Source organism: Schistocerca nitens, chromosome 5, assembly GCF_023898315.1.
Source record: "Schistocerca nitens isolate TAMUIC-IGC-003100 chromosome 5, iqSchNite1.1, whole genome shotgun sequence".
NCBI classification, from domain to species: Eukaryota; Metazoa; Arthropoda; class Insecta; order Orthoptera; family Acrididae; genus Schistocerca; species Schistocerca nitens.
This window is the reverse complement of record NC_064618.1, coordinates 22,528,349-22,816,706: the sequence shown is the minus strand read 5'-3', so window position 1 is coordinate 22,816,706 and position 288,358 is coordinate 22,528,349. Positions and strand designations below refer to the sequence as shown.

Genomic DNA, 288,358 nt, shown 5'->3' with positions numbered 1-288,358 from the left:
GTGGCTGACATCTTATCAGGTAAATCAACAGAGCATGAGCGTGCGGTCGCATTGCGCCTAATACTGTCATGTAAATACGCTCCGGTGACATCTGTTGGCGTGGAACGCTCGTTCTCGGTATATGAGATGTAATTGACCGACAAGAGATGCAGTTTCTCAACGGAAGATCTGGAGAAAGTGTTAGTTATTTACTGTGACTCTAATTATGTACATGGACAATAAAATAATGTGGATTTTTGTCAATCTATTTATTTTGGTCACATATTTTCTAGTTTTTAAAACCTGTTTTTGTAAGTGATAGAAACTAAAAGTCCGAGGTCTAGTAATGACTTTCTAAACTCTGTGGCACTATCTTTAAGAGAACGCACTGTTGAGTGGCACTTTTTTTTACCAGTACCACAGCAGCAGCGAAGCTCTTTGGTAGCGAACAACGTTTGTAGGCCGTGAGGACAGGTCGTGAGCCGTGCGCCCGGTAGTTCAGTCGGTAGAGCGCTTACACGTGAAAGGCAATGGTCCCGAGTTCGAGCCTCGGTCCGGCACACAGTTTTAATCTGCCAGGAAGTTTCATCTTTTGTACACGTTTGAATTCATTATGCATAGCTTATAGTAAAAATATTATATACTTCATTTGGTAGTTGTATTATCCGTAATTCTATTTCTGTTGACTCTTTCGACAATCAGCTACACTTATTCTGTCTTATTCCACAGGTAGCATTTGAATTTCCAGTTAGGATTCGGTCTTTCTTATGTGTACTTCATTTCTGACTACTAGAAGAAATCGCATTCGGAGTGTCGCTTACTGGTTAGCAACGACAGAAAAGCGAGGAAGGACGACCAGAGTTTGGCGTGCCGTCGATGTAGAGGCGCGGAGCAGATGCTCGCGCCGGAAAAGGAGGTAACGCGCACCATCACGGCATTCACTTTAGCTGCTGCGGAAAACCCGAATGCGGAATTCGAACCGTCGTATTCCCGAAAGCAACTCCGGTGTCTTTGGCCGTCACTAGCTGGCGGAAATGAAGTTTATTTTTTCGTCCAGCTCCGAAGCAGTTTGGTAGCACAATGCGACACGCACGGTTGCTGGTATCGCAGGTGCGGCAGTGTCAGCACCGCCCCTCTTCGGTAATAAATATTGGCTCCCCGCGTTAATACGGTGGCACCAGTCGGCGCGACCCATAAATTATCTCGTAAACAATGCAGGAAGAGCGACGGCGATTCGTTGCGTTACTTACGAGCAGTGTGAAGAGCGGAGAAACCGCCCGAATGCTCAGTGTTTGCGGAAGAGTTTAGCGAGTTTTGCCAGACGAGAATCTGTTGTCCTAGGCTAGAGTGTTCTGTCTCGAGGAACGACGCGAAAACTCGGTTAGAACTCGAAGCACTCCGGCGATAAAACGGGGAGAGGCTGCCGCAATCCCCTGGGGTAAGCACGCTCTAAACGCACACCGAGATTCCGCTCCAGCGAACCCAAATTTGCCAAGTTTCGGCTCGCTCCGGCCCTCTTAATGCCGCGGGATTAGCCGGGTCGAGTCTCGTGGAGGCGGCGTGGGCGGCGGCTCCGCCCCAGGCCGTTCCCTCTGCACCTGACGGCCGCCTCGGCCTACGCCTTCTTAATTCGTCTACAGTTTTCACAGCAAACGTCAACGACAATGAGTACGCGGTATTTATAGCAATCTGACGTCGAGCAACGAGGTAGCTCGTGAGCGAAACCTTTTTAATCTGTAACGCAGCTGGTATACTTCCGGGACGCGAAGCCGTTTATTGACCTCAGCTGTTGCTCACGTTGCCACCGACGGCTCAGGCGTTACGTCTACAGTGTTCGTCAACATTGTTTACTAGAAACAGGGTACACGCGTTTGCTACAACACCACAAGACCACGGTTATTTTTGCGTTGGAGTGCATTTGGAGAGACATAGATATTACAATTTGTTGCACTGAAAAGGACTCACCTGAAAATGGAAATAAATATAAGATTATGTTTGATAAGAATACGAAACTTCCAGGTTGTCAATAAGACGGCCGAGGGCAGAACCCGAAAGTAAATTCTGCGAGCCGTATGTTATCACCTGCAATGCTCGGATGCACGCGATTAACACGTAGATTACGTTATGCAAGAAGGTGAAAGCTCTGAGGACGATTCCAGTGAGAGGACTGAGCAGCTAAGTAGCTTCTTTGCTAGCGCGGAATATGCACCATAATGACAGCTAAATTGTGGCAACGGCTGCACCTCAGTTGCAAAATGGTCAGTTTCCATTTTCGTGACCAGGTTCAGATCTGTGGTTGTTAAAATGTCATTCGCTACAGTAAAACAGTAACAGATCATTTCAGTATAAAATTCTTCTTGGTGTGTGACTGCGTCCTGATTTTATTGCAATAGACTCCGACCGCGAAATACTACACTTATTTAGCAACGTTTAACTTTACAACGACCACACACCTGAGGAGGGACGCATATACCAAAATTTGCAACTGAACTATAGCCGAGACGGAAAATAAACTGCACGTTTTTCGAACACTGTTTCAGTCTCACGTCTGACCAGTCATGTTTTGTTTAAGCTCGGTCTTAGTATCAAACGTTGTAAGAAATGGTCGTGAAGTGTAGTACAGAGGAAACAAGAGATAGAGCGTCGGTCCACTGCTCACTTATCGCAGTGGTGAACATATCGTGTAAACCCATGGTAAGTTTTCAACGGTTTCAGAGATTTAACTATCAGTATCAAACCATCAGGAACTGACACTTTGCCGGTGGCAATATAGTGACAAATCGTTCGTATCACAGTGATCATCTCAATCTCACTAATAAAGCCTGCAGGCAAAAAACTGTAAATGAGAGCGGAATTAGTTGCTTGGCTTTTAAATAGCCCGCGTGTGCAACAGGGAAGAAATGCGGTCAGCAGGTGAGTCTGTCACTGCGCAAACAATAAAATAAATCACGTATGCGATTGTTGTAGAAATAACGCGTAGGGAAGGAAAGTGCAGTTATTTAAGAAGGGTAAAATAAGAGGTAGGACTTAAAACCAGAATATTATACAATTTCTGATCCCTGTCTCGCATTAGCTACAATGGACCGAAACGGAATTACGTTATTGAGTAATATGTGAGTGAGTAATATGTGCGGATAGACATAGACCAAGGTGCGTTTTTCAGCTGATGAGAATGTAATAAATGCGCGTTCCTTTGTCCGGCAGTTTCGAACGAGACAATCTCAGAAACTACTTGGAACAGAACCGAACATAGAAACAAGGTACGACATATACGGCTTCCCAGGAGCAATAACAATATGACAGAAAAAAATCCAGCCGAAAAGTCTAGTAACTGTGTGCTGTGAAAACCATACCTTAAGAGCTACAGTCCTCGTTGATCAGATGTTTTTCTTTGAATGATCATTCCTGTCATATCAAAAATAATGCCTATTGAACATGGGACACCCTGCATTCATCGCTTAACGTTCTACTTATCGGTCTCCTTCAGGAACGACGCTCTACTTGACTCTCGCAGATCGCAAACAGTCGACAGGTGTTTTTCGGCGAATCAGGCGTTTTACAAACAACGTGCTGGAGCGTGTGGGGACTGCCAGGGATCGAAATTGTGTGTAAACATAAGCGCGACAGCAACAATACCTCACAGGCGGGTGCACGGGACGGCACATTTGGCCTTCTCTTGCGGCTGCGGAGAATACTCGGCTGTGTTGCTCGGAGAGTTTAACACGATACGAGGGCCAGAATGCGCGATGACGTTTTTCGAAAATAATCGAGGTTCGTCGCAATAATTAAACGAATGTTTGTGATGTAGGTGGTGGAAAAAACTGCTGGAAATTAAAAGGATCGCGGAGTCCGTGACACTGCTTACAAAACAGTGTTAAAAGTGGAATAGTCTTTCCATCTGGACTCGTGGATTCGTACAGAACCGTCTCGAGTGTAAATGTCACTGTATTGCCGTCCGTACGGAGGCGTTTGTGGGCGATTTCGGGTGCCCCAGAAAGTTTGCGCTTTGGGTTGCGGCTGTGAGGGAGTGGGGGCGGGGTGCGCCGGCTCACCCACCTGGTCCAGCTCGCAGCCGTGCAGTCCGGGCCCGGGGCCGGCGGCGCGCAGGTCGCCCGCCAGCGAGGACGACAGGGAGCGCCTGGCCGCCGCCGGCTGCTGCTGCCCGTGGCCGTGGTGGCCGTGGCTGTGGTGGTGGTGGTGGTGGCGGTGCAGGCCGCGCTCGGCCGCCGCCGCCCACTGCGACTCGAGCGGCAGCTCGCGGGCCGCCGCCGCCACCGCGGCCGCCTCCGCGCCCGACGCGCCGCCCCCGCCGCCCTCGCGGTCGTCGCCGCCCTCCTCGCTGTCGGAGGCGGGGAAGACGCGCTCCGCCTGCACGCAGCACATGGCCGAGCCCAGCGTGCCGGTCGGTTTGGGCCCTGTGCTCGGCGCCGCACCCCGCACTGTGCGTGCGTGTGTGTGTGAGAGAGAGAGCACCGCGCGCCCGCACCCGCTGCCCGCTGGCGACTGACTGCCCCGCCTTCCTGCGGCCGGCCGGCACCCGCTCCGCCGTCGCCATGGCGACGCTCCCGCCCCTCCGCGCCCCCCGCCCCGCGCCAGCAGCCAGCCGGGCGCGGCCGCAGCCCCGGCCCGGGCCGACGTCACGTCCACCTGACGCTGCGCCCGGCCGCCACCTGTCATCCGCGCACTGCACCCCGGCCGTACGAGCAGCTGGTGACTTCTCGGCTTTATAGAAAAGGAAACATTGCCATATTGTTACGGGTTAGAAAATAAGAAATTAAAATTTACTCGACATGGTCCCCCCCCGAGCTGAAAGCATTTATGACATCTTTGTGCCAGCTTCTTTAACCACTCTGCAAAAAAGATTTCCACTGTGCTGTAAACCAGTCATCTGAAGTCTCTCTTGCTTACTCAGTGCTGTGGTATTCCCTTTCCTTGAGATGTTTGTCGAGGTTTCGAAACAGGTAATAACCGGAGGGGTTAAGCGGATGTTGGAAGAGCTGCCAATCTTTCCTACGTCTTGTGAAGAGGGGCACTGTGTCCCAGAAACAAGTTCCCTTTTCCCAGCTTTCCTCTGCGTTTGGAGACCAATTTTTGCTTCAGTTTGTCGAGAAGTTCAACCTAATACTTTTCCGCGATGGTTTGTTGCAAGTAGTCAATAGATAGCCTTGCATCTTTATACGAAAAAACGGATGGGAGTAGCTGGTCTGCTGATTTTGTATTTTCAGCTTCTTTGAATGTGGAGAATGATTGTGTCTCCTTTCTTTGTACTGGCGTTTGCTCCTCGGGCCGTATATGTATATCCACGTTTCATCCACAGTGACGAGACGACCCAAAAATCCCACGGGATCCCCGCCATATGGGACCATAATGGATTCTGCAGAAACCACCCGGTTGCCCATTTGGTACGCATTGCGCTATTTTCGAAATTTTCTGTCTGAAAACTTTCTCATATCTAAATTATATGATACACACACAAATGGTTACAGTTTCAGGAACTGAATAATGTGTTGTTCCACCTCTATCTCTTACGTAAGCAGTTTTTGTAACAGCTTTTGGAAGTCCTCCTGAGAGATATCGTGTCAAATTCTGTCAAAATAGGAAGACGACTGCAGGGCCCTACCCATGTCTCAATTGGGGAGGGATCCGGCGACCTTGCTGCCCAAGTAATAATAAAAATAAATTAGGAGTTGAAAAAAAAACAAGAACATTCAAATTTTAACAATGTATTTTGGTAGATGGTAGGAAACACTTGGACAGAAAGCGAGAGAGAAATATTTTCCTATCCGAGCCAGCGTGATCTATTTCGAGCCTTGCAGTCCCGGTACGTTACACTCGAGTTCAAAATGGTTCACATGGCTCTGAGCACAATGGGACTTAACTTCTGAGGTCATCAGTCCCCTAGAACTTAGAACTACTTAAACCTAACTAACCTAAGAACAACACACACATCCATGCCCGAGGCAGGATTCGAACCTGCGACCGTAGCGGTCGCCCGGTTCCAGACTGTAGCGCCTAATTTAGGGATGAATATTTTTAAGTACTATTTACAAAAACACGATAATTATTATGTACATTGTGGAAAGCGCAATGTTGTGTGAGTGTAAAGTATGTTATTTCTTGGAGTTATAATTAACTTTCAGTTCCTATATTACGTGTCTTGAATTTATCTATGATGTGTTCAGTTACGAGTGTTACAGTCAAACAGCGGTAAAATGACGGTAGGATGGCTATGCCTGCTGTTTATACTTAAACAAGAGCAGGTTACCAGGTTTGGAGCGTTGATTGCATTACACTGTTCATTCTAATGCAGTTTAATTATTCTACATGTTGTGTAAGGTTGTCTGTGATACTTGTTGGTGAGTGTTCGCTGTTTGAGTGAGTGTGTGTTTCGGGACTGCTGTCTGTGTTGGTGCACGAACTGGGAATGCCTTCTTACGCGCTTCGGGTGTGCTGCAATGTTCTGTTATACGGTCGTGTCTGTCTGTATTAGTCATGTAATGTCAGGGATTTCATTCATTATCTCCCACTCCTGTTTGTTTCTCATTGCCCGTATCATGCCAGTGTCGTGCAGCGTTGGTGTCTCGTGTGTGTTGTTGTGTAGTGGTGACAGCGAGAAAGTGTGTTCCGCCACACGTATAAGTAGCGTTCTGGCTGCGGGCTGCACGGTGATCTGTCAGAAAGCGAACCATACCCCGGTTGGGATTGATATGGCTCACTCTCAGACGTTCCACGATAGTCGGGAAGGAATGATATACCCTACGACCCTTACCGCTTAACTCCCATATCCTTTTCCAGGTATCCACCCATCATTTAACGAGCTCGCCCTTCTCCGTCGTGTCCTGTCCGGTAATCTCAATTACGAGTACCTTATCCTATCTCCCCCTCCTCAGTTAGTACTTTGTAACCCGAAACCGAATGCTTAATTCGATAGGGAAGGTTCCAAGTATCACGTAGAGCTGATGTAGCGTTGAAAACTCCCACCAGGGCACTTCTCTGCCCTCACCACAGGTTGTTCCTTTCAGTCAGCAGACGTACTCGGTGGCCCATGCACTGACTGCAAAACAGACCAGACTGGTAAGTTCTCAGTGTGCGTAGTGGTATCCTACAGTGTGTTTTGTTGAGTCTGGCCAGCTCCTGAATTATCTTAGCAGCCGTACCAGTCGTTCTCCTGGTGTGTTCCTCAAAGGACAGTCGTTCGTCGAGTTGCTCAACAAGATATCGTGTTTTCCGTTGTCTGTGTATGTTAGTGTCCTGTAGTTTATGGTTGGGTTACCTTTGTAGTATTCATCTGAGTAGTATATGAACTGTTTTGTATAGAGCCATCTGAAGTTTATTATGTTTGCACCACTGGCTGATGGTTGCGAGTACCTGTGTTGACCGGTGTTCGAGTTGCGCTCTTGAGTCCGCGGAGACCACAACCAGGTCATCTGCGTATGCTATCGCCCCGTTAGCACGGTTCTCCCCATCCAGTTGATGTAGGAGGCTTCGAAGGCGATATCCCGAAACACGGGGCCACAGAGTCATCCTTGCAAGCGAATTTTCGTGGCTCTTTCAATCACTTTCTGACTCCGTACGCCATACAACCACCCTGTTTCTACAGTAGTGCGAGAGGTAATCGCAGATGGCCTAAGATACCTGCATGTCTCTGAGTCTTGCAAATATTGCGGCCCACCAGAGATTATCAAAGGTGCCGAAATATATATCAAATAGCAACTGCGTATTTGCTTTCTATGTTACTAACAGTGGTTAGTACCCCTTGTACTACATATATGGATTTTCCCGCCCTGAAACCAGATTGGTATGGATTAAGGCCAAGGAGCCCCACGGGCGATTGCAAGCGATCGCATGGAAGCATCATGTAGGTCTAGGTCTGTACGTTTTTCCAATCTGAAGGATCCGTTGTGTCCCATTTGCCATTTGCCAGGCCGCAGGTACCCATCTCAGCCGTAACGCTTCATTGAGTAGATCCGTCAGGGGGCAGGGTGGGGGGGGGGGGGAGACAACAATTTTCAGTATCTCGGGAATGGATACTATCTGGCCCTAAGGCTTTTTTGTTCTTTAGTTTGGCAATCTCAAACGCGATCTGCTCACATACAAAGGGAATAACGAAGGACCATTTACGTAGCAAGAGTTCATTAAATTTCGCTGTCCAGTATGAATCTGTTCATCCGACTATTGCTCGAGATCGGGGAGGAGTTTCTTTAGCAGGAGTTTCGCAGAACTTCTCCGTGCCTCTATTATGGTACCACCATCTCGTCTCGGCGTTTCTGAGACTAATGGAATCTTTAGAAGCTCCGTTTGTATTTTGAAGGGATCCCCCCAAATGTTGGTTTGAAGCTGTTTCTGCACGTATATGTTTCAATGTTATTCTCGAGCTTTATGTAACTCTTACTTGTAGCGTTGTTTTCCTTCCCCTAACTGTATGAGTTTGACATCTCTGTCAGTTGCCGTTCTCGCTGTTTGATACCATTTCCGTTTCTTTCTTGCTTCTTTGCGCAACCTTGTTAGTCTCCTAGTCCGTGGTGTCTTTAGGTTTCGTTCTGTGTCAGTGGTCGGTATTGGAGCCCTTTGTGCTTTTTGTAGCAAATCAATCAAAAATTTGCTTTATAATCCACTGACCAAACTACGTGTACGTTGAAGGTCTGAATCATCTGTCTTAGTTTTGCCCAGTCCGCCTTATGAAGTAACAGTCGCTGATATCTGTCAGGTGTAGGTGTGTATATCTGTGTATCTATGTTCACGATGATAGCGTTGTGGTCGCTGTGAGTAGCGCCATTCATGACCTCCTACCCCATTATAAGCAGCAATTTTTATGTCAATTCTGCTGCTGGTTCCCGACGGCGCTACATAGGCAGGTGGCTGATTCGGACTGTTGACAACGTCGAAGTTCATTTAGCACAGCACGGACTTGGTGCCCCAGGTCGTCCGTTGTGTCAGAGTGCCGTATAGTCGACTTAGCATTTATGTCTGTAGCCATTAGTAAGTTTCTATTATTAGCGTATTCGACAACGTCTCTAATGCTCTAATGTAACTGAGATACGGTTCAATGTCGTGCGAGTACTGTGCTTAAAACGACGCAATAATCCACTACTTGCCTTCGAGCAGTACTTCCACTGTTGGGCAGGTGTTCGGTACGTAGGTGAGCTGTCTGTGTAGCTGTAAAGTCTCGATTTGTGACAACGACTGCAGCCTTCGCATTGGATGTACCTGTTACGATGATTTGTTTGTGGCTTGCCGTTCCTGGCGTAGGTTTCCTGCAAGCAGGCCACGCCCGCGTGAACTTCATCCACTAGTTTAGCTAGCTCCATACTAAGTTGTGTCTTGTTTGCATTCAGTTGTAAGTGTTTCACGGAAGTCGGATTATACAAAAATTTGGATCCCCCTTCATTGCAATCGAAGTGTATTCGTCCGTGGACCATCGCAATGTATTAGTACACATTTTCCATAACGAGCTTCTCGCCCCTTCTAGTGCAGGCTTCGTGTAGTAGCAGAGTCAGTTCTTCAGTGTCTGTCGGTATATCACCTGCTTCCAGAAAACGTCTGCCTGTCTACTCGGTCGTCGGATAGCAGATTGCGACAGCTTTTGAGCCGCCAGTTGTAGTCACAAGTCTCAGTGTTGTTTGGAAGGTTTCTTTGTTTTTTAGCCTTAAAAGGTGTATATTTTCTTACAGCTTAAAAATGTCGCCTGTGCCCCACGTTCTGTGTTCTTTGCCAGGGCTGATGCTTCTCTGGTTGTCTGTTCGGCTGCGGGTGTGTTATGGCGTCTGTATTTCTTGTCTTGTATTTTGTTTATGTTCGAGACTATGTGGTTGACTTCATGACGGGTTTTCTGTTTGTTCGTATTCTTTTGGAATCCCCAAGTTTTCACTTTTCTTCCCTTCCATGCTGTTTATCATCATGCATTGTGATATCGTGTGCTGTGTTATTTGTGTTTGTGAAGCAACCTGTTATGAACGTCAATGGTCTAATGTAGGTTTTGCACTTTTCGGTGTTGTATACCGTGTTTTGTTTCAGTGTGTTATGTTTGTATTCCGTCACAGTGCTTTTTCCTATGTCTGTGTTTTGTTTGTATCCTCGGTTGCCCGTGCAAGTTTCGTGAGCTGTGTAGATTTTGATGCACATGTCATCATTAACTTCGTGTTGTTCCTGTTTGTGATGTCTACGCTTTCCACAGTCATCACTAACTAATTCTGTTTCTAATTCTTCTATTCTCTACAATAAGAATGTCTGCATGGTAGCGCATTGGTACATTCCACGTTTCGGGTGCCTGGCTACCCGCATGCATGCACGAAAATGAGCGCAGAGTGTTGTCGACGTACCGCCGGGCAGTGAGGGTACCGACGATGACACGCAGTGGGCTCCAGCTACGACGGGAAAGGGCACAGCACGCCGTGTGCCCTGGGTGGCGGGCCGCGGCCGCGTCGGTACCGTGCCGCTGTGCAGACCGCCTCCGCACACGTTTTCGCTGGTCATCAGGGCTCAGTTGGAAGCGGGCCTCGAGACAATTCCGCTCCATTCAGTGAGGCTGCAGGCCGAAGATGTGTGTGGAGACGGCCAGCACAGCTGTGGAATCCCAACCTGACTGTCGGCCGCCACAGGGCCCGTCCACCAGGAGTCAAGGTCTGGGCTGGCGTTTCCTTTCGTAGGAGGATCTCTTTGGTCGTCATCCGTGGCATAGTTACAGCACAGCAGTACGTCCACGGTGTTCTACGGCCAGTTTTGTTGCCCTCCGTGGCAAGCAATCCTAGGTTTATATTTCAGCAAGGTAGGGCAGAGGGTGTGTTACCGTGAACAATTCAGTGACCGGGTTGTTCTAATCAGAATCGACAGCAGACCAACACCGACAACGATAGTTCAGGTATACATGCCGACGTCGCAAGCTGAACAGATAGAGAAACGGTAATGCAGTATGTAAAGGGGGACGAAAATCTAATAGTCATGGGCGACTGGAATGCAGTTGTAGGGGAAGGAGTAGAAGAAAAGGTTACAGGAGTATATGGGCTTGGGACGAGGAATGAAAGAGGAGAAAGACTAATTGAGTTCTGTAACAAGTTTCAGTTAGTAATAGCGAATACCCTGTTCAAGAATCACAAGAGGAGGAGGTATACTTGGAAAAAGCCGGGAGATACGGGAAGATTTCTATTAGATTACATCATGGTCAGGCAGAGATTCCGAAATCAGATACTGGATTGTAAGGCGTACCCAGGAGCAGATATACACTCCTGGAAATTGAAATAAGAACACCGTGAATTCATTGTCCCTGGAAGGGGAAACTTTATTGACACATTCCTGGGGTCAGATACATCACATGATCACACTGACAGAACCACAGGCACATAGACACAGACAACAGAGCATGCACAATGTCGGCACTAGTACAGTGTATATCCACCTTTCGCAGCAATGCAGGCTGCTATTCTCCCATGGAGACGATCGTAGAGATGCTGGGTGTAGTCCTGTGGAACGGCTTGCCATGCCATTTCCACCTGGCGCCTCAGTTGGACCAGCGTTCGTGCTGGACGTGCAGACCGCGTGAGACGACGCTTCATCCAGTCCCAAACATGCTCAATGGGGGACGGATCCGGAGATCTTGCTGGACAGGGTAGTTGACTTACACCTTCTAGAGCACGTTGGGTGGCACGGGATACATGCGGACGTGCATTGTCCTGTTGGAACAGCAAGTTCCCTTGCCGGTCTAGGAATGGTAGAACGATGGGTTCGATGACAGTTTGGATGTACCGTGCACTATTCAGTGTCCCCTCGACGATCAGCAGTGGTGTACGGCCAGTGTAGGAGATCGCTCCCCACACCATGATGCCAGGTGTTGGCCCTGTGTGCCTCGGTCGTATGCAGTCCTGATTGTGGCGCTCACCTGCACGGCGCCAAACACGCATATGACCATCATTGGCACCAAGGCAGAAGCGACTCTCATCGCTGAAGACGACACGTCTCCATTCGTCCCTCCATTCACGCCTGTCGCGACACCACTGGAGGCGGGCTGCACGATGTTGGGGCGTGAGCGGAAGACGGCCTAACGGTGTGCGGGACCGTAGCCCAGCTTCATGGAGACGGTTGCGAATGGTCCTCGCCGATACCCCAGGAGCAACAGTGTCCCTAATTTGCTGGGAAGTGGCGGTGCGGTCCCCTACGGCACTGCGTAGGATCCTACGGTCTTGGCGTGCATCCGTGCGTCGCTGCGGTCCGGTCCCAGGTCGACGGGCACGTGCACCTTCCGCCGACCATTGGCGACAACATCGATGTACTGTGGAGACCTCACGCCCTACGTGTTGAGCAATTCGGCGGTACGTCCACCCGGCCTCCCGCATGCCCACTATACGCCCTCGCTCAAAGTCCGTCAACTGCACATACGGTTCACGTCCACGCTGTCGCGGCATGCTACCAGTGTTAAAGACTGCGATGGAGCTCCGTATGCCACGGCAAACTGGCTGACACTGACGGCGGCGGTGCACAAATGCTGCGCAGCTAGCGCCATTCGACGGCCAACACCGCGGTTCCTGGTGTGTCCGCTGTGCCGTGCGTGTGAGCATTGCTTGTACAGCCCCCTCGCAGTGTCCGGAGCAAGTATGGTGGGTCTGACACACCGGTGTCAATGTGTTCTTTTTTCCATTTCCAGGAGTGTAGACTCGTATCACAATATAGTAGTGATGAAGAGTAGGTTGAAGTTCAAGACATTAGTCAGGAAGAATCAATACGCAAAGAAGTGGGATACGGAAGTACTAAGGAATGACGAGATACGTTTGAAGTTTTCTAACGCTATAGATACAGCAATAAGAAATAGCGCAGTAGGCAGTATAGTTGAAGAGGAATGGACATCTCTAAAAAGGGCCATCACAGAAGTTGGGAAGGAAAACATAGGTACAAAGAAAGTAGCTGCGAAGAAACCGTGGGTAACAGAAGAAATATTTCAGTTGATTGATGAAAGGAGGAAGTACAAACATGTTATGGAGAAAACCAGGAATACAGAAATACACGTCGCTGAGGAATGAAATAAATAGGAAGTGCTGGGAAGCTAAGAGGAAATGGCTGCAGGAAAAATGTGAAGACATCGAAAAAGATATGATTGTCGGAAGGACAGAGTCAGCATACAGGAAAGTCAAAACAATCTTTGGTGGCATTAAAAGCAACGGTGGTAACATTAAGAGTGCAACGGGAATTCCACTGTTAAATGCAGAGGAGAGAGCAGATAGGTGGAAAGAATGCATTGAAAGCCTCTATGAGGGTGAAGATTTGGCGGATGTGATAGAAGAAGAAACAGGAGTCTATTTAGAAGAGATAGGGGATCCAGTATTAGAATCGGAATTTAAAAGAGCTTTGGAGGACTTACGGTTAAATAAGGCAGAAGGGATAGTTAACATTCCATCAGAATTTCTAAAATCATTGGGGGAAGTGGCAACAAAACGACTATTCACGTTGGTGTGTAGAATATATGAGTGGCGATATATCATCTGACTTTCGGAAAAGCATCATCCACACAATTCCGAAGACGGCAAGAGCTGACAAGTGCGAGAATTATCGCAGAATCAGCTTAACAGCTCATGCATCGAAGCTGCTTACAAGAATAATATACAGAAGAATGGAAAAGAAAATTGAGAATGCGCTAGGTGACGATCAGTTTGGCTTTAGGAAAAGTAAAGGGACGAGAGAGGCAATTCTGACGTTACGGCTAATAATGGAAGCAAGGCTAAAGAAAAATCAAAACACTTTCATAGGATTTGTCGACCTGGAAAAAGCGTTCGACAATATAAAATGGTGCAAGCTGTTCGAGATTCTGAAAAAAGTAGGGGTAAGCTATAGGGAGAGACGGATCATATACAATATGTACAACAACCAAGAGGGAATAATAAGAGTGGACGATCAAGAACGAAGTGCTCGTATTAACAAGGGTGTAAGACAAGGCTGTAGCCTTTCGCCCCTACTCTTCAATCTGTACATCGAGGAAGCAATGATGGAAATAAAAGAAAGGTTCAGGAGTGGAATTAAAATACAAGGTGAAAGGATATCAATGATACGATTCGCTTATGACATTGCTATCCTGAGTGAAAGTGAAGAAGAATTAAATGATTTGCTGAACGGAATGAACAGTCTAATGAGTACACAGTATGGTTTGAGAGTAAATCGGAGAAAGACGAAGGTAATGAGAAGTAGTAGAAATGAGAACAGCGAGAAACTTAACATCAGGATTGATGGTCACGAAGTCAATGAAGTTAAGAAATTCTGCTACGTAGGCAGTAAAATAACCAGTGACGGACGGAGCAAGGAGGACATCAAAAGCAGACTCGCTATGGCAGAAAAGGCATTTCTGGCCAAGAGAAGTCTACTAATATCAAATACCGGCCTTAATTTGAGGAAGGAATTTCTGAGGATGTACGTCTGGAGTACAGCATTGTATGGTAGTGAAACATGGACTGTGGGAAAACCGGAACAGAAGAGAATCGAAGCATTTGAGATGTTGTGCTATAGACGAATGTTGAAAATTAGGTGGACTGATAAGGTAAGGAATGAGGAGGTTCTACGCAGGATCGGAGAGGAAAGGAATATGTGGAAAACACTGATAAGGAGAAGGGACAGGATGATAGGACATCTGCTAAGACATGAGGGAATGACTTCCATGGTACTAGAGGGAGCTGTAGAGGGCAAAAACTGTAGAGGAAGACAGAGATTGAAATACGTCAAGCAAATAATTGAGGACGTAGGTTGCAAGTGCTACTCTGAGATGAAGAGGTTAGCACAGGAAAGGAATTCGTGGCGGGCCGCATCAAACCAGTCAGTAGACTGATGACCAAAAAGAAAAAAAGAAGGTAACTCACGTCCACACATTGCGAGAGGTTCTACTGTTTGTGTCCGTACGTGCCGAATCCTATCTAGCTAGATTTGTTTCTGGGTAATTGATGATGTTTTTCAATGACATACTATTAAATATCTTCAACATTTCGCGGCTCTGTCACCCTACTGTGTAAATATTAATTTTAATTTTAATAATTAACAGCCTCAGTTTCACCGTTTACCTAGAATTTACCTAGGTTACAGTCGGGATAACCCAACCTTCCTCAGAATAACAGTAGCTACCGTTTGTCCCGACTACCCGAGTCCAGGAAGCAGCGCGTTAGCGCTCTCCGCTAGCCTGGCGGGTTATGTTGCTGAATGACTGCGAGGATGAAACTTCTGTGTTATCTGATTCTGAAACAGCCGAGTAAAACTGAACGTACAGAGCCTATTTTCTGTTTACCTTTTCTTATCATGTCAACACAGACCCACAATATTCTAGCGCAACGCAACCTCACTGCTCAAAAAAGTTACAACCTGACTTACAATAATTAATTCAAAAGAATGGCCTTGGCTAAAAAGAAATCTTAACAATAACCTATAAATTTCATTAAGCATTTACCTCACAAAAATCTTCATTACGCAACTACTGCAATACTCCGAGCATCAATACTGCCAGCTAAATAAAAACTTGTAACTACTACAGCCACTAACTACTAATAGGCATGTGGTTAGCAAAGGAAAGATTTTGTTGCAAACCAAATAATGTATTTATTTTTTACTTTAATAATGTGACACCCAGTTCAAACACGAATATAAATCGTCATTGACATCCGGTACAAAGATATATAATCGTGAATAATTGTCAATCTCCAAGTCGGATACTTCCAGATCGTTACTGTACGCTATCACTTCACACCTCTACCCTCCACCAGTACCAACTTCTCACGTTTAACATCCATCACTGCTGGCTGTTCACCTCCAAGTGCCCAACAGTACTTCCATCACTGCTGGCGACTAACTTCCAGCTGCCCAACAGTACTGGCGATTAACTTCCAACAACGAGTCGAACCAGCCGCAGAGTCTCTTACAAACTGCTATTGGCGTGCCGTTTTATACGCCATCTTACTGCTTGGTATTAGTCTTGCCGCCTCTATAAATTCTTTCAGAATTTTTTGGTTTCTGAATTGACAGTTCGTTTGACCGTTCGAAAGACGCTTTACGACTAAAATTAAGAGCAATTTCTTATAAATTTCTTTGGTATTTTGTGGTAAGGTCTATTGGCCCAAACTGCTGAGGTCATCGGTCCTTACATACTAATTAATCTAACCTAACGTAACTTACGCTAAGAACAACACACACACCCATGCCCGAGGGAGGACTCGAACCTCCGACGGAGGGGAGAAGCGCGAACCGTGACAGGACGCGAATGGAAACTCGACGGTGAATTTTGTTAGCTCGAGGCCTGTACTGGTCAGATCATTCCTTCAAATATTGTCTTACTGAATATAGCAAGTTGTAATGTAGTGGTACTGATTACTAGTTAAGCTGTTGCCAAACTGACGTAACTGGTATTGTACAGTGTATTGGTTGTAATGAAACTTTTTGCTTTGTGTTTCATATTAGAATATTTCGGACGTGCGTTAGTCGCCCTTGACCGCCTCGAAGCGGCCGTTCTTTTTATAGTATTTCCTGTGGTGATAATTGTTGTTTGGGTTGCATTATTTGGTCACTGTGTCTACATTAGAAACACCACTAGTTATTGAGTTATTGTAGTGCGGCTCCACCATTTACATTTTTCTGTTTCAAACAACTTACTAAAAATTTCGTGAAGTGTGGATGCACGGTAAACTTAAATTGAAATGTATTTCGCCTGTTATTTTTTTTATTGGGTAACAATTTGTGTTCTGAAGTATCTGGACCTCTGGAAAGAATTTATTTTTTTCTGAAATTGTTAATTGTATTGCTACCCTCAGCCTGTTTGATTCGGTACCACAATCTTGCTGCTCCAAACCTAGTTCCCTACAGCCACAGAAACGAATGTGTGGTAACGGTATAAACAGTAAGATATATACACTGAAGAGCCAAAGAAACTGGTACACCTTCCTAATACTGTGTAGGGCCCCCGCGAGCACGCAGAAGTGCCACAACACGACGTGGCGTGGACTCGACTAATGTCTGAAGTAGTGCTGGAGGGAACTGACACCATGAATCCTGCAGAGCTGTCCATAAATCCGTAAGAGTATGAGCGAGTGGACACCTCTACTGGACAGCATGTTGCAAGGCATCCCAGATATGCTCAATAATATTCATGTCTGAGGAGTATGGTGGCCAGCGGACGTTTTTAAACTCAGAAGAGTGTCCCTGTAGCCACTCTGTAGCAATTCTGGATGTGTGGGTGTCGCATTGTCATGCTGGAATTGCCCGAGTCCGTCGGAATGCAGGTGATCAGATAGGGTGCTTATGTACGCGGCACCTATCAGAATCGTATCTAGACGTGTCAGGGGTCCCATATCACTCCAACTGCGCACGCCCCACACCAGTACAGAATCTCCTCCAGCTCGAACAGTCCCCTGTTGAGATGCAGGGTCAACGGATTAATTAGGCTGCCTCCATAAACAAACACGTCCATCCGCTCGATACAATTTCAAACGAGACTCGACCGACAAGGCAACATGTTCCAGTCATCAACATTCCAATGTCGGGCCCAGGCGAGGCGTAAAGGTTTGTGTCATGCAGTCATCAAGGGTACACGAATGGGCCTTCAGCTCGGAAAGCCCATATCGATTATGTTCGTTGAATGGTTCGCACACTGACTCTTGATAGTCCAACATTGAAATCTGTAACAATTTGCGGAAGGATGGCACTTCTGTCTCGTTGGACGACTCCCTTCAGTCATCGTTGGTCCCGTTATTACGGGCTCTTTTTCCGGCAGCAGCGATGTTGGAGACTTGATGTTTTACCGGATTCCTGATATGCACGGTACACTCGTGAAATGGTCGTACGGGAAAATAACCACTTCATCGCTACCTCGGAGATGCAGTGTCCCATCGCACGTGCGTCGACTGTAATACCACGTTCAAAAATGGCTGTGAGCACTATGGGACTTAACATCTGAGGTCGTCAGTCCCCTAGACTTGGAGAACTACTTAAACCTAACTAATCTAAGGACATCACACACATCCATGCCCGAGGCAGGATCCGAACCTGCGACCGTAGCAGCAGCGCGGTTCCGGACTGAAACGCCTAGAACTTCTGGGTCACCGCGGCTGCCAAGAGCACGTGCAAACTCACTGAACTCTTGATGACCTGGCATTGTAGTAGCAGTAACCTATCTGACAACAGCGCCAGACACTTGTTGTCTCATATAGGCGTTGCGACTGGAGAGCCATATTCTGGCTGTTTACCTGCCTATGTATTTGAATACGCATGCCTGTACAAGTTTTTTGCCCCTTCAGTGTATTTTCTTTTACTTTCAGTTTTTTGAGAACGTGTGTACAACTTGTTATTTATTCATTAAAATGATACATTTAATTTGTTGTGTGCAACAATTTTGTTCAGTACAGTTCACTTAAGTAAAATTCTACACTGATGCTTTATTTTTATTGAATCTACTTAAGAAATTATAAAATTTTCTGAAACTGTGTAGGATTTTATTTTATTTATTTATTTATTTTTGGAGTGCGGGGTGTGGTGGGCAGCTTAGGCACTTCTACCAAGGACACAGGACGGCCTCGGTACGGCTCTGGACTGGCGCCATGCTATTCCTGAAAGATCTGAAGTGGCAGACGCCTGCAGGTAGAGGCCATCTGCCCCCGACAGCCGACGTACAGACTGAAGAGCCAGTACTACGCGAGGAACTTAGGAACGTAGTAGGATCCTCACCCTATCACTTCCGTACAGACCGCAGAGGCAATATTAGACTATTTGTAGAGCGTAGGGTGACATCTAAACAGTCATTTGTGTCGTGCTCCTTACGAGATTGGAACGGAAAGAAAAACAAGTACGTAGTACACTGACAAGTACCCCCTGCCGTGCACTTCACAGTGTTTTATAAGCACGTACAAGTGGGTGTGGACGCTAGTGCTCCGCCTGTAATGAGCAGAGGACGTCACAAGGGCGTCCCACACTTGTCACTTTGTTGTTCACTTTTAATCTCCAAATTCTCTATCCAGTTGCCTCTGGAGGTATCTAGCATGTCTCGTGGAGCGCCCTGTTTCAAAACAAACGGCCGCTCAGCCACGGCGGTCGCGCGAGTCACACGTGGGCGCCGGTGGCTGCCTAGCGAGCAGGCTAAGGGCCGGGCGGCGGCGATGCGTGTAACTGACTTTCAAGATGCAAATCGCTTCTGCGCCGGGTTACCCAGCCCCGCCTGTGGCAGCTGTCCTCTGCACTGCGACCGGCGTCCGCGAGAGGCGCCACATTTTCGCGGACGCAGCTGACTAATCAAAGTTCGTGATTAAAACGAAACCTGTCTCACAAATTGAATACAACACTTGTCCATTTTCTCTTTCCGCTGTAGGTAGGCAGTACTACGTTTTCGCCATAGCGCCTGTATCCAATTGTAAAGCTCGGTAGTATCGCCACGTAACCAAAAAGACGTGGACGGCGGAAGCAGCGTTAGCCCGGTGTCGCTGTTGTCTCCACTGTGCGGCAGCTGTTCGCCCCCGCACGGCTACGGCGACCCGGGGCTGCCTGTTGTAATCCGTTCCCGCCATTACCAAATTTACGAGTCCTTCGTGCCTCAAGATGAGTCTTATTAACCGACTACGCGTGAACCAATGCGTTAACCGATGCGCCAGCCGGACGCAGCGCGGAGTATCTGGACACGCCTGTCGGCCGACCCACATTCCCTCTAGCGCCACCTATCCGCAGTCCGTGTCTAGGTCCTCCATGCTCGCTAGTTTGACGTTCCCCAAGACGTCGGACGATAGAGCGCATCCGCACTGAGTGTGGTAAATCCTTTGCCCATCAAGGCGAATCGGTTACATGAAGGCGTCGTGTCTGTTCTTTCAGGCCTGCCGAATTTGCCGAAAAATAAATGTGTTACATTACTTGAATGTTCCTCGTATACGTTGAAAAGCGTGAACTTCATTCACCATTCAGTGCTCGCATTTCATATTTGTAATCCCAGCATTCTGGTACGCGGTATAATAATAATTCAGGTAATATTAATAATTTCTCTGGGTTTCCTGATTTATTTGACGATTTTTACAGTTTGTCTCACGCTGATCTGTGGGAGGAGCTTGGCGCCAGGAATTTTCTTTATTTATGGGCGAGGGCAGCAGTCTTCCTAGCAGCCATGATGGCTCCCCGTTTCCTATCCTTTTTCCGATCGCCAGGGTAGCACGTGGTGTCGTTTGAACATTCAGTAGTGGCCAAAGTTTCTATTGTTCTCAGTTCCCCAACGTGCCTTACCAACGTTGTAAACGCCATTTCTGCTCCATTTCAACGTCGCGAGGTCGCCTCCCTGTGAAACTTGGGCCCTATGATTGGCCAGTTCAGGTGCGCGCCCGTTTTTCGCGGGCGGGCGCCAACCGCCCTCCGCGGATGGATAGTGGACAAAGGGGCAGTGGTCAGTTCTAGTGTGACCGTGCCCGAGGCCGGAGGTGCTGCTTCCAGGAGATGAAGTTCGGTAAGCACGAGCGCCGACGTGCACTGAAGATTCGCGCCCTGCGGCCCAGAGGGGACCTGATAGGTCATCGTGAATAGTTTCGCGTCTTGCGGGTTTTATTGCTTTCGTACGGGAGGCTACCGAACGATTCACGCACAGTAGCATCGTCTTAGTCTTTAGCTAATTCCTGGTGGTGGTCGTTGCACGCCTCCATCCCTTCCTTTACTAAATGGGATTCTATTTGATAATATGGCGATCGTTACTAAAATTCCTTTCCTCCTGCTATCGTGGCGCGTTATGAACGTACGTTGGGGCAGGCTGCTGAACTCGAATCTCTCTTCCCCCCACCACATTTTGTTGTATTATTGTTCCATTCTCAACTGTTTAATAAATCAGTCCGTTAATCTTACATTCTCTCTCTTTTCTTACGTGAACTCACCCCTAGTGTCACAGAATAATGCAGAACTATACCGGTTGCTATAAGGTCGTGCAGGTCTCTCGGCAGATTCCATATGGCGCGCCTGGCACGACCATTGCACGCATGGCACCGATAACAGTAGTAACCATGTTCAACTATTCCCCACTGATAAACTGGGAATTGTTCGCGGCTCAGTGTGAGTACGTGAGCACTAAACCCACTTGATGTGGTGGAAGTAGTGGCCTCTGTTTTACCTTGCTGGTTTAGACAAAAAATATCAAAAATCATAGCCCCTACAGCAAGGAATAGTAACCAGAAAATAACGAGCCACCGCTTTTAATGTCCTTCAGCAGGTACAGCGTAACGTTGTATTGTATCCCGCGCCCACCGAAGCTCTCAAGCCATCGTGCGAATCTTTCGTCCACCGTCTCTGGACTTTGGTCGGCGCCGCCTGTATTTCAACAATTCGACAGAAAGTCTGAACCGTGGACGAGCTACACTCCCTGCGTGGAAGAATATTTGATTGGCCACGACATCACAGCGGACGAACAGCGGTGCGCGTACTTCGTCGTCTGTGTAGGACCGGACATATTTCAGCTCCTCCGACAGTTGAACTCTGTTGGTAATTGCTGAAGTGACAGCCGTATCGTAAAGACGGCGCAGTTTTTCTTTCAGGCCGAATGGGACACTACCTGCTTTGCACAAACGAGGGCAAGCTGTAGGACGTTGGTATGCACTTCGAGGGCAAGCTGTAGGACGTTGGTATGCACTTCGAATTTTGCAACTCTGAAGGTGAGGGATCAAACACATACGAAAATTTTTCTAGCAACCTTGTCACGTAAGAACTGTGGCCACGAAGTGGATGGCAGGTTCTGCACCGTGAATCTCGAGGACCAAAACGGCGAATAAGTCCATTCCCAGAATGCTGAGGTGATGGGGTTCAGTTCTGAACGGTGTGAGAGGAATATGATATTGCAGCCTGAAACTGTCCTTTGATCTCGATGATGGCGTTTGTGTAGCCGGGTAGAGACTGACTACACAGCCCAAAGTCGACTATGTTGCCCGATCGATAATGCTAGCGGACGACCCAGAGTCAATCTGGAAAGTGACTGGGTGTCGTTTAAAGGGTAGGGAAAGGTGCAAGGAACCGGTGGCATAGAGCGATGTAGCACAGCTGAAGCTGGTGACATGGTAACTTTGTCTGGGACGCCGGTGGACGTGAAAGATCGCGTCGGGCAGGATGTGTCGTCGCCATCATCCCACGTGTTACAGTAGACTGCCACTTTAAGAGCCAACTGGCAGAGCACCCGTCTTGCCACATTTGCTACACTTGCAGCCCACTAACTTAGCATTGAGCTGTAACGTTACAGTTAGGTGGTTTCTTAGTCTACGACTGGACACAACTGTGTAAGCTGTAATGCCACTGTTTAATATTCCAATGTTGTCATGGAAGTATACGCTTTTACATAGTTTACAATGTGACAATGTTAAGACAGTTGTAAAAATGACGAATCTCGTCATCTGAAAATGAACTAATCCTAAACACAACAGAATTAAATTTTAACTCTCAGAAAGTTAAATAATCCTAAAGACAACAATATTAAATTTTAACTAGAGATTTCTTTACAAAATTATTCTTGCAATTACGTTATTATCTTGGCCAGTACTATGATAAATCATCCGATCCTGGTACAAAGTTCGGTACTATTTTTAGGATGACAATCAAGTCTACAGAGGATAGTTGGTTTTGTGACAAGTTGAGCAAAAGACTACCCAAGGTAGCCAGACTTTACAGTGGTCGCAAGCTGGTGAACCAACAAGTTTACACCTTTGCACGTGGTATTTACCTCAGCTGCTCTGAACTGTAGTCTGCCTGGTTGCTCTCGCCCTCTGAAATTCCTATGAAACTAATTAAACCTTTGCTGTATTTTCCAGCAGAAACTCTCGCTATGTTTCTCGATATGCGAGAAAACATGAACTCATCCCTAGTCTCAGACTGTGGTGATATACACGCGCATGGCTGGAGCAGCGTACATATTATAATGCCTTCTCACTTCTCGCAAGAACAATTAACTAACTGCCTGGTTCGTTTCTCCACAGTTGGAGCTCAACGACGCTACAGCTAATTTCCAGCTGGATGTCAGCCGCTGTGAATGCAGTGTTCACACAAATTTCTTCTCTGCGTCGTACACAGCGTTCTGTGCCCCCTTTCTGCACTAGACGCCAGTTCAGAGAAGAGGCCTCGAAAATTTCCATCTTGTCTTTCTCATAGCCAAACTGTCTCCCCGCCTGGGTTCATTTGTTCTCCACATCACAGCTTTTTTCGACCAATAGGAGTGTTACTCTTATTTTGTGAAAACTATATGTACCAATTGCAAGAGTTATACCATTAAACTGCATCGAAATCTCGGCACTTTACACCTTCCCAGTGTGTTTCTGCCAATCGCAAGTTTTGTGCCCGCTCTAGAAGCCTAAAACGTTACATGTGTCTATCACATGTGTACCACTCACAGTTCACATGATCGAATGCGTCACTGGTTTTGTTCGTGTCCTTTTGGAATTCTGAAATGCAGGTTTCTAAAGCTTTTTCTGTCCTCCTCCTGTTGGCCCAGCCCGTTACTCTCTCTACTGTCTGAGTCACCTGGCTGGTCAGTCATTGACTGTCGCCTAGGAGGCCCCTTAAGTGGTTTTCATGGTACCCCCTGTGGCAAGCCATTAGCTTCTGCCACCCTTGCTTCCAAACCAAAATGTTTCCTCTCAGTGCTTGTTCCACCTTCTGCTCATATACATGCATTATATAGGATTTGTATGTTAGTAACGTCGATTGAGTGTCATCCCTTTTACATACTGATAGGCAAATTTGCTCATTGCTGCTAAATTAAGTTAGGTGTCATATTCAACTTCCCATTGCGTTCTATAAAGTTCTTATGTAAGGTGCAAAACTGACCTTCGTTTATTCTGCCACCTTACATATCCTCCTCCTTCTGTGTTGAATTTTGCGCTGGGTCAATCAATGGTTGAGAAATTGATTGAAGTCAGTCCAAAATTGGTTGCAACTGCTGACTGTAGCAACTGACATATTCACTGACCAACTTCCTTTTTTAATCTTGTACATGGCTGCACGTTCAGAGACCATGAATAGTTTCAATTGAAAGAAAATCAGCCCTCAGTCACTATTTTTAACAAGTGAACCTGGTTTAGACACTGCTAGGAGTGTCTTCCTCAGAATTTAAATCAAAGAATGGTCTATATTCTATAACATGGTCAGAGAATTATGACTGAAAGTGTATGATAGAGTATAAGTACAGAATCGTCGTGGAATACTGGCAGTACTTATATGTCATTTATAAAATAATAAATATGCCAAAATGGCATTAGTCACAAAAATATTAAGGATAAGGAAAACTGTGATGGCGAGCCACTAAGGGCTGCTCGTTACTTGCGTGGTGCACGTTGCAAAACGGACTCGAAACCAGGTTAATTTGTTAAAAATAGTGACCGAGGGCTGATTTTCTTTGAATTGCCCTTTTTTAATGTTTTTTATACATTAAACAGAGGTTCGATCTAGTCTCCTTATCTTTTTATTTGACATTGTACTCGATTTCCTGTGTACGTATTAGAGCCCTTAAGTGATTTTGTTTTTTCTTTTAAATTTTGACATTCATTGACTGATCGGCATTTTGCTTACGTAATTTATGTTAAATGATGATGGATATGTATTGAAGTTGAAGAAACCTTCATTTAATATTATCCTCCCCTCTTTTACAATAAATTTTACTTTCCTCTAGCTTTAATATCAATCATAATGTATGAAATTTTCGTTTCTTACAATAAGGCTTTTAGATTTAATTCTAAACTCAACATCCCATGATTTTATATACATAATCCTATTCATAATCATGTATACATTCCCCAAAAATCTTAATTCTCAGCATTATAACTTTACAAAAATTTTCAAATTTGTCTTTCACAAACATATTACAGTTCTAATCCTACTAATCACTTTACAAAATTCACATTGACATCACTGAATAACTAACCCATTCATATTTATGTACCCTACACTTTTGATGCACACATTACACATTAGAATCTCAACCTCCCAAAAATTTTAACATTAGATTTTCTTAATTTAAAAATGTTGAAAAATGTAAAATACGAGGAAATATTATTGTTATGTCAAGATAAAATTAAAAATATCATCGTTAATAAAGATCTATTGCTAACACATAAAAGTTTTCAAATTCAAATATTTTTAAACACAATCAAAATTATCTTTTATCATTCTGATTGTAGTCTGTGCCAGACAGTTCTTTTTCCTACATCTTCAACAGTTCACTGAAATTTTCACTTTTTCTTCATGCGGTTCGACGTGTCTTCGTCTAACGTGGAATGACGGTCGGCTGTGTGCCTCGCAGCGTTTCCTTTGAGCATGGAATGACGGTCGGCATGATGTACATAATACGTCTCTTCATTTTGGTATTTATAGAATAAAAGCACTATTGCTTTATGTAATTGGCGTACAATTTACTTACAGTATACTTCACAGTACTTGAACAAGATGTAAAACACCGTATGTAAATTGTACGCAAATGTTACACAGGAATAATTAGAGACACATTATATATATATCATATTTTCAGAAAGACCGCACAAGCAAAACATGGATAGTGAAGGTATATTAAGATAAAAAAAAATAATTCAAATTTTTTTTTCCTTCGACTTTCCCTTTCCAAATTGCGTTGTTTTCCTTTATATAACATGGAGAACAGCCCACAATCCCTTCTCACTCTCTTCGTGAACCACTGCTTCCCTTTCATGTCCATTGACTCTTATAACTGCAGTCTGCTTGCTCTACAACTTTCAGATAACGTTAGGCTTCCTGTATTTTATCCCTCCTACCTTTAAAACTCCATCGAGTTTACTCCATTCAATATTGTCGAAAGCTTCTCCTTACCTAAAGTAGTTTAAACGTATTTTTGCCTCTATCTACTGCGATAGTCCATCAATAAAAACAAGTAATACGAGGGAAACCGGAAAGTCTTAACTGTCACCTCAAAGGAACATCCTTTTGGCTACTGTAGCGGCGGGTTATGATACTGTGGCTGGGGATTTAAATGTGTATAAAGAAGGCAGGGCAATACATAGAAATATGATGCACATAATACGCCTCTACATTTTAGTATTCACACGTAAAAAGCAAAGAAAATGTCAATTACGCAACTGTAGTACGTGCTCAATATAGTAACTGAAGTACTGTCAGAGTTAAAAGTTTTGTTACCCGTAGTGTCTCGTTAGATGAACTCTTCACTAAACAATTTTGCTGAGCACACGTGATGGAAGGGACGCCATAAAACACGAAAGCAAATGAAACAACAATGTACCAGTGACAACTGTTGGATGAGAGGTCCGCCATTTATGCAGAACATCCTTTTTCTCAGAACGCAAACATGTTTCGGCACCACTGTGCCATCATCAGTGCGTTTACGTTTTTATTTATTCTAGAATGTGAACAATTTTGTTAGATACTTATTAAATTATGTGCATTTTTAGTTCACACAACAGATCGTTTCATTTTATAAATACCTTTACATTTGGTGTGCATAGATTTTCTGGATCACTTTTGTGTTAATTACTACAGGTAGCTCTTCATCTGCAACCAAACGATGTTGATGAGAAAGTTTTTTGCTGGGAGTTAACCTATCTTCTAGAATATAATTTACTTTTTGCGATGTTTTCGGACCTATTTTCGTATTTACTTACGTTTTCGTGTGGCAAGCACTTCCATTCTCCGCATCATGCTGAGATAGTGTGATGCACACATAACTATAACAAGTATTTTCCACAAATAACGTAGTAAAACACTTTTCACTACGCCAGAAAATAGTGCGATTGTGGTTTGTTATGTGTTCCAGCCCAGTCAGTGTTCATTTGTTGGTACTCCTTTGGTGTGTAAATGGTGCGTCTTTGCAGGTTTTAGTATATCTTTTTAGGTGTGTGTGTGTGTGTGTGTGTGTGTGTGTGTGTGTGTGCGTGTGCGTGTGCGTGTGTGTAGACTTTATCTTTTTGTGCTGTTTTTATTTGTAAAGTTCCTTTAATGTGTTAAATTTTCTCGAAGACAACAACAACACAAAACTGATCAGTGACCCATCAGCAAGATACCAGAAAAACATTCAACAGACATTTAAAAACATCAATAATACATTCTCAAAAGGCCAGGTAAAGAGGATGGCACAGAAAAATCCAACAGCACCCACCCTAAATGCCCTACCAAAGGTTCACAAGGATAATATCCCATTAAGACTCGTCATTAACTTCCGAGCCTCGTGGAGATGGGACTTGCGAATGCACTGCCAATCCATCTGTCACACGGCAGTATTAACCTCACGCTTTCCCTGGCTACTATTCGCTACAACCAGGCTCACAGCAGTTATCATCATCATTATCATCATCATCACCATCATGAACAGCAACTACAAGTAACGCTCACAGTAACACGCCTTAATACCTCGGACGCGCAAGACAGTGCAAAGAATTGCACGCGTAAATGAACATGCAGTGTTCCTGGCGATGGAAAATGGTGTGCCCTAGGCCACCACTTCACAGCCAGTTGGTTTCCTGGAAGCAATGACAGTTTCAATGCCTCCATCTGCATTTTAAAAGAAGCTGTCTGACTAGCTTAATGATGTCAAACAGGCAATTTGTTTTGCTTTTTCGGGATGTTCTAATAATTTGGCATTCGTAAAATTTAATTCGTACTCGTCCACACAAAGAATAAAACGAGAAAAAATAAAGTCATATAAGTACACGGGTGAAACAGCGGACCATGCTATCACAAGGGATACGTCAGAAAATCTTTGGAAGACCAGGGAGAAGTTAAAGCTTTGAGGCAGGTAGGACAAATAGAAAATGGCGGCTGATTGGAGGTTTTTTAAATGTGGTTCTTGTTAAAATACTGTTGTAATCAGATACTTTTTTTTCTTTTTCTTTCTTTTCCTTATTATTCGCATCAAAGATAGTATTTCCGTTGCGCAGGTTTTATGTTTCATAAATAACACTATCTGACCAAAAATACCCTGTCATCAATGTGGACCCTTCTTCACCTTTATCAAGAGCCGAAACCAGAAAAAGTATTGATGTTGAACACTGGGGTCAGAGGTGAAGTTTCCCTGAAGGCCCCAGTATCCCCTTCTTGGGTACAGGCTTGGCGATCCTGGAGTTCCTGACCTGGGAATGTGTTACTTACCAGTCCTCTGTCACCATAGGCACTGCGCATGTTTCAGCGAACACTGGACGGCGCGGCGGCGGAATGTTGTGTGTCACAGGGAATGGGCCTCTTAGCTGAGGATGGTAAAAACCTCTATAAAAAAAAAACCTTAGTCTCAAGGTGTGCTGCACATCGAAGAGTTGGAGTAGCTGCTAGTGCGGAAGTTCTGGGGAACCTGCGGCACCTCAGTTGTACAAGGCTTCCCTAGGCACGCGAGGCTCCGTCTGGGCGGACTTGCATTTCCCTAGCTGCTCGCGCGACAGAGATGGAACCCTTGAAATTGCTTCTTCATCCCAGCGGAATGGGTGAGCTGCTGGTAGGTGCGAACACCAAGTCTAATCAGCGGGCTCGTGCAGACAGCCCTCCAGACTAAGGGATTGCACAGAGTTCCTCATTGATTAGTGACAGAATAGATGCCGCTGGGGTCAGAACGTATTTTTGATTGTGAATCAGATTCAAGTAGGTTTAGAGGCCATCGCAGGTACTCCAAAATCAGTCAACAAATGGCGTATCGAACACAGTTTGTAACACCTATTTTGACCTATTTTGAATCTGTATCAATATTTATATGTCAGTTTGTAGTATTTCTTACGTATAATGTTGTATCTGTCATGGAAATTAAATTCTCTGACTATGTGTACATGTTTCAGTTATGTGAATTTTTGAACGATGTTTCTCAAATTATGCTTGTGAATTTAAACACGTACTGAAATGATTAAATGATTATTATGCAATGTACTACAAATTACTTGGTCCATAAGTTGGGAACGTAGGGTTACATGTAAAAGACGTATGGAAGTCCCACAGCCATGGAAGTAGCCTGGCGGAGTGGAAAAGGTGTGGCTGTGCCGCAAGTGGCAACTCGTCCTTCGTGGCGAGTAAGGAGTCTGGGCTGAGCAGTGCTGTGGTTAACACCTCGGTAGCAGCAGCGGACCATAGTGGCTCATATTCCTGGAGTTGTGAGGCCAAAAGAGCTTAAGCACAGTATTTATGGGCCTCGGATGCTGAATTTGGTGATACGATTATCATAGCATGGTTTTTGGCCCTATAAAAATATTATTTCAACACAAGAAGATCAGTAATAGGGCGCGGTCAACAGTACTGCCATGACTGCATCGCGGCCAGGTTAAGAGCCACTGCACACTCGCCACCGCTGCCACCAGCCTTCCACTAAATTGTTTTGACTGTTTTGTATTTGGCGCTCTGTAAATGAACCAGCTATTTCTGACATTTGCTCGATTTTAATAATAATTGTGGGGTTCATAAAAACTCTATCTTACACCCGTGAATATCCCAAATCACAGACCTGGACAGGATTCCTATCCTAGTGAATTAAATTCCAATTGTCGTAATTTATTATAAGAAAGTGGCTGAATTTGAATTTAACGTCGTGTTGTCATTTTCACAGTCAATTATAATTTTGCGTAGGTCAAAAGACTGCTTATCAAATCAAATTTGTGATTTAGAGAGTTTGTTGTGATTTACTTAACTAATAATTAATCATAAGAGTAATAATTAATCATAAGAGTACTTACCTTTTCTCATACATACTGGTGTAGTTTTTGTTAATGTTCTTCAAAGCATAAAAGTTTAAGGGTCCTCATGTACCATCCTAGTTATTTAATGAAGCAATGCAAAGGCTCCTTCAGAGTCAGTGTAGTTAGATTTGCATTCTGTTTAGTTGCTTCAAACTGAGTTTAAGAAAGAACTGTTTACGGTGTTATCTATTCTAATGCAAGTTGGTTAATGCACAGACACGGAGACCCTGTATTGGGCAAAGAAGTTACAGACTATGATCATTCGTAGACCCCGTGATGTAAATGTAGAATTATTTAAAGCATTTCCCTGTTCAGTATTGCTACACATTCATGTGTGTCGGTATTTGGTTTTATAAACTGTTACACTTAGTTCATTTACGGTACGTGTTGTTGAGGGGCATATGTTCCTGTTTACTATCTCATTGGCCATTTGCATATCTGATTTACTAGTTAGTAACACATTTATCTGCAAGGTTAGCTTACTGTGCTATAGTGTGAACGGATATAAGGAAAGAGTTTAGTGTGTGTGTCAAGGAAGGTTAGGTTAGCCTTAGCACTGCCTTCTGCTTTATCAGTTTGCTTGACACAAGAATGCCTAATTAGGCTGGCGATCTATTTTGATATGTAATGTTACAACTTGTTTCTGTGCTGTGAGAACGTCTGTTCCTGAGCACCGATTACTGTTGTTTGTACTCTGCTGTAGTGTTTCGGAAACTAATACCAGTTGGATTGCTCTGTTTCCATTAGGTTATCTCACTGTCACATCTCAAAAATTCCCCACAGAGGTATAGCGTTAGCATCGATTGCCGTTTAAGGTGGTCGGTGGTAGCGTTAAAAGTTTGTCGAAACTGTTAGTTTCCAACCAGCGACAAACCTCCGGAAAGCTAAATGGCTTGGGGGTTATCCCGTAGGAACGGAGCTCCACAACTCCTTGACCTACATCGAGGGTGTCGTGTCATGTATCTGGTCGACGTTCCAAGCAGGAATTGAAAGATGGGTGGACTCAAGATGGGTTCGTCAATGTGCCAAATACAATCATGTTCAGAAAACACAGAACATCCTGAATGACTAGAGATAGGACGTTCATATTGACAGTACACGCACATTAGAATGTTCCCCAGAAATTCAAGGTCAGCATCGATATCGTGGTGCAACATCACCTATCGGTAAAATGTTCCTGCAGCTCTCGTTGTCGCTATGAGTGTAAGGTAATGCATCAGTGTGAGTTGAGCACACGTGCAGGATGCCTCGCAGACGTATACGTGAACCGTACCGTCAAATCAGCGAGTCTGAAAGAGGGAGCGTTGTTGGCATGAGAGAACCCGATGCAACCACCTGCCGAATTGATGCTTGTGTGGGACGAGATCTTTGAGCAGTGCAGCGGGCGTGTGCCCGACGAGGTGGTTAGGGTTGCACCACCCAGACCACCACCAAGAAGACTCACACCTCATCCAGATGGCATTGTGAGACACATCTGCGTCCTCCTTTGCTCTTGCGCAACAGTGGAAGAGCGGAACACGTCATAGATTATCAGGGGTGACAATCCCTCGCCGTTTATTATGGCATGGGTTACGTGCTGCACATAATCTACTCTTCCTATCGTTGATGAATACGCAGAAACACCCTAACGGCAGTGGTGTAAGGAACGACCTCGCTGTGGACAGGAATGGGATCAGACGGAGTTTTCGGACGAATCCAGGTTCTGTTTGTTTGAAAATGGTGGCCGCATTTTGGTTCGCCACAGACAGTGACTTCATTCACACGAGACATACAGCGCCAGCTCAAGACCTTATGATGTGGAATGCTATTGGGTACAACCACAAATCACATATATTGTGTGTCCAGGGCACAGTAACCACTGTAACCCACGTAAATGACATCCTGCAAGTCGTAGCTATACCATTTTGCGCAAACCCAAGACCCAGCTTTTTAGCAAGGCAATGCACGACCACATACTGCTACGTGAACACATGCCTTCTTGATGCCACAGGATGTCAGCCTTTTGCCCCGGCCCGGCAGATCACCGAACTTATCGGCAAGCAAAAATGTGTGGCGTATCTTGAAAAGACGGGTACCGTGCTGTCACCCTGTGCCCACCACCACAAATTAAATGAACTTTCGAATCACGTGAAAGCAAAATGGATGGCTATACCGTAGGACACCAATCGCGCCTTGTACGTGTTGATGCCGATATCCGTGGCGGACTCTGTGCCTACTAGGCAACAGGACACGTGCTGAAACGAGGTGACTGAAATGCTAAAGACTTCTGCAGTATGTACATCTCCTGTGAGTATGAACGTCCTGTCTCTAGTCGTTCAAGGTATTCTGTTTTTCCTGAACATCAGTGTATATTGATAGGGATGACTGGGCATCTAGTAAAGACTGACTCCTTCATCCTTACCTTCAATAGTACAGATCTCTCAGAGGGCAGCTTTCCTTCACCTAAGCATATGGCCTCATGTCCCAACCCATTGTGTTGTTTTAACTGCCAGCACTTAGGGCTCATCAACTTAGGAAGTAACGACAATGCCATCTGCAGCACATGTGTCAAGGTCAAAACGATGGAGTTCGTTTCTCCTCTCCTTCGAAGTGTGTAAATTGCTATGAGGATCACCCCATCTGGAGTACGGACTGCAGTATCTTTCTTGAAAAAATGAAGATACAAGAAATTAAATCATCGAAACGCAGCCAGTATGATGGGACCATGAAGATCTGTAAGGCGATGCATATTTCGACAGCCAACGCTTCTATGCAAACGGAAGTTGCTAGTGTCAGCACTAGAACCTGAGTTTGTCAGTGCACTTGTCAAGCTGCAGCTATTTTAGAGCCCACAACCTCCTCGTGAACATCAGATAAAACCACAGTAAGTACCACTGGGAGTCTCTCGGTGCCTCTAAGGGCAGAGTCTGGTAAAAAATCCAGCACTCCATCTACCAGCTGCTGCGGTAGTTCCTACAAAGCCCTCCCAAGACAAAAAAATGAAATTGGAAGCTTCCACCACAGGCAAAACAAGGCAGAAAATTGTTGGACCATATCGATGTCGTTTGACGTGATGATTCTCATACTTCTGCTTCAGCGCAAAGGTCATACAAAGTTCACCCAGGGCAACCAGATTGCCCCAAGACTGAACCTGCATACATTGCAGGCTCCCCACAACTGCAGAAAGACAGAGTGGACATGCAACCCCGTAATAAATGTCTCCCATACTAAAATGGGACATTGCTGGGTTCAGGACTCATGTGAGGAACTGAAATTCCTGGCACAGGCACGCCCCTTGTGCTTGTGCCTAAAAGAGAGACTCTTATGTCTAATGCTTGTAGATCAGTAACCAAGACGAGAGGAGAGAAATGTCGTGTGTAATTGACAAACACAGCAGCCACTTCAGGTCATCCTTTCAGTGGACGGTATAGCCCTGCAGGACACTCCTGACATACAGGACTATACCGTCCACTGAAAGGATGACCTGAAGTGGCTGCTGTGTTTGTCAGTTACACACGACATTTCTCTCCTCTCGTCTTGATTACTGATCTACAAGCATTAGACATTACAGTTCGTGGGGGTCGGAAGATCACTATCTGCTCCCTGTACTTACGTCTGCAGGATACGATAGACTCTAAAGGCTTTTGCGGGCCTTATTGAACAACTCCACCGTCCGCTTCTCCTACTGGATGATTTCAATGCCCATAATGCATTAAGGGGCTCAAAGCATTCTTGCCTTCGCGGTCGAGACTGGGAGAACCTCATTATGTCTCAGCAGCTGTCCATGCTCAACGCAGGCAGTTCCACGCATTATTCGGCTACAGGGCCGTCCAAAACCATCGACCTCGGGTCTCCTCTCCAGCCTTTTCAGACTCATTAGAGTACTAAACAACTGACGACCTTTATTCCAGTGACCACTTCCGAATTTGGATCCACCTACTGTATGGATCATTGCTTGGCTGCTATGCAGCCAGTTTGCTGTGTTTGAACACTGCTACAGTGTCTAGGAATGGATGGGCCACACACACGATTGATCCATCATGCCACTAACTTATCCATTACAAAAATTTTCAGGTTTTCTTAGGAGAGAACCTTGGTGGACTAGTGAGTGCCGCTCAGCAGGTATGCAGCTCTTTGACGTTTTAAGTGCAACCCCATTCAAGCTCACAGCCTTCCTAGTTGCGAGATCCAAGGATCGACATGTCACTGAGAAGAGGAAGAAAAGGTCATCGGAAGCGTTCCTAGACTCTATCAATCGTTCCACTTGTTCCGCTACAGTATGGGAAGCCACCAGGAAGACTTCGGATAAACACAATCGTTTAACAATAACAGCAGAGCTGGAAGGCGGTGTGCACACCTCTAACATGCGACTGCAGAAAGGGACAAGGTGGACTTCATATCCCACGGTTCTGAATCGTACAACCGCCCTTTCTCCATATGAGAGATGGAATCGGTAGTGTCTGAAACTAGTGATATTGTACTTAGTCACGACCAAATCCGTTATTGCATACTTCAACATGTTCTAGCAGCGTTAAAGGTAATCCTCCTAGAATGTGTTAATTTGATATGGCAGACAGATCACTTTCTTTGGTGGAGAGAGGCACTTTCGATTAGGACACCACATATCCCAGTAGTTACCGGAACGTCGTCTTAACCGCCTGTGTAGGAAAGACCCTGTACCGAATTGTTAACCGTGGTCTGGTCTGGTTGTTAGAGACCAGGCGACTCCTTAGCCGCTCTCAATGTGGATTCTGGAGATTTCGACAACCTGACACCGCTATAGGCATTCCTACGTAATCGTCATCGTCTCGGTATATTCTCTGATATCATTAAGGCGTAACATACTATTTGAAGACACAATGTTCTCAGGCAACTTCATCAGTGGGTCTTACGTGACCACCTCATCATCTTTATATGGTCTTTCCAGTCCAGGCTATTTTTTACATCACTCGTTGGTAACAGGCTGTCAAATTGTTTTGAGCAGGAGAATGGTGCCCTTCAGGACGTAAACGATATTACATTTCTAGTCTTGTACAATGTCTCTTATTTTTGGACGATTTTTCTGTTTTATGTTCCTACTCCAGTGTTGCAACAGCGACTCATCAGTTGCAACTTACAGTACGGAAAGTAGAAGAAGAGACAGCAAAGGGGGGTCAGTTTTTTGCAAATAAGTGTGTGTGTGTGTCTTTAATTTTAATCGTTCTCGTCCTATTTTTAATTTATCTGACTTGCATATGAGGGATACCATTGTACATTTTAAGGAGTCACAGGTTTCTGGGCCTCATTTTCGACTACAAACCGTCGTGGTGACCACAGCTCAGAGACGTGAAAGCTAGAACCCAGAAGACACTGAATATCGTGCCTTAGCCACAGATACTGGGGACCAGACAGGGCGCGTCTGCTCCAGTTTCGTAGGACTTTCGTGAATTCGCAGCCAGGCTATTGTTGCACAATGTGTGGATTAGCAAGGCCTTCTTGCCTGAAGGTTATTGATTACTGCCGATATCCACCATGAGGGGATTAGGCTGGTAACGGTAGTTACAAGACCAGCCACATAACCAGTCTGTACTGAGGCTGGGGAACCGCCTCTCAGCACACAGCGGCAACTTCTCGTGATGGGTCAGACATGTAAGTTCCTCACAGCACCTGCTCCATCTGCATACCATATTGCTGCTCGACCACCTCTGGAATGCCATTTCTCCAATCATCCACGAGCAACAGTGCCGTTTGGGAACCGTGTGCTGCCTGTGCTGAAGTCAGTTGATGTGGTGCAGTATAACCCCAGATACATGGTTTTAACCGCAAACCACCATGGTTTCTGCAAAGGGTCAGTGTCATTTTAGATTTGTTGCTGTACAGGAGAGATGAATTCATACAGACGTTTTTAAAATATTAATTAAAGACATTTTACCTGAACACCACAACTGCACAGCTGGCTTTTCGGATGTGTCGAAACAGTGGCCACCGTTGGTTGCTCTGTTGTTATGCCTGATCCTGTCCTCAAGGTATGATTGCTTTCGAGACATTACTGACTTCGAGACAGAGTTATACACTAACTTTTGGGCACTGTAGCAGATGAAATGTGCTTGTAATGCTAAATTCTTTGTCTGTTCCGATTCTCTGAGCGCCCTTCACATTTTATAAAGCTTTTACCCAGCAGATAAAGAAGTCCAGAATATCCAGGACGCTCTCCTCCAACGGCTGGGGAAGGAGGTGTCTTTCTGCTGGGTACCAGGACACAAGAATATTGTGGAGCATGAAGTAGCGATAGTAGTTGCCAAGGAGGCGTCTCGTGATCCTCAGTTATTTCAGTGCACCATCTCCCTGCATGCTATAACCTCGTTATTGAGATGCAGAGTCATGCAGGCCTCTGGTGACCTCTAGTGACGCCTACTACGCGGACGTGGTATACTCCTTCCAGCCACAATGTTGGGATCAGATCCCACTTGCTCGCCTTCGTATAGGCCACAGTCTTCCGACGCATGGCTCCTTGCTCCGGCGAGAGGTCCCTCCAGTTTGTGGTGCTTGTGACGCACAGATCATTGTGTGCCACATTTTACTAGACTGTTTTATTTTCGAACCAGGGGGTAGTGGCATAATTTCCGGCAGATGTGCCCCCTATTTTAAGTGACTTTGAAACGAATGTGGTTAGAGTTTTTGGTTTTATGATCTGTCCAACTCGTTTCCAAAACTTTTAGGAAGATGTTCTTAATCTTCTGATAGGATGACTGGCTCACCCATGTTTTTTCTGTAAGTGGTCAGCCGGCCACATAATTCTGTGCCTTTGTTTCAGCTACCCTGTCGTTTTACTTTTGTTTTCATCCCCGGTGTAGCACCTTCATCTATTTCTACTTTGTTTTATGGCGTGTGATTTCGAGTTACTGTATAGGTCAGCGCGAGTGGGGTGTGAATGATTGGGTCTGCCAACGTTTTTAGCTCTTTTACCCATATTCGTTTCTTTCAAAAATTCTAAGGTCGCTGATAACGTCGCCTTTGAGCGCCCATGTACCCTAAAAACAACAAGAGAAGCGAACACGACGTTCTAACTCATCCCAAAGGTGTTCCGTTGAGTTTGTCCACATACCAATGTCTCACAGTGCAAGGGTACAGTACTGCCCGACATAGAAATTATGTACAACAAGATACTTCGTTGTTCATGTCAGAACAGCATTTTTTGTATGATAACACCATTTTTATTTAATACACCGATGCCGGATACCAATTTAGGGAAGAAGGACAATTTATATATTTAATTATTCACATGTGCACTTCCTTAAGATAGATCCCTATATCCAGTTTGGTGATGTTTGTGAATTGAATGAATGGCTGGTCGTCTGGTGACCACAGATAGTGAAGTTAGATTCTATAATCATCTTTTAGATATCCTCTGGTCACCTTTGGCCGAACCAAAGAGAGGATGCATACCAGAGCACTAGAGGGCCTGGAAAGTGGCTGACCAATACGGTGGCAAGGTCCTCCCCCACTTCTGCGGAAGAGCGGGATAACCGGGTGAACGGCTATTTTCCAGCACTCTGTGGCTGGTTCCTGAGGTGTGAAGACGTGTTTTATGTGTCCTCCATAAAAACAAATTTAAATGAAAATGGTATGCATGTGGAAAATTTAAGAGTAGATAAAAATAATGATTTCTCTTTTCAGAAACTTTTGGTGGGAGGATTTGAATTGTTCGGAAAAAGATAGGCAGGAAAAATTCATGGGAAACATAGGATTCTTCAGAAGTGACCAACGGTCACAATGAAACCACGTGTGGTAATGTTAAGATGAAATACTTGCGTGTGTAAATCTAAGTTGAAAATATTTAAGAACTGCAAGTGCAGAACTTGAATGAAAGACAAGTGTGGGTGTCAACCTGACTATGAGACACTAAAAAAATAGAAATGCTTGTCCAAGCTTTCAGTTGTGGATACATGTGTAAGATAATCAAGAAACAAAAATTTCCATTGTGAGATACATTCGTGTGACGCTAGCTTGATATTCTGGTACCCTGAGAGAGAATTAAGGTGAGTCAGCCATCTACCCGGCAACACCATGTGTTTTACAGGGAGATGTGCATAAATCCTCCAGAGTTTGTGGTAGGGAAATTTATTAAGTGGGTCAGTGACGTGCTGGGATGCCTATTGATTGATGTGAGAAAGCAGAACAAGTAGATAACCAAACATTTCGTTTTTGTGATGTGTTTTACACTGCCAATGTGATTTATTTTGTATATTTAATCTGTGTGATTTGCATGAGACAGTTGCGAATTAGTTTCAACTACGGAGGGTCAAGCATGATTTTCCTTAGTACAGTCAAGTAGTCAGTAAATTCGTTGTGTTGGTAATGAATGAGTTTAAGAGAGTATGGGAGAGGATGAAGAAGCGAAAGATGCCTTACCAATCCAGAAAGTGCACAAGTAGCAATAGACAGAAACATTACGAGACCATAGAATTGAAATATGCTTGTGTAATGTCATGTCCACTGGGTGGAGAATCCCTTGTTTAATTACTGTGTTTAGGTGTAATGCAAGAAATTTTGCAACATTAGCGTGAAAGAACTTATTATAATAAAAGAGGAGATATATGACAGAAATGGTTGTATTGATTATTGCGATGTTGAGACATTATACCATGAGCTCCATTTTTTTCTAGGATGCCCAAGCTTTGATTAAAATACACTCCTGGAAATGGAAAAAAGAACACATTGACACCGGTGTGTCAGACCCACCATACTTGCTCCGGACACTGCGAGAGGGCTGTACAAGCAATGATCACACGCACGGCACAGCGGACACACCAGGAACCGCGGTGTTGGCCGTCGAATGGCGCTAGCTGCGCAGCATTTGTGCACCGCCACCGTCAGTGTCAGCCAGTTTGCCGTGACATACGGAGCTCCATCGCAGTCTTTAACACTGGTAGCATGCCGCGACAGCGTGGACGTGAACCGTATGTGCAGCTGACGGACTTTGAGCGAGGGCGTATAGTGGGCATGCGGGAGGCCGGGTGGACGTACCGCCGAATTGCTCAACACGTGGGGCGTGAGGTCTCTACAGTACATCGATGTTGTCGCCAGTGGTCGGCGGAAGGTGCACGTGCCCGTCGACCTGGGACCGGACCGCAGCGACGCACGGATGCACGCCAAGACCGTAGGATCCTACGCAGTGCCGTAGGGGACCGCATCGCCACTTCCCAGCAAATTAGGGACACTGTTGCTCCTGGGGTATCGGCGAGGACCATTCGCAACCGTCTCCATGAAGCTGGGCTACGGTCCCGCACACCGTTAGGCCGTCTTCCGCTCACGCCCCAACATCGTGCAGCCCGCCTCCAGTGGTGTCGCGACAGGCGTGAATGGAGGGACGAATGGAGACGTGTCGTCTTCAGCGATGAGAGTCGCACGTCCGCATGTATCCCGTGCCACCCAACGTGCTCTAGAAGCTGTAAGTCAACTAACCTGGCCAGCAAGATCTCCGGATCTGTCCCCCTTGAGCATGTTTGGGACTGGATGAAGCGTCGTCTCACGCGGTCTGCACGTCCAGCACGAACGCTGGTCCAACTGAGGCGCCAGGTGGAAATGGCATGGCAAGCCGTTCCACAGGACTACATCCAGCATCTCTACGATCGTCTCCATGGGAGAATAGCAGCCTGCATTGCTGCGAAAGGTGGATATACACTGTATTAGTGCCGACATTGTGCATGCTCTGTTGCCTGTGTCTATGTGCCTGTGGTTCTGTCAGTGTGATCATGTGATGTATCTGACCCCAGGAATGTGTCAATAAAGTTTCCCCTTCCTGGGACAATGAATTCACGGTGTTCTTATTTCAATTTCCAGGAGTGTATAATTGTTCAAAGGGGACGTTTCATATGTCGACCCTTAGCCGAGGATACCTCACTGGAGTCTTCTGATTTTTTTCTTGTAGTTTGTGCAATTAGTGCAGACTTTGTTTATTGCTATCACGTAGTTGTGGAGAGAATCTCCTTTGTAGTTGCAGTCTGTCACTGTTGTACATTAAAACAGTTGTGGCATGCATGTAGATTTGCACCAAGTATTTCGCAGCTGCCCTCGCAATTAACTAGATATTATTTTCAGCGCTATGTTAACGTGTTCTCTTATTTTTGGTCTTCAAATTGTGTTTTTCTGTGTTGTCGTGTGAAATATTGTGACAATAATGGCGTGTGAAAAACGTAATACTAGGCTCCAAAGTAAACTGAGAAATGACAGTGAAGACGAAAGCAGTGTGTTTGCGCCTATGTGTAATGAATTAACTAATGTTCAAAGTAGTTATTTTGGTAATTGTGTATAGGGAAATGGATCGGGCGGCAAACAATGGTGTAGACAGTGAAACAATTAGTGAACAGGGAACCATTATCGATCGGTCGGCAACAGCCCGCCTCAGGAATCGGGAATGACAGGAAACAATCTTGCAAATACTGCAGATTCAGGTTTTGGGTTCTCACCGTTTTCTCAAATGAGTCAAGACACATTTTCCGCTTGTCAAAATGTGAATGTTGCCGGTGCAAATTCACTGCCGAAAAACACTGAGAAACATGTTTCAGACACCAGTGCATTGTTATTACAGTTAATGCAACAAATGGGACAAAGGCTACAAAAGTTAGACACAACGCTTGAACAAAATCAGAAACAAATGGGACAAAATCTTCTAAAGTTAGACACAATGGAACAAAATCTTCAAAAGTTAGACACAATGTAACAACACCAGAGACAAACACTGCAACAGTTAGACACAATGGAACAAAATCACAGACAAACACAGCAAAAGCTTCAAAAAGTTAGACACCACACTTGAACAAACACGTGAAGATTTAACTACTGAGTTACATAACATTGAATCGAAATCTCAAAAAGTCTGTAATGACGTAAAAACACAAATTTGTGAGCATTTCCTACCTATTTTTTCGCGCCATGAAAATGCATTACAGAATCACGAAGCAGCCATAAAAGAACTGCAAACTATTGTTCATGAAAATCACAACACCTTGCAAGCTAAAATTGACTCAGTTGCATCTACCGATTCGGTTAAGTAACTTGCAAAAACTCAGGAAAACTTAAAGGACACAGTAGATACGATTTCAACACAAATGGACACTCTGAAACTTGGTTCAGAAAAACACACACAGGAAATAATTTCACTGTCGGATAAAGTAGCCGAACTTTCAGATCAGTTCACTAACTTATCTACAAAGGTAGATGATGATCTGAATGACACAAGACCTGTAGCCATCACGGACACTGAAGAGTATGAACAAATTAGAAAATTCAAACAAAATCAAAATCAAATCAATGCACAGTACAAAAGAGAAATCCGGGAAGTACAAGATCAGTTGGCACAAGTAATACAAGAATTACATATTGCAGAGGACATTCGCGCTCCAGTACGGGAAGAGGGACATAGAAATACGGAACAACCACAAAATAATACCACAGGACACTTCGGAAATTATGAAAGAAATTGGCAAGGCGCATTGGATTTTGAGATGGAACGGCCGAAACTGAGTGACAATGAGCGATGTGCGACTCGCCGACACGATGATTTTGACTATAAGCTGTTCATTACCACACGTAAATTCAAAACATTTAAGAATTCTGGCAACGAAATTCATCCACAAGCGTGGCTCCATCAATTCTCTCATTGTTTTCCTCCCAACTGGTCATTGGAGCACAGGTTAGAATTTATGTGTGGCTACTTGGAGAATGAACCAGCTGTAAGAATGCGATTGGTCATTCACGATTGTCACAGTAAAGGAGAATTTTATCATGCCTTCCTCTCAGCGTATTGGTCTCAAGCTAAACAAGACCGAGTAAAACATAGCATCATAATGATGAAACGTTTCGAACAATCTGAATTTTCCAGTCTTATCAAATATTTTGAAGACATGTTGCATAAGAATCAGTATCTTTCAAACCCATACAGCCCCTCAGAACTCATCCGCATTTGCTTAATCAAACTGCCTGAACATTTACGACATTATTTTAGCAGGACGTTGCAAAGATGACATTGAAGCTTTTCAGGGACTGTTACAAGAATTGGAAATTGACACTGACAATCGCGGAACGCGAAAACAGGTGCACAACAATTACAGGTCACATCCGTCACAATTCCGCGATGAAAGAAATAATAACTGGACACGACAAGTCTATTCTCACAACACAAATCGTGACCAAAACAGACACCACCTGTATGACAACCGTTGGCAGAGTAGTAATAATTACAGGGAAAGGTCACCTCTCCGCGGTAGTGACTATCACAGAGACAATCAGAGAAACAGACAATATGGGAACCAAAATGATTATTATCAAGGGAGACAGAATAACTTAAGACGCAACGGTCCAGCGTGCAGTTACGATTCAGGGAGAAATTCTCCACCACGTGACCGACAAGAAAGAAACTATGGAAACTACCGACAAAACGACAGACCGGAATTCCATCAGAAATGGCGAGCTTCAAACAGGACAGGGCCTTCTCGTCAAGGTGAATTTGTTGAAGTTAGGTCTCCTAATCCCAATAACGACGCACTCCAACAAAGACGTAGCAGACAATGACTCCCACCGCTGGCAGCCTCGTGCGCCGACTGGCTCAGAGAAAAATAACATAGACGCTAACGTTGAGAAAAATTTTAGCATTCCTTACTGACGTATACAACATGATAATTACTTTGAAGTTGGAACTCTGCATACTAGGAAGAATAAAGATTTACAGCACATTTCACATGTAAAACCGTTTATTGAAAGATAATCTGTTTTTTAACTTAGTCTTGGCCGTTAAACTTTTCACTTCAAGCTACTAGTACAATTTGTCACACTGAGAAACTGTTAACATGCAACAGTGTTTGAAGTTAACTATCCAATCTAGAACCTAGGATACATATTTAGACAGTAGTTACGAGTGCATTGTTATAGTGAACAGACGACACAGTGTTACTGTGTGTGTACATTCTTGCTTGTTAGTTGCACGATTACGTAACGACTATAAGGCTCACATACTTAGAACATTTACCAGTACTGCTAATGAGATTTTAATGCAATATTTTGGTTTACTTGAAAATACATTCTGGATTTAAAGTTCTTTCTGTGAGATACCAGATAGATATAGTGGGAATTAGTGAAGTTCGGTGGCAGGAGGAACAAGACTTCTAGTCAGGTGACTACAGGGTTATAAACACAAAGTCAAATAGGGGTAATGCAGGAGTAGGTTTAATAATGAATAGGAAAATAGGAATGCGGGTAAGCTACTACAAATGGCATAGTAAACGCATTATTGTGGCCAAGATAGATACGAAGCCCACACCTACTACAGTAGTACAAGTTTATATGCCAACTAGCTCTGCATATGACGAAGAAATTGAAGAAATGTATGAGGAAATAAAAGAAATTATTCAGATAGTGAAGGGAGACGAAAATTTAATAGTCATGGGTGACTGGAATTCGAGTGTAGGAAAAGGGAGAGAAGGAAACGTAGTAGGTGAATATGGATTGGGGCTAAGAAATGAAAGAGGAAGCTGCCTGGTAGACTTTTGCACAGAGCACAACTTAATCATAGCTAACACTTGGTTTAAGAATCATGATAGAAGGTTGTATACATGGAAGAACCCTGGAGATACTAAAAGGTAACAGATAGATTATATAATGGTAAGACAGAGATTTACGAACCAGGTTCTAAACTGTAAGACTTTTCCAGGGGCAGATGTGGACTCTGACCACAATCTATTGGTTATGACCTGTAGATTAAAACTGAAGAAACTGCAAAAAGGTGGGAATTTAAGGAGATGGGACCTGGATAAACTGAAAGAACCAGAGGTTGTAGAGAGTTTCAGGGAGAGCATAAGGGAACAATTGACAAGAATGGGGGAAAGAAATACAGTAGAAGAAGAATGGGTAGCTTTGAGGGATGAAGTAGTGAAGGCAGCAGAGGATCAAGTAGGTAAAAAGACGAGGGCTAGTAGAAATCCTTGGGTAACAGAAGAAATATTGAATTTAATTGATGAAAGGAGAAAATATAAAAATGCAGTAAATGAAGCAGGCAAAAAGGAATACAAATGTCTCAAAAATGAGATCGACAGGAAGTGCAAAATGGCTAAGCAGGGATGGCTAGAGGACAAATGTAAGGATGTAGAGGCTTATCTCACTAGGGGTAAGATAGATACTGCCTACAGGAAAATTAAAGAGACCTTTTGAGATAAGAGAACCACTTGTATGAACGTCAAGAGTTCAGATGGAAACCCAGTTCTAAGCAAAGAAGGGAAAGCAGAAAGGTGGAAGGAGTATATAGAAGGTCTATACAAGGGCGATGTACTTGAGGACAATATTTTGGAAATGGAAGAGGATGTAGATGAAGATGAAATGGGAGATACGATACTGCGTGAAGAGTTTGACAGAGCACTGAAAGACCTGAGTCGAAACAAGGCCCTGGGAGTAGACAACATTCCATTGGAACTACTGACGGCCTTGGGAGAGCCAGTCCTGACAAAACTCTACCATCTGGTGAACAAGATGTATGAAACAGGCGAAATAGCCTCAGACTTCAAGAAGAATATAATAATTCCAATCCCAAAGAAAGCAGGTGTTGACAGATGTGAGAATTACCGAACAATCAGTTTAATAAGCCACAGCTGCAAAATACTAACACGAATTCTTTACAGACGAATGGAAAAACTAGTAGAAGCCGACCTCGGGGAAGATCAGTTTGGATTCCGTAGAAATACTGGAACATGTGAGGCAATACTGACCTTACGACTTATCTTAGAAGAAAGATTAAGGAAAGGCAAACCTACGTTTCTAGCATTTGTGGACTTAGAGAAAGCTTTTGACAATGTTGACTGGAATACTCTCTTTCAAATTCTAAAGGTGGCAGGGGTAAAATACAGGGAGCGAAAGGCTATTTACAATTTGTACAGAAACCAGATGGCAGTTATAAGAGTCGAGGGGCATGAAAGGGAAGCAGTGGTTGGGAAGGGAGTAAGACAGGGTTGTAGCCTCTCCCCGATGTTATTCAATCTGTATATTGAGCAAGCAGTAAAGGAAACAAAAGAAAAATTCGGAGTAGGTATTAAAATCCATAGAGAAGAAATAAAAACCTTGAGGTTCGCCGATGACATTGTAATTCTGTCAGAGACAGCAAAGAACTTGGAAGAGCGGTTGAACGGAATGGATGGTGTCTTGAAGGGAGGATATAAGATGAACATCAACAAAAGCAAAACGAGGATAATGGAATGTAGTCGTATTAAGTCGGGTGATGTTGAGGGTATTACATTAGGAAATGAGACACTTAAAGTAGTAAAGGAGTTTTGCTATTTGGGGAGCAAAATAACTGATGATGGTCGAAGTAGAGAGGATATAAAATGTAGACTGGCAATGGCAAGGAAAGCGTTTCTGAAGAAGAGAAATTTGTTAACATCGAGTATAGATTTAAGTGTTAGGAATTCATTTCTGAAAGTATTTGTATGGAGTGTAGCCATGTATGGAAGTGAAACATGGACGGTAAATAGTTTGGACAAGAAGAGAATAGAAGCTTTCGAAATGTGGTGCTACAGAAGAATGCTGAAGATTAGATGGGTAGATCACATAACTAATGAGGAGGTACTGAATAGGATTGGGGAGAAGAGGAGTTTGTGGCACAACTTGACCAGAAGAAGGGATCGGTTGGTAGGACATGTTCTGAGGCATCAAGGGATCACCAATTTAGTATTGGAGGGCAGCGTGGAGGGTACAAATCGTAGGGGGAGGCCAAGAGATGAATACACTAAGCAGATTCAGAAGGTTGTAGGTTGCAGTAGGTACTGGGAGATGAAGAAGCTTGCACAGGATAGAGTAGCATGGAGAGCTGCATCAAACAAGTCTCAGGACTGAAGACCACAACAACAACAACAACACCAGATGACACAGTGGTTAGTTTATGTGACAGCTACACGATTTTATCACGACGCTACCAATGAGTGACAATTTACAATGTTGCTTTTGCGATATACCTGTTTTATATCTGCACAGTTTTTCTGAATTCTTCTGGAAAGTAAAACATGTATTAGTAGTAACTTTTGTGGTATAGCTACAAGGAGACAGCCTTTTCTGTAGCACAACAATACGTTACAGCACAGTACTTTCTTCATCATGGCAATAAGCGTAATAACTAAGATATCTATACGCAAAGCATTTCACTTTTGTTTATCAAGGTAAGTACATTGACTTCTGCAGAACTTAGCTTTCGGAGGACGATAACTACGACACTTCCACAGCGATTATCTTACAACAAGACGCCCAGTTTAGCGCTACAGTACACGTATTTGAGTGAATAATTTTCTACTTAAATCATTTATTTTTAAAGATATTTGAAGTACAATGATACAAAAGTTTTCTGTGATACATTTCATTCCATTGCTGTAATCTGTAACACCTGAGGGTATAATTACATTAATCCTCAGGGGGTACACGCCTACTTTGTGTACCATGTGTCTGGCAAGCACAAGGAGCCCTAGCTAATATGGTATTTGCTTGTACAACTTTACACATCGGTACCATATTTCTCCAACACAAAATACACAGCTACCTGATTATTTAACAGAGAAACAAACATTTTTTTTTGCTACGTCAGTGACACATGTTTACGCAATTACACAGTTGGATAACTTCACATTTATGAAATTGTATTTGTCTGTACTTTTTTCGGAACCATAGTGATACTATGAGAGCTTTTAATGTCGTATTTGGTATGGGATCATGATTTTGAAAGTACGTTTGAGGTAGATGACACTATTGAAATGAGAAGAGAATTTTTTTTAGGTTTTGAAATTATTGAAGGAAGCTACGACGAGTTTGAGAATTGACTGAGATGGTATGATATTATTACGATGACAATGTGTATTATGCTGTTGAGGTATGTTTATGATCAATAAGCTGATGCTATATGAGGAATTTGATTATGCTACGTATTTCTTATGATGAAATATTGAAGAAGTGTCGACAAATATGTATATGTATAATAAAGCAAGGAATAATGAGTTGTGGTTAGGGACTCTGATTTGTGGAAAAGGATGTTGGAAACCAAGAATCGTACTGTAAGAATTATGAAATGTGTGTGCATGCGTGAATGTACCACAATGCCGACGAAAATTTTTTGGACACGCTTATATTTAAAGGATTTTGTTTCTACACATTTGTAACGCAAATTCTCGACCTGTGGAATTTTTTATATGAGACTGTCACTGTAGCGCAAACTGCTGTCGTAAATATTTCAGTAAGAAAGGTAAGTGACCTTGACGTAATGTGTTTTTGGCGCCCAGCTGAGAGATAGTCGTAGTAGATGGAGGAAAAAAAAGAGGCCATTATCCTCGCTATTGACATTTATTTGTAGCAAGCATCGAAAATACGACACGCTCAAACTTGAAAACATGTGATTATACTGTGGAGCTTTTAATTTATGATATTTACTAAAATGCCTAATGAAATGATGAGAAACATTTTACATCTATTGCCTTTCTAGTTTAGAGAGTGCTCAATTTGTTTAATATCTAGTTTCTACCTGCCCTGCAGCATTGGTTAAAATAAAATTTTGTAGATGTGTTAATATAAATATTTTATGCCTACAGACCCAGTAAAGAATAACTTTATGATGTACTTAAAAAAAAAACGAAGGAGCACAAAGAGACATTTCCCTTCACAGGAATTGCATACAGAATTTTCTTTTCAAGTACTTGGTATTTCTTTCGTAGAATAAATTGTGATGCATCACTCTAGTATTAAGATGTGACATTGGTATTAGACATGGCCGTCTTTAGTGTAATATTTTTTTGCTTGAGCTTTGTCATGTTTAGATATAAGTTATTACATTTGCTGCTGCTGTTTGCCAGGCATAGTGCTACTAAATTTCACTTTGTATTACTCTGTTAAGCTAGTTTTACTACTGATTTATTTTTCTTGTTGCTGCACATTGGCTCATATTAGTTGTAATGTTGCATTGCTTGGTAATTTAGATTTACTGCAGCTTGCTTTGACAATTTCCATTTTTTTTCATTATGTTTGTATTAATTATTTTATGCTGCTGCATTGCCTCGTCCCTTAGTTTAGCATCTGAGCTCAGTAGATTTAAGTTAGCTTAAGAGGGGGTAGACTATATAAGAGAATGAGTTGCGATGAATTGGCAGAAATGCATTGAGAAGTTATACGAAAAAAGTACAGAAAGCAGGTATAGATAGGACTTTTTGGGAATAATGATGAACGAAGGGAGATCTCCAAGAAAAAAAAGGTTTTGTTTGCAAAATACTGCAGTAACAAATGTTACACTCTTTCATGTCTTTATGTGTTTAGCCAATACGATTTATGTTGTAGAATTTTTCTAGTACTAAGGTACATTCACTGTGATGAGGAATACTGTTATCCTCAAATATAATTTGCATTAATAATATGTTATTCACTTTTTAAAGATGTTTAGACATTATTAATTCTGTTCTGTTTATGTGCTCAAGTGTGAAATTAATGTTTCGAAAACTATTCTCATTACTTTATATATTTACTTATGTCATAATTCTTGTAACACTGATGTATATGTTTATTTCTATTGTTTTGTAAAGCCTGTTGTACTACAAATGTTATCTGTATTATTATGTTTTTAATATGTATTTTGTACCTTTGTTATTGTATTCTTATGTTATAAAATTGTAATTGACACCAGTTCATCAAATTAAGTAACTTGTAAGTTACATTTCACTGCACACGTTTCTGTTGGTCATAGTATATGGACAATATGTGAGAAGTAGGGACTGTTAGTGTTTGCACGTGTGTTAATAATTCAGCAAGGGACTGGAAAACAGCATTGCTGGTTCTAAGAACATTTCAAAAAAAAATTAAAAAAATTTAAAAAAGTTTAAATTCATTTATGGACTCGCTGATTTGAAGTTTCCATTGCTCAAAGGATGATGTAAGATCTTCCAGTAAACAAGCATATTCTGGACATGTTGCGATAAAAGAAAGGAACCAGATTGAAAAGCAAATCCTACAATACATACTTGACGAAAAACACCATTTTATAACAGTATCGGCCAGTGCCTACGGAAGGACTGGCAATATGGAGATGATTGAATCATATCCACCATTGTCTGCTACACTAAAGTTTGATTTAGGTTGTACACACATCAAAACAAGTTTTGCATCACCTCGTTTCCCAGAACTCCATACGATAGACGTTGACTGTGGATATTGTATCATCGACAAAGTCCCTTTGACTATTCAGAGATGTCACTAAATCCTACCAAAGATGTAAACAACTATGCATGAGCAGCGCCTATTAGACGATCGGGGTCCGACAGCAGATCAGTTCCAGTCATTCCACCAGGAAGAAGGTACATGGCTAGTGTTGTCTGTAGTTCAACCATGCCTAGACAGTCAATACCGCCGTTCGAAAGCGTCCGCATTGTTACTTTGCGCCAGGAAGGGCTCTCAACAAGGGAAGTGTCCAGGCGTCTCGGAGTGAATCAAAGCGATGTTGTTCGGACATGGAGGAGACACAGAGAGATAAGAACTGTCGATGACATGCCTCGCTGAGACCGCCCAAGGGCTACTACTGCAATGGATGACAGTTACCTACGGATTATGGCTCGGTGCACAATGACAGCAACACCACCAAGTTGAATAAGTGTTTTCGAGCAGCCACAGGACGTCGTGTTACGACTCAAACTGTGCGCAATAGGCTGCACGATGCGCAACATCACTCCCGACGTCCATAGCGAGGTCCATCTTTGCAACCACGACACCATGCAGCGCGGTACAGATGGACCCAACAACATGCCGAATGGACCGCTCAGGATTGGCGTCACGTTCTCTTTAACGATGAGTTTGGAATATGCCTTCAACCAGACAACCGTCGGAGACTTATTTGGAGGCAACCCGGTCAGGGTGAACGCCTTAGACATACTGTCAAGCGAGTGCAGCAAGGGAGAGGTTCCCTGCCGTTTTGAGGTGACATTCTGTGGGGCCACTGGTGGTTATGTAAGGCGCCATAACAGCTGTACGATACATGAATGCCATTCTCCCACAGAGTGTGCTCCCTGCCGCCGTTGGATAAGCAGCTGCAGCAGCAAGTCGTATACTCCTAGCTCAGTCAATTGTTACATAGTTTAATTCTTAATTTCTTTGCGTGTTTTTGGTACTTGCATTGTTTAATTCATAAATTTCGGGCGTATTATAGTATTTGAGGGTTGTAGCATCGCGTTTTAGTACCTGAATAGTGTAAAATCGCGTAGTCTCCTTCCGCCGCCGAGCAGTGTGTCAGCAGTGCGCAAGTAGCAGCATTACTGCATTTACTAGGCAATCTTGTATTTTAATAACCGTTTAAATTTTGTCGATTTGTTTGCGCTCTCTGTATATTAGTTCAGAAGTTCTTTGCACAACAGTTTTTAGCATGGATAGGGACTGCAACTGCTGTGTTCGGACGCAGGCTGAGTTGGCATCCCTTCGCTCCCAGCTTCAGGCAGTGTTGGCTTCGGTCACACAGCTTGAGGCTGTTGCCAATGGGCATCACTGTGGGGGTCCGGATGGGGGTTTGTCGGGGACGGCCAGCTCGTCCCACGCATCCCCCGATCGGACTACGACTGTGGTTGCCCGGGAAACTGCCCGCATTGAGGCTGATCCCTCACCTGTGGTAGAGTGGGAGGTCGTCTCAAGGTGTGGCAGGGGGCGAAAGACATTCCGGAGGGCTGAACGGAAGGCCTCTCCCGTTTGTCTGACGAACCGGTTTCAGGCTCTGTCTCAGGCTGATACTGATCTTCGGCCTGACATGGCTGCTTGTCCTGTTCCAGAGGTTGCCCCTCAGTCTGCAAGATCCGGGCGGTCGCAGAGGGTGGGCTTACTGGTAGTTGGGAGCTCCAACGTCAGGCGCGTAATGGGGCCCCTTAGGGAAATGGCAGCAAGAGAGGGGAAGAAAACCAATGTGCACTCCGTGTGCATACCGGGGGGAGTCATTCCAGATGTGGAAAGGGTCCTTCCGGATGCCATGAAGGGTACAGGGTGCACCCATCTGCAGGTGGTCGCTCATGTCGGCACCAATGATGTGTGTCGCTATGGATCGGAGGAAATCCTCTCTGGCTTCCGGCGGCTATCTGATTTGGTGAAGACTGCCAGTCTCGCTAGCGGGATGAAAGCAGAGCTCACCATCTGCAGCATCGTCGACAGGACTGACTGCGGACCTTTGGTACAGAGCCGAGTGGAGGGTCTGAATCAGAGGCTCAGACGGTTCTGCGACCATGTGGGCTGCAGATTCCTCGACTTGCGCCACAGGGTGGTGGGGTTTCGGGTTCTGCTGGATAGGTCAGGAGTCCACTACACGCAACAAGCGGCTACACGGGTAGCAGGGGTTGGGTGGCGTGGGCTGGGCGTTTTTTTAGGTTAGATGGCCTTGGGCAAGTACAGAAAGGGCAACAGCCTCAACAGGGCAAAGTCAGGACATGCGTGGCCCAAGCAGCAATCGGTATTGTAATTGTCAACTGTCGAAGCTGCGTTGGTAAAGTACCGGAACTTCAAGCGCTGATAGAAAGCACCGAAGCTGAAATCGTTATAGGTACAGAAAGCTGGCTGAAGCCAGAGATAAATTCTGCCGAAATTTTTACAAAGGTACAGACGGTGTTTAGAAAGGATAGATTGCATGCAACCGGTGGTGGGGTGTTCGTCGCTGTTAGTAGTAGTTTATCCTGTAGTGAAGTAGAAGTGGATAGTTCCTGTGAATTATTATGGGTGGAGGTTACACTCAACAACCGAGTTAGGTTCATAATTGGCTCCTTTTACCGACGTCCCGACTCAGCAGCATTAGTGGGAGAACAACTGAGAGAAAATCTGGAATACATTTCACATAAATTTTCTCAGCATGTTATAGTCTTAGGTGGAGATTTCAATTTACCAGATATAGACTGGGACACTCAGATGTTTAGGACGGGTGGTAGGGACAGAGCATCGAGTGACATTATACTGAGTGCACTATCCGAAAATTACCTCGAGCAATTAAACAGAGAACCGACTCGTGGAGATAACATCTTGGACATACTGATAACAAAAACCCCCGAACTTTGCGATTCTGTAAGCGCAGAACAGGGAATCAGTGATCATAAGGCCGTTGCAGCATCCCTGAATATGGAAGTTAATAGGAATACAAAAAAAAGGAGGAAGGTTTATCTGTTTAGCAAGAGTAATAGAAGGCAGATTTCAGACTACCTAACAGATCAAAACGAAAATTTCTGTTCCGACACTGACTATGTTGAGTGTTTATGGAAAAAGTTCAAGGCAATCGTAAAATGCGTTTTAGACAGGTACGTGCCGAGTAAAACTCTGAGGGACGGGAAAAACCCACCGTGGTACAACAACAAAGTTAGGAAACTACTGCGAAAGCAAAGAGAGCTTCACTCCAAGTTTAAACGCAGCCAAAACCTCTCAGACAAACAGAAGCTAAACGAAGGAGGGCTATGCGTGAAGCGTTCAGTGAATTCGAAAGTAAAATTCTATGTACCGACTTGACAGAAAATCCTAGGAAGTTCTGGTCTTACGTTAAATCAGTAAGTGGCTCGAAACAGCATATCCAGACACTCCGGGATGATGATGGCATTAAAACAGAGGATGACACGCGTAAAGCTGAAATACTAAACACATTTTTCCGAAGCTGTTTCACAGAGGAAGACCGCACTGCAGTTCCTTCTCTAAATCCTCGCACAGACGAAAAAATGGCTGACATCGAAATAAGTGTCCAAGGAATAGAAAAGCAACTGGAATCACTCAACAGAGGAAAGTCCACTGGACCTGACGGGATACCAATTCGACTCTACACAGAGTACGCGAAAGAACTTGCCCCCCTTCTAACAGCCGTGTACCGCAAGTCTCTAGAGGAACGGAGGGTTCCAAATGATTGGAAAAGAGCACAGGTAGTCCCAGTCTTCAAGAAGGGTCGTCGAGCAAATGCGCAGAACTATAGACCTATATCTCTGACGTTGATCTGTTGTAGAATTTTAGAACATGTTTTTTGCTCGAGTGTCATGTCGTTTTTGGAAACCAGAATCTACTCTGTAGGAATCAACACGGATTCCGGAAACAGCGATCGTGTGAGACCCAACTCGCTTTATTTGTTCACGAGACCCAGAAAATATTAGATACCGGCTCCCAGGTAGATGCTATTTTTCTTGACTTCCGGAAGGCGTTCGATACAGTTCCGCACTGTCGCCTGATAATCAAAGTAAGAGCCTACGGAATATCAGAGCAGCTGTGTGGCTGGATTGAAGAGTTTTTAGCAAACAGAACACAGCATGTTGTTATCAATGGAGAGACGTCTACAGACGTTAAAGTAACCTCTGGCGTGCCACAGGGGAGTGTTATGGGACCATTGCTTTTCACAATATATATAAATGAGCTAGTAGATAGTGTCGGAAGTTCCATGCGGCTTTTCGCGAATGATGCTGTAGTATACAGAGAAGTTGCAGCGTTAGAAAATTGTAGCGAAATGCAGGAAGATCTGCAGCGGATAGGCACTTGGTGCAGGGAGTGGCAACTGTCCCTTAACATAGACAAATGTAATGTATTGCGAATACATAGAAGGAAGGATCCTTTGTTGTATGATTATATGATAGCGGAACAAACACTGGTAGCAGTTACTTCTGTTAAATATCTGGGAGTATGCGTGCGGAACGATTTGAAGTGGAATGATCATATAAAATTAATTGTTGGTAAGGCGGGTACCAGGTTGAGATTCATTGGGAGAGTGCTTAGAAAATGTAGTCCATCAACAAAGGAGGTGGCTTACAAAACACTCGTTCGACCTATACTTGAGTATTGCTCATCAGTGTGGGATCCGTACCAGATCGGGTTGATGGAGGAGATAGAGAAGATCCAAAGAAGAGCGGCGCGTTTCGTCACAGGGTTATTTGGTAACCGTGATAGCGTTACGGAGATGTTTAATACACTCAAGTGGCAGACTCTGCAAGAAAGGCGCTCTGCATCGCGGTGTAGCTTGCTCGCCAGGTTTCGAGACGGTGCGTTTCTGGATGAGGTATCGAATATGTTGCTTCCCCCTACTTATACCTCCCGAGGAGATCACGAATGTAAAATTAGAGAGATTAGAGCGCGCACGGAGGCTTTCAGACAGTCGTTCTTCCCGCGAACCATACGCGACTGGAACAGGAAAGGGAGGTAATGACAGTGGCACGTAAAGTGCCCTCCGCCACATACCGTTGGGTGGCTTGCGGAGTATAAATGTAGATGTAGATGTAGATAGTGCAACCATATCGACAGCAAATTGGCGAGGCATTCGTCCTCATGGACGACATTTCGCGCCCCCATAGTGCACATCTTGTGAATGACTTTCTTCAGGATAACAACATCGCTCGACTAGAGTGAGCAGCATGGCTGGAAGAGAATGAAAACGGCTGTTTGTGGACGACGCGACCCACCAACCACTCTGCGGGATCTACGCCGAATCGCCGTCGAGGAGTGGGACAATCTGGACCAACAGTGCCTTGTTGAACATGTGGATAGTACGCCATGACGAATACAGGCATGCATCAATGCAAGGGGACGTGCTACTGGGTATTAGAGGTACCACTGTGTACAGCAATCTGGACCACCACCTCTGAAGTTATCGCAGTACGGTGGTAAAACATGCAATGTGTCGTTTTCATGAACAATAAAAAGGGCGTATGGGGTAAATGATGCTTATGTTGATGTCTATTCCAATTTTCTGTAGTTTTGGAACCGAGGTGATGCAAAACTTTTTTTGATGTTTGTATTTTTGGTACATAAATGCAACAGAACTTGAGAATCTAGGGGCTAGGAGGAAGTGAGTGTGACATTCTTCTGAACAACTTTTATTATTACAATTAGTGAGTGTGGCATTCTTTCGAACAACTTCTATTTATTACAATTTTAAACACAGCAAACATTTTAAAATCACAATATCACTAGTAAGAGAAATAATTAATGTAATCTTTGATACAATAATAGATAATAATACTAATAACGGCACACAATATCAAACAGTTGATTTCAGTGACATATGGAAGTGAAACGTGGACGATAAATACTTTAGATAAGAAGAGAATAGAAGCTTTCGGATTGTGGTGCTACAGAAGAATGCTGAAGATTAAATGGGTAGATCACATAACTAATGAGGAGGTATTGAATAGAATTGGGGAGAAGAGGAGCTTGTGGCACAACTTGACTAGAAGAAGGGATCGGTTGGTAGGACATTTTCTGAGACATCGGGGGATCACCAATTTAGTATTGGAGGGCAGCGTGGAGGGTAAAAATCGTATAGGGAGACCAAGAGATGAATACACTAAACAGATTCAGAAGGATGTAGGCTGCAGTAGGTACTGGGAGACGAAGAAGCGTGCACAGGATAGAGTAGCATGGAGAGCTGCATCAAACCAGTCTCAGGACTAATGACCACAACAATAGGTCAGTTAACCGTATAATTGAATTAGTTGAACGCTCCAGCTAGTACACAGGTGAACGATTTTGAGAGTGGACCACCTTAAATCATGGAATATTTAACACTCCACTCATGAACAAGACAGGCAGCTGACACTACGTGTGTGTTTACCAAAAGAACAAATTTGCTCGCATGAAATGGCACCGGGAAAATAAAGAGCCCCGGCTCCCACAGAAATACATCAGCGCCCGACACGTTCCAATAGCAGCGGTGAGTCTTTCCCGACCACTCATAAGGGAGTGGCAATGCTCACTGGCAGCGGTAGTTGCACTGATACCGACCAAAAGGTTAACGCGGCGGCGCGGCGAGCGGCGCGCTGCAGGAAGGCGAGCAGACCCCTCTACCACCACGGACGGCCGCCTGCGTCACGAGGCAGCTGGTGTCGTGGCGCGGAGCTGCCGGTGCCACGCAGCACTCAGTCCAGGCGAGAGGCGGGGGCGTTCAAGTCGCCGCGCAGTTATGAACAATCCTCTATGCAGACGACATACCTTTTTATTGCTATAATAAATGTGAATAAGATAAACTTGCGTAACACAGTCCTTCCGGTGCAAACACAGCTCTAGCTGCCTCATAAAGCAGCACCGAGTTAAAAAAAGCATCATCTTCAGTACATTACACGGTATAACTGACCACACTCGATGGCTAAAGTATGCTGTAATGGTATATGCTGTGTCATCCTGGACCAGTTTGTACATGGCAACTCCATGACATCATGCTTAAACTCGTTGTTTAGTAAAGCAGCCTGAAAATTTAATTGCTAGGACGTGACGTCTTTTCCAACTCACCCATTCAATTCTATACACTACGATCACAGAAAACAGCTTAGCTTCGTTAAAGGCCATCTAATCCGAACAGACGGTCAGGTCGCCTTGTCAGTGTCACTCCACCGTGCGCTCAGCTGATGTTCTAACACGACTTTTGATGGAACTTTAAGTTTGTCGGGAAGGGTCGTGTCGTGAGTACCAGACTAGAAGCTTTTCATGCGACTGTCCCTGGCTTCTGGAAAATCTATACTGAAGTTTTATGCATGCCTGACCAGCCAGAACATTATGACCACAGACCCACTACCCATAGAAACCCATCCATGCAATAGCAGCATCATCTGGCAAGGAATGACTGCTGATCAGACCCAACCACTGTGTGTGTAGTATCGGTGAGCGTCCTGTCCGTGTGAAGAATGGGGATGAGCACCGAATATCTGACACTGACAAAAGCAGAATGTGATGGCCCCGACGCTCGGCACGAGCATTTCGGGAAATGCACGACTTAACGGGTGTTCGAGGAGTGACGTGGCGACTGTCTTCAACGCTTGGCGAAACCGAGGTGCAATCACGTTCAGACATCGTGAGGTTGCGCGACCGTCCCTCATTACAGACGCCGGTCGTCGTAGACTGGGTAGAGTGGTAAAACAATACAGAACGCGAAATGTGGCGGAACTAACACCAGACTTTAATGCTGGGCAGAGGCAAAATGTATCTGATTACACAGAACGCCCCTAGCCGTGGGTCTCCGCAACCGACGACGAATGTTATCACCACGACATCGGCAGCTACGACTGAAATGGGAACGTCACCGTCGCCACTGGACGTTGGCGCAGTGGCAGAGCGCTGCACGGTCTGACGAAGCCCACCACCTTCTTCATCGTGCCGACGAGAGAGCGCGAATCCGTCACCTTCCAGGAGAACAACTCCTTGACACGTGCACTGCAGGACGGAGACAAGCGGGCGGCAGCTCCATTACGGTCCGGGGAACATTCCTGTGGACATCCGTGGTTTCAGCGCAGGTCGTGGAAGGCACCTTGACGGCCGGGGAGTACCGTACACTGGTTGCACACCGCGCACAGCCCTTCAGACCAGGCCGGCCTGTGTGGCCGAGCGGTTCTAGGCGCTACAGTCTGGAACCGCGCGACCGCTACGGTCGCAGGTTCAAATCCTGCCTCGAGCATGGATGTGTGTCATGTCCTTAGTTAGGTTTAAGTAGTTCTAAGTTCTAGGGGACTGATGGCCTCAGAAGTTAAGTCTCATAGTGCTCACAGCCATTTGAACCTTCAGACCATCTTGTTTCCCCTATGGCAGTGGCATTTTTCGTCAAGACAATGCGGCATGTCACCACGCCAGGAGTGCGATAGAGGTGCGATGAAGTGATTCGAGGAAAACAGTGGCTAGTTTAAATTAATGTGCTGGCCTGTAACCCCATCGAACACATATGGGATGTCAATGAACGTGGCGCAAGAGCTCATCTTCCTCCTACCCGGAAGCAGCTGACTTGCGTGTGCAGGTGTGGTGCCAACGCCACCGACCTGCCGCGGCCTCATTGTTTCCATGCCAAGGCGCGTCGCTGCTGTTATCTGTGCCAAAGGTTAGTCACAATGTGCTGGCTAGTCAGTGTACGTAACGTTAAATATGTTTCAGTCGAGAGAGCGTAGTGCAGAGGCTGAAGTTTATGGCTACCACGCTAGAGGTACGGATTCAGCATTGCCTGTGTGCCTTCCTTTTCTTCTTTTGTTCCAGTTTCATCGTTCAGAATGTCATTAAAAAGACTGCGTCATGCAAACTTATTTAAAAATAGTCATTATCACTGTAGTAATTTTATTACTAAATTATCATTGCAACATGCTCTCTTCAAATGTGTTATTCGTTTGTTACTGATTTGATTACAGAATCACCTTAGTCGCTACCGCTTGCAGCTTTTCCTACGCTAGAACAGAATTCGGGTTGATATTTTTTGTGTCAGCAACGAAATCACAAATACATACAGCCTTGCAGGTACACGGATTTTTACAGAAGCGATACAGGCAAACAGTTCATTTAAATTCAAAAATATTGATTTTCCTTCGATCAACTTGCATGCGAGCCAGGCGTATTTGCTCATTCCTCTGAAAGCAGATGCACTAAACTGATTCAGAATTACAGAATTTATTTGTATGGAATCTTCCCCCGGAGTGATTTCTGTATCAGGCTTTAGAAACTTGCATAATTTAAAATTTTTCTTCGTGAGAATTGTAGCCTGCCTGTAAAAATAAGCATACCGTCGCAGGCATAGCTGGATTCATGGTCACATATCCTGTCCTTTCGTTTGGGAACGCTGTAGTGCCCCCTGTAATGCTAGGATCATACTTGCCAAATATCTGTGCATAGCGTTCCACCTAAGCGTCTTTCTGTCACTTCAGCACATGAAGAGTTTCACTGTCACAGTTATAAGGGTGCATTTTGATGCTTATTGCACTGTTCGTATATAGATGCACTGAATGACCTCTCATAACATTTTCGTTGTCTTCAGTTTTATAGTATAGTTCACGAACAGAGTATCAGTACGAAATTTTATTGTTTTTGTACAGTTCCTACAGTGTTGGGGATAGCCTGTATATTATGGTATGCTGGGGACTATTTGCGTTTTTTGCTCCTTCATTTGGACAAAAGCCGATGGAAAACCCGAGAAAACCCAAGTGGAGGGGACTGACAGTCCCATAAGGTTGTCATATTTCACTTATTTTAGTTATTTTGGAAGAAAATTTTTTTAAGGTTCAGAAAAAAATGGAAAATTTTACAATTAACATTACTACAAACATTCTTTATGATGAGTTACTTTGAAAACAGCAGAATTGCCTCAGTTTAAAAGCTTTATAGTGTTTTGATCATGTAGGTATTTTTTTATATTTATGCAAAATTCACAAATGTTACCACAAACACACGTGATAATTTGAAATTAGTGTATTTGCTACTCCTAACCTTCAAAATGTGTGTTAATGTGGTCAATAAATACAAAAATTTGTTATAGGTGTATGCAACAGTGTTTGAGTTATTAATTTTTGTCTACTTCCGCCGTCTAGAAGCGCCATCGGATTTCGTCGAACGCCGACGGAGGTCGTCGTGGAGTACAGGGGAGGTAGCTGGAGCCCGTTAGTGTAGGCTGTTTGTTATGAGGCCCGGCCGGAGCACGCTGTCGGGTCGTGAAGCCCGGACCCACAGCCGCGCAGCCGCACGGCAGGAAGCCTTCGTCAGCCGGGGCCGCGTAGGCGCCGTCCCTTGCTCCGGGATTCAGCGCGGCAGTTCGGCACGTCAGCAACGTGAGCACGAAATTAAATTAACGTCGCCATATTATATTCAGACCAGAAACAGATGTTGATTTTGCTGTGGGATAGAACGTTATACTGTGATTATTCGCTGTTATTGTTAAGTGCAGAACCAGTTTCGGTATCACGTGGCATCTGCGTAACTATTGTAAGTAGGCTGTTAATGTTTTCTTATTAGTAACGTTACGTAGCGCTCTGTATGAAAATCACTGGCTGTGCTGTGTGCAGTCTGTGGCTAGTTTGCATTGTTGTCTGCCATTGTAGTGTTGGGCAGTGGCAGCTGGATGTGAACAGCGCGTAGCGTTGCGCAGTTGGAGGTGAGCCGCCAGCAGTGGTGGATGTGGGGAGAGAAATGGCGGAGATTTGAAATTTGTAACACTGGATGGCATGAACTGTTATATATATTATGATTATTAAGGTAAATACATTGTTTGTTCTCTATTAAAATCTTTCATTTGCTAATTATGCCTATCAGTAGTTAGTAACTTCAGTAGTTTGAATCTTTTATTTAGCTGGCAGTAGTGGCGTTCGCTGTATTGCAGTAGTTCGAGTAACAAAGATTTTTGGTGAGGTAAGTGATTTGTGAAAGGTATAGGTTAATGTTAGTCAGGGCCATTCTTTTGTAGGGATTTTTGAAAGTCAGATTGCGTTGCGCTAAAACATTGTGTGTCAGTTTAAGCATAGTCTTGTATAATTGTCCAAAGTGGACGTTTCATATGGCGACCCTGCCAGGATACCTCATTGGAATCTTCTGATTTTTTCTTGTAGTTTGTGTAATTAGTGTAGATTTTGTTTATTGCTAGCGCATAATTGTAGAGAGAATCTCTTTTGTAGTTGCAGTCTTTCATTGTTGTTGTGGCATGCATGTAGATTTGCATCAAGTATTTCGCAGCTGCGCTTGCGATTAACTAGATATTATTTTCAATGCTATTTTAATGTGTTTTCTTATTTTGCTCTTCAAATTGTGCTTTTCTGTGTTATCGTGTGAAATGCTGTGACAAGAATAGCGTGTGAAAAACGTAACACTAGGCTCCAAAGTAAACTGAGAAATGACAGTGACAATGAGCGTAGCTTACCAGCACCACTGTGTAATGAATTAACTGACATTCAAAGTAGTAATTTGGTAATTGTGCATAGGGAAATGGAGTGGGCCGCAGTGAAACAATTAGTGAACAGGGAAGCATTATCGATCGATCGGTCGGCAACAGCTCGCCTCAGGAATCCGAAATGACAGGACACAATTTCGCAAATACTGTAGATTCAGGTTTTGGGTCCTCACCGTTTTCTCAAATAAGTCAAGGCACATTTTCTGCTTGTCAAAATGTGAATGCTGCCGGTGCAAATTCACTGCCGAAAAGCACTGAGGAACATGTTTCAGACACCAGTGCACTGTTATTACAGTTAATGCAACAAATGGGACAAAGGCTTCAAAAGTTAGACACAATGGAACAACACCAGAGACAAACACACCAACAGTTAGACACAGTGGAACAAAATCTTAAAAAGTTAGACACAATGGAACAAAATCTTCAAAAGTTAGACACCAAGCTTGAACAAACACGTGAAGATTTAACTACTGAGTTATATAACATCGAATCGAAATGTCAAAAAGTCTGTAATGACGTAAAACACAAATTTGTGAGCATTTCCAACCTATTTTTTCGCGTCATGAAAATGCATTACAGAATCACGAAGCAGCCATAAAAGAACTGCAAACTATTGTTCATGAAAATCACGACACCTTGCAAGCTAAAATTGACTCAGTTGCATCTACCGATTCGGTTACGCAATTTGCAAAATCTCAAGAAAACATAAAGGACACAGTAGATACGATTTCAACACAAATGGACACTCTGAAACTTGGTTCAGAAAAACACACACAGGAAATAAGTACACTATCGGAGAAAGTAGCCGAACTTTCGGATCAGTTCACTAACTTATCTGCAAAGGTAGATGATGATCTGAATGACACAACACCTGTAGCCATCACTGACACAGAAAGAGTATGAACAAGTTAAGAAATTCAAACAAAATCAGAATCAAATTAATACGCAATACAAAAGAGAAATCCGGGAAGTACAAGATCAGTTGGCACAAGTAATACAAAAATTTCATATTTCAGAGGACACTCGCGCTCCAACACGGGAAGAGGAACTTAGAAATACGGAAAAGCCCCAAAATAATAACACAGGGCATTTCGGAAATTATGAAAGAAATTGGCAAGGTGCATTGGATTTTGAGATGGAACCGCCGACACGACGTAACAATGACCGATATGCTACTCGCCGACACGATGATTTTGACTATAAGCTGTTTATTACTACACGTAAATTCAAAACGTTTAAGAATTCTGCCAACGACATTCATCCACAAGCGTGGCTCCATCAATTCTCTCATTGTTTTCTTCCCAACTGGTCACTGGAGCACAGGTTAGAATTTATGTGTGGCTACTTGGAGAATGAACCAGCTGTAAGAATGCGATCGGTCATTCACGATTGTCACAGTGAAGGAGATTTTTATCATGCCTTCCTCTCAGCATATTGGTCTCAAGCTACACAAGACCGAGTAAAACATAGCATCATAATGATGAAACATTTCCAACAATCTGAATTTTCCAGTCTTATGAAATATTTTGAAGACATGTTGCACAAGAATCAGTACCTGTCAAACCCATACAGCCCCTCAGAACTCATCCGCATTTGCTTAATCAAACTGCCTGAACATTTACGACATATTATTTTAGCAGGACGTTGCAAAGACGACATTGAAGCTTTTCAGGGACTGTTACAAGAACTGGAAATTAACACTGACAATCGCGGAACGCGAAGACAGGAGCACAACAATTACAGATCACATCCGTCACAATTCCGCGATGACAGAAATAATACACGACAAGGCTATTCTTTCGACGTAAATCGTGACCATAACAAACACCACCCGTATGACAACCGTTGGCAGAGTAGTAATAATTACAGGGAAAGATCACCTCTCCGCAGTAATGACTATCACAGAGACAATCAGAGAAACAGACAATATGGGAACCAAAATAATTAATATCAAGGGAGACAGAATAACTACAGATGCAACGGTCCAGCGCGCAGTTACGATTCAGGGAGAAATTCTCCACCACGTGACCGACAAGAAAGAAACTATGGAATCTACCGGCATGACGACAGACGATATGATCGTTACGACAGACCTGAATTCCATCAGAACTGGCGGGATTCGAACAGAGCAGGGCCCTCTCGACAAGGTGAATTTGTAGAAGTTAGGTCTCCAAATCGCAATAACGACGCGCGCCAACAAAGACACAATAGGCAATGACTCATACCGCTGGCAGCCACAAAACGTACTTATGAAACTGACGACGCAGCTGCCGTAGCTAGTAATTACGTAAAAATGGAAGACATTAGGGACATCTTACTCCAGGAACACGATGTAAAACATAACAACATTGCATATCCTGTGATTCACATAACTGTAAATGACGTAAAATTTACTGCAGTACTTGACTCTGGCAGTTCCATTTCAGTAATTAGTGAAACAGCTTTTAGCAAATGCAACAAATCGAACGATTGCCCCACACTTCGGTTACGTAAGATTAAATTACACGGTGCAATCTTTGGAAAAAGTGTAGATGTACGCCAACAAACCAATTTAGAATTCTTTTGCCAAAGCCACAGCTTCTCTATGAACTTTCTTACTGTTCCATTATTGTCGACGGAAATTATATTGGCAGTAGACTTTTTGAATGAATACAAAGCAATCTTAAACTTTCACGATGCTGAAATAAGTTTAGAGAAGGAAGTTAAGTCAATAGCTTTGAAATTTGAAGATTGGCTCTCAAACCATGACGAGGAAATTAATCGGCTTTACCTTCTGTTAGACAACAGTTCGGAATTTTCTACGGAACTAGACACTAACAATCACTCTGCAAGTACTGACAGGGATGATATCAACGGCATATTTGAAATTAATGAGTTAATTCAGAATAAAATTCAAACAATTGAGAATTGTAATGACACTGATAGGCAGGACCTTTTTGAGATTTTACAAGCACATTCCACAGTTTTTACTCACAAAACAGGAACAATCAAGGGATTTCAATACCAATTTCGTGTTCGTGAGCATACTAAATTTTGTGTTTGACCATACGTAATTCCAGCACATTATAGGGACCGTGTTAGAACAGAAATACAATCTATGCTTGACGAGGGCATTATTGAGCCTGCAGTAAGCTCATACAACAATCCATTACATGTTGTTGAGAAGAAAAATGGATCGATCAGGCTTGTCTTAGATTCGAGACAAATCAATACTATCATTATTCCTGAAACAGACAGGCCGCAAACGTTGGAAGAACTTCTTCAAAATTTTAATGGTGTAAAAGTGTTGTCTTCCATTGATCTCAGATCCAGCTTTTATCAGATCGAACTTCATCCAGAATGTAGAAAATACACAGCTTTCCTTTGTTTCGGCGTTTGTTATCAGTTTCGGAAACTTCCTTTTGGTTTGAACATTTCTTCAGCAGCATTCATTCGCGGGCTAAATTCCATATTACCTGAGTTCTTAAAACGTCACATCACCTTATATGTGGACGATATTCTAGTAGCAGAAGCTTCATGGGAACAACATAATCGCATCCTCAACAGTTTGTTACGTATTTTTGCAGAATCTGGAATTACAGTTAACTTAGAAAAGTCTGAATTCCGTAGGTTAATGGTGAGGTTTTTGGGACATATTATTTCTTCTGAAGGCATTCAGCCGGATCCTGAAAAGTTAGAAGCAATCAGAGCCATTCCAGTTCCATCCACAAAAAAACAAGTCCGCAGTTTTCTAGGTCTCGTAAATTTTTACCGTCGTTTTCTGAATAGGCAAATTCTTGTTACACCAAAACTTTGTTCTCTCACTGGAAAAAATACTATTTGAAACTGGGACGAACAAGCACAGTTGGAATTCAATTCTTTGAAAGAATCGCTACTTAACGCGCCAATACTAGCTCATCCAGATCTATCACAAGATTTCTGCCTTAGCACGGATTCTTCTAAAGTCGGTCTTGGTGCCCATTTATTTCAAGAAGCCACAGAAAATGACACTACTGTTCAGAAAACCATTTCTTTTGCTAGCCGAGTGCTAACAAAATCTGAAAAAAATTATTCCGTTACTGAATTAGATGCTTTAGCTATCGTTTGGGCATTTAACAAATTCCGTTTCTTTCTTTCTGGTAAGCACGTAAAAGTATACAGTGATCATCGTGCATTACAATTTCTTATGTCTTCAAAATTAAATCATGACAGGTTAAAACGTTGGGCATTGTTTCTGCAAGAATTCCACTTCACAATAGTCTACATTCCGGGCAAGGAGAACATTGTTGCGGACGCACTGTCACGCGCACCGGCTGGGCTTGAGAAAAGTAACACAGAAGGCAATCTCGAGAAACTTTCAGTATTCTTTACATTCAGAAAGTCGCCTTTGAAAACTTCATCACCACATCTTTAAAGGACATTGCTCATGAACAAGATAAAGATCCGATTTGGAAAGACATCAAGAGCAAATGGCATGAAAAGACACACACACAGATTCGGCATTATTATCTGGTTAGAAACAACATACTGTTCAAACGCTGCACTGTTGATGACAAGCTATGGGTACTTTGCATTCCTGACGATTTTGTTAATAAGCTCATTTGGTACATTCAGTTCAGCTATGCACATTTTGGCCCACGAAAATGTTATCATATTCTTCGAACGACTTGTTATTTTAACAATATGGAAAAGAGAATTCGAAGAGTCTTGTCTATTTGTAAACTTTGTCAAAAGGTGAAACCATCTACTATCTCCCATCGTGCTCCGCTGTTTCCTATTATTCCTTCGAAATTAAAAGAATTTGCTGCTGTTGATCTCTTGGGACTGCTTGTCAGAACATCTAATGGATTTTCGTACGTTCTAGTCGCTGTTGAACTTACTCCAAAACTTGTTTCTTTCACACCGTTACGTAAAGCCACTAGACGGTCTGTATCCAACGCCTTTGTTAAAAATTTCTTACGTGAAGTTGGACACGTTAGTAAAGTCATTTCAGATAACGGACCGCAATTCAGATCTGCTGTTTGGTCACGCATGCTTCGGAATCTTAAAATCAAACCTGTTTTTATTTCATTGTACTCACCACATTGTAACCCCTCCGAACGGATTATGAAAGAAATCAATAAGCTTTGCAGACTTTATTGTCACAGAAAGCATCAGCATTGGGACAGATATTTACACTTATTTCAAAACGTGCTGATTGAAATGCCTCATGACTCCACTGCTTTACCACCTACTCTTGTACTGAAGAATGAAGAACCACCGAACAGAATCAGAGAGCTTGTGCCTTTCCGGAACACACGTAAACTTCGACACAAAGACATAATTGATTTGGCTATTAAAAATATAAAATCTGCAGCAGACAAAAGGAGAAAACTACACGGTAAAGCGAATGCAAAGAAATTATATATTGGTCAGAAAGTTCTCATTAAAGCTCATTCATTGTCACATAAGAAACACTTGAGTCACAAATTATTTCTAGTTTACCATGGACCTTACAGAATCCGACGTATACCACAAGATAATTGCGTTGAAGTTGAAACTCTGCGTACTAGGAAGAGTAAAGGTTAACACCACATTTCACATGTAAAACCGTTTATTGAAAGATAATTTGCTTTTTAACTTTGTCTTTGCCATATAACTTTTCACTTTACATTGCTAGTAGGCTTTGTCAGACTTAGAATCTGTTAATATGCAACAATGTTTGAAGTTAAATATCCAGTCAAGAACCAAGAGAACTTATTTCAACAGAAATTATGAATGCATTGTTATAGTGAACAGACGACACAATGTTGTTATTTGTACATTCTTGCTTGTTAGTTGCACGATTACGTAACGACTACAAGGCTCACATACTTAGAACATTTACCAGTACCGCTAATGAGATTTTAATGCAACATTTTGGTTTACTTGAAAATACATTCTGGATTTAAAGTACTTTCTGTGAAATACCAGATGACACAGTGGTTAGTTTATGTGACAGCTACACGATTTTATCACGACGCTACTAATGAGTGACAATTTACAATGTTGCTTTTGCGGTGTATCTGTTTTATATCTGCAGAGTTTTTCTGAATTCTTCTGTAAAGTAAAACATGTTTTAGTAGTAACTTTTGTGCTATAGCTACAAGGAGACAGCCTTTTCTGTAGGACAACAATACGTTACAGCACAGTACTTTCCTCATCATGGCAATAAGCGTAATAACTAAGATATCTATACGCAAAGTATTTCACTTTTGTGTATCATGAGGTAAGTACATTGACTTCTGCAGAATTAGCTTTCGGAGGACGATACCTACGACACTTCCACAGAGATTATCTTACAACAAGACGCGCAGTTTAGCGCTACAGTACACGTATTTGAGTGATTAATTTTGTACTTAAAACATTTATTTTTAAAGATATTTGAAGTACAAGATACAAAGGTTTTCCATGATACATTTCATTCCATTGCTGTAATCTGTAACACCTGAGGGTATAATTACATTAATCCTCAGGGGGGTACATGCTTACTTTGTGTACCATGTGTTTGGCAAGCACAAGGAGCCCTAGCTAATATGGTATTTGCTTATACAACTTTACACATCGGTACCATATTTCTCTAACACATAAATTACACAGCTATCTGATCATTTAACTGGGAGACAAACATTTTTTTACTACATCAGTGATAGATGTTTACGTAATTACACAGTTGGATAACTTCACACTTATGAAACTGTATTTAGTCTGTACTTTGTGAACTGTTCATATTTTTTCAGAACCATTGTGATACTATGAGAGCTTTGAATGATGTGTTTGGTATGGGATCACGATTTTTAAAGTACGTTTGAGGCAGATGACACTTTTGACATGAGCAGAGAATTTTTTTTATTATTGGAGGAAGCTACGACGATTTTGAGAGTTGACTGAGGTGTTATGATGTTATTATTACGATGACTATGTGTATTATGCTGTTGCGGTATGTTTATGATCAATAAGCTGATGCTATATGAGTTATTTGATTATGCTACGTATCTGTTATGATGAAATATTGAAGAAGTGTCGACGAATAAGGTAAGGAATAATGAGTAGTGTTTAGGGACTCTGGTTTGTGAAAAAGGTTGTTGGAAACCAATAATCGTACTTTAACAGTTATGAAATGTATGTAAATGCGTGAATGTGCATTTACGAAAATTTTTTGGCCACTGTTATATCAATTGCATTTTGTTTCTGCAGATTTGTAACGCAAATTCTTGACCTGTGAAATATTTTTATATGAGGCTGTCACTGTAGCTGAAACTGCTGTCGTAAATATTTCGGTAAGAAAGTTAAGTGACCCCCTTCACGTAATGCGTCGTGGGCACCCAGCTGCGTGACAGACGCCTGGAAAAAAGCCATTAGTGTGTGCCTTTCAGAGGCACAGGTGGAGAAAAAAAAGAGGCCGTTATCCTTGCTATTGACATTCCTTTGTAGAAAGCATTGTAAATACGACACCCTCAAACTTGATAACATGATTACACTGTAGAGTTCTTAATTTATGATATTTACTGAAATGAAATGATGAGAAACATTTCATGTCTATTGCCTTGCTAGTTGAAAGATTGTTTACTGCGTTATGAAATGCCATATGGCTAGTGAATGACGTTTCACGCCTTGCTTTGCCTATTTTGTTTAATATCTAGTTCCTAGCTGCACTGCAGCATTGGTTAAAATAAAATTTTATAGATGTACTAATATAAATATTTTATGCCTACAGATCCAGTAAATAACCACCTTAAAATCTACTTCAAACTACTTCAAAAAAACGAGGGAGTACAAAAAGACATTTCCCTTCACAGGAATTGCATACATAATTTTTGTCAATGACTGGGTAACTTATTTAGTAGTGTAAGCTAAGGTGATGCATCACCCTAGTGTTAAGATGTGACATAGGTATTAAACATGGCCATTTTTACTGTAATATTTTTTCTGCTTGAGCTTTGTCATGTTTAGATATAAGTTATTGCATTTGCTGCTGCTGTTTGCCAGGCATAATGTTACTGAATTTGACTTTGTATTACGCTGTTAAGCCAGTTTTACTACGGATTTATTTTTCTTGTTTGCTGCACAGTGCCTTACATTAGTTGTAATATTGCAATTGCTTTGCCAATTTCCATTTTTTTTTTTTGTCATTGCTGTTTGTGTTAACTGTCTTGTGCTGCTGCATTGCCTCGTCCCTTAGTTTAGCATCTGAGCTCAGTAGATTTAAGTTAGCTTAAGATGGGGTAGGCCATATAAGAGAACAAGTTGTGATGAATTGGAAGAAATACATTGAAAAGCTATAAGAAAATGGTTTGGCCAAAACAGTATTTTGAAAGGGGATATGAACCAAAGAAGTAGGGTTTAGGGACAACAGGTTTAGGTAGGATTTTCTTGGAAATAAATAATGAGGAAAGAAATATGTGAACACATAAATACAGGAAGCATGCTTGGATAGGATTTTTTTGGTGCAAACAAATGTTGAAATAAGAGGAAAGAGCTATGGAATGAAGTTTTTAGGTTGGACTGCAGTACCAAATGTTACACTGAAAATAAACCTTGCCCTTTCCTCTTGTGTTATTTTGCTATGTGTTTATGTACCATTGTGTATCTGTCTTTTTCCTGACTTTAAGTATTTAGCTAATAAGATTTATGTTGTAGAATTTTTCAAATACTATGTTATTTACCTTGTAAAGATGCTTAGACATTATTTATTCTGTTTTGTTTTAATGCTCATGTGTGAAATTAATGTTTCGAAAACTATTCTCATTATTTTATATAATCACTTATGTCATAATTCCTGTAACACTGATGTATATGTTATTTCGATTCTTTTGTAAAGCCTGTACTACAAATGTCATCTGTATTGTTATGTTCTTTAATGATGTATTTTGTACCTTTGTTATTGTATTCTTATGTTATAAAATTGTAATTGACACCAGTTCATCAAATTAAGTAACTTGTAAGTTACATTTCACGGCACACGTTTCTGTTGTTCATAGTATATGGACAATATGTTAGAAGTAGGGACTGACAGTGTTTTCACGTTTGTTAATAATTCAGCAAGAGACTCGTTAACAGCATTGCTGGTTCTAAGGACAATTCCAAAAACTTTGTGAGTGCACAAGTGGTGGTTTATGGACTTGCTATATTCTCCGCAAGACTCTTCGATGGTGATTGTGCACCTGCACAGTCACAAAACATGGCTGCTGGCCATCTCTACAAGGACTACAGTGGGTCTGCATCTTTGATGACCCACCAATACCATTATTTCTACAAGGACTACAGTGGGTCCACACCTTTGATGACTCACCAATACCGTTATTTCTACAAGGACTACAGTGGGTCTGCACCTCTGGTGGCCCACCAATACCATACTCTCTACCAGGACTACAGTGGGTCTACTCTTGATGACCTACCTACCAATATTCTTCAAAACGTCGAATGACTCTGCTGTGGGTTTGCTCTGTTGTGGCCCATTACCTGTCAGCATGTCAAGAGTCAGCGTTGTCTTTCTGTTGAAAGGACAACATTACTTCTTCAAGACTGCATGGAAATCCACTACTTCCGTGTGCATTTTCTTTTACTGCTCAGACTTTGAGAAAAACACTGAAATTTTACTGTGATGAACAATCTGGACTGTCTTTATGGACTGTGAGAAAATTTTAGCTTTTGACCAACATTTTATCAATAAGTGTGTGCATTTGATATCTTTGTTATTGTAATTATGAAAAATTTTATCAAATCATTATTGGCCACTGCCCAAAACAATTTGTAAAATTTTTTGTGGGGAGCATGGGGGCTATGTAAGTAGGCTGTTTATATTTTCTTATTGGCAACGTTACGTAGCGCTCTGTATGAAAATCACTGGCTGTGCTGTGTTCAGTCTGTGGCTAGTTTGCATTGTTGTCTGCCATTGTAAAGTTGGGCAGCGGCAGCTGGATGTGAACAGCGCGTAGCGTTGCGCAGTTGGAGGTGAGCCGCCAACAGTGGTGGATGTGGGGAGAGAAATGGCGGAGATTTGAAATTTATAAGACTGGATAGCATGAACTGCTATATATATTATGATTATTAAGGTAAATACATTGTTTGTTCTCTATTAAAATCTATCATTTGCTAACTATGCCTATCAGTAGTTCGTGCCTTCAGTAGTTTGAATCTTTTATTTAGCTGGCAGTAGTGGCGCTCGCTGTATTGCAGTAGTTCGAGTAACGAAGATTTTTGGTGAGGTAAGTGATTTGTGAAAGGTATAGGTTAATGTTAGTCAGGGCCATTCTTTTGTAGGGATTTTTGAAAGTCAGATTGCGTTGCACTAAAAATATTGTGTGTCAGTTTAAGCATAGTCTTGTATAATTGTCCAAATGGGACGTTTCACTATGAATGTCCCCGAAGACCGTAACAGGGTTGCTTTCATTTCTCACAGAATTCAGCAATAGTTGGTTAAGGATTGGTTCACTCACTAGTGTTTGAAAGACACTGCTCTTGTAACAGCCTAGGCCCTACGTAAGCTTCCAGCTACGGTGACAATGCGGGCACTACACACTGTCTCAAAGACATTTTTCTTCTGCGAACGAGACAGCGTCCAGAGCGAGGCAGGAATGCGCATTGTTGTCACAGAATAAGTTGCATCCAGCCCAAACACATAGGCTCTTATGTTTTGACTGTAGTAAAGCACCATTGTTTTCGTGTAGCACTTTCGTTCCGGTCCGCACAATTACACTGAGTTCTTTGTCTTGTCGTGGGACATTGAAATATCACTAGACACAGTCTTTCCAATCTCTGCTGTCTTTTCCTGTACATTTTATGCAAGTATCCTGACGTCTCACCACAGTTTGCATCGTGTGTTCAATATTACATTTAGTCATGACACTAACCACTGTTCATTTACGGTCATAGTCAGCACAAAACTATTCGTCCTGAGTGCTCTCACTAACACAATTTGCAAGTAAAGTTCATGTTCGCACAGATAAGCAATATTTGTTCAATGTCAGTTTCATTTATACGAGATTGTGCACGTTTTGATACGGTTATCTGGGCGTGAACATCAATATACGTATTTATTTATATTTCTTTTCCCATTTTAGCACCACATGTCAAGTTCTTCTGACCAATTGATCCTCACGAGTGGTATTCAGACTCTGGCCTGGGTTTTTCGTCCATGTACTATGTTTCCGTGCAGTCCCCATCACGCTCTATGGCCGTATGCCAACGATGTGGAAGAGCATGTATTCCCTGCTGTAAAAGCTCTTGTCCGGTAAGCGTAGCCATGACTGACACTCTCGTCGTCTTCAAAGTGTGTTCCCCGTAGAGAATCTTTAAGCAGCCCAAAGAGATGGAAGTCCGAGGGCGCCGGGTCTGGCCTGTAGGGCAGTGGCTGTGACAGAGCGTCAAGAGTGTCACTGATCGTGGAGCTCTGTTTCTGCATTTCCTCACTATGTAACTTTCTTTACCCATCGCCGAACTGTGCGCCTATCAACTGCAGCACCACCATACAATCCACACAAACGTTTATGGATGTTCACCACGGTTTCTTTTTGGGCACACAAGAATTCAATAACAGCTCGCTGCTTGTAATATAGGTCGTACTTAGACGCCTTTTCGACGCAGTACTACGGCTCTGGCATCTGCCAGAACGGCTCGAAAGTTCACCAACGCACAGAACAAACATCAAATGCGAAACACCAACAAGGAGGTTTGTCTATGTATATTAATGGCTTTTTAAAGTATGTGATCTGCAATACCCACAACGAAGTTAAATTTTCACACAAGTTCCACGACTGAGCAAAGGGATGCACTCAAATGGCATGACTTCATCTAAATCGGATAACTCTTTTATATTTGAAATCCTGATGGCATCAGAGATGTCTTATAGCGCTTATAAACTGCTAATAAGCCAAACGCGTGGTCGTCCTTCTCCATAAGTCTGATTCTTTTCTCTCATATAATTAGCATAACTGAATAGCACTAATTACACATAAAATATTAAGGGTTTAAAAATGATTATACATATATTCTTTCAAGTGATGATTGCTAAATCAAAATTGAAAGATAAATGAAAAATTATGTTTACAAATAAGGTCTCTTTCATTATTTAATTCCTTTCCTTTTTCCTCAGTCCATTACCTCGAAACAGACACATGAAATTACTTTCTCTTGAGATGGTTAAAACACGTAATCCTCTGTCAAGTGCAGACTAATTTGGACAGATGCATTTAGCATTCTTCGAGGTACTTCATAAGAAATGAAGTTATTACTAGTCATTTACAACAACTACATACACAAAAATTCTTCAAACACATTCTAAATACAAACGTGACATAATAAAACAAGGAAAATCCTGTATCTACTGTACCTGGGTATATTGCTTAATAAAAATCCTCAAATCTTTATAAGAGTACAATCCCATTATCTTACTAGTTTCCACACTTGCCAAAACATAGCTACAACTGTGTGGTTTGTCTACTGCCTTATAAGATTCTGAATACATCATTTACCATTCTTGTTCCTTTTATTTAAAAAAGATGACTTAGGATTGGTAATTTACATTCTTTTTCACATATTTGTCATATTTAGCCTTTCACTTTTGTGCATATGTAGTTAAATTTGCTAGAACTTCACTTACTTTCTTCTCTGTACATTATCCATCCTTGGTAAACTAGGGAAAATCATTAGTCACTCCTCCATCTCAGATACATACAACACTACCTCAGCTGCTGCGCAGCCTACCGTTGTGTGCAATACTTTATTGTGTATATTCTCAAATGGGGGCACTAACTCAGCCCATCTTCCATGCTGTTTTGGTGTACATGTTGGCGCAAAACGATTGATCTCTCCACTGGGCTGTCCTAGAGATGCAATCTCATGCTTCACACCATGATCAGCAAGTAAAGCTTTCCATTTGAATCCAGTAAAATATCGTCTGTTATCTGATAGGATAGTATGAGGTTTTCCAGTTTTTCTCTAAAGATCTTTTTAATTAAAGCGTTCGAAGTTAAATATTTTTTGTTTCATACAAGGCTAGAAGATATTTCACTCAACCCCTAGTTGTAGGCAGAACTCCAACAACCACGGCGAATAACTGCTGTGGACGGGTTACAATAGTAGGTTGGAGTTCAGTCTTGCTTGATCTATTGATGAGCTTTACCTTCTGGCAAGTGACACATTTTCTTAACATTTTCTGCACTATGTCCTTAAGGTTCTGTAAGTGGCAATATATCTCCCTGATGGCTACACATTTTCCAGTGCCTATGTGGCCTCAATAATTGTGCATATACAAGCTGATTCTTTCTAAACACTTTCCCGATATATATGCACACCACACTTCGGAATTAGTGTCCTTTCTAATGGTGATACAACTCATTATTCAGGTTGTGTCTTATTGATTGTTTAATATTCCCTCAAATTGAGTCAGAAACCTGTAACTGCACTACATTCTTGCACATGTTCAAAAATCTTTTGCTATGGGTTTGATCTTTTACCAACAGAACTTTGTACTCGGTTGCCTGTTCCACTAATTTGGCTAATTCCGGCAGAGCTTGTAGTAATCTAGGAATGGCATCGGCTATTATGTTGTCCTTTCCATTAACATGCATGACTCGAAAGTTTTATACTTGAAGGGCTAGTGCCCATCTGGCTAGCCTTGCTTGCTGCAGTTCGTAGGTTAACAAGAAGCCCAAAACTTGGTGGTCGCCAAACACCTTCACCTGTTTTCCATAGACAGAGACACTAAATTTTCGCAGTGCCTGTACTACTGCCAATGCTTGTAGTTCTGTGACAGAGTATGACCTTTCGCAGCTGGATAGTGCCCTACTAGCGCAACCAATTATTCATATCTCTTTGTTTCCATCTGCTCTTCTTGGAAGAAACATGCCCCCCACCCCATTACGACGCGTCCGTCGCAAAGCAAAAATCATTTTCGATATTAGGATGGTACAGAACATCTGACTTTGTTAGTGCATGCCTAATAGCTTTTCAAGCTTGCTGGCATTCGCCCCTCCAGATCCATAGAGTATTCTTACGTAACAGGTTGAACAGAGCATCGTCGTTGAGTAGCCGGTCCGCTACGAATCGTCGGAGGAAAGGATACAAGACCGATAAACACTTTAAGCTGTTTCTTTGTCCTCAGCTGAGGGAATTTCTCAGTGGCCTTAATTTTCTTTGGATAGGGAAATATTCCGAGAGGAAATTTTATGTCCCAGGAATTTTATTTGATGCCTTCCAAACTTCGATTTTTCTAAATTTCCGTTATCGGCAAAGTTCCTCAACACTCATCTGAGAGAATCGAGGTGTTCTTACCTTGTGGGGATGGCAGTCAATAAGTCATCGACATAAAGAGTTACCCTGTCTAGTAAGTCAGGCCCTAACCAGGTGTTTACGTCCAAACGGAAGTACTTTAATCCGGTAACTCCTGCCTCCAAAAATAAATGCAGTACACTTTCTATTAGTGCTATCTGTCAATAACAAGATTTTAGATCTATAGTAGTTAAATATTTCACTCTATAAAATTTTTTAAGTTGTTATTAACGTTTTCAGGTTTAGTGTGAATAGGTTTTAATATTTTATTTATGTTCCTCTCATCTAATACTAGACTCACCTTTCCTCCCGATTTTGCTGCATCAACCAAGGGACTGCTGTACGGCGATGGAGTGGGCTCTATGTTTCCCCACTGTCCCATTTTTCGTATTTCCTTAGTAACAACTTCCTTCTTACTTCACGGAACAGAGTATATGGCGAGACAAAATGTTTCATATAGCATAACCTCAATGTTATAGGTATATCCTATGATGATACCCAACTTTTCAGAAAAGACGTCTAGGTATTCCGTTAATAGCCTAGGTACATCATCATGCCGGTTGCTATTTAAGTAATCACATTCCTTCACCTTGGAGCTAATTAATTTCAGTGCACCAAGAGTACCCTCTCCTTCAGTGTCTGAATGATAATAGTTTTTGCCTGATAAGTCGGTACTAATCTGTAATATTTGCAGCCCCCTGCACTTTATCTGACAATATTTGCCATGTAACTCTCTATTTCACACCAAATCCAGCTCAGTTACCCTCCCATTTATTTCCATAGCAAGTTCACCGTTCGGAAGGTCAATTCCAGCGTTTTATCTCGCGATGGAAATCGCATCCCAGAACGCAGGCCAAAGAAGAGTGTATTATGGATTCTTCTCCCATTCCCTTTTCGACCTTCACCTGGTGCTTGGTAATTTAAGACTGTTCACCCCTGGGTCAAGTCACCTTGCTGGATTTGTGTGTAGTTTCTGTGCTCGAATTATTGCACTGAATAGGTCACAACGTAGACACTGGTCGTCACTTCTGCATCTATATACACATCCATATGTATACTAATCATTTTTCACTTTGTCACCGGTTGTATAAGCTCAGCTTCAGCGTTTTTGCACTTGCGTGGCTCAGTTAGCAGTTTCTCCTGCATAGCGACACCGTCGTTGTACCGCAGTTTGTCTCTGTTTTCATGACTGCCAGAAGGTGTGACCCCTCCGTCCCGTCGACTAACAGTCGGGAGCTGTTGCGGTCGGAACTAGTTTGCCGGCCGCGACGGACCCGGACGGTTCTCACCGGTCACCTCCACTGTTCGCACGTTCTGGTTTCATTCAGGCCACTGCGATTGGTCTATATTCACGCTCTGCCCTGAGTTTCTACTATCATTTCGGCACGCACTGTTATTATCAGGTGGTGGTACTGCGTTTGGGTCCCACCGTGGTGTAACCCATTATGCCATTTTTGGGTGCCCATTTCCGTTCTCCGGCCTTCTGTTTCCTTCCGTTGTGATTGTTAGGATTAAAGTTTTTTTTTTCTTTCGTGCTCAACCAGAGATTTTTGGTTGCGTCCGTGCTTTTTATTTGTTTCCATGACCTTCTGCGCCAAGTCTACAACATCCAGCACAGAAAGATACTTCTGAAGGTCATCCTCCGGTACATTGATTAATTTATATTTATATAGCTAGGTAATCTTAACTGCAACTACTTGATCACCTCTCGGCTCGTAATTGGTTCATCCCAGTACCTCGTTTTGTTGATACCCTTTTCAAAGTATTTTCTTAACCATCCGTGCTTGGTATTACACCTTCTGGGCTCTAAACCTCAGTACGTAGGCGTTCCTGAATGCAGGGTGACCAGCAATTTCCAAAAATGCCCTTTCAAACTTTTCGACTGAGCGACATTTGTCCACCATTTCGTTGGCCCATATGCCGACATATCCTTGGATATGAGAAACAATAAACTGCTCTTTTTGCTTCTCTGTCGAGGCAGTGGGTAGTGTATTGCGAAAAATTTTAGTAAAGAAGACCGGGTGAATGGATCCTTTTTCAGCGTTAATGGTCTGAAACTGTCGATGTTTAATAAGTCTATCTTCAATCATCGTACTCGACACAGACGGAGCTACCACCATAATATTAGATGGTGTGGATATTCTCTTTGTGGGCGTTAGTTCCTGGTACTGTAATCATGTGGGTGTTCGTGAGTACCTGGAACTCTCGGTGCATTACAGTGTGTGTTAATTGGAAGTAAAGTGTTGCTTCCTAGCTCCTCCTCGTTCCAAATCGAAAAAGCGTCTTGCTATTTCATGTTGCCGATGTGGTAGCTCAACTTTTAGTTTTTCGTCCACCCGGTCTAGTTAATTTTTAATCACTTCAGCGTCCTGGTTGTTACTGACAGCTACACCGTTGACGGCTTGCTGGGCTGCGTCTTTTACCATTTTATTAATGTCACCCGCAGTCTCATTGTCTTTCATATGTAGCAGGTACTTAAAGTCTCTCTCGACTTCCTTAGCCTGGTCAGCTAAGTGCTGATCTATGTTTCCTTTATGGACTGTTTCAAGGTTCTCTATGTGTGTGCTGACTGTAAAGTTTGTTCTCCAAGTATGATTGAGAACTAAATCTGGAAGTTCCAAATAAGTCTTTCTTCATTTCGGAAATTTCAGACTATACCTTTTCGATCTGATTGTTTATTTGCGATACTAACTCCTTGTCACACTCGGCTTGCTTCTGATTAAATTATCTAGAGCGGTCTTTATCACTTTCGGACAATTTCTGTTTTAATTTCCTGTCCCTTTGTTTATCACGTTCGGATAATTTCTATTCTAATTGTGTTTCCCATTCTTTACCAAGTTTGGATAATTTCTGTCCTGCACGATCTTGTACCGTAGGGATCTAGAGAGAGGATGTTGTTTGGGTGCCGGCGTCCTATTTCTACAATACAAATGCACACGTGGATTAACACGGTTCTTTATTTACATGAACAGATAGCTGCTACTTATGTTGCGGCACAAGCTCCTCCGTAACAATCCTCTTACAGACAATTTCGGTGCTCTTGCACAGTCTGGTCCTGTTATGTACTGTCGTTGCCTAAGCCCTCTCTCCGAATTAAAGACAGACACCAAACTAGAATGAATCAGTGAGTTAGCTAGTGAATCAGCTAGTGACTGAGCTAGTGGCTGAGGCCCTCCGGTCAGCAGCGGCGTCCTAAATACTTTCTGTAGAGAGGGCGTTGCAGCGCGTTGCGAGTCTGTCTCTGGCCTGTCTTGTGATGGTGCACTTGATCCAGCGCCTACCATCTATATTCAAGCTATAACTTCGCCGACCGTTGTGCTGGTGACAGCTTACGCCAGCACATTCCTTCCCCATCCCCGAAAAGTGCGGACGACAACGGGAAGGGAGGCAGGAGGCAGGCGTAGAGAGGAGCCGGGATCCGTGACTGTGGAGGACGTAGTACCGCCGACCGGAGCGCAGCATCTGCCTTGCGAGGCCGTAGTGGGAACATCCTCTGACCAGCTGCTGCCACGGCACACGTCCCGGCCTGGTGGCGTGTCCTGGGGCGATGACGGCGACGGCGACGGCGACGACAGGCCCACGTCCATCCGGCCGGCCAGTGGGGACGGCGTGGTGTAACGCCACTTCCTCGGTCGAGAAATAAAAATCAAAAATTAGCTCCCACTACCCCAAAGATTTCCCCCAAGTCCCAAATTCCCAGAAAAGTGAATAAGCGAACGAAGTTACATTTATCACTATTATTAGGACAATACCAAGTAATTAAATCAGGAATCTAAGACATGACAGTTTAGCAATCTACGAAAGAAAGATTAAATTTCAGTAAAATTAAAATCAAAATCATAGTAAATCGTACAATTAGCATAAATTAACATTCTCAAAGTAGAACCAACTATCCCAAAGAATACTCCGTGTGAGTACTCTTTGGGAATCGTGAGTAATGAGTAAGTATAATTCAATGCATTGTCACTACGTTACGAGAGTTAGCCGAAGCAGGTCATATATTTGAATGCTCGTACATGTAGACGCGCTTAGACTGTTTTTGACATTGAATAATTGCGATCTATTATCACGCAGTAATACGATCTCCTGATTTCAAATATCACGGCATAATAATTCGAACGGAGAACTTTTACCTACTAGAATAAAGTGAACTTTTAACTAGATAATTCAACTAAACATTACTTAGACAGTGATTTAGGCAACGAACACTGATAGACAATTTTAATTCATAATAGCCAGTGGTTTATGAACTTCAGTGATAGGTGCGAAGCATATAATTTAAATCCCCCCAACACCTGGGGAAGTTTTCTTCTGAAGGCTCGGTTAGGAAGTGACTGATATTGTGCAACAAAACACCCTCTCGTGCCAAGTCGTACATTTGTGATTTAAAATTATATCAAATTATTGACATGAAACTCCTCAGTAATAATTACGCGCAGCGATAATATTTGACTGTAGCGCTCGGCGCTTGTGTAGAATCTTTGACTCAAACAACAAGCACACTGTTACGATTTCTTACATACTTGAAATTACGACCAGCTTGTAGGGAATTTGTTGTGGATGTGACTGCATTGGTTTTATCTTTAATATTTCATCATTAACCAGTTGAACATCGATTACGAACGATTAATTACGATTCTTGGTGAAGTAGATATCTCACGCACGTCGACATATCGGTTCAGCACTGTTATTTTGTGTAACGTCGTCTTCGTAACTTGATAACGATCTCAACACTCTACCGACTGTCGCCGAGTTTTAGCCGAAGCTAAGTACAAATCAAACCAAATCATCAACAAGAAGAGCCGTTATAGTGGACAATGGCGAATCGTCCATCCGCTCCTCCTGGGGTGCCCTGGTGGCACAAGCGGGCGGCTTGAATCTGTAAGGCCTTGAATCTGGGGGAAGAACAGCAGCAGAATCGTGGGGCAAATGACATGAGCGAATCTGGTTCTGGTCGCGGCGCTGCAAACCATCGGGACCTGCAATCGAGTACATGAAAGAGCTAACGCGTTCCTGGATCATGCCTCTTTCCCAGCGTCCACGGTTGCCACAAACCCTGAAAAGAACAAGATCACGCAGCGCAAAGCGGTACTTGCAGACAATTGGAGGCGCCGGGTGGTGCGATGGGTGTATCAGCGTCCGATGTCGGCAGCTGTCGGTGGTGTGAAACATGGCACCTATTGCTTAAACGTGGGGCTGCGGGTGAAAAGGAGCACTTGTTAGATGACAAATACCATTTCTTTCACAAAACTGTTGAAAATCATGTGAAGTGAATTGTGGTTCGTTGACCGACACAAGTACTTCTGACAAACCATCCATGCGTAATATGGAGGACAGCGTTTGTATGGTGCTACGTGATATGGTAGAAGCCATAGGTACCGCAAATGGGAACTTGCTAAAAGAGTCTATCACTATGAGCCAATGTGTGTTCCCAAATTGTCCTGCAAAGTCTATGTACACTTGTCATGGCAACTGTGTCTTAGGCCACGCTGAGATTGTCTGTGGCGAAGCGGATTGCTTTTCTACGTAAGCGCGACACTGTGACGACATATGTTCGATGTGGGCGACCATGTCTTACCAAGTACAGTGCAGTCGCACTAACTGTTTAGTGCGAACAACTCCCCAATGTCCATGGTGGAGGAATCGTAACACATCTCTTTGCAACATTTTGGGAATAAGCATACTCAATTGGCCACTCTCATTTTGAACTAGAATCACATCCTGTTGAACTGAAACTTTATGCTGACGTGCACAACTGAGTTATGGTTACTGTTCAATGAACGAAACCAAGACGTGCAAATGTAATACGACAAGATCTGGAGATCTGGTTCGGCTTCCGTGACCTGTGGAATTTTTCTGTAACGCAAGGGAGAACATTCACAGAGTCCTGCTCATCGATTTCGCAACAGACAGAGTCTGGGCCAATCAGAAGGCGTGCTAGGGACTCTGCATTGTCATGTATTGCCGTAGATCTGTACGCAATTTCATACTGGTAGTGAAAAATCAAAGAAGCCTATCGTTGCAATTTTTGAGCAGTGCGTGTAGGAACCTTCTTTGACGGATGAAACAAGGACTGCAAAGGCTTGTGATTCGTCACTAAATAGAATTTGCGGCCAAAAAGATAGTGATGGAATTTTGTCACGCCATACACAATAGGGAGAGCTTCTTTCTCATTATGTGAATTATTGCAGGGAGTTTGAATAACAGCTATGAGGCAAAAGCAATGGGTCTGTCTGGTGAGCCAATTCTGCGCGAACGCACAGATTCCGTAGGAAGTAGCATCGACTTGCAATATTACTGGCTTGGCACGGTCAAAATGCATTAAACATCTGTCACTAAGCAAGACTTTTTGAGTTTGTGAAATGCGTCTCGACAGTCTTTAGTCCACACAAAAGGTACATTTTTTCGATGCAAGCCGTAAGCGATGCAATGTACTCGCTATCTGAGTGACATTCGGTGTGAACCGAATGAAGTATGTCATCTTGCCTATATAGGCTGCAGTTCAGACACATTTCGAGGAACAGACAGGTCACGGATTGCAAGAAAATGAAATTGGAGGGGGTGAAAACCATGACTGTTTATCACATGACCTAATTACTGGACTTCAGTTTAAAAAATGTCACACTTTTCGAGACGACACTGACAACACTCGGAAAAGAATACGCAAACTGGCAATGTGTTCTGCTGGTGTACGAGATGAGACAAAAATATCGTCAAGGTAGTTTGAACAAAATGGCACTTTTGCAGTCAACTGTTCCAAGTAAAGTTGAAAAATGGCGGGTGCAGAAGCACTGCCGAAGGGATAGGCAAATACTTGAACAGTCCTAAGTGAATATTTACAACAAACACATTCTGTGATTCTTCCCTCAGTGGAATTTGCAAGTAGGCATCAAGCAAATCTTCAAGCCTGTCCATGAGTTCCTCAGGGCGAGGTAACTGATAAGCGTCAACCGCTGTCTTTGGATTGACTGTAGACTTGAAGTCAACACAAATGCGAAGGCTTAGGCTGCAAAACGAGAGGACTTGCCCATTGACTAGCTTGAATGGGAGCATTTACACTACTATCCTGGAATTCTTTCAGTTCACTGATTACGCTGCGTCTTAAAGCAATTGGAACGGGTTGGTTGAAATGGCTCTGAGCACTATGGGACTCAACATCTAAGAACTTAGACCTACTTAAACCTAACTAAGGACATCGCACACATCCAAGCCCGAGGCAGGATTCGAACCTGCGACTGTAGCGGTCGCGCGGTTCCAGAACGTAGCGCCTAGAGCCACTCGAATTGGAATGGGGCGGGCTCGGAAAAACTTAAACTGTGCATTGTCTTTCAGTGTCACATGCGCTACAAAGTTATTAGCGTTTCCCATTCCTTCAGAAAATAGTCCAGGAAATTCTTTAAGCGAACTAGTTACACTGTCTTTTGGTGCAAACGCCGACACTGACAGTGCATTGTCTTGGCTATTAAGTCCAAACAAATCAAAGATATGTAATCTGAATTTGTTCTCACTCTCTCTTGATTTCAACACAGTAAAATTCACTGTCCTAGTGTGAGATCTGTAAGTGACAGGCAAACTACACTGTCCAAGCACTGCAGTTTCCTCTCCGTTGTAAGCAGTGAGGTGCTTGCTAGATTTAAAAAGGCGTGGAGAGCCTAATTGTTCGTACGTGGCACTATTAAGCGAAGTTCCTGAGGCACCTGTGCCTAACAGGAAGTTCACACGACGGCCTGCAATTCGAAATGAGGCGAATAGTTTGTTGCAACGCCGTTGGACACCACTAGGCCGAGAAGGAGGCACAACCTTAATCTTACTTTTGTCAAAACCTGTTGTAGGTTTTGAAAATACAGCATTCACTGCATGTGCATGCGCCAGTTTTCCTTGAGAGATGACAATCTTGGCGTTTTTGTGCTGTTGCAATCAAACGGCTTGGACATGGCCATTTTTTTTCCCCGCGTGTAGCACGTTTTGTTACATGATGGGCATTCCTGTCTTTTATGACGGACAAAACATCTAAGGCAAAACGTAACTTAATTCACAGGCTTGTTTACATGTCTACGTGGCTGTCCGCGCGGCTGCCTACACGCTCGTTGTTGTGGATGCTTGGAGAATACGGGAACAAGGGCGACTTGGCCCGACAAGTCGGGGCCCGGTCAAACTTACCGGACGCTGCGGCACCCGAATCATATTGCTCTAAGATTTGCAATACTTGCGGAAGTGATGGATCAGAGTACTCTAGGATCTGTTTCCGTATTGTACTATCTGGGACATTGAATGTTATCATGAGATCACTGCAAAAGTTGCCACAACTACACTTAAATTTACACTTGCCAGTCATGCCCGAAAATTCTGTGTACCACTGGCGGTACGTCTGTTCCGGCTTTTTCTGCAAGCAAAAGAACTAATATCTAGCTGCAGCTTTCTGGTCATGGTATTGAGCTAATGCAGCGGTTACTTGGTCATAGCTGAGTTCGTCGAGAGACGCGGTTGGGAATAGTTTTTGTATTAAACTGAACACTGGAGACGCCACAATCAAAAGGAAATATTGTAACCTTACAGTACCTTGAACACAATGAACTTGACAATGTGCCTGGAACTGAGTCAGGTGTTCAATACATTCCTCTTCTGTGTCTTGAAATTGGCGGGACGTTGGTATGCTGGTCGGCGGCCGGTTGGTTGGTCAGTTTGTGCGGCTCGACGCAGCTTGTGCAGCCAGTAGTTGTTGTACCGTCGTCAGTAGGGTAGCAAGTTGTTCGTTCTGAAACTGCAACACTTGTGGTAGATCCATCACAATGGCCGTCTGTCGCTGAGGTTCGGGGGCAGAGGGTGGAGGGGGCGCGGTAGCGATGGTTCACACAAATACATTTAGCAAAACAAAGAAGCAAAGCCCCTGAAAAGAGAAATTTGATTAGTTCTACGACAGCCCTCCTGAAATACATGCAAGGTCACGACAACAAATTAGCAATGAGAAATACGATCACCCCTAGAAGCTAAAGTACAAGAGAATCAAGAAAAGTCGTTGTCCAAGTTGATTAACTCCATCGCCACTGAATTATCCTCGTTGTCACTGTGGAGTCTTGTACCTTTGGGATCAAAGGAGAGGATGTTGTTTGGTGGCTGGCATCCTCTTTCTACAACACAAGTGCACACGTGGATTAACATGGGTCTTTATTTACATGAACAGACAGCTGCTACTTAACATCAATAGAGTCCATATATTGTGGCACAAGCTCCTCCGTAATAGTCCCCTTTCAGACAATATCGCTGCTCTTGGGTAGTAGAACAACAGGGGAGTCTGTGCGTTTGTTAATGTGTGTTGCCTACATCAGGAACAGGTATGCATGCAGGGCCAAACCTATTGTTCTGCTTTGATTGACAGGTCCTTAATCTATTGTTCTGCTAAAAGGATCCTTCCTTTTAATCGACAGGGACTTACCTGTTGTTCCCCTACCCCCCACTCCCTTCCCCCCCCCCCCCCCCCCCCCCGCCACAGGAAACCACCACACCTCACTGCTACAGGTACACTTTCAGGTCTGAGTTACTGGAATAACCCATCTCATACTTATCAAGTTGATTGACTATTTAATTAAATTCATCAATTAATGAACCTCTCCTCTTCTGGTAAATCCCCTCCCCACACACCCTCCCTCCTGGAAATTGCCAGAAAAGGACTCAGTTGATCTGTCATTTGGAGGGAATTCGATTGTAGGGTATGGAATATTGTTTAAGCAATTTAGATGTGGAATATTGTTTATTCAGACATTTCAGGGGATTCAAGGCAGTGTATGGAATATATAGAAATTGATGGAGAGGAAGGATCTCATAACAGGAAATTAAAGAGCACATTGTTTATTTAGAAATAATTCAGTTTGTTGGGTTGGATTTCTCTTCCTCATCAATCTCTGGTGTTTGGAAACGTGTATGTCTTGTAAGAAGTAATTACATGGCGCAAACATTTTGCATAACCTAATGTTCGGGAATGTACTCTGGGTGTCTTAACCTAATGTTCAGAATTTTGTCGGCACTTAACCTCTGGTTCTGTTAAGTGGTTTTCCATGTCGCCCCAATTTCCTTAAACTATTGCACCGCCTTTCACACCAAATTAAGTAATTAGTCATTTACTCCCACCATTTTCTGGTACACTTTCGAATTTCGCATGCTTTTGAAGGCCATTTCTGGAGCATTCTTCTTTGTCACTCACACCGTTAAACTACTGCACTGTGTTTTACATAAAAATTATGCAAATTAACGTAGCGTTCTGCACTTAACCTGCTGTTCTGCGCCGTGTCACCCACTACACATATCCTTCCCTTAACTACTGAACCGCTTACACCTTATTGGTATAAAAATTTATGCGAATTAATTAAATCGATATTTTCACATGTATGGGATATTTCTTTTTTTAATTCGCGGCATGCTGTTGGTCAGTGAAATTGATGGAATATAGTTTAAACAAAAGATCGCTAGTAAAAACACATGCTGCCACCCCACGCTCGACGCTCGACGCCCGACGCCAACGCCCCGACGCCGTCAACTCTGCACACGCCCCCAGCAGGAGTCTGGGTGCGCCGTCGCCGTCGCCCCTCCGCAACGTACAACGCGGGCGTCAGCTGCCGAGCCATGCACAGGTGTCCATTTGGGTCCCGCAAGCATGAGGCGGCGGCGTCTCTGTCACACCAGACACCTGAGAAATTCCTGTCGTAGTACGTGTTCACCTAGGCACCGTTGCTGACGCAATACCTCTCACCTGTCGATACTGACGTCACAGGACGCGCTGTAGAAATCTGTTCCACAATAACATCGACTGCTTCTTCCCTAGTGAACCTAGTGGGACTGCCCATTCGTCGGTGAATTTACCCGTCAAACTGCTGCTGCTGCCACTGTGGCAGCACCATCCGCCATTGTTTTCTGCAGACGAGATTTTCAGTGGCAAGAAACTACGAGAATATTGGGAACCAGGAACATATTTATCAGTGTAACTACAATTAAATAGGATTGCTGCTGCAGTCTGACATCGAGCAATGTAATGAAAATGAAGAATATCGATTTAATTACTCTGCATAAATTCTTTATATCAACATGGTGTTAGCGGTGCAATAGTTAGGGGGAGGATTTGCATGAGTGGGTGACATGGAGCAGAACAGCAGTATAATTGCAGAACACTGCGTTAATTTGCATAATTTTTATGTAAAACGCACTACAATAGTTTAAGGGGGTGGGTGACAAAAAACAATGCGCCACAAATGGCATTCAAAAGCATCTGAAATTCTAAAAGTGTACCAGAAAATGGTTGGAGGACATAACTAATTACTTAATTTCGTTTCAAAGAGGTATAATAGTTTAAGGAAATGGAAAACCACTTAACAGAACAATAGGTTAAGTGCCGATAAAGGGCCGTACATTAGGTTTGCCCCATGTAATAACTTCTTACGAGGTCTACATATTTCCAAACAGCAGCGAATGACGAGCAAGAGAAATCCAATCCAAAAATTGAATTTTTCATAAATAAACAGTATACCCTTGAATTTTCTGTTATGAGATCCTCTACATCAATTTTCATATTTCCATACACTGCCTTGAATCCACTAAATTGTTCAAATAAACATTATTCCACATATTGTCTAAATTGCTTAAACAATATTCCATACACTACAATCGAATTCCCGCCAATTTCCAGGAGGAAGGGTGGGTGAAGAGGGGGTTTACCAGAAGGGGAGAGGTCAATTAATTGATCAATTGAATTAAGCAGTAAATGAAATTGAAAAGTGTGAGAGGGGTTATTCCAATAACTCAAAGTGTACCTGTAGTAGCAGGGGAGGGGATTGGGGGGTATGGGAACAATAATTTAACTGCCTGTCAATCAAACAGAAGGATCCTGTTAGCAGAACAACAGATTAAGGACCTGTCAATCAAAGCAGAACAATAGGTTTGCCCCTGAGTGCATAGCTGTCCCTGATGTAGGCAACCTGCACTAATAAATGCACTGACGCCACTTGTGTTCTCTACTCTCTTGCTGTTACATAATCTCGTCCCTATGTGTACTGTCGTTGCCTAAGCCCACTCTGCGAATTAATGACAGACGCCAAACTAGAATGAGTCAGTGAGTTAGCTAGTGAATCAGTTAGTGACTGAGCTAGTGTCTCAGACCCTCTGGTCTGTGGCGGCGGCCTAAATACTTTGTATGGAGAGGGCATTGCTGCATGTTGCTTGTGACTCTGTCTCTTGCCTGTCTCCTAATGGGCGCCCTTGATCCAGCACCTAGTATCGATCTTCAAGCTACATGTTTGCCGACGGGTGTGCTGGCAACAGCTTACACCGGCACAGTCCTAATTGCCTGTCGCTTTCTTTATCACCTTTGGCTACTTTGCTTTGTTACTGTCTGTTTCTTCTTCTGTTTCGTTCTCCAAGTTTTGTAATATCCGGCAGTAGTGTCTGGCAGTGGCGAACATATGACTGCCATTATTGTTCTATCTGCTCTCCGCCTACAATCCATTGGAGTATGTCCTGTCTGAACCACTCCTTCTATGCTCTGTCTAGCGGTCGGTAAGATGGGTTCTGTTTGGCAGTCAACACTTTCCCCCCTGCACTGTATTTGCTGTAGCAGTTACTACACTATCACCTTCGGCATCACATAACTCAGGCACATTTTTCATGTGACACTAAATATGAAATATGTCCCGAATGCATTCTACATCCAAATTTTATCATATCTTATCCATAGTCACAGTATATATCTTCACACGAATTGAAGTGACATACATAAACATTATCACATTAAAGAGAGTAGCATAAAGTGAGATACACCGTTAACAGTTTGAAATATTCCGTATAGTTGACCTTGATTGGTTTACAATTATTAAATGCCCCTTGCTTTCGCTCAATGACTCTCTCTTTCGTTAATAATTACCTTAAGTGCAAAATTTTGCAAATATTTGCTGTACACCATGTATAATCAGCTGTACTATCGATTTAAAAATGACACGAAAACAAGAGCTCATGCGCTTAGGTCCTGTCCTTATATTTCTGTATATTCGAGTTCAGCTTTAAATTTCCACTTACAGTGCATCCTATCCATCATCTTAGGGTGGAACAGTTTTTCTTCCTGTTTCAGTGTGGGTCTTTTCTCACCATATCTCAGGTTTAGAATGAAGAAAAGCTTCATCTGAATTAGTATATGGAATATGCATACACACACACACACACACACACACACACACACACACACACACACACACACACACACACATATATATATATATATATATATATATATATATATATATATATACATGTGTGTGTGTGCGTGTGTGTGTGTGTGTGTGTATAGTTATTTTGTCTCGCTGTACAGGCCTGTTTCATATTAATCTGTCTACAATCTCCCTTATATCTGCGAAAAACAACTTCCTGTTGTGGCCTGGATTCCATAGGACAAGAGCGAAATAAAAATTGTAAAAATGAATATTTTTTAAGTACTATCTTTACTAATGTTCTTGACTAGCCGGTCGGTAGGGCCGAGCGGTTCTAGGCGCTTCAGTCTGGAACCGCGCGACCGCTAAGGTCGCAGGTTCGAATCCTGCCTCAGGCATGGATATGTGTTAGGTGTATGTAGTTCTAAGTCTAGGGGACCGATGACCTCAGATGTTAAGTCCCATAGTGCTTAGAGCCATCTGAACCATTTTTGTATATCGGATATGAAAAACTGTGAACACTGAAAAACCTAAAAAACATTTTAATTTAGTAAAATTTAAGTGAAATAATTTAAAATAGTTACCTGCTGTTACTGAAAAAGACGAAAAACAGTATTTGAGTAAAGTTGAATTTGTTGCGTAATGGCGGCTAATTGTCGTCCACCAGCGATGCTCCGTTAACCGCCGGCGCTGCAGTTACAAAATTATGAAAGATTTCACTTTGCACGACATGTTTCTCACAAGAAGAAAGAAAACAATGAAAACTGTAAATAAATTACCCGCTGGGATTCAGTGAGACATATTCTGTCTTTTCTTTTAGGGACGCTATGAATTGTTTTTTTTGAACACTCTGACCAAATTCCCCAGATGGTTCTTGCACATAAAAGAAGTACTGTATATCTCTCCTGACGCAGGTGTATTATACCGTGCTGTAAAGGAATGGCTAATCTTGTTTCTTTTAACTTTCTGCAGTTAAATAGAAAGCACGGAGCATACAGCCGTATTACCATTGTAATAACCGCGACTCTCAGCCGCTGCGTTACGCTCACTTGGTCCAAACATGGCCAACGTTAGGGGTACAGGAGCTGCGCATAGAACTTCAAGATCGGTTTCCTCAGAAACTAGCTAGTCCTCAGGACAGGACCCTCTGCTGCATATACAGGGTGTTACAAAAAGGTACCGCCAAACTTTCAGGAAATATTCCTCACACACAAAGAAAGAAAATATGTTATGTGGACACGTGTCCGGAAACGCTTACTTTCCATGTTACAGCTCATTTTGTTACTTCTCTTCAAATCACATTAATCATGGAATGGAAACACACAGCAACAGAACGTACCAGCGTGACTTCAAACACTTTGTTACAGGAAATGTTCAAAATGTCCTCCGTTAGCGAGGATACATGCATCCACCCTCTGTCGCATGGAATTCCTGATGCGCTGATGGAGACCTGGAGAATGGCGTATTGTGTCACAGCCGTCCACAACACGAGCACGAAGAATCTCTACATTTGGTACCGGGGTTGCGTAGACAAGAGCTTTCAAATGCCCCCATAAATGAAAGTCCAGAGGGTTGAGGTGAGGAGAGCGTGGAGGCCACGGAACTGGTCCGCCTCTACCAATCCATCGGTCACCGAATCTGTTGTTGAAAAGCGTACGAACACTTCGACTAAAATGTGCAGAAGCTCCATCGTGCATGAACCACATGTTGTGTCGTACTTGTAAAGGCACATGTTCTAGCAGCACAGGTAGAGTATCCCGTATGAAATCATGATAACGTGCTCCATTGAGCGTAGGTGGAAGAACATGGGGCCCAATCGAGACATCACCAACAATGCCTACTCAAACGTTAACAGAAAATCTGTGTTGATGACGTGATTGCACAATTGCGTGCGGATTCTCGTCAGCCCACACATGTTCATTGTGAAAATTTACAATTTCATCAAGTTGGAATGAAGCCTCATCCGTAAAGAGAACGTTTGCACTGAAATGAGGATTGACACATTGTTGGATGAACCATTCGCAGAAGTGTACCCGTGGAGGCCAATCAGCTGCTGGTAGTGCCTGCACACGCTGTACATGGTGCGGAAACAACTGGTTCTCCCGTAGCACTCTCCATACAGTGACGTGGTCAACGTTACCTCGTACAGAAGCAACTTCTCTGACGCTGACATTAGGGTTATCGTCAACTGCACGAAGAATTGCCTCGTCCATTGCAGGTGTCCTCGTCGTTCTACGTCTTCCCCAGTCGCGAGTCATAGGCTGTAATGTTCCGTGCTCCCTAAGACGCCGATCAATTGCTTCGAACGTCTTTCTGTCGGGACACCTTCGTTCTGGAAATCTGTCTCGATACAAACGTACCGCGCCTCGGCTATTGCCCCGTGCTAATCCATACATCAAATGGGCATCTGCCAACTCCGCATTTGTAAACATCGCACTGACTGCAAAACCACGTTCGTGATGAACACTAACCTGTTGATGCTAGTACTGTAGAGCAATGAGTCGCATGTCAACACAAGCACCGAAGTCAACATTACCTTCCTTCAATTGGGCCAACTGGCGGTGAATCGAGGAAGTACAGTTCATACTGACGAAACGAAAATGAGCTCTAACATGGAAATTAAGCGTTTCTGGACACATGTCCACATAACATCCTTTCTTTATTTGTGTGTGAGGAATGTTTCCTGAAAGTTTGGCCGTACCTTTTTGTAACACCCTGTATAACACCCACCAAAACCGCGATTAACAAGTCTCGTGGTCCCGTTGTTACACCAGGCACTTTTGAAGATGTGGACCAATTTTCCTTTTATAGGTAAAGGAGCAAGATGCTAGAAATATATAGCACCAAGAATTGTACAAGGCGAAAGAACCTCTGTAAAAGGAAACACCTTCTGGCACCCGAAAATATAAACGCCGGGATCTGAAAAAGTCCGTGAAAATCTGTGCCCTTTGTGGGTGAAAAATGTGGCCAAACGGGGGAGAGAGAAATGAAAAGATTAGAAATACCTGAAATATGGCGTCTCAAGATGGCGCTGAAGAACGGGTGTATCGACTGAGTAAGCAATGCTGCGCACCGAAGACAAATGCTGGCTGAAGGACGTAATGAGTGGCAGAGAGGAGCGGCTGGGCAGGTACCACGGCACTGTGGTGGGCGTCAGCGGAGAACAGCGAGGCTTCGCCGCGCTCCTGCACACGACGGCAACTGTTCTTGCAGCAAGTGTTTGCTCACTGCCTGCATCGCCAACGGGAGGTTGCATCGGCTCGCAGACAATCGTGTGGAGAAAGGTGAAAGGTCAACGCCCGCTCAGCGGCGATGGCGGTAGCGCCGCGCCAAACACTCTGGAGCAGGTGGCCGTGACGGAACGCGGAGGCGCCACCTCCTAAGCAAAGGAAAGTCTGTGTGCGTAGTCCGTAGTGTCGTACGTAGGCAGCAGGGGATCACTCGCTTTGCACGCTGTTTCTCGCAGTCGAGCTCGTTCGCGAGCGTAAATAATACGTGACTGAATGCGGATTGTTTTTCGTTACTTTGTGTGCACAAAGGTGGACGAATTGTATGTATGCGATAAACCTATAGCGTTTTCACTACGAAAATGCCGTTTTGTTGCTCTGTACCGTCTTACAAAAGAAATTACGATGGAGGCCCAAACACTCCTGGCCTTAATTTGTGGAGGACGAAACGATGAGGAAGAAATCATTATCAAGATTTCACAGCAAGAACTGTACTCCTTATTCAAGTTCAAGTGTGAGTTATTTTTTTCAGGTTCTTAAAGGACGCTAATTTTAACTACAAAAGGCACTGTTCCTCGTCATTGTAACTGAATGTCATACACATGTTCCTTCGAGAACGTTAGATTTCTTACATTCATGTGTCACTACATTCCCTATTTAATATTTATTGTTAATAATACAAATAGGCCAGGCTGCAGTATTTAGTTCTGTTATCTGCTGCAAAAGATTACAGTAAACTACCTGTTGAAAAGGCCAGAAATTTAGTGGAGGTCTACCATGTAAATGTAAAATAAGTTAAGAGAAGCTACCACACTAGCACATATCCCATACATTAGGCTATCTATTGCAACCTGATGTTCAAAAATCCGTGTTAGCAACTCAGTGCATAACAATTGTAGCGAAAACTGCTTCTTATCTTACAGTGCACAAATATGCTAACTGTTTTTCTTTAATATACGGTCAGAGTTCGATAAAACGGGAAAATCCATGAGTGGGTCAATATAGCAAATGGAAAGACAGGAATCTTTTGTTTTTTACTTTCAAGGATTTATAGTCCGTCAGCACATACAAATATGAAGGATATACCGCTTCTCCCCTCAAAGTTATCCCATCGTTTCATGTATTGCGCGTCACTAACAATTTTGTGACTCACTTCATCTGTGGTAAGCAGTATTCACACAGTACCTGAATCCAAAATATCTGAACTAGCGAGGATGAGAAATAAATTGGTCCTTAGCATAGAAGAATGTAGACTGATGTCCAAAAGTTAAGGACGACAGTAAGTTTCGCATGATGTCTCACAACCAAGTAACATGGCTCATCGAAACTCGGATCGTACATAGAAAGAACTGCTACAATGTAGTACAGGAGATAAACAAAAGAAATACGCAATGAGACCAAAAGAAACAAAGCTTTTGTTCAAGGACAATATTTACGCTGAAGTCAGTACGATTTATGAGATTTACGATTGTACACAGCACATTACAAAAAGTGGAACGTGGAGAGGGAACACCAAGCACGGAGCGCATGTTCTGCAACACGATGTCACACTGGCCACAAGCTTCGTAAGGAGTTCTCGTGGTAGGGCGTTCCATTCCTACACCTGTGCGGTTCGTAACTGCTGGTTGGCCGTTGGTGCACGTGGTCGTGCCACAATACGTCCCCCAATGCATCCCACTCGTGCTCGATGGCATTTAAATATGGGGAATGGGAAGGTCAAGCCACTCACCGAATGTCCTCTTGTTCGAAGAACTCCCCACCTGCATTTTTCGATGCAGTCGCGCATTTTACTTCATAATAATCAACTCGGGATCGAATGCAACCCTGGAAAGATATACGGGGTGGCCCATTGATAGTTACCGGGCCAAATATCTCACGAAATAAGCATCAACTGAAAAAACTACAAAGAACGACACTCGTCTACCTAGGGGGAAACCAGATGGCGCTATGGTTGGCCCGCTAGATGGCGCTGTCATAAGTCAAACGGATATCAACTGCGTTTTTTTTAAAAAAAGGAACCCCATTTTTATTACTTATTCGTGTAGTACGTAAAGAAATATGAATGTTTTAGTTGGACCACTTTTTTCGCTTTGTGATAGATGGCGCTGTAATAGGTCGCAAACGTATAAGTACGTGGTATCACGCAACTTTGCGCCAGTGCGGACGGTGTTTGCATCGTGATACATTACCCCTGTTAAAATGGACCGTTTACCATTTGCGGAAAAGGTCCATATCGTGTTGATGTGTGGCTATTGTGATCAAAATGCCCAACGGGCGTGTGCTATGTATGATGCTCGGTATCATGGACGACATCATCCATGTGTCCGGACCGTTCGCCGGATTGTTACGTTATTTAAGGAAACAGGAAGTGCTGAGCCACATATGAAACGTCAACCACGACCTGAAACAAATGATGATGCCCAAGTAGGTGTTTTAGCTGCTGTCGCGGCTAATCCGCACATCAGTAGCAGACAAATTGCGCGAGAATCGGGAATCTCTAAAACGTCGCTGTTGAGAATGTCACATCAACATCGATTCCACCCGTACCATATTTCTATGCACCAGGAATTGAATGGCGACGACTTTGAACGTCGTGTACAGTTCTGCCACTGGCCACAAGAGAAATTACGGGACGATGACAGATTTTTTACAAGCGGTCTATTTTGCGACAAAGCGTCATTTACCAACAGCGGTAACGTAAACCGGCATAATATGCACTAATGGGCAACGGAAAATCCACGATGCCTGCGACAAGTGGAACATCAGCGACCTGCTTGGAGGAAGGATAATTGGCCCCCATTTTATCGATGGCAATCTAAATGGTGCAATGTATGCTGATTTCCTGCATAATGTTGTACCAATGTTACTACAAGCTGCTTCACTGCATGACAGAGTGGCGATTTACTTCCAACGTGATGGATGTCCGGCACATAGCTCGCGTGCGGTTGAAGCGGTATTTAATAGCATATTTCATGACAGGTGGATTGGTCGTCGAAGCACCATACCATGGCCCACACGTTCACCGGATCTGACGTCCTCCGATTTCTTTCTGTGGAGAAAGTTGAAGGATATTTGCTATCGTGATCCACCGACAACGCCTGACTACATGCGTCAGCGCATTGTCAATGCATGTGCCAACATTACAGAAGGCGAAGTACTCGCTCTTGACAGGAATGTCGTTACACCTATTGCCAAATGCACTGATGTTGACGGACATCATTTTGAGCATTTATTGAATTAATGTGGTATTTACAGGTAATCACGCTGTAACAGCATGCGTTTTCAGAAATGATAAGTTCACAAAGGTACATGTATCACATTGGAACAACCGAAATAAAATGTTCAAACGTACCTACGTTCTGTATTTTAATTTAAAAAACCTACCTGTTACCAACTGTTCGTCTGAAATTGTGAGCCATATGTTTGTGACTACTACAGCGCCATCTATCACAAAGCGAAAAAAGTGGTCCAACTAAAACATTCATATTTCTTTACGTACTACACGAATATGTAATACAAAATGGGGGTTCCTATTAAAAAAAAAACGCAGTTGATATCCGTTTGACCTATGGCAGCGCCATCTAGCGGGCCAACCATAGCGCCATCTGGTTTCCCCCTTCAAGCTAGACAAGTTTCGTTCTTTGTAGTTTTTTCGTTTGACGCTTATTTCGTGAGATATTTGGCCCGGTCACGATCAATGGACCACCCTGTACATCGGGAAGGAGTACAGTGTGGTAATTAACTCTGACCCGTGTGTGTACCATTTGGAGGTCAGTACGCCCATGGAACACAATGCCCCCTACACCAAGACGGTCACAAACATTCTCTAAGGCAATGTTGCACCCCGTGTTTGACGTGAGCCCTTTTTACCTGCTGTACCTGTCCTGCGTCGATCATCTCCTCTGGACTGCTGTGTCGGTGGTTCGAAACCCTCCCCATAAACGAGAAAAATTCTGAGAGCAAAATCAAACTCCTAGGCTAAATTAGTCTCACTTTGTACTCCTTACTATTTGTCAATGATTCTTCCTAATGTGAAGTCATCCAAATGTTGTCTCCGCACCATGTTGTAATGAATAACACCAGCACAGTGCACTGTAACTGCTCGCTGATCGACACACACTGTCCTTTCCCATTCCTAGAAGTGCTTCGCGCTTCGGGGCCAGCCCCACTCGGCACCGTAGTCGCGCTGACCTCAGGTCGTGTCACGTCTGGGAGCCTCTGCCGACATGCTGCCTGACTTCCATTCACATCCACAGAGTAGTTAATGCGTTACGTTACTTTATCCATATTTTCCTTACGTTATAGACAGCAGTGTAAATAGTAGTGACAAAGAGAGTTTCATCTTCCCTGAACTGTCTTCTACAAGATGGTCATGTGACGGGAATATTTTCCGACAGTTAACGTTAACAACGTAAAAAATTTTAGGCGGAGTACAATGACATTTTTAAATGCATTCTGATACTGTATACGATACAGAGCTTCAACTAGGAGTGAACTGTCGTTTTGCAGAGCAGCGAGCATAACTGCGTACGCTTAGTCGCGTTTTCGCTGGTACCCACAATTCTCTATCGTGGGAGACGGCGACAACATATTAGACCGGGCCTTGTTTTCCTGTACGTGCTGTTACCACTCCGTTAAGGCCGCCCAAAGCAGCTGAAAGCTGAACACTGGAACCAGTGAGAACCATTGTTTCAACAAATTATTGACAGAGTTATCTTTAACCTTCAAAATATCTGTTCGAGAAGCCTACAAGTAGTGACAGGAGAGGAAGGAAACAGCCAACTGCGACTACAGTGCTAGCAAAACGAGTGCAGGTCCTGCCGCCTACCGCCGACAGTGCGCGTGGGGTTCGTCTCGAGAGCACACTGCTCCGTTCCGTAATTCTCTTTCTCTACCGACCTTTTTTGCATTGCAATTAGAGGCAAGACACTGGTTTCGCATTCGCGAGGACAAACGTCCGACCATTGTCATTTAGGATTTCCGCAGTCAGCCTTGAAAGCTAAGTAGGAGTGACGTATGGTTCCTTTCCAAGGTCGAGCTGGTCTTGCTTCCATAATCACCTCGCGATGCTGGTGCTCTATATCTAATAATGAAATACAATGTGGAAACGTACGTCACGCAATTCCGTGACATCTCCGGTTGCCAAAACTACTAGAGAGCAGCTAAAGTTATTCCGGCTGCCATCTAATGTTCATGTTGCGATGTTTTTCGACTGTAACCTCCTTATCTCCTACAAGGATAACAACTGCGCTGAAATGTCATATATCTACACAATATTCTTGAGAAGTAAATGGAGAAAAGTGAAGCGTAACTTGAAAATTGTATGATAACGGCCAACAAACCAAAGCTAGGAGTGGTGTTCACCCATAGTAGCAGCCACGGGGCCAGCAATACACTGACCATCTTTCGTCGGGACGTACACTGCACTGTGGTGACGAAAGTCGTGGGATATCGTTACGCACATACAGGGACGGCGGCAGTACTGCGTGCAGACAGTGTAAGCGCCAAGTGAACTGGCGAAGCTGTCATTTCCACTTAGGTGATGCATGTAGAAAGCTTTCCAGCGTCATTATGGACGCACGACGGGGTTGACGGACTTTGATCACGGAATGGTAGTGGGAACTAGACGCGTGCGACATTCCGTTTCGCAAATCGCCAGGTTATTGAATGTTCCGAGATCCACAGCGTCAAGAGTGTGCTTAGAATAACGAATTTCAGGTATTACCTCCCACCACTGACAACGCTGTGGCCGATCGTTATCAGCAGCATTTGCGTAGAGTTGTCAGTGCTAATAGACAAGCGCTTGCGTGAAATAACCGCAGAGATCAATGTGGGACGGACGACGGTCGTATTGGTTAGGACAGCGCGGCAACAGTTGGCGTCAGTGGCGGCGGCAGACGGCTGACGGGTGTGCCTCTGCTAACAGCAGAACGTCGCCTGCAGCGCCATCCTGCAGAACTGGACAGCCGTGGCCTGGTCACGTGCGTCCCGATCTCAGTTAGTAAGGGCTGACAGTACGGTTCGAATGTGGTGCACACCACACGAAGTCACTGAACCAAGTTGCCAACGAGGCACTGTAACAGCTGATGCTGGCTCCATAATGGTGAAGGCTGTGTTTACATGGAATGGACAGGATCCTAACGTCCAACTGAATCGATCATTGACTGTAAATGGTTATTCTCGGTTACTTGGAGGCCATATGCAGATGGAATTTTTAAGAATGACAATGCGACATTTCACCGGGCCACAGTTGCTCGCGATTGTTTGACTGAAAATATGGACATTTCGAGCCAATGATTCGGGCACCGAAATCGGCCAACATGGATCCGATCGAACATTTATGGGACATAATCGGGAGGTCAGAAACCCTGCACCGCAACACTTCCGCAATTACGGACTGGTATAGAAGCAGCATGGCTCAGTAGGGACTCCTACTGACTCACTGAGCGCACGCCACGTTGGCGGGTAAAAGTAGATCCGGCGCGATGTTAGGCGGTGTCACGTGACTTTGGCACCTCAGTGTACGCATAACTTACATACGGGGAGCGTACGATCTGAATCTGACGGAGACTATCGAAACTAGGAGAAAAGCCTTTGATAATCTAGTGAATATCAGTCTTTGTCACAATAGTACGTAAGCCTATTGTGTTTCACAATACTTGAAAATGAACATTGCTGGCTGGGAGTGAGTCGGTAATGAATGAACGGAATAAGACGAATAATCCACATACATTGTGAGCGGTTGCTGCGTGTAATTATGTCCTTGATCGTAGCACACTGACGTGAGACTAGTACCGCCAGTACGCTAAATGATTATTGGTTTGGGTAGCTGAAAGTGATTGTTCATATTTAGCTCACAGGGTATTTTCTCAGTTCCCGCCAACTTTTCGTGCAGAAGAATGTACAGGGTTTGGACAAAAATGTGTAAACACTGCGAGAAATCTGTGCTAGACGAAAAATACAAATGCTCGTCAAGTCTGCATGTTATGCTGTTATACGTGACCACGAACGGCGTCTGCGGAACTTCTTCACTACGTCGTGGTCCGAACAGTGTTCTCTTAGTTGTGAGAGCGCCGTGTCGCAGCTAAGGGACTCCGAACGTGGGCAAAATGTTGGTGCTTCCGTGACCGAGATAGCTCATGTGTTTGGTGTTCCAAGAGACGCCGTGCCCAAGATGTATTCTGCATTCTCGGTAAGCCGAGAAACATTATCCGATAACTCACCAGGTGGGTGAAAGTGTATACTAAGCGGTTTTCCAGAAGGTCATTGTAGAGGATTCTAGCGAAGAAGAGGAGGACAACTGCTATGGAACTGAATGTCGCGCACACGGACCCTGTGAGCAGCAAAACAACACGAAAGGAACGGCATAAGCAGGAAACTGCAGAGCGAGGGGAGATTGCAAAAGCACTCATCAGTAGCGCGAATGCAGGACGCGGGTAAACTTGGTGCCGAAATCGTGAAACCTGGTCCACGGAGCCACAGGAGAAACACATTTGGTCGGTTATATGTTGTTTCACACTCTTTCGAACTTCTGGCGGAGTTTACGTCCCAACACTGAAAAATGGCGGCTGTTGGACGATAGTTTGGGCAGACATATCTTGGTATGCTGTAGGCTCGCATTACTGTCAAGGATTAATGGGCCAATTTGGCCTATCAGAGCCATCCCACGGTAAAATATTTGTTACCCCCCTGTTCGCAAGTCGTGCTCTGTCCAAGGCACGAACACGGACTGTCACATCGTCCTTGTGCACCACATCTCACTATCACTCAGCCATCGTGGTCTGCTTTGGAGAGAAGGGCGCGTCATAGCTATGTACCTCCACAGTCCTTGCTTGTACTTGCAACAACTACATTGCAGAGAGAATGATAAGATTGTTCAAAACCGTACAGGACCTATATTTATCAATCCTGTCGTTTCGTACACCGTATTACCTATGGCAACGTGCTTTCTTTTTGGTGTTTCCATATCTTTGTGTAACTGCTGTAACATGGGCAACAGCATTGAAGATAATATCTGTCTCTCTCTCTACTAGAATTCGTACTGAATAGACAGAAACATCTCTCTCCCTGTACTTAAAATGGAGAGAAGGAATAGACAGAGACGCAGAAAGAAGCAGGTGCAATCTGGCACAGGGCAGAGAGTCACGAGGTGGAGTCCACGCACGTGTGGGGTGCCTTTGGCATAAATTTACATACATGCAGTGAAGTGTAATTGAGAGCACACGCTTCGTGTGTTTTTGCTCTGTTCTTTCATTTCATAGGTACCGCACAGGAGTCAGGTATCGGAACGAAGTTTGTCTGCCTGCAAGTGGGAAGAGCCTTTGTTTGTGAGCGCAGAAGGGTCAGAGGTAGAAGTACGGTACAGGAGGCGCGTGGGAGGGAAAGACAGGGCAGTGAGCTTCCAGCAGAGGTGGCAGGATAAGGGAGGGGGAAGGGGAAGCAATTCGCCCGGCGCCCATTGTCTGCCGACAAAGGCCAGCCCGCCTGCGCTTCCCTCTCTGCCGCTCGCACTTGCCCCTCGCAGCCTTCGCAGCCAAATGCACACCGCTGTATTGCCTGTTGAATAGCGCGCCTTCAGCAGGCGCTTCTAGCCACTGTATCACATTGTATCCTGCGACTGTGGGCTCTACCCTGCAAGTTTTTGCGTCGTCCACACCAGACTGCCCGTGCGTTAAGTAAGGATACAGTGACCAGTTTCTACAACGGTTACCCTGCTCTTTGGTCTCTCTTATTCAATAAGGTAATCAGACGGCATATTCGATAAAAGGAGGTTTCTAATTTTGTTTATCCTACTACTCACCTACATACATAGCTCTATATACATACTCCAGAACCCACCGTACGTTGTACCGCGGAGAGTATCTTGCACCACTACTAGTCATTTGCTTTCTTCTTGCATTGGCAAAAACAGTGACGCAAACTGACTGTCTACGTCCGTCTGTCCGGGCCATGATTTCTCGTATCTTATCACTTTAGTCCCTACGTAAAATGTACGTCGGAGGTAGTAAAACCGTTCTGCAGTCACTTTCAAGTGCTGCACCACTAAATGTTCGCGTTACTGTTCCGCGAAAAGAACGTAGTCTTCCCTTCACGCCGGCCGCGGTGGTCTCGCGGTTCTAGGCGCGCAGTCCGGAACCGCGCGACTGCTACGGTCGCAGGTTCGAATCCTGCCTCGGGCATGGATGTGTATGATGTCCTTAGGTTAGTTAGGTTTAAGTAGTTCTAAGTTCTAGGGGACTGATGACCACAGCTGTTAAGTCCCATAGTGCTCAGAGCCATTTGAACCATCTTCCCTTCACGGATTCCCACCTCCGTAATAGTGACGTGTTGGTTGACCCTACTGGAAAGCAATCTAGCAGCCCGCTTCTGAACTACTTCGAAGCCTTCCTTTAATCCGACCAGGCTGGGATTTTATGAGCACAGAATATAAGAGCGGTCCTACAACACTTCCACAAGGCAATCCTGACGATACTCTTGTATATGAAGAACACCTGCCGTCGTACTGGGTTCTACTTCGTAAGAAGTCTTCGCGCCACTCACGTATCCTCAGTGGCACTTTCGTGAGTGCAAGTGAAAATCTGCGGGGAAAGCAACATCAAGAAAAGTGATCACAACGGCTTCGTTCTTCAGATTTGCATACGTCACAGTTAAACAGAAATTACCATTCAAATCATATCCTGCAGTAATCGAAATACAAAAGTTTGACGGTTTATCAGTAGGTAATATGCTTCATTCTGACCGTGTATGCAGAAATATCGTTATATTTGTAGGACAAGAAATGAAAAAATCTTGCTCACTTCCTTATAGAATCGGGTTCCAACTTTATTATCATGATGGACGAAAGTACAACAATTTCCAATAAAACCTGTTTAATAATGTACACACGTTTGTCCTTTGAGGGATTTGCTTGCGTACAGATCACTGTAGGCCACATGTTACTAGAACGTGTTTTATTTTCAAACTACAGGGCAGCGGCAGATTTATCGGCAGATCTGCCGTCTATTTTAAGTCGCTTTGAATAGAATGTGGTTAGAGATTTAGGGTCTCGTGACCTGTCCAACTTGTTTCCAAATCATTTAGGGACATGTTCCTAATTTGTTAACTGGATGACTGACTCACCCATGTTTTCTGTGAGTGGTCAGCCGGTCACATATTCTGCCCCATTGTTTAAATTCACCTGTCGTTTTGCAATCTTCTTTTAACCCGTGAGTAGCACTTTTCACTATTTCTCCTTCGTTTTAGCGTGTGCTGAGCGCCCGTGCACCCGCCAAAAACAACGACGTCGAGGGCTTTTTGAAATTATTTTATCGGTATCGTTGAAATAGAAAGTGGAACAGAAGAACTTATTTTCAGTGCACTCATAGCAGCTCTTGAAAAGTATGACATTAAATATTATGTACTAAAAAACCATCTTTTAGCCACCGCGACAGCTGGTGCACCAACAATGCTTGCACATGCAAAGACGCAGCCGCCAAACTGCGTAATCATTTACGCAAGGATTTAACTGTCGTACACTGTATGAATCACAAAATGGAAGTAGCTGTCCATGATGTTATGAATGATGTAGCAGATGCATGCCATATACAGATTTTTTAAATTTAGATTCCTTGTATACTGTGTTTCCTCGAAATCGCAAAAAACAAGAGACTACTACAGGGCGTTCCACAAGAATTATCCTTACAGCTGTTTCTCACGTACTTTTGGTTGCTTCCTCATTTAAGGCTATTCGAGCTCTTCTTGAAAGGTACAATTCTCTTGTCAGTCTTTTTTAAAACCTGAGTCATAATGGTTCCCGATCAACTCAAGAGATGTAAATTTGAAGGTTCGCTAGAACGTCTCACAAAGTGAGTGCTTATAATGGATTAGTTATCTTTTATGAGTTCCTAGAAGTTTTGCGACTTTATGCAAAACAGAAATTCACGGGGTTGTAAAAACTCTTGAAACATTGAAAAAAATGACTTCGAAGCAGGATAGCAGCACAAGATATGAAGGAAAAGCGCACATTCAAAAGAGTCTTAATTAAAGAACCATATTGTCATCAATGTAACAAATTTCAGACATTTAGAAATAACTTTTTCAGTCTTTGGTAAATAGTATAAAAAACAGCTTTGAAGACTTTGATTTCTTTTTGGAGGCAGCCATATTAAATTCAAAAACATGGCCTACAGACGATTATGAACGTCTGTTTTATGGCGACATGTCAATTCCTCGTTAATATGAGAAGGTGGAGTTTAAATTAAGTGAAAGCATGTGTGCGTCATTAGCTAAGACTTTTCGAATCTTTAAAGGAAATCCTCAACTTCTATGAAGGCTACATCTAAATGTGAACGCGTATTTAGTATGAATCTAACACTAACCGCTCAGACTCTATCATTTGCAAATTCCAACACTTTCAAATCTAATTTTCATTTCAGTAAATCAACATCCACTGCATTGTTTCGATGCAGAAAAATTTACAGCAAGGTAGATCAAGTCTCAGTGTCATAGCGCCCTTGACAAAGCAATTGGCAAACCATCAAATCTCCAGGAGCAGTCTCATTCATCTCGTCTGTTCAACTAAACTCTGTAAGTGTGTGTGTAACATAGATGTTGTGCAAACAGTATCATTATAAAACAAAAAAAATTAATGAAAGGTAACTTAACTTTTCATAATCAATAATAATACCCCTTATGTGTTTTGCAGTTTCAGGAACAATCATTGAAATGCTTTGTTTTGAGACGCGAAACAGACAGCTCAGACAAGTAAATGAATCCCCAGGAGTTTTATTGTCAGCCGTATCTCTACAGAAATTGCATTTCGCGTGACAGTATCTTGTCTAGAGATTCGTGTTTCAGTTTCATAACCAAAAAGTCTTGTGCAATTTTCAAACAGAGCCACACTGTCATTTTGCACAGCCCGCAGTAAAGAACGCCCTTTGCTTGGATACTGTGTTACCCGCAGTCGCGTCTGTGACTTCTTTTTCGGTCGCCTTTTGTGTTACAGTAAACCCAGCTCAAAGTGCCGACCAAAGAAACGAATCCGCAGCACACGGTGCAGCAGTGAGGCAACAAGTAAACACGAGCGCGCGCATCCCTAAGTGGTTCTTTACAACGAATTTTTATGCATGCGATTTCGTTCCCGTGCATCTGCAATTATGCACGAGGAAACAGACATCGTCTGGACAAGTCTTTACTCCTTCACGCCGAACCGGCTGAATGATTTGGATGAAATTTGCAATGGTGATAAGTCATATCCTAGGTTAACACACAGGCTATGCATTTTAATGTATGTAGTGTATACCAATACATACATATGTGATATGTAAAGTGCCACAGCCACGCGGTATTAGCCGAGCGGTCTAGGCGCTTGACTGCGCGGCTGGTCCCGGCGGAGGTTCGAGTCCTCCCTCCGGCATGGGTGTGTGTGTTTGTCCTTAGGATAATTTAGGTTAAGTAGTGTGTAAGCTTAGGGACTGATGACCTTAGTAGATAAGTCCCATAAGATTTCACACACATTTGAACATTTTAAAGCACCACATATCTAAAAAAGTTAAGGGCTGATTTAATTCAAATTTTTACCCGATACTCTATTAAACATTCGGAGGGACGAAGGCTATATGTTTTTGCAAAATGTCTGAGGCGAAGATTACAGAGAGAGTAGAGAGGAGGTGATGCACAAACATACGGGGAGGCGTTGGATATCGACAAAGGCATGGGCTATACGTTTTTATATAAAATAATAATAATAATTTTATTAGAGGAAACTTTTGAAGTGGCGTAGGCGCGTGGATAGTGAGTTTCAGCACTAACATTTATTCATAAATAACTGTTTAACCATGGGTAACATAACTGTTTAACCATGGGTAAAATATCTGTTTAACCATGGGTAACATCTCGCCGCAAGGCTAGTGGTCACTATACTAATCCATTAAGACATCCCCCCCACCCATCCCCCCCGCCACCACTCCCCCGGGTAAAAGCACACATCGTACACTGCTTCCTGCAACAACGGCTAAATGCCACGGTAGGAAAAGTGTGTGGCGTAAAGTAAATTTTGCTGCTCCAGTTCTGCGGTGGAAACGCCGTCGTTGTGAGTAGTCCTAGTGTCTCGAGTTGCAGCCGTGATGGAGGTGTCTGCGGCGGGTGTGAGCTGGACACAAGCCGGGTCGAAGGCTCTTGCAGTTTTTCTCTTGTATTACGATATAGCCATTACAGACTCGTTCTATATAGTAATTTTCCTTTTAAAAGTTACACGGTGATTTAATCGTATAACATCTTATCCTTTCCATTTCGCAATTTCGCGAAACTAAAGAAAAATGCTTTCTTATTGCTGCTTACGAGCTATATGAAAGTGAGTGCCAGGAACAACATCATCCGCAAGCTAACAAATAGCAGATGGGGAGCGCAACCTACAGTTCTCCGCACGTCAGCTTTAGCTTTATGTTTCTCCACTGCGGAGTACTCGGCACCCGTTTGGCAAAATTCCACCCACGCTGAACAAGTAAATACAGCATTGAATGAGACTGTACGCATCGTGACAGGATGCCTCCGCCCAACTCCCACAAAGCAGCTGTACCACCTCATGGGCATAGCCCCGCCAGACATCAGAAGAAGGACCGCCGCAGAAATCGAGAAACATAAACAGGAGACAGATCCCAGACATCCAATGTTCGGATACAATCTTCAACCTCGCCGACTTAAATCAAGGAAGAGTTTCCTACGAACAACTGAAGCAACTCTTTTATCGCCTAAAGCACGACGAGAAGAGCTGTGGTACAATGTGGACCCAGGAAGACCAGGGAATAGCCCCAAGGAAGAACCCACAGCTGGCTCTGAACTCCCATATACGACCTGGAAAGCCCTGAATAGACTACGACCAGGCGTATCAAGATGCAGAGCAAACTTGGAAAAATGGGGCTACATCAGTGGAGACGAGCCCTGCGAGTGTGGAGAACAGCAACACCCACAACATCTACTGGTCTGCAGGAAACTAAACAACCCGCGTTCGACTCAAGACCTATTTGAAGCAAATGACAAGGCTATTCAAGCTGCAGTGTATTGGGCTTCACGTGGGATATGAAAATCGCTCTGTTTCGCATCCTTAGCGCTTATCATTATATGTTACATACTTTTCTATATTATTGTAGTTAATTTACCTTATAACCATGTATTATTGTATTATAACTGCTTCTCTTGCATTGTAATATAATTTTTTTTTTTGTAAAAAGGTGATGTCTTGGATACGATAAATAAATAAATACGAGCTAAACATGCAGTTTCGCTGTATAACACACTACTGAAGCATGCGTCAGTTGTGCATGGCTGGTGTTCGTTCCATATCTCATTTGACATCCTGTTTTTACTGTATTACTACCTCCTTAGGTTAATTTCAATTATTGGTGTCACTGAGTTGCGCCTTGCCTGACCGTGAGCGGCAGCAGCGGCACTTACCAAATGCTTCAAATGGTTCAAATGGAGCTGAGTTGTATGGGACTTAACATCTGAGGTCACCAGTCCCCTAGAACTTAGAACTACTTAAACGGAACTAACCTAAGGACATCACACACATCCATGCCCGAGGCAGGATTCAAACCTGCGACCGTAGCGGCCGCGTGGTAAGCCCTGGCGTATTATCTTTGCTGACTGCTATTACTTGCCGTTTGTCATGTGTTCGGAATTAGTTCGGATCTGACAGTGAGTTGGAAGGTACTAGCAGTGCGGTTCGGACCTGGCAGTGTTTGACTTAGGACGCGGAAGAAGTTCAGTCGGGGCTCGGCTACAGTGAGGTCTGAATAGCCACGACTCACCCGACAGTTGCCGATACGTATCACTTGAGTGCGGACCACCTCGGTTGGTAGTCGGTCGGTCGTCTTGTCGGACGACGTGTATGTTGGCTGGCGATCGCTTATGGGTTGCCTGCGTGTGCCAACTACTGATTCGTCCTTGTTATTGCACAGTCGCTGCCGTTAGTATTGTCTAGTCCTTCGTGCAAGTGTTCGTGAAACTGTGTGTAGCTTGTGATGTCGACTGCTCAGTTATTTTAGTGCTGTCTCCGTGCTGATGTGTGGGAGTCGGTCGGTTAGCATGGAGCAGCGAGGAAATCTCTGCGGGGCGTAGTTTGGCCGGGCCCGCTGGCGGTCTCTTAAGCAGTGTCGGAGTGTGTGGGGCTGTTCCCATTGCTACGAGGTCCGTGGCTCACCGACCCTGGACACGAGAGTTGAGTTTGGATTTAATTTACCAGCAAGTCAAGACTGTTCACATTCTGCCGTATGGTTCTCGTTGTTAGCTGTTGGGACATTCCCGCGAGCAACAACATGTGTGTTCGAGTTGGCGAAGGTTTAGCCACCGTACTTGGTTATTTGCAATTGAAGTGCACCAGCGGAATTATGTGCCTTGTGGCCGTTAACGTTCCGGTTACCTGCCCTGTCCATTGACATAAATTCAGGAAGTGTCGTTTCCTCACCGTGTTCGCTGTCCAGCACGGTGTGTCGTTTGGCAGCTTAATGTATGCTTGGTTGTGGGCGTCCATGCCTTTTACGTTTGCATTGAACTTCCGGTTGTGTGCTGGTCGAGTGGAGCGCAAGTTACCTTGTCGCTGGGTGCGTTGACTGTCTGTTGGTTGGGTTGTCGTCGGATCCAGAGTGGTTGGGCCGACTGCGTGTCTCGCCTAAGTGATCGTTAGTATTTCAAGTGCTGGCCGACCACCAAAACTTCCGAAAGTCGTTAGCTGCGCTGCCTTTCCTTATTTTCTGTTGTGTGTATTTGTATGGCTCATAGCCGATGGTTTTGACTTAAAGTTGAATTGTTTTTAGTGGTGTTTTAAGTCATGGGCCTTCAGCCGCCTTAAAATTAAAATTCCTTGCTTGTCAAGAGTTAGATTGTTTTGGCCTTCAGCCTGATTAATATATTATTTAAAGAAAAAGCCTTGGGCCTTCTGCCTACTAAAAATTATTTTAGTTGTGTTTTAAGCCATGGGCCTTCACCCATTTTAAAATTAAAGTTCCTTGGTTTTAAGTATTAGATTTTTTGGGGCCTTGAGCCTAATTTAAGATAAGGCTTTGTTGTTCTCTTTGGCACCTGAATTTTGAGTGAATGGCTTTTAGTCCTTTATTTCAAAATTAAAGTGGTTGCGCCCTTAAGGCATAAGATAGCGTGACGTATTCAGGGCATAACTAAGTTCAAGAATTTGTACTATAATGTTTGGTCAAATAAATAAAGTTACATGTCCTCGAGTGTAACTGACAGCCGCTCATTTTGGCCCCTTTCCACAATTCCAACTTCCTATCCTGCCCTGCGGGTTCAGCAGGGGGTTTCAATGCGTTCATGCCACAAATATTAAGTGTCCAATAAATTTGTTACAGCTATAGTAATCTGTCCAAAGAACCCACCACCTAACCCCTTAAAACTAAATATCATGAAACTGTATCTTTGACTACATGTGTAACTTTGTACAGGACTTATGACCTGGCATACCTGGAGCAGCTAGCTCTCCGGCACTCAGAATGTGTGCTGAGTCCTTCACAAAAACGAAATGTAACTGCTCGCTATAACTATAAACTACAAGGGGAAGTCAAATGAGAACGAGACATATGAAAAAAATGAGTGAAGTGTTTACTACTTGAGAGGTAGTCGCCACGGCTGTTAACACGTTTATCCCGCTGTGGGACAGCACTGTCAGTGCCTCGATGGAGAAACGTTTGCGGCTGCGTGCGGAACCACGACTGTACTTACCCAGGCTTCGTCCGGAGTAAACCGACGCCCACGAACGTCTTCTTCAGGGCTCCAAAAATATGAATATCCCGTGGGGACAGACCAGAACTGTACGGAGGATGTGCAACGGATTCCAAGCGGAACTTGTGCAGAACAGTCGAAACAACCTGGGAAACGTCTCGGCCGGCATTATCCAGCACCAGATGACGCTGTCCATCAGCATTCCTGGACGTTTGGACCTAATGGTGCGCTTTAATGTTTGCGAGATGTCCACGCACGGCTGCACTTTAACTGTGGCGCGGCATTCCAGAAAGTCAACGAACAGCGGTGCCTCGCACTCAAAGAAAAAGGTCATGATGATGTTCCCGGAGGCGGCGTGTCTGCTGTTTCGATTATGCTGTAGAATTTTCACTGAGAAACCCTTACTCATCAACCATACAGTCCCGTTTTCTCCCGAATGCAATTTCATATTTTTCAAGCCGTCATGACGATGATAGTGTGCGTGACGTATCGTCACAGTAATGATCGTCACAGCAAGCGGGAGAAAATTCGATTGTTGAATGATGAGAATTTTCTTTTTTTCAAGAAAGAGAACAGGAGAAACTGGAAAGGGAAGCTTATAAATTACAAAAACAACGTGATAGACAAGAAAGGGAACAAAAAGAAAGGGAAAAGGAACAGGAGACAGAGGAAAATGGTTTGATATAAATACCACCATTGGTAATATGACCTCTGTTACTGGTAAAATGAAAACTCGGTTAGGTAATATTGATGCCAACTGAGAGGCAAGAATAAGGACAATCACGGTAGAAAATATCGCGGAATTAAGTACCAAAGTTAATGAAAGGATAGAAGGTATTCTGCAGAAGGTAGACGCATGTGAGAACACAGTAGGTAACATGTACAAAGACATCAAAGTACAAGTCGAAATTTGCCAGGCAGTTACAACGGAAGTTTCAAAGAAATCTGGGTTGTTCTTTTCAAAATAATAGAAGCCTTTGCGTAATCGAAAACTAGCCTCCTTCTGACAACGATCAGGAGCCGACCAGAAGACGGACGTCTTCGACCGCTTTCGTCTTTCTTGTGTCAAAGCTGTGCCAAACTGGGAACACGACATTCTAGTATGAAACACAATATATATAAATATAATTATCAGATTAAAATTGAAAAAATTGAAATATATTTAACTTATTTTTTTATCATACTAGAAGTGTTTGCGATGGAACACTATTGCCTTACATTGAAATTACTTTACAACTATATTATCACGTTCAATTAACGCTCTTAGGGGAAAAGTAAACGGGCAGATCGAAATACGTTACGAAACAGATGCATAAAATCCGTAGAGGGAGACTAAGACATGAATGCAGTAAGCAGATTCAGTAGGATGTAGGTTGCAGTAAGTACGGGGAGATGAAGAAGCTCGCACAGCATAGAGTAGCACGGAGAGCTGCATCAAGGCAGTCTTCTGACTGAAGACCACAAAAACAACAGCTGCAAATTGCCTGAAACGAGATTCGCTACGTTGCGACGTACAGTCTCTAAAGCTCTGAAACGTGCTGAATAGCCGATTTTAAAACAGAAATTTCATATTTCTTCACCGTTTTATGAATGTTTCTTGAAGCAAATTCTGAACAGTTCACGCTCAATTTCATGCAAGTAAATTTAAGCAGGTAGTTTCGACTGTGTAACGTCTGCTTTCTCTTGGCAATTGTGAAACAGGGTGAAACACATATCCCATCTGAATGAATTGTATATTTATTCGTTGCTGCCGTAGTTAGCCTGTTTTGGTGCTCCCCAGCTCATGTGAACGCCACTGTATACCACGCCTGCCAACACACCGCGCATGGCGGAGATCGCACAGTGGCTCGCCGATGTCTGCTAAAGTGACTGACGAAATCAAACCACAGAAAATCTACAGCAGGAACGTTCTTTGCTTCCCCTTTCGTACCTGTCTCTGTCTTAGGTGCATCATCTCTCTCTCTCTCTCTCTCTCTCTCTCTCTCTCTCTAACACAGACACACACACACACACACACACACAGACATACGCTCACAAATATGATCATCGACTTCGGCAACGCCCGCCTTTCTACATGCACTGCTTTTTCCAGTCTTTCTCACGGTTTCCATTTTTCCGCCCTATGCATCTATACCGGCCCTGCGCATTTTCCAGCGCCTTCCAGCAGTCCTCCGCTGCCACCTGGACCTTTCCTCGCGTCCTGGAATCCAGGACTTGCTGACTAGCCTCTGGTTCCTTCGCAAGGCTCTGTGTCCCGTCTTCGTCAGACGTCTGGATGTCGATAACGCGAATTTCTTTCGCTTATCATCACGGGCGTGAATTCTCAACGTAACTATGAACTTCTTCGTGCACTGTTATTTAGTAAAAGAACGTGGCGCGTATAAAGCATTCGTAAAGTACGTAAGTATTTTCACAGTCAGCAGCTCTAATGGCTCTGAGCACTATGCGACTTAACTTCTGAGGTCATCAGTCGCCTAGAACTTAAAACTAATTAAACCTAACTAACCTAAGGACATCACACACACCCATGCCCGACGCAGGATTCGAACCTGTAACGCCTAGATCCGCACGGCCACTCCGGCCGGCACAGTCAGCGGCTTGTGTGTCTCTATAGTCTTGGTTGTCAGAGACAAGCTGCACTAGGAAAAGCATCCTACGCTACTATTTCAATCTCCAAAGAAAGAATTCTTTGACTAGGAAATGGACAATGGAAAACACAAATTTCGGTCCTACTTCTTGAAGTCTGCAGTGCTGATATCTGTATTACATGAATGGAGGAGTTCGCAATTAAACTGTCTCTAAATAAAGATTGTTATACTAGCTATTATACGCTTAATTGATAAGTTTTCCAACGTGTGCTAAGACCGAAATTAGATTCGTCCGTCGTTGACAAACACGGATTCAGCTATCTGTGCCGTGACGAACTTTGCTCTCTCGTAGTTATTTCTGTCTTTGGAGGTTATACGACAGCTGCCAGTTTAATTGATTTACAGAGAAATCAATTATACACAAGAGGAGAGCCGCCAAGCCGATAAGATGCAGTGCTTACCAGCGGCAGCGGCAGAGCTTTAAACCAGCAAGACAAAAGACGTTTCGTGATTTTTTAATTTGGCTTATCGTTCTCCCGGAAGAAACGCTGCTCTAACCTGATGTAGCAGGATCACGGTGACTACTTTCACACACTCAGTATTCATCCGAGTTAATCGTATGCTGTGCTGCAGACCCGTATTGTGGAATGGTCTTGCTGAAACCAAAAATAATTTTTCATCGGGTGACTACATCTTCAGCAATTTCCAGTTGCTAAATATACAGACAATCGTTTATCAGCCAACAGTCGCGTTGTTAATTATCGCCGGAATTACCGGTCCTCTTTTGACGAGAGTAAGTGTCGCACAGTGGACAGTAGGACACGATTTCCCCCGGTCAGTCGGACCGCCGAAGCTAAATACCGGAAACAGTCTTCCATAAGAATACGGCTTATTTCTGTCGACAGTATTGTTTAATTCTAGTGACAGTTGCGATGCTAATGACTTGGCCAGAAACCTACGTACACCTATTTGTCAGGATGTTGCCAGCACTTTGCTTGGTGATGGGATAGTGGTGTGGAGGAAAAATTCCGAACAGACTGTGGACGCAGCTGCAGGGGAGGTGTGCCGACGTGCTGACAGTCCCGGTGCTGCTCGCGGAACGCTGTCGCGGGAGGCGTCAGGCGGCAGGCGGCAGGGGGAGGCGACAGCGCGCCAAGCTCCTCACGCGCCTCCGCGTGCGCCACCAGTCTGCGGTGCTTCTGGCGTACAGGTCACTGTGCGCCATATGTTAGTGGACGGTGTTTTATTTTCAGACCAGAGGGCAGAGGCAGATTTGTCTACAGATCTGTCCTCTATTCTAAGTGACATTCAAACGAATGTGGTTATAAAAATGGTTAAAGTGGCTCTGAGCACTACGGGACTTAATTCCTGAGGTCATCAGTCCCCTACAACTTAGAACTACTTAAACCTAACAAACCTAATGACATCACACACATCCATGCCCGACGCAGCATTCGAACCTGCGACCGTAGCGGTCGCGCGGCTCTAGACTGTAGCGTCTAGAACCGCTTGGCCACTCCGGCCGGCAATGTGGTTATAGTTCTAAGCTTTTGTGTGACTGTTAATCTGATGTTCTCAGTGTCATAACTGGGTGACTCGGTCAACCACGTTTCTTGTAAAAGCTCAGATAGTCACGTTTCCCCTTGCTGCTGTCTTAGCTCTTCTTTCATATTTCTTATTTTCCTATCAATTTTATTTACTGTTAGGTATTTCACAGACTGGTTCAGCATAGTTTTTGTATGTGGTCAGCCAGTCAAATTTCTCTCTGTTGTTAGCTACTGTGTTGTTTTCCTTATGTTTTAGTCCCAGTTATAGCACCGTTTACCCCTTCTCCGTTGCCTTAAAGCGTGTTAGATGGAGTGATAATGTGGGTCAACACGTGAGTGAGTGTCATACTGTACGTCAACTTCTCACGGTGTGATAACATTTGGTTCATTCAATATCTGTTAAGTGCGCCACTGAGCGCCGCTAAACTCTGAACAAACACACACACACACACACACACACACACACACACACACACACACACACACGCACACACACACAGACACACACACACACATACACTAAAATGCGAGTATGGTCACCGCTATTAACTCAATTTAGATTTATCTATAGAATTCCAAAGACTCAGGCTGGGCAGCAGGCGCTCTGCAGTATGTGGCGGTGCCGTAAGGCTCAGCGATACAGTCCCGCGGGAACACTGCCTGTGAACGAGATCCGCCAGGGCTCCCACGCAGAATATAACGACCTGTAATTCTCGCAATATTAGCATGCGGCGACATTATAAGACTCGCAAATAGATGTGGATATAATCTGAAGAGTATACGCTCTCAACACTCACGAAAAAATCTGAGCAATGGCTACAGTGCAGCAAATAGAAACTCTTGTTGCGTACGTCATAGACTCTTATAGGTGACAATACCTGCCTCTCTATTCGTTCAGGAATCCCACCTTAGGGATCGAGCACCGACTGTCAGTAAGCGTGTCCTCCACAGACCAACTCACCTGTCCCCAACGTGATTCAAATTGCGACCAGCGCATCAACTACTGCTGTAAAAACATCTGCACATACGCGATAATGGTAAAATTGCTACCATATTTATTACGATATGCTCTGCCTGTCTTGCTACTGCAATCCCACGTCCGGCCATCCTGATGGTTTTCCGTAATTTCCCTAAATCGCTCCAGGCAAATGCCGGGATGGTTCCTTTGAAAGGGCACGGCCGACTTCTTTCCCCGTCCTTCCCTAATCCGATGAGACCGATGACCTCGCTGTTTGGTCTCTTCCCCCAAACAATCCAATCTTGCTACTGACCCAGACCTGCAGATGGTGACTCGTGAAGAAGCCTGACGTGGAATACCAGCCGACAGCGACGTCCATCATTCCTGATCAATAGTGGGAAATCACTGATTTGTGCACCTCTCCAGTCAACCGAATGAAAATTCCTTCCACATGCACCCATGATCAATACGTCCACAAGACGGTGGTCGTAATGCGGACGCTATGAGAAGATATATGACCGTGCCCATGTTAGTGACGGCGTCTGTTATCACCAGATGTCGTTTTCATAAGGTAACCTCCGTGTCACCCATCGATAGGCTAAACATCCGGAGCAACCTGTATGAATAAAAATATTCTAATATTATTTTTTATCACACGTCTGTTAACGGCAGGATTTACACACAAAGTCTTATTATTTACAAAAATGCATTACTTAGTTGCAAAAACAAACCTTATTTGTACCGTTTAGTGTAATATCATCAGGTGTATACTGTTTGATGTTAAGATTTGACGTCGAGTCCATTATTCTTGGTTCCATATATCTTTAGTGCTCCAACAACATTCTCTTCTACGATATTGTCACCCTTGACAAATCGCAAATCAGGTAGCGTAGGAATGAAGTGCTTGATGCTTCAGAGGGAGAAAGAAGCTGTAGAAAGAGATATTACTAAAACTTTTTATCGTTCTCTTCCAAGACGGTAAATGAAACACCTCATTTGGAAAAAAACTGCTGGTAATCCCTGCGCGTAATGTATTCCTCTTATAGGCCACTGCTGGATAATTTTTTAGGGATTATACGTAAAAGATATGGTGTGCGATAAACACATTGCCAACATAGCACGCGTCTCATACAGACTAGGAAATGCCGTGATGTTGTTTCCAAAGCCACTGACTTCTCTTCGTAGCAGGAAATCTTTCGATGCTGTAACACACAACTTACTGGAGACAAAAGAAATCCGTGCGGTAGCGTTCTCGCTTCCCGCGCCCTGGTTCCCGGGTTCGATTCCCGGCGGGGTCAGGGATTTTCTCTGCCTCGTGATGACTAGGTGTTGTGTGATGTCCTTAGGTTTAACTAGTTCTAAGTTCTAGGGGACTGATGACCATAGATGTTAAGTCCCATAATGCTCAAAGCCATTTGAACCATTTTGAACAAAAGAAATTTTTCCCCCTGAACCAATGACGGAATGCTGGACTTGGCACCAGTGGCTCCAGTCAACAAGCTAGTATTACGTCAAGTCAGATTGGACAACGTTCTTTTCTCGAAAAAACACTAGTGAGATGTAACATTTGTAACCTGCATACATTTCAAATAAGGTAAGTGAATTAGGGATCTATAGACACGTTCCTCTCCATAGCGTCGTTCTGTGTGGGTGTCATATCACAGGGCACCATACTTTGTGTGTGTGTGTGTGTGTGTGTGTGTGTGTGTGTGTGAGTGAGCGTGCGTGTGTCTTGGGAACAGAGACGTCATTTTCGCATGATCCTGTTATAAATAATAAGAGACCTAGAACTCAGATAAACATTTACAAAACGCAATGAATCTCTGTCTAATATTTGTTCAGAATTATACGTATGTAATCACTGGAATGTCAGTAAAATAGGCTTCAATGGAAGTAGTTGTCGTGGTAATTATAGCCTACACCCATTAAGCCAACCCGGTAAGTGTCGCAGACAGTCGATCAAAACTCGTAGTTCGTCATAAAACGCCACGACAATCCTCACCATGTTATGTATGTGATAAATAATTATTGATCTAAGATCAATTGTAGGTAGTTATTTACAACACCATGTTAACATAGCACTTCGTAGTGGAACCATAACACAACTGGAAAGACAATGATTCTACAAGCCATAGCTGCGAGGGCATTACAAAGCTAGTTTCTCGATCTTGGTTCTATAGGAAGTAAAGAGGCGGACAAAACTCCTACCATTTCAAAACATCTGCCAGTATTACTGATCTCTGTGTAATCGATTTCCACATTTAAACTATAGGTGTACAGCGAATAGTTTTGTAGACTATAACAGGTATTAATTGTCTTTCTTTTAAGTATGGTATCGAGGTATTACATCCTGCCATTGCCAAATAATCCGGCAAAACTAAACTCTTCCACGATACGTGCACAACCAGCTAAAGATATAAGACTTGTTCCAATTTTAGGAATCATAACAGTAAAAAGATATCTTTATGAACAACAAGAATTACGTACACGAAATTTAAATAGGTAGTGGTCTAAGAATGCTCGACAAACAATTCCTCCCTTACGTATCAGGTAGGTATATTACGGTATATTGCTAATTTCTACTTGTTGACCGTCTAACTGCAACTGAATGAAACACAATTCTCGTGCAAATGCGTTTCGCTTTTATTCTCTGTAAGGCATCTTCAGTGGCCTCGAATATATACACATTCCTTCTATTTGGTTTACATTTTGGGACAATGTATATATAGGTTATAACCAGTTCTGGGGATGGTTTTTCTATGGCGTAGTAATGCTTTAAATTGTACTTACATGTTCCATGGGTGATTTTCTACATGTTGTGTTTTAGTTCCGTTTTTGTGCGCTGTTATTCTTCTTATATGACTGCCATTTGGGTTTTCGTTTTCCACACTTCACAGAACTGGGAACTGAACACTTGTTTTGATGCTATGTTTTGATTTGTGTCGCCGAATGTCGGAGGTGGTTGCCAAAGATCGAATGTTACTGGCAACTTTCGAGTGTAATTTTATTTTTAGATACAATCCTGGAAATTGAAATAAGAACACCGTGAATTCACTCTCCCAGGAAGGGGAAACTTTATTGACACATTCCTGGGGTCAGATACATCACATGATCACACTGACAGAACCACAGGCACATAGACACAGGCAACAGAGCATGCACAATGTCGGCACTAGTACAGTGTATATCCACCTTTCGCAGCAATGCAGGCTGCTATTCTCCCATGGAGACGATCGTAGAGATGCTGGATGTAGTCCTGTGGAACGGCTTGCCATGCCATTTCCACCTGGCGCCTCAGTTGGACCAGCGTTCGTGCTGGACGTGCAGACCGCGTGAGACGACGCTTCATCCAGTCCCAAACATGCTCAATGGGGGACAGATCCGGAGATCTTGCTGGCCAGGGTAGTTGACTTACACCTTCTAGAGCACGTTGGGTGGCACGGGATACATGCGGACGTGCATTGTCCTGTTGGAACAGCAAGTTCCCTTGCCGGTCTAGGAATGGTAGAACGATGGGTTCGATGACGGTTTGGATGTACCGTGCACTATTCAGTGTCCCCTCGACGATCACCAGTGGTGTACGGCCAGTGTAGGAGATCGCTCCCCACACCATGATGCCGGGTGTTGGCCCTGTGTGCCTCGGTCGTATGCAGTCCTGATTGTGGCGCTCACCTGCACGGCGCCAAACACGCATACGACCATCATTGGCACCAAGGCAGAAGCGACTCTCATCGCTGAAGACGACACGTCTCCATTCGTCCCTCCATTCACGCCTGTCGCGACACCACTGGAGGCGGGCTGCACGATGTTGGGGCGTGAGCGGAAGACGGCCTAACGGTGTGCGGGACCGTAGCCCAGCTTCATGGAGACGGTTGCGAATGGTCCTCGCCGATACCCCAGGAGCAACAGTGTCCCTAATTTGCTGGGAAGTGGCGGTGCGGTCCCCTACGACACTGCGTAGGATCCTACGGTCTTGGCGTGCATCCGTGCGTCGCTGCGGTCCGGTCCCAGGTCGACGGGCACGTGCACCTTCCGCCGACCACTGGCGACAACATCGATGTACTGTGGAGACCTCACGCCCCACGTGTTGAGCAATTCGGCGGTACGTCCACCCGGCCTCCCGCATGCCCACTATACGCCCTCGCTCAAAGTCCGTCAACTGCACATACGGTTCACGTCCACGCTGTCGCGGCATGCTACCAGTGTTAAAGACTGCGATGGAGCTCCGTATGCCACGGCAAACTGGCTGACACTGACGGCGGCGGTGCACAAATGCTGCGCAGCTAGCGCCATTCGACGGCCAACACCGCGGTTCCTGGTGTGTCCGCTGTGCCGTGCGTGTGATCATTGCTTGTACAGCCCTCTCGCAGTGTCCGGAGCAAGTATGGTGGGTCTGACACACCGGTGTCAATGTGTTTTTTTTCCATTTCCAGGAGTGTATCTGTGAACTGGTTGTGTATGCATATGTGTGGGTGTGTGTGTGTGTGTGCGTGTGTGTGTGGGCGACGAGAAGGCGGGAGGGAGAGACGGAGAGAGAGAGAGAGAGAGAGAGAGAGAGAGAGAGAGAGGGAGAGAGAGAGAGAGACAGAGAGAGAGAAAGGTATGTATTTCTTTTAATGTGGCTGCATGTGCAATAGGGATAATTTTTATCTTACCATTTCTTTTATTAACTGTAGTAGGGATTCTGTACTGGTGTGTGTTTGCACATTTATCACATGTTTCTTTTCAGCGATGGATTTCTGGACGTGCAAGTTTTCTTGTATTTGTATAAGGTATTTGTCATGGTTGTTTATTCTCACTATTTAAATATCTTGTTCTACGTTTGTAGGGAACTCATTATTGTGGCCAACATAGACACGAAGCCCACGCCTACTACAGTTGTACAAGTTTATATGCCAACTAGCTCTGCAGATGACGAAGAAATTGATGAAATGTATGATGAGATAAAAGAAATTATTCAGGTAGTGAAGGGAGACGAAAATTTAATAGTCATGGATGACTGGAATTCGTCAGTAGGAAAAGGGAGAGAAGGAAACATAGTAGGTGAATATGGATTGGGGGAGAGAAATGAAAGAGGAAGCCGTCTGGTAGAATTTTGCGCAGAGCATAACTTAATCATAGCTAATACTTGGTTTAAGAATCCTGAAAGAAGGTTGTATACATGGAAGAACCCTGGAGATACTAAAAGGTATCAGATAGACTTTATAATGGTAAGACAGAGATTTAGGAACCAGGTTTTAAATTGTAAGACATTTCCAGGGGCAGATGTGGACTCTGATCACAATCTATTGGTTATGAACTGTAGATTAAAACTGAAGAAACTGCAAAAAGGAGAGAGTTTAAGGAGATGGGACCTGGATAAACTGAAAGAACCAGAGATTGTACAGAGTTTCAGGGAGAGCATAAGGGAACAATTGACAGGAACGGGGGAATGAAATACAGTAGAAGAAGAATGGGTAGCTTTGAGGGATGAAATAGTGAAGGCAGCAGAGGATCAAATAGGTAAAAAGACGAGGGCTAGTAGAAACCCTTGGGTAGCAGAAGAAATATTGAATTTAATTGATGAGAGGAGAAAATATAAAAATTCACTAAATGAAGCAGGCAAAAAGGATTACAAACGTGGAAGTAGAGAGGATATAAAATGTAGACTGGCAATGGCAAGGAAATCGTTTCTGAAGAAGAAAAATTTGTTAACATCGAGTATAGATTTAAATGCCAGGAAGTCGTTTCTGAAAGTATTTGTATGGAGTGTAGCCATGTATGGAAGTGAAACGTGGACGATAAATAGCTTAGACAAGAAGAGAATAGAAGCTTTCGAAATGTGGTGCTACAGAAGAATGCTGAAGATTAGATGGGTTGACCACATAGCTAATGAGGAGGTACTGAATGGAATTGGGGAGAAGAGGAGCTTGTGGCACAACTTGACTAGAAGAAGGGATCGGTTGGTAGGACATGTTCTGAGACATCGAGGGATCACCAATTTAGTATTGGAGGGCAGCGTGGAGGGTAAAAATCGTAGAGGGAGACCAAGAGATGAATACACTAAGCAGATTCAGAAGAATGTAGGCTGCAGTAGGTACTGGGAGATGAAGAAGCTTGCACAGGATAGAGTAGCATGGAGAGCTGCATCAAACCAGTCTCAGGACTGAAGACCACAACAACAACAACAACATGTTTGTAGGATGATGCTTATGGTGGTTTAGCTGTTCTGCAAATGTGGAATGATTTTTTTCGTTCTTCCAACAACACCTGATGTGTTCTTTCTATCGTGTTTTGGAATTGCTTTCTGTCATGCCTATGTATACTGCATCACAACTTCGACATTCAAGTTTGTATATTCCTGATCCCCGGAATTTGTCCCTCTTGGTTGTTGATTCGCTTAAGTTTGATTTCAGGGCAACTTCGTCTGGACAAGTGCTCTTTCCAGGTGCCCACGAACTCCGTCCAAACAGGACACGGAAGGCCTAAAGGTACCGACCGACTGCCGTGTCATCCCCAGCCGATGGGCGCCTCTGGATGTGCATACAGAGGGGCCCGTGGTCAGCACACCGCACTTCCGGCCGTTGTTAGTTTTAGTGACTAGAACCGCCACATCTCAATGAAGTAGCTATTCAATTGGCCTCACTAGTGCTGAGTGCATCCCGCTCGCCAAAAACGCTCAGCAGACCCGGACAGTCACCCATCCAAATGTTAGCCAAACCCGACAGTGCTTGAATAAGGTGATCTGACGGGAAACCGTTTTACTACTGAGGCAAGTCGATTGGCAGCTGCCCGTAAGGTCGACGTTGAACCATTTACAGAAACAAATCCACAGCGACACCATTGCTTTAAACATTTAAGTCATTATTTTAGATGGACGCCGACACTGCTCACTGGTTCTTGTGGTCAGCTGCTACTACTGTAGAATCTTTGCCGCTCGAAACGCTACTGCCGTCCGCCACCGATATAATTACAGTCTTTGCCGCTGAAAGCAGTATTTGCTTGTGCATGGGTTCTCTATGACGTTGCAATAAATAACGATGGATATTCAGCCCATTTTAACGTAAATTTACGTTACTACCCGAAGAAGTCACTTTTTGAATGGTCACACATGTTAATAAATATCAATAAAACGAATATCTCTCTAGGCTAATTCGGGATCCCTCCATCGAATCACCACCTAAGACTGCACTTTAAAAATAATTTTGTTTGCAGTGAGAAACAAACTGACGGTTTCTGTAGGCACTTGGCATTGCATGGAAGACATGATGAGCAGTACTTGTCAGTATTGGGGCAAGGTGGATTCTCGAGCAAAGTACCATTATACAAGATGGCAACGATGACGTCGCACAACCCCAAGGCGGTTTCTGGCGCAAAGTACTGTTATCCAAAAGGGCGGCGATGACATCATCCAAGATGGCTGTGATGACGTCATCCAAGATGGCGGCCGTGATGTCATCCAAGATGGCTGATTTTGGCAAGAAAGTGCTACACCCCCTCCCCACCCCTGCAAACGACTGCCACCTCTTCCTATGAACTGGGTTAGCACACTGGACTCGCGTTCGGGAGGACGACGGTTCAATCCCTTCTCTGGCCATCCTGATTTAGGTTTTCCGTGATTTCCCTAAATCGTTTCAGGCAAATGCCGGGATGGTTCCTTTGAAAGGGCATGGCCGATTTCCTTCCCCATCCTTCCCTAACCCGAGCTTGCGCTCCGTCTCTAATGACCTCGTTGTCGACGGGACGTTAAACACCACTAACCTAACCTCCTATGAACTGGGGCCAAGTTTGACTTTTGGCTGTAAATAAAGGCCAATTCGTATATCTCTACTAAGCTAAGAAACTGGTGTGAAAGAAAGGACACTTGGACTAACCTAAGCTACCCGAATGCCACTTCCTCCTAATGATTTGTGGGAAAAGGACTCGACCAGTGCTGGACATAAGTCCTTAATTTGCATGCACCGGCCTTTATTCAAACAATTTCATGCAGCACAACCATCCAGTCTGTTCACCATGAGGTCCGGACTCCAACTAACCTAGAACATAGCGCCACCACCAGAGGGCACTGTCATCCAAGATGGCGGCCATGACGTAAGGTGATAATGCAAGAACCATTATCCAAGGTGGCGCAAGCAGTGTATTCACCAAGAGACCTAGTACATATTGCCACCACCAGAGAGCACTTACCGTGACGTCAGCTGTTGACGCAAGTACCGTTACAGAAGATGGCGGCAAACAGTGTATTTACCACGTGGTTTGGTACACAGTAATGGCACCAGAGGGTGCTGTCGTCTGTGACGTCACCCAAGATGTTCTACATCTACATCTACATGGTTACTCTGCAATTCACACCTAAGTGCCTGGCTGAGGGTTCATAGAAATATTTTCATACTACTCTACCATTCCACTTTCGAATGGCGCATGGGAAAAAGGAACACCTAAATCTTTCCGTTGGAGCCCTGATTTCTCTTATTTTATTAAGATGATCATTTCTCACTATGTAGGTGGGTGTCAGCAAAATATTTTCGCATCGGAAGAGAAAGTTGGTGACTGAAATTTCGTAAAAAGATCTCACTGCGAAGAAAACCGCCTTTGTTTCGCGTCTCATATCAGTGACACTCTCATCCCTATTGCGCAAAACACGAAACGAGCTGCCCTTCTTTGCACTTTTTCGATGTCCTCCGTCAACCCTATCTGGTAACGATCCCACACACCACAGCAATATTCCAGCAGAGTAATGTCTCTTTAGTGGGTTTGTTGCATCTAAGTGTTCTGCCAACAAAGCACAGTCTTTGTTTCACCTTCCCCACAATATTATCTATGTGGTTTTTCCAATTTAAGTTGCTCATAATTGTAATTCCTAGGTATTTAGTCGAATTGACAGCCCTTAAATTTGTGCGATTTATCGTATACCCAAAATTTATCGTATTTCTCTTAGTTCCCATGTGGAGGACCTTGCACTTTTCTTTGTTTAGTTTCAATTGAAACTTTTCGCACCATACAGAAAATCTCTCTAGATCATTTTGTAATTGGAATTGATCGTCTGATGGTTTTACTAAACGGTAAATTACGTCGTCATCTGCAAACAATCTAAGGGGGCTGCTCAGATTATCACCTAGATCATTTATGGAAATCAGGAACAACAAAGGGCCTATGACACTACCTTGCTGAACACAAGATATCACTTCTACTCGATGATTTACCGTCTATCACTACGAACTGTGACCTCTCTGAGAGGAAACCACGAATCCAGTCGCACAACTGAGACGATACTTCATATGCAAGCAATTTGATTGATAGTCGCTTGTGAGGAACGGTATGAAAAGCCATCTGGAAATCTAGGAATATGGAATCGATCTGAGATCCCTTGTCGACAGCACTCATTACTTCATGGGAATAAAGAGCTAGCTGTGTTGCACAAGAACGATATTTTCTGAATCCGAGTTGCTTATGTATCAATAAGTCACTTTCTTCAAGGTGATTCATAATGTTCGAGTATAGTATATGCTCGAAAATCCTACTGCAAATTGAGGTCAGTGATATGGCTCTGTAATTCAGTGGGTTACTCCTATTTCCTTCCTTGAATATTGGTGTGACCTGTGTTACTTTCCAGTCTTTAGGAACAGACCTTTCGTCAAATGAGCGGTTGTGTGTTGGCAAGCATTGTGTTCGCCATGCGGTCTAGGACACAGCCAGAGCACGCTTCCATTACGTAATGCAGGACCGTTGCTCGCAGTACGTGAAACACGCATCACCCTTCGCACCACCTGCAGTCAAGTGCTGAAAGAGAGATGCTGCAATGCTCTCTCTCGTGGGTTTCTAACGGGGCATGCACCACGTGTATACCGCTCTTGCGCGAGAATGCTGACGTCATGGCATCTAGCCCGCACCCTCATACTGACGCCACAGATCGCCCTCTAGAAATATGCTAACGGGACACGTGGCACATAGCGCATCTAACGTATGAATTACAGAAGTACTTGATACAAAGCACTTTTAATGATATTCGATACCTGAATGTATTCAATGATCAAATGAGAAGTTTGAGATTTTCCCACTAGGAGCGCAGTCATCATTCATTCATGATGTAGCAGCCCCCACCCCTAGAATGCTGTACACCTATTTGCTACTGCATCAGCGACGTGATTCGACGTCATAAAGCTGTATCAGCCAGGCCACAACAGAACTCGCCGTCATTCTGCTTCTGTACTTCTACGAGTTCCTCAGAGGTCAATCGTTTGTACTTTGGTCCTCATCATGAAGCATACCAACAGGAGCAGCAGCAGCTGCTGCAAACGCCGCCGAGGAGATGAAGATCAATTGCCTGGTAAGCACTTTTTCGATGTTCAAATATCCATTTGAGCCCCAGTCCACAGACTGCTTCACCCTTTAGCAGATTCTGTGTCTGTATTCAATGTTTGTTTCTGCTATATCTGTTTTGGACTGCAGTCTACACAGACTGCTGAGTCCTTTAACGGATTGTATGTGTGTTATATCTTTTTTTCCGTACTGGATATTACACTCAGTCTTTTCGGTCTTTCTAGAATTCATCCCTGGCATGTTAGCTGAGCTAGCCCATCAGCTAGAGGGTCGAGAGGGCAGGAGCACGGTGCAAATGTAAGTACATTTATAAAACGTAGTTGTTAGATAAAATAATTTCGTGTAATATATATCGGTTTTCCAAGTGCCTAGATTGTGCTGTCTCAGACATATTCTTTTCTGTCTAGATGATTCTATGCACAGTGAGGGGGCTGCCGAGGGTGTCGTGCAAGGCGGGGGTGAAATCCCTGATTGGGTACACGAGATGGCGGCCACTGCGGATGAAGAAGGAGAATCCGAAAGGCGCAAGCTTGTGGCCCTTTTAGATGAGGCAGTGGATATACCTGAGTGAGTGGGAGGCCTGACTGTATGTGCTGACGAGTTGCTCAAGCCATGGAGCCAGAGTGGAGAAGGTGAATACTATGTGAACTTTATCAACACAGCAAATAATTACCATTAATTAGTGTTATTGTTTTAAATCTAGATCATGAAACATTATTTTCTTATTTATGTTACAGGCATATCACATGAAGTATATCCTGTATCTAGAGCGGTGGTTGCGGGGGCAGGATTGGCCGCACACTACAGAGACACCCTGCACCGTGTATAGAGCCAATCACAGCTGGGCGAGAGGCGGCAGCAGCAGCACGTGCCCTCGCACCGCCGCAGACCCTCTGCCGCCCACGGGCAACTCAGCCGGCAGAAGAAGATGAACAAGGCTATCTGTCTCCCACCTCGCCTGTTGGTAATGGGTACATCAGACCCTGGGGGGGCCATCGCCGCAGCCCGGTTGTTCCCGCCGACCATCACCGCCTCCGCCCCCTCAGACAGTTCGCCCCCGCCGTCGATGAAAGGTGTGCGTACCGGGGCGCTGCCAGCCGCTCACCAGCCCCGTCATCGGCGGGCTCGACTCCCAGCTCTAGTAGTAGCTTGTGTCTGTGTCGAAGCTCTTTCCAATTTGGAATACGGACACCTATAGGCACTGTCAGGTGGTTTACCTACAACCTTGAATGAACCTTCATAAATCCCCAGGATTCCTTTACGTCAATATTTAATTGCTTGAATTTCGTGTTGTTCCTCAGTTCAAAGCTGACAACGTGACTTTCCTGTCATGTCTCCTTTCTCTCCCAAGAAGTTTACTTTTCACTTTTTCGTTAGTTGACTCCTTCTTTTACAGGGGCATTTCTGTAATCACTGAATATCCTACTTCCTCTGTTCTAAAATTACACAATTTTTCATTTTGTACGAATTCACATGGGCCATATCCTGTGGTTTGGGCCACAATTTATTTATTTATAATTTACTCAATGATAGGAATATAACTGGTCCAAGCTGTTTTTGGAGTAGTGCCTCCTGCACAATTTTTTAATTCATCCACTATACTTTCAACATTGTTATCGCGCAGAAAGTACACAGACCTCAATGCACTTTTGAAATATTGTAGAAACAGATTGTGACCTGTGCTAGGACAATAACGTATTTGGACTCTCTAGTGTTGGAATTTGCTCAAGTATAGCCTGTTGACATTCCTCTGACCAGTGCTTCAAGAGAAACATTGCTTCGACCTTCAGCCCTCAATGTAAAAGCCTCGCCACTCAGGCGGATCTCGTAAACGATATCTTCTCGTTTTCATTCCAGTAACTGGGTATAACATCTCCAAAATCTTTCAAAATATTACCATGGGTATAATTTGTAAAAATTGTTACGTTTGACTGGAACACCATCCACACACATGTTCTTACCAGCACACGTCACACATTCAGTTAGGGGCATAGCCTACCTGCCGGCCGGAGTGGCCGTGCGGTTGTAGGCGCTGCAGTTTGGAGCCCAGCGACGGCTACGGTCGCAGGTTCGAATCCTGCCTCGGTCATGGATGTGTGTTATGTCCTTAGGTTAGTTAGGTTTAATTAATTCTAAGTTCTAGGCGACTGATGACCTTAGAAGTTAAGTCGCATAGTGCTCAGAGCCATTTGAACCATTTGAGCCATAGGCTACCTTCGGTGACTCTCTCTCCTGAGTCCCATATTTACGTAAGATAGCAACCCGCCTCGTCAAGTGACGTGACAGCAGCGTTCCTAGTGCATAAAGTCAAAACTAAAGACTCTGTGACGTCAATGTTTATGGGGCAACGCACCAATATGCATGGTACCTCTCTGCCACGAAGTCGCGCCAGCAAATTACCCCTTAAAACTCGCGTTTATGGGAATACGTTCATTTTATGTTCACCCAGATGTTTATATTTCAGGCGTTTATTTTTTATTCATACGTCGTGAACACAGTGGATTTACTTAGGATGTTTCACAATATCATTCTCAAAATTTTTGTGTTGCAGTTCTTCAACACCATTAGTAAGGATACAATGTTCACGACACTTAAATAAATGTAAATATTTGTAAATAGGTTGCCAGGCATTTTGAAATATCATGGAAAAATAAACGCCTATAAAAGCAACTGGATGTGGCTAATTCATCATAAATTGCTTTCAGTTTCAACAGCTACACTGTTCTAATACGATCATACCGGACGGAATTATTTACTAATATTAATAGGAGAAAGAATGAGACATGCAATCCCAGCCGACAAACAACAAGGAGAAACTTTGCGAATTTCGCCCGCGGGCCGGATTGTGACCAGTCGGGAGCGTGATCTGGCCTGCGGGCCGCCGGCTGCCCATCCGTGCTCCAGTTTATTGACACGCTGCTCAGTATTTCGTCTGCTTGGTTGAGCCCTTCAGTACGCCTGGCTTCCCGGCCCTCATGATGTGCCACGTATTGCAGCTCCACTTGACTCAACCGGTCTTGTACAGACGGTTTAATTTCTGTCTTCTGTTCCTCCATTTGTTTGTACCTGCCACTATAACTACCGTACTGCCAAACTTTCTCATCTGTTCACTACATTGTTTCTCCAGTACTGAATCATATTTCTAAGGTCACTTTACAGCCTCTCTGCGCCGACGAAAAAAATTGCAGAACCAAGAAGTAATTAATGTAGAGTAATAAACTTTCGGGAATACATTTCAGTAGGTAGCATATGTAACTTATCAACATTGCAACATCACAGGTTTATGTAAGTGTGAGATAAGGCATTGCAAATGTGAAATACTGGACTTTCATAACCGGTGTAATCGCAAAAATGTTGAATGCGAGCATGCAAACGTGCATGCCTTGTGTTGAGCAGGAGCCAAATATCAATTTGTGGGAAGAAGTTTCTTGGCTGTTGCACTTAAACGGTCAATAAGGGATGGTTAATGCTGGTTGTACATGACTCTGTACTTGTTATCCGATGATGTCCTATAACTACTCGACTGAGGACAGGTTTAATGATCGAGCAGGCGAAGGCAATATGTCGACAAGCTGTAGAGCCTTTTGGGTTACAACACCGGTATGTGGGAGAGCCTTGGAAAACACCTCCTGGAATCAGTCCATGTATGGCAGCGCAACAGATCGAATCACCAGACTTACGTACAAATCTGCAGTCGGGGTGCGTGGTGAGAGGGGTAACCACCAGCGTGTACCTGCTACCATACGAAATCACACCGCAGACCGTAATCCAGGCGCAGGTCCAGTGTGTTCGGCACAGCTGCAGGCTGTAAGGTGGCCTGCTTCTAACCAACATACGGCCATCAATGAAACTGAGGTAGAACCAGCTTTCATCAGAAAACACAACAGACCTCCACCGCGCCCTGCAATGTGCTCTCGCTTGACACCACTAACGCAGCAAATGGCGGTGGTTTGGGATCAATGGAATGTTCGCCACAGGAGGTTTGGGTCGCAGCTGTCCTTGAAGTAACTGATTCGTAACAGTCCGTTGTGTCAAAGTGGTCAGAACTGCTACAGTACTATGCGCGAGAGCCATACGTCGAAGACGATGGTCCTTCGTCTCGGTGCCACATCCAGAGCATGGTCTGCCTGCGACCGTGTGTCCTCGTGATCACCGCAGCCAGCAATCGTGTACAGCGGCTACATTCTTGCCAAGTCTTGGTGCAGCGTCACAGAAGAAACGTCCAGCTTCTTTCATTGCTATTACCCGACCTCACTGAAACCCAGTGAGGTGCTGATAATGGCGCCTTTATCACCTTAAAGGCATTCTTGAGTTACATCAGCCCACCACGTCCGGCCTCAAAGGCAACTAAAGCTCACGCCCGCTACATCGTCTATTTACAGAAAACCTGCTTTGCATCATCACAGTGGCGCTTCTTGCGCCAAGGTATACTACTGGCGCGAAACATGAATAGACATCATGTTCCAGATGCAGAAACGTCTAGCAGTTATCGTATACGTCGCATAGATACTTGTAGTTGCTGCGCTTTTTTGCCGTACTGCATACTCTAGCTGCACCACATCAGTCATAGCATCTGCTTCTTTTTTTAATCTCCAGATGATGCAATGGAGAGCATGATTCCTTTCCAAAATTATCGACTGCTGAAGGCTGAGAACATTCTGCAGAGTTCCATAAAAATTCGGGTTTCACACGGAAGTAACTGCGGATACATGTGATGCTGTAACAGTCTGCACAAAATTCGGGTTTCACATGGAAGTAACTGCGGGTAAATCCGCAATTAGCCTAAAAATTTTACAGAGCCCATCACCAGTACACATAGTAAGTCCATACTGCAAAAGCGTACGTAGTATGTGCCAACGAGAGCAGAAAGACTACGGTAGGATGCAGGAGTGCTGATACTGTCGTAAAAAGCGATACAGCGAGTAAACAGTATCAGAAAATAATTTTCCCTTAAATGTGAAATAGGGAAAGCCAAAAGTGCTTTGAAACAAAAGCGAAGAAGGAGTTGGAAGAATTCTGTTCGACTTTCAGTAAACAAACACCACTCACAGATTTCGACAGAAAATTTAGAGCACGAATGGGGAATAAGTGACGGGACACTCCTCCGCCTGAGGACGGGTTACAGACAACACCTGCAGAGACTGGCTACCCCTACTGTGAATCCCAGACCTCAGCGAACGTGTGAAACTACGATGGAGGAGCTCCTGCGGCCATACAGTCCAGCAGAGCGCTGTTACACGCGATGCGTGCAGCACTGGGCCGTCAGGATATTAGCTACAAAATTTAATCGCACCTACCACCAAGGGAAAAGTAACACCTCATTAATATTTCGAATAGAATAGGGCATAAATGTATCATTATTCTATCCATGACAGTAGCAAGAACAGCGACAATTGAGAAAGAAGACAGGGACAGGGATAGCTAGCTACAAGTGTTAAAGCGCACAGACCAGCCGTGCCCGGATCGAAATAGGTCTGCGGCGGTTCAACGGCAAGGGTCGGTATGCCGGCAGGCCCGGATGCTGAATATGGAACTGGTACCCAAGCCACACCTCAGTTACACGATTCACTAACATTTAGCGAACTGTCTCTCACTTTCACAAGAATAGACCCCCCCCCCCCCCCCCAAACACACACTCAGAGTTGGGGTACACATATTCCGTCCCGGGAAAGGGCCTGGAGCCCGCATCTCGTGGTCGTGCGGTAGCGTTCTCGCTTCCCACGCCCGGGTTCCCGGGTTCGATTCCCGGCGGGATCAGGGATTTTCTCTGCCTCGTGATGGCTGAGTGTTGTGTGCTGTCCTTAGGTTAGTTAGGTTTAAGTAGTTCTAAGTTCTAGGGGACTTATGACCACAGCAGTTGAGTCCCATAGTGCTCAGAGCCATTTGAACCAAAGGGCCTGGAGGGGCGGTCACACCTTGAGTTAGCCGTGCCACACCCGGTAACAGCCGCACCGGCCCGACGGCGTCGACGCTGGACAGAGGGCGCTGCGGGCGAGCCAGCTGCGAGGACTGGCGGAGGCGCCGGACGCGGCTACGTCCCGGAGCCGGCAGTATGCGCCACTGTCGTTCACGTGGCCTTCTATACCTGAATTTGAACTGAATATGGTAGGAACATTTCCGTTTATTTGAGATGCCATTTCAAGAATAAACATTTTTCAACATAATTCTCTGTCGTCTATATCAATTACAGCCGTTAGAATAGACCATTGTTACTTATATTACTTACTTGTTACTTAATTATCGCCGGCCGGAGTGGCCGTGCGTTTCTAGGCGCTACAGTCTGGAACCGCGAGGCCGCTACGGTCGCAGGTTCGAATCCTGCCTCGGGCATGGATGTGTGTGATGTCCTTAGGTTAGTTAGGTTTAAGTAGTTCTAAGTTCTAGGGGACTGATGACCACAGAAGTTGAGTCCCATAGTGCTCAGAGCCATTTGAACCATTTTTTGAACTTAATTATCATCTCCCTGTATGCACATTAAAACAAACGAATGTGAAAAAAATTACGAAAATGTTATTACAGAATGAGGAGGTAACCTATAATATGGCACTCATGCACACATTTTCCCCTCACTCGTGTTGACCACACAATCACTCTATCTCACGCGCTTTAAGATAACGGAAAAGGTTGGAACGTTAGGCGCTATTCTTGCGATTAAAATAGAAATAAAACAGCAGGTGAAGTGAAAGAGAGGCACAGAGAAATGTGAGTGGCTGCCCATCTACAAAAAACATGGCTGAGCCATCAAACTATTAACGCGGTAAAAATATCTCCGCAAAATTTTGGAAAACAAGTGGGACAAATCACGAAACCTTATAACTTTCACCACATTCGTCTGAACGTTACTAAATACAGAGGGTAGCTGAGCTGTGTTCGCATGTCTGCCACTACCCACTGCTTGGAAAATAAAACAGAATCTAGTAAAATGTGGCACACGGCAGTCTGTGCAGCACTAATACCCCATTACCCATTGTTGCCAAATTTATTCAAGATGGTGAATCCAAGACGATAGATATGGCAACGTTGCAATGATGTCGCGGTGGGAAGTTCAAATTTTAGAGGGAAGATAGGTCAACTGGACTACATCCACTAGCCTAACACCCTCCCCAGCCTCCACTTCACTCTCCCTTCCCCACCCCTCCCCCAGAAATGGTGGGAAGTTCAAATTCCATCAGGACAATTCAGCACACGATGGCTACCTCCACTAACCTAAGAAAATGCCGGAAAAAGTAGCTCACTTGGGCTACCTCCACTAAGTCATCCGACCGCCTCCTATACCTAGGAATTTGCTGGGAAAGGTCTCAGCCTGTGCTGGGCTGCTGCATAGGATGGACGTAAGTCTTTACTTTGCATGCAATTTGAGGTAGTACTGCCATCCAGTGTGTTCACCACGAGGTCCAGAGTCCAAGAGATCTACTACACAGTACTGCCACCAGAAGGAGATGTCCCTCCCCTGACGTAATCCAAGATGGCGGTCTGGATGGGAAAAATGGAGGGAAAAGGACTCAGTCTGTGCTGGTCTGATGGAGAGTGTACTTTACCTATTTTGGAACAATTTATTTAGGGACGGATTTCACATAGTTCATCCGCTACACTGATACAAAACACTCGCTCTGACATGCTTGGGGGTCACAATGCACAGTTTACAGACCTGCACAGTACTTGTAAATCACCGACATAATGCAGTACACTGATGTGCAGACACGCTCACTAATTATAAACTGTCAGAATAATGCTATTTAGGGACGGGTTTCACGTAGTTTCTTTATTACACTGGTACAAAACACTCACCCTCGCGTGTGTGGGGTCACAATTCACAGTTTACAGACCTGCAAACTGCACGCAAATCACCGAAATAATCCAGTACACTGATGTTCAAGGGAAACAACTACTAAATTGTCAAATGTAAAAGACTAAAAGACTCTGCAAGCACACTTGCTAACCATCAGCTGTCGAAATCATGCATTGCACAGCCTGCACACCTGTTCACATGATAATGCAACATACATGAAAACAACTTCTAAATTGTCAAAAAATTATGCATGTGTAACGCTGTTCACAATGTTTTAACATCCAAAAAAATGTAGTGCACAAACACTCAGTGACCATCAAAAAGGCAACATATCAACGAACTGTTCCAACATGTGCACGCGCTTTGCAGGGCCAGAGCGAGAGCGACAGGTATGTCGCCGCCGTCAACAGCAGGTGAAAGTAGTGTTTATTTTTGTATATACAGTTAGAGTTCTTTGAGTGTTATACTGATGCCAAATGTCTATTTAACAAAGTGGCAAATCACCCTCGGGACAGTGCACACGTGTTCACCATCACTGTCGCAATCCCTCTCTCTACCTGTGGTCCAGTGAAGACCTAATTGCTGAGTGACTCACCCTTGCAGATGTTGCGGAAATCTGTTTCATTGCTTCCAAGAGTAGCACAGGCTGCACTGTTCCTAGTAGTCCTAACGGAACCTGCAAGCTGTGTCTAGCTGTTCACACATTTACGAGCCAAGTGTGACTGACACATCGCCGTGAAATGCTCACGTAGCTACACACCATCGCAAGCACATCTAACAGATTCTCAATGTAATACTGATGTCCCGTGGCATGAGCCAAGTCGACCTCTTGGAAATTAAATACTGTCCCAGAAATAGCTAACGGTCACTTTTGTGGCAGCTTTTGTGATGTCTCAGCTTGTAAGCATGCAAATTTTTACATTAACAGAACCTGTTTACGAAAATAGCACATAATAACACCGAATGCATTCCTCCTGATGGTCCTAACGTGGCACCCCGTCCATCATGTGTCAGCCTTCCTACAAATCGTTTTCAACAAGCATCTCGCCGGCCGCTGGTGGCCGAGCGGTTCTGGCGCTACAGTCTGGAACCGCGCGACCGCTACGGTCGCGGGTTCGAATCCTGCCTCGGGCATGGATGTGTGTGATGTCCTTAGGTTAGTTAGGTTTAAGTAGTTCTAAGTTCTAGGGGACTGATGACCTCAGATGTTAAGTCCCATAGTGCTCAGAGCCATTTGAGCCATTTAGAACCAGCATATGTGTCTTCCACCTATCTTTCACTTGTTAGATTCACACACCACAATCGATGTTCCCTCACATAAATAAAGGTGCGAAATTTACAGAAGCAGTCAACCGGAAAATTTACAGGGCAGGGAATAATGGTCCAACGCAAACACATGTCCATATTGAATCATCTCAAATTTTCATGCGATCACGAAAGCTGTCCAACACATACTAAGTATTAGTTCGCTATTGAACCGTCTAGAAGACAGCATGGTTAAGTCAGCTACAGACCTGTACTCCAACAGACCTATCCATTTGGACACCTCCTACCATTAGCTCTAAACGTGAGTAATCCCTGCAATAGGACACCGCCGGCGTGCCACGCACCCCTACACAGACTCGTCCTAGGAAATCAGTCACATATGTATTTGATCGCTATACTTACAAGTAAATGTTACGATTGCGGTCTCAGTTGAACTACAACCAACTATGAGTGAAGTATCGGAAATACAGCCTGCTGGTGGCTGTGGCTCTGGAAATAAAAATATCTGTACCACTCATTTAAATTCATCTGTCACAGAGAAAATCACGAGACATGCACATACACAGACGTACATAAAACAGAGCAAACACACTGCAAATGTGGAATATGTGGGAGGAGGCGAGTGGATGCAATGGAGTGCACTGCTATACTACGCCCCCCAATCAGAAGAATTGTGAATCATCGATAGGTGTTGCCAGCTGTACTACATTTACAAGTAGTTTTAGAAGACGGAACAAGGCGTTATGTCATGATCGCGTGAGTAGAAGTGACATAAAAAATCGATAGAACTACAAAAAAAGATGGAAAATACGTATAAATTCAGGGAAAATACTCTGAAATGCTGGGAAATTGAGAAAGTAATTGCATGTCTTCCTAAGTGCGCAGAACAGTTCTACATGGGAACAAGTATGCATCAGCAAGAGAAATCCGATAAAACGGCGACATGGAAGCAAAGGGAACCAGGGAAACAGTTACTTTCTTTCCATCGAGGCAGCATTCTCCAGTATATCCATTGAGGTAACAGTGATACACGCGAGTTGACTTCTGTATTTGACGCTTTTAAGGAAAACAGGGAACCATCTACCTCGAAACTCACATGGATCTGCGTTAAAGGATAACAGAGAGTGGATGGGGTGATCGATAGAGATGGAGCTGCAACGACGTACGATTTAATGGCAGACTGATGACATTCGAGAGAGGGAGGGAGTTGTTGCGCAGGTCATTTGACCGTTTTTTCCGCTGTCCTGTCAGGATGCATCAGTCGTGTGACACAGCCTGCGTTCCACTTGTACACAATTACGTATTCTGTATTTGACTTAGAGCACTGTCTACTTGCGATCGTTAACAGCAATCCTGTAGGTCATCAGAGGACATCGATCTTATATGTGATGCAACGTGATCACCCTTTTTCGACACATTCCTCTCAACGAAAGATGATTTATGTGATGTTCTCAATTCCATTGTCGCATCTTGAGTATAAAATCGAGACTTGAGTTTCATAATTAAATGATTCTAAGTTAGCGATAGTTGTTTGTGGGACACTGAAATCCCCATGTACACATCTGCTTGACAGATATATGTTCACAGAGTTAGTGGCAGCACGATGAGTAATTTAACATGTCGGAGGCCGCTGCTATGTATTTATGTGTTTGCTTGTAAGAGGTATTCTCCTTTACTATAATTTCATATAGGACTGATGAAAGCACAGTATAATTTCTGAACCTTGATCAGATGTGGACAGTTGACGCTATACATCTCTGAAAAGTAATTTTTTTCGTTTTACAGTTTATTACCATAGTTTATCGTACAGAAATGTGCAGGATGGATGTACGTCATGCGCTGGCGTGGCCCGTTAGCCACTCCGGGGGTTCCACGAGACCGCGACGGTTTGTACAAAGCATCTCCCGACTGCTGTTGACCGCCCACACAGTGGACGGGGGCGTGCAGTCGGCACGCGATAAAAGCGTGGGACGTCGGGCGGTTCATATTGTGGGAAGGACTACACTCCATTGTTAGGACCAGCTTTGAAGGTTGTCGACACCTCGCTGGGACAGCTGTTTAAAACACTGTCCAAATGGAGCATAGGTGGAAAGTAAGACTGATTTACGACTGGTCAGCATTCGCAAACTATGGGGACGGTGGCTTACATTCGTCAGCGCACTTTACTTCTCGAAGAAGATGAATTATTTAGCATAATAACTTGTCATTTTGGGGTCAACATTTCTCACAGAGCTAGAGACGTTGTTTTTGAATAGCCTACCAGCAATTCTGGGGCATCGCAAGGGCAGATGTGGAAAGCGCAGGTTTTTAGTGACAAGAGGGATGTAGGCTTCTTCGAAGTCCTTAGGAAGTCACCCTTCTTCGGAGACACTTGCAGAGGAGACAGCAGAGGGCAGAAGGGAGGGGAGATGTGTTTAGCGGGCCATCACTCGCTGCCACGTCATCTCACCTCGGCTCCGTGTAACTTGTGTAAGGTTAAGTAGCAGTGTGGCGAGAAACAAACACTCACGAAGGAATGGGTTTGGGTTTTCTAACACGCTTATCTACCACACTTACCTAACCTCAGAACGACCTCGCAACCGAATTCAGCTGGACTCAGCGCGAAGCTTTATTAGCAGAGTAATTATCAGCCCTAGCAGGTTCTGCACTCATTTCTTCTCAGAGAGACAATCTTTTTACCGTCAGAGGTACTGCTGATATCATCACGGTCACAACGAGTGACGCGTGCGTGTACTTATTTGTCTTGAGTCGGCCGTCTAAACATTTGACGTATTCCGTCACGGACAGTCGTGGGACGGAGTCAAATTGGTTTGGCAGACCAGCAAACGGGTCCACCTGCACACTGGAATCCATCGAGGTTTCAGAGGCTCTTAGGGAAGTACCTGCATTCTGAATTAACCGAACGTCAGACCTCGTACTTGCAGTTTTCGGGAACGCGCATTTAATAACAGATGACCGCCGTCCATGACTTCAGTCGCAGAGTGCCTTGTGGTGTGCCGCCTTGACCAGTAGGCTGGTAATGTATTCGCTGCTGCGTCGTAGGGCTATAATATCTATTTCTCAGCATCCTGTTCTTTCGAACCATATCTTTCTTTCTTTTTTTTTTTTGTATGGTGGAATATAGATGCTTGGTGGTGGTGTAGTTTGATGCAATAACCTGGATTCTTGTGTCAGGCAGAGCGAGTAGTGATCTGGTTAGTGTCGTGTGTCGATCCCCAGAAAATCACTTTGTCCACCATAGATCCCACGTTGGTGAGGCGTTTGTCAATTCAAAATGTTTGTGTGATGTTTATTTAATAATTTTGTTGTCTTGTCATGTTTAAGATCATTAAATCGATTGTCAATTAGACTACAACTTCCCCTGAGTTCAAATTAACAGTTCCTTCCCATTTTTTATGGTAGTCTAGATCTGAAACATAAGGAGTAACTTTTTCATTTGGTGTCCACTGTGTGGATCTTTTACTTCATTAACAATAATCTTCTTTCACCGTCGCTATTCGATGGAGAAACAGCTTTCTTTTGTGTCTGGCATGCACCATTTCAGAAGTGGTCATTCGATTTCATTACTGTTTCTCATTCTGTTCATGCGGAACCCATTTTTCCACTGTCTACACCTTTCCATAGCTTTCAACGGAATAGAAACGGCTTTCTGTGTCACATTCAATTGTTCCGAGCGTTCCTGTTGATTCTGAGTATCCTCTTCATGCAGTAAAGCCTGCAATTTGTTGTCTTCGAACGGTTTGCCGCGCTCGTCGCTTCTCACGTCAAAATCGCCACTTTCGAATTTTTCGAACCACTCTAAATACTGTGTTTTCCCAAGAGGATGTTCGCCGAAAGCTTCGACAAGCATTCGATGCAATTCTTCAGCTGTTTTCTTCAAATGATAACAGAAAACCAATTCTGTCCGTAAATCGTAGTTCGTAGGCACAAAACTCTACATGTTTACTGTTTTGAAACAGATACCGATGTATGGAACTTAGGTTACTGTGTGATGACATTCGCCGTCAGCTTTTACACGATGTAGAAGGCGCTGCAGACATGGTCTCAAGGGCCCTACACTGACGGCTAGCACTATAGGGAAATTACGGTTTCATACTTCTACAGCTGGTATGTGTGAAACATGTTGCATGGGGGCTTAATTAAAATAAAATGCAAACAATATTTTAAATTTTTTTGCTTTAGTAGCTGTCTGTTCGGTTACGAAGTCTCGTAACGGTTGGCCCTGACTAGTATTATTACGCAATCTGACTGCATAGAACAACAACAAAGAATGAAATGGAAATTTTCATTAACACAATTAATTAATTAAGTCCCCAGCAACTATAAAATCTACGAAACCAAAGCACAAGTGTAACTGTTCTGTGTGTGGAAGTATGACTCAACGTACGCATCTGGCACGGTTCTTCTTCAACAACACAAGAAATTTTAAATATCATTTATACTGAATTAATTAAAGAAAATAGAAATACCATAATTACTCAAGAAAACCAGAATTACACTCTAATACAAGAACACAAGCCAGATGCTTTGTTGACTGAACCTGTAATGACGCATTATTCAGGACATTGAAATAATGAGAAAGAAAAGAAAAGTAGTTTGTTACCTTAATTTATATTGATGAAAAGCACTCTAGACATTACAATCTCTCCACACCGACTTGCTACTATCACATCTCAACAAGAACTTTTCAGTATCACATCTCAGCAAGCACTGCCTACTAGCTCATCTCAACAAACACTCCTCACTACGACATCTCAGCACTGACTACCGCGAGTTCTCCCAAAGCACTGCCCACTACGAGTTCTCAATAATCACTGCCAGTGGAGGCGGCGGAACAATACTCTCTAGCGCGATCTCTGGCGCTGTGGCTCAGTGTAGCCACCTTTCATATGCCCTTCCTCCACAGGCTAGAATTTGGTGGTATTTTTGCCAGCATTGGTGGTGAAAATACCACCAAATTCGTCAAAAAAAAATACAGACAAAAATAAAAGATAATATTAATGCGTAAATATCATATAACTAGATAAAATTTTGGCTTTGCACTGACCTTTCAATAACCTAATATATAAAATACAGTAAGCAATACAAATTCCTTCATACATGTGACTTTACATAACAGTTTACACAAGTATTATGTGGTTAAACAGTTCAATCAATAGCGTCAGCAATGACGAATATGTGCAGGTAAGAGTCTCATAACTTTTCACAAACAGTAATACACAAAAAAATCAGTTTATACAAATATTCACATAAACGCTTTCCATAGCTCAAGAATAAGCAGTTGAGAGTTCCAGCAGTAGCACCCAGCAATGGTCAACAGGTGCAAAAACCAACAAGTGACATTTTTTCAGTAGAAACAGTCCATCAGTGGCACCCAGTAATGTTGAATAGGTGCAGACACCAACAAGTAACACCATTTCAGTATAAGCAGTTCCATTAGTTGCACCAGCAATGTTGAGCAGGTGCACACAGCAACAGGTGACATCTTTTCAGTAGAAGCAGTCCACCAGTGGCACCCAGCAATGTTGAGCAGGTGCCGACACCAACAAGTGACATCATTTCGGTAGAAGCAGTCCATCAGTGGCACCCAGCAATGTTGAGCAGGTGCAGACATCAACAAGTAACACCGTTTCAGTATAAGCAGTTCCATCAGTGGCACCAGCAATGTTGAACAGGTGCAGATATCAACAGGTGACATCTTTTCAGTAGAAGTAGTCCATCAGTGGCACCCAGTAATGTTGAATAGGTGCAGACACCAACAAGTAACACCATTTCAGTATAAGCAGTTCCATCAGTGGCACCAGCAATGTTGAACAGGTGCAGATATCAACAGGTGACATCTTTTCAGCAGAAGCAGTCCACCAGTGGCACCCAGCAATGTTGAGCAGGTGCCGACACCAACAAGTGACATCATTTTGGTAGAAGCAGTCCATCAGTGGCACCCAGCAATGTTGAATAGGTGCAGACACCAACAAGTAACACCATTTCAGTATAAGCAGTTCCATTAGTGGCACCAGCAATGTTGAACAGGTGCAGACTGCAGTCCATAATATTCACTTTCACTAATCACACTGTTCATCAGCAGAAATTAAACATGACTAAATGTCACACATCATGTTGAAAAGTGCAGCACCATCACTAATCAGACAGTTCAGGCATGAACAATAGTTTGAATACACATACAATGCTTTTACACTAAACATACAAATCATAACAAACACACAAATGATATCAGATAATTGTCCTATTAACTATTACAATACACAAATACCAGTAAACCTATAATATTTATGGGTGTCAGTGCAAGCCACAACAAACAAGTAAAATAATATTTAGGAGATAGGTTGGTACCAATTTGGGATAGGAAAAGGAAAACACACAAAACACACTCACTCATCTTTCATCCACATTAGTGCTACTGTCTAATTGAATAGTGTTAACTGTGTAAATGCAATTCTGTCAAAATTTTATGTTCATCATGTGTATCAAGTAGTAGTGGCAGCAATGTATAACACTCAATAATAGTTAGTCAACGTCATAGTCATCATGTCAAGACCAATGTTTGCCAAGCCAGATCAAAATGTACGGTTGCTGAACAACTGTCAGTGAGCCAAGATATGCAAATACTTCCTCTCTTCAAAAAAAGTATATACTGCTTAGTGATTTAACAAAGTGTGTGTGTAGACAATCTTCTTTCTACTTGAGTGTTCTAGTCTGCCATCTTCATCCTCCTTGTTCCATATAGACCAACAAAAAAAAATATGCTCCTCACTTACTTTACCTCTTATCCACCAAAACTCTAATAATCATCAGCATCGCATAATCTCAATACTTCAATAATACCTTTTACGTCTACATATAAACATTATCATCAATATCATCAATAATACATCTTCAATACGTAGATACATATAAACCTCATTTACCTTACCTCTTGTCCACGAAAACTCCAATAATCATCAACTTCACATAATCTCAACTTCACACAATCTCAATACCTCAATAATACCACTTCAATACGTCGACACATATAAACCTTATCGCCAATATCATTTCACTTTCATAACAACTCTTTCCTCTAGTCAGTCTCCTCGAACAAGTACAGACAAAACCCTAGTGCAAACTTCAATTCAGCATCCCATACAATCCGAAGACACAGTGTCCACACACAACCTCTGTGTAATCCATCTGACCCAAATTTTCTACTCATTATAAATTATAAGATACATTTTGGTTCCTTGTCCATCATTAAATAAAAGAAATGCATACGTGACCTCTAACAGACTTAGTTCGAATAACTCTCAGTAATTAAGTACGATTACGAAGTGTTAATGATCATAATATTTCACAGTGTGTACACCACTTCACGAATCATGGCAAACAGAAGCAAACATGTGGAGTATTTCTTGTGTCAAGTGTCACTTCCTATTTCAATTGCTCACGAAGAATGCAGTGTAATAACTGTCAATGGTCTAACCTAGTGTTGGTATGTCATGTCGTTAGCTTCCTTCCTATTAGCATAAATTTATACAGCTTCCATAAAACCTCCAGCTCATGTGACTTCTATGCAGTTTCTTGTACCAATGTCGTTCGTAGAATTATAGCAGTTCATTTTCTTATCTTAAAAATATAAGGCACTGACCGTAAGCAAAACATGCAATAGCGAGTAAATATACCAGTAGAGAACAGAATGTGAACAAGTGGATGCAGCACAATCCCTATAACGAGGCTCTGCCAAGCGAACAATCTACAATTAACACCATAGTGTGGCCTAAACCCCATGTACGTACACCTCATATCAGCATTTCTATATATAGCAAATTAAAGAATAGTTATGACAACAAAACAGAAATGTGTAAATATGCAATCCATACGCACAGCAGCAAACATATATCTTACGTAATAAACAGGTCATTAGCATCATATCAGCATAAGCAAATAAATGTTCATATGAAATCTTAATAAGAAAAGATGAAGGCGCAAGCAGATAAATCACAGAGTATATCTTACATACATAACCACAGTCAGCACAATTAATCAGTTGACAATTACAATTTAAATAAATAAGCACAGCAGGCACATAATAAAAAAAAATATGACATCAGTGAAAGAGCATAGCAGCCAAGCGATGCATAATATACACAAGTAATAACACTGTTCATTAATCAATAATTGTCAAAATCAGTAAATGTACACAAGCACGTCGCTTCACAAGTAAATTCATAGAACATGAAATTTAGCACAAAGTATGAGTCACGTAATCGCAAGCAGCAAATTACGTCTAAAGTACGTACCTAAGTGGAAATATGTTACCTGAAAAATAAACTCAATTAATAGTTACCCTTTTTTAGTTTATTACTTTTTTCTTCGAAATTACATTCTTCCTGAAATTTTCTCCATAGCAAGTCGTCTTAACGTCGGACACGCACAGAATTTACCTGAAGGTCTTAAATATTTTACACAACCGTATCCTGAAAAATACTGAACGTTAATAACATAATTTATAAAGTCACCATAGCTTTACACAGAATTTAGTCGGAGAAATTAGACTGTGTATTTGTTTACGTCTGTCAGTGCATTTGCACTGACCGCTCGATCAGCTGTAGGCGCGTGACGTAGGAAGTGATTGTTTGCGGTCAACGACTGCCTTGTGCGGCGCGCAGACTGACTGTTGCTTTGAGTATCTGCCGCCGCCGGAACACGGCGCGGTATCCTTGTACTCTCTTCGTGTTTACATGTAGCTGTTAGTTTCTCACAAGTATGTCATTCCACAAAATTTTTTCAAAAGTATATCATTCCACAAAAATTTTTACGTTCGATATATGATGTATTCCCTTAGAGCGCCGAGATTTAAGAGTTTCTACTTCAACAGTATTATCATGTATAATTTTGCGAATCCTATATGGACCGTTATAAAGCAGAAAAAATTTGCGACATAAGCCTTTTCCTTTATGAGACAAACGATGAGATTTAATTAACACCTTCTGACCGACTGACAAAATTTTTAAACGACCAGGACGTTTAGCTGATTTCTCTCTTCTTGCAGCCGCAGACGCAATATTTTGCAGAGCCAGTTTCACAACTTCAGAATGCCGCAGTTTCCGTGAAGGCGGAAAAGGAACGATTTCAGAAATGCGATTTGTTGGTACTTTATTTTTTAATATCAATAGAGGCGGTAAAGAAGTTGAGTCATTAGGAAGTTCATTCAGAATGTTTTGAAAAATATGAAGATACTGATCCCAAGTTCTGTGATTCTGATGACAATAAAGACGGCACAATTTATTGATTTCCTTCATCCATCTCTCTGAAGCATTAGATTGAGGGTGAAAAAGTGAAATAAAAATTGGTTTAATCTTACGACGCCGTAGAGTATGAAGCCAAATTTTAGAGCGAAACTGTGATCCATTATCTGATATTACCTTATCAACATGACCAACTTCTTTAAGAAAATGTTTGATGAAAGCATTAGATACTGAACGAGCTGTTGCTTTGCGTAAAGGTGTAAAACACACATATTTTGATGTCAATTCCACTGCTACGAAAATGTACGCAAAACCATTAGTAGAACGAACCACTGGACCGAACAAATCAACTGCAGCCATCTCCTTTAATTTCGCTGGAATGATAGGAAACAACGGTGCTCTGTGAGAAACAGTTGGCGGCTTAGCCTTTTGACATAATTTGCATTTGGCAAGAACAGATCGAATACGTTTTTCCATATTACTGAAGTAGCAATTTTCTCGTAATTTATGAAAGCATTTTCTGGGACCAAAGTGCGCATAACTGAAATGTGTGTACCAAATCAATTTATTGACCCACTCATCAGGAATACAAACTAACCAAACAGAGTTGTCGACCGATTTTCGTTTGAAAAGAATGTCATTGCGAACTAAATAATACTGTCTGATCGCTACGCTTTCCTTTCTCCTCCACTTCTCCTTAATGTCCTTCCAGATTGGATCCTTGTTTTGCTCCTTAGCGATGTCCTGGAGCGAAGACCAAATAAAGTTCTCAAACGCAACACCTTGAATGTACATCAAACAATAATGGTTTTCTTTGCAGTCCTCTTCAGCACTTTGTTTCAAACCCATAGGTGCACGTGATAAAGCATCATCAACAATATTTGAAGATCCCTGTATGTAAACAATACTAAAATCAAATTCCTGTAGGTACAACGCCCATCGTGACAATCTGCCATGAGTTAATTTTGTCGACATAAGAAATTCCAAAGCTCGATGATCAGTGTAAACCTTAGTATGTCTACCGAGCAAAAATGTGCGAAATTTTGTGAAAGCCCAAACAACAGCCAAAGCTTCAAGTTCCGTAATCGAATAATTCTTTTCGGGTTTAGAGAGAACATGACTTCCAAATGCAATAGTCTTTTGTACTACAACGCCGTTTTCTTCTATCTCTTGAAATAAATGTGCACCTAGGCCTTTGTATGATGAGTCCGTCGCCAAACAAAAATCTTTAGATAAATCCGGATGTGAAAGAAGTGGAGCAGCAACTAAAGCGTCACGAAGTTGTTCAAATTCTGATTGAGCTTCCTCATCCCAACACCAATTAGAATTTTTTCCAGATAATTCACATAAACGAGGTGTGGCCAAATTGTCCAATCTAACAAGGCGTCTAAGAAAATTACAGACACCAAGGAAACTACGAACATCACGTTTTGTGGTAGGAACAGCATAATTACGAATAGCGTCTAGTTTCTCTGGATCAGGGAGAATACCTTCTGTAGAAATAAGGTGACCGAGAAATTTCACCTGAGAACGACCAAATTCAGATTTTTCCAAGTTCACTGTCATGCCAACTCGTGCAAAAATACGTAATAATGAATCCAAAATTTTGTTATGCTCACTCCAAGAACGTTTAGCAATAAGAATATCGTCAACATATGAAGTAATATTGTCACGAAGATAAACAGGTAAAATTTCATTTAAGCTACGAATGAATGCTGCTGAAGATACAGTAAGTCCAAACGGTAATTTCCGAAACTGGTAACAGTTACCAAAGGCTAAAAAGGCAGTATATTTTCTACAATCAGGGTGGAGTTCTATTTGCCAAAAACTTGCGCGCATATCAATCGTGTATAAAACTTTAATTCCATGGAAATGTTGAAGAAGATCATCTAAATTTTGTGGACGGTCAGTTTCAGGAATAATAATATTATTTATCTGTCTGGAATCCAGAACCAAACGAATTGACCCATCCTTTTTAAGAACAACGTGTAATGGGCTGGTATAAGGGCTGACTGCTGGCTCAATAATGCCCTGATCTAACATGTATTGAAGTTCATTCTTAACCTTGTCTCTGTAAGCCAAAGGAATAGCGTACATTTTCCCGCGAAATGGTGTGTGTTCTTTTACTTTAAATAAATATTGTAAGCCTTGTATAGTTCCTGTGTGATGACTAAACACTGTAGCATGTGAAGTCAAAATATGGTGCAGCTCTTCTCTTGCAACGTCATCTGGCACTTCAGCTTTTTTAACCTTTTCATTAATTAATTCTTCGCTACTAATTATATCCTCCATCGCGTCTCTGTATCTATTGTCATTGTTATGAATAAACACACTGTCGTCATAATGCTCAACGAAAACATTAGAAGTAAGAAACCTTAAACATTTTGTATCTGATTCAGATCTTGCTAAACACTCGAAAAATTTCAAACATTTCGGCATTCCGGCAACAGTCAAATTCACACTTCCTTCTTTAAAGTTTAAAATTGCCTTATGTGTGTTAAGAAACTCCATACCTAATATAATCTGTGTACTGAGTAATGGAACAATAATAAAATTAGCAGACAATTCGTATCCTTGACAAATGAAATTTAGGTTGGTCTGTTGTTTAACTTCCACACCTTTTCCAGAAATCGCTCCTCGAATTGTAGTTTTAGAAATAGGTAACACAGGACAGGCAATAGTTCTTTCACATATACGAAAAACTGATTCACTAATGACGTTCAATGGGCTCCCAGAATCTAAAACTGCAGTGAACTTATTCTTACCCACACATACTTCAATAACAGGATGTAAAAATGCGTCTACATTATTTTCCTTTTCGCCTAGCAAAATGTCTCTCATATCTTCCAGGCGTACGTAGTGTAAAGTTGTAGTGTCATTACTTTCTGAACCGTCTATATTGCTGCCAGAAGCCGAAGCTGCAAGTCATGGTCGATTGTTTGCGTCACGTCTTTGATTATTCCCGTCATTTCGCGGATAAATTTCTACTATTTCCACTTGTCTCTCTGAATTTCTGTCACGCGGAGGATGCCAATTAGGTCCTTCCTGTCTGTTAGATGCAAATTCTTGGTTGTGTCTGTTATTAAAATTTCTGTTTTCCTGTCTGTCTGCATAACCACTTCTTGTATAATTTCGATTGTCACTTCTGAAATTACTGTTAGACCTACTACCCTGGTTATTTCTGTAGTAAGAATTTCTATTACTGTATGGATAATTTCTGTCTTGATGATACCGATTACTGTTTCCGTATGATTGATCATTCCGGTACGAATTACCGTTATTATAATTGTCTGTGTAATTTCTGTTAGAACGTCTGTTATTGTCATAAGGCTGGTATCTATTGTCCTGTCTGTTACGTCTGTCATTCTCAAAATTACCCATATAACGCCCGTTCCAATCGCTATCCCTTTTCTCTGAAAATCTATTGTAATTACTGTTACTGAAAAAGTTACAAGAAGTCCCGTCGTCGTTGTCATACTCAAGTTCTTGTAACAAAGTCTTAAAAGTCTCAATGTCGTCTTTACATCTTCCGGCTAAAGCAATTTGTCGTATGGATTGTGGCAGCTTAGTTAAACAAATGCGAATTAATTCAGTCGGGCTATAAGGGTTGGACAGGAACTGATTCTTTCGAATCATGTCTTCAAAGTATTCTGCCGGTGTGCGGAACTCAGACTGTTTAAAATTACGCTGCATAATCAGACTATGTTTGACTCTGTCTTGTGTGTTTTCGGACCAATATGCCGATAGAAATGCATGATAAAAATCATTCAGATTATTACAATCTCTAATGAGTGCGCACATCCGCGTCGCTGGTTCGTTTTCTAAATATCCACACATAAATTCCAGTTTGTGACTTAGTGGCCAATTTGGTGGGAGTGCATACATAAATTGATCTAACCATGCACATGGATGTATGTCATTCTTAGAATTGCGGAAGATCTTAAATTTCCGAACAGTCAAAAAGTGAGACCTGAGTTTCTCCTGGCGTATACAACTTTCAAATAACTTCCGGGAATTCAGCCAGGTAACACTTTCAGCGACCGCCGATATTTCGGCGGGAGAACACCCCGCCATTTTCAAGGCAAACTGCAACGGACAGTTTGCCTTGAAAATGGCGGGGTGTTCTCCCGCCGAAATATCGGCGGTCGCTGAAAGTGTTACCTGGCTGAATTCCCGGAAGTTATTTGAAAGTCAAAAAGTGTTTATAGTCAAAGTTTTCGCCTCGTGGCGACAAAGACCTACCGCGTCTGTCCCAGTTTGAATGTCGATTATTGTCAAGTTCGCGCGCCTGGCGCTCTCTTGTTGCATCCCGTAAATGAAACAAATTATTTTCTTCAAACCCCTCTGCTATCTGTGATTCCAAATTTCTTTTGCTGTCTTTTCCTACAATTTCCCCTTCAATTTGTTTGACTTGCTTTCGTAATGCCTCAACTTCCCTTTTAACACGTTCATTAAATTTTCCCTGATTTTCAACATGCTTACTTATGTTCTGGTACTCTTCGGTTTCTGCAAATGGTAATGGAGCTGTATCATCTGAATCTCTATCCCCATTTAAACTAAGACTTGTCAATTTATCTGAAATCTCCTCAACTCTTTCCGATAAGTCACCTATTTTTTCTTTCTGTTTACCTACGTCTTCCGTAAGTGTCGCGACTCGGGTTTCAGTGTTGACACATTTGGTAGTTAACTGTTCATATTGTTGTGTTAGGTTATTTATTCTGTCATTTGGTACTGATTTCTCGATTCTCTCAAATATTTCTTTCTTATCGTGTGCACGTTGTAAATTTAACTCTGAAAATTTCTGTACTATCACGCGATCTCTTTCTTCCTGTTCTCTATCCTGTTCCCTTTGTCTAATCTCTACTGCAATTAATCTATTATTGTGAGAATTCAAAATCGGTTGTACTTCTTCTCTGATTTCTTTCTTTAATTCGTCTTTCATATTTTTGAAACATGTCCCTATTCGTGAATCTAACCGTGTTTCCAAAGTTCCCATCTCTGTTTTTAATTCAGATCCAAACCGTGTTTCCATTGTTCCCATATCAGTTTTTAATTCAGATCGTAAAGTTCCCATCTCTGTTTTTAATTCAGATCCCAGTGAGTCAAACCGTGTTTCCATTGTTCCCCTATCTGTTTCTAACCGTGTTGCCAAAGTTCCCATCTGTGTTTTAATTCAGATGCTAAATTTAATATTACACCCATCAACTGCTCCGTATTAACTTGTCCGAAATTCCTTTCGCCCCTAACATTTCCCGCAAAACCAGTTTCATTCGTCATAGCTGTAAAGCTATCTGTGTTCGATACTATTCCGTAATCTTCTATCGTTAATCTCGTATTCTGTGAATGTTCTGATTGAGAAAAATTTTGAAATGGTTCCGGGCTACTTTCCCGACTTATTAAATTGTTTTCCACTTCATTATTCAACATACTGTTCTCCTGTGTTCGCCATGTCAACAATTTCGTCATTCTCACTATTCATCATTTTTGCCTTTTTCATTGATCGCGTAATCATTTACAAAATATACAAAACTCGTCACTATATGAAAATTACACACAATGACTCTTTATCTCCAACAATACCATTCACACGAAATGTTCCCTTCAAACACGATTAACGAACAATTGAAATAATTGCATTAAATTGTCAAACGCGTATACAAGACAACAAAATTAAATTAAAAAAAAATACCATTAGAAGAATGACAATTACCAAATCTACACATGCAAAATAGACTACAATTACTAAACTACAAATTACTACAACAATAGTACTGTCTACTATTTTTACAATCAGAAGATTCCAAGGGACGATCCTGGCAGGGTCGCCACGTGCATGGGGGCTTAATTAAAATAAAATGCAAACAATATTTTAAATTTTTTTGCTTTAGTAGCTGTCTGTTCGGTTACGAAGTCTCGTAACGGTTGGCCCTGACTAGTATTATTACGCAATCTGACTGCATAGAACAACAACAAAGAATGAAATGGAAATTTTCATTAACACAATTAATTAATTAAGTCCCCAGCAACTATAAAACCTACGAAACCAAAGCACAAGTGTAACTGTTCTGTGTGTGGAAGTATGACTCAACGTACGCATCTGGCACGGTTCTTCTTCAACAACACAAGAAATTTTAAATATCATTTATACTGAATTAATTAAAGAAAATAGAAATACCATAATTACTCAAGAAAACCAGAATTACACTCTAATACAAGAACACAAGCCAGATGCTTTGTTGACTGAACCTGTAATGACGCATTATTCAGGACATTGAAATAATGAGAAAGAAAAGAAAAGTAGTTTGTTACCTTAATTTATATTGATGAAAAGCACTCTAGACATTACAATCTCTCCACACCGACTCGCTACTATCACATCTCAACAAGAACTTTTCAGTATCACATCTCAGCAAGCACTGCCTACTAGCTCATCTCAACAAACACTCCTCACTACGACATCTCAGCACTGACTACTACGAGTTCTCCCAAAGCACTGCCCACTACGAGTTCTCAATAATCACTGCCAGTGGAGGCGGCGGAACAATACTCTCTAGCGCGATCTCTGGCGCTGTGGCTCAGTGTAGCCACCTTTCAATGTTTCCTCTCAAAATTATATTTGCCATAATTGTACTTGTTTGTGAAAATTATGTGCAGTGTCTTTTTCGTACTGCTGTTTAATACGGTGAAATCAGAGGACCCATGCGTGTATGAAGTGAAATCTGAAGCTTCTAGAATAGTTTCTAGGAAATATATTTGGTGTGCTTTATAGTTCAGTGGTAGAAACAAGCCCTATATAGTGAATACTATCAAATGAACGCCAAATAAATTATAAGAAGTGCAGTTATTTTTCACAGAGTGTAAACGCATTGCACTATGGTGGAAAATTGGAGTTTTTCGTTATAATGTTTGATACAGTGTTGACGTACGACATATCCATTGTACTTCGACACTTTTGTTGTATCAAACCATTTTACTGTTTGATTTACATGTTTGGTTAAAAAATTATTCTGTTACCAAATGTAGACTTCAGTCACATAAAGTGAATTTCGTACAGTTGCTTGACCTGATCCCTTTACTTTTTTTACGTTTAAAGCCTTCTTGTATTAATACGCAATCTTATTCTCTTGCTGATTCCAAGAGGTTAATAGGAAGGGTTGATCAAAGAAAGTGGAGTCTATCTTAAACGAGTAAAGCTATTGAGTTGGAAGAAGGCCAGTGAGCAGTTTTATGTTCCAAAAACAAATCTTATAAAGGTGTCCAACAAGCAGTACCGTACATCAGAAAAGGAAAAAAATTAAAAGGCCAGACCTACAGTTTGAGAAAGATCCTGATGAAAAGCTGGTTTAGTACTGCATTTCCTTGCTATGGAAGCTTCCTTCTTCACACTTACTCGCAATGACTTGTCAAGGATCGCTATAGAACTGGGAGAGGGAAATAGCATTGCACACCCTTGCAAAGCAATAATCGCTGCAAAATGTGGGTAGTTATTAAACGACGCAGAGCCAAACTGTCAGAAATAAATCCTACAGAAATATCCTACAGCAGGGCTCAGCAAAAAAAAAAAAGAAAAACACACATCAATACTATCACATTATGGTAGATGTCATATTATACCCACTTCACAACTAGATTATGTTTTTTCCGATTTAATAAGTCTTTTAATTTTGTTAAATGCTTTGGATCCAATTTTGGCAGCTATTTCTGGAAGTAGCTAATTGCAAAGTTTTTAAAAATATTTTTCACAATAACTTTTCATTTGTTTCCTACTACAAAAGTTAAATGATGCATAACATTATAGAGTAAATATTACCGGCTTTTAAAACATAATTATTTGGTCTTTTATATTCGTTAAATAAAAACGAAATGGAGGTCCACTTTTAGGCACTTCCATCTCCAAATGTCATTGCTGCTCGCTCACTCACACCAGTGTAAGCTGTAGTGTTGGGTTCGTGCCTAACCACACCCACTGAAATCGCGACATAATCGAAAAAGACCGTCAAATATTTGTGACAAGTAAGAATACAGATATCATTGCTAGTCTCAGAATCCGTTCCAAACGCAGAGAACAAAGGGGAGAAAATGCATACATCGAACGGCGAACCTTGAGCATTCACTCGCGAATAAGATGCATTTTGCCACACAGTCACATATCACGGTGACAGTTTGTGACAGTGTTATTGTTCATGTGGGTATTTCCTAATGACTTCTTTATCCGTATATGCATCCTCAACTGATATTTTGTTACAAGAGATTCTTCCAAGGGTGATATGTTAGTAATAAACCTTCAATGCGCCAAAAACAACTTTGGTAAGGAAACCAATGTAAACCGGCTCGCGGGTGAAACAGAACGTGCGGATCAGGAGAAGTTTAAATAAGAAGGAGCAGACAGGACCGAACACCGCTAAGGCAGAGGTCCATTCACCGAGGATCACAAAAACAGCCCATCGACTGACCAAAAGTGTCTACGTGAAGAACTCAGTATCATTTAATACCGGGATACGACGTTACTACGCAGTAATACGACCGAAGGCCACATACGAGGCAGAAGAAGCAAAACAATTTACAGAGAATCCGAGAAAAAATCTTGTGCTACGTCAAATCGCTAAGCGTCCAAAAGATTCAGTCACTGTCTTACCAGTCTGGTATGGCAACAGAAGATAAGAAAATGAAACTGAAGATTTAAATTACGCGTTTAACAAATCATTCACGCATAAGGGTTATACGTACATACACTCGTTTGACCATCGCTCAGACTCCCGTATCAAGGACGTAGTAATTGGCATCCCGGGTATAGAGAAGCAAGGAATCCGATTTCAGTTTTACTGAGCACTCTACAGCACTGGCCCGTTGGTTAGCCTGCACAAAATGCGGATCTCTCGTCCAGCGTGTCAGGACTGGGGGGGGGGGGGGGGGTACATACTGTGGGCGGTGCTGGTGTTAGTGATTCTGAACAAAAACAGTCATACGAATATGTTCTGAGGTGTGGGGTTGATCTGTTATTCTGTTATTCTGCGCAATGGATTAATCTGAGATGTACCCTTTACCCTGTGGCTCCTGCAAGATGCAATTTCCACCCCCACACTACTACAGAAGTCAGACAGACCCTCCTATCGTTCTAAAGAGAAATGCCTGAAAAACTTTCAGCAACAAATATCTTCTAGAGTCGTCCGCTGTAAGGAAATGACACAAAAATTCACAAAACTTCTTACGTAACTAGTGGGATACTTGGGTACTGGAGTAGTGCTAGTTAGTGTAAGAAAAACATTAAACTAACGAAAATTATTATCTATTTTGCTAAAATTCTGAGAAATCACAATTGAACAAGTTATATCCTGGTTCTTTTCGGAATGTGAAATTACCTCTCAAGGATAAGATTCGCTAATGAAATTTCTATACAAAGTTTAAGATGGTTGTTCAGTTGGCAGAATGGCTGAGAGGCGCTCCTACTCAACTTGACGCCTACCGGCGTCCCGTTGTGTGGTTTCTCTCTCGAACTAAAAGCTGCTGTGACCGTCGTGTCTGGAATGTATGTGTGCACGCCAGCCTCGACGAGTATTTCAACCACGGTGCGCTGACTTGTTAATTGCATATCGTTTACATGAATTCATACAACATTGACTTTATCTTATCGAGTTTGGGTTTGAATGAAGCGTCTTGATGTGCGACATATGATTGTGAGGGCGGAATACGTAAGCAATGAAGGTCAGGAGAGCACAACGTCTTACAATGTGTCCTGTTCTTAACAGGATATGAAGCTAATAAAAACAATGGGGAACAGGACTAATTCAGGCGTGAGCTAATGTTTTGTTTATTTGTCTACTTTTTCTCACAAAAGATGTTCAAGAAGTCCACCGTCCACTGCAATGGATTTTGCAGCTCTTCTAGACAGCTGCTGTGTTATTGATCTGAGCTCATTTTTCGGTGATTTACTTAGGCACGCGCATGTAAAATACGAGCGAGAAGTTCCTGCTCCGTGTCCATCTGCGCTTGTAGACGTCGCTCTTAAGCCAACCCCACAAAGAGTAATCTCACGGTTTAAGCTCGGGTATCGGTGGCCAAGAAATTACTATGCGGTGACCGGCCGAACACACAGGATACGTTTCCCTGGGGAACCGTGTCACTGACATTGTGAAGGCACATACGATGTCGTCTTAGACCCGACTGAAGAAAATGTTACATTCAGGAGGTGACAAAATAATGAACTCTGCACACATGTAGGAGGAAAGGTCAGAGACACCGCTCGTAGGAGGAGGGTTGTTTGGAATCTCCCGTAAGTTTGTAAACAAGACGAGCGAGGAGGCGAGGTTCAGCGAGGCAGAAAAGAACAAGAAGGGGGAGAGCACTGGAGGATATCCATAAAAGCCTTCCGCTCGAGAACAAACTCCAAGCGCAACTCGGTTTCCGGAAAAAATTCAAAACTAAAAACCGATAAAACGTGGACAGTAGCGAGGAGGGAGCAGCATAGGAAAAGAATGCGTGAGTATCGGGCTAAAATTCAGGAACAAGTAAATTAAATATGTCTGTGGCTGCAATGAATATTTTATTTGGTGACACAGAGGAATGTGGGTGGGATGTCAAGAATTACAATGTGGGCTACAGTGGAATTTTTTGCAGAGTCCAGGGTAGACGGTCTCTTTAGATTTCGATGCGCGATCAAAACCGCCTCCTAGGTCAGGGTTACAAGTAAGATCACCATTCACATACGTTTCTACTGCAACGAGTGGTATGTATACACGTACATTAATTGAAGTTGTCTAACTTATCCGCGTCGTTTCTTTGTCCTCCTCTTCTGGGCGGTGTCTGGAGCATCTTTCGGTAGCTGTCAGCGGAAATCAGCCGATATCGCAGTAGCCGGCCGTCCTGTGAACGGCTGTTCTATGAGAGGACTTTCCTGGTGGAGTCGCTCACCGCGCTCATCACTGAGTGCACCACAGTTCTCTGGGAAGAAGTCGAAGTGGCAGCAAAAGAAGTGCTTCTTTAGGGTAATGTTGCAGCCAATGACCTTACAAACAAGAATGAGTTTATATATAATTTGCCTGTAATTTTCGTTTCCTGTTTCCCAAGAACAAGGCTGTCACGTTACGAAAACAATGCCACCACTGCAGCTAACCAGTGGTAAAGTCGACTCATAATGTGTGTCCGCAAACAGCTGCGGTATCTGCGGACTAATGAATATCTACTTTGTGCACTTTTCTGTGCCATGACGTGTAAACATCTTACCACGTACTGAGATACTGCTCCGTTCCAGTGCACAACGTTAACAAATGCTTTCATGGGTCGCAACTTAATGTGCAATGGTGAGAGAAAACTTTTGTTGTTCGGCAGTACTGTTTGACCTAGGCACAAGAGCTGTTCTTGGAAGCCGTTGTATCCGAGTGTGCCGCGAGTGTTAACGGTGCGGTCTCAGGTGTCTTGTCACGGTTCGCGCGGCTCCCGCCGTCGGAGGTTTGAGGCCTCCTTCGGGAATGGGTGTTTGTGTTGTCCTTAGCGTAAGTTAGTTTATGTTAGATTAAGTAGTGCGTAAGCCTAGGGACCGATGACCTCAACAGTTTGGTCCAATAGTCCTTACACAAATTTTCCAAATTCTCCGAGTGTAATGTGACCGTGCCAGTCAGACAGGAAACAGCAACACTTAGTTTAATCCCCTTACAGACCCAACAGCATCGCAGTGACTTTGAAATTTCCACATACCAGCCATTCATGCTTATTGTAATTGACACTGTTTACTACGGATTTCGACGTGGTATAATTTTTTAGCTAAGGCAGTATATGTAAGGGGGATGGATGGCTTTGCATTACTATTGTGGAAGAGTGCTGCCTTCAGGCTTTCTTTGAGCCATCTATAAAGAGTCTACACTTGTTCTGTTTGTGCCTAAGGTTCAGATCTTCCAACAAACAGCTAATGTCACTGCAGAATGAAATGTCGCATTCCGTACCGAAATGACACTTACAGGTTTTTTTTTCTGACGCTCCCGACACGTAGTCACACGTCCTGTGTCTACGAGGAAATTCCACTGCTGCGGTCGTGAGACCAAGATTTCGGCTTCACTCTTTGGAAGATGTAAATCCCAAATCATATCACGGAGTTCACGGTGTGTGATTTCGTACGGTTCTCCAGATGACGCCCTTTGTGTAAATGTAGTCTCAGTATCACTGGCGGGTGATTTTACCTTTCGCGCTGTACGTGTTGTTTCAGCATCATCTCTATCACTGCTAGCTGGTGCTACGTGTGGGGGAACAGGAACTGGAAAATCCTTCACTGAGAGCCACAGGGCCAGTGACAGATGGATTATCGGGATACTGAATATTCGTCCGCAAAACCGCAGACACATCAGACTTCACGGAGACGTTTGTAGCACGTATGCTAGCATTCAGCGTAGACGAAACGTGTGCAGAGCACATGTGCCGACCGCTACGATCGCAGGTTCGAATCCTGCCTCGGGCATGGATGTGTGTGACGTCCTCAGGTTGGTTACGTTTAAGTAGTTCTAAGGGACTGATAACCTCATCAGTTAAGTCCCATAGCGCTCAGAGCCACATGTGCAGCTGCACGAATCGAGCGTCGGCAGCTCAGGCTTTCGCGCGCCCTTTTCTTTGGCTGGAGGGCGTCCACGGGCGGCTTCTAAAGGGCCTCTGGTTAGCTCGCTCGCTCGCTCGCTCGCAGAAAGTCCGTCGAGAAGGGAGTCGTTGGCCGTCAGGAAAGCTCGTGGTACGTGCGGAGCACCTGGGAGTCAGCTCCTGCCGGTGGGCGCGCGAGTGTCGTTCCGCCGGAGCTGCTGCTGTCGCGGGTGGCGGGGACAGGGGCCTCCTCCACCGCGGCCTCACGGCTGACACCGCCAGCCGCGGTCTGTGCCGGAGCTCTGCTCCACCTGCCACTCCGGCTCTGCAAGCCTCGTGTTTACGTGTCTCCATTAACACACGGAGAGAACCTTTGAAAGTGGCTGCGAACGCTTAGCAGTGCGGCAGCGCTTCTCCAATTCCAATTATGACACGCTGTACCAGCCGCGAGTCTTGAAAGGCGCGGTTGTTAACTGGGCAGACCTCTGAGACAGTCCGATACCCGATAATTATCATCCCGCTATTCAAATTACTTGATTTGCTTGACAGGGCTCAGCCTGCGGTGATAAACCTTCCTCCTTATTTCACGTTCCCTGTCTATTATTTTATCTTTGAGAGAGAGAAGTGAATGAGGACGTACGATCAGCAAATTTTGGAGTTGCAGACAGCATAAAGTTTTGGTGTGACTTAACGTTCTATCTTTGTTCTTTGCGTGGCCGGCCGCGGTGGTCTCGCGGTTCTAGGCGCGCAGTCCGGAACCGTGGGACTGCTACGGTCGCAGGTTCGAATCCTGCCTCGGGCATGGATGTGTGTGATGTCCTTAGGTTAGTTAGGTTTAAGTAGTTCTAAGTTCTAGGGGACTGATAACCACAGCAGTTGAGTCCCATAGTGCTCAGAGCCATTTAGCCATTTGTTCTTTGCGGGTGCTCCGTATGTACTCCGACAAGACCATTAATGGGGTTGTTTTGTTGATCTGGATAGTGCGGGTTTTGCGACCACAAGTTTTCTACTTCCTTCACATGCAGCAAAATTGTGTTACTGATTGTAGTTGTCTGTTATGTCATCTAATACCAGGACTCTTTACTTGTTCCTTCTTGTACCGTAAAACTGAGTGCTATAGAAGGCGAGCAGCTAACCCACAAATCTAATCCCATTCAATAGCTGAGATTAAGCTATTTGATGCTAATTTTAATGAGTCTGTTAATTTGATTGTGTTTGCAACAATGGTCTTGTGTATCTTTTAGAACCAATTAATTTGGTTTACATGGCCGAGTTCTTGTAGGGTGTCACGGGTTGTACCTACCGGTGCAAACCGCTTGCAAACCGGGGGGCGGCTCAGAGTATTCTGCAAAAGTTTCGCCCTTTGCTTAAAACATTCGTTAAACTGACAGAAGTGTCACTGGAAGTGCTCTGTTAAGGTTCGTCTGACTGTTACATGAGTTTATATAAATTATTTCACGCACTGATAACAGGTTTTACGTCTGTTTGATTTTATTTAAAGGACTACACCGTTAATAAAACGTTATTTTACTCTGAAATACTCAGTGATGTGAAGTATATTTTGTAAATCTCGTCATATCTAAGTCTTTGCTGTGCAGTGACCTCGATTTGCAAATCAATGATTGCACCCTTTGGTTTTGAAAACCGTCTTTTTAAATTTGCTAACTTGGCGAGAAACTTTTGACAAATAGTAGTTCAAATGTGCATTAACGAATAATGTTGAGTCCCCATTTGCCCAGGCCTTCCTTGTCCTTCCTAGAGAAGATGTTCCGAGGCGCCTCAACACATGTGGAGCACATGGCTCATCTCGGTCTTCAGCTCGTCACCGAAAACACGAGGCGTGTCCTCGTTTCGCTCTGTTACTCGATGATCGCCTAGTTGAACGACAAATAAGACCTGTGCAAATGTAGTGATAGCGATCAGGTTTGTTACTGCTGGTGTGAGACAATTTCGTGAGAGGGTACACGTGGGGAGTAACACTTCACCTCACATACATTCACTGCCAGCCACTGCGACAGTTGCTCCAATAACGAGAGAACAAACAGTAGTTCAAATCATATGGTTTCTTCTTTGGAGTATGTTCAAGTGATTGTGTTGTGTCTAGACCATACAGCCTAGACACAATGCTGTAGCCGATAGGGCACGCAAGGCTAACGCAGACGGGCGTGAAGTCTGGAACATGAGAACTTATAAATGAATAAGAAGAAAAGTACGTAGATGCTTGTTACTTAACTTTTAATTAGTCCTTGGAATACATCTCTCTTGAATATTAGTAAGCTATAGGCACTGATACAAATGCCGCCTTGCTAGGTGGTCGCCATTTAACTTAGCAGAGGGCTATTCTACTGTCTATCTCTCGGCAAATGAGAGCAAGGCTTAGCACGTCCAATCGCTAGCTATGTTGTCCGTACAACTGGGGACGAGGTCTCCTCAGTCTCTCGAGACCTGCCTTGTGGTGGCGCTAGGTTTGCGATCCCACAGTGGCGACACGCGGGTCCGACATGTACTACAGGACCGCGGCCGATTTAAGTTACCACCTAGTAAGTGTGGTGTCTAGCGGTGACACCACATCCCTCCCCCGCAAATCGGCGAACGGTCGTGAGATAAGGCTTCCGCCCGCCGTGGGGAGGACCGCATGTTGACGTATGCGATGAGGTGGGGAGCCTAACAACAGGCGAGGCTGTGCCACCCGCACCCGGCCATTCGGTCCGAGGGGAGCTAGGAAACGCCTGAAAACCTAGTCCAGGGTGCACGTCAACATGCGGTGTATGCGCACGTAATGAGACAGGAGGGGCCGAAGGGTCGACCTCCATTGCGTCGGGGAATCCGACGCGCGATGACGACATCTGGTCCGGAGCGGGCAAGAGGTCCATGGCGGAGGACGGCTGGTCACGGGAAGCGAGCGGCGGCGCGTGACCCTGGGAGGCGCCGGGCGGTTGCAGCGAAGCGTCCACTGCGGGCGGCGCCGGCGGCGGCTGCGGCGGCGGCGCGACGCCATGAGGCAAAAGGGAAGGCAGCGTCGGTAACACCTGGGGATGAGACGAGCCAGTAGATGGGTCCCCAAGGCGCTGACCGGACGGCTCCGTCGCTGAAAGCAGACGGGGAGCGGCAGAACCCAGGCGACGACTGAGGCGCAGCTGATTGAGATGCCGTCGCACCTCACCAGAGGCCCCCAAAACCAAATACATCGCGCGGCCGAGGCAGCGAAGAATGCGCCCTGCGAGCCAACGCTGTGAACCGCGATAGGTGCGATAATAGACAACGTCGCCAGGAGCAAAAGCAGGAGTCTGCCGCTGCACAGGAACCTGATGTGGCGGATGCAGCAAAGACATAAGGTGCGATGAGAACGACCATGGAGCAATTCAGCCGGCGAGCGACCATCGCGGGGCTGAGAGCGATACGAAGACAAAAAGAGCAACAAAGCGTCCTCCCGAGAATGCGACTCTTTCAATTTCAACATCTGTGACTTGAAAGTCCGGACCAATCGTTCAGCGGCACCGTTTGACTGAGGCGAAAACGGCGCGGATGTCAGATGTTGAATACCATTGGCCTTGCAGAAGGACTGAAATTCTGCGGACATGAATTGTGGGCCATATTCGGAAACAATAGTCTGCGGAAGACCTTCAATGCAAAAGATAGCAGACAACGCTTGGATTGTGGCAGAAGACGTCGTGGAAGACATCCGGACAACAAAAGGAAAATTACTGAAAGCATCGACCACAACCAACCATCGAGCATTCCAGAATGGACCAGCAAAATCGATGTGCAAGCGTTGCCAAGGGGAAGTGGCTTTCGGCCATGCAAAGATTGCCGCGGCGGTGCGGATTGCTGTTCGGCACACGCCACGCAAGAGGAGCACATATTCGTAATCGCAGCATCGATTCCGAACCAAGTACAGTGCTGACGAGCAAGTTGTTTCGTACACACTATACCCCAATGTCCTTGGTGAAGAAGCTTTAAGACAGAGGACTGTAACGAACGTGGGACCACGACTCTGGACTGATCATTATCGGAACGCAACAACAAAACACCACGTCGGACAAAAAGTCTCTCCTTGTGAGCAAAAAAACGACGAACCAAAGGATCCTCGATCCGTGACTTTGACAAGGGCCATTGCGTAGCAACAAAACGCAAAACAGTAGCAAGGACAGGGTCAGCAGCCGTGGCTGCAGCTACACGACGAAAATCAATCGGAAACGATTCGACCACGTCATCGGTTTCCGAATCAATGAACATGCAAGCAAGTTCGGAAGAATCGAATGCTTTATCCTCAGCAACAGGCAAACGGGACAACGCATCAGCGTTTCCGTGCTTAGCAGTGGACCGATACAAAATATCGTAGCGGTACTGCGAGAGAAAAAGTGACCAGCGAATGAATTTCGGCGCTGTACGTGGAGGTACAGGCTTGGTCGGATGAAAAAGCGATGTCAACGGTTTGTGGTCCGTGATGATTGTAAAGTGACGACCATACAAGAAATCGTGAAACTTTGTAACACCAAACACGAGAGCGAAAGCTTCTTTCTCTATCTGTGAATAATTTCTTTGCGCAGAGGAGAGCAATTTTGACGCAAAGGCAATAGGGCGATCATGCGAGCCATCTTTGTGCGCAAGCACAGCACCGATCCCGAAATCCGATGCATCTACCATCAACAAAAGGGGTTTTCGGGGATCGAATGGCGTAAGGCAAGTATTTGAAAGTAACGCCGATTTCAACTGGCGAAAGGCGCGTTCGCATTCCGTCGTCCAGACGAACGGAACACCTTTACGGCGTAAGCGATGAAGCGGAGCTGAAATGGAAGAAGCATTGCGCACAAACTTTGCATAATAATTAATTTTACCCAGCACACTCTGTAGTTGTTTAACATCCCGTGGCGAAGGCAACTCCTGTATGGCACGGAGGTGCTCTGGACTCGGATGTATGCCTTGGGCATTGATGACATGCCCCAGGTAGGGTAAGTCCCGAGCAAAAAACACACATTTGTCCTTCCTCAAGCGAAGACCATTCTGACGCAAGACCTGAAATAATGTTCGGAGATTTTGCAAATGTTCGGCTTCTGTCTTTCCTGAGATCACAATATCGTCCAGATAGTTCGCAGCAGTAGGGACCGACGCACAAACAGTTTGTAAATATTGCTGAAACAAAGCAGGGGCGGATGCACACCCGAATGGCAGTCTTTTGAAGCGATACAAGCCAAGATGCGTGTTTACCACCAAGACGCGCTGGGATTCTGCGTCCACAGGTATTTGCAAGTACGCATCGGCTAGGTCCAATTTTGAAAAATATTTTCCCGGGCACAGTTTGTCAAAAAGATCTTCCGGGCGGGGCAAAGGAAAAGTGGCAGTCACAAGTTGTGGATTCACTGTTGCCTTGAAGTCCACACAAAGTCTCAGTTTACCGGAAGGTTTTGGCAAAATTACTAAGGGTGATGCCCAGAGAGAAGCCTGCACACGTTCAATTACACCTTGAGATTCTAAATCGGCTAATGTTCTGGCGACCTCATCACGCAATGCGTGGGGAACATTGCGCGCTCTGAAAAATTTCGGTTGCGCGTTTTCTTGCAGTTCCAAATGCGCTTCATAGTTCTTAGCGCAACCAAGGCCCGGTGCAAAAATGTCTGCAAATTCTTCACAAAGACTAGAAACACTGGCGGAAGGCACAGTCTGATTCACTGATAGGACCTGATTTACTATAGACATATTAAACAATTGAAATAAATCTAAACCAAACAAGTTCACTGCAGAAGTAGAACGAAGAACGTAAAATGATACAAGTTTTGTCTGTCCCTTGTATGTGGCAAGAAGGCTGCACTGTCCTAACACAGGTATATGCTGTCCAGAGTAACTATGTAACTTAACATTTGCGGCACGCAATGGCGGTTTGCCCAGTTGTTTGTACGTGTCGTGATTGAGCAATGAAACTGCAGCTCCGGTATCGAGCTGGAATGGTATCACTTTGCCTTCAAAGTTTAAGTCCACAAAAAGTTTATTGTCCTGCTGACAACAAGAGCGACTGTCACGTGCAATTTGAACTGATACAGGTACAGAAGCACTTGCGACTTCACGGGATTTTCGGCGACGTCGACGCACACTGTTTGTGGGACGAACACAGTCACTGTTAGCTAAAGTGTCACGGGACGGGTGGGAATGAACTACATGAATGTCCATGGGCGAAGGTCCATGAGCCTGATTGTCCTGGGTTCGATTCCGGCGCGAAGCAAAGGGCCTGGAATTATTGTGATTGTCTGATCTAAGCCTTTTCTGGCAAACACTTTGAACATGTCCTTTCTTTTGACAGTAAAAGCAAATAGCTTGGCGTGACGGGCAATTTTCACGCGAATGTCTAGTTGCACACCGCGGGCATGATTTCACTGCATTTGCTTGCTTACGCGGCGCACGTGTTTGCAAGGTAGGCTGCCGCTGCTGCGACGGGCGCGAGGGCCGCCTAGCGTCCCGTGCAGCGGGCCCGGCGGGCCCGTTAATGTGACACACTGCTGGCGAAGTTTCAAACGATGCCTGAGCAAAGTCAAGTGTGTCTTGCCTATCCAATATGTCTATCACTTGTTGAAGGGAGGGATTTACGAGTTTCAAAATCTGTTCCCGTATGCGAACATCAGAAACGTTCTGTGCTATTGCATCACGCACCATAGTATCTGAATAAGGGAGGCCACATTCACATTCAAACGCACACTCCCTAGTAAGTCCTTGCAATGTCGCAACCCACTCCCTATAAGTCTGACCGGCCGTACGTTTTGTACGAAAGAACGTATACCTGTTTGCAACTACATTAACTGTTTCCTTGAAATAGGCATCTAAAGCAGACAAAATTTCTTCGTAGGTCAGAGTTGCTACGTCGCGTCGGGGAAACAATTTCACTATCACACGGTAGGTAGACACACCGACACAAGAAAGCAAAAACGGCTGCCGCTCTTTACCTTGAATTCTGTAGGCTGCTAGATGAAAGTTGAACTGGCGAGACCATTCTTGCCAGGTCTCGGACGTGGCATCAAAGCCACGGAAGGGCGGCGCAACGGTGTGTTGTGGCTGCGGTAGCGATGAAGCGGCGGCTGCCGCATCGTTTTGCAGCGCACGTTGACCCTGGACGAGCTGTCCAAGGGCTTCCAATAACGCCTGCGTCTGCTGATTCTGCAAGCGAAAAAATTCGGACAGTACATCTGGAGATTGTGGCGAAGCCATGACACAAACGAATTAATACAAACTCTTTTCCTCGTCGCGAATAATGTTGTGTCTAGACCATACAGCCTAGACACAATGCTGTAGCCGATAGGGCACGCAAGGCTAACGCAGACGGGCGTGAAGTCTGGAACATGAGAACTTATAAATGAATAAGAAGAAAAGTACGTAGATGCTTGTTACTTAACTTTTAATTAGTCCTTGGAATACATCTCTCTTGAATATTAGTAAGCTATAGGCACTGATACAAATGCCGCCTTGCTAGGTGGTCGCCATTTAACTTAGCAGAGGGCTATTCTACTGTCTATCTCTCGGCAAATGAGAGCAAGGCTTAGCACGTCCAATCGCTAGCTATGTTGTCCGTACAACTGGGGACGAGGTCTCCTCAGTCTCTCGAGACCTGCCTTGTGGTGGCGCTAGGTTTGCGATCCCACAGTGGCGACACGCGGGTCCGACATGTACTACAGGACCGCGGCCGATTTAAGTTACCACCTAGTAAGTGTGGTGTCTAGCGGTGACACCACAGATTGTGTTTCGCGGTGTAAAGCAGCGTTGCAGTCAGCCTCACCCATTCACGGCAGAGGAGGCCCTGTCACAATGCCTTTATGTGTAGCTCTTATAATGACCCATAGGCGTGAGTCTCAAATGTACACCCTCATTACTTGTACCCCTGAGCTAGAAGACAATTGTAATGTTCACATTAGTGTGAGTCTATAAAGCAGGGCTACATACGTTTCTGTACACTTGCGGACCAGGGTTCTGAGGCAGTCAATGGCTTGAATACAGTAAGCAGGTTCAAATAAATGCAATAATATCTAAAAAACTTCGAACATAGCTCCTAAGGTTCAGTGAACGTGTCAGAATTGTATTGTAACAAACAAGCCCTCGGACACAAATATTAAGTCAAAATTGACCTGGTTTCGACGCTACTACGAGCGTCGTCTTCAGAATTAGACTAACTGTACTAAAACATTAGGTATATAGTTGTTGTTGTTGTTGTTGTTGTTGTTGTCTTCAGTCCTGAGACTGGTTTGATGCAGCTCTCCATGCTACTCTATCCTGTGCAAGCTTCTTCATCTCCCAGTACCTACTGCAACCTACATCCTTCAGAATCTGCTTAGTGTATTCATCTCTTGGTCTCCCTCTACGATTTTTACCTTCCACGCTGCCCTCCAATACTAAATTGGTGATCCATTGATGCCTCAGAACATGTCCTACCAACCGATCCCTTCTTCTAGTCAAGTTGTGGCACAAGCTCCTCTTCTCCCCAATCCTATTCAATACTTCCTCATTAGTTATGTGATCTACCCATCTAATCTTCAGCATTCTTCTGTAGCACCGTATTTCGAAAGCTTTTATTCTCTTCTTGTCCAAACTATTTATCGTCCATGTTTCACTTCCATACATGGCTACACTCCATACAAATATTTTCAGAAATGACTTCCTGACACTTAAATCTATACTCGATGTTAACAAATTTCTCTTCTTCAGAAACGCTTTCCTTGCCATTGGAGGTCTACATTTTATATCCTCTCTACTTCGACCATCATCAGTTATTTTGCTCCCCAAATAGCAAAACTCCTTTACTACTTTAAGTGTCTCATTTCCTAATCTAATTCCCTCAGCATCACCCGACTTAATTCGACTACATTCCATTATCCTCCTTTTGCTTTTATTGATGTTCATCTTACATCCTCCTTTCAAGACGCTATCCATTCCGTTCAACTGCTCTTCCAAGTCCTTTGCTGTCTCTGACAGAATTACAATGTCATCGGCGAACCTCTAAGTATTTATTTCTTCTCCATGGATTTTAATACCTACTCCGAATTTTTCTTTTGTTTCCTTTACTGCTGGCTCAATATACAGATTGAATAACATCGGGGAGACGCTACAACCCTGTCTCACTCCCTTCCCATTCACTGCTTCCTTTTCATGCCCCTCGACTCTTGTAACTGCCATCTGGTTTCTGTACAAATTGTAAATAGCCTTTCGCTCCCTGTATTTTACCCCTGCCACCTTCAGAATTTGAAAGAGAGTATTCCAATTAAAGTTGTCAAAAGCTTTCTCTAAGTCTACAAATGCTAGAAACGTAGGTTTGCCTTTCCTTAATCTTTCTTCTAAGATAAGTCGTAAGGTCAGTATTGCCTCACGTGTTCCAGTATTTCTACGGAATCCAAACTGATCTTCCCCGAGGTCCGCTTCTACTAGTTTTTCCATTCGTCTGTAAAGACTTCGTGTTAGTATTTTGCAGCTGTCGCTTATTAAACTTACTGTTCGGTAATTTTCACATCTGTCAACACCTGCTTTCTTTGGGATTGGAATTATTATATTCTTCTTGAAGTCTGAGGGTATTTCGCCTGTTTCATACATCTTGCTCACCAGATGGTAGAGTTTTGTCAGGACTGGCTCTCCCAAGGCTGTCAGTAGTTCTAATGGAATGTTGTCTACTCCGGGGGCCTTGTTTCGACTCAGGTCTTTCAGTGCTCTGTCAAACTCTTCACGCAGTATCGTATCTCCCATTTCATCTTCATCTACATCCTCTTCCATAATATTGTCCTCAAGTACATCGCCCTTGTATAGACCCTCCATATACTCCTTCCACCTTTCTGCTTTCCCTTCTTTGCTTAGAACTGGGTTTCCATCTGAGCTCTTGATGTACATACAAGTGGTTCTCTTTTCTCCAAAGGGCTGTTTAATTTTCCTGTAGGCAGTATCTATCTTACCCCTAGTGAGATAAGCCTCTACGTCCTTACATTTGTCCTCTAGCCATCCCTGCTTAGCCATTTTGCACTTCCTGTCGATCTCATTTTTGAGACGTTTGTATTCCTTTGTGCCTGCTTCATTTAGTGCATTTTTATATTTTCTCCTTTCATCAATTAAATTCAATATTTCTTCTGTTACCCAAGGATTTCTACTAGCCCTCGTCTTTTTACCTACTTGATCCTCTGCTGCCTTCATTACTTCATCCCTCAAAGCTACCCATTCTTCTTCTACTGTATTTCTTTTTCCCATACCTGTCAATTGTTCCCTTATGCTCTCCCTGAAACTCTGTACAACCTCTGGTTCTTTCGGTTTATCCAGGTCCCATCTCCTTAAGTTCCCACCTTTTTGCAGTTTCTTCAGTTTTAATCTACAGGTCATAACCAATAGATTGTGGTGAGAGTCCACATCTGCCCCTGGAAATGTCTTACAATTTAAAACCTGGTTCCTAAATCTCTGTCTTACCATTATATAGTCTATCTGATACCTTTTAGTATCTCCAGGGTTCTTCCACGTACACAACCTTCTTTCATGATTCATAAACCAAGTGTTGGCTATGATTAAGTTATGCTCTGTGCAAAATTCTACCAGACGGCTTCCTCTTTCATTTCTCTCCCCCAATCCATATTCACCCACTACGTTTCCTTCTCTCCCTTTTCCTACTCTCGAATTCCAGTCACCCATGACTGTTAAATTTTCGTCACCCTTCACTATCTGAATAATTTCTTTTATCTCATCATGTATTTCTTCAATTTCTTCGTCATCTGCAGAGCAAGTTGGCATATAAACTTGCATTACTGTAGTAGGTGTGGGCTTTGTGTCTATCTTGGCCACAATAATGCGTTCACTATGCTGTTTGTAGTAGCTTACCCGCGTCCCTATTTTCCTATTCATTATTAAGCCTACTCCTGCATTAACCCTATTTGACTTTGTGTTTATAACCCTGTAGTCACCTGACCAGAAGTCTTGTTCCTCCTGCCACCGAACTTCACTAATTCCCACTATATCTAACTTTAACCTATCCATTTTCCTTTTTAAATTTTCTAACCTACCTGCGCGATTAAGAGATCTGACATTCCACGCTCCGATCCGTAGAACGCCAGTTTTCTTTCTTCTGATAACGACATCCTCTTGAGTAGTCCCCGCCCGGAGATCCGAATGGGGGACTATTTTACCTCCGGAATATTTTACCCAAGAGGACGCCATCATCATTTAATTATACAGTAAAGCTGCATGCCCTCGGGAAAAATTACGGCCGTAGTTTCCCCTTGCTTTCAGCCGTTCGCAGTACCAGCACAGCAAGGCCGTTTTGGTTATTGTTACAAGGCCAGATCAGTCAATCATCCAGACTGTTGCCCTTGCAACTACTGAAAAGGCTGCTGCCCCTCTTCAGGAACCACACGTTTGTCTGGCCTCTCAACAGATACCCCTCCGTTGTGGTTGCACCTACGGTACGGCTATCTGTATCGCTGAGGCACGCAAGCCTCCCCACCAACGGCAAGTGCATTAATAAAATTGAAGTTTGTACTGACTCGAAATGATGCAGTACTTACAAGTCACATATTAAAAAAGATCTAAGCCGGAATGGCGACGTCATGAACACTTGTGAGATGGCGAGCGGCTAAGGGCTGCTCGCACTGTGAACAAGGGTTGCAACAGAATACATTTCAAAAAAGCAGTCACGCCTTTCATGAAAGAATTTTAAATAAAACCAACATCGTCTTTACTGAGAATGAAAAAGTCCTGTTGGGAAAAGGACTAAAATACAATGTCAGGCCTAACCTGTCAGACAGAAATGTGAGAAAATATGCTTGTTGATTTAAAAATCGGTCTCGATTATGATAAGATAGATAATGCTTCTCAAGCCAGAATTGCGTATGATGTAACCCGCATGCTAGAGAAAAATGCAGCTACTTTGTCTAATGCTACGCATAACGACAGAATTTTAGTAACTTCCATTAATAATAAACTTAAAACAGCAAATGCTTTAATAACTATATCCGATAAAGGTTGTTGTCTAGTCATTGCTTACATTTCTGAGTATATTTCTAAAACTGAAAATTTCTTCAGTGAAAACAACATATCCGAGCTGCATGATGATCCGACTCCTAAATTACAGAAAGAAGTAAAGTCAGCCATTAACAATACATAATTTCTTATAAAACCTTTCCAAAAGAAACTACTCATCAATATGAACCCTCAGCCCCTAAACTTCGGTCCCAGTTCAAAATTCAAAAACCTAATCATCCAGTACGTCCAATCTCCAATAGCATGAATAGCGCATATCACGATTTGGCCCGATTTCTACACGAAACTTTGAAAAAATCCTTCGTTTTCGAAAATAATTATTCCGTTCCTAACAGGCACGTTTTGGTCCAAAATATTAAAAACTTAGTATGCAGTTCAGACACCAAGCTTTTTTCCTTAGATATTAAAAAACTTTATACCAATATCCCGGTACATGAGACGCTCATCATTGTGGAAGAAAACTTACGCCAATTAAAAAAAAAAAAAAGATCTATCAGATGGATTACTGATTTTATGAATCTCATTAATGTCGTTGTCAAGGTCAAGTACAACTACTTTGAATTCAACGGACAACTGCACCAGCAGTCTGATGGGCTCGCTATGGGCAACCCTTTAGCCGGTATCCTCGCCGACATCTTTATCAATTCCTTGGAAAAAAAGCTGTTTAACCGTGTCTCAGCCGCTTCAGTTGGTATCCTTTCTTACACATGATGCGTTGATGATATTCTCGTCATCTATAACGGACCCGCCGATCGAACTGATCATATATTTAAACTTTTTAACGACCTCCATGAAAAAATTTCTTTCACTATTGAACTCGAAAACGATAACCGGTAATTAAATTATTTAGCCTTGACGCTTACAATAGAAGACAATAACATCACTTTCAATATTTTTCGAAAAGAAACGTATACTGACCAAATCGTGCCTGCTTCCTCTTTTCATCCACAGTCTCAAAAAATGGCCTTTTGTTTCACTCTGCTGTCCACCGAGTCACCTCTATACCACATTCAACAGAAAATTTTAATGAGGAGATTAATTTACTTAAAACCATAGCAGTCAATAATGAATATACGCCTAACATAGTGGACGATATCCTAAAAAAGAAAACTGCAAGAACTACCACGCTCAACACCTCATGCACTGAAATTATCCCAAAAAAAAAAAAAAACTTTTTCTATTCATTTCATAGGACCCATTTCGTATTAGATTCAGCGCATGCTTCGCAACAAATACAACTGCAATGTTGCCTTCTCTACTAATAATAATCTAAAGAGAAACTTCATTCATAATTTGAAATCCATTCGCTCCCCTACAGAAAGTTCTGGCGTTTATAAGATCATCTGCGATACCTGCTCCTTCTATTATATAGGGCAAACCGGACATGCTTTCACCATCAGATATAAAGAACATCTTTTCAGAAAGAACGGCACCAGTCCCCTAAATTCATCCTTTGCTGATCATCTCTTAATTACTGGACACGTGCCTAAAGCCATAGGCGATAACAATTTTCTGCATACCAAAAAGAAGGGGCGTAGGTTAGATGTCTCAGAGGAATTGGAGATTTTAAAACATCTCTCTCGTCATGATGGCCTCATTCTAAACGAACAGCTGCAGCTACGAAATAAAAACTTTTTCGACTGTATAAAGCCATTGCTTGACCTTTGATTCAGATTTCCTCATGCAGTTTACCGAAATGTTGTTTTCCTGTCACATCTTTGTTGTTTTCTTGTACGTCATAACTAACGTTTTTACGTTAAAAAATGTATCTCTATTTAAAGCAGATAAATATGTAACTTCATCCTGTTATTATTAATGCTTACGTTATGCCTGAATCAGCTGCATCACAATTTCATGTGTCTAATTTCGAGTGTACAGTAGCCTAGTTGTTTCTGCGGCTACTAGATGGCGCTCGTAGCAACACCATGTTTACTTGCGCACACTTTTTAAAGTGGGCACCTCAGTCTTGTTGCAACCCTTGTTCACAGTACGAGCAGCCCTTAGCGGCTCGCCATCTCACAAGTGTTCATGACGTCGCCATTCCGGCTTAGATCTTTTTTAATATGTGACTTGTAAGTACTGCATCTTTTCGAGTTGTGGGGCGGCGGGTGGTATAATTGTTAATGTTCCTATTATTTATTTAATGCTGTTGTTTGCCGTTCTCAACACTGGCTCTCTAACTACAATATTGGCAACCAGAAAGTGATTAGCAAAACGTGAAGCCTGTAATTAGAATTCCTAGCGCCCACTTCATCTGAGAAATTCATTTATAGCTACAGCTTACAGCTCTGAGGAATTAGGAGATTGTCTGGGATTCATAATCAAAAACCATTCCCTTTAAAATGTTCACTATATTCTGAAAGTCACAGACCAAAAAGAACCCACACAATCCAACTACCTGAGCAGTTCAGTGTCTAATCCGCTGATGCAACTATAACTGTTCAAATTAAATCTTTAAGTGAATGCTCGCCATAATTTGATGATAATGTTCATCAAACGCCACGCTAATAACGGTAGAATGTCTGTCCTGCGGCGGCACGTGAAAATACGACAAACGCAAACTGAAGATAGATCATTAACATCATCCCAAAATTAACACTTCACTCGAAAACGATTTCATGGTTACGCGTATCCCGAGTAACTTATTATTGCATCCGAGGCTGTTTATATCAACGATACCGTCGCGACGCGACTCCCGGCACAGGTGGTGCGCTAATCAGCGTCTAGAGAGAACTGGGGCCTACCTCACTTTTCTCGCGCAGCTTTCTTACATATAAAGCTGCGGTGCGGACGGCTAAGGGAACGCCTGATCAAATCTGCTCTCCCGACTAGCCACTGGGCTAGTAATGCACCACTTTAAGTTATCAAATAAATCATTGCTTCCTTTGCTGATGGCCGATGAAGCTCTCAATTTAAATGTGCACTCAGCACACAGGTAAGTAATCATAATAAAAGTCTGACGTGGCTACGTCAAATATTTTGGGCGAGATAATTAATTTAATTACACTACATGCAGTAGACGAGCTCTGAACTCGATATAGTTTTATAGTTATTCAGTTGAAACTTCTCACATCTGTATGATTATAGCGGATCTCCCTTCTACTTAAATGTAAACATCCTAGCTTCATTTATTCGCCTACTTAATCTATCTTGCTTCCTTAATTTTTAAGATAAAAACCAGAAAATCATGAATATCAACTAAAATTTTAATTTGTGAGATCCAGAATACTGTTTCTACTAAATTATTATGCAAAAGGAATCTAAATATAAATTTTTAAGTTTCAAGCTCTTTTCTGTTGCGCCAATGATTTTTACAGAAAAACGTCCGAATTTCGAAAATGGTTAAATTTGTTCAACTGATATTCAACACATATTGATTTAGTATTACTCCTGACATGCTAGAAACGTTTCAGGTTATTTACTTGATTTTTAAAGTATTGCGCTACATTTATGACGTCAGAGCTTGTTACAGCAGACTGGCTGGCACACAATGGAAAGATTGATGTAAATTTTATAAGGCGTGAGTAGGCTCCTTCCCTACATCACCCTCTACTTAATTTTTTTGAATGTAAATGGAAAAAAATTAATTACAAAAGGGAAGCAAGAGTACAGCTTAACTCCCTACGAAAAATTAAAATTGAAATATAAACATATAGAAATATTAAAAGAAAACTTATTACCTACTTCAATTATTTAGATTGCTTGGAGGTCCACTGCCTTTAAAGCAACATTATCACTCCAAATTTTAGCAAAAATCAATGAAACACTTTCGCATACATATTGCCTTAGACAAACACATAAAAATATGTAAAATTATGAGAATCTTAAATTCATTAAATTGTCTGTAAATATTTTATTTTTACATACATAAATTCAAAGAAAATAACAGTTATTCAAGATATATAAACAGATAATTATAGCTTAGCAGTCTTTTCTAAACCTAAAACGAAATTTTACAAATCATGACAATTTCATTTTGTCCACACGTGGTTGTAGCCACTTTGGCTGGCGTCCTACACTTCTATTCACAAGGGTAGAGGGTGGGAAGTTGCTACGGTGTGCGTCCTTCACGTCCACTCTAACTTACATGGGGAAAGGGGACGGGTCACTATGAGTGGTGTCCAAGTCACTCCACGCTTTCACGCCACTACCAGGCTGCCATTATCTGGTTTGTCTTGTAGAACAAACAAAAAGTGTGCTTCAGACACTGTTCATTTAAAATCTAAGGGTGGGCCATAATGAAATGGGGATATATATACATTTTATAGCTATACCCATGGTCTAGGTATAGCGTCTTTGATCCATAATCAAAACGTCTTCGGTCCCGGGTTCGATCCCCGCCACTGCCTAAATTTTGATAAATAATCAGCATTGGCAGCCGAAGACTTGCGGCATAAGAAGTCAGCCTCATTCTGCCAACGGCCTTGTCAAAGAGGGCGGAGGAGCTCGATAGAGGTTCAGGGCACTCTCTTGTCCTAGGGGTGGGAAATTGCCCCTAAAGGCGGAAGAATCAGCAATGATCAACGACATGAGGATGCAGAAGGCAATGGAAACCACTGCATTAAAGACACGTAACGTGTATCCACAGGACATGTGGCCTGTAATTGAAGAAGTGTCATGATGATCTCTCCATTGGAAAAAGATTCCGGAATAGTCCCCCATTCGGATCTCCGGGAGGGGACTGGCAAGGGGGAGGTTACCATGAGAAAAATATTGAATAATCAACGAAAGGATAACGTTCTACGAGTCGTGGCGTGGAATGTCAGAAGCTTGAACGTGGTAGGGAAACTAGAAAATCTGAAAAGGGAAATGCGAAGGCTCAACCTAGTTATAGTAGGGGTCAGTGAAGAAGTGGAAGGATGACAAGGATTTCTGGTCAGATGAGTATTGGGTAATATCAACAGCAGCAGAAAATGGTATAACAGATGTAGGATTCATTATGAATAGCAAGGTAGCGAAGAGGGTGTGTTACTGTGAACAGTTCAGTGACCGGGTTGTTCTAATCAGAATCGACAGCAGACCAACACCGACAACGATAGTTCAGGTATACATGCCGACGTCGCAAGCTGAAGATGAACAGATAGAGAAAGTGTATGAGGATATTGAAAGGGTAATGCAGTATGTAAAGGGGGGGGGGGGGGGCGAAAATCTAATAGTCATGGGCGACTGGAATGCAGTTGTAGGGGAAGGAGTAGAAGAAAAGGTTACAGGAGAATATGGGCTTGGGACAAGGAATGAAAGAGGAGAAAGACTAATTGAGTTCTGGAACAAGTTTCAGCTAGTAATAGCGAATACCCTGTTCAAGAATCACAAGAGGAGGAGGTATACTTGGAAAAGGCCGGGAGATACGGGAAGATTTCAATTAGATTACATCATGGTCAGACAGAGATTCCGAAATCAGATACTGGACTGTAAGGCGTACCCAGGAGCAGATATAGACTCAGATCACAATATAGTAGTGATGAAGAGTAGGCTGAAGTTCAAGACATTAGTCAGGAAGAATCAATACGCAAAGAAGTGGGATACGGAAGTATTAAGAAATGACGAGATACGTTTGAAGTTCTCTAACGCTATAGATACAGCAATAAGGAATAGCGCAGTAGGCAGTACAGTTGAAGAGGAATGGACATCTCTAAAAAGGGCCGTCACAGAAGTTGGGAAGGAAAACATTGGTACAAAGAAGGTAGCTGCGAAGAAACCTTGGGTAACAGAAGAAATACTTCAGTTGATTGATGAAAGGAGAAAGTACAAACATGTTCCGGGAAAATCAGGAATACAGAAATACAAGTCGCTGAGGAATGAAATAAATAGGTTGTGCAGGGAAGCTAAGACGAAATGGCTGCAGGAAAAATGTGAAGACATCGAAAAAGATATGATTGTCGGAAGGACAGACTCAGCATACAGGAAAGTCAAAACAACCTTTGGTGACATTAAAAGAAACGGTGGTAACATTAAGAGTACAATGGGAATTCCACTGTTAAATGCAGAGGAGAGAGCAGATAGGTGGAAAGAATACATTGAAAGCCTCTATGAAGGTGAACATTTGTCTGATGTGATAGAAGAAAAAACAGGAGTCGATTTAGAAGAGATAGGGGATCCAGCATTAGAATCGGAATTTAAAAGAGCTTTGGAGGACTTACGGTCAAATAAGACAACAAAACGACTATTCACGTTGGTGTGTAGAATATATGAGTCTGGCGACATACCATCTGACTTTCGGCAAAGCATCATCCACACAATTCAGAAGACGGCAAGAGCTGACAAGTGCGAGAATTATCGCACAATCAGCTTAACAGCTCATGCATCGAAGCTGCTTACAAGAATAATATACAGAACAATGGGACAGAAAATTGAGAATGCGCTAGGTGACGATCAGTTTGGCTTTAGGAAAAGTAAAGGGACGAGAGAGGCAATTCTGACGTTACGGCTAATAATGGAAGCAAGGCTAAAGAAACATCAAGACACTTTCATAGGATTTGTCGACCTGGAAAAAGCGTTCGACAATATAAAATGGTGCAAGCTGTTCGAGATTCTGAAAACAGTAGGGGTAAGCTATAGGGAGAGACGGGTCATATACAATATGTACAACAACCAAGAGGGAATAATAAGAGTGGACGATCAAGAACGAAGTGCTCGTATTAAGAAGCGTGTAAGACAAGGCTGTAGCCTTTCGCCCCTACTCTTCAATCTGTAAATCGAGGAAGCAATGATGGAAATAAAAGAAAGGTTCAGGAGTGGAATTAAAATACAAGGTGAAAGGATATCAATGATACGATTCGCTGATGACATTGCTATCCTGAGTGAAAGTGAAGAAGAATTAAATGATCTGCTGAACGGAATGAAGAGTCTAATGAGTACACAGTATGGTTTGAGAGTAAATCGGAGAAAGACGAAGGTAATGAGAAGTAGTAGAAATGAGAACAGCGAGAAACTTAACATCAGGATTGATGGTCACGAAGTCAATGAAGTTAAGGAATTCTGCTACGTAGGCAGTAAAATAACCAATGACGGACGGAGCAAGGAGGACATCAAAAGCAGACTCGCTATGGCAAAAAAGGCATTTCTGGCCAAGAGAAGTCTACTAATATCAAATACCGGCCTTAATTTGAGGAAGAAATTTCTGAGGATGTACGTCTGGAGTACAGCATTGTATGGTAGTGAAACATGGACTGTGGGAAAACCGGAACAGAAGAGAATCGAAGCATTTGAGATGTGGTGCTATAGACGAATGTTGAAAATTAGGTGGACTGATAAGGTAAGGAATGAGGAGGTTCTATGCAGAATCGGAGAGGAAAGAATATGTGGAAAACACTGATAAGGAGAAGGGACAGGATGATAGGACATCTGCTAAGACATGAGGGAATGACTTCCATGGTACTAGAGGGTGCTGTAGAGAGCAAAAACTGTAGAGGAAGACAGATTGGAATACGTCAAGTAAATAATTGAGGACGTAGGTTGCAAGTGTTACTCTGAGATGAAGAGGTTAGCACAGGAAAGGAATTCGTGGCGGGCCGCATCAAACCAGTCAGTAGACTGATGACCAAAAAAAAAAAAAAAAAAATACATTTTATCTTTCAATATGTTGCTGGAACAAAGTTAAGAGAACTTTTTCAATTTTACTCTCGTGGTTACTTAATTGTCATAAAATCGGTAAACAAATGGCTCAAAACGCCGTTAGTCACGTACTATAGAAGATTTATGCTCAAGGCATACAATCACGAATCCTATTTAATTTCAATTTATTATTTCTGGACCGGAACACTGGAGTACAGCATTGTATGGTACATTCCTGATACATTTGTATTTTATTTACTTAGCTGACTCATTTTCGATTACCTTATTCTTAGAGATAGTATGAGTATGTTTGAATAGTAGTTGTCTTCTCAGCTTCTTTGTACATGAGAGTAACTTGTGGTAATAGTACAGTTCTCACTGTTCAAAACACACTACGTTTAGTTGATTACTAAATCCACTTATTGGTCTTCTGCTGCTGTGTCAGTTCCACATCTGCAATTATGTACTTACTTACTTTGCTAGTGTATGAGCTTAAGTAATACTCACGCCATTAAAATTTAAAGCATAGGATAGCACATTTATTTCATATCTATAGTGTATTGAAGCTGATCAGTTAGCTCACGTGGCAATCCATTTCCACTCGATCGGACGCTGAAACCACAGGTAGTCTCTCTCGGCCTACCACTAATGTGCATTAAGTAATTATGGACGAGCGTAATGCTAAATTCCTTAAACCTATAGGACACCATGAGCTGCTCTGTCTCATCTAACATAAGGGTACCTATGGTCGCATTCACGCCTCCAACTCATAACCTCAATTGATGTAGGTGTGTCACTGCACACCCAACACCAAAATAGTGGCCAGCTCCAACCTTATAAATACTTCAGGGACGTGTGCTTCACGTCTCAACCACAAACACTACTCAATTCTATTCCACTGCCATTCGTTGCTACACAAGGTGAGTTCATTTTTACAACTTATCTGTCTATTATTCATAACACTAAGCACTCTCTCTTACTATTTATTAGCTAGCTCTAATGCATACACTAGGTCTCATTGCCACTTCAGATCCTGCTTATAAACGAACTTGGATATCTTTTTTAAGTGTTATTGTGGGACCATTTCCAATAAAACAACACTTTGTACTTACAATATTACCAGGGTTCTACACATACTGGTTACTCAAATACATTTGTATCTTAATTACGTCATACTTCTCTATTGTTTATGTCACAGTTAGATTTGTCACATTAGGTACTTTCTTCACTAATCGGTGGATAGAATGGTTGATGGCTTGATAGCCATGACAGAAAATTTTAGTATTGCAAAGAAGGAGTTGAAACATTGGTGGATAGGAAAGATGAAGATAGAGTGCGATCTGAAATGGGAAAGAAGATCTCACACAGCTGGGACTGCACAGCTGCCACACTGTGCAGAGGTTACAGAACAACCTCCTCCCTACAGAATTCATTAGCTTAATGCTGGCTTGATAGCCATACCGGAAGATTTTAGTATTTGAGAGTAAGAGCCGAAATTTTGGTGGATAGTAAAGATGAAGAATGAGTGAGATCTGAAAAGGAAAGAAGATCTCACACAGCTGGGACTGCACAGCTGCCACACTGTGTAGAGGTTACAGAACAACCTCCTCCCTACAGAAATCATTAGCTTAATTTTACTAAGATTAACACCTTCGTCCCAATATTTCCTATTTTTCAGAACTCGTATAGGCAGCTCCCAAGTTTCATCATCAGTTACTACATGTTTATCAATAAAAGGTACCGTAATTACTCCGGTTCTTGGCAAGACAAATTTTAACTGGCTTCTTTCAAAGTCAACAACACTCTGATATTTCGACAAGAAATATATGCCAATTAAAACCTCAATACTGAGATTGTTTACAATTAAACGTAGATGATCAATTAAATTACCATTAATATCAAAGAGCAGTAAACCTTCTTGCTTTACCGTTTTTGACACTTCGCCAGTAGCACCAATTATTCTTAGTCCTGATACCCTCATTACTGTAAGCTTGTCTTTACCAGGTAATGCATCAAAGAAGGACAGAGATATCGCAGTCACCTCACTTCCACTGTCTAAGAGAGAACGTACATTGATACCCAACATATTCACTATTATTATAGGGTGGCTTATTCTAGTTTGTACAGGTGGTTCTTCAAACTCATCCAATAGTTCCTTTTGGATTTGTCTCCAACTAAAGTGATCGACATCTGTCTTCATTACATTTAGGTCAAAGTGTGTAGGAATTTCCTGAACTATATTTTCAGCTGCCTTTTCCAGTCGATCTATTAATTTCAAATCGAAACACCGCACGACTTCATTACATTTAGTTTGCAGAACATGACCCAAATTACTGTAGTCTGAGCGATTCTGCGCCTCCAGACCGGGAATAACACTAGTTACAGCTAAACCACTTTCACTATTATCGTCGGGTTCCTTCTCCAGTGACAACTGGTCACAGCTACTGGGTTCATCGACCCCCAACAGGCTATCCTCTACATTCTCACTTACCTCCTGTCCTAAATCTATTAGTACAGTATCAACATCCTGCACAGGCACTTTAGGTAAGAGCACATCATCCTCATAGTAAATATAAGCATGAATTTCTTCTGCTTCTTCACCTGACAATTCAGTATTTTGTAGCTCCTCCCTACCGTTACACTGCTGCGCCTTCTCTTTCTCTTCCCACATAGAAAGCGTCTCTAACACGGTATCTATCAAATACTGTAAGTGGTTTAATATTTCTGCAGTATCATTGGATGCTACCGACCCATCATCCGAATCCTCAGTTTGAGTATTCTGATCTGTCATACTAATTACTGTAATTACTGGCTTAGGAAAAGTAACAGCCTGGTGAGCGCCAGTGTCCTCATAGACGGGAACTAGTTTTCCTGCCTCGGCCTACTACTGTTTCCTTTATTTCCATTATAGTTAACTGACACAGCATTGCTTTCCGTAGTGTTGTTTACCTGCATACTTTTGTTCAGAACAAAATTACTATCATTTGGATGCCATTGTGGGTTCTGATGATTATTTCTCCAATTCCTACCTCTCTTAGGATGGCGAACACCTACTGTTCTGATGTTTACATTACCATTCTGCTCGTTCTTAAAATTACTACTAGTGTTGTTAGCATTTCTGTTATTACGTGCTTGCACCTCATTCACAGCCACACACTCTACACGTTCCAAATATTCAATGAAACGATCCAGATTGTCTCTAGGGGCAGATATAATTCCAGTTTGCCAATACCATGGCAGTTTGGCTTCAAGACCTAGTATTATCATTTCAGGTTTCAGCTTTCCCGCCAAATGTGACAAACGTGAAATCCATGACCTAGCAAACTCTTTAATAGATTCCTCGCCTCCACTGAAGCGTTTTCCACTCCAAAATTCTCTCAACACTTCATTTTGCTTATTGCTATACCAATACTCATTAATGAAAGCTGTTTTAAATTCCGCTAATGTTTTACACTTCAACATAACATCAGCTGACCCACGCATGGCGTCACCCGCTAAATGGCTTCTAATAAATGAGATTTTCTCTTGTTCAGACCAAGTTGGTGGAATCACATCTTCAAAATCGTTCCAGAAATCTAGCGGGTGGATATTTTTATCTGAATCGAACCGCAAGAACTGCCGACACCCGATAAAAGCGGCGTTTGCAGCTACAACTTGTTGCATACTACCATTACCAGAAGCTACTGAAGCTACTTTACTCTCAATGTTAGCAATGTTAGTACTAATATTTTCTACTCTCATTTCAACATTATCTACTCTTTGCACAATATGAGTAGTATCAGTTTTGATTGCGTCTACTTCTGCTTGACATATCTTTACTTTTATATTAACATGTTTAAACCGATCTGAGCACAGTTCAGATACCGCCTCGATCTTTTCTGTTAACTTGTGCTCCAGCTTCGCATCTTCCATTTGGAAGTCTTTGCGAACCTCAGCAACTTCGGAGTTTACTGTTTTATACATTTCACAAAATTGTTGAGCAACCTTTTTCTTAATATCCTCATGATTGTAATCAATTTTATAATTCAAACTGTCCAGATCCTCTTTCAACTTATTGCAACCAGCCTTGAAGGTATTGTCCATTACCTCCAATCGTTTATTAAAAATAGTTTGGCTGGCCACAATCTCATACTTTAATTCAGCATTACTGCTTTTGACCTCAGTTATTTCAGACTTTAATTCAGCTGTCATTTTAGCATTACGGGTAGCTATTGCTTGTAATATAACATTTAAATCAATAACCCCAGTATCTTTGGGTTGCTCACTAGCTGGTTTTTTATCACAGGTGACGAAAAACTAGCTCCAATATCAGAATCATCCAAACGAAATGAAACATCTGATTGATCAGTCATATCTAACTTACCCTTTTTAAACTCTACCGCCTCTTATGACTGTTTCGTTTTTAACTCATCAGATAAACTATCATCCAATAAATTAACAATTTCTGATTTCTTCTTTACTACAGGGGTCTCTATTATTGAATCATTGCCCCTTTTCACACTACTGTCAGGAGACAATATTTCATATTTCACTTTAACATTGCTATTTTCATACATATTTACACTTGAAAAGTTGTCTGGATTTACAGTTCCCTCAACAGACATAGGTTCTAATTTAAGTTTAACCTCAGTTTCTTCTGGCGGTTCCATCGCTGACAGTCTTTTAGTGCAGGTTAGTAAAAATTTTAATAGCTTTTCACTTAACTTAGTTCCTTCTGCACGATGTATGGCGTTACCGGCGTGGCGTAACAGGATTACTGATGCGACGCGGCGCGTTGAACTGCAGACGGCACTTCGACGGCTGCTGTGTTTTTGCGTGGCCCGCAACTGCAGGCGGGGCTCCAGTTGCCCCGGCAGACGACTGCGGTGAGGCGAAACTGGCTTCTCGCGATGCCGGCAGCGCCGCTAGACTCAGTGCCAGCTCCATCAATCCAGATGCGTTGTTAATACAATTGTGTCGTCCACATGCACACGTAACACTATCACTGTTCTATTACTCAATTGCGTGTCGCATTTCGCTCCCGAATCCGAATATTTAAAAATCAATTTTACTTTTACTCAGTTTCTTTCCCGGCCGATTGGCACCATATGTGGGGCAGCGGGTGGAATAATTGTTCATCTTCCTATTATTTATTTAATGCTGTTGTTTGCCATTCTCAACACTGGCTCTCTAACTACAATATTGGCAACCAGAAAGTGATTAGCAAAACGTGAAGCCTGTAATTAGAATTTCTAGAGCTCACTTCATCTGAGAAATACATTTATAGCTACAGCTTATAGCTCTGAGGAATTAGGAGATTGTCTGGGATTCATAATCAAAAACCATTCTCTCTAAAATGTTCACTATATTCTGAAAATCACAGGCCAAAAAGAATCCACACAATAATTTGATGATTATGTTCTTAAAACGCCATGCTAATAACGGTAGAATGTCTGACCTGCGGCAGCACGTGAAAATGCGACAAACGCAAACTAAAGATAGATCATTAACGTCATCCCAAAATTAACACTTCACTCGAAAACGATTTCATGGTTACGCGTATCCCGAGTAGCTTATTACTGCATCTGAGGCTGTTTATATCAACGATACCGTCGCGACGCGACTCTCGGCACAGGTGGTGCGCTAATCAGCGTCTGGAGAGAACTGGGGCCTACCTCGCTTTTCTTGCACAGCTTTCTTACATATAGAGCTGCGGTGCGGACGGCTAAGGGAACGCCTGATCAAATCTGCTCTCCCGACTAGCCGCTGGGCTAGTAATGCACCACTTTAAGTTATCAAATAAATCATTGCCTCCTTTGCTGATGGCTGATGAAGCTCTCAATTTAAATGTGCACTCAGCACACAGATAAGTAATCGTAATAAAAGTCTGACGTGGCTAAGTCAAATATTTTGGGCGAGATAATGAATTTAATTACACTACACGCAGTAGACGAGCTCTGAACTTGCCCTTTGGAGATACGCTATCGCTATAGTTTTATAGTTATTCAGTTGAAACTTCTCACATATTTATGATTATAGCGGATCTCCCTTCTACTTAAATGTAAACATCCTAGCTTCATTTATTCGCCTACTTAATCTATCTTGCTTCCTTAATTTTTAAGATAAAAACCAGAAAATCATGAATTTCAACTAAAATTATAATTTGTGAGATCCAGAATACTGTTTCTACTAAATTATTATGCGAAAGGAATCAAATATAAATTTTTAAGTTTCTAGCTCTTCTCTGTTGCGCCAATGATTTTTACAGAAAAATTTCCAAATTTCGAAAATGGTTAAGGTTATTGAACTGATATTCAATACATATTGATTTAGTATTACTCCTGACATGCTAGAAACGTTTCAGGTTATTTACTTGATTTCTAAAGTATTGCGCAACATTTATGAAGTCAGAGCTAGTCACAGCGGCCTGGCTGACACAATGGAAAGACTGATGTGAATTTTATAAGGCGTGAGTAGGCTGCTTCCCTACAGAGTCGGTACAAACTTTAATTTTATTAATGTACTATACACCTAATGTTTTAGTACAGTTAGTCTAATTCTGAAGACGACGCTCATAGTAGCGTCGAAACCAGGTCAATTTTGACTTAATATTTGTGACCGAGGGCTTATTTGTTACAATGCAATAATATCTTCTGTGGGTTTTTTTATCTTAAAAGTGCCATTAGAAAGGGGCTGCAGTTCGTAATAGCTGATAGAGATACGAGATCTGGTTCGGCTTCCGTTTGCGTATACTTTTTACAGGAATTATAAACTTATATACCTATGTAAGCATAACCCCTGAATGTAGATTGGTTTAGAGAACCGTATTTTTTTTATACAAGCACTGTCCTGATTCTATGTTTGCACGCTGTAGGTCGGCTGATTACCGTTACTAGAGATTGCTTCAGTGTGAAACATCGGCTGCCTTTAGATAACTGAAAACAATGCAGCTCTCGTGACGAGACAGCCAGTGATAAGGGATGGGCGAGTTGTTGTGGCCCGAGGCAGAATGCTGACGGCAGCAGGACCGTTGCGTAGCTCGTGCAGAACAAACAGCGAGTTTTAGCCGCGAAACGTGACAGTTCCGCCACTCGGTAACGAGCAGGCGGTCGGTCGGTTGTCTCTGAAGCAGCGGGTACGTCACAGGCTCGCCACACCGACGAGAGACAGTGCAGTGCTGCGCAGAGAACGGCAGAGGAGCACCTCGGCGCGGGCAGACGGCATCAGCAGACGAGGTGAGCGAGCTGTGTCCAGTGTCTGCAGCACAGGCCGGGGACAGCACCAAGTCTTCCTGCTTCGCACTAGCTTATGTGGAATATTACAGTTTCTCTGTCTTGAGGCGAAACTGAACGCAAAGGTTCGCTGCTGATGGTGTGCTGCTATTGCTGATACAGGCATGAAAGCAGACTAGTTATCACGAAGTCGTTGCACTTGAGACGATTCTAAAAGGTAAATGTATCAAGAATTCACCACTGAAGAATCCACTTTCGGCTTCTTTCAGCGTCCGCCACATCTCTTCTCAATGTATGTCTTTATGTTTGATGTATTTCCTCCTTCCTAAGTTCTATGGTATACAGCGTGATTCAACTAAACCGTTCACCGCGCATACTTCCTGAACCATTTAATATATCGTGTTTCTGTTTCCGCACCAACCAATTGTGTGCAATTCCTAACTGAACGATACATGGTCGCCCTTATGGGCGTACAAGGCGTAATTCAGTGACGTTAGAAAACTATCGGAGATTGCAGAGGAAGAAATTTTAAATGTTTTGATACAAGGAACCTACAGCTAGAAAAGTTAAATAAAAGTTTCTCCACGGCTATATAATTTCCACCGATTCGGCAGGCTGAATAAAACACCACAATAGTGTAGCTAGGATAACGTTTATTGGAAGTTTGCGAGGTGCCGGGGCTAGCAGTGTATTTAACACTCAATTCTTCTAGGATGTTCATATGGAAATGATGCTCTAAGCCCCCCCCCCCCCCCCCCCCCGCCTTTTCTAACTCCGACTTTTTCTGTTGCACATGGATTATACTTACCCAAATGGAATTATTCAGAGTAAGATAGAAATATGCGAGGGGGCTCATGCCACCTCTCAAGTTGAGTACAATTTTTATTTTGAAAGCTAAGAAACCGTGGGAGACTTGCTTAATCCACAAGCTTTGATTGTGTACACACGACCTCTTTCGGGACAGTTAAAGTTCCATCATCTGGTGTAAAAAATGAAATCACGTAATCAACTGAGATCATCTTCGTCCCATCGTTGTCATGGTTTTTTGGTTGTGTGAGAAGATTTGGTTGATTATGAACTCATAGTTGATTAAGTAATTTTACTTTTTACATCATACGATACATCTTTAACTGTTCCGAAACCTGTCTTGTGTAAACAATAAAAGATTGTGGATTAAGCAACGCTCCTCCGGTTTCTTCGTTTTCAAAATGAACTTCTACAGCCGTGGCTGCCACATAAGAAGAACTCTCTGTCCAGTATTGTAAACCGAATACTTGACTTCACTACTGCAGAGTAAATGTTCGTTATGACGACCATCAGCTCCATTAGATGCTATGCGACGACGGACCACATTTTGTCTGCTTCTCTGTAAGATTGCGCACTCTCCTCTGACGGCGTCAAACGCTGTAAAGGTGCGCTCAATAAGCTCAGCTACTGTTGTTGCTTCCGTTGAGGTCACGAAGGACTTAACAAAATCCCAGACCAAAAAGTCAAGAAGCGTGCGGCAGGGGAGCGCACAGGCCATGGGGCCGGCTGTCCGCCTCCAGTTAGTCTCGGCCTGACGCGGTCCGTGAGACGAGCCCTGCCCCACGATCCATCTGTGTTGGAGCGCCATCGTTCTGGATCCACCTGCGAGGGAACGTCCTCCAGGAGTTCAGGCTAGGCACTGTCCACAAAGTTCAAATACCATGTTTCCTTCAAACGATCCAGTAAGATGAGAATTTCAGTAAAGTAACCTTCAAGAAGTGCAGCCCGAATATTCGTAGAAAATATCACCTAGTAACTTCTCGTACTGGTTTGTAGTGCGTCGATTTCCAACAGCCCAGTGGTCGCTGTAGAATCTTGATTTCACATTTTTGGTTACTTGTTGCGAAACGTTCAAAATGTAATTCTCAGCTTAATCCTGTGGGATATCGTCCCATTCCTCCACAGCAGTGTCTATGTTGTCCTGGAAGGTCTCTCTCTTGTGGGATAGGACGACTGCAATTCGCTCGTTTCAGTGCGGCTTACGCATTATCAACGCAGTTTAAATACGGAAAATGTGGAAGGCATTCCGTCCGACTGATTCTATGCTCCACTAGGAAAGTGTACACAACATTGTGTCGATGGGGCCTTGCATTGTCGCCAAGCAGCGTGAACCCCACTCCACTGTGTTCACAAAATGGATCTACAAAGCGTCCGAGGACGTCGTCGCGACACTTGGCACCAGTTACCCTCCAACGTATTGGCAAAAGGAGTGTCCTGCTGCCGTACACGATTCCACTCCAAAACATCAATGAAACGTCTTGATAAGGGTAACGGTCTACGATACAGTTAGGTTGTAAACGTTGCCCTCCTTGCCTCTACACACGAATGTCAGTATCTTCAGGATAATGTCCGTGCGACACGAGCTCTTTTCCGAATACATTTTAGTGGAGATTCCTCGACAGATATTCTGGCCCGTAATCCCTGTTCATGAAGCCCATTTCGTATCGTTTGTATTAACTAAATATATATAATTAGAAACAGTCTTGATCGCAAATTTCTTTTAGTATTATCTATTAATTTTAACGTTTCAATCCTTGAGGATCATCTTCAGACTCCAGAACAGGTGGACTTCGATGGAGCAACCTCCGCCGACCCACGAAGCTGAACTGACTCCGCAGTCAGTTCCATCCAAGTCCACCTACCGTTCTGGAGTCTGAAGATGATCCTTAAGGATTGAAACCGGTCACTGCAATTAAAAGAAATTTGGGATCAAGATATTTAATTATATTATATAAGTTCGCTGATGATGTTTTCAAAAGTATTTAGTTTGTATTAACGTCTGCAGACCCGTAGACGTTTGGAACTGCCGCCGTAGAAGTGTAGAGCTATGTTGCGGGTTTCTGCTTGCTGTTATACGCAGATATCGGTCGCACACCTGCTGTTCTTCCTCCGCGGCCACTTGTGTGACGGTTCTCAACCGATCCTGATGCAAGAAACTTGTCCCAGATTCTAGAAACTTGACAGCGACACTGACTGCGACGTTCGCTTGCCTAGTTCCCTGTTCCAGTAGGGTGACTGTAGGGAGCCTCTGATCGTATGTTATCGCTGTCCGAAACATCCTGAAGCGACACAGCTCTCGCCGTGACACACAGTGCAAGTACCGTAATGTTTACAGGTGGCACGTTTGCCATAGACTGCATATACTGTCCTCTGACAGTAGATACTGTTTCCGCTAGAGTTACACTACAAACAAACCAATATAAAAGTTTCGGCTATAAGCAACATTCATTTTGACCACTGTATGTACCTCCTCGGCCCGCATCTCGTGGTCGTGCGGTAGCGTTCTCGCTTCCCACGCCCGGGTTCCCGGGTTCGATTCCCGGCGGGGTCAGGGATTTTCTCTGCCTCGTGATGGCTGGGTGTTGTGTGCTGTCCTTAGGTTAGTTTGGTTTAAGTAGTTCTAAGTTCTAGGGGACTTATGACCACAGCAGTTGAGTCCCATAGTGCTCAGAGCCATTTGAACCATTTGTACCTCCTCGTGTTTTCGGCGTGCGACGCTGTGATTTCCTTTCCGTCGACCACATAAGATTCCCCTCACCGTCGAAAGTACTCAGCATCCGACATATCGGCACCGGCTCATACTGCCGATACGCGAGGACCACAGTACGTCTCTGCTGCTCTCTGGTGGATCCTTCACGTGTTTACGTCCGCCGTCCTTCTCAGACCTCGCCACGTTGAGTCGAGGGAGGATGTGGAAGGTCTGACTTTGTAATATTGCTGAATGAAAATAAATAATGTAGTGAACGTTATGAGAAAAACAACTGTACTGAACCGAACTGGTTTCCTATCTTTAATTGTGTGTGTCTGCGTTGTAATGCCAAACAGCACGAGCGGTGTGCTTACGGAAACGCTATCTGCTAATAACGAGTCGCCAAAGCTATCTGAAACTGTACAACTGTATTTGAATAAACCTTTTCCAGAATAATTGGAAAATTCAAAACAGTATTCTAAAGAAACTATCCTGCAAAATTCTGTATTGCGCAGTGCAATGGACAGTGCTACATTGCGTGACTTCATAATGCGTGAATTGCAGTTTCAACACACAAAACTAACAGAATAAAACTGCTTCGTGAAATTACAAAACAAATTTTCAAGAAACAATTAAAAAATTTTTCTCAAAAAATGGCCTGTGATTGTACGTCAGCAAGTGGCTAAATAAAATTCCGAACACTAAGCGATACACACGCGGATATAAGAATGCTCTGTAAGAATGAGACTGGCTGACGTGAAGTGTCTGAAGTGTCATTTAAAGTCAACTTTACCTAAACTGAACCTCATATTAATTTTGAAAGGCAACATGTAACTCTGAATGACTTGTCTTGACCCTAATGTAACTCGCCGTAAAAGATATAGGTGACTTACCTGAGGCAATAGATACTCGGCACCACCACAGAATGATGACCGTTAATGTACAGCGCAGCAGCTACATAAGAGAAAGCCGTATGCAATGTAGTGCAACGTACAAGGACGCAGAGCTGTGCTAAACACACCGTGCTTCAATCGGCATGTCGCGCAAAGTGCAAGCGACGACACGCATGATCGGAAAATAAAGTTCGTGGTAGGCCTTGGATTTACTAAATGATGTAAAACAGACAAAGGAGACTAGCATTCAAAAACAATATTGAAACTCTCATTTCTTAACAATTGCAATCATCTTTACAATAATGACCATTTTATAAAAAAAATTTACTCCGTCATGAAATAAATTAGCATCTGTAACTTCTGAGTGCAAGTTATGCGAACAGATAAGTTTACTTATTCAAGTCTGAACAATGAAACTAACCTGAACCAACAAAGGAAAAGCCAACTAAAACATTACGTTTTCCGAACACATCTTAAATTACTTGCAGGCAACGTATGCAACAACAGAATTATCAGTAAATATTCACACTTCTCAAATTAATGTTTCCAAAATTCAGCATCATCTGTCCGTTTATGTCTCTACCACCTATTTCCAGAGCACTGAGTAGGGTGACAGTCACTAGACTCAGACGCTTAATTCTCACAGAATGCTACACCAACGAAAATGCCACTGGCAGCTAAAGGTCACAGGGATTGTACACAGCACCTCTGTGGCGCACCGTATAGACTGTTGAAGACTATTGTTTGAAAAATGTCCAATGTACGAATATGAAGTACGACACGTCGAATGAAGATGTAGAGCACACACCACGTTCCGTAAACAAGAGAACGTAGACATAGAGGTTGTTACAGACGGAGAGCGACGTCGACTGAGACATGGCTATCGAAGGAGACCACGGCATTTGGTGTAAGGGGCTTAATGAAAGAGCAGGAACTTAGAACAAGATAACTGCATAGGGGACCCAAGACCTTCCCGCTCACACACGAGTTACAGGGCCTCAGTCATTGCTCGTCGCTTTTTTTACAACCGTGTGAACAGCATGGCAATAGATTGTAGGGTCGTACAACTCATCACTGCTGTGGGCGATGCGTGTTGTATTCCTGCTCACAGTGACAGCACTAAGTTACTTTTGCATATCAGAGTGACATATTATTCGACATACTTGGAACATACTCTACAAATGAAACGATCATGTGGCACTGATGGCCGGGAGGCCCCGTCCAGGAAAGTTTGGCCGCCGGCTCAAAGTCTTATTTCAGGTGAGGCCACATTGGGCGACTTGCGCGTCGCTGATGATGAGGACAACGCAACAGCCAGTCCACGGGGGGAGAAGAACTCCGACCCGAGCTGGAATCGAACCCGGGGCTGCTGCTTGATACGGAAACACGTTACCACTCCGCTAAGCAGGCAGACACTCTGTTTCTCTGGCGTAAGGTTTCCACAATTCATTTACTTGCAATTTACAGGGCGCAGAAAAAAGACTCTTTTACAGCATAATAGCCGGCCGGAGTGGCCGTGCGGTTCTAGGCGCTACAGTCTGGAACCGCGCGACCGTTACGGTCGCAGGTTCGAATCCTGCCTCGGGTATGGATGTGTGTGATGTCCTTAGGTTAGTTAGGCGACTGATGACCTCAGAAGTTAAGTCGCATAGTGCTCAGAGCCATTTGAACCATTTTTGAACAGCATAATAAAGACAATAAATTGCATGGAGACTAACTGAATGGGGTTATATGAATGACAATTTTTTGTCTCTGTACGTAACTGTCGAAGACATGAAACGGACAATAAGAACACTAATTCTTAACAAAAGAGTGACTTTAGTCACGGACACAGTAATGAATCGAACTTCCCAGCTTCTCTAAAATAGGACTTAATCGCTCATTCTTACGTAATTCTTTGTTTTGTAGAATTTGATCAGAAGGTGACTGCGGCTTTAGCTGACATCATCGGTCACTGTGTAATTACATATGTAGTCGCTCTTTGGACGGATAATCCACAGCTGCTATTCAGAGATCGTGTATGTCTCGACTGAAGTGCCCAAGTTGAGCAAAGACGTCTGGTTTGATTACAATGTCAAAATAAAGCACGTACGCGGCACAAATTCTTAAGTGTGTAACACCAATTACATTCTAATACAAGACACATGCCTCCTCGCAAACACACACACACACACACACACACACACACACACACACAGATATGCACCCACGCATAGACATGGAATATATTAGAAGATCTTGAATTTATAATAAAACTTACAGCTTTACGTGTTTGTAGAGAAAGGCCTACTGACCTTGGTGCTCGAGCACTCACGTATATAGATCATATGTTTTAAGAACATTAGTGCAAAGTGTACTAAGCGATTAGTATTTCAGCGCAAATGCACAAAGTGGAGACGCGCCGTCTGCATTCTGTATCCGAGGAACCACTGCGCAGCAGATGAATGCCAGTTGCTTGTCAGAAGATCCTGTTACGCCTTTTGCAAGAAGGAGAAACACCGACGGCGGGATGTTGGGCGCTCCCTGTCACGTAGAGCTCCTATTATTATTTTAATTATTTGAGGCTATCAGAGTTGAGTGTGCAAGCTTTACAGAGAGAATATGCTTCATTGCAAAATAAACTTGACCATGCGTCTAATACGAACACGCGTCTCTAAATCTTTTCAGTGTGTTAGTTGAGCCATGGTAAAAATTGCTGTTTTGAAGAGCGCGCCGCAGCGCGTAGTGTGAAGCAGTCGCCCTCCGTTTCTGGCGGTGGCGCCGCTGTGGCAGTAGCAGCTTTGGTGTCTCCCTCTGGTGGAAAAGGGGAAAAGTTGTTTGTTCACGTGCATTTAAGGGGCGCTATGAGCTCGCCAGTCAGTCAGTCTGGGTCAGTCTCTCGTCCCCAGCTTGCTAGCCTGTCTCTCGTCCGCATTTGTTAGGCAGTTAGTGTCTGTCTGTCGTTCGGCTCAACCTTTAAAGCCGGCAAAATGAGTCTTTCCACTCCGCCAGTAAAGGAACTCAGCGAGTGGTCGCCCGGTCGGGGCTTAGTTCCTGCATCTGAGTCTGCGCGTTAACCCGCCAGTCTGCTGGAGTTTGCTCAGGCAATGGTCATTGGCGGCTATATCGATCGGTTGGTCGGTCGCGCACTGAGACACAAGATGACTTGTCCGTCTTGAGCGTCGGCGCATGTGAGGTCGCCTCGTAAGTCCAGTGGGCCGCGGCGTATAGCGAGGGGTAGTGACTTCACGGTCGACACGAGAGCAACAGGAGTCAACCCACATCAGTCTGGCCGGTGCGAGCTGCGACGCCGTGAGACGTGAGATCGGCGCGCCTTCCTGCGTCCGTTGAAGCGGCTGGCAGCGGACGGTTCGGGAGAGCGATTTGGGGGTGCTGCGCCAGGTCTTCTCGGGAAATCGCAGTTTATTAGAAGTTAAGTGATTGGTGATATGTTGTTTGATTTACTATTGTTAAATTCTACTTGTTTTCTTGGTGAGGTCACCAGCCGTTTTGCTTTGGGGTCGTCCCACCATTCTTCTCCGTTTGCCCACCTGCGGGAAGGCGGTTGTTTATAAATTGGGTGGTCCGTTTTTCCCTTGTGGAGTAGGGGCGGGTTAGAGCGATCTGCGGTTCGGGTTGTTCGATAATCTCCCTATCAATCTACCGTACGTTAGTAGCTGCCTCTGTCATGTTCGTCGGATTTGGTGTGTTAACGAATTTATTGCTTGGAGTGTAACGGCCTAATACCTGAAATATGTTTTGATCTTTGGAAACTTTGATATTATTGCCTATGATCTTGAGAGGTGGTTTCTGTGTACTGTAGACCATCTTAAATATTGTTTGGCCAACCTTGTAGAACTTTATATAAGATTGAATTTCATGGGCTTTTTTCACCGTAAGACTTATCTTAGGAGTTAAAATCAAGTTGCACCTTCGGTGGCAAGGTTAATATTTTAATTGCTCGTGTTTTGTACCATTTCCATCCTTGCTACGGGAGGGTGCATAGTTTGTGCGCTTGTGTAAATTGTTAAAACTCTTAGTTTAAAGTTATCTGATGTGTTGCAGATTTGCACCAGTGTAGTCTTTCAGAGGCTGTTGTGAACAGTCGTAACTACAGCCGTGTCAAGAGGGAGTGGCAAGTTTCTGTGCCCAAAAGCTCATACAGTCAAAACTTGTTTCTTTCTGCCGCTGAATAAATTCTAACTTTGATATTTAGAGGGTGCTTTCTGATTATAATTTTAAATCTGATCCTTTAAAAAAAATGCTTTTAGGCACTATTAAAGTGAATACAAGTCCCATTTGTTAAAAGGAATTTGGTTATGATTTCATGAGTTCCTCCCTGGCAACTACTTCCATAGTGTGACTAAATGTGTTAATGTTCTTGATTAATCGCTAGTAAATAAAATAAATTCTTAAGAATATTCTTTGAAAATAAATCACGGTTCATTAGTATTCCTGAGTTGTGCCGTGAAAAATGTCAATTTGAAAGAAAAGCGCCACAAATTAATGTTAGGTTTTCTACTATCCCTTTGGCGTATAACACACTCCCTAACAACGCCTAAGTTCATCCAGTCTGGTGTTCATAGGTCAGCTCACTTCACATACGTACTGGACAAAGCTCTGGCGTATTGCAGACATTTTGAAGATGATACAGTTATCTATTGAAGTACTGTGTGAAAGAAGCCGCATAAGTATTCAGTCAGCACTTGATAAAATTTCAATGTGGTACAAAGATTGGCAACTTGCTTTAAATTTTCAGAAATATAAAACTGTGCTCTTCGCAAAACGAAAAAACGTATAGTACCCTGTGACTATAACATCCATGTTGGAATTGGCCAACTCATACCACATGAAATGGAATGATCTCATACTGTCAGTTGTTGATAAAGCGGGTGCTAGATTTTAGTTTGTTGGTTGAATACCCTGGATATGCAATCAGTCTAGAAAGGAGGTTGCTTGCGAATCACTCATGTGATCGGTTCTAGAATATTGCTCAAGTTCTTGGGACCCATACCAAGTAGGACTAACAGGGGATATTGACGTATACCGAGGAGGGCAGCACGAGTGCTGACAGGTTTGTTTGATCTATGGGAAAGTGATACAGAGATACTGCAGGAAATGAATTTGAAGACCCTTGAATACCGACGTAAGCTATCCCGAGAAAGACTAATAACAAAGTTTCAAGAACCGAGTTGAAATGATAACTCTAGGAATGTACAACCACCCCCTACGTAGGGATCGCGAAGATAAGAATATAATAATTACTGCACGCACAGAGGTATTAAAACAATCATTCTTCCCGCGCTGAATGGGACGGGAAGAAACCCTAAGAAAACGTATAATGGGACGTACCCTCAGCCATGCACCTCACGGTGGATGCAGAGTATAGATGTAGATTGAATCTTACCCACATTAATTTGACAGTTAATCACTGATCACGGACTCTTTTTTCAATTTTTGCTATTAGCACATACATGTCGCAGCGGAAGTTAAGGATTTACATGCACACGTACCACGACCAATCCTTCTATAAATATTTCCGCGTGCTTTATCGCGAAAAAAGCGAATCACTGAAATAGTATCACCCAATGAGCCCACGTAGTATTTTTAACATTATAGTCGTACTTTCTGACGAAGTACGCAAGCAACCTGAGGGTGGCGTTCAGACCGCGTCGATGCCGCACCGCTGCTCCGAACGCGTGAGAGCGGCGCCGCAAGCAGGCGACTCGTGAGCCGGTCTGCTCCTGGCGGATGATGATGTTTGGTTTATAGGGCGCTCAACTGCTCCCTCATCAGCACCCGTCTCAGTTTTTTCAAACTCCAAAATTTTGCGCAGTCCAATGTAGGCACCATTACGAATAATGATGACGAAATTATGACGACAACACAGACACCCATTCCGAACCCGACTGGGAATCGAACCCTGGACCCTGTGATCCAGGGGTAGGAACGCAAGCCACTACACCACGAGCTGCGGACACTCCTGGCGGAGTGTGTGCTGTGCAGCGGAAGAGCCCTCCTTTCAAACCTCACACATTTCAAAGGATAAAAAAAGAAAAAAAAAACCAAATTTGGGCCGATCGTGAAATTGCACCTCACACTGAGCTATCTCAAAGGATTTATTCAATAATCATCAGTACACCCCTAGATGTGAACTACTTGTAGCACAAAGAATATCGAGTCAGTATTCAATTTCTTGCCATGTTCGTCATAACCTCTCCTTTGTCAATGGTTCAGTCGCATTAGAGATACGACGTTTTGACATGAAAATACCAGACTTCACGATCCCCCCCTGCCCCCCTTCAAAGAAGAAACCGAGTGGGATAGTGTAGGGAGAACGTGGTGGTTAGGAAATGAGTTCTCTACATCCGACCCAACCACTGGAAAGTTTAGTATACAGGAACATATGAATAGCCGTTGATCAACGCGGTGAAGCTTCCGTCTTGTTGAAAGATGATTACATGCGTTATATCTGAGGCCATATAAATTGCTCCAGCATGTCCCATTTGCTTTGTTTTCTGCAAACAAGAATGCTCCAAACATCCTATCTTGCATTAGCCCACACCAGACGTTCAGTTTATATATATGACGAACATATTGATTGACAGCGTGTAGGTGTTGCGAGCCCCATATCAGAATATTCTGCTAATTACCCGCTCCTGTTAAAATGGTTCAAAGGGCTCTGAGCACTCCGAGCAGTCTTCGACTGACCTAGTACACAGTACCACCACCAAAGGGTGCTGTCATTGCTCCAGTGATATAATCCTAGGTGGTGAGGAAAGTGGCAGAAAACATTGTGGTTGTCATGGGGTCTGGACTCCAACTGACCTAGTACACAGCACCACTACCAGAGTACGCCCTGTGACGTAATCCAAGATGGTGGAAATGCTGGGAAATAGTGTGGTCACCATCGGGTCTGGACTCCAGCTGACCTAGTACCATCTCCAAAGGGCGCCTCATCCATGACGTAATCCAAGATGCCTGCCGTGATTTCAGCTGATGATGAAAGTACCACTATCCAAGATGGTGGGAAACAGTTTGTTCACCACAAGCTCTGAGTCTAGTACACAGTAACACCACCAGAGAGTGCAGTCATCAGTTCCATCATGTAATCCAAGATGACGGCCCGGGGTGGGGGAAATGGCAGGAAAAGGACTCTGCCATCTGCATATAAGTCTGCAGACATTGTCTCCACCATGACATCTAGCGCCCAACTGACCTAGTACACAGTACTGCCGCCAGAGGGTGCTCTCATCCATTCTGTGACATAATCCAAGATGGTGATATGGAGGGGGAAAATGGCACGTAAATGGCTCAGCCTGTGTTGGGCTGCTGGAGGACGAAGTGTACTATATTTATTATGGAACACTTTATATGGGAATGGAGTATATTTATAATACTGATACAGAACAAATGCTCTGACATGCTAGGGGTCATGTAACATAGCCCACAGACCTATAAGCACAGACATGCAAACAACTCCTAAATTACTGAAATAATTTCAGTACAGACCTGCAAACTCCTCCTAAATAATGCAGTACACAGATGTGCAGACACGAAATCAACTAATCAACTGTCCAAAAAATGCATAGCACAGCCTACAGACATGCACACAAAATAATAGAACAGACACACGTTCAACATGCTCAAGCACCATCCGCCACCCCCTGTCCGCTACACAGCACAGGAGGCTACAAGCAACCCCAACGAAGTGAAGCAGCCATCAGCTGTCAAACCATGCACAGGTGCCCGTTTGGGTCCCGCAAGCATGAGGTGGCCACATCCCTTTTATACTTGGTACCTGAGAAATTCGTCTCAAAATAAGTGTTCAACTAGACAGCATTGCTGAAGCGACAGAAGTGCAGGTGAAGACCTATTTGCAGAACATGCCAACACTGCCAAGAGCCACCACTGGATGTAAGCTAACACAAGCCATCACTCTCACATCACTCCTGCCTACAGCGACTCAGTGAGAGTTGCTTCACTTTTCGAGTATACAGTTAGAGTCCTCCAAGTGTTACACTAATGTCACAGGACTCCAACGCTTGCTCACGCTCGTCCAATATGCAAGACACCTCTGGGCAGCACGTGTGTTTTACCATTGCTGATGTGATACCTGGGCATACAGACAGCACCGTATACCACAGGGCGCATTGTTCCTAGTGTGTCATGCAAGACGTTTCTAACTGAGCCTAATGGCTGAGTGTGACTTACACAACACTGCAAAGTGTGCGTGCATAGCTACAAACCATCACAAGCATATCTAACAAAGTTCTCAATCTTATACTGATGTAACATGCAAAAAATAAGAACTGAGTCAATCTCTTGGAAATTGCATAGCGCCCCAGAATAGTTAACGTTTGCTTTCTTGATGTCTCAGCTTGTATGCACGGAAATTCTTGCCCTGACAGAGCCTGTTTTGGAAAATACCACAGAATAACTTTGAACGCAGTCTTATGCGCAGTCCCAACATGGCACCCCCTCCATCACGTATCAATCTTCCTTATTTCAACACGCTCAAATGTTCCCACCGCTATGTAGAGACTCCTATATCCCAGAACAAAGGATGTGACAGAATAGAGCATTACGATTAGCGCTTATCGAATTTACCCTCTGAATTAGTGATGCCACAGGCATGGAAGCACCATCCACATTTTTTTTTCCTTTCTGCAGATCAGACTTTCAGTATTTATTTTACCCATATCGCCATATTGAACCGGCAATTAAATCTTACAAAATACCCTACATATTGTCAATTATGGCAAGACTCTTACTCAATTACTCTGCTCTCTAACTGCCGGCCAGGGTGTCCAAGCGGTTCTAGGCACTACAGTCTGGAACTGCGAGGCTGCTATGGTTGCAGGTTCGAATCTTGCCTTAGGTATGGATGTGTGTGATATCCTCAGGTTAGTTAGGTTAAAATAGTTCTCTAAGTTCTAGGAGACTGAGGACCTCAGAAATTAAGTCCCATAGTGCTCAGAGCTATTTGAATTTGCTCTCCAACTGAGGACTGGAGCTAGAATATCAGAATGTGAAACCGATCTCCAACCGATCAATATATCACCGCATACAGTAGTGAACACACAATTAATACCCTGCACCATACAAAGTCAGCCCTTTTATGTCATTCGTACATATATCGTGCAGACAGACAGCATAGTATGTATACTCCTGGCGCTAGATATTAACCACAAGGTTCAGCGGGTATCCATATCCGACAGATGGCTACAGCACTCTCAGTGGACCAACGCCACTCTCAAAACTGTTCTACAAATTCCTTCTCACTTCCCCTAGGGACAAATGCGACTGTTTCTGGTCCACACCTGCGTGCTTGCTTGCTTTTCTACACCCATCTCCAGACTCTGGGATTACAAGAACGCACATATTTTCGCATGGTTTGTCATAATATTATGCCATTTTCTCGGTACTTCTCGATATCAAGCACACAGAAGAGCGCTACCGATCAGTCGCACAACATAGTTCTGAAGATATAGACTGGAAATTATTTCTCTACAAACCCAAAACTTTAGCGCTTATCCCATCTGTGAGGACCCTTATGTGAGAACTCGAAAGAAATAGAGGGAACTCATATTTTCACTCTCGAATACAGATGTCAATGATGTAACAGAGTCCAAATTATCCCTATAATTTACAGGGTCAACTAAAGTGTTTCTCATGTCTAGTGAACGGGCAAACATGTCTTCCACATGCTAGATGCACACACCATAATCGAAATTCTCTCAACTAAATAAAGGCACGAAATTTGCAGAAGCAGTCAACTGAACAATGTACCTTGGAGGGAATAACAGACCTCCATATTCAATCTTCTCATATTTCCACTTGATCACGAAAGTCATCAAACACATACTAGATATTAGTTCGCTATTCGGCCGTCTAGAGGACAACAGGGGTAAGTCATCTACATTACTACACTCCAACAGGCCTCTCCATTCTGACAGCTCTTACTGTTAATTGGAAATGTGGATCATTCCCACCACACGCCATGCATACAGAGAATCATCCTAGAAAACCGGTAACATATATGTTTTACCATTGTACTTACAATTAAATGTTACGATCGCAGGCTCAAATGAACGACGTTCGACAATGAATGAAGTATCGGAAATACAGCTGTGGCTCTGTAAATAGAAATATCCATACCATTCTTATGATTTTACATACTCATCCCTCTGCTATCACAGTATTCCATAGTCATCACCTTTGCAAATCTTGGAACACAAAGACATACTTTATAAGCCTGATGCTCAAGGTGAACCTATCACTCATCCCCTACCATTACTAAGTATAATACTTCGTCAGTAACTGATTGCCTGTGATACGAAATAATACTGCGAGAAAATCAACGATTGGTGGACATGTCTCAAAAGGGTTTCTTGCGAGTGCTACCACGATGTCTTACAAAGATAGACGTAATCGGCCAGACGTTAAAATACCCGATCACAACAACCACTGTATGTTACTGTCACAAGCTGCCTTGGTTCTACAGGTGCAGACAAGTACCATGTTAAAAGTTACACTGGATTTATAAATCGAGGTATGGCATTACCTCTGAGTGAAGTGGTTTTCTCCAGACACTGAATATAAACGGTAATCGCCGGACTGTACAGTATCAGACGAACAATGCAGTTACACGTCGCCGACGGTGAAACCCCATTAATTCATGATTGCATGGATAGAAGTGATATAGAAAAATCGATAGAATTGCGAAAAATTACAGGGGAATACCTATAAATTGGCCGAATATAAACTGAAAAGCAGGAACTTGAGGAAGTACTTGCGTATCTTCTGGTTGACACACAACAATTTGTATGTGGGGACGACTATATGGCAGCAAGAGGAATCCGAGGAAACGTCGACATGAAAGTGAAGGGAATTGGGGAAGCAGTCGATTTATTCTCCATCAATGCAGCATTATACTTTATGTCTATTGAGGTACCAGTGACATACGCGAGTTGACTACCGTATTTGACGCTTTTCAGGAAGACCAAGAACCAGCTGCCTCTAACTTACATGCATCTGTGTTAGATAATAACGGATAGTGCATGGTGTGATCTATTGAGATGCAGTTGTAACGAAGTACAATTTAATGGTAGACTGATGATGCATTCTAGGGAGGTGCGCAGTTGCTGCAGGTCAGTTTTTCCAGTGTTCTGTCAGGATGCATCAGTTGTGTGACATATCATGCGTTCAACTCGTACACAGGCACATGTTCTGTATGTGGTTTAAAGCACTGTCTACTTGCGATCGTTAACGGTAAACCTGTTGGTCATCAGAGGGCCTCCATTTCATGTGTGATGAAACATCGCACATTCCTCTAAACGAACTATGATTTATGTGATGTACTCCATCACCCTGTCGCACCTTGGGTGTAAAATGAAGATTTCAGCTTCATAACTAAGTTAGCGATAGGTGGTTGTGAGGCGCTGCAATACCTGTCTAGACATTTGCCTGACAGATTTGCTGCTTGACGGAATGACTTGCAATTTTCACATGTCGGACGCTGCTGCTATGCGTTTCCTTGTAAGAAGTATTCGGCGTTTCTAACGATCATTTTATATAGGGCTCATGCAGTCGTAGTATAATTTCCGAACCCTGATCGGATGTGAACAGTGAGCGGTATACATCTCCGGAAAGCTATACTGTACTCGATCACACAGAGCCAAAGTTTTAAGCAAGTAGTTTTTTTCGTTTTATGTTTCGATAACATATTTTATCATAGAGAAACCGGGAAGAATGATGCATGTCATCCATTTGAAATATATTTCTTACACTGGAATATTAACAGCGCTACATTCCATACGACTGATAGGTCGGAAACGCAAGCGATTTAGCATTATAGCCCGTTGTAAGTGTGGAACATTGTAGCCATAGGAGAGCGTGTGTTTATGTCCTCTCTTACCAGTACCTTCCAGGTACTGATCCTAGACTCTACAATAATACTTTAGAGTTGATAGCTTGGTTGATTTACGTAAAAATACGTCGAAGTCCATCCATCTGGAGCTCCAGTGCGCATAAAAATTATTCGTTTCTTGTTCTTCTTAACCGTCTGCTATTACGTCACGCCACTTTGAAATTTGTTACTATACATCGATAAGGAGTGCTAACGTCCTCGACGTGGCCGCATCTCGAGAAATCTTGTGCACTTGGAAGGCTGAGGACTCGGCAACCTCCATTCATTCACGAGACACTGAGTGTAGCTGCCTGCTTCTGATCGGTTGCAGATTACATCACTAATGGTGCTTCAGGGCTGTTTGGTCAATGACAGTGTGAGGAGGGTCTTTCACTCTGTAATTTTACCCTAAGACAGAGAGAATGCTCTGTGACTCCCATATGCAGAGAGATAGATCGTAAATTAAGCAATATGCTGAAGGTGTTAAAAATGTGTAGAGCGCTGTCTGATATACTTTGATGGTGTATGCGTTCGAGAATTACCAATGTATGGACGTACTACACACTCATCTATCCATGTTCGCAATGATACTCGCAAAGTGGAGAACGGGTGGTTTAGCTATGATACTGAAATTGGGAAACACGCTGTCGCATCTTTGGTCGGTGTTGAAATTACTCTAAAATTGCTAAAATTGTTTGCAGTGTCAATATGTAATGCTTATTACTAGAGTACAACGATGGTATCTTTTCTACCCCATCTGTCCACTGGCACGCTCTTGGTTACCACATAATGATTGACTGACATCGTGGATAGCACCGAAACAGTGATCGCGTACATGATTGTTGTATGATGAATCAGTCGAAACGGAACATAGAGTCATCAGATATTCCATGACTATGACAGACGAGTTTAAATGTAGAGCTCGGACTGTAATTTGGAAACCATCCACAGCTCCGCAAAACTCCTTCAATTTGACTATGTTGTAACTCTCTTTTATTTAAAATGAGCCAGTGTTTGTGGCGTGTTATGGTAGCCACAGTAACAATATGATTTATATTGTGCGATGTATAGTTTTTTGCGAGAGGCTGTGGAACAGAGCGTCTTAATGTCAGTTTAGGACCTGACACAGACCTTGAAGTCGTGGCAGAAAAACAGAATGTATGGCAGTGTACAAAGCATGTTAGAAAACAATGTTTCAAACAAAAACACAGGGTCACAGGGAGCGTCTGTGGGACACGGTCATCCTCCTGCAGTACGGGTGTTGAAACTTTAAACTGCCCTATGCAAAGGATCAAAAGCTGTATATATAATAGGATCGTCCCACAGTAGCAGCAGCAGCAGCAGCAGCAGTTTGACAGGTAAATTCGATAACGGACAGGGTGTCCCATTAGGATTGCTATTCTGAGAGGCATGGCAACAACTGTCTCTCAGCGCCGGATCCACATCGCAGCTATGCGTCGTCGCGCCTGCAATGGCAGCTAGGTGAGTTCTATATTGGATGAAGTTAGTGGAGCTTTCATAGTTCGTGAATTTTCTCTGTTGGACGGTACAGAATAACGATGATAGCATGTTGCACTGATAGGTGTGAATGGATCTGCTTCGGACTGTAGTATCTGTATCTGGTTTTGAGACGCACCACAATGTGCTCATTTCCACCAAATGATCAAAACATTGTCCTGCTGCACTAACTCAGGTCGTTCTGTTCCTAAATGGGTTCCAGAAGGTTCTGGCTATGGCTTTCTCCTACTTCTGCTTAATTCCGACTTAAATTGTAGCAATCACATACGAAAATCTGCAGAAATACGAGCAGTTGCAGGATGCGTAGGGACTGACTAAAACCACGTTGGAATTTTACTGTAGCTGATAGGTTGGAGAAAGGTGACTCTTTTCGAGATATGAGAGTGCTGTGATACTACGAATTAATGGTTGAATGGAAGGACTTGATTTCAAATCATATATATTATTTATAGTGGAAAGCGTAACACTAGAGATCTGAGTGTTGTACTAACCTCACAGAACTCCAACACGCGTTCAGGCTGGCCCCATATGCGAGACACCTCTGGGCAGCACGTGTGTTTTACCGTTGCTGATGCGATACTTGGGGATACTGACCGCACCGAAAAGCACATGGTGATTTGTTTCTAGTGCAACTTGCAAGATGCATCTAACCATACTTAGCTGCCCAGCGTGACTGATGCAACGCCACGAAGAGTGTCCGCATGGCTACAAATCATTTCGAGCCCATCTAACAAGGTTCTCAATCTTATACTGATCTACATGGCTATGTAAAAAATAAGAACTGAGTCGACCTCTCGGAAATTGGATAGTGCCCAGAAATAGTTAACGCTCGCTTTCTTGATGTCTCAGCTTGTATTCACTGAAATTCTTGCCCTAACAGAACCTGATTTGGAAAATAACGAAGAATAACACCGAATGCAGTCTTCCTTACAGTCCTAATGTGGCACCCCATCTGTCATGTATAACATTTCCTTCTTTCAATATACAAAAAGTCCCACCATTATGTAGAAACTCCTATACCCCAGCACAAAGGATGTGTATGAAAAGAGCATTATGATTGGCGCTAAATGAATGTACACTCTGAATTACTGATGCTGCAGGTGAGGGAACACCATCCACAATTTTTTTTGCTTTCTGCAGATCAGACATTCAGTGGTTAATTTACACAGATCGCCATATTGCACTGGCAATAAAATCTTACAAACTACCCTACATATCATCGGATACGGAAAGACTATTACTCAATTACACTGCTCTCACACCGAGGACAGGAGCTTGAATATTAGAATTTGAAACTGACCTGCAACCCATCAATTTATCGCCACATACCCTACATATTGTCAAATATGGAAAGACTCCTACTCAATTACACTGCTCTCCCCCCAAGGACAGGAGCCTGAATAATAGAACGTGAAACTGATCTCCAACCCATCAATATGTCACTGCATACTGTGTCGATGTAGTAAGTACAATTCACATCCTGCACCATACAAAGTCAGCCCTTTTACATCATTCATATATATATATCGTGAAGACAGACAGCTCAGTACATATACTCACAGCACTAGATATTTACCACGAGATCGAGTGAGAATCCACACCAGATGGATGGCCACAGCACCCGCACTGGACTGAAGTCACTGTCATAACTGTTCTAAAAATTCGGGCTCGCTTCCCCATGGCACAAACGCGTTACTGTTTCTGGTCCACACCTGCTTGCTTTACTGAATGCAACTCTTTCACGGCTGAAGGCCTCCAAACAAGAAATCTTAACACATCAACAAGATAAAAATCCAATTAAAATATCAATAAAATAATTAAAAGAAAAACATCACAGTAAAATAGACAGAACAAACACATGCAAGGTGTAATACCAAAGGCTGAAGGCCACCATCAAGTATCAAAATTTTAGAATGTATTACCATAGACCTTTAAAACCAGAAGGCCACAATTAACTTTCATAATTTTAAAATATGTTACCATAACCTTTTAAAGGAAGAAGGCCGCAATGTTTAAGCTCGAAAGATAAATTTGAGAATTAATTTTGCAAAACTTTTAAGAAAAGAGAAAAAAATCACCATAAGGCTTAAATTTTAAGTAGCTGAAAGCAGATAATTATACAGTGGTGGCACTCAGAAGCCTCCAGGGAGGTCGGTTTGTCCTCGTTCACTTAGGCGAGGCAGGTGGTGGGCCCAACTAGACTTGATCCATCGGAACTCAACCAGGGGACAGCCATGGACCGACCGACACAACGACTTTCTTCCTGTCAATCAGTACACGAGAACTCAAACAGAAAAGGTTACAAAACGTGATAATCCACAAGAGAGTATGTATTAGCTGCCAAAATTAAACACCATTTTGGACAGCGACAAGAGGTGAGGAAAGAACGCTGTCTGAAATTACATTAGTGGCCAGGGCAGATAACCAGAACACTTACGGCCACTAGGCAGAAAATTCCAATGGTGCACTCGAATTGTAGTCAACCACAGTAGTTAATTGCACCACATGGCGGCTAAATTTCAGCAGCAGAAACACTCGGGGGTTGTTCACAGGAAAACCTCCCCAACAGCAAACCACCGAACGAACCACCACAACATGAAAGTACGTGGCTTGGGTAGTTAAGACCAGTACTTTGACGTCCTTCGCCGGTGAAGCACGAAGCTCGTAGTGATTGGACAGGTCTACACACGTTCCAACACTGTGCAGGGGCAGCCAGCACTCCCAGCCAACTGCACCACGTGGAGATAACTTTCCTTGTCCGCAACAACCGACCGACTCTCGAAATGCCGACAACATCAAAAATAATCGTCAGTGGAAGTAACGCCAACTACACACAAAGCCAGACAAACACTTGCCTGAAGACCTGAACAATACCCGACTCTAAGTAAATCCAAAAAAATGGTTCAGGTGGCTCTGAGCACTATGGGACTGAACTACTGAGGTCATCAGTCCCCTAGAACTTAGAACTACTTAAACCTAACTAACCTAAGGACGTCACACACATCCATGTCCGAGGCAGGATTTGAACCTGTGACCGTAGCGGTCGTGCAGTCCCAGACTGTAGCGCCTTGAACCGCTCGGCCAACACCAGCCAGCAACTAAACAAACATGAAGACAAATTGGGACTTCCTGCACACACACACAGCCGACTCATAAACGATCAGCCAAAACGCATCGTCAGGTAGGACGACCGACTGACGATCCACCAAGACCGTGGCCCAGCTCAAGTGATGTGTGGCAGCAATTGTTGGGCAAGCCATGTCGACGCAGACGTCACTGCTGCTCCAACCCGACTTCACTAGTGCCGCAATGCAACTCCCCAACTGGCAGGTCCAGACTGTGCTCCAGACGCATTCCACTGACAGGCACCCAAACTCGTGACCCAAACTCCCAATGCGAACTCGTCTCCGATAGATAACGACTGGGAAGTCAAAACAGTCGAGCAAAGATACTACAAGACGGGATATATCGATATGCTCTGCTAGCGCCACTCACAGTCAGGCAAAGCAGCAACTCAGTGACAGTAGTAATCTAAATTTACGTAGTGAGGTGGAAGTATGTTAAAAACAGGATGTAAAATAGATGATAGTCGGAACATGAGCCATATACAGACAGTTTACGAGTTGCTTTTGTGTCTGCACTACTGTGTACTGCAGTTTTTTAGGAGTTTGCTTGTCTGCAATGAAATTATTTCAGTAATTTAGGAGTTGTTTGCCTGTTTGCAGAGCATTATTTAGGAGTAGCTTACAGGTCTGTGGGGTATGTGGTGTGAGCCCTAGCATGTCATAGCCTGTTCTCTATCAGTGTGAGAAATATACTCCACCCCTAAATAAATTGTTCCTAAATAAATAAATTACACTCCTTCCTTAATCTATCCAGCAGCCCAGCACAGTATGAGTCATTTTCGCGCCATTTTCTCCCTCGACGCCACCATCTTGGATTATGTCACTGGAAGGATGAAAGCACCCTCTGGTGGCAGTACTGTGTACTAGGTCAGTTGGACTTAAGATATCCAGCATAGGCAGAGTCCTTTGCTGCCATTTCTCCCACCCTGGACTGTCATCTCGAATTACATCAGGGAATGGACAACAGCGCCCTCTGGTGGTGGTACTGTGTACTAGACCCAGACCTCGTGGCGAACACACTGTTTCCCGCCATCTTGGATAATTGTACTTGTGTCATCAGCTGATGTCATGGCAGCCAACTTGGATTACGTCACGGAGCCGTCTACCGGTAGTACTGTATACCTCACCATCTTCGATTATGTCACAAGAGGGATGACAGCACCCTCTGGTGGTGGTACTGTGTACTAGGTAGTTGGTGAGCAGACTCATTAGCAAGCCCACTGCTTGGTGGTAGTGCCTCTAATTGTTTAAATAATATAGTGCATGCAAAATAATAAAGACTTATGTCCTGCACAGGTCATGTCCTGTGCCTGCCAATCCATAGGAGAAGGTGGCGGTCGTTTAGGGAAGGTAGCTCAACTGCTCTTTCTTTCCCACCTTTTTCTTAGGTTAGTACAGATAGCCCAAGTGACCTTTCTTCCCTCCAAAATTCAAACTTAGCACCAATCCCTAGGTAGACGTGGTGGTTGGATGACTTGGGTTAGTGGAGCTAGCGCAACTGCCCTATCTTTCCAGCCAGTTTCTTAGGTTAGTAGAGGTGTGTTGCATTATCATGATGGAATCTGAACTTCTCGCCATTTTCTGGGGAGGGGGAGGGGAGGGGGTTAGGTTAGTGGAGGTAGCCCAATTAACCTATCTTCCCCTCCAAACCCAGCCATCTTGAATGGCGTCATGGACGCCGTCTTGATGATGTCATGCTATGTTGCAAAGTCTACAGGCATGACGTCATCACCGCCATTTTGGATACATCTGGCAACAATGCAGACTTCAGCAGAAATCGTTTTGTCCCAATACTCGCCTATTCCATTTTGTGCTGGTTCCTGTGCACACGGTTAACATTGTCCAATCTGTCTTCTGACATGCTTCTTCTATCTGTGTTTCTGTCATTAACACGGTGTACTATTGTCGTCTTGCACGTATATGTGTTGGTAGTCTTGCATTCTCCTCCTGTTTGCTTTGGTTGTATTTTATCTTTACTCCCCTTGCGTCTCTTGTCTTCCATTGTGTGTGAATCGTCATGGCACCTGGTTCACAGTTCCAATTACTGTGCTAGGTGTCGCGCTACCCAGCACACAACATTACATTCTTCATACCACACTTCAATATATTGATTTCTTACTAACTCATTTTCCAAAAATTCTGATTACATTTCATGGTATCTCTGGTATTATAGGGGGTTGCAAATCTAATTTTAACTCTCATCTTTTGTGTGATTCTTGAGTTTCTCCCGGCGTATTTGATAATCAAAATATCCACGGGTGTACTGCCGGTCTACAGTGCCCGTTGGACACTGTAGACCGGCAGTACACCCGTGGATATTTTGCTCATCTTTTGTGTTTCTATACTAGTAATATTCCAAGAACTTCATCTCAAACTCAGCATATGACAAGCCTTTTTCTTCTTGCTTCTAACACAACATGTCTTCAAGATTATTCACATGATTTAACGAATTCTGACATTTTACTTATAAATCATGTTTTAGTTTCGTAGCAGCCTCCTTCATCTTCCTTATAACAATAATCTTCACATCCTCTAGGTGAAATACAGTCTCCTTCAGACTGTTTGAAACGATAATTTTCACATTCTTTTCTTGAACCTTGGACTGCTTCAAAGTACCTTCCTCGTTCATTGACAATAAATCTGAATCCATACAGTGAACCTGTGCATCAGATTAAGTATTATCACCGTCTGTTGATTTTTCCCTTTTTTTTCAGCTCAGATTGCAGCAGCTGGCATTCTGCTTGACATATTAATATCTGAATGGGGTATTACAATTAAGAAGTCAGAATCCGAAGCTGGTTCTAATTGTGACTCCTTAGGTAATGAACATTCTATGTTAGAAGGTGTATTTTGCATATCACCACATATGTCTGTTAACTTCTCCTTGTGGCTCTCTTCAGATATCTTCATCAATTTCTCTCAACCCTCACCCCTTAACCACTGATTTTATTTCTGTCACTTAACTCACCTTAAATATTTTCGCCATTTTTTCTCGGTTCTATTCAGAAGCTGATTTTAATTCTTCCCTTAATTCATTAATTATGTCTTTCACTGCCACTTTTTCACTTTCCTTTAATTCGTTTACATCTCTGCAATTTCCTTCAGTTTTTGTATGGCTTTCTTTTGCTTACCCAATTTCCTTAAAATTTTATCTTGGTTTTTGCGAAATTGTTTTACAACTTTTCTACTTCCTTGACTAACACTGTTATGTCGTACACACTGATACTTGGAGGTGGTGGATGCTCAGTTTTAGTACTTAGTGGGGTTTTCGTTTTGTAGCATCAATGTTTTACTTGCGCTTAACTCCGGCGAAAGGTCTATATCTACAGATTCTCTGTTAGCCACGTCCTCAAAACTCGACTATTTGAATCCTACACATCGTCTACTGGTTGTAACATTCTTTGAAAAATATATTTTGTGTTACCCAAATTTACTGTGTGATGTGTTGTTGAGCAAATGGTGTGCTTAATCAGTTTTAGTGTATTCGAAAGAAAGATTAAACAACTTAATCTGGAAAACTAGTTTGTAATGCCTATAACGGAATCAATCCCTCTGAGCACCGAGTTCTATGGCCCTGTGCAATAAACTGATAAAGTTCCTTTTGTAAATAATGAAATACATTTTACTTAGCTCTTGAGTCGCAACGGATGTACTCTTGGTATTCTGTTCTCTCCACAGTAGACATACAAAATATTCAATTTGGCTCAGCAAAGTGAAATGCCAGCCATAAAATAGCTCCGCAGAAAGAATGTCACACGACATGGTAGAGGATGAGGTACTGACAACAGAATATGCTAAAACCGAATTCTGGCTCAGCAAAGTGAAATGCCAACCATAAAATAGCTTCACAGAAAGAATGTCACACGACATGGTAGAGGATGAGGTACTGATAACAGAATATGCTAAAACCGAATTCTGCATTTCGGAAATTGTATTCAAAATAAGTTTCTCCTTCACAAAATCTAAAACAAAACATTTAACATTAACTTCGAAATCAGTGAACTTCTCAACTGTTCTACAACTCTCACTTACAGACATAGTTAACAATACTTGGATGTTACATGACAAAAGGTCTGACACCATTTGACAAATTAGATTCCAAAATTTAACTTCCTGGTATCAGGTTTACAAAATACACATAATAAGAAATCAGCATACCTAATCAACCTATACATTAAATCTGATGGAAGATACTTGGTTCCTAGATACAAAATACACATAATAAGAAATCAGCATACCTAATCAACCTATACATTAAATCTGATGGAAGATACTTGGTTCCTAGATTCAAAGAATTAGCAAAATCCACATTGTGTTGCTGCATACTTAAAACTAAACATACAAAAATGCATTACCTTACAAAACTGTGTTAAGCTACGTTCATAGGCCAACAACTAAATTCTCACCGCTAGCCACTAGCTTAAAGTCTTGCATCCTACCTTTGTCGGAGTACAATGGCAACTACTACTGCACTCTGAGCACCACTGCTTACAATCGATTCTGCCACTCAGGCAACATCTTTGGTTCAGTGGTGTCAAAGATACAATCTCTTCTACATGTGATAACCATTACATGTCATTTTTCATGAAATATATTAGAAAATCGGGCTCCACGTAAAAGTGGACCCGTCACGTAACCCTCCAGCGGCTTTTGTTAAATTTGCCATATAGTTTGGATGCGCAATAGACACCAAATGTTGGGTAATTTCTTTTTTCTACATAAAAATTTTCAATATGAATAATAGGTATTGCATAATCATTACAACATAATCCTAAAGACAGTACAAATTATTGAGCTCTTGAGCAAACTGCACTGGTGCATAAGTAGCAAAATTAAAGTCTCAGCATCTCATATACAAAATGTTCTAAAATCATGTTGTTGGAAGATGCATAACATTAGTGAAACGAAGGGTAAGCATATCCCTAGTCATCTAGAAAATAATGGGAAAATGTTTAAGGAATGGTTAGTGCATGGCTGAAGTTTATAACCATGTAGACGTGGCTGCTTTACAATGTCCAGTTCTTTGCAGACTCACATCTGAGGATTTGGCCGTAGTAGGTTGGTCCAGCGTCCAAGAACAGCTAAACAAGGCACTGTAGTCTCATTGCAGTACAAAGGTACAGTTGGTACCTGGCACCATATTTACCAACACGCAAATTTGGTTGTTCTCAGCACAATTAGTATTGTGATGATCATCGTTATCACTATATTTGAAATTGAAGATTCTTCATCGATCCATGTTGTGCATAGCCACACTGAAGTATGAAATCTCATATCCAATAGTTCCAATGCCATGAGCAGAGGGAGGAAACTGGACGATGGATGGTGGGAAGCAGAAAGACAGGTAAGGTAGTGGAATATATCCTAATAAATCTAGCAAAATGTCTGTGGAAGGCCTAAATCAGCCTAAACTGAGTGTTGCAATATGCCAACTTCTAATAAATGTGGGAACAGTGAACAGTAATGATGCAATATCCTAATAAAACCATGAACTGGACCAAGCCATAGTGCTGTACACTATGTCATGTCAATTCTATACAATTTAACGAGAAGTGTGGCAACAGACTGCCTGTAAGTATAACAATTCTCAAGAAATGTAGCATAAGTCGGTCTCTGAGTATATCAATACTAGCATACATGCTAAATAAACAAGACATAAAGATTTAAGTAAACTGGACAAGATAATATTATTGGTAACAGATGATCCTTCATAATGACTTATAGTGGCCTATATACCTATCATAATGGATATAGCAGTGGTTAGATACATTAGAAAAATAGTGAGATTGCTACAAGCTCATTTTGCATAGTAAACATCCTGACAAAATATTTAAAAAGTTAATAAGAAATAATCATCTTATTGCTGCAAGTGACTGTTATCTAAAGTATACATATTAATGGAAGGTCATAGATTGGCTAAGTGACTGTTACAGAGTATGCACGAGTACACAGCTACCTGACACTGTAGTGTAAATTTAAAGTTCCTGGCTCTCAATTGCCATTTAACATAAATGCTTACACAAACTCCTCAAAAAATGTCATGAAAATTAGCATGCTGGCTCTAAGTGGCCTTGTTTATGCAATACTGTGACATAATTACTTTAGAACACCTAACAGTAAAGTCAAAAATAGAATGGATCCAGGTGGCCTTCTACATGGAATACATGCACATTTTAATAACTAAAACAACTGTAGAGAAAATATCAATCAGAGGTTCCAAGTAGCCTTCCTACACACAAACGTGCTGATCTTAGTAGCTATAAAATGATTTTGGCTCCAGGTGGCCTAGTACAAGAAATAAATGCAAATCTTAATATCTACAAAAGTTGAGTAGAAAATGTTAACCAGAGGTGCCAAGTTGCTTTCCTACTTACATAAATGCTGATCTTAGCCCCTATAAATATGTTACAGACATTATATTTCTGGCTCAAGTGGCCAAGTTTTACAAAGAAATAATCGCTGACATCAACTAAAAAGTGACAAAAATTTTCTTTGAGACTCACAGTGGAGTGGTTTTACATGAAATAAATGCTGATCTTAATTGTTAATGTGACAGAAATCATCTTTCTGGCTCAAGGTAGCCTAATTTTACATAGCATAAACATCAAAGCTAGCTTGGCTTGGCTTTCTACAAGAACATAGTGCATAATAGCAATATTATTTAAATCTATGACTCTGTATGGTCTGTACAAGTACATATTAGACAAATAGATCATAGAGTAAAGACACAAAAGTTATAGGTTGTGTAGAACCCTTGGGGTTTCATAAAACTAGCTATTAAATTACCAGTATCTCCAACAATTTACTTATCTACAGGGAAGGATATGGGAATGATCGATAAGGGCAGTGAATTTTATCTACAAAGAAAATCATTAACAGTCAATCGTCTTGAGTCAAGAACTGCTATGGCCAAAGCAAAGAAGAAATGTGATTATAGTATTGTTGTGGTCTTCAGTCCTGAGACTGGTTTGATGCAGCTCTCCATGCTACTCTATCCTGTGCAAGCTTCTTCATCTCCCAGTACCTACTGCAACCTACATCCTTCTGAATCTGCTTAGTGTATTGATCTCTTGGTCTCCCTCTACGATTTTTACCCTCCACGCTGCCCTCCAATGCTAAAGTTGTGATCCCTTGATGCCTCAAAACATGTCCTACCAACCGATCCCTTCTTTTAGTCAAGTTGTGCCACAAACTTCTCTTCTCCCCAATCCTATTCAATACCTCCTCATTAGTTATGTGATCTACCCACCTTATCTTCAGCATTCTTCTGTAGCACCACATTTCGAAAGCTTCTATTCTCTTCTTGTCCAAACTAGTTATCGTCCATGTCTCACTTCCATACATGGCTACACTCCATACAAATACTTTCAGAAACGACTTCCTGACACCTAAATCTATACTCGATGTTAACAAATTTCTCTTCTTGAGAAACGCTTTCCTTGCCATTGCCAGTCTACATTTTATATCCTCTCTACTTCGACCATCATCGGTTATTTTACTCCCTAAATAGCAAAACTCCTTTACTACTTTAAGTGTCTCATTTCCTAATCTAATTCCCTCAGCATCACCCGACTTAATTTGACTACATTCCATTATCCTCGTTTTGCTTTTGTTGATGTTCATCTTATATCCTCCTTTCAAGACATTGTCCATTCCGTTCAACTGCTCTTCCAAGTCCTTTGCTGTCTCTGACAGAATTACAATGTCATCGGCGAACCTCAAAGTTTTTACTTCTTCTCCATGAATTTTAATACCTACTCCGAACTTTTCTTTTGTTTCCTTTACTGCTTGCTCAATATACAGATTGAATAACATCGAGGAGAGGCTACAACCCTGTCTCACTCCTTTCCCAACCACTGCTTCCCTTTCATGCCCCTCGACTCTTATAACTGCCATCTGGTTTCTGTACAAATTGTAAATAGCCTTTCGCTCCCTGTATTTCATCCCTGCCACCTTCAGAATTTGAAAGAGAGTATTCCAGTCAACATTGTCAAAAGCTTTCTCTAAGTCTACAAATGCTAGAAACGTAGGTTTGCCTTTTCTTAATCTTTCTTCCAAGATAAGTCGTAAGGTCAGTATTGCCTCACGTGTTCCAACATTTCTACGGAATCCAAACTGATCTTCCCCGAGGTCGGCTTCTACCAGTTTTTCCATTCGTCTGTAAAGAATTCGCGTTAGTATTTTACAGCTGTGACTTATTAAACTGATAGTTCGGTAATTTTCACATCTGTCAACACCTGCTTTCTTTGGGATTGGAATTATTATATTCTTCTTGAAGTCTGAGGGTATTTCACCTGTCTCATACATCGTGCTCACTAGATGGTAGAGTTTTGTCATGACTGGCTCTCCCGAGGCCATCAGTAGTTCTAGTGGAATGTTGTCTACTCCCGGGGCCTTGTTTCGACTCAGGTCTTTCAGTGCTCTGTCAAACTCTTCACGCAATATCTTATCTCCCATTTCGTCTTCATCTACATCCTCTTCCATTTCCATAATATTGTCCTCGAGTACATCTCCCTTGTATAAACCCTCTATATACTCCTTCCACCTTTCTGCCTTCCCTTCTTTGCTTAGAACTGGGTTTCCATCTGAGCTCTTGATATTCATACAAGTGGTTCTCTTCTCTCCAAAGGTCTCTTTAATTTTCCTGTAGGCAGTATCTATCTTACCCCTAGTGAGACAAGCCTCTACATCCTTACATTTGTCCTCTAGCCATCCCTGCTTAGCCATTTTGCACTTCCTGTCGATCTCATTTTTGAGAGGTTTGTATTCCTTTTTGCCTGCTTCATTTACTGCATTTTTATATTTTCTCCTTTCATCAATTAAATTCAATATTTCTTCTGTTACCCAAGGATTTCTATTAGCCCTCGTCTTTTTACCTACTTGATCGTCGGCTGCCTTCACCACTTCATCCCTCAGAGCTACCCATTCTTCTTCTACTGTATTTCTTTCCCCCATTCCTGTCAATTGTCCCCTTATGCTCTCCCTGAAACTCTCTACAACCTCTGGTTCTTTCAGTTTATCCAGGTCCCATCTCCTTAAATTCCCACCTTTTTGCAGTTTCTTCAGTTTCAATCTGCAGTTCATAACCAATAGATTGTGGTCAGAATCCACATCTGCCCCAGGAAATGTCTTACAATTTAAAACCTGGTTCCTAAATCTCTGTCTTACCATTATATAATCTATCTGAAACCTGTCAGTATCTCCTGGCTTCTTCCATGTATACAGCCTCCTTTCATGATTCTTGAACCAAGTGTTAGCTATGATTAAGTTATGCTCTGTGCAAAATTCTACAAGGCGGCTTCCTCTTTCATTCCTTCCCCCCAATCCATATTCACCTACTATGTTTCCTTCTCTCCCTTTTCCTACTGACGAATTCCAGTCACCCATGACTATTAAATTTTCGTCTCCCTTCACTACCTGAATAATTTCTTTTATCTCGTCATACATTTCATCTATTTCTTCATCATCTGCCGAGCTAGTTGGCATATAAACTTGTACTACTGTAGTAGGCATGGGCTTTGTGTCTATCTTGGCCACAATAATGCGTTCACTATGCTGTTTGTAGTAGCTAACCCGCACTCCTATTTTTTTATTCATTATTAAACCTACTCCTGCATTACCCCTATTTGATTTTGTATTTATAACCCTGTAATCACCTGACCAAAAGTCTTGTTCCTCCTGCCACCGAACTTCACTAATTCCCACTATATCTAACTTTAACCTATCCATTTCTCTTTTCAAATTTTCTAACCTACCTGCCCGATTAAGTGATCTGACATTCCATGCTCCGATCCGTAGAACGCCATTATAGTATATGCAAGCATAAATACAGGAGTACTGGCTAGGGAAATTAGACATATCACAGGAAATTCTGAGATAAAAATGTAAAGATGAGGTTGAACTGCAGAAGTAGTGGAAACTGTATATGTGAGTATTAACCTGGAAACAAAAAAAAGGGCAGTCGTGCACAGTAACATAAGAAGGCAGTATCATATGCAATCCTATAACTAATGGTGAAAAAATGTTTAGGTGTAAAGCTTCTGTGATAGTCTCCCACGAACACCTCCAATCATGTGGCATAAGACAAGACAGATTTCCCTAGAAAGGACGCAACTTACACAAAATATATTAACGTCATAGAATATCATTAAGAAAAATCATCAGTATGTCAATGTAGTCCTCATTATTGGAGTGCAGCTCATGGCATGAACACTCATTAAACATCAGCATTCCATCATTATTCCAAAAAATCGGTGCAGCTCAGGGCATGAACACTAATTTAAAAATACTCTTATTCCTTACACAAAATGTAACAAAAGTCCTTAATTCTAAATCTTTATAGGCAATCTGTCTTATTTACTTAGTATACTAAGAGGAAAATGTTCATAAAAGCTTGCCAAGAAACAGTGTGGGAAGTGTCAATTGTGTTGCTTATACCGTGCTTTCTATGTACTGCATTTCCTACACTTTCATCTGCTTCTGTTTTTGAGCATAATGTCTCGTCTGAATACAATGAGACTTTGGCACATTGGTTCTGCAAAATATGCAAAATGGATGAGAACATATAATGGACATGATTTACAGGGTACATTGATTTCTTAAGAAATCAAGTAAATTAGTGACATCATGAAGTACAAGAGATATAGAAAATTAGAGCATAAGACTGGGCATAAATGAAACATGGGGACATTATAAAGTGCAAAGAGTGACTAACCTAACAAAAAATCTAATGATAATTCTTTAGGCAATCGCATCAATTTCAGCATAGTATCATAAAAATAGCACATTATATAATTTCCTCAAAGACAAAATAGCACCAGAAATAAATAAATAAATGATCGTAAGATATATAGAGGCTATATACAAAAAGGACACAAATTCTTATCATATAAAAAAAATGTTTGAGTTACAGTTAAGCTGTCAGACCACCCAAGGGATGTTATCTGCTGGACACATGTAAAAATAAATGTTGTCTGTTTCAGTTCTTGTTTTCATATACATACATATGGAAACAGCAAAATGTGCAAGACCTTAGATTATGGTAAGAGAACAGCTCTGGAAAATTCTCCCTACCAGGCACATCGTCACCCAATGAAATGCTGAATAACCAAGAAATCTTGAAAACAAGGTACCAATAGAATTTGTATAAGCATGAGAAATTCATCAGGTAAAATATCTGTGTTGTGCCATATTATTATGTACATTTATATATGAATTATAATAAGCATATATGAAAGCTGGCAATATTATATACGCACATCTGTAAAAAATTTCGCAGTTAGCGGAGTTCCTGGAAAATAGGGAAAAAGATTTATGTACAGCTGAAAGGCGGAAAAGTAAATTAATAGCGGTAGTGTAATGTCTTCAGAATCCAACAGATCGAACTGAAGAAATAATTAATGTCGTCAAGATTGGTGCATATCTGTAGTGTAAATATCGTAACTGGTTACATAGAATTTTCCTAGGATAAACGCCGCAAAAGTTTCTCCTGAATTTCTTGTTGTTGAAAGAAGCGTGCGTATAATTTCGTTCAGAATCGTATACATATTCTTGGCGCTAAAACTTATTGGTATTTCAGTAATCCTCATTATTTCTATACGATGGAAATTGAAATTCAGTACACGTTCAGTACATATTCAGGTGTACATAGCTACAAAAGATGTAAAAGGAAATGGACAAATTCAGTGTATGAGTGTGAAAATCGTGTGTAACGTCGTAGTCCGGGAAAGCAAAATCGTAGGAAAGGTAATTTATGTGATTGCAGAATTTTCTTTGTTGTACGTACATAGCGCAATATAAGTGTTCCAGCTCTGTGTTGGGTTTGGCATAATATTTGTGAGATGAATATAGATGTGCTTAGTTTAGGAAATCGATGTTATCAAATAAATATGCTTGACAGTTGGTCGCTGGTGGTATTTAGCTCTAGTTCTTCTGTTGTTAACAGATTTGTTACAGATGACCTGGCAACTAATTTCGTAAGATCTTTGCAGTGCTGTAAAATCAGGTTGTCTTTGCTAGTAAATCGAAGTAGCTTTGACGTCAGTGGGATTGAAATATGCGGAGCATAGTTTTGTTTTGTTCAGGGTAGCGCTACACTGCTTTTAAGTAAGCTGTGGCGTACCGCTGTGGGGCCCGAAGGTATTGTTGACCGCGCCGTCGATGGTTTCAAGGACGGCATAGCATTTACCTGCTGCAGATGTCATACTTTGTCTGCATGTTGCCTCTATACTTCCAAAAGGCTATGCTATGCATTGCGCTTGACGTTGACTAATTTGTAGCATTTGAGAATTCTCAGTGTTATTAGAGCTGTTTGCATAGGATAACTGTGCGGGGTCGGTACATCGGAGTCTGTAAGATTTTGGTGTGTATTCAATAAATGGCGAAGTTGCTTTCGTGGCTTAGGCTTTTCTGTGCAGCGGTTTCACAAATTTTATCTGAAATATCAGAAATGTTGGCTGAACGTGTAAGGTCAAATGTGCCAGAAGATAAATTTTTATGAAAGCTGCTGTCAACTGTAGTCCTCTCACGTAATCAGAGTAAATATGCTGTTCGTTACAATTACCAATGGACTGTTGAAATAAATTCTAACTGTTGTGATCATCATTCTTACGAACTGTGACGTGAGATTGGGTTGGCTTATCGTCGATAATAAAATTCTGTTTACTCAACATAGCATTTGCATCCGTGCTTAAATTCTGAATGTAACTTCCCCGGAGTTGCTGTGTTTTATTTTCTTTAGTAATGGACATTGTCTTGTTGTAGCCGCTAATTTTTAGTTCTGACTGTGTTTTGTCGCGATTGTACGTATCTGGTTTGAAAGAGATAAACGGAATGGTTATATATTGCGTGGTTTTAGAGGAATCTGTATCAGTAGTAGATCAAATAGAAGTGTTAGAACAATCTTGCTTCCCACAGTGAGCTGCTAAGTATGTCAGTGGGGTGTGGGGGGATATACGTGATTTGCTTTTGAGCAGTATTAACTACACAATTCAAAGATTCAGTGTATGGGAAATCGTCTTGTCCTTCATCATATTTTGCATTGTGACGCAGTGACCACATAATATTTCTGGTATGCGTCACGGACGGAAACAAACTTTGTTGTTTGTTGGGACTGAGTGTGGCGACTTATGTTTGATTGTTCTCATCATTCATCTGAGAGAAATAAAAGTTATTTGTTGAGGTTTGATTTTCTGTATGAATTTGGTCTGTAAATCGATGGTGGGGAACAGCATTCTTCAGCAGAAAGGTTGGCTGAAACAAAAGTGTTCGCATACGATGAAGCGGAAAGCTGTGGTGTGAACGGAAGGTTTTCACGACAAAAGTCGGCGTTGTGTGTACATTTTTGTTTTGACAGAAAACGTCTTTACTGTTAGTGTCATCATGCTTAAGGTGTGGCTTGATAACTTCACTATTAACTGTTTCAGACTGCGTGGGTGGCTCCACAGAGCGGTCATGTGCGTCAATCCAGACTGTATTGTCGTCAGTATTAATGAAATATCTGACGTGGGAAACTTAGCTTTGTTATCAGATTTGGTTGGCACAACTGGCTCATCAAAGTTTTCCGTGACCATCAAACTGCTGCTGCTGACGGTGGCGTCGGGGAAAAGCTGACAATTTCATGCCGCTTAATAGAGGTCATGGTTAATTTCTCAGTAAAATATTGCTCTGTATTGTCAATATAATTTTCAATAGAATGTTAGGTTTGCGACGTGGCAACGCCTGTAATGGAATCTACGGATTATTTTCATTGTCCTTAACGTCCGTATCTACCTGTTTGAAAAGGTCGTCAATCTTATATGTACGATTTAGGCTCGTTACGTATGCAGTAAAATTGCTCATTGAACTGGGTATTGTCGTCATGTAGTTGTTTCCGCATGTTGGCGAACTGGTCATCATTTTTATTAAATCGTTCATTAATCTGAGCAGTAAAGGCATCTTGTTTTCTCGTATGCTAGAAAATTGTTCATTCCGCTGAGTATTCAGTTTAACCATAATTTGCGTGAGAGTTTGAAGCACTGCTTTCGCATTCTTTTAAATTAACGTGTCGGGTACCACCTGCATTGTGCTTTGTGGTGTGGAGACATCATCTACAACCACGGACGTCTCGCTTGTTGCGTTATCTGCATAATTACCGTTTACGGATTTTTAAGATCAGATTGAGTACTTTGCTTTACTGTGTCCCCTGACATACTGTTGGTAGTCTGATTAATTGTACGAAACGTAGGTAAATCACAGACCTCATTCGGTAAACAATCAATTTTTGAATTATGCACATCAGCCATGTGCAGATCAGTGGTGTACGCAGTACCGGAACCTACCGTCTGGTTACTCGTCAAGTAAGTGGGTGTGTTCATTGGTTATGGAAACGGAACTCACGTTCTCTGTGGTGCTTTGCAACTGTTGCACCGAAGGGTGCAAATCCAAAGACAAAATTTCAACACTCAACACAATGAAACAAAAACAAAGAAAACAAAACAAGACGGAGCATAATAATAGCGATGAAACGTGGAAAAATTTTATACAAGTTAGTGAAGTGCGTGTTTGTTAAAAGTGTAGCGTTCTATAAAAATATATTTTGTGTTATCCAAATTTACTGTCTGATGTGTTGAGCAAATGGTGTGCTTAATCAGTTTTACTGTAATCCAAAGAAAGATTAAACAATTTAGTCTGGAAAACTAGTTTGTAATGCCTATAACGAAATCAATCCCTCTGAGCACCGAGTTCTATGGCCCTTCGGAAATAAAAAATGAAATACATTTTACGTAGCTCTTGAGTCGCAACGGATGTACTCTTGGTATTCTGTTCTCTCCACAGTAGACATACAAAATATTCAATCTTGTCTCAGCAAAGCGCAATGCCAGCCGTAAAATAGCTTCGCACAAAGAATGCCACACGACATGGTGCAGGATGAGGTACTGATAACAGGATATGCTAAGACCGAATTCTTCAGTTCGAAAATTATAATCAAAATAAGTTTCTCTTTCACAAAATCTAATACGAAACACTTCACATTAACTTCCAAATCAGTGAACTTCTCAACTGTTCTACAATTCTTACTAACAGACATAGTTAACAATACCTGGATGTTACATGACAAAAGGTCTGACATCGTTTGACAAATTAGATTCCAAAATTTAATTTCCTTGTACCAGGTTTCAAAATACACGAAATTAGAAAGCAGCATACCTAATCAACCTACACATTAAATGTGATGGAAGGTACTTGGTTCCTACATTCAAAGGACACTACTATTAGAATTAGCAAAATCCACGTTGTGTTACTGCATACTTAAAACTAAATCTACAAAAATTCATTACCTTTCTAAACTGTATTAAGTTGCGTCCATAGGCCAACAACTGAGTTCTCACCGCTAGCCACTAGCTTAATGTCTTACATCCTACCTTTAACAGAGTACAACGGTAACGGCTACTACGCTCTGCGCGCCTCTACTTACAATTGATGCTGCCACTCAGGCAACATGTGATAACAATTACATGTAATTTTTCTTGAAATGTATTAGACAATCTGGCTCCACCTAAAAGTGGACTCCTCACGTGATATTTGCTGTTTTACTGACGAAAATTTTTCACTTGAAATTTCAAAGTACAAAACAGAAGGCTAACCACTTTCTTGACATGCCAAATGACTCAAAAGTTTCGCTTACAACAGAAAATTCAAACTACACATAATTGGAATGCTTATGTATGTTCGTTAGTGTGACGGTATGTTCTTTAATGCAAACTGTGACACTCTTGTGTCACTGATATGGTCGTCTTGTACCACTCCAATCCAACAAGCTATAAACATTCATTCACAACTTTCTTGGCTGTGATTAACTATTAATACTTTCTCTGTGCACTTGTTAGCCCGTCGTATGGAGTTATTTCTCATTATTGCGTTTCGAATTACTGTTATCCAATGTAATAGTCCTAGAATGGTATGCCAAATATAATGTTGTCATGGTGACAAAATGTATAATATGCCCTGTCACCGTTGCCAAGTGTGGTAATGTGTGTCTCTATCACCACGAGAAATCTGAAGTTCCACTTCTCGTTATTGCAGTTATTTGCGGCTGTCAGAGTAGAGTGTGGGATCCTTATGGAGAGAAAACCCGTGTCGCACTTCCTCAGTTATATAACGTAAAATGTCACTTTGAAGTGTGAGTAGTAGAAATTAATACAACTTCTTTTAATTATACTTTCACATATAACAGACTCCCTAACAATGCTAAGCTCATGCACTGTTGTGCTGTCAGTTAATCTCGCTTCACATTTGTCCTGAAGAAGCCGTGTCTGTGTTTTATTTGCACATTAAATTAACATGTCATCACTGACCACAGAAGCATTTTTGCAGTAGCAGTATGTTCTACCACGGAAGTTAAGGACTGTCAACACCATGTTGACTCTACCACAACTTTTATCAGTGCCTTTCCTTGAATAAACCGAATCACTAAAATGCTTTTACCCTCTGAACCAACGAAAGCCTTCTTCATACGTGACACAGTTGTGTGCAACTGCTCTGTATGAAACCGCAACCACGACTCTGCACATTAGCTTGGTGCATCACCAATAGTGCTTGTGCACCCTTGACACTGTATAGCAAGACACTGCCCCCACCAGAGAAAAATGGCGCTCAGGATGAAAAATTCCAGAAGCTAACGACAAGTAAGGAGCACAATACCACCAATGTGAGTATTGGAACAACCTGTCTACCACCCCAAAGTACCGTTATCAAAGATGGCGGCGATGACGTCATCGAAGATGACGGATTTTGGCGGGAAGTTTGAATTTTTGTTCGAAAGTGCCACGACCCCCTCGCCCAGAAAAATGGCGGAAATTTCAAATTCTAACAGGATAATGTGGCACACCAAGAAAAATAGCGGGAAAAATGGACTTGTCTTTATTATCCAACCAGTTTCAAGCATGTGTGTTTGCCACGAACTCTAGAGCCCAACTGGCTTAGTTGATATCATCGCCACCAGAGACCACCACCATGAAGATGGCGGATTTTGGCGGGAAGTGTGAATTTTGGAGGGAAGAAGGTCAGTTGGGCTACCTCCAGTAACCTAACCCCCACCCCACAGGAAATGGCGGAAAGTTCAAATTCCAATAAGATAATGTGTCACACTTAAATTGGTACTAGCACTTTTGAAAAGCTGTAGAAATGGGTGCGACTGGAGGATGTGTAGGGTGTAATTTTACTGCAGCATACAGATTCGTGGAATGGCACTCGTTTAGAGGAATGAGAGCGTGTGAAATATGATTGACTTGCGGGTGTGAGCGTATGCAAGTATGTGTTTGACTGGACATAATTTCTAAATATATAGCATAAGGCTAGAGATCTGAGAAATTAGTGTATTTTTTTCGTCTTAGGACCTCAATCATCACATCATCTACTACTACTGTCTGTCATCGCCTATAACGCAACGGATGTATATAGGAATGTCTGATATGGTCTTTAGACAGAATGTGTTGCAAAAACTAATGGATTATGCAGTTGCGTGCAGTATGATGGAGTCGCAAATAGTGCTTGCATACTACGTTCAAAGTTTATTGAGTTTATGGCGAGGTTGCATTGTTGGGTCTTAATACACACATTTATACGATCACGGTCTCGGTATTTGTCCAGAAAACATCACCTCATTCAGAGGTAATGTCGTACCTCGATTTCTAAAGCGGTTATAGGTTTTAACTTGGATACTTGGGTGCACCTGTAGAACGAAGAGTGCTCGTGAGAGTAACATGCAGTAGTTGTTGGGGTCGAGATTTTTTGTTTAGCCTGTGCTCGATTACGTCTATGACACGGTGGTATGACTGGCAGGACGAACGTAAGAGAGATGCACACACATCGTTGATTTTCGATCAGTATTATTTGGTGTCGTATGCACCCAGTTACTGAGCAGGTAATATTATACTTAGTGCTCGCTATGTGATATGTTCGCATTTGAGCATCAGGTTTGTGTAAAGGAAATGACTATGTTCTGTTGTAGGGAGGGTACGGATTTGAGTTGGGGTGCTGTGATAGCGAAGGGAGGAGTGTGTCTAGTGGTAAGGAAGGTACAGGCGTTTCCTGAGCCACTGCTGACAACAGGGTGTATTTCCAATACTTCGCTGATTGCCAAATACAGTTCAGTTGAGACCTTGATCGTAAGATTTAATTGTAAGTATAATGATAGAAGATGTGAGGGGATTTCTAGAATGTGTTCGTGTATGGAAACTCTGTGGTGGTATTGATTCGCGTTCCCCTGTTAATGGTAGCGGTCTTCTCAATACAGAGACCTATTGGAGTGTCGGAATGTATCATGGTTAACTTTACCATCTTCTAGACGACCGAATAGCGAACTAAGTATGTGCTGGGTGGCTTTCGTGATCAAGTGTAACTTTGAGAAGATGGTGCATTGGCAGTGGAGCGTTATTCCCTCCCATGTAAATTTTCGGTCTACTGCTTCTGCGCACCTGGTGCCTTTATTTAGTCGAGGGAATATTGATTGTGGTGTGTTGGACACACGTTTTCCTGTTCTCTTGAAGTTGGAAAGACCCTAGTTCATTTGTAAACAATATTAATCATGTCGTATCTGTTAGATGACCGACTTCGGTATTCGAGTGTGCGAATATCAGTTTAATTTACTTATTTCTAGTTAGTCAATGGTTTACAGCACGCTGCACCTTGCTAAAGTTTGGTGTTTGTGGAGAAATGATTTACAGTGTATATGTTGTGCATTATGTTGCATTAGCGATCGGGAGGGTAGTGCGGTGTTCTTGATACCGAGAAGTACAGCGAAAATTGACGGTACTCGGTGATATATTCCTTGGCTGGAGATCGGTTTGACACTCCAATATTCTTGCGTGTATGGTTTGTATTTGATGACCTGTACACAACGTTGCGAGGTTTAGTTGTCTGTGCAAAATGGTGATCAGTATAAAATAGTTTATTACCGCTGAGTGTAGCGTCTATAGAAAGAAAGAACCGGTTGGGGGTGTATAGATTGAGGGAACAGTCTGTGCAATTCAGCAATCTTTGCAAAATAAGGACAGAAAGCCCAAGAAAGAGAATGCTCGATTGATTGTGGGATATAGCAGCGGTGAGAACATTTTCATATGTTGAGAGCAGGAAGGCTATCATGTTATGTCCAGGAGGAAGACTAGATTCAGCGATATTTTGGTAAACAGATTCTTTAGGGCAGGAATTTTGGCGCATACAAGTTGAGACAATAATAAAGCAAGCATTAACTAATTCTGGGGGGGGGGGGGGGCAGGGGCTATGGAATTTAGTAGAGTTAGACTTTGTGATGTAAACCAAGATAGTGAGGGAAAACGACTTCAGCCTACTCTGGGCGGCTGGGTTGGGAGGGGGGAGGGGTAAAGAAGGAGTTCACTCTATTTAGTTTCAAACGTTTTCTTATTTTAGATAGCAATGTCAGTTGAGTCTAAGGATGAAAAGGTTTGCTGGTTTCGTGTGTTTGAGATGGTATGTAGCTAAGCGTGGTGAAGCGTGAGTCAAATGTAACATAGGGTCCATTAGAATAGCTAAGGAGAAAGCAAGTTCTGCTATTGTGAAACGGAAATCTGCAGCGTCTTCATCGGACCGCAGTTAGAGTGAGGGTATAGAGGAAAGCTAAACACTTGCGGCTCTGCTTGGAGTGCACGATGTGTAAATAAACGGTCATTAATAGCGCCTACATAGGCCTGCGTTCGGCTGCAGCTCACGGTTGCGCTCCCACCCGATCACATCAGCACGTATGCATAGGTGAACACGTATTTGGATAGGAATTTCTCAGGTGTTACGTATGAATGGGGGTGCCGCCACCTCATGCATGCAGAAGCTGAGCAGGGGCTGTGCGCGGTTTGACGTCTGAAGGATGCGTCACTTACCGCTACTTGCTGTCTACTCTAATGGAGAGGGCGTGGTGGACTGTGTTTGCGCGCGTTGATTGCATTATTTCAGGAGCAGGTCTCTAGGCCATGATATGCGCTATTTGGACAGTTTTCGAGTACTTAGCATGTCTACACATCAATTTGCTGTATTATTTAGGAGCAAATTTGCAGGTCTGTACTGAAATTATTTCGGAAAATTCGGAGTTCTTTGCGTTTCTGCAGAATGTGTATTGTAACCCCAAGCATAACATGGCGAGTGTTTTGCGCCAGTGTGATAAATATATTCGATCGCTTAAGAAAACGTTTGAAACTAAATAGAGTGAACTCCTTCTTTACCCCCCCCCCCCTCCCAACCCAGCCGCCCAGAGTAGGCTGAAGTCGTTTTCCCTCACTATCTTGGTTTACATCACAAAACGGAGGACAGCTTTGTAGACCTCATGGAGAACACACTGTTTGTCGCCATAATGGATAACTGTACTTCCGTCATCATCCAGTGTCACTGTGGCGTCGTCTGACGGCAAGGAAATGTACTAAGACAGTTGGGGTCTGGAGCTCGTGGTGAACCCCCTAGGTAGCACCATGTTAGATTATGGGACTTGCGTCACTACAGCGTCCTCTAGTGGCATCAGTATGATCTAAGTCAGTTGGGTTATGGACTCAGCAGCGAATACACTTGGTGATGGTGCTGCCTCTAGTTGCATAAATAAAGGCTGGTGTACGATTCCGACAGTTGACAATTAGCAAGCAGAGTCTTTTACATTGATTACTGTTTTGACAATTTACGAGTTGTTTGGCTGCCTGGCTGTAAATTCTCTGCATTGTTTATGAGTAATTCACATGTCTATAGGCTGTTCAATGTGTTATTTTTGACGGTTTACAATTAGCAAGAGTGTGTTATGTAGGAGTAGTTTGCAGGTCTGTATGATGTGGGGCATGTCAGAGCGTGTGTTCTGTGATAGATATAATCAATCCCTAAATAAACTGCTCCCAAGTGAATAAAGTACACTCCTTTGTCTCTACATCAGCCTAGTGCGGGCTGAGTCCTTTTACCACCTGCCCCTGTGAAGAGGTGGCCCCCTGGTGGCTTAGGTTAGTGGTGCTGGTGAGTTGTGTTTGCAATAATTTTCTTACATTGGTAGCGAAAACACAAGTGACCTTTCTTTGCTGCCAGAATTCAAAATTGGCACCGGGTCCTAGGAGGAAGTGGCGGTCGGGTGGCTGGGGTTAGTTCTTTCTCACAATTTTCTTACGTAGAGTCATGTAACTATTGGTGCAGCATTCCATGGTTGGGGAGGAGGGGGGTCCTAGGTCATGACTGAACGCTGGTAGTGGGAAAATGTGGAAATTCTAATTAGATCACTGAATATTGAAATTGTAAATTGAATTATTGAATGTGATTAAAATAGAAATGGAATTAATTAGTTAGGTAATTGACAGATGAACGATGTGAGTGTTAGCATATTTACAGAAGACTATGTCCAGTTCATGTATGGTGGTGGGGGTTGTAACACTCCCTTATATTTTGGTGTATCCACTCGTTCGCAGATCTGAATAGCAGCCCACATAAGTATTAATTAATATGACCGTGTACCTAATGGGGCTGGCAATCGGATTGGACTGCTTGGGAGTTGTTACATTCCATTCTGTCCTTCTCAAATGCTGTAATAATGAAATGTCTGGTGGCAACAGAACAACAACACAGCTTCACTAATCAAGACCTATATTCGTATCAAAAACACAAAAATAAGGAGACAGCCACTGCCTTCGTCATACACTGTTAATAACGGCTAATCTCAGCACAGGTTTCTTCGTTACTCGTAATCGTCACACGCAAAATCCAATCACTGTAATCCAACACTGTAATCCAAATAATGCCGGCGCGGTAGACGCGGAATCTCAATAACGGCACATAAATATCACTGAAATCACTATGTTAATTAAACTTTCTCACTTTCCCGTATAATACTAACACAAAGGGGTTAAACTGCGGCGATGGCCACTCCCTTTGTCGGTAATTTCATGAATCAACAACTGCTGGCTTCAGCCCAGCTCTCTGCCCGCCTCGCGGGAACCTCCAACACACACTACTGACTCTCGCTCTCGCGACCCAACACACTATCGATACTTGCCCTGTCGACCTGTGCTGATGCAAACTTAGTAGTAAGGGCCTGCGGACCCCTTACATCCCCGCCCTCGAAAACTTCTTTGGAGCCGCAGGCGAAAAAGAATCGGCAAGGGAATTAAACATTGCTACATTTGAACAAAACACACAGTGTAAATAATGAAAGAAATTACAATTCATCAAATTAATCCCTCGACTCCGGTAGTGGGCTGCCTCCACAATAATTCTTACAAAAAGTTATTACATCACATAAATGTGGTATATCAAATTACAAATTTTTATCAAGCAGCATTAGTCCTCTCAAGTCCAATATCGAATGAAACACACAACATACACTCAAAAATTATTACCTAAACACATGACATGTGAATTACTATACTCCAAATTAGTTATTACAGGTTTTATACTCATTCTTAGATAATCTTCGATATGAAATATGCAATTCTGATTATAATACATCAAAAAACACAATGTAACCAAACATTTCCCCCTTTTCAATGTCCGTTTTGCAACTAAATGTCCTAAATATCTTAGCAGGTTTATTCGGGTCCTGGTAGCCCTCACTCTTGACCGGACCTCACCTGGAGTGTCATTCAGTTTTCTTCGGTTCCTCCACCTCTTCCTCTATAATCAGATGAATGATTAAAGTGATTCCTTGGATCATTACTTCCCTCTTCTATATGCACTGTGTCATTCATTCGCCTATCCCATCTTCTCTCATGATCTCTTGGTTCTTCACTCCTTCTCCAATCATTTCTCCATTGACGTTCACCACCATGGTTCCTGTACCTATGACCACCACCTCTTCCTCTATAATTAGACGAATTACCAAAATGATTCCTTGGGTCATTATTTCCCCCTCGGTTTTGGTCATTAGGTTGATTGTGTCCCTGTGATCGAACAGATTCCAACTGTTCCAGTATTTTCATCAAGGCCTCCCTATCTTCAATTAGGCTCCCGGATACAGTTTCTTGCATTCTCTGGCTCATTCTTCTTTTTATCGCTGATATCATTACGTCATCACTCAGGGGTTGTTCCAAGGTCTCGTTCAATTCCCACAAATGTTCTGCAAACTCTCTCAACGTTCCTCTCCATGTACTAAGTGACTTGCGGTGTAGTAGGTCCTCAATTGCTGCACATTGATGGCTTTTGGACCAGTATTTCTTCAAGAATTCCTCTTCAAATTGGTCATAACTAGTAGTCCCTTCCTTCTTCCTGACTCCCCAAGTGAAGGCCTCACCTTCCATTCTATCAATTGCAAATTGAATCTTGTCTGAGTCCTTAAGATGTGCTGGGAAAACTCCTTTTAGCCATTTCATAAATATCATTGGGTGCAACCCTCCTTTCGGTCTAAATTTCTGCCCTGTATTACTTTGGATGCACCGATTATCACTGCTCATCAATGTAACGACCTTACCTCCCGCAATGGCTAAGGTGGCATTGCTAATTCGTTTATCAATTTCTTCCGTCTTGCTCTCCAATTGCTGCACTCCCTGTTGTAACTGCTTGACCTCCTTTTCAACCCTCTTGTTATCCTCTTCTCGTTGCACGGCTATAGCATTTCTCAGATTGACAGCTAGTTGGTTTTGCCTATCTCCTATCCCCTTAACCGCATCATTGCATTGTTTCTGCATCTGCGTCACCTCGGCGATTCGATGATTGCAACTTGTTTCCACTTCGTTAATTCTTTCTCCCAATTCGGCTTTTGTTTGTTCAATATCGTCTTCTGTTTTGTTTTGCTAACTTTCCTTCCATCTTCTCCACGTCTCCCTGGACTTGGTCTATGCTCTTCTGTAGCTTCCTCTCTCTCTCGTCGATGTCCATCTTCAGTCGTTCTTGTAACTCCTGCATTTCCTTCTTCAAATTATATTCCATCTTCATTTGTGATGTTTTGATCTCTTGTAAATCTTCCTTTAGTGATTCTCTTGTTTCTTGTGAACTCTTCTCTAACGATGCGTTAGTTTCTTGTAAACCCTTCTCTAGTGATTCTCTGAGACCTTTCTCTAATAATTCTCGGGATATTCTTCCCTCTTCTCTAGTTTCTTGTAAATCTTCCTTTAGTGATTCTCTTGTTTCTTGTAAACCCTTCTCTAATGATTTGGCCCCCTTTAGCAACTCTGCTAACATCCACCGCATATCTGCATCCTCTGAAATTGGCTTATCTCTCGTCGTTTGTCTCGGTGTCTCGGGATAATTAGTTGAATGTGCTGATGGGCTTCCTAATGACAATCCACAATCACTGATTCCCGAATCATCTCTGTCTTCCTGTCCTATCCCTTTCCTTTCAACTACTGCCTCACAGACCTGCTTATCTTCCGTAGACATGTTTGGTTTATTTTCAATACACAGGCAAGTAATACAAAAATAGCCTCTAATAACCCAAAACACTCCTAATTACCATTAAACTAATCAAATAGTACCTGCAATCCTTTCAGTTAATCCCCAAAATGATACTACATGCATGAGTACCGAACATCACAACTCTCAAAAACCTATTAATTTCCAATAACAATTTCCACATACACAGTTTATGTAAAAATGTTTTAAACAAGATAATCACAACACTCACAAAATCTATAAATGTAAAATCCCCAAAAACAATTACCATTTAGTCAGTGTAGTGTGCATAAATAAGCATGCTATATTTCAGAGTATGTTTCGCAAATTCTTCGGAAATTACCGCAATTTAGCACTTTTCCTAATGTAAATATCAGTTAAAAACTGTTTATTTATCGCGAATACTGCACACTGCAATTTACTGTTATGTCAACCAGTCGTCTTCACTCACCAACTGACGTTACCGCGAGTCGCGATGTTTTGACGTTTGAGGTGGGCGTGGCGCTGCACTGCGCCGAAGCTCGCGTGAAGTTGAAGATCTGCTACAAGACGACGTAGTTCTCCGTCGGCCGCTCCGTGGCGCTGCAGGCGGGCTAGTTTGTAGTTTGGCCGCTCGTTTGGCGCTCGTTGTCTCGAAGTCGCGTTGCTCCGTGGTAGGATGTCGTGTGAAATCACCTTGCGGATCGAAGCTCTTTGGTGCAACTGCTACACGGGTCTGCGTGACGTCACTCAATAATTGCGTCGCCACAACACATTGTCGTCAGCATAACAGTTTATGGCTCCACACGAAGCCGTCCGATTTTCACTGTTCAAAAAGCAATTTCAGTCGAAATACTACCGCTAAACACTTTTTTAACAACTTTTGTGACGAAATCTTGGCTCGTTTCGCTATTTTATTGTTCACACGTGTCTTTCTTTAGTGTTCACTTTTCACAGTTTTTCGTGCGGATTTACGCATTTGCACATTATAACACAGTTTATTGGAACTATATTCTTATTTACTATGGCAAGAGAAAAAACAGTTTAATCACAATCATAGGATGCTATTACTTCGCATTGTTCAAAAAAATGCACTGTTCCTTGTCGCGATTTTAAAGTTTATGCACTGTCCCGATCTAAATTGAAAAATTAATTTTCTCGCATTAAACAAGGTAAATTATCTATTGTTCTTTACTATTCGGCCGAAAATTGCACTAGTCCTTTCACAGTAAGCCAAGGGTGTAACACTCCCTTATATTTTGGTGTATCCACTCGTTCGCAGATCTGAATAGCAGCCCACATAAGTATTAATTAATATGACCGTGTACCTAATGGGGCTGGCAATCGGATTGGACTGCTTGGGAGTTGTTACATTCCATTCTGTCCTTCTCAAATGCTGTAATAATGAAATGTCTGGTGGCAACAGAACAACAACACAGCTTCACTAATCAAGACCTATATTCGTATCAAAAACACAAAAATAAGGAGACAGCCACTGCCTTCGTCATACACTGTTAATAACGGCTAATCTCAGCACAGGTTTCTTCGTTACTCGTAATCGTCACACGCAAAATCCAATCACTGTAATCCAACACTGTAATCCAAATAATGCCGGCACAGTAGACGCGGAATCTCAATAACGGCACATAAATATCACTGAAATCACTATGTTAATTAAACTTTCTCACTTTCCCGTATAATACTAACACAAAGGGGTTAAACCACGGCGATGGCCACTCCCTTTGTCGGTAATTTCATGAATCAACAACTGCTGGCTTCAGCCCAGCTCTCTGCCCGCCTCGCGGGAACCTCCAACACACACTACTGACTCGCGCTCTCGCGACCCAACACACTATCGATAGTTGCCCTGTCGACCTGTTCTGATGCAAACTTAGTAGTAAGGGCCTGCGGACCCCTTACAGGGTCGAGGGTGTGTGATGTAAACGGTCGGACACCCGCGGGCTCGTGGCGCTACGCATGTCTGGTTATAACGTGCACGCGAGGGAGAGCAGATGATCATGTGTCATCACGCGATGTCACGGCGACGTCCTCTGGTGTTGTGATATGAACTAAGTCACTTGGTCTACAGAGCTGGCTTGGAACACAGTGGGTGCCGTCATCTTGAATAACTGTACCTGCGTCGTGATTGGACATCAGGAGAGTGCCCTCTGGTGGCATTGATATTAATTAAGCCAGTCGGAGGCCAGACTCAGTGGCGAACACATCTGCCTGAAATTCATTAACTAATAAAGGGAAGTGCATTTTTCTAGGTGTGACACATTATCTTGTTGGAATTTGGACTTTCCGCCATTTCCTGGGGTATGAGGGTTTAGGGTGTGGAGGTAGGCAAGTTGACCTTCTTCCTGCCAAAATTCAAATGTCCCGCCAAAATACGCCATCTTGGATGACTTCATGGTGGTGTTCTCTGGTGGCGACGATATTAACTAAGCCAGTTGGGCTCTAGAGCTCCTGGCGAACACACATGTTTGAAAGTGGTTAAATAATGAAGACAAGTACATTTTTCACACCATTTGTCTTGGTGTGAAACATTATCCTGTTGGTATTTGAAATTCCCACCATTTTTCGGGTCGACCGGGGCGTGGCACTTTCGAACCAAAATTCAAACTTCCCGCCAAAATCCGCCATCTTGGATGACGTCACCGCTGCCATCCTGGATGACATCATCGCTGCCATCTTGGAGAACGGCACTTTGGTGTGGTACTCAGGTTGTTCCAATACTTATGTGATAATATCAAAGAAGGCTCTGGCCAAAACTCCATATAGTTTTATCGTCTTGTTATGTTGCTGCTTCCATTTGTTGGCATGCTTCAAGCACATGAGAACATGGAATCGATGGGTTCTGGCAGGCACAATAAACGTCATGCACGATATGAATGGCATCACGCAATTAGTGTCTGAAATGACAGACATATTGTTCATTTTCCCGAACAGGATCGTACACTGACTTCAATTACTTTGTGAGAGGAAACGAACATTTTTGCAGCGAGACAAGAGTTCACACAGATGGTGCTATGACCCCTAGAGCACCAAGGCCTGTCAGATTTTCTTCAGGCAGCAGCGTATGGTGGCGCAACCGAGATTGGTGCGTCTGACGATAATAGTGGCCACTTGTTTGGCACCACGATGACTTTTCAGACTAGTTTTGAATTTACGTGCAACATCACAAAGGACAAATCCGTGGGTGCAGGCTCAGAGGAGAATAGGCCTTGGCAGATCGTATTCGACATATTGGAACTGGGCCAGTATTTGGAATGATAGCATGGGGTGCCAACGAGCTCAAAAAATGATCACCTCCAAATCGCACTGCAGGTAATCTGGACTGGAGTCACTACATTTATGACGTTTAAAGTGTCGGCCGTGTTGATCTGACATATCTCGGTAAAGAGATTGTTTGACTATTGTCCCAGCCAGCACGCCATCATAACCTATCCCTGGTTAAAGTTATGTAGACATTGATTGCCACTGTACTGTCATGTCGCCACCACTCGTCAATATCTATAGTTAATGTCTGTGTTATGGACTTGTAAAGCAGCACAGAATACGGGGATAGTTCGAATCAATATCCAGCCATGTTAGATGCATAGTTGTGGCCAGATGTGGCAACCCTGTGTAATAAATCTCGCATCTTGTATACACCGAATCACCTACCAATTTGATAATGTACTATTCTTGCAGTGCTATAAGTGCAACAACTAAAACTTCTTTAATTACTGTCCCATCTGGCACTGTAATTATAATGTCAAGCAGTGTCATTTTGTCTATGTACTACATAGTACTTTAAATTTGTACAAATAATTCGGGTAAGCATCATACAGGTTGATGTTACACATATATTTTAGGTTTTTGGTCGATTAACGGAGAACAATGAACACCTCGCAGTGTGTGAGGCTGTGCACTTTCACGTCAAGCTCTGTCGAAATGGTTTCAAGAAATTAAGCAAAAAGTTGAATCTGGAGATTGTATTAGGAAATTTAATTTTTTGCATCGGTTGACAGGCAGGGAGACGTGGATGCAGCTGCAGTGGGCAGGAACCGCGGCCGCCCCGCGGTGGTCGGCGGAGACGGGCACGTGTGCCCTGGGCGGCGGAGCCGGCGCGCTGTTCGCGCAGTTGTTGGCAACCCTGGCGCACGCACAGTGCGCGCTGTCGGACCGCAGCGCCTACCCGCCAGAAACAGGGCGCCCACTGCCGGAGTACGACTTCGTGGTGGTCGGCGCCGGGTCGGCCGGGTCGGCGGTGGCCGCCCGCCTCTCGGAGAACCCCGACTGGACGGTGCTGCTGCTCGAGGCCGGCGGCGACCCGCCGCCCACCACCGACGTCCCGGCCCTGTTCCTCGCTCTGGCGAAAACGGAGGTGAGCAGTGCCGCCGCCGCTGTTCCAGCTGCAGGGTGCGCACGTTGTGCTCCAGCTCCGTCAGCTCTGCCTTCGCTCTAGCCACTCTCCTACGATTACCACGTAGAAAAGGAAAATACACTGATCAGCGAGAACGTTATCGTCACCGATTCACTGTCGATATAAACCCGTCCGGGGAATAGCGATGTCACCTGGTGAGGAATAACTGCTAGTTAGGCACACTCACGGTCAACGTAGTATCAGTGACCTCGATGTCCGTTTGTAGAATGGGGAAGGTACGAGATCCATCTGAATTTGACCGAGGGCATATTGTGGTGGCCCGGAGGCTCGGCCGGAGCATTTCGGAGTGTTCGGGGAGTGGTATCGTGAGTGTCTTCGGCACGTGGCGAAACAGAGGTGAAACCACACCCGGACATCATCTCGTAGGACGACCGACCCTCATTACAGATATCAGATGTTGTAGGCTCGGGAGACTAACAGAACGGGACACGTGGTGAACTGTGGCGAACTAACATCAGAATCGATGCACAGAGTGCAAGTGTGTCTTAACACACTGTGCACCCAACACTACTAATGATGGGCCTCCGCAGATGACGATCCGTGTGTGTGTGTGAATACTAATGTCAAGACATACGCAGCCAAATCAGTGCTATATGTTAGTACTGGGGCAAGGCCAGTTCTTGTGCAAACTACCGCTATCCGAGATGGCGGCGACGACGTCATCCAAGATGGCGGCTGTGACGTCATCCAAGATGGCTTTTGGCGGGAAAGTGCCATACCCCCCTCCCCTCCCCCAGAAAACTCACAGGAAGTTCAAATTCCAAAAGGCTAATGCATCACACCAAGGTTATCTCTACTAACCTAAAAAAAATCGCAGGTAGATAGATCGCTCGGGCTACCTCCTCTAACCTGTCACCCGACTGCCAACTCTTCCTATGAATTGGCGCCAATTTGAATTTTGGCAGTAAAGAAAGGTCAATTTGCGTATCTCCACTATGCTACGGCGAGAAAGAGAGGTTACCTCCACTAACCTAAGTCACCTGACCGCCCCCTCCACCTAAGGGAAAAGACCAGTGCTGGACATAAGTCTTTATTTTGCATGCACCAGTCCTAATTTAAACAATTTCAAGCAGCACAGCCATCAAGTGTGTTCACCACGAGGTCCAGACTCCAACTTAGTACACAGTACCACCACCAGAGGGTGCTCTCATCTGTGACATAATCCGAGATGGTGAGAGGGAAATGGCGGACTCAAACTGACCTATCGCCGATCCCAGCTGCGTGAGACGCAGCAGCAGCACCTGCCCTCGCAGTGCCGCAAGCCCTCTGGCGCCCATGTGCAACTCACCTGGCAGAAGAAGACGAAGAATGGCATCTGTCTCCCACCTCACCAGTCGGTAAGGGTGAAACCAGTCCCCGGAAGCCATTGCCGCAGCCCGGTTGTTACCACCGACCGTCACCGCCTCCGCCTCAGACAAGTTGCCGCAGCCATCAATGAAAGGTGTGCGTACCGAGCTGCATATGCCTCCTAATAGCTGAAGCACCCTCACCAGCCCCATCGTCGACAGGATGGGCTCCTAATTGTAGGAGTAGTACTACTGATATTAATTGTCCTATGGCTTGGGGTAGTGCTCTCCCCCATCCTATTGATATTGAAGGACATCAGAATAACTGTATAATGACCCCTATAGAATACTCAGCAGTTCCTATGGCTTTTGAGGGGTGCATCTCAAGCACAAGGATTAAGAATCTGGGAGGGGGTACTGCGACCTGGTCGGGTTTTTGGATGTGTGCCACCCTGTCTTGGAGACCGAGCTCCTCAAAGTCTTAGAAGATCTGAGATTTAACGCCATTAAATGCAGCACAGCACTGTGCTGTGCTAAACATCCAGGTGATACTGAGGGTACAACTCTGCACTATACATGGGGTGATAATGGCGTTATTTCTCAGAGCACATCAATTGCTGAGTGGTATCATGAATCCACCTCGAGCACTATTATGGACCAATTTTCCGAGATGGAAGTACGTGGGTCCACTAAAGCGCTCAGCCATATACCACACCTTGATATCCATATACATGCCTGTGATCTGGTAAATGGAGGGTCCAGTTATATTAAGCTCCCTAAAGATATAACAAACAAGAATGCATGCATTAATGTCCAAAATCGGTATGATAATGCTTATTTTGCAGGGTCCTGGCTAGCAAAAGAAATATTAAACATTCGTAAGAGTTATAACTTTGATGGTGTAGAGTTCCCAGTAAAGATATAGTACATACATATATTTGACGCCCAGGATACCGGCATATTGGTTCACGTTTATGGTCTGCAGAAGAAAAGCAAGTCAGATGAGCAAGACAAGCACACCGTCATTGGCCCTCTCCATTTCTCAAAATTTGCAGGTGAGTGGGAGCTGCATGTGAACATGCTGCTCTTCTCTGAAGGTGATAATTATCACTATGTTTGGATCAAAGACATGTCCTGACTCCTTTCCTCCCAACTAAATAAACTGAACTATTTTTCATCAGAAGAGTTATTAGTGATACATCTATAATATTGTGCTTCCAAGGACCCTGTATGTGTTATTATGCCTGCAGAGGGTAATAACTTCATTAAATTTCAAAATGCCCACCACCAGCAGCGATATCCGTTTGTAGTGTGTCCCTACTAGCTGCTATTACTCGCTGTGAAGGGAACCCCTTAGTCTCACATACAACCTTCACACACAAACACATACCTTATGCGTCGGCATTCAAAGTTGTATGAAGATGATTCTAAACTTAACCGCTACAAGTCTTATGTCAGTGACGAACCTGTGGTTTGGCTCCTCACTGAGCTTGAAAAACTTTCATGGGAAGTGGATAAGCTCTACGGCACCACCATTCCCGTGACCAAATCAAAGGAAGATGATCATTTGCATGAAAAGGCGGTTAATACTCATATTTCTGGGCTACCGTTAGACAGAAAAACGGAATCTCCCCATAGAGGTCATTGCCATCTTACGAGAAAGTTCCACAGTGCAGCTCATAACGCATGCAGTTTTAAGTATAAGTTATTACAGCACATACCTGTCTTTTTTCATAATTTGAGTGAGTATGACACTCATTTTCCCATTGAGCACTTGGCTAGTTTCGGTATGATGAATGATCGGGTCAGTGCCCTCTCTTGAAGTGTTGAGAAGTACATTTATTTCTCAAAACTAATGATGCCAATAATTACTTTATCCCAGAATGAGACGCATATCACTCGATCTGCATTTCCTGATGAGGAAAAGGTCCAACTGGCGACTAGGAAAGGAGTTTTCCCATACAAGTTAGTTGACTGCATGGAAAAATTCAATGCAACCAGGCTTCCCAATATATCTGCATTTACAAGGCGATGCTGTAACTATAGCAGATTATGAGCATGCCGTGAATGTCTGGTGGGAATTCAACATCCCCAATTTGGGAGAATATGCAAGACTATACATGGACAGAGACATGCATTTGCTTGCAGATGTTTTCGAAAGGTTCCGGAGTGTATGTATGGCCATGTACTCTCTGGATCCCGCCTTTTATGATATGACAACTGGGTTATCCTGGGACGCTATGCTAAAAAAATGGGGTGCAGCATCGAACTTTTGACTCATGCTGCAATGCTTCTATGTTTTGAGCGCGGGATCTGCGGGAGACTTCGTCAATGCGTTCACAGGAATGCCAAGGCAAATGATCCACGGATGGGTGTCGGGTGTAACACATCCTTTCATTTGAGTTACATTATGTGCTTATATGGGGACACCCTGATGCAGCCACTGCCACTTGGTGGGTTTCGATAGGTGCCCAAAAACGAATTGAAGGGATTAGGTGGAAAAATAATGGGTCTTGCAGCCTATTCTGATGTTGGGTATGTGCTTGAGGTAGACATTACATATCCTAATAATTTGCGTGGAGAGACAAGCGACTTGCATTTATGTCCAGAGCAGCCAATTCCGCGAGGAAGCACCATCCATAAACTGTTGGCTTCTGTTGGAGATAAGCAGAGCTACACTATTGATTATTATAACCTCCAGCAATGCCTCAGCTTAGGGCTGAAGATTGTTAGAATCACCCGGGCAGTCTCCTTCAAGCAGTCCCCATGGTTGAAGGAGTATATTGAACTAAGTACCGAAAAGAGGGCAGTCGCGAGTGATGATTTTGAAAAAGGTTTTTATAAATTATGAACAATCCCATGTTCGGGAAAACTATGTAGAATGTAAGAAATGCACGGGATATTTTGATTAGAACCGTATAGGAAGGGCGTTATGGCGTGAGAAAGTGTATCGCCAAGCCAAATTTTAAGCGTGCCACCATCTTCAATGAAAACGTTGTTCCTGTGGAAATGTCAAAGACTGCAGTAGAGTTTATGAAGCCTGTTTATTTGGGTATGTGCTTACTGGATATCACCAAATTCTACATGTATCACTTCCACTACAAGTTTGTAACACCTCATTTTGTAGAACCAAAGTTGATTTATGTAGATACAGGCAGCTTTATCTACTGGATCAAGAACTGTAATCCATATGAAGTAATTAGGTGCCACTGTAAAGAATTCGACACATCTTCTTGTGAGGTCGATAATCCTTACAGTATTGTTCCTAAGAACAAGAAGGTTATCGGTGTCATGAAAGATGAGGTGAGTACCGATTCTAGAGTTTGTGGGATTGAGGTCCAAAATGTATGCATATCGTACAATAGACGGGGGCACTCAGAGGTAGGCAAAGGATCTTAGAAGTGCGGCATCTCGAGCTCTGAAGGTTGAAGACTATTTGCAGTGCTGTATGGTCGCAGCGTTCAAGGCGCTCCTCCATGCATTGTTCGGCAAACTAGTACTCCACTGCGACGTCATGAAGTGTTCACTGTACTGCAGTCTAAAGTCGGATTGTCTCCTCATGACAATAAAAGAGTAATGTGTGAGGATAGAGTGGAAACCGTCCCATTCTCACACTATATATTTGAAGCAAAAGTAGGAATGGAGACTCTGATTGAGAGATTGAGAGAGAATGAGTGTGTGAATGGGGTGAGGGGTATTTGCATCAAATAGTATGGCTCTTTTATCATAATGTAATTATTGGTTGTGTGTGTGGTGTGACTGTGTGTGCGTATGTGGGGTTGTAAAAATATGTATGAATGTGTGCATATGTGTGTGTGTGTGTGTCTGTGTGTCTGTGTGTGTGTGTGAGTGTAAAATATGTATGAATGTGTAAATACATCTACTTTTATACATATACAGGGTGTTACAAAAGGTATGGCCAAACTTTCAAGAAACATTCCTCACACACAAATAAAGAAAATATGTTATGTGGACATGTGTCCGAAAACGCTTAATTTCCATGTTAGAGCTCGTTTTAGTTTCGTCAGTATGTGCTGTACTTCCTCGATTCACCGCCAGTTGGCCCAATTGAAGGAAGGTAATGTTGACTTCGGTGCTTGTGTTGACATGCGACTCATTGCTCTACAGTACTAGCGTCAAGCACATCAGTACGTAGCATCAACAGGTTAGTGTTCAACACGAACGTGGTTTTGCAGTCAGTGCAATGTTTACAAATGCGGAGTTGGCAGATGCCCATTTGATGTATGGATTAGCACGGGGCAATAGACATGGCGCGGTACGTTTGTATCGAGACAGATTTCCAGAACGAAGCTGTCCCGACAGGAAGACGTTCGAAGCAATTGATCGGCGTCCTAGGGAGCACGGAACATTCCAGCCTATGACTCGCGACTGGGGAAGACCTAGAACGACGAGGACACCTGCAATGGACGAGGCAATTCTTCGTGCAGTTGACGATAACACTAATGTCAGCGTCAGAGAAGTTGCTTCTGTACAAGGTAAAGCTGACCACGTCACTGTATGGAGAGTGCTACGGGAGAACCAGTTGTTTCCGTACCATGTAGAGCGTGTGCGGGCACTATCAGCAGCTGATTGGCCTCCACGGGTACACTTCTGCGAATGGTTCATCCAACAATGTGTCAATCCTCATTTCAGTGCAAATGTTCGCTTTACGGATGAGGCTTCATTCCAACGTGATCAAATTGTAAATTTTCACAATCGACATGTGTAGACTGACAAGAATCCGCACGCAATTGTGCAGTCACGTCATCAACACAGATTTTCTGTGAACATTTGGGCAGGCATTGTTGGTGATGTCTTGATTGGTCCCCATGTTCTTCCACCAACGCTCAATGGAGCACGTTATCATGATTTCATACGGGATACTCTGTGCTGCTAGAATATGTGCCTTTACAAGTACGACACAACATGTGGTTCATGCACGATGGAGCTCCTGCACATTTCAGTCGAAGTGTTCGTACAGTTCCCAACAACAGATTTGGTGACCGATGGATTGGTGGAGGCGGACCAATTCCATGGCCTCCACGCTCTCCTGACCTCAACCCTCTTGACTTTCATTTATGGGGGCATTTGAAAGCTCTTGTCTACGCTACCCCGGAACCAAATGTAGAGACTCTTCGTGCTCGTATTGTGGACGGCTGTGATACAATACGCCATTCTCCAGGGCTACATCAGCGCATCAGGGATTCCATGCGACGGAGGGTGGATGCATGTATCCTCGCTAACGGAGGACATTTTGAGCATTTCCTGTAACAAAGTGTTTGAAGTCACGCTGGTACGTTCTGTTGCTGTGTGTTTCCTTTCCATGATTAATGTGATTTGAAGAGAAGTAATAAAATTAGCTCTAACATGGAAAGAAAGCGTTTCCGGACACATGTCCACCTAACATATTTTCTTTCTTTGTGTGTGAGGAATGTTTCCTGAAAGTTTGGCCGTACCTTTTTGTAACACCATGTATAAAAGCACCATGTGCTTGAAAAATAAATAAATACAAAAATTATTATGTGCTGGAAAATAAAAAAAAATTATTGTGACTTCATTTATATATAAGCACAATGTATCAAAAATAATATTATTGTGTCTCTTTCGTTATCCATGTGTGGGTGTGTAAATAGAGTAGTGTTTAAGCTTCACCTCCTGCTAGCCATCCAGTCAGAGTAGTTTTATCTCCATCCAAATATTTATTTCCTTTTGTACAGCTATTTGCATTGGACACTTTAGAGCCCCCAATTAATTGTTGTTAAAGTATTTCAGCTGTCTGTGGTGGAAAATGTCTGGAGCCACCCAACTAAAAAAATATTTGGAGCTGCTCAGTTAAGTTGGAACCATCCAATTAAATGTTGTTGATGTTATAAAGTATTTCAATGATAAATGTATATTTCACACACACACACACACATATATATATATATATATATATATATATATATATATATATATATATATATATATACTCCTGGAAATGGAAAAAAGAACACATTGACACCGGTGTGTCAGACCCACCATACCAGCTCCGGACACTGCGAGAGGGCTGTACAAGCAATGATCACATGCACGGCACAGCGGACACACCAGGAACCGCGGTGTTGGCCGTCGAATGGCGCTAGCTGCGCAGCATTTGTGCACTGCCGCCGTCAGTGTCAGCCAGTTTGCCGTGGCATACGGAGCTCCATCGCAGTCTTTAACACTGGTAGCATGCCGCGACAGCGTGGACGTGAACCGTATGTGCAGTTGACGGACTTTGAGCGAGGGCGTATAGTGGGCATGCGGGAGGCCGGGTGGACGTACCGCCGAATTGCTCAACACGTGGGGCGTGAGGTCTCCACAGTACATCGATGTTGTCGCCAGTGGTCGGCGGAAGGTGCACGTGCCCGTCGACCTGGGACCGGACCGCAGCGACGCACGGATGCACGCCAAGACCGTAGGATCCTACGCAGTGCCGTAGGGGACTGCACCGCCACTTCCCAGCAAATTAGGGACACTGTTGCTCCTGGGGTATCGGCGAGGACCATTCGCAACCGTCTCCATGAAGCTGGGCTACGGTCCCGCACACCGTTAGGCCGTCTTCCGCTCACGCCCCAACATCGTGCAGCCCGCCTCCAGTGGTGTCGCGACAGGCGTGAATGGAGGGACGAATGGAGACGTGTCGTCTTCAGCGATGAGAGTCACTTCTGCCTTGGTGCCAATGATGGTCGTATGCGTGTTTGGCGCCGTGCAGGTGAGCGCCACAATCAGGACTGCATACGACCGAGGCACACAGGGCCAACACCCGGCATCATGGTGTGGGGAGCGATCTCCTACACTGGCCGTACACCACTGGTGATCGTCGAGGGGACACTGAATAGTGCACGGTACATCCAAACCGTCATCGAACCCATCGTTCTACCATTCCTAGACCGGCAAGGGAACTTGCTGTTCCAACAGGACAATGCACGTCCGCATGCGTGTTTGGCGCCGTGCAGTTGAGCGCCACAATCAGGACTGCATACGACCGAGGCACACAGGGCCAACACCCGGCATCATGGTGTGGGGAGCGATCTCCTACACTGGCCGTACACCACTGGTGATCGTCGAGGGGACACTGAATAGTGCACGGTACATCCAAACCGTCATCGAACCCATCGTTCTACCATTCCTAGACCGGCAAGGGAACTTGCTGTTCCAACAGGACAATGCACGTCCGCGTGTATCCCGTGCCACCCAACGTGCTCTAGAAGGTGTAAGTCAACTACCCTGGCCAGCAAGATCTCCGGATCTGTCCCCCATTGAGCATGTTTGGGACTGGATGAAGCGTCGTCTCACGCGGTCTGCACGTCCAGCACGAACGCTGGTCCAACTGAGGCGCCAGGTGGAAATGGCATGGCAAGCCATTCCACAGGACTACATCCAGCATCTCTACGATCGTCTCCATGGGAGAATAGCAGCCTGCATTGCTGCGAAAGGTGGATATACACTGTACTAGTGCCGATATTGTGCATGCTCTGTTGCCTGTGTCTATGTGCCTGTGGTTCTGTCAGTGTGATCATGTGATGTATCTGACCCCAGGAATGTGTCAATAAAGTTTCCCCTTCCTGGGACAATGAATTCACGGTGTTCTTATTTCAATTTCCAGGAGTATATATATATATATATATATATATATATATATATATATATATATATATATATATAATTTTTCTCGTTAAGTTGGAGCCACTCAACTAATTAATTATTTCACGGAAAATAGCTACTTCAAAACAAAAAAACAAAAAAATTAGGGCCAACTAGTTAAGTAGGAGAATGTTAATTCACAGAGCAGCTCTGGCTCTGAGCACTATGGGACTATGCATCTATGGTCATCAGTCCCCTAGAACTTAGCACTACTTAAACCTAACTAACCTAAGGACATCGCACAACACCCAGTCATCACGAGGCAGAGAAAATCCCTGACCCCGCCAGGAAACGAACCCGGGAACCCGGGCGTGGGAAGCGAGACCGTTACCGCACGACCACGCAGAGCAGCTCTGTGCAGTATAGTATGCTTGGATGGAATTTTAATAGTAATAGTATTTAATGTGTAAGTAAGTTAGTCAATGTGTGGTGTCACCGCTAGACACCACACTTGCTAGGTGGTAGTTTAAATCGGCCGCGGTCCATTGGTACATGTCGGACCCGCGTGTCGCCACTGTGTGATCGCAGACTGAGCGCCACCACACGGCAGGTCTCGAGAGACGTACGAGAACTCGCCCCAGTTGTACGACGACGTTGCTAGCGACTATAAGGACGAAGCCTCTGCTCTCATTTGCCGAGAGACAGTTAGAATAGCCTTCAGCTAAGTTAATGGCTACGACTTAGCAAGGCGCCAATTGTATCAGTGCATGTATCTTACGAGTCTCATCTGTATAGTCAAGAGAGATGTACCACAAAGAGTGATTAAAAGTTAAGTATATTCCACAGACGTATTTTCTTTATAGCAGTCATAACGTATCCTGTTCCAGACTTGACGCCAGTCGGCGTGTGTGTACGCGTGCCTTTCGGCTTCCTCCTCAGTGTGGCGTGACTAGCTTGTTACGCCACAACAGATTGACGACGAGGATTAAAGGATCGGGTTCTTTCTACTTGCTTTGCTCTGAATTATTTGTGTCATGGCTTCACCAGATGTACTGTCCGAATTTTATCGCTTGCAGAATCAGCAGACGCAGGCGTTATTGGATGCCCTTGGACAGCTCGTCCAGGGTCAACGTGCGCTGCAACACGATGCGGCCGCCGCCGCTTCATCGCTACCGCAGCCACAACACGCCGTTGCACCATCCTTCCGTAATTTTGATTCAACGCAAGAAACGTGGCCAGAATGGTCACGCCAGTTTGGCTTCCATCTGGCCGCCTACAGAATTCAAGGTAATGAGGGGCAGCCGTTTTTGCTTTCTTGTGTCGGTGTGTCCACCTACCGTGTGATAGTGAAATTCTTTCCCCGATGCGACATAGCAACTCTGTCCTACGACGAAATTTTGTCTGCTTTAGATGCCTATTTCAAAGAAACAGTTAATGTAGTTGCAAAAAAGGTATACGTTCTTTCGTACCAAACGTACGGCCGGTCAGACTAATAGGGAGTGGGTTGCAACATTGCAAGGACTTACTAGGGATTGTGATTTTGCATGTGAATGTGGACTTCCGTATTCAGATACTATGGTGCGTGATGCAATAGCACAGAACGTTTCTGATGTTTGCATACGGGAACAGATTTTGAAACTAGTTAATCCCTCCCTTCAACAAGTGATAGACATATTGGATAGGCAAGACACACTTGACTTTGCTCAGGAATCATTTGAAACTTCGCCAGCAGTGTGTCACATTAACCGGCCCGCCGGGCGCGCAGCACGGGACGCTAAACGGCCCTCGCGCACGTTCGCGCCGCTGCAGCCTAGCTCGCAAACACGTGTGCCGCGTAAGCATGCCAATGCAGTTCTAAAATCATGCCCGCGGTGTGCCACTAGACATTCGCATGACAATTGCCCGTCACGCCAAGCTATTTGCTTTTACTGTCATAAGAAAGGACATGTTCAAAGTGTTTGCCAGAACAAGCTAAGATCAGACGCTCAAAACCATTCCAGGCCCTTTGCTTCGCGCCGGAAACGAACCAGGGACAATCAGGCTCGTGGACCTTCGCCCATGGACATTCATGTCGTTCATTCCACCCCGTCCAGTGCCACTTTATCTAACAGTGACTGTGTTCGTCCCACGAAAAGTGTGCGTCGACGTCGCCGGAACTCCCGTAAAGTCACAAGTGCTTATGTACCTGTATCAGTTCAAATTGCACGTGAAAGTCGCTCTTGTCGTCAGCAGGACAATAAACTTTTTGTAGACATAGACTTTGGAGGCAAAGTGATACCATTCCAGCTCGATACCGGAGCTGCAGTTTCATTGCTCAATAACGACACGTACAAACAACTGGGCAAACCTCCGTTGCGTGCCGCAAATGTTCAGCTCAATAGTTATTTAGGACAGCAGATACCTGTGTTAGGACAGTGCAGCCTTCTTGCCACATACAAGGGACAAACAAAACTTGTATCATTTTACGTTCTTCGTTCTTCTACTGCAGTGAACTTGTTTGATTTAGATTTATTTCAGTTGTTTAACATGTCTATAGTCAATCAGGTCCTGTCAGTGAATCAGACTGTGCCTTCCGCCAGTGTTTCTCGTCTTTGTGAAGAATTTGCAGACATTTTTGCACCGGGCCTTGGTTGCGCTAAGAACTATGAAGCACATTTGGAACTCAAAGTGGACGCACAATCGAAATTTTGCAGAGCGCGCAATGTTCCCCACGCAATGCGTGATGAGGTCGCATGAACATTACACGGTTTAGAATCTCAAGGTGTAATTGAACGTGTGCAGGCTTCTATCTGGGCCTCACCCTTAGTACTTTTGCCAAAACCTTCCGGAAAATTGAGACTTTGCGTGGACTTCAAGGCAACTGTGAATCCACAACTTGTGACTGCAACTTTTCCTTTGCCCCACCCGGAAGATCTTTTTGATAAACTGTGCCCGGGTAAATACTTTTCGAAATTGGACCTAGCAGATGTGTACTTGCAAATACCAGTGGCCGCAGAATCCCAGCGCGTCTTGGTGGTTAACACGCATCTTGGATTGTACCGATTCAAAAGACTGCCATTCGGGTGTGCATCCGCCCCTGCATTGTTTCAGCAATATTTACAAACTGTTTGTGCGTCGGTCCCTACTGCTGCGAACTATCTGGACGATATTGTGATCTCCGGAAAGACAGAAGCCGAACATTTAGCCAACCTACGAACGTTATTTCAGGTCTTGCGACAAAATGGTCTTCGCTTGAGGAAGGACAAATGTGTGTTTTTTGCTCGTGACTTCCCATATCTGGGCCATGTCATAAATGCACAAGGCATACATCCGAGTCCAGAGCACCTCCGTGCCATACAGGAGTTGCCTTCGCCACAGAACTTGAAACAGCTCCAGAGTGTATTGGGAAAACTTAACTACTATGCCAGGTTTGTGCCGCGCGCTTCTTCCATTTCAGCTCCGCTTCATCGCTTACGCCGTAAAGGTGTTCCGTTCGTCTGGACGACGGAATGCGAACGCGCCTTTCGCCGGTTGAAATAGGCGTTGCTTTCAAATACTTGCCTTACGCCATTCGATCCCCAGAAACCCCTTTTGTTGATGGTTGATGCATCGGAATTCGGGATCGGTGCTGTGCTTGCGCACAAAGATGGATCGCATGATCGTCCTATTGCCTTTGCTTCAAAATTGCTCTCGTCTGCGCAACGCAATTATTCCCAGATAATGAAAGAAGCTTTAGCTCTCGTGTTTGGTGTTACTAAGTTCCATGATTTCTTGTATGGTCGTCACTTTACCATCATCACAGACCACAAACCTTTGACATCGCTTTTTCATCCGAACAAGCCTGTACCTCCACGTACAGCGCAGAAATTCATTCGCTGGTCTCTTTTCCTCTCGCAGTACCGCTACGATATCTTGTATCGGTCCACTGCTAAGCACGGAAACGCTGATGCGTTGTCCCGTTTGCCTGTTGCTGAGGATAAAGCATTCGATTCTTCCGAACTTGCTTGCATGTTCATTGATTCGGAAACCGATGACGTGGTCGAATCGTTTCCGATTGATTTTCGTCGTGTCGCTACAGCCACAGCTGCTGACCCTGTCCTTGCTACTGTTTTGCGTTTTGTTGCTACGCAATGGCCCTTGTAAAAGTCACGGATCGAGGATCCGTTGGTTCGCCGGTTTTTTGCTCACAAGGAGAGACTTTTTGTACGACGTGGTGTTTTGTTGTTGCGTTCGGAATATGATCAATCCAGAGTCATGGTCCCACGTTCGTTACAGTCCTCTGTCTTACGGCTTCTTCACCACGGACATTGGGGTATAGTGCGCACGAAACAACTTGCTCGTCAGCACTGTACTTGGTTCGGAATCGATGCTGCGATTGCGAATATGTGCTCTTCTTGCGTGGCGTGTGCCGAACAACAATCCGCCCCGCCGCGGAAATTCTTTGCATGGCCGACAGCCACTTCCCCTTGGCAACACTTGCACATAGATTTTGCTGGTCCATTCTGGAATGCTCGATGGTTGGTTGTGGTGGATTCCTTCAGTAATTTTCCTTTTGTTGTCCGGATGTCTTCCACGACGTCATCTGCCACCATCCAAGCGTTGTCCGCTATTTTTTGCTTTGAAGGTCTTCCCCAGACTATTGTTTCCGACAATGGCCCGCAATTCATGTCCGCAGAATTTCAGTCATTCTGCAAGGCCAATGGTATTCAACATCTGATATCCGCGCCGTTTTCGCCTCAGTCAAACGGTGCCGCTGAACGGTTGGTCCGGACTTTCAAGTCACAGATGTTGCAGTTGAAAGAGTCACATTCTAGGGAGGACGCATTGTTGCTCTTTTTGTCTTCGTATCGCTCTCAGCCTCGCGATAGTCGCTCGCCGGATGAGTTGCTCCATGGTCGTCCTCATCGAACCTTGATGTCTTTGCTGCATCCGCCGCATCAGGTTCCAGGGCAGCAGCAGACTACTGCTTTTGCTCCTGGCGACGTTGTTTTCTATCGCAACTATCGCGGTTCACGGCGTTGGCTCGCAGGACGCATTCTTCGCTGCGTCGGCCGCGCGATGTATTTGGTTTTGGGGGCCTCTGGTGAGGTGCGTCGGCATCTCAATCAGCTGCGCCTCTGTCGTCGCCTGGGTTCTGCCACTCCCCGTCTGCTTTCAGCGACGGTGCCGTCCGGTCAGCGCCCTGGGGACCCATCTACTGGCTCGCCTCAGCCCCAGGTGTTACCGACGCTGCCTTCCATTTTGCCTCATGGCGTCGCGCCGCCGCCGCCGCATGTTCTCCCGCCGGCGCCGCCCGCAGTGGACGCTTCGCTGCAGCCGCCAAGCGCCTCCCTGGGTCACGCGCCGCCGATCGCTTCCCGTGACCAGCTGTCCTCCGCCATGGACCTCTTGCCTGCTCCGGACCAGATGTCGTCATCGCGCGTCGGATACCCCGACGCAATGGAGGTCGACCCTTCGGCCCCTTCTGTCTCATTACGGGCGCATACACCGCATGTTGACGTGCACCCTGGACTAGGTTTTCAGGCGCTTCCTAGCTCCCCTCGGACCGAATGGCCGGGTGCGGGTGGCACAGCCTGGCCTGTTGTTAGGCTCCCCACCTCATCGCATACGTCAACATGGGGTCCTCCCCACGGCGGGCGGAAGCCTTATAACACGACCGTTCGCCGATTTGCAGGGGAGGAATGTGGTGTCACCGCTAGACACCACACTTGTTAGGTGGTAGTTTAAATCGGCCGCGGTCCATTAGTACATGTCGGACCCGCGTGTCGCCACTGTGTGATCGCAGACTGAGCGCCACCACACGGCAGGTCTCGAGAGACGTACGAGAACTCGCCCCAGTTGTACGACGACGTTGCTAGCGACTATACGGACGAAGCCTCTGCTCTCATTTGCCGAGAGACAGTTAGAATAGCCTTCAGCTAAGTTAATGGCTACGACTTAGCAAGGCGCCAATTGTATCAGTGCATGTATCTTACGAGTCTCATTTGTATAGTCAAGAGAGATGTACCACAAGGAGTGATTAAAAGTTAAGTATATTCCACAGACGTATTTTCTTTATAGCAGTCATAACGTATCCTGTTCCAGACTTGACGCCAGTCGGCGTGTGTGTACGCGTGCCTTTCGGCTTCCTCCTCAGTGTGGCATGACTAGCTTGTTACGCCACAACACAATGCATCTTCGGTTTTAAGTATGCATCTACAACTGACATTCAATTAGATGAGTCTCCAACATGTGCTGGATTCTAGTAATAATAATAATACTAAGGTAAGAGTGTCACTGAACTGCATCTCAACAACTATATATACACTCCTGGAAATTGAAATAAGAACACCATAAATTCATTGTCCCAGGAAGGGGAAACTTTATTGACACATTCCTGGGGTCAGATACATCACATGATCACACTGACAGAACCACAGGCACATAGACACAGGCAACAGAGCATGCACAATGTCGGCACTAGTACAGTGTATATCCACCTTTCGCAGCAATGCAGGCTGCTATTCTCCCATGGAGACATTCGTAGAGATGCTGGATGTAGTCCTGTGGAACGGCTTGCCATGCCATTTCCACCTGGCGCCTCAGTTGGACCAGCGTTCGTGCTGGACGTGCAGACCGCGTGAGACGACGCTTCATCCAGTCCCAAACATGCTCAATGGGGGACAGATCCGGAGATCTTGCTGGCCAGGGTAGTTGACTTACACCTTCTAGAGCACGTTGGGTGGCACGGGATACACGCGGACGTGCATTGTCCTGTTGGAACAGCAAGTTCCCTTGCCGGTCTAGGAATGGTAGAACGATGGGTTCGATGACGGTTTGGATGTACCGTGCACTATTCAGTGTCCCCTCGATGATCACCAGTGGTGTACGGCCAGTGTAGGAGATCGCTCCCCACACCATGATGCCGGGTGTTGGCCCTGTGTGCCTCGGTCGTATGCAGTCCTGATTGTGGCGCTCACCTGCACGGCGCCAAACACGCATACGACCATCATTGGCACCAAGGCAGAAGCGACTCTCATCGCTGAAGACGACACGTCTCCATTCGTCCCTCCATTCACGCCTGTCGCGACACCACTGGAGGCGGGCTGCACGATGTTGGGGCGTGAGCGGAAGACGGCCTAACGGTGTGCGGGACCGTAGCCCAGCTTCATGGAGACGGTTGCGAATGGTCCTCGCCGATACCCCAGGAGCAACAGTGTCCCTAATTTGCTGGGAAGTGGCGGTGCGGTCCCCTACGGCACTGCGTAGGATCCTACGGTCTTGGCGTGCATCCGTGCGTCGCTGCGGTCCGGTCCCAGGTCGACGGGCACGTGCACCTTCCGCCGACCACTGGCGACAACATCGATGTACTGTGGAGACCTCACGCCCCACGTGTTGAGCAATTCGGCGGTACGTCCACCCGGCCTCCCGCATGCCCACTATACGCCCTCGCTCAAAGTCCGTCAACTGCACATACGGTTCACGTCCACGCTGTCGCGGCATGCTACCAGTGTTAAAGACTGCGATGGAGCTCCGTATGCCACGGCAAACTGGCTGACACTGACGGCGGCGGTGCACAAATGCTGCGCAGCTAGCGCCATTCGACGGCCAACACCGCGGGTCCTGGTGTGTCCGCTGTGCCGTGCGTGTGATCATTGCTTGTACAGCCCTCTCGCAGTGTCCGGAGCAAGTATGGTGGGTCTGACACACCGGTGTCAATGTGTTCTTTTTTCCATTTCCAGGAGTGTATATTGCACAACACTAACTAAATTCTAAACTGAAGAACTGAACTGAAATCAATAAAGGAAAAAATTCATTACCTTACATCACTGTTCTTATTTTAAAAAAACCTAATCATTATGTTTCTGCTAAAATAGATATGTTTGAACATTCCGCACCTTTAGGTGGATTGCACTGTGCAAGTCTGCAAGACATGGTGCATTTAACACAAGCATTTCCAGAGACTTCCCTGCAGGCGAGGGGCGAGGAATGTGAAAGCGCACCTATTAATAGAACAGGTACCGCTACTCCCCTGGTGACAGCACGCAAAGGCTGTGGTAAGTGAGTCAGGAAGCTCCAGTGGAATGCAGGTATAGTGTCATCGTTAAAACGTAGATGCTGAGGATGCAGGTGTCAAAAAGAAAAGGTATACAAGGATTGTTAGGGAAGAAAAATTATTTGTATCTCATCTAACTTAAAAGAAATTTTACAGTTTCATAAGCTGATGCAGTAGCACTTTTGTGATACATGTTCTTCAGTCGACGGATAGAAGGACAGCCATAGAATTCCATGTCTTGAATAAAGACAAATTTAAATATTTGACGAAGCCATGAGATCTTGTCCTTCCCCTTCGCATAGACGATGGTATCCACGTGATCGAATAATTTAAGTGCAGTGACCATATCTTTATATTGTATGCCAGGATCATCCCAGTGAGTTCCAAGGTAGAAATGTGTTAACCACTTTGCGCTTTTCCTTGTCTTAGCGCATCTCATTTGCTTGAAAGATCTTGGTGATGCAATGTTTGCAGACAATGTCTATTATTCCAGCATCTTGTGCGTACGCTACAATCGCAACGTCTTTAAATACGAACTGTCCATTGTCACCGTCATAGTAATCCTGTGCGTCCGTAATGATGTTCACATCATGATACGTCGTTGTGATTTGCCCTAGGTATGGTGCAGCACCTAATCACTTATACAGGTCGTTGCACAACACTGGGGAGTGGGAGAACTAAAGCAGACGCGGAAGTGTGTTCTGGGAAATTTGTTGATGATCCAAATTCAATTCGCACATATATAGGTCCAGACTTAATTATCTCATTCTGCTGTGAGCAGTCTGTTACGATGATCGGCGAAAGCTCTCTAAACTTACGTAGACCAAGTAGACAGCCTCGCCCTCTCCTTCCGCAATTTCATAGTAAGAAGGACGAAACCTTGCATGCATGCCATACTCTAGGCTGTATACATTTTGATTCCACTGCAGATGTAGATTGTCATATGGGTAGAATTCTGAATTGAGGTAGACTTTGGCAACAGTTAACTTGCAGTTGTCGAATACGGTGGAATCATTTTCTGTATTGCCTCTTCTATCAGTCTGAAACGCAAGTATGATGAATCTAGGTGGAGGTTTTAATAGCCCATGTTTGCCTGCTCGCAGTCGGTAACAATGGGTACTCGAAAATCTCCCACGAGCGAAATGTCAGTGGCAGAAATGGACCTGAATTCAGGACTTTTAAAAGCTTCAAATGCTCCAAGTCTGATACACTGATATGAGGCATTTTCCGTATTATCTTGTCGATTGTGATCATATTCTCCTCCTGAGCTCCTTGAACGTACTAGTTATTGTCTGTCGCACTGCGCACCAGAATGCGTTCCTGTTTAGCTTTCACAATAATCCATCTCATGTTGTGAAAGCAGCCCATAATCATTTTTAGAGGCATGCAGGCTGTAAATCGTTTGCACTCTGCAACTGTTCTAATCTCTGGACCGTCTATGAGCCATCCTACATTTTCTAAACCATGCAAATCTGCTGGTGATGCCGAGACGTATGTTTTAAGGGTTGGTGTGACATTGCGTGTGTGGTCGATCTCACATCCGTTGAGTTCACAGTGTATCTCTTGGAACAGGAAGGCTAAAGTGTTATGTGTCAGCTTGGATCCCACTGTATCGCTGCTGTTGGTTTTCCAGAATGACCCCTCCAGACATATGAAACTCTTGCATGGAAGCATGAGTGCGTCTTAGTCCTGGATGACAATCCTGATTTCATCTTTCTTGTTAAATGTGGTTGAAGCGTAAGGTTTATGAGAGAAGTATTCCTGCCATAATTCTCTCGTCATACCCTTCTGGACTGGTTATATTGAGTGAGGATGTAATTGCGCGGTTTCAGGCCAAATGATTTAAGAAACTCGTAGTTCGCAAGCTTCATCACTTTTCTGCTCGGTAGCGAAGTGTGATGTTGTGGATTGCGTGCAATTGTTTTATACCGTTCGCCCATCCTGCCTTAGATGTAATCGTACAATTATTTCCTCACCACGAAAGTCGACAATTTGATTCTTCTGGTCCACAATACGCAGCTCCAAAAAGTCCAATGTTTGAGCTGTCACTGGAAGGTATATTGCATTTGCAGGGGACTCAACAATCTTATACCCCGTTGCAACTGAGGTGAAGAATCCGTAACTAGTGTGAATGAGAGTATCGTTGAGATAGGAGTTCGTTGCAATGTTACACACGACGCGTATTGTGCTGACGGGGAGTATGTCCACCGTCTGATCTGACTTGTAAAATTTACTTGGATCCTGTCCTTTTGTGAAACCTAGCACGCGTCCTATTGAACCTTTCTGGTTAAAGTCAATCGTTGCATTTACAGTCCTTATCTCAGATTTAAGTGTATTGATGTTTGCACGTAGTTCAATACCTTTTCCAGACTGTTTTAAGACTTTGTTTAAATTGCTGATATCGTATGCACCCGGTTCTATTTCCACAATATCTTCTTCTCCATTAATATGCAGATGGTGTTTATTGTTAAACTCAGTGATATTCGGGATGCTGTTGTACGTCTCGAGTCCAATCAATGCAATACTCCATTTACCAACGTTCAAATCAACTGGCGGGAAGTAATTTGCTTGCAATACAGATGTTAGTTCTTTTAACGTCAAAGTGTACCACATTGCATCTGAATATCGACTGATGAATGAATGTTTAAACCTCCTTCTTACATATTATGCTTCTACTTCTTCTTTGTGAATGTCAAGAGAAACACGATGCATATATGTCCGCAGAGGTGTGTATTAAAGTCCTGATAGCGTCGATAATTGTAGAGCACACGTCTTCTGTGAGCGAAGTATCGTTGGAATTCTTCTGGTGGCTGCAGTCGAAGTAGTAGACGGTATCCGCTTCATTCCTAACCTATCATACCCAGTGAGTGCTGGTGCCTCCGGCAACATCTAAATTCACAATACCGCATTCACCAGTTTTCCACATAGTCTTCGTTAATGTATCCCGCATAAGCACACCACGGAATCTTGGTATCTTTAATTTGTCTCTAACAAATATAAGAAGATCTCTATTCTATATGAATAGACCAAGGACTTTCCTGTACGGTTTCAAGTATAGTCCTTTCTCGATGGCTGCGGCTTCCATCATGCGATAATGTCTTCTTGCCTCTTCTGACTGTGTTTGGGGGTTTTGCGCGTTCTTGACCGTTCGAGCAATAACTGGAGCACCACCAGCGAGGGAACCTACCACCAAGAGCGCGGAGAGGGCCGGGATGAGAAATGGAATAAAACCGCCAGCTGTCTTGGTTAATGATAGAACTCTAGGTGCTTTAACCGATCCTCTTCTTCTTCTTCTGCCTGCATCTTTCTGCTTCAGTGCGTTTATAGCTGCATCTAATGCCGTTAGGATACAGTTCTTCAAAAGCCCTGCTTCCCGCCCTTCTTGTTCTTGTTTAGTGCACAACGTGCAGCATTCATAACTCGCTTGAAATTCATCACTCCTAAACCCTGGAAATTGAAATAAGAACACCGTGAATTCATTGTCCCAGGAAGGGGAAACTTTATTGACACATTCCTGGGGTCAGATACATCACATGATCACACTGACAGAACCACAGGCACATAGACACAGGCAACAGAGCATGCACAATGTCGGCACTAGTACAGTGTATATCCACCTTTCGCAGCAATGCAGGCTGCTATTCTCCCATGGAGACGATCGTAGAGATGCTGGATGTAGTCCTGTGGAACGGCTTGCCATGCCATTTCCACCTGGCGCCTCAGTTGGACCAGCGTTCGTGCTGGACGTGCAGACCGCGTGAGACGACGCTTCATCCAGTCCCAAACATGCTCAATGGGGGACAGATCCGGAGATCTTGCTGGCCAGGGTAGTTGACTTACACCTTCTAGAGCACGTTGGGTGGCACGGGATACATGCGGACGTGCATTGTCCTGTTGGAACAGCAAGTTCCCTTGCCGGTCTAGGAATGGTAGAACGATGGGTTCGATGACGGTTTGGATGTACCGTGCACTATTCAGTGTCCCCTCGACGATCACCAGTGGTGTACGGCCAGTGTAGGAGATCGCTCCCCACACCATGATGCCGGGTGTTGGCCCTGTGTGCCTCGGTCGTATGCAGTCCTGATTGTGGCGCTCAACTGCACGGCGCCAAACACGCATACGACCATCATTGGCACCAAGGCAGAAGCGACTCTCATCGCTGAAGACGACACGTCTCCATTCGTCCCTCCATTCACGCCTGTCGCGACACCACTGGAGGCGGGCTGCACGATGTTGGGGCGTGAGCGGAAGACGGCCTAACGGTGTGCGGGACCGTAGCCCAGCTTCATGGAGACGGTTGCGAATGGTCCTCGCCGATACCCCAGGAGTAACAGTGTCCCTAATTTGCTGGGAAGTGGCGGTGCGGTCCCCTACGGCACTGCGTAGGATCCTACGGTCTTGGCGTGCATCCGTGCGTCGCTGCGGTCCGGTCCCAGGTCGACGGGCACGTGCACCTTCCGCCGACCACTGGCGACAACATCGATGTACTGTGGAGACCTCACGCCCCACGTGTTGAGCAATTCGGCGGTACGTCCACCCGGCCTCCCGCATGCCCACTATACGCCCTCGCTCAAAGTCCGTCAACTGCACATACGGTTCACGTCCACGCTGTCGCGGCATGCTACCAGTGTTAAAGACTGCGATGGAGCTCCGTATGCCACGGCAAACTGGCTGACACTGACGGCGGCGGTGCACAAATGCTGCGCAGCTAGCGCCATTCGACGGCCAACACCGCGGGTCCTGGTGTGTCCGCTGTGCCGTGCGTGTGATCATTGCTTGTACAGCCCTCTCGCAGTGTCCGGAGCAAGTATGGTGGGTCTGACACACCGGTGTCAATGTGTTCTTTTTTCCATTTCCAGGAGTGTATATTGCACAACACTAACTAAATTCTAAACTGAAGAACTGAACTGAAATCAATAAAGGAAAAAATTCATTACCTTACATCACTGTTCTTATTTTAAAAAAACCTAATCATTATGTTTCTGCTAAAATAGATATGTTTGAACATTCCGCACCTTTAGGTGGATTGCACTGTGCAAGTCTGCAAGACATGGTGCATTTAACACAAGCATTTCCAGAGACTTCCCTGCAGGCGAGGGGCGAGGAATGTGAAAGCGCACCTATTAATAGAACAGGTACCGCTACTCCCCTGGTGACAGCACGCAAAGGCTGTGGTAAGTGAGTCAGGAAGCTCCAGTGGAATGCAGGTATAGTGTCATCGTTAAAACGTAGATGCTGAGGATGCAGGTGTCAAAAAGAAAAGGTATACAAGGATTGTTAGGGAAGAAAAATTATTTGTATCTCATCTAACTTAAAAGAAATTTTACAGTTTCATAAGCTGATGCAGTAGCACTTTTGTGATACATGTTCTTCAGTCGACGGATAGAAGGACAGCCATAGAATTCCATGTCTTGAATAAAGACAAATTTAAATATTTGACGAAGCCATGAGATCTTGTCCTTCCCCTTCGCATAGACGATGGTATCCACGTGATCGAATAATTTAAGTGCAGTGACCATATCTTTATATTGTATGCCAGGATCATCCCAGTGAGTTCCAAGGTAGAAATGTGTTAACCACTTTGCGCTTTTCCTTGTCTTAGCGCATCTCATTTGCTTGAAAGATCTTGGTGATGCAATGTTTGCAGACAATGTCTATTATTCCAGCATCTTGTGCGTACGCTACAATCGCAACGTCTTTAAATACGAACTGTCCATTGTCACCGTCATAGTAATCCTGTGCGTCCGTAATGATGTTCACATCATGATACGTCGTTGTGATTTGCCCTAGGTATGGTGCAGCACCTAATCACTTATACAGGTCGTTGCACAACACTGGGGAGTGGGAGAACTAAAGCAGACGCGGAAGTGTGTTCTGGGAAATTTGTTGATGATCCAAATTCAATTCGCACATATATAGGTCCAGACTTAATTATCTCATTCTGCTGTGAGCAGTCTGTTACGATGATCGGCGAAAGCTCTCTAAACTTACGTAGACCAAGTAGACAGCCTCGCCCTCTCCTTCCGCAATTTCATAGTAAGAAGGACGAAACCTTGCATGCATGCCATACTCTAGGCTGTATACATTTTGATTCCACTGCAGATGTAGATTGTCATATGGGTAGAATTCTGAATTGAGGTAGACTTTGGCAACAGTTAACTTGCAGTTGTCGAATACGGTGGAATCATTTTCTGTATTGCCTCTTCTATCAGTCTGAAACGCAAGTATGATGAATCTAGGTGGAGGTTTTAATAGCCCATGTTTGCCTGCTCGCAGTCGGTAACAATGGGTACTCGAAAATCTCCCACGAGCGAAATGTCAGTGGCAGAAATGGACCTGAATTCAGGACTTTTAAAAGCTTCAAATGCTCCAAGTCTGATACACTGATATGAGGCATTTTCCGTATTATCTTGTCGATTGTGATCATATTCTCCTCCTGAGCTCCTTGAACGTACTAGTTATTGTCTGTCGCACTGCGCACCAGAATGCGTTCCTGTTTAGCTTTCACAATAATCCATCTCATGTTGTGAAAGCAGCCCATAATCATTTTTAGAGGCATGCAGGCTGTAAATCGTTTGCACTCTGCAACTGTTCTAATCTCTGGACCGTCTATGAGCCATCCTACATTTTCTAAACCATGCAAATCTGCTGGTGATGCCGAGACGTATGTTTTAAGGGTTGGTGTGACATTGCGTGTGTGGTCGATCTCACATCCGTTGAGTTCACAGTGTATCTCTTGGAACAGGAAGGCTAAAGTGTTATGTGTCAGCTTGGATCCCACTGTATCGCTGCTGTTGGTTTTCCAGAATGACCCCTCCAGACATATGAAACTCTTGCATGGAAGCATGAGTGCGTCTTAGTCCTGGATGACAATCCTGATTTCATCTTTCTTGTTAAATGTGGTTGAAGCGTAAGGTTTATGAGAGAAGTATTCCTGCCATAATTCTCTCGTCATACCCTTCTGGACTGGTTATATTGAGTGAGGATGTAATTGCGCGGTTTCAGGCCAAATGATTTAAGAAACTCGTAGTTCGCAAGCTTCATCACTTTTCTGCTCGGTAGCGAAGTGTGATGTTGTGGATTGCGTGCAATTGTTTTATACCGTTCGCCCATCCTGCCTTAGATGTAATCGTACAATTATTTCCTCACCACGAAAGTCGACAATTTGATTCTTCTGGTCCACAATACGCAGCTCCAAAAAGTCCAATGTTTGAGCTGTCACTGGAAGGTATATTGCATTTGCAGGGGACTCAACAATCTTATACCCCGTTGCAACTGAGGTGAAGAATCCGTAACTAGTGTGAATGAGAGTATCGTTGAGATAGGAGTTCGTTGCAATGTTACACACGACGCGTATTGTGCTGACGGGGAGTATGTCCACCGTCTGATCTGACTTGTAAAATTTACTTGGATCCTGTCCTTTTGTGAAACCTAGCACGCGTCCTATTGAACCTTTCTGGTTAAAGTCAATCGTTGCATTTACAGTCCTTATCTCAGATTTAAGTGTATTGATGTTTGCACGTAGTTCAATACCTTTTCCAGACTGTTTTAAGACTTTGTTTAAATTGCTGATATCGTATGCACCCGGTTCTATTTCCACAATATCTTCTTCTCCATTAATATGCAGATGGTGTTTATTGTTAAACTCAGTGATATTCGGGATGCTGTTGTACGTCTCGAGTCCAATCAATGCAATACTCCATTTACCAACGTTCAAATCAACTGGCGGGAAGTAATTTGCTTGCAATACAGATGTTAGTTCTTTTAACGTCAAAGTGTACCACATTGCATCTGAATATCGACTGATGAATGAATGTTTAAACCTCCTTCTTACATATTATGCTTCTACTTCTTCTTTGTGAATGTCAAGAGAAACACGATGCATATATGTCCGCAGAGGTGTGTATTAAAGTCCTGATAGCGTCGATAATTGTAGAGCACACGTCTTCTGTGAGCGAAGTATCGTTGGAATTCTTCTGGTGGCTGCAGTCGAAGTAGTAGACGGTATCCGCTTCATTCCTAACCTATCATACCCAGTGAGTGCTGGTGCCTCCGGCAACATCTAAATTCACAATACCGCATTCACCAGTTTTCCACATAGTCTTCGTTAATGTATCCCGCATAAGCACACCACGGAATCTTGGTATCTTTAATTTGTCTCTAACAAATATAAGAAGATCTCTATTCTATATGAATAGACCAAGGACTTTCCTGTACGGTTTCAAGTATAGTCCTTTCTCGATGGCTGCGGCTTCCATCATGCGATAATGTCTTCTTGCCTCTTCTGACTGTGTTTGGGGGTTTTGCGCGTTCTTGACCGTTCGAGCAATAACTGGAGCACCACCAGCGAGGGAACCTACCACCAAGAGCGCGGAGAGGGCCGGGATGAGAAATGGAATAAAACCGCCAGCTGTCTTGGTTAATGATAGAACTCTAGGTGCTTTAACCGATCCTCTTCTTCTTCTTCTGCCTGCATCTTTCTGCTTCAGTGCGTTTATAGCTGCATCTAATGCCGTTAGGATACAGTTCTTCAAAAGCCCTGCTTCCCGCCCTTCTTGTTCTTGTTTAGTGCACAACGTGCAGCATTCATAACTCGCTTGAAATTCATCACTCCTAAACCCTGGAAATTGAAATAAGAACACCGTGAATTCATTGTCCCAGGAAGGGGAAACTTTATTGACACATTCCTGGGGTCAGATACATCACATGATCACACTGACAGAACCACAGGCACATAGACACAGGCAACAGAGCATGCACAATGTCGGCACTAGTACAGTGTATATCCACCTTTCGCAGCAATGCAGGCTGCTATTCTCCCATGGAGACGATCGTAGAGATGCTGGATGTAGTCCTGTGGAACGGCTTGCCATGCCATTTCCACCTGGCGCCTCAGTTGGACCAGCGTTCGTGCTGGACGTGCAGACCGCGTGAGACGACGCTTCATCCAGTCCCAAACATGCTCAATGGGGGACAGATCCGGAGATCTTGCTGGCCAGGGTAGTTGACTTACACCTTCTAGAGCACGTTGGGTGGCACGGGATACATGCGGACGTGCATTGTCCTGTTGGAACAGCAAGTTCCCTTGCCGGTCTAGGAATGGTAGAACGATGGGTTCGATGACGGTTTGGATGTACCGTGCACTATTCAGTGTCCCCTCGACGATCACCAGTGGTGTACGGCCAGTGTAGGAGATCGCTCCCCACACCATGATGCCGGGTGTTGGCCCTGTGTGCCTCGGTCGTATGCAGTCCTGATTGTGGCGCTCAACTGCACGGCGCCAAACACGCATACGACCATCATTGGCACCAAGGCAGAAGCGACTCTCATCGCTGAAGACGACACGTCTCCATTCGTCCCTCCATTCACGCCTGTCGCGACACCACTGGAGGCGGGCTGCACGATGTTGGGGCGTGAGCGGAAGACGGCCTAACGGTGTGCGGGACCGTAGCCCAGCTTCATGGAGACGGTTGCGAATGGTCCTCGCCGATACCCCAGGAGTAACAGTGTCCCTAATTTGCTGGGAAGTGGCGGTGCGGTCCCCTACGGCACTGCGTAGGATCCTACGGTCTTGGCGTGCATCCGTGCGTCGCTGCGGTCCGGTCCCAGGTCGACGGGCACGTGCACCTTCCGCCGACCACTGGCGACAACATCGATGTACTGTGGAGACCTCACGCCCCACGTGTTGAGCAATTCGGCGGTACGTCCACCCGGCCTCCCACATGCCCACTATACGCCCTCGCTCAAAGTCCGTCAACTGCACATACGGTTCACGTCCACGCTGTCGCGGCATGCTACCAGTGTTAAAGACTGCGATGGAGCTCCGTATGCCACGGCAAACTGGCTGACACTGACGGCGGCGGTGCACAAATGCTGCGCAGCTAGCGCCATTCGACGGCCAACACCGTGGTTCCTGGTGTGTCCGCTGTGCCGTGCGTGTGATCATTGCTTGTACAGACCTCTCGCAGTGTCCGGAGCTGGTATGGTGGGTCTGACACACCGGTGTCAATGTGTTCTGTTTTCCATTTCCAGGAGTGTATATATACCTAAATTATTTATTTAAATATCATACATGGGGTGTAGTATTTCAGGAATATTATTACAATCTGTTTGTATCTTCTTCTTCGCACCTGTACCGTATTTACAAAATAAAGCTTTTTGAAATGCAATAAATTCAGCTCGTATCTCCCTCAAACCAATAGGTGCCTCACAGTATTCAGGTTTTTCACACACACATTTAATCTGTTTCTCTTTAGGTACAGCGTTCATGCGCGAACAGAGGTGCTGCTTAAGATTATCAACATGTACACTATGCACACGCAGGGAGTCTATGCTCGGCAATCAATGGTTCAGTCTGTCCAGTGTAAGACGTATGGCAGTGTCCAGATCCTATTTTTAACTTCATAACTGAGACATGTCTTAGATAAACGCAGCTGTCACCCGATTTCACGCATAATGCACAGTCATCGTACACTGTTGTAATAGAAAGTGTCACACCAGTAAGTCGAATGTCTGGGGGAGAACGAGTTGGATAATACTCTGTAGTCATCTGCTGATTGATGTAGCTCTCTGCATGACATATTTCATCCCAATCGAACTCAGAAATTGGCTCTTAATATTTTCAGTATCCATTCTCGCATGCAACCCCCAGACGAGATGCGCTTCTTTAGCAATGTTCACACGTATCGATCCACTGGGAGTTAAATTGTATGTGGAGGTGAAAAGCGTAGGTGCACTCGACGCCTTCTTATCCACAGTATCTGCACTCTGTGGTTGCTCTATCACTGGGGTGTTCTGCTAGGGTGGGTCATATGTTGGTGACCAGTACTGACCTCCATCTTGTTGTTTAACACATCCAGTGACAGCTTGCGATGTATCGGGGGCAGATCACGTGTCTTCATCACACAAATTGATGAGTGGGATGGATAACAGAAGCTCCTTGTCCTGCTCCATCAAGTGGGCTATGTGCGCTACCAGATCCCACATGGCCGCTACTGGTTCAGACACACTGGTGGCTGTTGCTGCTGGTCTCGACAAGTTGACAGCCGAGGTTGATACAGGTCCGGACGTGGCAGCAGAGCTTAGTATGTTGGCACTCGACCCTGTTGAACAAAGATGAGGAAGCATTAGACATGGACCTAGATGTGAAAACTTTGAATAATGATAATACTAAGGCTAACCAGAGAGAAAGATGTGATATGGGATACTTTCTTTTCCATTTAATCCTGTTCTGCATGACTGTGCTGGAGTGCAACTGCTGTTTATGCTTCACTGTTCTTGTTCTTCTTCTTCTTCTGCTACTGCTGACTGACTGGACAAGACTGAGGTCCCAGAGGTGCTAAGCCTCACTTATCTCTCCTACAATGACGTCGACAGATACTACCATTAGTCCAGAACGTGACTGGATTAAGGGCTCCTATTCGTTCCCGTCATTTCCCCCACCCCAGAACATCATCTTGGATTACATCACAGAGCAGATGACAGTGCCCTCTGCTGGTGGTGTTGTGTACTAGGTCCAGACCTCGTGGTGAACACATTGTTTGCAGCCATCTTGGATAACGGTACTTGCATCATCAGCTGGCGTCATGGCCGCCATCTTGGATTAAGTAATGGGACAGAAGACAGCACCCTCCTTATGAGGAGGTGACTTAGCTTAGTGGAGGTAACCTTTCTTTCACACCATTTTCTTAGCTTAGTAGAGATGCGTGAATTGACCTTTTTTACTGCCAAAATTCAAACTTGGCGCCAGTTCATAGGAGGAGGTGGAGGTCAGGTGACTTAGATTAGCGAAGGTAGCCCAAGGGACCTATCTTCCCGCGATTTTCTTAGGTTAGTAGAGATAACCTTGGTATGATGTTTTATCCAGTAGAATTTGAGCTTCCCACCATTTTTCTGTGGGAGGGGAGGGGAGGGGAGCGGGTGTGGCACTTTACTGCCAAAAGCCACCATCTTGGATGACGTCGTCGCCGCCATCTTGGATGACGTCATCGCTGCCATCTTGGATAATGGTACTTTGCATCAGAACTGGCCTTGCCACAATACTTACATTCACGTGGTGCCAGAACGTTGTGTGGTATGATGAATCCAGAAATCTTCTTCATCATGCCGTGGGATTGCACGAATCCATCATCTTCCACGGAAGCAGCTCCTGCACATTTGTACTACTGGACAGAGACAAGCTAGTGACGTCTCCGTTATGCTCTGAGGAACATTCACATGGGCACCTATCGGTCCACGTCAGCTCGTGCAAGGCACTGTGAGGGCTAAGGGCTATCGTACACTGGTTCCAGATAATCTTCATGACGATCACATTTTCCGAGGGCAGTGGCATTTTGCAATGAGATAGTGCGCCATGTCAAAATGCCAGGTGTGTGGTTCGATAAAAACAGTGGCGAATTCCAATTGATGTACTAGCTCCAGCATCTCTGAAGTGGCGATGAAGTGGGAATTTTCTCATATAACCATTTCAAGAGAGTACCCTGAATATCAGGAATCCGGTAAAACATCAGATTTCCGACACTGCTACGGCCGCAAAAAGATCCTGCAAGAATGGGACCAATGATGTGCCCTGATAGGTGACACGTCCGTTAGCATCCCGTCTGATCACCAGCATCCATTGATATCCATTGTGCATTCCAGCGGACTTGGGCAATTCCAAAAGGACAATGCGACACCCCACATGTTCAGGAATGCTACAGGGTGCCTCGAGGAACACTCTTCTGAGCACAAACACCTCCGCTGGCCACCAAACTCCCCAGACATGAACACTGTTGAGCATGTCTGGGATGCCTTGCAACGTGCTGTTCAGGAGAGATCTCCACACCCTCGTACTCTTACGGATTTATGGACAGCCCTTCAGGATTGATGGTGTCAGTTCCCTCTAGCACTATTTGACACATCAGTCGGGTGCATGAGACGTCGTGTTGTGGCACTTCTGCGTGCTCTCAGGGGCCCTACACAATATTATGCACATGTACCAGTTTCTTTGTCTCTTCGGCGTACATACGTGAGAGTTCCCTGTAAACCACTGTATGATGCACGGTGTAGGGTTCGTTGTACCACTGCCAGTCATTTCTTCTCCTACTGGCAAATAGGGCGACAGTAAAACGACAATCTATTTGCCTCTGTAGTAGCCCTAATTTCTCATATTTTGTGTCTGTCATCCTTAAGCGAACCGTACGTTGGAGGCAGTAGAACCGCTCTGCACCCAACTTCAAATGTCGGTTCTCTATATTTCCATAATAGAGCCTTGCAAAAAGAGCTTCGTCTTCCCTTGTGATATTCCTATTTGAGTTCACAAAGCTTCTCCATAATACTTGCGTGCTGATAGAACCTTCTGGTAACAAATGTAGCAGCACGCTTGTGAATTGTTTCTATGTCTTCCATTAATCCTACTTGGTGGTGATCCCAAACACTCAAACAGTAGTCAGGAATGGGTCGCACTAACATTCTACACACCGTGTCCTTTATGGATGAGCTTCACTTTCCCAAAATTCTCCATCTATTTCATACGCACAGATATTTAATTGATTGCGTCAAGCTGCATCCTAATAATGCTATATTCGAAGTTACCAGATTGTTTTTCCTCATCATCTTACATTTTCTACTTTTAGAGTGATCTACGATTCATCACATGGACTAGACATTTTGTCTGAGTCATTTTACATATTCCTATTGTCACTAAACGACGAAACCTTTACACCACGGCGTCATCAGAAAACAGCCGTAAATTGCTGTTCACCCCTGATCTTGCTCTTTCCAATGTTATTTTTTGCTGGATGGAAAGGAAAGTGGTGCACTCAGCTTGAGCCATTTGAATAGGACTTAGCGCATCAAAGCCTAGAAAGCTAACAACTTATGGGAGGGCATTGTGTTTATCCTATATTCCTGGACATCGCATACAGATGACGCTGTGCGCCAGTTCATGGCATAGCGGCTGGTCGACATTGCACGAACGCATTAGACACCAAACAGATGCAGTTAAAATGTACAGAGAAAATCTATGTCGATTATAAAGCACCCTTCCGAATTTTTCTGCCTGTATGTGAAGACTAACCTCTGGCTCTCTAGTATGGATTTTGATGCAGTTTCCAGTAATAGATACTCTCGTTCACAAGGAGGATTGTGAATACGGTTTACAAATATTTTGTGCAAATTGGCTGGACAATGATCAAGTTTGTCGATTAAGGTGTGTGTTCTGAGAAGTTATACTAGAATTTGAATTTACTGTTCAGTTTCGTAATGCCGCCTTCTCACGGAACGTGAAACCCCCCAGACGTGGTGACCTCCCTGCCGGTTCCTGATCGCGACTTGCGACGCCGGCGCCGTCCAGCGGCACCTGCCGGCTGCATCTGGCGCCTAACTCACACAGACTCGTTGCGAAAATGGATGCGCATAAAATAGCGGTATTAATGGTCGAAGAGTAGTCGACAAAATCTCGAAGGTTCTCTGGCTTAAACAGCGAACAGCCGATAGAGGAACACTACATATTATAATGCTGTACAACGACGTGAGGTACGTACTAGTAGGTTTACTCGTTAACTCAACTGGATGTTTTAAATTGAGTACAGGTAAAGTATAGTGTCTAAAGTCGGTTTGCACAGCCACAGTATTCATATTCTCGATGTTGCACTGAGTACCACCACTCTGAAGTAAGGTATTTCATCACATAGATTTCAAGAACGATATTTTTTATATGAATGCGTTGTGGTAATCCTTTCGGACATGTTAGAAGGAACAGACACGAAGCATTCATATAATTGATTCGCCTAGATGGGCAATGGATCCATCCTGTTCAGTGCGGTTGTACAAGTTCGTACAATCCGCGCAGCTGCTATAACACTGTGTCCCAGATGGCGTAGTGGTTAACGCACGAGCCTAGCAAGCGGGAGTTCCTGGTTTAGCATTCCACACGTTTTCCCTCGTCGTCGCTGATTTTGCGTAGTCTCCCGATGCAGCTGACATCAGTAATCACTTTCCTTTCCTCTCCTCCCTCCCCCACCCCCCCCCCCCCCCCCATCACTTTACATCTAACGATATTTATTTCGTAACTTCACTTGAATGGAAGAGGAAGGAGATTTTTTCGGACCTACTCACCATCGTCTAAAAAGATGTTTCGTAAATTGAAGAACAAACCGTCTTCAGTCACAAGTTGCGTTTATTTACTGCACTATGCATTTCGAGTCCTGGAGGCTCATCTTCAGGTGCTTTTTAGTGATTTATATCAGGTTTTTTACTTGTTTGCCTGTTGATATTACATTTTTGTGTTACAACATGGTATAATGTAGATATAAGTTTAACTGCGTTAATAATATGAAACTAGCTTACAGTTTAACATTGTACGATGTCTGCTTCTGTTGTGCAGCTGGTATACAGAATACACATCTTTAACTTTGCAGTACATACTGCAGTACATACCAGCTGCACAACAGAAGCAGACGTCGTACAATGTTAAAATGTAAGTTAGTTTCATATTATTAACGTTGTTAAACTTATATCTACATTATACCATGTTGTAACACAAAAATGTAATATCAACAGGCAAACAACTAGAAAACCTAACATAAATCACTAAAAAGCACCTGAAGATGAGCCTCCAGGGCTCGAAATCCGTAGTGCAATAAATAAACTCAACTTGTGACTGAAGGCGGTTTGTTCTTCAATTTACGAAAGTAAAACAGTCGCGGACGAAACACTGAAAAACAATGGATAAAATTAAAAAAAAAAAAGATGTTTACCTGCAAGGTACGAATACAAACATGAGACAGTCCATAAAACCATGAGATAGACATATTTTTTTACACAAAGTTTCACAATAGCAAGAACTTCAAGTGTGCTACTTGTATTTACTTTCTGACATAGACAGCAAGTCACGTTGAGATTTCTGACCACTGGAGAAACATCCCAGTCATTGGTCATTAGCCGGCCAGTGTGGCAGAGCGGTTCTAGGACTGCTACGGCCGCAGGTTCGAATCCTGCCTCGGGCACGGATGTTTGTGATGTCGTTAGGTTAGTTAGGTTTAAGTAGTTCTAAGTTCTCGGGGACTGATGACCTCAGATGTTAAGTTCAAAATGGCTCTGAGCACTATGGGACTTAACTTCTGAGGCCATCAGTCCCCTAGAACTTAGAACTACTTAAACCTAAGGACATCACACACATCCACGCCCGAGGCAGGATTCGAACCTGCGACTGTAGCGGTCACGCGGTTCCAGACTGAAGCCTCTAGAACCGCTCGGCCACAAGCGGCCGGCCAGATGTTAAGTCCCATAGTGCTGAGAGCCATTTGAACCCTTGGTCATTACAACAAGAATTGCAGCAAATACATTATTTGTAATAATAATAATTGGCCACTCTCTGCGGAGATTAGAGTCCTCCCTCAGGCATGGGTGTGTGTCTTGTTCTTAGCACAAGTTAGTTTAACTTAGTTTAAGTAGTATGTATGTCTAGGGACCGATGACATATGCACATTTTAATACTAAATAACATCGACTACTCCAGATACCATTTCTATTACCTTTATATGAGAGACTCAGAATCGTTTTGAAAAGAAAAGGCGAAAACAAAAAGTAATTGGAAGAAGGTGGAAGCAAACCTGCAACCTTACTCTCACGACCTTATCAAGTATGCTACACCTTCAACGTTGCAACAAGCCCTCCAAATATAATACACATTATCTAAAGAGTGTCTCTACAAATGTCATTTGACGTTTAATTACGACAAACTACACCAAAACGACGCACGTTTGGTATATCATCGTTGTGCTGTAGAGTTTCAATGGTATACATTCATAGCACGTAAGTTATGACACTAAATGTCGAAATACAGAAAGCGTTTAAACTACGTATGTGTAGTTCCTGTGATTTTATTATAACAAACTGTACGTAAAACGATCCGTTGCAGAGATATCGTTATTTTCTAAAGTTTTGAAACAGGTTATACTCATACCGCATACCCTGTGATAAAGGAAACATACCAAATACGAATTCTACCCAATATCTGCCTCGTAAATTCTGCTTGTGAAGTAAAACCGATATCGCATCTCACTGGCCACATTTCTCTACACGAGGCAAAACTCTGACATGCGAGATTCTTCATTTCACGCTCTGACTGCAGCAGAATTTGGAGTTCCACGCTGTGACCACACCAGCCGCACGCACCACTAGCGTTTTTAGGTCCCGTGGGAGGACGGCTTAACGTTGTCTGCATTTTAACCACGACTGTACGCTGTGGTTAGTAAACAGAATTGCCGATAGGCCAGACAAGTAGCCTGACCTCAGATACCTAATGTTACTGACGCCAACACAGAGCTCTACACCAGCAAACAAAGACGAACTTGTGTTTCAGGTCGACTGGTCGTACCTGACAGAAGCAGACGGGCGATCCTGCCTTGCGCTCGCAGACAGCAGGTGCGCGTGGCCCCGCGGCAAGGCACTGGGCGGCTCCAGCTCCACCAACGCAATGGTCTACATCAGGGGCAGCCCGCAGGACTACGACGGCTGGGCGGCGCTCGGCAACCGCGGCTGGGCCTACCGGGAGGTGCTGCCCTTCTTCCAGAAGCTGGAGGCCTTTGACGAGGAGGAGCTGGACACGAGGCCGGACGCCGAAGCCGTACACGGCCGCCACGGCCCCATCCGCGTAACCAGACCGCCACGTCTGGACCCGGCGTTCGATATTCTGGACGCCGCAGCCAGAGAACTGGGCTTCAGAATTATTCGAGATTTCAGCGCCGAGCCCAACGTGGGGTTCGGTCAGGTACACTGCAGTATCTGGAACGGCTCCAGGTGGAATGCCGCTCTGGGATACCTAGGACCAGCTAAAGTGAGGCCAAACCTACACGTCGTGAAATTCGCTTACGTAACGAAAGTGCTGATCGAGCCCGAGAATCTACACGCTTACGGTGTACAGTTTTTGAAACGAGGAAAATTGCAGGAAGTTAGGGCCAGGAAGGAAGTAATTATATCTGCAGGAGTTGTCAACACACCTCACATACTGATGCACTCCGGCATCGGACCGAGGTCACATTTGGAGGAATTCGGAATACGAGTTTTAAAGGATCTCAGAGTAGGTTACAATCTACAGGATCATCTCTTCTATGTCGGCCTGTATTACACGAGGAAGGCGTCGAAGAAGAAAAGGCCCGAACAGGACACGTTCGAATACTTGCTGAAAAGGACAGGTGCTCTGTCGAACACGGGGATCACTTCTTATATCGGTTTCGTACAGACTGGCGGAGCACCACAACGAGCTTCGTATCCCGATATACAGATGATGTTCTCGTCTGTAGACAGTTCCACTGCCGGCGTAGTGGGGAATTTCTTGAACTTCGGCGGCGAAATGCTCCGCGGTCTGGAGAACATGACGGCCAGCGAGGACGCGATACTGGTGGGCACGTCGCTCTTAGCCCCCAGGAGCCGCGGGCGTATCCGGCTGAGGAGCGCCGACCCGACGGAGGCGCCGGCGGTCGAGAGCGGCTACCTGTCGGACGCGCGCGACCTGGACGCGCTGGTGGCCGGCGTGGAGGAGGCGCGCCGGCTGGGCTCGACGGCGGCGATGCGCGCCGCGGGCTACCGGCCGGCCGAGCTGCGGCTGCGGGCGTGCGCCGCCCACCGGCCGCTGAGCCACGCCTACTGGCGCTGCGCCGCGCCACGCCTCGCCGCCTCCGCCAGCCACCCCGCGGGCTCCGCCAGGATGGGGCCCCCCGGCGACGCCGGCGCCGTCGTCGACCCCCGGCTGCGCGTCCGCGGCGTGCGCGGGCTGCGCGTGGCCGACGCCTCCGTCATGCCGCTCGTCGTCCGCGCCAACACCAACGTCGCGTCCATCATGATCGGCGAGAAGTGCGCCCACATGGTGGCCGAGGACTGGAACCACTGAAGCATTACGTGGGCTGAGAATGGAAGCCACGTCAGCTAGGTGGCATCGTAACTGCTTTACTCTGTGGCTACACTGTGTCGATTTGAGGTTACTAATCACCACAACCAAAGTGGCGTTTGGGCACTCACGAACGCGCGAGCTCGACAGTCGACGGTCTCCTTCTCTGCCGTAAGGCTTCATTTGGGCCCAGCACACAAGGGCGCACCACTCTCCCAGCTGCCATCAACTTTAAAGACTGGAGCTCCTCCGTCTCGCTTCCAAGCTGGTACCGATGCATCTCATTGCGATACTCCCACCAAGTGAAAAACCCATTCACTGGCGGTAATTGGATCCATAGCATGCCACTCATCTCTTCCGCATTAGCTGTTGCGAGACACAGAATCCGATCTGCAGTGGTCAGAAGCTGTGACTTCAAGTCTGCCTTTCTGCAAATAGTAAGGTTTGTCGTTAGAAGTTTCTGGAGATAATCATCTTCTTCTCCTTCTTCACTTCATATAATTGCAAATTTCTGTTATGGTGCTCCATGTCTTGTACAGTCTTCCAAAGTTTCTTCTTCAGTGCAAATGTAATGGACAGCCTTTCCCAGGAGTCATTCTCCACCCGAGCAGTTTCACCTAGTTTCCTTATTTTTCCCTTAGGTTGTTTATTCCTAAACCTTTCCTTACATAGTTAATACAGTCAATTAATTTAGGATCGTCCTTTGTAGATCGCTCCTCTCTTTTCAGAAACCTCATTTCTCGAACCTGTTTTCTACTTTCTTGGCCTGTTGCTGTTGCTCAAGCTTCACTTCCGTTATTAAGGGTTGGTACTGCTATAGTATCATAAAACAACAGCTAGGTTTCTTCCCTGGCTTTATTCTGTAAACTTTTATCGATCGTTCCACATATGAAAATATATTTATTTTTCATCCACGTCATGCTAATATTGGTAAGTGCTGTCACATCCTAGACATTTAAAGCGTTTAACTTTCTGCAAGATTCTCTTACTCAGAAGTGTTATACGCGCTACTGGTTGTATGCCCTGAAATAGCATCACTTTCGTTTTATCTACAGACTATGTTGTGTTGTAATCTTGTGCTGTAACTTACAGTTCCCAATCTAAATGTCATCTTCATCTTCTGCAATCGGAGCTAGGTCATCTGCATATAAAATTACGTTTACTCTACTGTCACAATTTAAACATACTTCTTACTTATTCAACTTTTTCCATTTACTGATCGCTTCTTCCACGTACATATTGAAGAGTGGTGGACACACGCATCATCCTCGTTGTATCTGTTTGCGTTTATTGGCTACGTGATTTTATTTCACATATCTACAAAAAATTCAATCTTTGTGTATATGCTATTAATATCATTTATGAGGTGAGATGGACAACCTCAGTCAGCCAGTATAATCCATAGCATTTCTCTGTTCATGTTATCAAATGCCTTTTCAAAGTCTATAGAAGTAATTTCAGTTTCCGTATTGAATTTCCGTCATTCTTCTATAGATAGTTGGAATGTAAAATCATTGTCAATAGGTGATCGTCCCTTTCTGAAACCTGACTGGTTTTCAGATATAAGTTTTTCCGTGAACTTGCTTAGTCATGCATTCAGGATTTTGGCGTTCAATTCATGTGCTGAATCTGGGCTTATTATTTATTTTTATCACCCATTTTAAAAATAGATCTGACTTTCCATTTTAACCAGTCTTTTGTACCTTGTTGTTTCCTCCAACTTTGATTAAATATATGAAGAGCCATTTGATGTAGATATAATCCACCGTATTCTCATAGTTCCATCTGGACTAGTGCTTTTCCTATTCCTTATAGCTGTTAGAGCTTCTTTCAATTCTGTAAAATCAGTATCAGCCGGGCCGCTGTGTTATTTAGTTCATGTGATGTCTGAATTACAGTATCATCACATCATATTCTTCTATAATGTGCTGACAATTATTTATACTCCTATACAATTAACACGTTTTCTGGAGGTAATACGATTTCATTTTGTGATCAGTACAGACTTTGTGCCACGGCTAGACTATCGTTTTCTTCCGACGTTATTAGCCACTAACTGCTAACCATCGAACAAGATTGTGTCATTACTAGTTTCGTAGTCCCAGTATTCACACACTGCGTCCAGTGAGGTTTTAAGGTGATTTTCCCTCAACTGTAAGACTATTTCTGGGGTAATATGCACTCCACCAGACAAAGAATAAATTATAATCGATTCTGATAAAAAAAAAGTAAATTGGAAGTGCACAATAAAATAAATTACAAAGTATCAGTACAGGATTCAATCTTTCTCTTCTGTATAGCTGAGAAGGGGCACACAGCAACCCCTAAAACGTCTGCTCACTCCCTTCTAGAATAAGGCCTATTGGAAAAAATACAGGCAGGTAAGCATACTTTCTACTTCTATTTGTTATGTATACATGTTTTTCGTCATTGAATAAAAACCGTAAAGTCAATTTGTAAGACGTGTTTCAATACAGATCAGAAACGGCGTAAAAGGAAATGATTTAGAAAACACACACTTACGAGGAAAGACTGGAAGTGCCATAACCAGATTCCCCAGAAACTTCGCTCAGTGGAAGAGGACTCAAAATAAGCCAAAATTGTGACACAATGGCTGCCCTCACTACCTGTCAGTTTTGAGCCCAGCGATGGGAACACGATTGTTGTTATTGCTTATTCTATTTCAGTTTCTCATTTATCTACCGATTTCCGTGGAAGGTAATTACATGAATGTTTCTTATCAAGTTATGGAACTCATGGATGTTATGTTAAATTTAAAATTACATATCGGTTTTACAGTAAGTGTCACAGATTTGTTATACAATATGCATATCGATGGTAGGATCTGTCTGTGAAACCCTCGTTATTCCAGTTACCAGCAACTCATTACCAAAGAGAGATTTAAAAATGCACGCATTTCTCTGTCAACTATGCTTCTACTATATACTTACACATGTAGCAACTTTACATGTATCACTTTATATCATTTTTAAGAATCTGTTTTTACTCCTTCTGAAAAAGTTTAGCAGAATGGTGCTACGAGGTTTCCATTTGCTACCATGTGTGTATGGTGTTCTCAGTGGTTAAAACCTTTTTAAATTCTCACAGTTGTATGTTTAATGCTTATATTAATTACTATGTTAATTCTTATACTTTATACCCATGTTTATTTTTCTGGAAGATTTGGTGCATACCCTTGCATGACACTGATCACAGAAACATTTGAAACACAAATTTCAAACACTACGAGCATCGTGCGAAGACAGTGCCACAGTGACATTTTGTAGTATCCTAGTCGGTTCTATAGTGTCTTTTACCGCAAGGAATCAAGGATGCTGTTATGGGTGGCTGGTATCCTCTTTTTGCAACACAGATGCACACTTGGATTAATACGGTTCTTTATTTACATGGGCATTTACGTATCTGTAATAGAGTCCATGTGTCATGGTACAAGCTCATCAGTAATAGTCCTCTTGCAGACAACATCAGTAATCTTGATATTATAAACTTTAGTCTCACTGCTAGTCTGCTATAGGTGTTAATCGCTAAGTACTGCCGTAGCCTCTGACCCGCTCTGTGAATAACTGACAGACGCCAACCGGATGAGTGATTCAGTGAGGCCTTCCGGTGAGCGCCAGCAGCACAAATATACGCTGTCGGTAGGGCGTTGGCGGCTTTTTGCTTGTTGTTGTGTCTTGGCCTCCCTCATGATAGCCACACTTGAACCAGCGCCTATTATCGATCTCCAGTCTCTACTGACTGGTCTGCTGGCGACAGCCTACGCCAGCACACATTTCTTTGTAGGAAAAATAGCTCATTAACAATGCTGAAGATTTCACACATTGACGATAACTTTGCAGTGGATCACCCATAATGGATCACTTGCCGGCAACTGGCTACTCTAGTTGACACTACAGGGATTTCGCGAAAACAATTTCGAAAAATTTTTCAACCATTTATTGTCTTTTCTCTTTCAATTCATTCCCCATACATACAATTAGCAGACAAATAAAGACAATGTTATTTAAATATACACTGGAAAACATTTGTTTAGTAATTTTCTACAGACATGGGTAGCTATATGAAAAAAAATAATAATGATCAATTTTCGAAGGAGGGTTGGAAAGCGTGAAGTCGTGACGTTAGCCACTATGTTACCGCTTCAGTTAAATCAGTTACTCGCTAAAAGGCTCATAAAGAGACTCCAAAACTTTGACTGTCGGTTTCTCAGAACTGGATAAGCCGAGACACGTGTTCGCTTGTTTTGACTCCTCTTCCACGGAGTGAAGTTTCTGGGAAGTAATGTTATGGCACTTGCCATGTTCTCCACGTTAGCATATCCTTCATAGCATCAGAAATCCAGCAGCCTCCTATTTATGACGGTGGATGTTCTCCAGCGGCCCTGCAGGGCATCCAAGCCACACTACACAGAGAAACAGTTGCCACTACGCCACGCCTTCTGTAGCAGAAGCGAGTCGTGGCGTAGCGCTGGCGGCACCGCACCACATTCGCATCTCTAGCTCAATGGCTCTCACGTCAGATGGTGTACGTGGCGACCGCCATGACAGCACTGGGAGGTCACTAAATGCAGTGAAGCCAGACGCTTCCTGATAGCTCACTGCATTCAGCGGCATCGAACAGACGGTCCCGCTGTAGATAACTTACGTTTGGCACCTATCAATGCATTAGGCATTTCATACACATCCTAACGATCGAAAGAAATATGTATGTATAATATTCGTGGAAATAGGTGTTTTTTATGTAGATCTCTTAATAGAGGCTCCTCACTTTTTCCAGGGAAATACGATCCTTCCATTCGGCTCCCGTAGTATAAATTCCACACACCTGACACACTCCATATCGCTTTTGCACTCACCACTAGTACTAGTGCCGACGTTGTCACGTCTTACCTACAAACACGTACTTTGTGTTGTTTATCCATATCCAGACAGAGCTATGATTCAGTACTCCACCCGTGCATGTAATCAGGTATTACCTCGTAACCGCCGAACATCCCCTCCTCGCTCCACCCACCATCGTCAACATCAGCACATAACTAAAGTTTGTAGGGAAAAGGAATGTTCTTAGAACACTTTGTTTTGAAAATGACGAAAGATAAGTGGTATTTGGTGTTTGTAGCTGGTTTATTGCACGACTAACAACTGAGTCGATGAGACACTCTATACTGCATATTTTTAACAACCTATTGTTAACAACCTTTTTTATCGAATCATGAAGAAATTCTCAGTGAATGACAATTCCTATTTAAGTCTCATTCTGAGAGAAGAAAGCTAACTGTTCACACTCGGGGTACTCACAAAATATGCTTCGTATGTACCACTTTCTTCTCTTGTGACCGTTGCTGCACCCTAATTTAAAATAAACTAAGTTGAAATATGGACAGTATATTTAACCTCTTCTGACTCAGTTAATTGCTGGACGCCTTCATTCTGAAATGACAGAAACTGAAAGACTTCAGATAGCCTATGTTTTGGGTCTGATCACGGCCACTAATCACATTAATAATAATAATGACAATATCAATGTGTAGGCCACACAGCAGCGGTTCCCGACCTGAGGATACTTACCCCTGCGTGGGAGAATGAAATTTTCTAATGGGTAGAAACAAAGGGTAGTAAATTGTGTTTCAGTCATAAAGCAAAATAATTTCTAAACCGTTGTGGATACTCCAACACTACGTCATGGAAATTTTTGAAATTTAAGTTTGTGATAAGTTCCCATGGGACCAAACTGCTAAGGTCAGCGGTCCCTAGGCTTACACACTAATTTAATGTAACTTAAACTAACTTACACTATGGACGACACACACACACACACACCCATGCCCGAGGGATGCCTCGAACCTCCTACAGGTGAAGCTGCACAAATCATGGCAAGACGCCTCATACTGGATGGCAGTATTTGGACAAGGGCGAAGCTACCCCAAAGTACCATTATCCAAGATAGCCACGATGACGTCGGCACATGTCGTCATCCAAGATGGCGGCCGTGACTTCATCCAAGATGGCAGTTTGAATTTTGCTGGGAACATAGGTCAAATGGACTACTTCCACTAACCTAACCCCCCACCCCTCCACACCCCTTAACAGAAAAATGGCGAGAAACTCAAATTCCAACAGGATAATACATCACACCACGGTTACCTCTCCTAACCAAAGAAAATCACAGGAATATGGGTCACTTTGGCTACCTCCACTAACCTAAGTCATCCGACCACCACCTCATCCTATGAACTGGCAGAAAGTTTGAATTTTAACAAGATAATGCAACACACAACGGTTATCTATACTAACCTAAGAAAAACGCGGGAAAATAGGTCACTTGGGCTACCTTGACTAACCTACGTCATCTGACCATCACCTTTTCCTAGTAACTGGCGTCAATTTTGAATTTTAATGGTAAAGTTAGATTAATTTGGCTATCGCTACTAACCTAAGAAATTGGCAGGAACGAAAGGTCACATCACTAAACCTAAGTAACCCAAACGCCACTTCTTCTTGGTGGGAAAAGGAACAAGCCTGCGCTGGGCTGCTGGAGAGAGGAAGGAATGTACTTTCTTTAGTTTGGAACAATTTATTTAGGGACGGATTTGGAGAAATAGTATCTTTAGTATACTGATACAAAACACACGCTCTGACATGCTTGGGGTCACGCCACACAGCCTACAGACCTGCAAAAACACTAAAATACTCTGCAAACAAGTTTGATAATAGTCAACTTTCGAAATCATGCACCAGTCTTTATTTAACCAATTTGAGGCATTACAGTGTGTTCGCCACCAGGCCCAGAGCCCAACTAACCTAGTACACAGTACCATGACCAGAGGGCACTCGTGCATTCCGTGACGTAATCCAAGGTGGCAGACAATGGCGTCAGCTATTGACGCATGTACCATTATCAAAGATGGCGGATTTTGGCTGTAAATATTGCGTTCACTACGAGGTCTGGACCTAGTACACTGTACTACCACCAGAGAGTACTGTCGTCCATTTCGTTATGTAAGCCAAGATGGTGGGGGGAAATGGCAGGAAACCGTGTGGTTGCCATGGAGTTCGGAGTCCATCTAACTTAGTACACAGTACTGCCACCAGAGGGTGCTGTCATCCATTCCATGACGTAACGCAAGATGGTGGTCTGGGGTGAGGTAAATGGCAGGAAAACGACTCTGCCTGTGCTGGACATAAGTCTTTGTTTTGCAGGCAGTGTCTCCACCATGAGATCTATTCAACCGACCTAGTACACAGTACTGCCACCAGAAGGTGCTGTCATCCTCCCTGTAACGTAATCCAAGATGGTGGTCTGGAGGGGGAAAATGGTGCGAAAATGACTCTATCTGCACTGGGCTGCTGAAGAGAGAAAGCAAGGAGTGTACTTTATTTATTTCAGAACAATTTACTTAGAGGTATCCACTTTAGGGGTATCCACGTTGAGAGCTATACTGGCTTTATAAATTGAGGTACGAAATTACTTCTGAATGAGGTTTTTTTTTTTTAGCCGGCCACTGTAGCCAAGCGCTTCTAGGCACTTGAGTCCGGAACTGCGCTGCTACTACAATCGTAGGTTCGAATCTGGCCTCGGGCATGGATGTGTGTGCTGTCCTTAGGTTAGTTAGGTTTAAGTACTTCTAAGTCTATGGGACTGATGACCTCAGATGTTAAGTCCCACAGTGCTCAGAGCCAATTGAGGTGGTTTTTCTGTCGAGACAAATACTGAGACAGTGATCGCTGTAGTGTATATTATCAGACGAGCACTCCAGTTACACATAGCCCATGATGCAGCCTCGTGATAAAATCGCTGAATTTTGAAAGTGATTCGGCTATGGGACGTGGTATGTAAGTGGTATTTGGGACTCCCTCACAACGCCCCAACTACATATTTCTATGGTACTTGTAACGTATTCTGACTCGATACGTTGTAAGAGGTTTTGCGATATATCCACTGAGTTATAGGTGACAACTGATTGAGGAGGAACACAAACAGTAGCAGTAGATGATGTGCTGATTCAGATGGTAAGAAAATGTACACTAGCTCCCCAGTTCTCTAGTGTTACACCATCTGCTAGAAAAGATGTCCATTATTTGGAATTCTACCACATACCTGCTTTGGACCACACCCACAAGTGAATCGTATTTCTGGCACTCTCATATCTCGAAACGAGAGACCTTTCTTGAACAAGTCTGCTACAGCAAAATTCCAGTGTGGTTTTAGTCAGCCCCTACGCATCTTGCAAGTGATCCCATTTCTACAGCATACCGAATGCGATCGTCTCAATTTAAGTCAGAACTAAGCAGAAGTCGGAGAAAGACGTAACCACCACCTTCTGCTACACATGTAGAAACAGACCTACCTGAGTTACTGCAACATGACCGTGTTTTGATTATTTAGTGGAAATGCGCGCAATGTCGTACTACTGTCCGAAGCAGATCTGCATCCAATCACATCTATCAGCCCAACATACCATCATCGTTATTCTCTACCATCCAACAGAGAAAAATTTCGGACTATAATAGCTCCACTAAATTCATCCGATATACAACTCACCTAGGCACCATTGAGGGCGCGATGATGCATAGCTGCAATGTGGATGCGGTGCAGAGAGAGAGTTGCCGCAATGCTTCCCAAAATAGCATTCCTAGTGGGACACCCCATCTGTTATCGAATTTACCTATCAAACAGTTTCTGCTGTCTATGTGGGACAATCCTATTAAATGTACGCATTTGATCGCCTGCTGAGGGCAATTTACAGTTTCATCACCCGTACTGTAGGATGATGACCGTATCCCACAGACTATACTGTAACTCGCAAGAGACGCTCACTGTGACCCTGTATCGGTGTTTGAAACATTTGTTTTCTAACACACTTTGTACACTGCCATACATTTTGTTTTTCTGCCATGACTTCGGAGTATGTGTCAGGTCCTAAACTGACATTAAGACTCTCTGATCCATGACCTCTCACAGAATATTACGAGCGCTACATTCCATACGACTGATAGATATGAAACGGAAGCAATGTAGCATTATAGTCCGTTTTAAGTGCGGAAAGTTGTAGCCTTAGGAGCCCGTGCATTTATGTTCTCTCTTACCAATATCTTCCAGCTACCGATCCTAGACTCTAGAACAATACTTTAGAGTTGATAGCTTGGTTGATTTACGTAAAAATGATTCGAACTGCATCAGTCTGGAGCTCCATCGAGGATAAAAATCATTCGAGTATTGTTCTTCTTAATTGTCTGCTATTAGATCAAGACACTTTGATATCTGTTACTGTTGTTGTTGTTGTGATCTTCAGTACTGAGACTGGTTTGATGCAGGTCTCCATGCTACTCTATCCTGTGCAAGCTTCTTCATCTCCCAGTATCTGCTGCAGCTCACATCCTTCTGAATCTGCTTAGTGTATTCATCTCTTGGTCCCCCTCTTCGATTTTTACCCTCCACGCTGCCCTCCAGTACTAAATTGGTGATCCCTCGACGTCTCAGAACATGTCCTACCAACCGATCCCTTCTTCTAGTCAAGTTGTGCCACAAATTTCTCTTCATCCCAATTCTATTCAATACCTCCTCATTAGTTACTTGATCTACCCATCTAATCTTCAGCATTCTTCTGTAGCACCACATTTAGAAAGCTTCTATTCTCTTCTTGTCTAAACTATTTATCGTCCATGTTTCACTTCCATACATGGCTACACTCCATACAAATACATTCGGAAACGACTTCCTAACATTTAAATCTATACTCGATGTTAGCAAATTTTTCTTCTTCAGAAACGCTTTTCTTGCCATTGCCAGTCTGCATTTTATATCCTCTCTACTTCGACCATCATCAGTTATTTTGCTCCCCAAATAGCAAAACTCCTGTACTACTTTAAGTCTCTCGTTTCCGAATCTAATTCCCTCAGCATCACCCGACTTAATTCGACTACATTCCATTATCCTCGTTTTGCTTTTGTTGATGTTCATCTTATAATGGTTCTAATGGCTCTGAGCACTATGCGACTTAACTTCTGAGGTCATCAGTCGCCTAGAACTTAGAACTAATTAAACCTAACTAACCTAAGGACATCACATACATCCATGCCCGAGGCAGGATTCGAACCTGCGACCGTAGCGGTCACGCGGTTCCAGACTGAAGCGCCGTTAACCGCACGGCCACGCCGGCCGGCGTTCATCTTATACCCTGCTTTCAAGACACTGTCCATTCCATTCAACTGCTCTTCCAAGACCTTTGCTGTCTCTGACAGAACTACAATGTCATCGGCGAACCTCAAACTTTTTATTCCTTCTCCATGGATTTTAATACCTACTCCGAATTTTTCTTTTGTTTCCTTTACTGCTTGCTCAATATACAGATTGAATAACATCGGGGAGAGGCTACAACCCTGTCTCACTCCCTTCCCAACCACTGCTTCCCTTTCATGCCCCTTGACTCTTACAACTGCCATCTGGTTTCTGTACAAATTGTAAATAGCCTTTCGCTCCCTATATTTTACCCCTGCCACCTTCAGAATTTGAAAGAGAGTATTCCAATCAACGTTGTCAAAAGCTTTCTCTAAGTCTACAAATGCTAGAAACGTAGGTTTTCCTTTCCTTAATCTTTCTTATAAGATAAGTCGTAGGGTCAGTATTGCCTCACGTGTTGCAATATTTCTACGGAATCCAAACTGATCTTCCCCGAGGTCGGCTTCTATCAGTTTTTCCATTCATTTGATTCTCCAAGTCAATGAGCGCGAGATGCCCACGCGTCGTGTCGCGTTAACAACGAAAAGACAAGTTTTCAAAACAACGCAGAAATGTACTGCAGAGAGTGTTAAGGAGTGCCAAAAGCGGTGGGACCTGAGGCGCAAGCAAGCGGGAGGGTCCTTGGAGCAAATAACGTGATAGCATTAGTGGACGAAGGACGTTAAGCGGTAAAGGAGAGGGTAATGTGTTAGAATTGACGAAGGAAGTCCCTTAAACGATGAAGTACATCGCACATGGGTAGTCCTTTGACGTGGAGCCCCTGTCAAGGCAGGAAATGGTCAGAGGGATAAAGAGACAAAGCTGTACGACAGAGCGCCTTTCGTGAGAAGATCATTGTGGGGTGTTACAGCAGGGGTGTGAGTGAGCGAGAAGCACTCGTGGGCAGACGCAGGCGGAGTTACCGGCTGCCTCACCGGGAGAGGCGGTCACCCAGCTCCACGGCGCTGCTGGTCTCAGACTTCAGCTGACACACAGCAAGCAAACAGTCACGGCCTCAACACCCGGCCAATGTCGTGGAAGCACCTCTGGTAGGGTAGTTATTTCTGTAAATGATATTCTTAATGGAACTCGGAAGTTACTTGTATGATCTGAGATGCTTATTCTCCTCGGAATCCTCCGATACTCTACATCAACCTAGGAGAATTTCGTCCAGCCCAGAGAATCTCACTGTCACTTCGGGCAGCCGACGCAATATCTTTGACAAGACGCGTCAATCGGGAAAAAACTTGCGACGTAGAGTTTCAGTGTGACGCACTGTGCACAAGGCTACTATGAGAGGTACACGTAAGGCCGTCCGCACACGGGGCGAGCGAAAAGGAACGCACTGCGCGGGTGATCTAAGTCGTTAACTGGTTGCCGACAAGGTGGGAACTCAGTAGCGGACGCGGCGGAGCTGTGGAATGACTAGACGAGCCGCCGTGTGGCGTTCGGTTACACTCGGAATGTCGAGCACGGGTTCAGGATCGAACGACTTGCACACCAATGAGGAAACGTAGAAAATTTCGGATTCATTCATACATCCACAGAAATACACACTGCAGGCCGTTTATACCACCCAAGGAGCTGAAACCGAGACTATTCTCTAAAACATGTCTAAACATTGTGAAACAATTTTGAACTACTTGATAAGCAGAGGAAGAAAAACCACTGAATGGTGATTTCGAATGGCTTCAGAGAAATGTGAAGTTTTAAACGGCCCAATGCGTTGCAGGAATGCTGCCAGAGCGAATGCTAGCCTTTAGTGTTCTCCACCATTAAGCTATGTACTCAAACGAGAAGGGTGACACGCAAGAAATCATGAAACCGCTAACTATCTTGCAGCTCAAAACATTACAGTCTGTGCTAATTCATCGATAACTATGTTCAGAAATCTGCTACCGGTAGCAAATGACTTTGCGACACAACGTGCGGCAGCGGAACTGCTCCACTTGATTGTCCATTTCATGTAGACCTAATCTAAATTATGAAAATGAACACAAAATAAATTCTTTTCGATTACTTTTGTGCTGAACTGTGGTTAGTGCTTCTTAAATTATTTGTACGTGAACACCAATGTGTTTCCATACAACGGAGATTTCTGGCTATTTGTCGTTTACCCGCCGCTTTCACGATTCTTTTGCACATAACGCAATTTTACGAAACGAAACAAGCACTCCCAGCAAAAAAAAAAAAAAAAAGAACACTCCCGATATGGTTTACATTCTCTTGTGCATTTGCTTTCATTGACGTGTTTTAAACAATAGTACACTGCGTATCTACGTGTCGTGCGATCTTTTATCACCATTCCACACTACACTGCCTATGCCAAATCCCTCCTGCAGTAGCGTGGAAGCTCGTAATTCCATAAAACGGCATGCTTTCCATTTTTTGTACAGAGCTAATGTTCGTGACCTGTTAGTTGCTCCCATATTAGACGAATATAGAGCTGTGCCCAAGTACACGACGCAACGCAAGCGTCGAGTCATTGGCAACGGGTTGGCACGCGATTTACTGGCGACTCAGGCACCCTGCAGTTGCGCCCTCTACCGTGCCCTCTTCCGCTACAATGGAAGTGATTCCGACTGGAATGGCAACCAACTCGCTTAGGCAACGTGTTCCACTTGAGACGCTTCGTGTGCGATGGGTTTACGAACATGATTGACTCGTGAATAGAATTGTTACCTCACCGAGTTTGCATTGAGTTCAACAGTTGGCAGTACAAGCGCAGTACCTTGACATGGTGGCGAACCTACAAAGACTTTTTTTGTGTTGGAATATGGGAGATGCTTATCTGGTAAAACAGCACAACTTGCATTCAGATGGAGCTGTGCAAAATAATCGTCATGATAACAAAGCATTGTGCATTTTTATCGACAGTTTGGGATCCTATCTTTGTAAACAGAAAAGTACCGATCGGGCAAGAGTGCCAGACGTAACCGTGGAGAGGGTGAACCGAAGTTTTGTGCGCAGTCCGAAAACGTCAAAGGTCCGTGCAAACCACGACACTGGAATACCACAGCAAACTGTGTGGAATATTTTCCGACGGCGATTGCATTTCAAACCGTATCGTCAGCAGCTCCTGCCACAGTTAAACCGGGAATATCAGGGCCTCTGCCTTTAATTATCCGTAACAGTGCAGAAAACACGTGAGCATTCACGTTTCTCCTCCATGCTGCAGTTCGGCGGCCAAGCAACGTTCCATCTACCTGCAATGGTTGACTGCCACAGTGTGAGACAATGTGGGGCGCTGAGAACCATCATGAAACTTGTGGCTCTTGAACGAGATTCGCCGAGGGTTTATGTTTTCTATGCAACGTCACAAATGAATTTGTTGGCGCCGTTTATTTTTTCTGTGAGAAGACTGTGACGAGTAATCTGTTGCAATTGTGGTTATCTCCACAACTGACCGTTAATCTTCCACGAAGATGCCCCTAATGGGAGCACCGATTTTCGTTGCTACCTAAGCGACGAATTTCGTCATCGTTGAACTGGGCATAGCGGTGTAGACGATGTGCTCTGTTTCCTTGCCTCCCTGCCACCTTCCACAGTTCGCCTGACCTAACGCCGCGTTTTTCTTTTGGGGTCACGTTATCGACGCAGTTTACGTAACCCATCTGCCTAAAACACTGGAACGCATCAGCGCTGCTGTCTTGATCGTTGACGGAATGCTGCTACACAAGGTATCGAACGAACTTAACTGCTGCTCGGACGTGAGTCGTATGGCCAGCTGGGCTGTCATAGGACATTCGTAGGGTGAAATATGCAAACTTTGTGAATTCATGCGTCAGTCATATTTGTACACGCAGTACTTTGGAAAATACAGAGTTTCGGAAACGAATGAATCTTTAACAGTAGCCGATTGCTATGCTGAACTGTGAATGTTGCTGAGGCCCTAGGTGATAAAATAAACTATGGGGTCCTAAATATCAGTATCTTTATATCAGACAGGACCTTCATCGATTACCCGACGATCGTTAGTGGGAGTAACATTGGTTATGCAACTGCTCTGCACCAGAAGCGCCGCAAAGCGAAGTTTTGTTGGTTTCCGTTAACCTTGTGTTACCCACAGAGTCTACCGTTGCTCAGTTTCCCTCTCGTACAATATATCCAAGTTTCGTTTTGTGTTATGAATTTATATACGCTTTTGCGTTTCTTCAATCAACTTTTTGAGCATTTGCTCCACCAGTTTTCAAGACACATATTTTGACTGTCTGTCGCATTGTGAAGAAGTATATCCATTTCCAGATATTCGTCACTTTGCGTGAAATAAATTTTATACCCGAAAGATGTTAAAGTAGATTGCTGCCCACTGCTATGACAGCTACTGTTGGTAATACTTATGACCTACTAGGTATCGCAGAAAGTCGGAACAACAGGCAATGGAAGCGAAAGATCGCTGTCCGAATATACCATCGGGGATCAACACTGTATTGTAACGACCATAAAATATCCTGGAATAAGCGTCCAGAGCGGTGTGAAGCAGAATAATCTAATACAACTAGACGTAAATGGGCAGCATCCACACTGCGAATCACGAGGAATTCCAAGTAAATTATATGTGAAAGCAATTCACAAACCCTCATTCAGTTCTCTTTAAATACAGCTCAACACTTAACCACGTAGGATTAACAGGAGGGTTGAGGAAGATGCGAAGGAGCGCAGCACCACGTTTCGCCACGGGTTCGTTCAGTAAGTCCAGTGCGCCGCCAACGCGTTCAACAGCCTCCTTTGGCAGACGCTACAAGAGAGGCAGGCATTACGGATATTTTTACTGTTAAAATTCCGAGATCGTACATTCCAACAACAATCAGACAACGCATTGTGTCCTCAGTCAGGTATAGTTACATGAACCAAGCGTGGAGATGTAGCTGTTCCCGCATTTAGTTCGCTAATGGAACAAGACAAGAAGAACAGGGCACTAGTATAAAAGCAATTCCCACCACGCACAGTCAGATAACTTGCGGAGTACAGTTGTAATAGACTGGCTATTGTGACAGTGGTAACTTATTTCGTAAGCCAACTCGCGACCTGCTCTTTGTTTGACAGAAGGACAGCTGAGGCAGCAACCACGGGAAACATGTTGCAGCCTGCAGCACACGTACCGTGGGGCGCCGGCGACCAGCAGCGAAGAACCGGAGGCCGGCCGTTCGCTGGTTGCAGATTTTAAGAAAAAAAAAATATTGTCAATTTCTGTTTCTTTGTTACGAGCTGCTCTACTGCAGCCTACTTAGCGCCTAGCCACATTTAACTGATATTACTCCTGAATTATTTACATGACCCGATTGGCTTTATGCACATATTGATTTGAAGAACTGCTTAGTTATTGATCCTGGACTTGAACTACAGTTATAAATTGTGATTTGTGATTGGGAGATTGCAATTATCGAAGTGACTATTATTGTGGAAGCTTCGTCGGAGTTCTCACTTATTTTCAATTTAAAGCCATTACGAGGTATTTACAGTTTATTTACTCAGTGACGGTGAGATGTTTCTTAATTTGGTAAATTTGCATCAGTTCCGATAATTGCCATGCTAGGGCTGCAGGGCAGAATGACACATAGTTTGGTATTGGGATCCGAGAACATCAGAGTCTGAGGAATCTAAGTAGCCACATACGTGATTCTGGCCACTCCATAATAGGTGTAACTAATAATTTTGAAGTCTGAAAACGAACTAAAAAATGTTGTAATTTAATCTCAAAGATACAAGAAGAAAACTTGTTTGACTCACGACTGTCATACCAGTGGAATACTCTAAAAAAACTTTTTTTATCATTGAGAGACTAGTTTCGAGATTATTTTATTACTTCTAGTATTAACTACCCTTTTTTGTTCTGATGTGCTGGCGTAAAGACGTACTGTATAGTTTCATGTCTATGTGTGTGTTAAATGAAGGTGTTAAATGATGAAAAATGTGTTTTACAATTTCTGTCAAGATCGAGCCTAAATCCCATACCAATGGAATACAAATTATTCTGTTAATTCGAGAAGGCGAATTTTAGATGGAGGCGACGATCTCTTTACGACGGCGCTGCTCGACAATAGAGGTACGTGATTGTGCTCACTACTTTCCTTTTGTGGCCGCTAAGATTAATTTCGATGTGTTTTTGCCGAGACGTAATTATTTTACACACAAAAAAATTAAGATAGATCTTTCTCATCAGATCGCAACCACTCGTACGCGAATGTACGTACCCTCTGAATGTGTCTAGTCAGTCGTGCGCATTGTTCTAAAGCTTTTCTGTTAATCTTCTGTGGATTGCATCTCCGCAATTAATTTTTGTTTATGCCGCAAATCGCAGTTCACGCGAAGTATTCATTACGCAAGTTCCAGGCTCCATTTAATGTCAAAATTTCCGAAGTACGGCTGACTAAGCAAACCGATACAATAATTTCATATCTCTACAACTCCAGTAACAAAAATAAATAAATAAATAAATAAACAAAAACAATAACAGAGAGGGTACGTTGCAGCGGCGACCGAGTGCCATGACGATTATTTCAGTAAAAAATCAGTAGAAATTTTAGTTGAAATATTTAAGCCATTTTTGCCATCCATTATTGCTTTTACAACTCATTGTTTCTGTTGCATGTTACGCGAGCTGCGTACCAAAAAAAGAGAAAACCCATAGAAATTGCCAAGTTTTGAGAGAAAAGTGTTGGACAATTTAATGTTAATTCTTCTGACTACAAAACCGTCCGAAAAAAAAACACGTAAGGTAAGTGCAGCAGCACTACTAGCCTACGCTTTAGTTGAAAGTAAATGTGGGATTGTTTGTTTCATTTTTTCGATACCCACTGCGTAGAACGCATCAGTTCCTTTTTTTCCAAATTCTTGTCCACTTTTTTACACAAAAATTGCAATAGTTCATTTGCTATTATATGTAAATGCATCACAAGATGGCGGACAAAATTTATTAATTGCACGCGAAAAAGAAGAGTCATTTATCAGTCTTCTGTTTTGCCAAAGACATGTTTTACTACATGAATTTCCACGGACGAGCGCAAAGCCATCTGTGATTTATTTACGTGTAGTACGAGCTGTAGTGATAGTGAAGTTCGGGTGCACGCTGTTCTGAGTTGTGAATCGGCATGGTGAAACTCAAGATCTCAAACCAAAACCATGGATAGTTCGTCCGATGAGGAAACCATAGTCCAACCTTTACATAACCTCGAGGCAGAAAGTACTGCGAATGCTGAAAACACAGTGGCAAGCGACCGGCGGCAACATGTCGACTACAGGAACAGACACCAATACTGACAATAAACAAGACCCAGTAGAACCAGACCTCATGCGCATGTTTACAGAGATGCAGACGAAGTTAATGTCACAGTTTGCAGCTCACGTTACAGCTCAGATAGGTACTGTTAACACACGTGTAGAAAATGTTGCAACACAAATGCACGCTCACACAGAAAATGTTACAGCACAGATGCACGCTCACATAGAAAATGTTACAGCACAAATGCACGCTCACACAGAAAAAGTCACCACGCAGATAGATACTGTTGCAGCACAAATAGGTACTGTAAATACGCGTGTAGAAAACATCACGACACAAATGGACAAAATAGAAAATGACGTGAACAACCTGACCGACATGCAAAACAACCTGACGACTCAACTTACCCAGTAAGAAGAGAGGTAGCGCATCAAGTGATAGAGGTAGTACGCGAAGATTTAAATTACTTGAACCAAGACATTGACAACTTAAAGTCCACAGTTAAGGATATGCCAGAACAAATCCGTACCTTAACCGAAAATTTTGAAGCTATGAGTTTACAGCAGACCGAGCTTAGTGTCAAAATTCAGGAGGTTGTACACCAAGTTGATGACATGACGAAACAACAAAAACAGCAGTTTGACGAATTTTTAGAGGAAAAAGACAAACATATCAACCATACTTTAGAGACAGAACCAAAAAAAGCAATAACTCATACTGTAGAACAGGTGTACACTACACAGAACACGTCCGTAACTAAACTACAAACTGACCTAGCTCGGTTACTAAAGACTCTGACACAGGACTTACCTGACTGGAAACAACATGTAGACGAGCAACTAAAGAGTAAACACCCTACACAGAACGAGAGAGAACAACATCCAGAAGAGGAATTTGATGACAGACGCACAGGTAAGAGTGACGATACGGCAAACAGTTATCTTTATCCCGATGTACCCGTGTTTCCACCTAACCAAGGTCGTAACGGTAACCGACATTACCGCGACGAACGAGAGAGACACCAGACAACCGAACCAACTTTGTCGGCTGTTCTGTTAGAGGAAAACCCTATAAAACACAGGCAGTTTCAAGTGTTTATCCCAGAAAAAAAATCCGTCCACCCGGTAATTTTTATGAAGTCATTTAAGAATGTGTTGCCTAAGACCTGGTCTGAAAAGCAAAAAATACAGTATGTAACTGGATATATACAAGGCGATGGTACCCTATGGGCAATGGAAATGTCGGAAAACTGTCAGACTTTAGAACAATTTGAAGGTGCATTTTTATCTAAGTATTGGTCACAAGGTGTACAAGAGAGATTAAGGAAAGCTTTGTTCAACCCGGAGCAATACAATCCAAAATTTGGATCACTCCAGAAGTATTTTGAAAAATACTTAAATAAAACGCGGTTCTGGGACGAGCCCGTCGCACTCACAGACGTAGTGCCCATACTGAAGGCAAAATTACCGTTCAGTATCCGAGAAAAATTAGTACAAGTACCAGAGAGCAATCTCGAATATTTCCTATCTGTATTAACTCTATCGATTTAATTAATGAGGATGCCAGGCAAAATCAAGTCCACCAAAACAATTTTCGTGGCAGCGGTAGCAACCAGCCTGCGCAGCGCCAGCCGCATTTCGGCGTCAACAATGTAGGGTGCGCGGCTGAGTCGCGACCGGCTTTTGTCGTTCGCGCCCCGACACCACAGACGCCAGGCCCGAGTTCGGGAGGAAATTACGGCAACAGCTACAACCAGACCTACCATCCACAGTACAATAGAAAAAGAAAAAACGGTGATAGGAATTTTTCTGGTTATTCCGATGACCGAAAACGTAACTGGAACAGAAATGGCAACAGGAACCAGTGGGGAAACAGTTACAGTAATTTCCAACCCGAATTTAGCCGCAACCACACGGGGGATCATCAAAGTAGGCAGTGGCAATATCCAGTTAACAGCCAAGCCTATCAATCTCAAACACTAGGTGACAATATGCCGCTAAGCTCAGGGCAAAACCACGACAGGAATACTCAGCTAATGAACAACACGTCAGGGGTAAATATAATTGAAGTCGCAAACGAAACACAAACGGATGTGAACCGCGGGGCGTTAAACTAAACGTGGCCTCAAATTATGCTCTCCAATGTTGACCATGGATAGTCGTGGGGGCGATCCGAGATAAGACAAGTATTAATCTCTATCACACAACAAGCCCAACGCCGAAAGAAGCATTACGATAAACAGCTACATGGTGTTGTCAGATTTACAATCAGAGAAAAGGTGTTACTCAAAACTCATGTGAAATCTTCCTTGTTAGCTAAGAATACCGCTAAGTGGCAAATAAAATATACTGGTCCGTACGTAATTGTACATATTCCGCACGACGGATGTTATTTACTTGCATACCCTCACAATGGCAAGATCAAAGGACTGTATGCACACAGAGACTTAAGAAAATTCTACTATAATTAAGTATTACACGCCATATCTATTAATGCACACGTATAAAATAAGTTACTGTGAAAAAGAGAAGGAACACGATTAGGATAAAGAAAGTACACCTTACGCAGTTAAGTGAATAAGAACTTTTCACTGTTATTGTTTACATTTGTCACTGAACGTGGACGCAAGATTCAGGTAAGCTATGACATACGCGTCAGTTGGTGACTAGCGATGTTTACCACGAAGTGTACTTGTAAGTTTTGACGGAATGTTTTCGTTTGGTCACAGTGGTATTTTAGTTTTAAGTTCATATACGGAGGTATCTGGAGCGAACAAATAGCACACAACTCGGAACATAATGGATGTAAGTTATTTTTTTTATGCCATTTGTGTATCAAAGCAATAAGGTACAGGGTAAGTTACAGAAAAATATTGGACTCCCTAAGGTACAAAGGATAAATGTGTGACGCAAGTACACTATAGGTTGCTGAGAAAGTATTGTGTGTTTTTGACGTATCCACACCACGAGGTTTTATCTATAAATGTATCGCATGGAAAATGAAGTTAATTTTTTTGGATGCTGCAATTATAAAAATGATTTCTAGCTGTTAATGAAACTTTAGCGCACTATATATCATACGCACAGTTACCTAATCTAAGGGAAGTGCACCTAAAGATAGGATTCATGAACAACAACTTGTGTGATCTTACTGTCATACAGATAATTTTTTTTCAACTTTATATACACGTTTGAATGCAAGTATGATGTTGAGATACGATTAGTGAATGTTACCTGAGGCAAACTGTGGTGTCACCGCCAGACACCACACTTGCTAGGTGGTAGCCTTTAAATCGGCCGCGGTCCGGTAGTATACGTCGGACCCGTGTGTCGCCACTATCAGTGATTGCAGACCGAGCGCCGCCACACGGCAGGTCTAGAGAGACTTCCTAGCACTCGCCCCAGTTGTACAGCCGACTTTGCTAGCGGTGGTTCACTGACAAAATACGTTCTCATTTGCCGAGACGATAGTTAGCATAGCCTTCAGCTACGTCATTTGCTACGACCTAGCAAGGCGCCATTACCAGTTACTACTGATGCTGTAAGACATGTACCATCAAGAGCGATGTTCACCAGTTATGGATTAAAGTTAAGTATTCCAGCAGCTACATACGTTTTTTGTTAGTCTCATTTCCTTGACCTGTTCCAGACCTCACGCCAGCCTGCGTGAGCTAAAACGCGTGCCTCTCGGCTTCCTCATAGTGGGTTGGCGGTCTTGCCAACCCACAAGTGGCAACGAGGCCACACCGCGTTCGTAACTATACTGCCCCGATTTACTTGTGTAATGGCTTCGCCACAATCTCCAGATTTACTGTCCGAATTTTATCGCTTACAGAATCAGCAGACGCAGGCCTACTGGATGCCCTTGGACAGCTCATCCAGGGTCAACGTGCAATGCAAAACGATGCGGCAGCCGCCGCTCCACCGCTCACGCAGCCACAACACACAGTTGCACCACCTTTTCGTCCTTTTGATGCGCACTGGAAAGCTGGACGGAGTGGTCACGCCAATTTGGATTCCATCTCGCCGCCTACAGAATTCAAGGTAATGAGCGGCAGCCTTATCTCCTTTCGTCCGTCGGCGTCCACACGTACCGTGTGAGTCAAATTATTTCCCCGACGCGACGTAGCAACTCTGCCCTACGACGAAATTTTGTCTGCATTAGATGCATATTTCAAAGAATGAGTCAATGTAGTTGCCAAACGGTATACGTTCTTTTGTACAAAACGTACGGCAGGTCAGACTAATCGGGAGTGGGTTGCAACCTTGCAAGGCCTTACTAGGGATTGTACTTTTGAGTGTGAATGTGGACTCCCTTATTCAGATACTGTGGTGCGTGAATGCAATTGCACAGAACGTTTCTGATGTTCATATAAGGGAACAAATATTGAAACTAGTCAATCACTCCCTTGAACAAGTGATGGACATATTGGATCGGCAGGACACAGTTGACTTTGCTCAGAAATCATTTGAAACTTCACCAGCAGTGTGTCACATTAACCGGCCCGCCGGGCGCGCTGCACGAAACACTAAACAGCCCTCGCGCCCGTCCGCGCAGCTGCCACCAGGTTCTCAGCCACGTGTACAGCGGCAGCAAGCAAATGCAGTGAAATCATGCCCGCGGTGTGCTACTAGACATTTGCGTGAGAACTGCCCGCCCCCCCGGCATTTTGCTTTTTCTGTAATAAAAAAGGACATGTTCAACGTGTTTGCCAGAAAAAGCTCCGATCGGAAGCTCAAAACCATTCCAGGCCCTTTGCTTTGTGCTGAATTCGAACCAAGGATACTCAGGCTCGTGAAACTTCGCCCATGGAAATTCATATAGTTCATGCCACTCCTCCCAGTGCCACTGTCTCTCACAGT

General features: G+C 43.6%; 1 protein-coding gene across 1 annotated transcript; it reads left to right on the top strand.

The window, feature by feature from the left end:
* Positions 1-90,727: 90,727 nt before the first annotated feature.
* On the top strand, positions 90,728-266,038 carry LOC126259506 (glucose dehydrogenase [FAD, quinone]-like). The gene is made up of 4 exons (XM_049956355.1): positions 90,728-90,983; positions 229,844-230,199; positions 264,512-265,776; positions 265,834-266,038. The coding sequence occupies exons 1-4, from the start codon at positions 90,728-90,730 to the stop codon at positions 266,036-266,038; spliced, it is 2,082 nt and encodes a 693-aa protein (XP_049812312.1).
* Positions 266,039-288,358: the final 22,320 nt, after the last annotated feature.

Excerpts from the sequence above, each read along its gene's own strand:
- LOC126259506 (XM_049956355.1), top strand. The coding sequence starts at position 90,728 with ATGCTGCGCACCGAAGACAAATGCTGGCTGAAGGACGTAATGAGTGGC. Across the intron at positions 90,984-229,843 it reads CCCGCTCAGCGGCGATGGCG|GCAGGGAGACGTGGATGCAG; the intron begins GTAGCGCCGCGC and ends ATCGGTTGACAG. Across the intron at positions 230,200-264,511 it reads TCGCTCTGGCGAAAACGGAG|GTCGACTGGTCGTACCTGAC; the intron begins GTGAGCAGTGCC and ends CTTGTGTTTCAG.